Source organism: Momordica charantia, assembly GCF_013281855.1.
Source record: "Momordica charantia cultivar OHB3-1 chromosome 2 unlocalized genomic scaffold, Mcharantia_2.0 BLBB01000002.1, whole genome shotgun sequence".
NCBI classification, from domain to species: Eukaryota; Viridiplantae; Streptophyta; class Magnoliopsida; order Cucurbitales; family Cucurbitaceae; genus Momordica; species Momordica charantia.
The window spans coordinates 5,803,087-6,078,185 of record NW_028275160.1 but is presented as its reverse complement, the minus strand read 5'-3'; the positions used below and the strand labels follow the sequence as shown (position 1 = coordinate 6,078,185).

General features: G+C 34.9%; 41 protein-coding genes, 1 long non-coding RNA gene and 2 other non-coding genes across 90 annotated transcripts in view; 22 read left to right on the top strand and 22 right to left on the bottom strand.

Annotated features, from left to right (window-relative positions):
- Positions 1 to 905: 905 nt before the first annotated feature.
- Positions 906 to 979, bottom strand: TRNAW-CCA (transfer RNA tryptophan (anticodon CCA)). Its single transcript has one exon. It is a non-coding gene; the product is annotated as a tRNA-Trp (tRNA).
- Positions 980 to 5,262: 4,283 nt separating this feature from the next.
- Positions 5,263 to 16,381, top strand: LOC111017087 (telomere repeat-binding protein 2). Of its 5 annotated transcripts, none has more exons than XM_022292751.2 (11): positions 5,263 to 5,718; positions 12,019 to 12,199; positions 12,305 to 12,434; positions 12,553 to 13,137; positions 13,230 to 13,412; positions 13,522 to 13,569; positions 13,663 to 13,742; positions 14,214 to 14,440; positions 14,751 to 15,071; positions 15,308 to 15,371; positions 16,020 to 16,381. In XM_022292751.2, exons 2-11 carry the CDS (start codon positions 12,119 to 12,121, stop codon positions 16,179 to 16,181), a joined length of 1,881 nt encoding a protein of 626 aa, XP_022148443.2. In that variant the 5' UTR covers positions 5,263 to 5,718; positions 12,019 to 12,118; the 3' UTR covers positions 16,182 to 16,381. The 5 variants fall into 5 exon arrangements, with proteins under 5 accessions (XP_022148443.2, XP_087976898.1, XP_022148445.1 ...); XM_022292753.2 differs by lacking the exon at positions 5,263 to 5,718 and adding an exon at positions 11,047 to 11,242; XM_088120771.1 differs by lacking the exon at positions 5,263 to 5,718 and adding an exon at positions 11,047 to 11,242 and having other exon boundaries at positions 11,880 to 12,199.
- Positions 16,382 to 19,613: 3,232 nt separating this feature from the next.
- Positions 19,614 to 22,707, top strand: SCL14 (SCARECROW-like 14). The gene is made up of 2 exons (XM_022292730.2): positions 19,614 to 19,804; positions 19,995 to 22,707. Exon 2 carries the CDS (start codon positions 19,997 to 19,999, stop codon positions 22,358 to 22,360), a length of 2,364 nt encoding a protein of 787 aa, XP_022148422.1. The 5' UTR covers positions 19,614 to 19,804; positions 19,995 to 19,996; the 3' UTR covers positions 22,361 to 22,707.
- Positions 22,708 to 24,731: 2,024 nt separating this feature from the next.
- LOC111016990 (scarecrow-like transcription factor 11 (SCL11)) lies at positions 24,732 to 27,058 on the bottom strand. Its single transcript, XM_022292611.2, has 5 exons — positions 26,855 to 27,058; positions 26,531 to 26,631; positions 25,910 to 25,991; positions 25,720 to 25,805; positions 24,732 to 25,421 (listed from the first exon to the last, which is right to left on the bottom strand). The coding sequence occupies exons 1-5, from the start codon at positions 26,894 to 26,896 to the stop codon at positions 25,154 to 25,156; spliced, it is 579 nt and encodes a 192-aa protein (XP_022148303.1). The 5' UTR covers positions 26,897 to 27,058; the 3' UTR covers positions 24,732 to 25,153.
- Positions 27,059 to 27,489: 431 nt separating this feature from the next.
- LOC111017024 (ATP-dependent zinc metalloprotease FTSH 10, mitochondrial) lies at positions 27,490 to 33,662 on the bottom strand. Its single transcript, XM_022292660.2, has 8 exons — positions 33,323 to 33,662; positions 32,973 to 33,219; positions 32,695 to 32,766; positions 31,691 to 31,824; positions 30,876 to 31,355; positions 29,966 to 30,733; positions 28,889 to 29,116; positions 27,490 to 28,125 (listed from the first exon to the last, which is right to left on the bottom strand). The coding sequence occupies exons 1-8, from the start codon at positions 33,371 to 33,373 to the stop codon at positions 27,640 to 27,642; spliced, it is 2,466 nt and encodes an 821-aa protein (XP_022148352.1). The 5' UTR covers positions 33,374 to 33,662; the 3' UTR covers positions 27,490 to 27,639.
- A 3,442-nt stretch (positions 33,663 to 37,104) lies between these two features.
- Positions 37,105 to 38,710, top strand: LOC148212718 (uncharacterized). Its single transcript, XR_015789399.1, has 2 exons — positions 37,105 to 37,474; positions 37,730 to 38,710. It is a non-coding gene; the product is annotated as an uncharacterized LOC148212718 (long non-coding RNA).
- A 6,822-nt stretch (positions 38,711 to 45,532) lies between these two features.
- Positions 45,533 to 46,484, top strand: LOC111017089 (small polypeptide DEVIL 15-like). The gene has a single exon (XM_022292758.2). The coding sequence runs from the start codon at positions 45,727 to 45,729 to the stop codon at positions 46,111 to 46,113; it is 387 nt and encodes a 128-aa protein (XP_022148450.1). The 5' UTR covers positions 45,533 to 45,726; the 3' UTR covers positions 46,114 to 46,484.
- A 957-nt stretch (positions 46,485 to 47,441) lies between these two features.
- Positions 47,442 to 51,840, bottom strand: LOC111017074 (laccase-2-like). Of its 2 annotated transcripts, XM_088120857.1 has the most exons (7): positions 51,611 to 51,840; positions 50,772 to 50,923; positions 50,397 to 50,641; positions 50,131 to 50,259; positions 48,735 to 49,670; positions 47,801 to 47,943; positions 47,442 to 47,688 (listed from the first exon to the last, which is right to left on the bottom strand). In XM_088120857.1, exons 1-6 carry the CDS (start codon positions 51,764 to 51,766, stop codon positions 47,813 to 47,815), a joined length of 1,749 nt encoding a protein of 582 aa, XP_087976983.1. In that variant the 5' UTR covers positions 51,767 to 51,840; the 3' UTR covers positions 47,442 to 47,688; positions 47,801 to 47,812. The 2 variants fall into 2 exon arrangements, with proteins under 2 accessions (XP_087976983.1, XP_022148425.2); XM_022292733.2 differs by having other exon boundaries at positions 47,442 to 47,943.
- Positions 51,841 to 55,681: 3,841 nt separating this feature from the next.
- Positions 55,682 to 57,072, bottom strand: RDUF2 (zinc finger (C3HC4-type RING finger) family protein). Its single transcript, XM_088120365.1, has one exon. The coding sequence runs from the start codon at positions 56,984 to 56,986 to the stop codon at positions 55,847 to 55,849; it is 1,140 nt and encodes a 379-aa protein (XP_087976491.1). The 5' UTR covers positions 56,987 to 57,072; the 3' UTR covers positions 55,682 to 55,846.
- A 6,205-nt stretch (positions 57,073 to 63,277) lies between these two features.
- Positions 63,278 to 69,261, top strand: LOC111017120 (pumilio homolog 2). Its single transcript, XM_022292809.2, has 9 exons — positions 63,278 to 64,432; positions 65,011 to 66,545; positions 66,650 to 66,791; positions 66,896 to 67,003; positions 67,525 to 67,737; positions 67,821 to 67,931; positions 68,134 to 68,328; positions 68,491 to 68,665; positions 68,751 to 69,261. Exons 1-9 carry the CDS (start codon positions 63,827 to 63,829, stop codon positions 68,798 to 68,800), a joined length of 3,135 nt encoding a protein of 1,044 aa, XP_022148501.1. The 5' UTR covers positions 63,278 to 63,826; the 3' UTR covers positions 68,801 to 69,261.
- A 1,079-nt stretch (positions 69,262 to 70,340) lies between these two features.
- On the bottom strand, positions 70,341 to 71,304 carry LOC111017113 (uncharacterized). Its single transcript, XM_022292796.2, has 2 exons — positions 70,862 to 71,304; positions 70,341 to 70,730 (listed from the first exon to the last, which is right to left on the bottom strand). Exons 1-2 carry the CDS (start codon positions 71,198 to 71,200, stop codon positions 70,566 to 70,568), a joined length of 504 nt encoding a protein of 167 aa, XP_022148488.1. The 5' UTR covers positions 71,201 to 71,304; the 3' UTR covers positions 70,341 to 70,565.
- Positions 71,305 to 71,730: 426 nt separating this feature from the next.
- On the top strand, positions 71,731 to 75,133 carry LOC111017111 (transcription factor PCL1). Its single transcript, XM_022292792.2, has 2 exons — positions 71,731 to 73,357; positions 74,991 to 75,133. The coding sequence occupies exon 1, from the start codon at positions 72,466 to 72,468 to the stop codon at positions 73,336 to 73,338; it is 873 nt and encodes a 290-aa protein (XP_022148484.1). The 5' UTR covers positions 71,731 to 72,465; the 3' UTR covers positions 73,339 to 73,357; positions 74,991 to 75,133.
- LOC111017110 (Tetratricopeptide repeat (TPR)-like superfamily protein) lies at positions 73,497 to 75,426 on the bottom strand. Its single transcript, XM_022292791.2, has one exon. The coding sequence runs from the start codon at positions 75,424 to 75,426 to the stop codon at positions 73,783 to 73,785; it is 1,644 nt and encodes a 547-aa protein (XP_022148483.1). The 3' UTR covers positions 73,497 to 73,782.
- A 159-nt stretch (positions 75,427 to 75,585) lies between these two features.
- Positions 75,586 to 78,828, top strand: LOC111017112 (Chaperone DnaJ-domain superfamily protein). Of its 3 annotated transcripts, XM_022292795.2 has the most exons (6): positions 75,586 to 75,726; positions 75,805 to 76,025; positions 76,670 to 76,835; positions 78,035 to 78,067; positions 78,220 to 78,314; positions 78,422 to 78,828. In XM_022292795.2, the coding sequence occupies exons 1-6, from the start codon at positions 75,693 to 75,695 to the stop codon at positions 78,656 to 78,658; spliced, it is 786 nt and encodes a 261-aa protein (XP_022148487.1). In that variant the 5' UTR covers positions 75,586 to 75,692; the 3' UTR covers positions 78,659 to 78,828. The 3 variants fall into 3 exon arrangements, with proteins under 3 accessions (XP_022148487.1, XP_022148485.1, XP_022148486.1); XM_022292793.2 differs by having other exon boundaries at positions 75,689 to 76,025; XM_022292794.2 differs by lacking the exon at positions 78,035 to 78,067 and having other exon boundaries at positions 75,689 to 76,025.
- A 1,595-nt stretch (positions 78,829 to 80,423) lies between these two features.
- On the top strand, positions 80,424 to 83,344 carry LOC111017068 (pentatricopeptide repeat-containing protein At4g13650-like). Its single transcript, XM_022292721.2, has 2 exons — positions 80,424 to 82,733; positions 82,900 to 83,344. Exon 1 carries the CDS (start codon positions 80,591 to 80,593, stop codon positions 82,457 to 82,459), a length of 1,869 nt encoding a protein of 622 aa, XP_022148413.1. The 5' UTR covers positions 80,424 to 80,590; the 3' UTR covers positions 82,460 to 82,733; positions 82,900 to 83,344.
- On the bottom strand, positions 83,335 to 88,336 carry LOC111017069 (ribulose bisphosphate carboxylase/oxygenase activase, chloroplastic). 9 transcript variants are annotated; one of them, XM_088121263.1, is made up of 14 exons: positions 87,948 to 88,330; positions 87,353 to 87,663; positions 87,169 to 87,274; positions 86,785 to 86,870; positions 85,423 to 85,895; positions 84,693 to 84,974; positions 84,551 to 84,601; positions 84,411 to 84,461; positions 84,272 to 84,322; positions 84,131 to 84,181; positions 83,990 to 84,043; positions 83,848 to 83,895; positions 83,701 to 83,751; positions 83,335 to 83,610 (listed from the first exon to the last, which is right to left on the bottom strand). In XM_088121263.1, the coding sequence occupies exons 1-14, from the start codon at positions 87,990 to 87,992 to the stop codon at positions 83,483 to 83,485; spliced, it is 1,788 nt and encodes a 595-aa protein (XP_087977389.1). In that variant the 5' UTR covers positions 87,993 to 88,330; the 3' UTR covers positions 83,335 to 83,482. The 9 variants fall into 9 exon arrangements, with proteins under 9 accessions (XP_087977389.1, XP_022148419.1, XP_022148416.1 ...); XM_022292727.2 differs by having other exon boundaries at positions 83,848 to 83,898; positions 84,131 to 84,184; positions 85,600 to 85,895; positions 87,948 to 88,324; XM_022292724.2 differs by having other exon boundaries at positions 84,131 to 84,184; positions 87,948 to 88,320.
- Positions 88,337 to 91,249: 2,913 nt separating this feature from the next.
- Positions 91,250 to 98,285, bottom strand: LOC111017070 (transcription initiation factor IIA large subunit). 2 transcript variants are annotated; one of them, XM_088121267.1, is made up of 11 exons: positions 97,926 to 98,285; positions 97,516 to 97,686; positions 97,255 to 97,437; positions 96,926 to 96,974; positions 96,792 to 96,850; positions 96,501 to 96,626; positions 94,788 to 94,949; positions 92,590 to 92,653; positions 91,958 to 92,124; positions 91,719 to 91,802; positions 91,250 to 91,625 (listed from the first exon to the last, which is right to left on the bottom strand). In XM_088121267.1, exons 1-11 carry the CDS (start codon positions 98,040 to 98,042, stop codon positions 91,602 to 91,604), a joined length of 1,206 nt encoding a protein of 401 aa, XP_087977393.1. In that variant the 5' UTR covers positions 98,043 to 98,285; the 3' UTR covers positions 91,250 to 91,601. The 2 variants fall into 2 exon arrangements, with proteins under 2 accessions (XP_087977393.1, XP_087977394.1); XM_088121268.1 differs by having other exon boundaries at positions 94,788 to 94,940; positions 97,926 to 98,283.
- A 6,044-nt stretch (positions 98,286 to 104,329) lies between these two features.
- Positions 104,330 to 107,671, top strand: PTAC16 (plastid transcriptionally active 16). Its single transcript, XM_022292647.2, has 5 exons — positions 104,330 to 104,914; positions 105,169 to 105,621; positions 105,738 to 105,806; positions 105,921 to 105,979; positions 106,713 to 107,671. The coding sequence occupies exons 1-5, from the start codon at positions 104,462 to 104,464 to the stop codon at positions 107,389 to 107,391; spliced, it is 1,713 nt and encodes a 570-aa protein (XP_022148339.1). The 5' UTR covers positions 104,330 to 104,461; the 3' UTR covers positions 107,392 to 107,671.
- Positions 107,672 to 108,235: 564 nt separating this feature from the next.
- LOC111017021 (myosin heavy chain-like protein) lies at positions 108,236 to 113,555 on the bottom strand. Of its 2 annotated transcripts, XM_022292649.2 has the most exons (16): positions 113,460 to 113,555; positions 113,271 to 113,358; positions 113,148 to 113,194; positions 112,715 to 112,804; positions 112,558 to 112,611; positions 111,948 to 112,025; positions 111,788 to 111,856; positions 111,564 to 111,719; positions 111,357 to 111,483; positions 111,188 to 111,225; positions 110,900 to 110,989; positions 110,697 to 110,801; positions 110,162 to 110,311; positions 109,902 to 110,011; positions 109,724 to 109,806; positions 108,236 to 108,863 (listed from the first exon to the last, which is right to left on the bottom strand). In XM_022292649.2, exons 1-15 carry the CDS (start codon positions 113,493 to 113,495, stop codon positions 109,731 to 109,733), a joined length of 1,314 nt encoding a protein of 437 aa, XP_022148341.1. In that variant the 5' UTR covers positions 113,496 to 113,555; the 3' UTR covers positions 108,236 to 108,863; positions 109,724 to 109,730. The 2 variants fall into 2 exon arrangements, with proteins under 2 accessions (XP_022148341.1, XP_022148340.1); XM_022292648.2 differs by having other exon boundaries at positions 108,236 to 109,806.
- A 104-nt stretch (positions 113,556 to 113,659) lies between these two features.
- On the top strand, positions 113,660 to 113,733 carry TRNAV-CAC (transfer RNA valine (anticodon CAC)). Its single transcript has one exon. It is a non-coding gene; the product is annotated as a tRNA-Val (tRNA).
- Positions 113,734 to 115,180: 1,447 nt separating this feature from the next.
- LOC111017104 (ras-related protein Rab11C) lies at positions 115,181 to 117,674 on the bottom strand. 2 transcript variants are annotated; one of them, XM_088120726.1, is made up of 3 exons: positions 117,456 to 117,674; positions 117,132 to 117,328; positions 115,181 to 115,959 (listed from the first exon to the last, which is right to left on the bottom strand). In XM_088120726.1, the coding sequence occupies exons 2-3, from the start codon at positions 117,294 to 117,296 to the stop codon at positions 115,471 to 115,473; spliced, it is 654 nt and encodes a 217-aa protein (XP_087976852.1). In that variant the 5' UTR covers positions 117,297 to 117,328; positions 117,456 to 117,674; the 3' UTR covers positions 115,181 to 115,470. The 2 variants fall into 2 exon arrangements, with proteins under 2 accessions (XP_087976852.1, XP_087976851.1); XM_088120725.1 differs by having other exon boundaries at positions 117,132 to 117,333; positions 117,456 to 117,673.
- Positions 117,675 to 125,586: 7,912 nt separating this feature from the next.
- Positions 125,587 to 130,969, top strand: LOC111017053 (hepatocyte growth factor activator, putative (DUF3527)). 3 transcript variants are annotated; one of them, XM_022292699.2, is made up of 3 exons: positions 125,587 to 125,942; positions 127,764 to 130,257; positions 130,358 to 130,969. In XM_022292699.2, the coding sequence occupies exons 2-3, from the start codon at positions 127,852 to 127,854 to the stop codon at positions 130,652 to 130,654; spliced, it is 2,703 nt and encodes a 900-aa protein (XP_022148391.1). In that variant the 5' UTR covers positions 125,587 to 125,942; positions 127,764 to 127,851; the 3' UTR covers positions 130,655 to 130,969. The 3 variants fall into 3 exon arrangements, with proteins under 3 accessions (XP_022148391.1, XP_022148388.1, XP_022148389.1); XM_022292696.2 differs by having other exon boundaries at positions 127,717 to 130,257; XM_022292697.2 differs by lacking the exon at positions 125,587 to 125,942 and adding an exon at positions 127,442 to 127,594 and having other exon boundaries at positions 127,717 to 130,257.
- A 3,816-nt stretch (positions 130,970 to 134,785) lies between these two features.
- On the top strand, positions 134,786 to 139,364 carry LOC111017084 (serine/threonine-protein kinase BSK5). The gene is made up of 11 exons (XM_022292745.2): positions 134,786 to 134,946; positions 135,108 to 135,275; positions 135,371 to 135,576; positions 135,712 to 135,847; positions 136,170 to 136,303; positions 136,403 to 136,508; positions 136,982 to 137,067; positions 137,291 to 137,479; positions 137,725 to 137,886; positions 138,155 to 138,268; positions 138,581 to 139,364. The coding sequence occupies exons 2-11, from the start codon at positions 135,194 to 135,196 to the stop codon at positions 138,821 to 138,823; spliced, it is 1,458 nt and encodes a 485-aa protein (XP_022148437.1). The 5' UTR covers positions 134,786 to 134,946; positions 135,108 to 135,193; the 3' UTR covers positions 138,824 to 139,364.
- A 1,059-nt stretch (positions 139,365 to 140,423) lies between these two features.
- LOC111016988 (uncharacterized) lies at positions 140,424 to 142,235 on the bottom strand. Its single transcript, XM_022292609.2, has 3 exons — positions 141,853 to 142,235; positions 141,465 to 141,507; positions 140,424 to 140,845 (listed from the first exon to the last, which is right to left on the bottom strand). Exons 1-3 carry the CDS (start codon positions 142,123 to 142,125, stop codon positions 140,697 to 140,699), a joined length of 465 nt encoding a protein of 154 aa, XP_022148301.1. The 5' UTR covers positions 142,126 to 142,235; the 3' UTR covers positions 140,424 to 140,696.
- A 1,136-nt stretch (positions 142,236 to 143,371) lies between these two features.
- Positions 143,372 to 150,660, top strand: LOC111017041 (neutral ceramidase 1). Its single transcript, XM_022292684.2, has 9 exons — positions 143,372 to 144,045; positions 144,213 to 144,421; positions 144,706 to 145,050; positions 146,074 to 146,338; positions 146,413 to 146,680; positions 146,785 to 146,910; positions 148,034 to 148,097; positions 149,182 to 149,351; positions 149,755 to 150,660. The coding sequence occupies exons 1-9, from the start codon at positions 143,705 to 143,707 to the stop codon at positions 150,301 to 150,303; spliced, it is 2,337 nt and encodes a 778-aa protein (XP_022148376.1). The 5' UTR covers positions 143,372 to 143,704; the 3' UTR covers positions 150,304 to 150,660.
- A 671-nt stretch (positions 150,661 to 151,331) lies between these two features.
- On the bottom strand, positions 151,332 to 153,148 carry LOC111016996 (DNA sliding clamp PCNA). Its single transcript, XM_022292621.2, has 4 exons — positions 152,756 to 153,148; positions 152,134 to 152,286; positions 151,941 to 152,038; positions 151,332 to 151,844 (listed from the first exon to the last, which is right to left on the bottom strand). Exons 1-4 carry the CDS (start codon positions 153,072 to 153,074, stop codon positions 151,614 to 151,616), a joined length of 801 nt encoding a protein of 266 aa, XP_022148313.1. The 5' UTR covers positions 153,075 to 153,148; the 3' UTR covers positions 151,332 to 151,613.
- A 618-nt stretch (positions 153,149 to 153,766) lies between these two features.
- On the top strand, positions 153,767 to 158,342 carry UCP2 (uncoupling protein 2). Of its 6 annotated transcripts, none has more exons than XR_015789305.1 (9): positions 153,767 to 154,301; positions 154,515 to 154,733; positions 154,832 to 154,910; positions 155,089 to 155,222; positions 155,301 to 155,399; positions 155,513 to 155,617; positions 156,233 to 156,309; positions 156,383 to 156,457; positions 156,794 to 156,859. XR_015789305.1 is itself a non-coding variant. In XM_022292777.2 (9 exons), the coding sequence occupies exons 1-9, from the start codon at positions 154,221 to 154,223 to the stop codon at positions 158,105 to 158,107; spliced, it is 903 nt and encodes a 300-aa protein (XP_022148469.1). In that variant the 5' UTR covers positions 153,770 to 154,220; the 3' UTR covers positions 158,108 to 158,342. The 6 variants fall into 6 exon arrangements, 2 of the variants coding, with proteins under 2 accessions (XP_087976871.1, XP_022148469.1); XM_022292777.2 differs by lacking the exon at positions 156,233 to 156,309 and adding an exon at positions 158,084 to 158,342 and having other exon boundaries at positions 153,770 to 154,301; positions 156,794 to 156,880; XR_015789304.1 differs by having other exon boundaries at positions 156,233 to 156,457; positions 156,794 to 156,868.
- Positions 158,343 to 158,569: 227 nt separating this feature from the next.
- GIL1 (glucose-6-phosphate isomerase, putative (DUF641)) lies at positions 158,570 to 164,325 on the bottom strand. The gene is made up of 4 exons (XM_022292805.2): positions 164,149 to 164,325; positions 163,738 to 163,905; positions 159,916 to 160,631; positions 158,570 to 159,611 (listed from the first exon to the last, which is right to left on the bottom strand). Exons 1-4 carry the CDS (start codon positions 164,193 to 164,195, stop codon positions 158,845 to 158,847), a joined length of 1,698 nt encoding a protein of 565 aa, XP_022148497.1. The 5' UTR covers positions 164,196 to 164,325; the 3' UTR covers positions 158,570 to 158,844.
- A 9,121-nt stretch (positions 164,326 to 173,446) lies between these two features.
- On the bottom strand, positions 173,447 to 182,380 carry PHS2 (alpha-glucan phosphorylase 2). 3 transcript variants are annotated; one of them, XM_022292655.2, is made up of 16 exons: positions 182,229 to 182,380; positions 181,491 to 181,725; positions 181,048 to 181,227; positions 180,272 to 180,448; positions 180,100 to 180,185; positions 179,733 to 179,922; positions 179,505 to 179,597; positions 178,438 to 178,622; positions 178,219 to 178,336; positions 177,982 to 178,110; positions 177,390 to 177,608; positions 177,096 to 177,299; positions 176,494 to 176,652; positions 175,632 to 175,895; positions 174,526 to 174,716; positions 173,447 to 173,774 (listed from the first exon to the last, which is right to left on the bottom strand). In XM_022292655.2, the coding sequence occupies exons 2-16, from the start codon at positions 181,698 to 181,700 to the stop codon at positions 173,648 to 173,650; spliced, it is 2,532 nt and encodes an 843-aa protein (XP_022148347.1). In that variant the 5' UTR covers positions 181,701 to 181,725; positions 182,229 to 182,380; the 3' UTR covers positions 173,447 to 173,647. The 3 variants fall into 3 exon arrangements, with proteins under 3 accessions (XP_022148347.1, XP_022148343.1, XP_022148345.1); XM_022292651.2 differs by lacking the exon at positions 182,229 to 182,380 and adding an exon at positions 181,956 to 182,157; XM_022292653.2 differs by lacking the exon at positions 182,229 to 182,380 and adding an exon at positions 181,960 to 182,157.
- A 688-nt stretch (positions 182,381 to 183,068) lies between these two features.
- CRCK1 (calmodulin-binding receptor-like cytoplasmic kinase 1) lies at positions 183,069 to 186,739 on the bottom strand. The gene is made up of 6 exons (XM_022292783.2): positions 186,362 to 186,739; positions 186,038 to 186,285; positions 185,568 to 185,736; positions 185,297 to 185,386; positions 184,748 to 185,046; positions 183,069 to 183,621 (listed from the first exon to the last, which is right to left on the bottom strand). Exons 1-6 carry the CDS (start codon positions 186,606 to 186,608, stop codon positions 183,295 to 183,297), a joined length of 1,380 nt encoding a protein of 459 aa, XP_022148475.1. The 5' UTR covers positions 186,609 to 186,739; the 3' UTR covers positions 183,069 to 183,294.
- A 3,104-nt stretch (positions 186,740 to 189,843) lies between these two features.
- On the bottom strand, positions 189,844 to 191,783 carry LOC111017075 (Thioesterase superfamily protein). 2 transcript variants are annotated; one of them, XM_022292735.2, is made up of 3 exons: positions 191,532 to 191,783; positions 190,979 to 191,119; positions 189,844 to 190,870 (listed from the first exon to the last, which is right to left on the bottom strand). In XM_022292735.2, exons 1-3 carry the CDS (start codon positions 191,700 to 191,702, stop codon positions 190,721 to 190,723), a joined length of 462 nt encoding a protein of 153 aa, XP_022148427.1. In that variant the 5' UTR covers positions 191,703 to 191,783; the 3' UTR covers positions 189,844 to 190,720. The 2 variants fall into 2 exon arrangements, with proteins under 2 accessions (XP_022148427.1, XP_022148426.1); XM_022292734.2 differs by having other exon boundaries at positions 191,514 to 191,781.
- A 3,065-nt stretch (positions 191,784 to 194,848) lies between these two features.
- On the top strand, positions 194,849 to 200,076 carry LOC111017017 (protein OCTOPUS). The gene is made up of 4 exons (XM_088120853.1): positions 194,849 to 196,764; positions 196,967 to 198,524; positions 198,714 to 198,915; positions 199,045 to 200,076. Exon 1 carries the CDS (start codon positions 195,042 to 195,044, stop codon positions 196,758 to 196,760), a length of 1,719 nt encoding a protein of 572 aa, XP_087976979.1. The 5' UTR covers positions 194,849 to 195,041; the 3' UTR covers positions 196,761 to 196,764; positions 196,967 to 198,524; positions 198,714 to 198,915; positions 199,045 to 200,076.
- LOC111017019 (protein NRT1/ PTR FAMILY 8.1) lies at positions 197,012 to 199,197 on the bottom strand. The gene is made up of 4 exons (XM_022292646.2): positions 199,059 to 199,197; positions 198,727 to 198,944; positions 198,091 to 198,641; positions 197,012 to 197,920 (listed from the first exon to the last, which is right to left on the bottom strand). The coding sequence occupies exons 1-4, from the start codon at positions 199,165 to 199,167 to the stop codon at positions 197,086 to 197,088; spliced, it is 1,713 nt and encodes a 570-aa protein (XP_022148338.1). The 5' UTR covers positions 199,168 to 199,197; the 3' UTR covers positions 197,012 to 197,085.
- Positions 200,077 to 212,199: 12,123 nt separating the features above from the next.
- Positions 212,200 to 214,669, top strand: LOC111017108 (transcription factor DIVARICATA). Of its 2 annotated transcripts, XM_022292786.2 has the most exons (3): positions 212,200 to 213,405; positions 213,544 to 213,989; positions 214,303 to 214,669. In XM_022292786.2, the coding sequence occupies exons 1-3, from the start codon at positions 212,984 to 212,986 to the stop codon at positions 214,362 to 214,364; spliced, it is 930 nt and encodes a 309-aa protein (XP_022148478.1). In that variant the 5' UTR covers positions 212,200 to 212,983; the 3' UTR covers positions 214,365 to 214,669. The 2 variants fall into 2 exon arrangements, with proteins under 2 accessions (XP_022148478.1, XP_022148477.1); XM_022292785.2 differs by lacking the exon at positions 214,303 to 214,669 and having other exon boundaries at positions 213,544 to 214,257.
- Positions 214,670 to 218,981: 4,312 nt separating this feature from the next.
- Positions 218,982 to 221,079, bottom strand: RPL4 (ribosomal protein L4). 2 transcript variants are annotated; one of them, XR_002602248.2, is made up of 3 exons: positions 220,128 to 221,079; positions 219,463 to 219,572; positions 218,982 to 219,289 (listed from the first exon to the last, which is right to left on the bottom strand). XR_002602248.2 is itself a non-coding variant. In XM_022292661.2 (2 exons), exons 1-2 carry the CDS (start codon positions 220,975 to 220,977, stop codon positions 219,252 to 219,254), a joined length of 888 nt encoding a protein of 295 aa, XP_022148353.1. In that variant the 5' UTR covers positions 220,978 to 221,077; the 3' UTR covers positions 218,982 to 219,251. The 2 variants fall into 2 exon arrangements, 1 of the variants encoding a protein (XP_022148353.1); XM_022292661.2 differs by lacking the exon at positions 219,463 to 219,572 and having other exon boundaries at positions 220,128 to 221,077.
- A 124-nt stretch (positions 221,080 to 221,203) lies between these two features.
- Positions 221,204 to 224,585, top strand: JOSL (JOSEPHIN-like protein). Of its 3 annotated transcripts, none has more exons than XM_022292665.2 (5): positions 221,204 to 221,386; positions 221,516 to 221,602; positions 221,891 to 222,826; positions 223,720 to 223,803; positions 223,912 to 224,585. In XM_022292665.2, the coding sequence occupies exons 2-3, from the start codon at positions 221,519 to 221,521 to the stop codon at positions 222,359 to 222,361; spliced, it is 555 nt and encodes a 184-aa protein (XP_022148357.1). In that variant the 5' UTR covers positions 221,204 to 221,386; positions 221,516 to 221,518; the 3' UTR covers positions 222,362 to 222,826; positions 223,720 to 223,803; positions 223,912 to 224,585. The 3 variants fall into 3 exon arrangements, with proteins under 3 accessions (XP_022148357.1, XP_022148354.1, XP_022148355.1); XM_022292662.2 differs by having other exon boundaries at positions 221,509 to 221,602; XM_022292663.2 differs by having other exon boundaries at positions 221,474 to 221,602.
- Positions 224,586 to 225,298: 713 nt separating this feature from the next.
- On the bottom strand, positions 225,299 to 225,874 carry LOC148212716 (uncharacterized). The gene has a single exon (XM_088120768.1). The coding sequence runs from the start codon at positions 225,740 to 225,742 to the stop codon at positions 225,446 to 225,448; it is 297 nt and encodes a 98-aa protein (XP_087976894.1). The 5' UTR covers positions 225,743 to 225,874; the 3' UTR covers positions 225,299 to 225,445.
- A 7,745-nt stretch (positions 225,875 to 233,619) lies between these two features.
- On the top strand, positions 233,620 to 235,298 carry LOC148212715 (zinc finger (C2H2 type) family protein). Its single transcript, XM_088120484.1, has one exon. It carries the CDS (start codon positions 233,806 to 233,808, stop codon positions 234,979 to 234,981), a length of 1,176 nt encoding a protein of 391 aa, XP_087976610.1. The 5' UTR covers positions 233,620 to 233,805; the 3' UTR covers positions 234,982 to 235,298.
- Positions 235,299 to 236,107: 809 nt separating this feature from the next.
- Positions 236,108 to 238,784, bottom strand: LOC111017121 (uncharacterized). Its single transcript, XM_022292810.2, has 3 exons — positions 238,633 to 238,784; positions 236,817 to 238,463; positions 236,108 to 236,728 (listed from the first exon to the last, which is right to left on the bottom strand). The coding sequence occupies exons 2-3, from the start codon at positions 238,271 to 238,273 to the stop codon at positions 236,464 to 236,466; spliced, it is 1,722 nt and encodes a 573-aa protein (XP_022148502.1). The 5' UTR covers positions 238,274 to 238,463; positions 238,633 to 238,784; the 3' UTR covers positions 236,108 to 236,463.
- A 10,559-nt stretch (positions 238,785 to 249,343) lies between these two features.
- Positions 249,344 to 257,001, top strand: ASA2 (anthranilate synthase 2). The gene is made up of 11 exons (XM_022292771.2): positions 249,344 to 249,557; positions 249,703 to 249,887; positions 250,130 to 250,319; positions 250,804 to 250,955; positions 251,582 to 251,697; positions 251,780 to 252,026; positions 252,118 to 252,174; positions 255,106 to 255,258; positions 255,838 to 255,918; positions 256,175 to 256,261; positions 256,498 to 257,001. Exons 1-11 carry the CDS (start codon positions 249,386 to 249,388, stop codon positions 256,819 to 256,821), a joined length of 1,764 nt encoding a protein of 587 aa, XP_022148463.1. The 5' UTR covers positions 249,344 to 249,385; the 3' UTR covers positions 256,822 to 257,001.
- LOC111017097 (Quinone reductase family protein) lies at positions 256,690 to 260,558 on the top strand. 11 transcript variants are annotated; one of them, XM_088120616.1, is made up of 9 exons: positions 256,690 to 256,831; positions 257,683 to 258,047; positions 258,248 to 258,396; positions 258,788 to 258,845; positions 258,962 to 259,016; positions 259,161 to 259,254; positions 259,504 to 259,769; positions 259,851 to 260,006; positions 260,207 to 260,558. In XM_088120616.1, exons 5-9 carry the CDS (start codon positions 258,991 to 258,993, stop codon positions 260,430 to 260,432), a joined length of 768 nt encoding a protein of 255 aa, XP_087976742.1. In that variant the 5' UTR covers positions 256,690 to 256,831; positions 257,683 to 258,047; positions 258,248 to 258,396; positions 258,788 to 258,845; positions 258,962 to 258,990; the 3' UTR covers positions 260,433 to 260,558. The 11 variants fall into 11 exon arrangements, with proteins under 11 accessions (XP_087976742.1, XP_087976740.1, XP_087976746.1 ...); XM_088120614.1 differs by having other exon boundaries at positions 258,248 to 258,498; XM_088120620.1 differs by having other exon boundaries at positions 258,248 to 258,498; positions 259,153 to 259,254.
- A 1,108-nt stretch (positions 260,559 to 261,666) lies between these two features.
- On the top strand, positions 261,667 to 262,432 carry PH1 (pleckstrin homolog 1). Its single transcript, XM_022292674.2, has one exon. It carries the CDS (start codon positions 261,793 to 261,795, stop codon positions 262,225 to 262,227), a length of 435 nt encoding a protein of 144 aa, XP_022148366.1. The 5' UTR covers positions 261,667 to 261,792; the 3' UTR covers positions 262,228 to 262,432.
- A 1,231-nt stretch (positions 262,433 to 263,663) lies between these two features.
- LOC111017033 (zinc finger CCCH domain-containing protein 25) lies at positions 263,664 to 266,664 on the bottom strand. The gene is made up of 4 exons (XM_022292673.2): positions 266,148 to 266,664; positions 265,240 to 265,349; positions 264,966 to 265,153; positions 263,664 to 264,552 (listed from the first exon to the last, which is right to left on the bottom strand). The coding sequence occupies exons 1-4, from the start codon at positions 266,318 to 266,320 to the stop codon at positions 263,986 to 263,988; spliced, it is 1,038 nt and encodes a 345-aa protein (XP_022148365.2). The 5' UTR covers positions 266,321 to 266,664; the 3' UTR covers positions 263,664 to 263,985.
- Positions 266,665 to 267,852: 1,188 nt separating this feature from the next.
- Positions 267,853 to 275,099, top strand: part of VLN1 (villin-like 1) — an 11,290-nt gene continuing 4,043 nt past the window's right edge. The window contains exons 1-14 of one of the 5 annotated variants that reach the window (XM_088121246.1): positions 267,853 to 268,022; positions 268,116 to 268,213; positions 268,449 to 268,548; positions 268,879 to 268,947; positions 269,254 to 269,490; positions 269,742 to 269,919; positions 269,988 to 270,114; positions 270,399 to 270,564; positions 271,289 to 271,439; positions 271,520 to 271,605; positions 271,695 to 271,850; positions 274,394 to 274,462; positions 274,655 to 274,723; positions 274,792 to 274,929. In XM_088121246.1, the coding sequence (XP_087977372.1) occupies positions 268,158 to 268,213; positions 268,449 to 268,548; positions 268,879 to 268,947; positions 269,254 to 269,490; positions 269,742 to 269,919; positions 269,988 to 270,114; positions 270,399 to 270,564; positions 271,289 to 271,439; positions 271,520 to 271,605; positions 271,695 to 271,850; positions 274,394 to 274,462; positions 274,655 to 274,723; positions 274,792 to 274,929 (1,602 nt within the window). In that variant the 5' untranslated portion in view covers positions 267,853 to 268,022; positions 268,116 to 268,157. The other 4 variants (XM_022292671.2, XM_088121245.1, XM_022292672.2 and 1 more) reach the window with 4 other exon arrangements.

The following is a 275,099-nucleotide window of genomic DNA, read 5'->3' as shown; positions in this document are numbered from 1 at the left end:
TTTTAAAACATTTTCCAAAAATATATCATCCACCCAACTATTTTCAATAATAATGTTTGGAAATAGTTTGTCGTCCAAGAGACAATCGGGTGATATGGCAGTGCATGTATTTTTATTTATTTATTTTTACTAAATCTCAATATGTCGTCTCTTAAGAGACCATCTCTACATGTTGGCCACGTATTGCAGATCTCTTCGAGGACGTCTAACTAATTTTTTTTTTCTTCAAAATCTCATTAGCTCATGTATAGCACCCAAGATTTTATTATTTGAATTTAACTAAAACAAATCGAACAATATCTTAGAACAATCAGTTGGTTAAGAAATCTATTTTTTAAACAAACTTTACATTAAATTAAACTAAAACAAATTAGCAAAATCTGAAAATAACTAAATTTTAAAAATCATTTTAACTAATGAAGCATTCAAAATATAAATTAAATCCATCATAAAATAAATTAAATCAAATGATATCTTCCCATAAATAGTAATGAAAAAATAGAAAACGATGATGAAAAATTGTTATGTGAAGGCTTAGAACTCAAGTATGAGTGTCATAAGCAGAATGTAAATTTTCACCAAAGTGGCAAAAGGAAAACGTAGCGTGAGTGATTTACCCGTTGGAAATCGATGACTCAAACACTTCATTAGATTGATGATAATGGAACAAGCGTACATTTGACTAGAATCCAAGATATCATGTGATTTATTTTTTAAAAAATTATATTTAAATTTTAAAATGCTCAATGATAATTAGATAAATTAATTTTTTTGTTGGTTGGTTTTTAAGATTTTGTTAGTTAAATTAATTTAAGGTACTTTTTTTAATCGATATTTTCCTAATCGATTTCTTTTATAGCCTATCAATTTACTAATCCCTCAACAAGACCTAACAAGAACAGAATCACGCTTTGTAGGATTTGAACCTACGACATCGGGTTTTGGAGACCCACGTTCTACCGAACTAAACTAAGAGCGCTTTCTTATTAAAGTAGATACGACTATAAAGAAAATGATTCTTTTTGTACCCATGTGAAAGAACTTGAACAATGAAAGATTTTGTATGTCCAATTTGAATTGATCTCAATGGATCCCTCGTTCTGAGGAGAAGCAATAGGTAGGAATGACAGGATTGGAACCCGTGACATTTTGTACCCAAAACAAAAGGAGCTACCAAACTGCGCTACATCCCTTTCAATTGGTCTACGGTGGTCATGGTAAAGAATCGATCCCTGCCCTGCTTTCAAAATAGTTATTTCCTCCTTCTTCATTTTTTCTTTTTGGTTTTTTTTTTTTTATACTCATTTGTTAGATTTTTTAGTTAAATTTAATTTAATGTTTGTTTTAAAAATAGATGTCTTAATAATTGGTTTGTTAAGATTTTGTAGTTAAATTCAATTTAAAGTTTAATTGAAAAAAATATTGGGATGCTACACATGAGCTAAGTAAATTTTGAAAAAAAAAACAGTTGTCTCTTCAATGGACGATATATTGAGATTTAGTAGGAAAAAAAAGTCAAGTGTGCATGTAGTTTCTTAAAAAAACTACATGTATTGCCATATCACCAACCAACTAATTCCAAGCATTATTATTAGAAATAATTGAGTGGATAATATATGTTTGGAGAGACTTTTAGAAGAAACATTATTTAAAAAAAATATGTTTAAAACCCCAGATGAAAACCATTTATATGAGTCGAAGGGCATTTATGGTATTTCCTAATATCTTTGGAGGGCATTTCTTCCCGGGTTTTTTAAAACAAAAAATTTATGATAAAATATTTCCGGTTGTTTTGTAATTCTACTGGCAATTTCCCAGTATCTTGTTAGGCGCGCTGAACCGAATACTCTGCTCGTCGCTCTGCAAGAGAGGTTCAGAAATGGCGTCTTCTTCCTCTAATGCTGAAGCATCTTGACCTGCTCCTTTTTCTTCTCTGGTTCGTAAACGGTAACTCACGCATTTATTTTTGCCATCGAATTTTTGCACACTAGTTTCTGTTCGTTTCGATGAAAGTTTATTACGTTCTCTAGTTGAAGGAGAGTCCACTCCGAACCCTAAGCAATATACAAATTTGGAATCTCTAGAGAAATGGCGCTCCACGCGGAATAACATTGTTGATCTAAAATACGAATTGCAGAGGATATCGAAAAGGATTATTGAGCCCACGGATGAGTATGATCAACGCATTAAGGCTATTTTCAAGACAAGCTTGCAGAAGTTACTTTCTTCATCGATTGAGGTATTTTTGCTTTTGTTTTGTCAGTGGTTGAAGACTTAATTGAGGCATCATTTTCAGTAGATTGTGTGATTATTAGTTGAGGGAGAAAGCATATAAGTATCTCGTCATCAAACAGTCATCGTTTATGGCACTGGCCTTCCATGTCATGCACTCCAATCGGAATTAACTTCATGTTGTTGTGGAGTACGTTATGAACTTCATTGTGCATTAAGATATTGGTATCATTATTTGCAAAGGTCGTTCATGCGCCCCTCTTCCCTTCTACTTTCTGATTGAAGGGTAGTAAATGAGGAAGATTATGAAGAGGAAGATGGACCAGAGAGATTAGTTATTCTTTTTGTTTTGGCGTTTACTTGAGATGCAACATCTTGATCTGACTTATTGTTTTCATTCTCGAATGCACTGATAATCACTTCAACTTATTGGTTTCATATACTGTTAGTATATACTTTTGTGATCTTGTACAATTTACAGTTTCTAATTGGGGCGCTCAACACGAGTTATCTTGTAATTACTCAGACTTATGAAATCGGGTTAGATTGGAGGTTCTTCTTGTATCCGTCCTTTTTGGGGTAGGTAGACCTTGTCACGGCCTTTATTTTATTTTATTATTATTATTATTATTATTATTTTTTTTTTTTGTGAATGTATCGTCTCAGTGTTTCTTATCCAATGTATCGTCTTAGTTATAGCTTACTTTCTTGTAATTAAAGAATTGCGCCCCTCTGTCCCTCCCTCCCATTTCCAACTTTCTGCACATAAACACATTCAAGCCAGCCCCAAGGGTCTAATGGACAAAACATACTGGTTTAGAGATTTCAAGTTCGAGAACCTTCTGATAAACTGATACCAAAAACCTTTGATATCTCCTAGCTAGGTCCGGGCTTTAGGGCGGACACGAATGCCTCTTAATATAGGGGAGCCAAGCTCTGAATCCCAGTTATCAAAACAAATAAATAAATAAAATAAACTCATTATAGCCAAAAAAAAAATAATAATAATAATAAATAAAAGGACCCTGAATACTGTTGGACAATGATGCACAAATATATAGGTTTAGATTTAGAGGTCACATCAATGGCCACGCTTCCTGTTCTTATTTTTTAACCACTTCAGAAAATGGTAGAGGTTTGTGAAATTTTTGGTACTAATACTTTATTCATGTTAATGCCTCATTTTGTGCTTTAGGATGTGACTCTTTCAATGGTGGTGATCATTATTATTATCATGCCTTTCACTGAACTTTGAAATCTTTTTAAACCTTTCCTTGGGGATACTTATGAAATGGTAAATGGTCAAAAACCGTGACTGCATGCTAATTCTCATGGATATTGTTTATGTATAGCTCATTAAGATTCTTTCAATGGTGGTGATCAATAATGGAATAGTCCCACTTGCTGGATCTGGCAGATCTACATGTTGTTGATGTATGCATGTGAGGGCGATCATACTTAGTGATGTCCATGTAAGTTTTGTAATAATTGATCCTTCCCCCCACGGGGTCGTTGTATGTTACTTCTGGTTCATAATTTGAAATTTCCTGATCAAGTACAGAATCATCGCCTATTTCTATGTATTATTATTATCATGCCTGAACTTTGAAATCTTTTTAAACCTTTCCTTGGGGATACTTATGAAATGGTTAATAGTCAAAAACCGTGACTGCATGCTAATTCTCGTGGATATTGTTTATGTATAGCTCATTAAGATTCCTCCAAGAATCATCTACCTGAGCAGACCATTTTAACCCTCATTTTCTTTATTCGAGAAAAGGTTTCACTATTATTTGCTTTCCCATTTTTATGTCATATGTTATTCCATCATTTAGTTTGGCGATGAATGCCCTTAGCTAAACCTTTTTTGTCCATATTTTTTCAGTCAGGTGAGTGAGTCATCATCCCGCAATGAGTGTCTGTCTGATCATGCTGAGAATAATCATTTTATTTATGATGTGATTTGAAAGTTGACTAAATTTTTAGGAAATTCACTTGGTGTTTACACGGTAGGAAGGTAAAACTTCTACTATTCTGTCTATACTCTGTAATATCTGCTGCCGTTCGCATTTGTCCGTTGTCACTCGTTATTTCATTATCACCCAGTTCTTTTGAATGAAAATTACTGTTTGTTATGAATTTGAATATATATCGACTTTTTTTTGGTCCTATAATTAATGGTCTACCAATTTAAGTTTTGGGTTGAAGATCTTCCTTCTGCAAATAGCAACTTAAAAAAGGCTCTTCAGTTCCATAATATTACAATATAAATTAGCATGCTCAAGGTCGACCAAATATTCATTTTACTTTTCTATTTTGAGTTTGTGTTATAGTATTTGTATCAGGGTGTGTATGCGTCATTATGGAATATATCTAAATTGTTATTTAGTTGATAATTGGTACATTTAATTTAGGATCTGTTTAACAATGATATTGTTTATTTTTTAAAATTATGCTTGTCTATTTTTTTTTTCTAATAATTGGAAGTTGGAGCTTTGTTTCCATGTACCTAGAGACACCCATGTTCATATCAAGACCCGAATCTAAAAGATATCAAGAACTTTTATATTAATCTCAGAAGGTTCAAACTTGGAACCAAATTATACTTTATCTTTTAATAATTATCTTTATATTATAATATATTTATATAGGAAATAAATTATAAATCCTGTCGACTATATATATATATATTTTTATAAATAAACCTCTCGAAATTTTAAAACTAAAGAAAGTAGTTTATCTATTTCTGGTTTTTAAAATATGTTGAGGTTTTAAAAGTGCTTTTAAAAATTATAATAAATAAAAATTAAAAATAAAATTACCATACTCTCTCTGACTCTCACTGTTCCCTTCTGAATAATTTTCAACCAACACTTGTACAGCCAAAAACCAGTGGAGGAAAGGTGGCATTGTTTTCCTGATTTGTTTTACACATTGCACCGCCATTGAGATAGATGTAGCACATTAGAAGCCCCTTTCGGAACTTTTCAGTTGTAATATAACACCCTCCAAGGCTAGACCAAAGAAAAAACTTAATCTCTTGTCGGAAATTTTTATATTCGGTATAGCCTTAACCAAATTTCTACTCGAAACTTCCCGCAGTGTACGTGAGGTGAAGGATAGTGGTTTATTGAAAAAAGAACCACACCTTTAAGGATCGTGCACTATGTTTATTCCAACAATATCAGCTTAGAAACCTCACATAACCTTTGTGTTTTGCGCTGTCGAATTCAGTTCTATCATTTGCTGCCAAAATTAGTGATTCTAATTACTGCTGAATCTTAATATTTCCATTTCATTCATATAGAAAGCTAAAATAGATGATTTATTTTTTTCTTTTTATTAAAGAGCTCGGTGTTGTGTAGTGGATGGTTGTGTCTATAATGCTGCTGAGGAACCTCAATTACTCGTGATCCGTTAATGGAATGAGTTGTCAGCCATGTGATACCGAAGGGGAGAGCCTTTCCGGGAGCAGAGCTGAAAGAGGTAATTAATGTTTCATTTTTGTTTCTGCTCTTCGAATGTTGACTAAATTATTCTTTTCTTATATATATTTATATACATCTATGTGGCATGGGTTTGGTATTGCATCTTTCTATGTTTTGTCAGGTTCAATTATTGAACCTACGGAATTGGGAATGTCTATAAGGTTTCGGGACTCGGCAAGAGTTTGAAACCTTTGGGTTTATCCGAACCCTTGTGTATATGCTGTGCAGTTGTTGACTACTAAATACAGGGTTTTTCCTAAGCGCATCTCCGTTGACAAGGGTTTAGAGTCTCTTGGCTACACCGATCTAGAGATCCCAAGTTCGAATATTGATGAGTTTAATAAGAAAAATCCTTGATACTTCTTGGGAGCGGGGCAAAGATGCCCTTAGTTATATTGGAAAATGCTAAATAGCATGTCCGATCCCAGGTGATAACGAAATAATACTATGGGAATTTTTTCTCTTGGGTGGGGGGCGGGGGGACCGAATGACATAAACCATCCATTCAAATAGATCATCTCTTGTTAAGAAAGTCGACTTCATCCATCTTTTGATGTCTCATTCACATAGGTGATAATCAATATGAAGATTAGTCTTTAGAAAGACAGTGGCTTAAAAGGTTGGTCAAGTAGGTCATCCTGGCGACAAATAGGAAATCAATATTCATCAATAATTTCATTAATAGCCTACTATCCACACACACACATCCACCCCATGCCCTTTTCTTCCGAACAAGGATAGCTGGTACGTAGGAACTCATCCTTTCTCTTACCAAACATTTGGTCGAAGACCCATCTACTTGCCTTTGTAACCCTGAAGGTTTGGAAATAGTTTATCTATCCCTCATGATAGCATAGTACAATTCTTATTAGGATGGGAGCAAAAGCTTAGTTCTCTTGTTGCAACTCCCTTTTAAATCTAGAGAGAGAATTGACAGTTTTTGTTTATCCAAAACTATCTCACATCTATAATAAAACACGTTTTTGCTAGGAGTTTCCTAAGAGCAATTGGCAAAACATCCCTTTCTAGTTGAACACTTCTCTACTTTTGTGTTCAATTTGTCAATTTTATCGAGACCACGTTCTCAAAGTAATCCCTATCGATTTTTATGTTATAAAATTTGCCATGAGAAGTGCATTTTGGGTGAAAAACGTTCTTAGGCAACACCGAAACCTTTTTTAATTACAAGAGATCAATACTTGTGACTTCAAAGGTAAGGGACTTAGATGGAACGAATTCAACTCCAGATTGACCATCTGCCTGTGATATTAAAATTCTACAAGTTTCTCACAACCAAGTGTTGTAGTGTAAGACAATTGTCCAATGAGGTTAAAATCCTACGTGGAAGCTGACCTACTTGTTCATCTTCTTCAAAATTTTTGGAGCATAATGAGAATCTTCATCTTCTTCACCACCGCTCTCATACTTAATCAAAGTGATGATTTTGCGATTTGGGTATTCAAAGGTTAAAGCAGTGATGCGAGTTTTCCCTAAATGAATTTGCAGGTAGTTTAAAGCCAACCCCAAGTTCTCCGCTGGAAAAAAAGGGTTTTGGGAGAGAACAGGAAGAATGCTCTTCGGAAGTAGGAGCCTGCTCTAAATGGCTTAACCACTCTCAAGAGTGAGATTATTTAGAAGATCTCTCTGTCGTAAATAACCTATTGAGACGAAGATGAATCTTAGCCAATGGAGTAACCAAAGGATCTTCTATGGTTTCCCTACTTTGGAAGTTAGTTTGCAATCACCTTCTATCAATGCTTTTATCGTAGAATGCTACTAATTTCAAAATTTTGGGTGTAATCCAGATTCACAACTTCATGATCGGAAATATGTATTAGTACTGTTGAGATAAACTCATATTTGCATTAGAATAAAGTTGGAGATAGATGTTGAGATAAATTCATGTTGGCATTAGACGAGTTACTTGGTGAATATACGTTTTGAAAATAAATTTGAAAACCATACTTTCCAACGCCATATAAAATTTAGAAAAATGTAAAAAGCAATAAAAATACACAAAATATCCTATAAAGTGCGGAATATTGGACTAACTCTGATCATAATTCTCTCTAGAAATCTCTAAATTCAATTCCATTAATGCAGTGTATTCATGAATCGATTATTTTTCCAATGTTATATTAATCATATATTGAAACTCATGGTCAGGGATTACGAAACTTAAATACCTCGAAAGACTACCTTTTGCTTTAAACCTAAAAGGTTGAAAGCAAGCCGTACTATGCCCTAAGATTGGAACAAGCTACTAAAACAGATGGAGCAATTGAGAAAATATTCTCCAACTATATTATAGCACTATATATAAAGACTCCAACTAAGAATCCAACTATCAGTTCGACTAAAGTAACAACTCAACTAAAAGAATTAGTTACACCATTACTAATTCTTATGATAACTAATTAGTTCAACACTTATAATAGTTACTAGGTAAATATTTTTCCATAACAAAATTGAAAACAACAAAAATTTACATCACCATAAAATAAATTTAAAAGACTTTTAAGAATAAGAGTGACATAATTTTTCTGAAAAATTTCATAAGTTTATCTTAAAGCTTTTCAGTATATTTCTATTAAGTGGTGTAATAGGTTCACGATTCAATTATGTTTCTGATGTGTATTACTTGTTTAGTAAAATTCATGGATTACCAAACTAAAATACATTGAAAATACTATTTAAAGCTTCAATGGTATCTAAATTTCTTTGTTTGTTTGGTCTGAGAACATTCATCTATCATTTCTTTTTCTTTTCATTGAAATCAATGAAAAGTTTGTTTATAGTTAAAAAAAAATCACAGTTTTTCAGACATACAAATTGTTTATATATTGGGTTTTTGGGTTACCCTTTTTTTCCAAGGGAGGAATTGTTTTTACTCCCCTTTTTCAAAACTTAAAGTTTTCTAAACTTTGCCGACATAACTTTAGATATCAAATGACCTTGCTGTCTCCCCCTAATTTTTAGATTTCTCTGATTTTTCTTTAAAACAAACATTTTCTCTTTCTTATAATTCGAAAACTTTGTTCTTCTCTCCTCCCAACACAATCCAAAAAAGACATCTCTCTCTTCTTCTTTTTCTACCCATTTTTCATTTTATTTTCTCTCACTCACTTCCCCATTTTGTTCACAAAAAATAGTTTATGGGTTTTCTTCCAACTTCACGAAACTGTTGGCACTGCCGAGTCTTCCATTGTGAGCGAAATAAATCTGAACCAAAACTAACAAGATTCAAGACATAGATTAAGATCTAATGGAGAGCGAGAGAAAGTGAGATATGGGTAAGAACAAGACAGAGAACAAGATCTGAGAGATTTGAGCGAGAGTGGGAGCTAGATCTAACCAAGAACGCTGACTCTTGAACGAGATTTGAGAAACGTGAGCGAGCGTGAGATCTGAGCGAGAACGGTGAGCGAGAGCGAGATCGAGAATTGAGCGAGAGCGAGATAGGGTGAGATAAATGTAGGCATGAAATGAGGGGTATGAGAAAGAGAGAAGAAACACTATTTTTAGTGAGAGAGAAAGAGGGTGGGAGGAAGAAAGAGAAAAATTAATTTTTATCGTTGAAAAAATTGAGTAATATGAAAAGACAAAATAATAATAATTAAAATTAATTCCTCTCTCTTCCTTCCTCTCGCTCATTTTCTTCTTCCTCACGCTCACTCTCTTCTCCTCTCTCCTCTCTCCCTTCCTCTCGATCACTCTCTTCCCTCTCTCCCCTCTCTCCCCTCTCTCCCCTCTATTCTATTCCCTTCTACTAGTTATAAAAAAAAAAACGAGAGAAAAATACCTATAACATCTTAGAAGAAAAAAAAATAGAGAAATAATGAGTTAATAGAAAATGAGAGAAAAAAAAGGAAAAGAAATTCTGAAAATAGAAGGAGAGAACAAGATGAAGAAATCTAAAAAAAAATAAATGAAGAGGTAATGAAAGTAAATTGATATCTAAAGAGATCCCAGCAAAATTTAGAAAACTTAAATTTTGAAAAAATAGATAAAAACAAATCCTCCATTGAAAAAAGGATTATACAACCCAAAAACCCCTATATATTTTAAGACTTTCCAACTAGATTTGTAGACAGTGTTTTGGAGCAAGATTAGTCAAATAAGTATTTTGCCTGGACCACGCAATATTTCTCGGATAAGATTTGTCGTTTAGTAGGTTGTGGCCTGTGGGTCAATGTCCCTAAAAACGACGACGTTCCGAGTTTAACCTGCATAGCCTGTTCAAAGCCATTCAAACTTCAGCGAGTCCACCATTTCATCTCCTCGATCCAGTTTTACGCTACGACACGCCACACATTCCTTATCCACAATGTAACGCCGTTAAGTAACGTGGATCCACAACACCACCTGGAATTGCTCTGTTCTTCCGCCGTCAACGCTATCTTCTAAGAATATTCCCCTTATCGCATCACATCACGCCCTTTTTCTATTCACAATTTTCCTTTTTCTCTTGCGATGGGATAATACCCTCCAAAAAGCAACCAATACAATCCTTCGCTTTGTCCACGTAGGATCATGACCACCTACTCCCAACTGCCGGTGGTTTATTTATTAAATGAGTTTAAAAAAAAAAAAAACAAAACAAAAGTGTGATGTGTGGTTCCTTTATTTATTTTTTAATTGAAAACGGCCACTTATATTATACATGTGCGGTAAATTATTATTATAATTGCCTGTGGTTATTGCACTACCGGCAAACAACCAATAGCGAAACTGTAGAATTTTGTTTCTCCACTCATTTTAATTTGTGAGATTTTATTTTTGCATTGTCATCGTCAACATTGCTCAACCTTGAAGCATTGTTTAAATTCTTTTTTAATGGAACAAATTTTACAGCACTGATGATAGGAATTTTAGAATTATCATTGTTTGGTTTTTAATTTTATGTCTAATATACTTTCAAGAAGAGGTAGGAAGAACATATTCATTGTTTCTTTTAATTAGGGTAATTGAAATAAAGAATTTATACTTTAGATGAATTCATTGTCTCATGGAATTACTTTAGGCAGAAATTGTTCCTTATAAATTATGCCAAAAATTTCTATTTTTCTTATGAACTTGATTTTTGTTGCTCTATTTATGACAGTTAATATACTCGAAATTAAGTGAAATATTTGCTCTATAAAGAAATTTTATCGTAGTTTTTTTTATGAGAAATTTTATCATAGTTAAATGCAATATTAAATTATAATATCTTGGAGGGTTACGTTGGAATTTCACCAATGACACTCGACATGACCCGGTTTCAGTCCACGTGTTGGGATCTGAAAGCGTCGTAATACTCGTGGGTCGGTCTGCTTTGAACACAGAAAGGGCATGGGCAACCGATAGGTTCGGTGATCGGGGTCAATCAGAGTTGGGGTTTAAGCGGAGGTTGGGAGTTTTTCCAGAGGGTTTTGGTATGGCCATTGGTATTTTAACACAGAGAAGAGAGGAAAATTACATCTATATCAACGATTTCTGAGAGATTAGGAGATAGAAACAAATGAGACACAGAAAATGTGGTAAGAAAATGCATCGATTTTTTTACTGTTTGTCCAATATTCTACCCTTCTTCAATCCTCACCTGCGAATCTGTGTGTTTATCGAATTTCCAATTCCCGGGGAAAGATTAAACTTTGCTGGATCATTGCCAAAAGATGGCTGTTTTTGTGAGAATTCTATTTTGATTGATTTTATTTGATGGGCTGCTCGAAAAGTTTGGGTTTTTCTTTTTATTTTCTCTTTTAATCATGGTTTTTTTTAATCTTTTACTCAACGGTGCGTTAGATTTCTGATGATAATCTGGCGAAAACGGGCAAGAGTTTTGATTTTAACTGTTTTGTTTTTTGTTTTTCCCTTCAGAACTGGGGGTTTGATCGCGTTGCATATTCTTCTTGGTTATTGCTTTTACAGGGTCATAGATCTCTTAGAAAATTCTACTAGCAAGACTGTGTACACGGTCATACCAGTGCTCCTGACCTGATTCTTTCATTCTTTGATCATGATCACTCGTAGTCTTTGGGGTTTAGTTGTGGTTTGGAATTAATGGTTTTTGTAATGGTTTGAGTATTTCATCATGTTATTTAGTGTTATGAAGTTAATGTATGTGTCTTTTCGTCAGAAGTTCTATCACTTATTATCTCATTTTATCACTTTCAGCCAGGATGAAGGCTATGTTTCTCCTAGACATTCTGCAGCTGATCATGTTATGTAGAATAGTTTTACCTTAATAATTGTTCTCACACCAGTACTCCCTTCAAGCCTTTCATATTGAGCAATTACATTAATTTGTTTCCAGGACCTTGATCATTGGCCTAGATCCCAAGTGATTTATGGAGCTTTCATAGGTTCGGATTAAGTTTGGATGTTTCTAGATTTTGTGGGATGGTTACTAAGCTATGGTTATTGGCAATAGACTAGATTATGGTTTCAATGGGTATCAGGTGCCCCCAATGCCACGAGCTACCAGATCAGCTAGGGTACATATCTTTTACTGTTCCATTGCCTCTGTGTCTTATGTCTGGTTTCTGTTTTTGGGATTGTTACTAATTTGTATAGTCCCTTTTGTCTCTTTTTTGGGATAGAGAAATGGTACTACTAGAAAGAGCGTTGATGACAAACAAATGCATGCATTTGACTTGCTGGCCTCTGCAGCTGGAAATTTGTTGCGTGAGATGAGTCCCCCATCGTTTCGTGACACATCAACTGTAAAAGGTAACGGTGCAAAGGTTGTTATCGAAAAGTCGTCTTATGCACTCTATATAAAGTTGAAAACCTAGTTACCAGTGAAGCCGTGGCAGGAAAATTTCTTATTTCTGAGCTCCATTTGCAGGTCATGATCAAGATTGTAGTTTAAAGGAATATTTTTCTTCACATGAAGAATATCCTTCAGCATTTCCTCCTGATGCTATGATTTCTTATGCTACAATGAACACTTCAACTTCTCAGAGTGTTGATGCTGAAAATTTGACGAACCAGAAAACCATTGAAATTGGAAATCTTGTTAATGAAGTTGGCTTTGCTGGTCACACCAAGTCGTGTGATCACAATTTAGATGGTGTAAACAAGAATATAGTGGAAGATAAATCTGAGAAGGTGATGAGTGGTGCTGAGTTTGCAATGTGCAGGTCTTCAGATCCAGTAATCTGTGATTGGAAACCACACATGTGGGTGTGCTCGGAAAATGGTTTCAAGGTATCATCATGCAAGGACCACGGTCCTCAGCACCCTTGTCCCACAAGTCAAGAAGTAGTTGGAAGAGATGATGACAATAACACCTTTGGGTGCATTTACCCAACTACCACAAGAAATTCTTTCTGGACCGCTCCTCATATCAGAGGCCGTAGAATAAGAAAGATATTGGCGTCAAAGAGCTGGAAGGTTGCTGTGAAGTATGGAGCTGAGAGACCTAATATTGGTAATGTGCCTGCACTATTGCATAATTCGGTTAATACTTGGTCATGTTTGACTATTTTGACATCTATCTATTCTGCCCTATTTCATTTGTAGGTGGGTATGCAAGGCAATTTTACTTCAACAAGAGAAAATTCTACAAGAACCAAAGATCTCAAATGAATATCCCTTTCAAAAAAAGGAAACTCTTTGATGGTTGCTTATCAGATTCAGATTGTAACCATAGAAGAATAGTTGAGAGAATTTCTGAATCAACTGAGAAGAGAAGGGAATCTTCTGGTTTGTATCTGGAGATAATGGAGTCTTTCGAATATGGTTTCCTGATTTTGTTATTTACATTTATTCCGCTCCTGATGGCTTACTTGAGTGTTTCAAAATGATCTTGCAGTGCATGGGAAATCATCTTTAGTTGCAGGACATCAGGGGGATTCTCGTGGTATATTACCTATAGAGTGTGCAATGTTTTGACTTGATCAGCGTCTAAACATTTCAAAGAGGATCTTATGGAGATGTTTTTCTTTGTTCTTAGTGAAGCTGAGGATAAAATCTTTCAGGGTACCTGAACTTTTCATTGAGATTTCTGAAACTGCAACTGTCAGTTCACTGAAGGTATGGTTGGGAACTACTACTGCCTCTGCTTCAACATGCATGTTCATGGAGATGATACGTAAATCATTTGTACAAGTCATGCATTATTCTCTTGAGTCTTGAAGGATCTTTTTTCTCGGTAATTAGCTCTCAAGCATAGGGGAATAATTCTTAAAAGATTGTGTACTTAACTCCTACGTTGACTGCTATAATTTCACTACTTCCTATAATAAGTTGAACATTTATCTGTAGTAAAAAGTGGATATCAACTCCTGCGGAACATATCTTCCCCTATGCATGTACACCTAGATGTATCATTTCTGCTTCTACCTTGTCTTTCATGATGAGAAGGTTTAGAAGATTCTTGACTGGGATTAAGTTATTGGTGTCCGTATTTTACCTTGTTTTTGAACATATCTTAATCCTGCGATGAATTGACTAAATGACTACAAGTTTACTGTCTTGCATCCTTATCACTTCATTTTTCTGCAGAGGACTGTGATGGAGTCAGTGAGCACTATTATTGGTCATGGTATACATGTCGGCGTACTTTTACGGGGAAAGAAGGTCAGGGATGATAGTAAAACCTTATTTCAGTCCGGAATCTCTCATGATAACCAGGATGAGTCCCTGGGATTTACACTAGAGCCTCATTCTTCACACCATGGAGAGTCTCCCCCTACATTTCCTTGTAGTAGTACACCTGAGGCTGTAACCAGGTGTTTCATTCTATTCACAAGATTTTCGTTCTCCAATAAAGAGTGAACAGTAATGACTAAGTGAACCATTCTTCAAGTTGCTAATGCATGTACCCATCATGTCCCCTCCCCTGTGCACACTTTGCTTTTGTCCTTCTATGGCATGGTGCTGCAGGGCTGTTGCCATTTTATTTACTTTGTTCAATTTCTCATACTCATAATGATGCAATATTTTCTTCCGTGGAAAAGGTAGACACGATATTTGGCTGCGCTCCAGTTATGCTACGTAATATTTTTGTCATCATCTTATATTATTATGCTCTTTTAATAGGCGCCCTCCCAATCCAACGGCAGATTATCCAGGCAATAATTCTGCATTGTTGCGTGAGGCTCATGCGACCAAGGCGAGTAATTCAACTGAGAGTGCTTCTGAGCCAGTCCCCTCTCTTGCTTATACGCCAGCTGAGGAAAGATCATCAGATTCTAAAGCACTGGTTACTGTACCAGCCATGGCTGTGGAGGCAGTAGCTGTAGTTCCAGTCGGCCAAAAATCTAAACAATTTGAGGTTGGCCACCGCAGAATGCGTAGACCGTTTTCTGTTGCAGAAGTGGAAGCCCTGGTTCATGCTGTTGAAACACTTGGCCCTGGAAGGTATGTTGTTGAAACCTCAACTAAGAGTTATAAAAAAAAACAACTTTAAGTTTCTTTATAATCATCATTGAAGTAAAAATGTGGACGCACATTCATGAAGGATCTCCCATATATGTGGTTCTGTTTTTTTTTTTTTTTTGCTACAACTTGTGCAAGTACTTGTTAGATTAAGGTACAAATTTCATCTTCATTCGAGACTTTTCATGCTGCTTATGAGATTTCATTTCATACTGTAGGTGGCGTGATGTTAAACTACGAGCATTTGACAATGTTAAGCATCGTACTTATGTTGATTTGAAGGTATGGTAACTGTTCTATATCTATATTAACCCACCCCTTCTCTGGCTTCTGTAAGTTCCTTCGAAATGTGTTCCATTTCAGTGTTGCTCCCTTTTTCTGATGTTTTTTGGTATCCTTTTATGTACTCTTTCATTTTCTGAATTGAAGCTCGACTTTTCATGGAAAAAAAAATTATTGCTGAACAATTTAAAAGAGATTTAAATGTCTCTAAACTTTTAGGTTTACTCGTCTTAAAAGGTGTATTTTTGTCTTAAACTTTCAAAATAACCATTTTGGTGTCTAAACTTTCAAACTCTATATATACTTCAAGCCCCTAAACTATAAAAGCTATTATTTTGCCATCAGATGCCTGTCAGTCTATTGCTTGCCTGGCCAACATATATATCTGCCTCAAACACATGTTTATGCCATTACATTAATACATTTACTCAATACTATATTATCCCTTTGTTAAAAGTAAAATTACGATTATTTTTTCTGAAAATTTACCAGTAGAATAGATATTTTAGGAGTTGAAAAACTCATATGAAATAGCATTTAAAGAAAGAAATAAAAACAGAAAGTAAAGGCATAACAGTTGTGTTTGTAGAGGAAAATAGGAAGTTTTGTGATGCTGTTTTAAAATGATTGGTGTGTGATGCAATGCAGGACAAGTGGAAAACATTAGTGCATACAGCAACAATATCCCCTCAGCAAAGGAGAGGAGAACAAGTTCCTCAACAACTTCTGGACAGAGTCCTCAAAGCCCACTCTTATTGGTCTCAACACCAACTCCTCACAAAGCTTCCTCCACCAACCAAATCCATGTAAATCTTCCTTTTCTTTTCTTTTTCTCACCCTTTTCAAAAATAGTTCTCTGAAAAAAAAAATGTGTTTACTAGGAAAATAAAAGTTGTATATTTGCTTTGTTCTAGGCTCAAAACTAAGGTCTTCCCTCTACTTCCATGCTGTAAATTATTTGTCAATAACGATAAATATAAAGTTTGACATCTGTTTTGGTCTTTGAATTACTTTCATTCTAATTCTTCACATCTCGAATATTTTACATCTTTAGTTTCTCATTAATCGTTGAGCAAAACGTTCATCTATTTTGTAACCTGATGCATGATTTGTTGTATGTATTTCAAATACAAAACAATCCGATGCATTAATTTATTTAATTATTGGTAAATGTTAGTAATGCTTTATCTATATTGTTTAATTATTTTTAACTATCAGACCATATAATAAGACACCCGCGGAGCTGCTATAACGTCAATCTCGTTGAAGTCGAAAAACAGTCTATTTTGAGCATGTTCATTTCCTCGCGTGATTAAGGTTCATGAGAAGATTGAACAGACATGAGGTAAGTTCGATGTTTTGGGAAAAATTATTTCTAAAATAAGACAAATTTTGTAACGGGATAAGAAACGTCGAGAGGATTGACGAATCTAAGAGAGGGATCCAGAATCTGAGGAAGCGACTGGAATCGTTCAAAGGCGCTCCAACCCTTATGGTTATGGATAAGGATAAATAAATATAAGCAAGTCTATTAGTACACAACACTCGTATATTATATCATTTTCCCCCATAATTGGATTGCAAGTTGTAGGTATATAATAAAGCGCAATTTTCTTTCCATTTCGTTGACATCGTAGTAAAGAATAATAATTTTTGAAAAGTCATGGTAAACAGTGTTATATGGTTGATATCTATAAATCACTTTTCATCTCTAGAAGAAAATACCAATGTCTTAATCATATGAGTTAAATTATATAAGTTAGTCAGAGAATTTGTATGTACATGAGCTAAATTTATATATTAACTAAGATAATAAAATTATGGTCAAATTATAAATTTTATCCTAAATAGTCCTATCATATTGCATACATGAGATATATATATATATATATATATATATTTTTGAAAGAGATTGTTAACAATAATATTATGATTTAAGTTTGGGTATTTACAAAATAAGGAAAAATGAGTGGGTTTTCAAATATCATTTGAGGGCGATTAAGTTCAACTACAGAGACTCAAATCTAATCTAAAATAAAAAGAAACTAAATTAAAATGGCATTATATTTTATAATTATTTAAATTACACAAATAGAATAAAAATAGAAGTGAATTTCTTGGGGAACAAGTCGAGGCAGAGCACAAGAATGATCAAACTTGAAAGGGTCAAAATTGCCAATGTTCAAAAGCAGCAGACAGACACACAGACAATGACGGCAGCCTGAAATGGTCCAAACTCCAAACACAAACAAAAACAAAATAAATATTATCTTCCCATTTTCCCACAGCATCTGACTTTTGAACAAAAAGCACTTTTCCACAAATCACAAAATCCGAACGGATTCAGTGTATTCCACTTCTTCCTAAACCCTTTTCCCCTTATCATAATGATGTTGTCCTTCACCTTTTTGTCTGGTCAATTTCTTGCCCAAATCACAGTCCTCAATACCCATAGAGGTGTAACTGAGTCAGGTTGGGATGATTTTCAAACTCAATATCATGAATCTATTTCATCCACATCCAAGTCAAGTCATCTCAATCAAATTAATAAATTTTGCTACTTTCTTTTCTATAACCTTTTTGACTTGGACAAGATCGGAGTCTCTGTTAAGGATCTTAAATTTAAAAAAATAAAGGATCTAGAAAAGATTTATAATAAACCTGAACTATTTCTGATATGGTATCAGAACCCAACAAACTCAGATGAGCATCCGATCCAAAAATAAGATCCGTCTATAATTGATGGGACAAAAAGAATCATGATCTTGCGGAAATCCATGGATCTTAATAGGCTCTATTCGATTTATTCCATATATAGCTAAATGGAAGATACTAGTTTAATAGTGGAAATTCGAGTCTAAGCTAATGTCGCTTGTCAACACAAATCAAAGATAAAATCCTATACTCATGGACCGAATTATGATCCAAGCACATTTTAGGCATGGGGCAACAATTGGCTCATGTCTATAAAATAACACTTCTCTTCCAAAAGCACTTGATAAATTTACCATATTATGCAAGTCAACCCACATGTCATCAAAAATTGAAAATAAACCTCTACATCTACAATCATATCGCTATTTCAAGTAACTCAAAATTGATTGATACCTTGCCGATCAAATTGCAGAATAGAAAAGAACTACAAATTAAATTAAAAATAGACCTTACAATTGAAAGAACCAAAAGTATATTCCAATTTAAAGTTTAGAGTATTGATCAAGCTTTGAGAAAAACAGGTTAGTCAATGCATACAAGGTTGAATGGACTGGTTGCAGGAAAAAGTGGAAAAATTATACTAAATTATTCAAACCTCTATTCTAAGAATAAACCGAAGAAATGGACCTATTTTTCTTTATTTTATTGTCATTTTCCACCTTCACAATTTTTTTAGTACAACGCGTGAATGGAGAATCGAACTTACAACCTCTTGGTTGGAGATATATACCAATTACTACTTAACTATTCACAACTTCCTTGCTTATAAATTTGGTAGTCACAATCTCATTAATACCTAATATTCAATATCTAGAGCTTGACCAAAAAATTAATATTTCAAGACCTAATATATATACATAAGAGAGTGATAGAAGGGATAACAAAGCTAGAGCTTGACCATTATACAATCGTAATCCAAAGGAAAACAAGAGCACGTGGGCAATTAAAGTCAAAACCAGAGAAGTATTAGCAAAGCAGGGTGCTATGACCATACTTACTCTGTAATCTTATTTAATTAATTATTTTTAAAATTGTCCCGATGCTTTAGAATTTATTCTATATACTTTCATGTATCTAAATTTAGTTACGGTAATTTCAATAAATCTTAAAATTAATCTTCATGGTTAGTTTATAGTTAACTTCTACTCGAAAAATGAAAAAAACTACGCTATTATTTTTTAAATTATTATCAAAATCTCTATTATTTTTAAAAGTGCATAGGGATATCTCTCCCTCCCAAGAACTTCTCGCCTTCTTCTTTTTCTCTATCCTTCAATCCTTTGTCTCCATTTTTTTCTCAACTGTAACCTCATTTTTCTCTTTTCTTTCGTTTTTTTCCAACCTAATACCGTTCAAATTCAGGGGATACAAAATAAATCTTCACAATATAAAGGTACACTATAAATAAATATATAACAATTTTATGTTTGTTGGAAACCAATTCTCTTGTTAGTCGAAAATGGGAAAAGAAAGCACAAATTTTGAAGAAGCTAGAATCTACCTGATCGCAGTGAATCCAGTCCACGGGAGCGACGGCTAACCATTACAAACAAAGACAAATCCCTTAATCGCTTCGTTTGCGAGTCACTCTCAAGCAGTCGTTTCCAGGAAAGTTCCGAAGAACACAATATTTATTTCGACCTTATAAGCCTAAAAACCTACTGTCTCCCCCCAATCGTTTACTGCTCCTCTCCATTTAATTTCCTCCATCTTTTCAGGTAAGCTATAAACTTCTTTCCCTTTTTCTGTCGGTTGCTTTTCCCCTCTTCTAGCTTTTGATTCTGTTCATTTGTCTGCGACCTTCTGTTCTTCTAGCTCCAAGTTTTAAGAACTACTACTTGTTCTTGCTGCTTTTGTTCCTCTAAGTAATTGGGTTTTCTTGTTAAACACTGTTTCTATCGTTGGTAGCTATGGATCCAAACTTCAATGGATTCCCAGATCGTAGAGTTGATTATCAGACCCCTTTAGCCCAATTAAATGATCCTCCCAATTATTTGACTGATGGGTTCAGAGTGAACGATCGGACTTCTTTGCCCACTTCGTATCTGTACCCTGAACTCGAAAAGAGTTTCGAATTCAACGAGCCATCTCTGGATCTTTTTCCCTTTGTGGGGAATTCCCTTTTCCCCTACGAATCGGACCCTAACAATTTTTCATCGGGGTCGAGTGAGAGGCGGGAAGGGGAGTCGTTTTCTCGGTCGGTGAGGTTGAGCTCGGACGGGGGTGGTCCCGGGGTATCTTCAGGCTTCAGCCCTGGTGGTGACTCTTCCTCGGACGAGAGTGACTTTAGGGAAACAGTTCTCAATTACATAAGCCAAATGCTTATGGAGGAGAATTTGGAGGAGAAGCCCTGTATGTTTTATGATCCTCTGGGGCTTAAAGATACTGAGAAATCGTTCTATGATGCTCTTGGTAAGAACTACCCTCCTTCGCCTAACCAACCTCCCCTGGATTGTGAGAGCTCTGAAGATGCTTGTCATGGAAATGACAGTGATCATGCTGGTAGTGTTAGTATTGGCACCAGCAATTCGCCTGACCCGCAATGGGTTGTTGATCCTGGAGAGTATAAGCCCTCTATACTTCCAACGTCTTTTCCTGTCAGCTCCTATCAGTCGAATTTCGAGCTCAGTTCTGGCAGCCAAAACAACCTGACTATTAACAGTCATCAGCTAGTCACTGAATTGTTGGCTCAGAATATCTTTAGTGATAGCACTTCCATCTTGCAATATAAGAAAGGGTTGGAGGAGGCTAGTAAGTTTCTTCCGGGAGTTAGCCAGCTGAATATCGATCTGGGCAGTGGCCTGTTGACAGGAGTAGCTTCTAAGGTCATGGATACAACAGCAACAGTGAAGGATAGAAGGGAGAATTCACCGAATGGATCGAAGGGAAGGAAAAATCATGAACGTGGAGATGTAGACTTGGATTTGCAAGAAGGGAGAAGAAACAAGCAGGCTGCCGTTTATGTGGATGAGGAAGAATTATCTGACATGTTTGATAAGGTATTACTATATGATTGTGGAAATGAAACCTCTGCAAATGGTGGGTGTGAGAAATTGCAGTCTACCGTACAACTTCATGGATCGATTGCTGGGAAAGCTCGGGAAAGGAAACAGGAGAAGAGAAAAGACTCTGTGGATTTGAGAAATCTTCTGATTTTATGCGCACAAGCTGTGTCTACTGATGACCGTCGGATTGCTCACGAACTACTTAGGCAGATTAGGCAGCATTCTACAACGATTGGTGATGGTTCCCAGAGAATGGCTCATTTCTTTGCTAATGCTCTTGAGGCTCGCATGGTTGGCACTGGCACAGGAAGCAAAATGTACTATGAAACACTAGCGCAAAGCAAGATTTCAGCTGCTGATATGTTGAAAGCTTACCAAGTTCACCTTTCATCCTGCCCTTTTAAGAAACTCTCGCTCTTTTTCATGATTAAAATGGTTCTGAAGGTTGCAGAGAAGGCCAAAAGTCTTCATATTATTGATTTTGGTATTTGCTATGGTTTCCTCTGGCCAATGTTAATTCAGTTTCTTTCCCAACTCCCTGATGGTCCACCCAAGCTACGCATTACTGGTATAGATCATCCTCAACCAGGATTTCGTCCAGCAGAAAAAATTGACGAGACAGGTCGACGTTTGGCTAAGTACTGCGAGCGCTTTAAGGTTCCTTTTCAATATCAAGGGATAGCATCACATAACTGGGAAACTATCCGAATTGAGGACTTAAAGCTTAATAGCAGCGATGTCCTTGTTGTGCACAGTTTCTATAGGTTTAAGAACCTACTTGATGAAACTGTTGAAGAAAGTAGTCCAAGGGATGTTGTTCTGCGTTTAATAAGGAAGATGAATCCAAACATCTTCGTCCATTCCGTGGTTAGTGGATCCTACCACGCGCCCTTCTTCATAACGCGGTTTAGGGAGGCCCTCTTCCACTTCTCTGCATTATATGATGCTTTAGATGTTAATTTACCTCGTGAAAGTGAAGAGAGGATGATGATAGAGAGAGAGTTTCTTGGGCGCCAAATTATGAACGTAGTAGCATGTGAGGGTGTTGAGAGGGTCGAAAGGCCTGAGACCTACAAGCAGTGGCATGTCCGGTGTATGAGAGCGGGTTTCAAACAGCTTCCTTTAGACCAGGAGATCATGAACAAGTTCAGGTGCAAGTTAACATGCAATTACCACAAAGATTTTGTACTTGATCAAGACGATGGCTGGATGCTACAGGGATGGAAAGGCCGGATTGTGTATGGTTCTTGTTGTTGGGTGCCAACATAGAAACGTTGCTCGCTAGAACTCGGGATCGGAAAACGGTACTCCTCACAACGACGTGAGAGACATAGATGAGAGGTGCATTCAACTAGATGATGAAGATTGAGATACTGTTCTCTCTACGGCTGGGAGACATGAAGGCCAAGCCCTGAACAAGACGCTAAGCTTGTCTCAGTTTGTTTCACTAGTTAGATCTGTTCAATGCATGAACTTGTAACATTAATAGGAATGAAAATGACAGCCATGAACTGTGGAACTAAGCATGTTGATGTAGTCATCAGGAGAATAGTGTATTTTGTAAATGAGTAGTTTGAGTAGCAATACATTTTCCAGCAAGCACTATTGAGTCGTAATTAGACTGAATTGATCCAATTCGAATTCTATGGCCCATAAGATGATCAGCCAGCAGGGACTTTTGTCAAAGATGAATAACAATCCATCTCGAGTTTGGAATACTTCAAATATATCATGGATACCAATCAAATTCAATAATAAATCTGTACCATAGATACAGTCCATTTGGATGACTTTTTCAGAAATATTATTTTCCTCAAAACGGTTTTTCATTTAAAAATTGTCAGATTCTGGGTGTTCCTAGACAATATCACCTCTCTATTTCCTACGATTTCAACATGTTCTTAGAAATTAAAATAAATAATATTTTTGAGAAAAAACCTTTCTCAAACACCATATTTCAAATTCCAACAGAAATATTTTAAACAACAATCTGTCTGAGGATGGGAATTATCAGGGTGAAAAAGATAATAAAAATATGATTGGATTCAATGTTCAAACTCTCCGATTGAGACTTGAGATTGCATCATTACTTCATTATGGGCTTCTCTTTCAACCCTGATTCCTGAAAGTGACTAATGTTCCATAATTACATCATAGTATTTTTCTGGCATTTCAATAAAGGATCCAAACTTCACTCCTATTTCTGATGATTATCCGATTATGTTCTCATGTTCCAACAAAGCTTCCGCTGATATAGCTAGATGAGTCCAAACTAGTTTCCTAAGAAAAAATTTACTTATTTACTATCAACCACGCCATTATTATTTAAAAATGATGCGAGATCTAATTGCAGTGAAGAATTATTTATTTAAAAAAATAATTGGATGAAAAAAAAAAGAATAGGTATTGCCAATGCGCTCGTACCTTTGAAATCAAATCTTAATTCTCTGTTATCCATTATTGTCAATGCTCTCGTACCTTTGAAATCAAATCTTAATTCTCTGTTATCCATCGTCACCATAATGGACCATTATCCTACCATCAAAAGTTTATAGGATAGAAATATTAATGATACATCGCCAAAAATTATGATCCATTGAGTTATCATGAATCTTTTGAGTCCATGTCAACCTTTTATCTGATAAATGAACCCCTTCGGAAAATTGAGATTTGTTGCACATATTAGCTCAAAAATTTGAGTAAGAAATACCATCCAAGAAACTATAAATGACCTATCGAGGCATTTGCAATTTCACAATTTAAACTAGAACGTGTGGCTTAGAAATCAAACAATCTCCATATTGTTGATTATATACCACTTGTTTCCAATGGCCGGTTCTTATCCAAATCTGCGTGTTAACAGCGATAGATTATCCCGAAACAGGACTAGATCCTGAATCAAGGCCACAAGTTTCTGCTTGGAAAAATATTGCTAGTGCTTTGCTGTTTCATTTCAGTACGATCGGATTGAATCCCAGAGTTGGAGACTAAACAAATTCGAGGACTTAGTATGAATGGAAATGAGGTACCTGTTGTGAAGTGTGAGCGGTATGTTCCAGCTCAAACATCTACTTGATAAGATGATCCATTGAAAAAAACTAACAGCAGTGGGAGATTCGTAAAGGAGTGAGCTTCAGACACATACATGTGGATAATATTAGTCTGAATTGGGTGGTTCGGCTGCATTAAAGTTGTTTACAAGCAACTATTTTCTACAAATATACTTAATATGCATGTCTACAAAAGAAAAAATCAAATTCTTCCAAACACAACAGCACCATCAAAGTGGTAGAGCAGAAAGCTAACTGGGATCTGAAAGACTTTATCCTTGAGAATTTTCAATATGATGGAGAGGGGGAATCATAAATGCTATATCCTGTCAGATTCCTAAGGGCAAAGCTTTACATCTAACATTTGCAGACTTCCTCATGAAAATCACATCACTTTGCAACTTCAATAAGAACATACTATACATTATAGATATATTGTTTGCTTTTATGCTTCCAGAAAAAAGATAACGATAATAATAGACACTAGTCACACTCCATTCGCTAGAAAAATAAACAGTAAAAAGATCAAACCAAACATAAATGAAGCGGATAACCAAAATGCTCTGAGGGGGAAAATGGAAACACCAACCTTGAACACAGAAATCTAACGAGTCAAAAATTAATTATACTCCATCTCGTACCATACCATCATTACTTAATCTCCACTCTTGTCACTCACTAAAAAATATAATTTGTACGCTATATTTTTCCATTTGCAATACAACTGAATTTTGCAGATATCTAATCTTTTAGGAAATTAGACAATACTCCAAGTGCTGGCCTTCATTCTTGATCAGGATTACAGGAACGTATGAATTAAGGAACTCAAATGAGGTAGATGTGTAACATCTAATTTTTTGAGAGAAGGGGTGGTAATTGACACTTCCAATTAATTGATCAGGCAATTCTAAACAGTCCTACATGCCCAGCAATTATGGCAAGAAATCCAGACAATTTCCTAAGAGCATAGGAACTGGATTCTCCACCCGTCTAAAGACTCACCCACATAAGCTTATCCGCTCTTATTTGGAGTCTTAGAGGGTCTAAGAACATTCCAGTCCAACTTTCCACCCTTTGGTTTCTTGAATAATCGTTTACCGTTATTAAATGATGGCTGCTGATTGTCCCGTACACTTTTTTGAAATTTAGTTTGATGCTGTTGCTGTCCATCAAGTTCAGGCACTACTTCAGATTGTTTCCTTTTAAGGTCCCCATTAGCCTCGTAATCATTTTCACCAATGTTTGAGCACACTGCTTCATTTTGTGAAGAACCATTTTCTCTGGGGAACAAAAATTCATGTCTAGAGATGAAAGGGTAATAAAGAAATAAGGAAAGAAAAAAAAAAGGAATGAGAATGGTACTTTCAAGTGGCTTTCTTTGTGAATGAATGTGTATACAACCACCCCCCCCCCCCCACACCCAAAAAAAAAAAGGAAACTCTCTCTTTTACCTTGTATATTTCATAAAAAAATTATAAAAATAGAATGAAAGTTGCTAAAAGGATTATAGAATATCCTGTACGCAAGCAATAATTTCACAGGGGAAGACGGAAACGGATCTGAAAGCATAACCCTAACCTTGATGAAAGGTTTCCACTGTGATTTCCAGATGAAGAGGCGGGAACTTCTTGCTGACCTAAGCTAGCTACTTCTTCATTGAGTTTCTATCATGACAAAGCATTGATGTGAGAATAAGGAAGCCAGATCAGGAAACACAGAATGCTATAGTCATCAGATCAACTTTTGGGCACTGAAAACATATACTCACATCAATAGAAGGATTAAAGCTTTGAAAAGACATTCGACCTTTAAGAGCCCCTGGATGAGGATCTCCTTCAACTAAAACCACACTACACACATGAAAAAAAAAACATGGTTGGAGAAATAAAATATATAGAAGAGCTAGTTGACCAAAAAAAAAAGTAACTATCATGGCAATAAGAAGGGATTAGTTTTGAGATGAAATGATATCAGAATACAGACACAAACAAAGGGCTCTCGTTCTATCCTTAACTTTCTGTATGCAAGGTAGATACAAAAATAAGTTTCAGTAGAAAGTTAACGATTATTGCAGCACATTAATTTCATCCGAGACATACATTTCAGTCTATCCCATCCAGAAAAACAAAAGTCCAACAATAATGATAAAGAGTCACAAAAAAAAAACCAAAAATACATAATCCATCAAGGTTTCAAATGCATCGTCCGCTTTCAGGAAATCAAATGCTCCGGAGGAATAGCGCGTTAGATTTTCATATCGTTTGTTACATTGAACTAATGAAAAAAAAACAAACAAACAAACAAAAATCATAAACTATCAGAGAAGCCAGAGGAACAACCATAAATAAAAAGTAAGTAACAGAACAATTAAGAATACCGACAAGCCTACCACTTTTTGATTATAGAACTCGAAGGAAAGAAACTCTCATCAGGTTTTACTTCTTCTTCTTTGTTAGGTTGCTCCTCTCTCTGAGCCGCCCTTTGCATGAACTAATGACATTCAAGAAAATAATAATAACTCACATGACTTCATGGTTAACATTTTAAATCAGTTCTCCATTAGTTCAAAGCAAAAAACTGAAACAAAATGAAGAAATCTCAGATAAATTTTGGCAGTTCCCTGTGCCAATTAATCGAAAACACAGAAAGTTAAAGCCCTAACGGAGCATAAGAAGGCACTAAATCTGAAAAAAATTTCAGAAGCTTAGTTTACCTTTAAGTTTCTTAATGTATTAGAAAGCTCGCGCTTCGCCATATTAGGTAGCACAGAGGAAAGCTTGAACCAAGAACTTCACCCGCCGATTTCTATTCTGTGTCCCTTTCGCGTTCGCGGGCGCGCACAACCTCGAAACTCTCTGTATTCTGCGGGAGGGAATGAGGGTTTCCTCCAGGATCAATGTTCAATTTGTTGGTTACCCAACCCCGAGTTAGACACCAAATTACAGATATACCCCAGGTTTCAAATATCCATGGATGAAAATATCAACGTCTTAATTTAATGTCGATAGAAACACTATAAGATGTGGATGAATATTTTTTGAAAGGTTATAAAAATAAATGAAATTTGTAAAAAATATTTAAATTAACGAAGCATTTTACCATTTTTTTAAAATGTTAAAAAAAGATTAAAATTAATATTATACCTATCAGTGATATTTAGTTTTTTTTTAAGATATTAGTGAATTTTTTTTTTGAAATATTATATAATACATATATAGCTGAAATGCAATAAAAAAACATGTCTTTTTCAATTAGAAAATAATAATAATAAAATTAATTAACCTTATAAACTCGGTTGTCTAGATTGTAAAAGGCGTATTCAGGGGAGAGATCTTGCAAAGACAACCATTAATCTATCAAACTAAATTTATCAACTATTCAAATATTATATCAGTAAAAATAATTAAAATGCTATGGTTACAAAATCTGTCCATTTGCAAAAATGAAGAGAAAAATGGGAAAAAAATAACTTAATGTACACACTACTGCTTCCCAAGTTTATGTGGGTACGACTTGTGGTTCTAAGGGTGTAGAACCATCCTCCTCGCCTGCTTGAACTGGGGTTGCTGGCGTTTCAACACTTTTCTCATCCGACTCCACGAAACCTTGCTTGAATCTATCGTAATTCGTTAACTCGCTTGATTTAAATGGTCGCTCGCCCAGCACCCGAACCAAGTCTTCTTGGTGAAGAACTTCCTTTTCAAGCAACAACTCTGCAATTTGAGCCACTTGTTCTTTGTGTTCCTCTATCAGCTGCACTGTGCGTTCGTATGCCTTACCGACCCATTCTCGCACTTCCCCGTCGATTATTGCAGCAGTCTTGTTACTGTAAGGTTTGGACATCTCAAAGGCGTCCTCTCTTTGAGGAAAAGAGAGAAGCCCCACTTTATCACTAAAACCGTACACTGCTACTTGAGCATAGGTCATCTTTGTGACTTTTTCCAAGTCATTTTGAGCTCCAGTGGAGATTCTGCCTATTAAAACCTGCATCAAACAAAATTATCCTCCTCAACCAAATGAAACAAACATAAAGTTCGTCATTTATATATTGAACTCGATTTTGGAAGTCTGACAGAACCAAAAGAACTAGAATAGTATTAAATATAAAAGATTGAACAATACAATAACTCCCAAGCATTCGATCTATTTGGACCCTTCTCTCAGGTATTCTTACTCGAGCCTACATCCCCACAATTGTCTCACCATTTATAATCAATTATTCTTGAGTAATGACTAATATACTCTTAATACCCCAATACGAACTCCTAGAGGCAAAAACAACAAGCAGCTATCCGTACTAACACCCTTTGATTTAAGATTATTGGACATTCTACTAACGACAGGTAACAGAATCCCAACATGACAAGTTATTATTTATAGATGTGATAAAAGAGGTTCATAAGGCAGCCTTTGGATTTGATGATCTGTAATCTGTACCCTTTCAACCTCTTTTTTGTTTTTGAATGAAAATTAAGCCGTAAAATAAATCCTCAAACCCAACATAATTATTGGCTTTCAAACCCTATCGAACCCCTCTCCAACTCTCACATCACTGAAGCCAAACCCTTCCACATGAACTTATATGCCACATTTACAGATAACGAACTACAGTGGAATTATGTTATGGACTTACCAATGATAAAGATTTCAGTAAACTTCGGTCAAAAGATAGGGACAACACTACAAAGCTCATAAAGGCTACATATATTAAATTCGACTACACAAATACTGATAAAGATTACTATACCTGTTCAGCAGCACGACCACCAAGGGTCATACAAGTCATATCGAAAAGTTGCTCCTTGGTCATGAGAAGATTCTCATTGGGAACATACTGTGCAAACCCTAAAGCAGCCGTACCACGAGGAACAATTGTTACTTTTAACAAAGGTTCGGCGTGCTCCAAGAACCAGCCAGCAACAGCATGACCTGACTCGTGATAGGCAACGGTTCTGCGCTCCAACTTGCTAATCACCTGCTCAGAAAACAGGAATATTTAATGGTACAGAGTGGACAAAATTTACATTGGGTCAAATTCCTTTGACAACGTTATCCAGGAACATGCTAGAGCTTAATACTATCTTGATAGTAAAAAATGTTATTAAGATACTTTATGCGCGTGGTTTTGTCAAGATTATAGTTGCATTGTTCATCAATGTTTATTCTATTGTATTGGAATTTTGTTCTTATTTGATTTTTTTCCCTTTTTATCCTCACTTCCTTTGAGAGTTGTATCCTTGCATTTTCTTCCATTTCATTGAACATTTTGTTTCTTGTTAGCTTTCAGCATTTCCTATTTTAACAAGTTAACAATTAATAATACTACTACTGTGGCCTCTCCTCACAGCAGCCTAATAACAAATTAACGGCCAAGATGGCCACTGGATAAGAATACTAATTCATAAACCAGATATGTACACACTACAATGTCTACAAGATTAAAATCAGATGTCAAAAAAGGAGTTTCTAAACTAAAAACATTATTCACTGAGATTAGGTGTAAAGTTTATTGAATCATTAATCGACAATATCCATCAACCTTCTGAACTCAAGATACTAGGCCATTGGGATTTCAAATATGCACACCATATAATAGATACTGAAGATTTCAGGACGAGAAGAAAAGTAATTTCTTCTATTAAGCAATATTGCTTTTAAAAAATGTCTCCCCACCCCTAATCCATCTAGTGTTGGCCAAATTGAGAAGAGATGAAGGGCAAATTTTATAGTGACAGATGTTCATTAATTGCTTTGTTCTTCTTTTCCATAGAACCTATAACTCTAATAGCTGTAAATTATCAAGTGATGGATGTCGATTAGTTACCTTGTTCTTCTTTTCCAAACCACCTATAACTCTATCAATAGCTGCTTCAAAATCTTCCATCTTGACCTGCGTGCCCTCACTCCTTGCAGCAATCAATGCAGCTTCATTACAGACATTAGCAATGTCTGCTCCAGCAAATCCAGGGGTTAATGCTGCAAGCCTTTGTGAGTAATATGATGGCTCATGGTCAAGTTTAATCTTTTTTAAGTATATCTGAAAAATTTGCTCACGACCATTGATGTCGGGCTTGTCAATTGTAATTTGACGATCAAATCGACCAGGTCTTAATAAAGCTTTGTCTAAGATATCAGGTCTATTAGTTCCAGCAAGTACAACAACACCAGATGTGGTTCCAAAGCCATCCATCTCGACCAACAATTGATTTAGAGTACTTTCTCGCTCATCATTAGAGCCCGAGAAACCTCCACGTCCTCTTGCTCGACCAATTGCATCAATCTCGTCGATAAAAATTATACTAGGAGCACACTGCCTGGCTTCTTGAAACAAGTTTCTAACCCTTGATGGTCCAACACCAACAAACATCTCCATGAAATCTGAACCAGATATAGACAGGAAAGGCACACCTGATTCACCAGCAGTTGCTTTTGCCAGTAAGGTCTTTCCCGTGCCAGGAGGTCCAACCAAAAGTGCACCCTTTGGAATTTTAGCCCCCAATTCCTCATATTTTCTAGGATTCTTTAGGAAGTGCACGAACTCCATTATTTCTTGCTTTGCCTCGTCACAACCAGCAACGTCTTTGAAGTAGATCTGAAAAAGAATGGAAAAAGGTGGAAAATATGTGCATTAACACAACAGCGACATCGAGGAGGGAACCTTTGTAGATCCCCAAATTATTATAAGACAAATATTGTAGAAGAATATAACAAAGAAACATAACAAATATCTATACCTTATTCTTAGCATTCTTATCCACTTTAGTGATATGAGCTTTCCCTATATTAAATATTCCTCGACCACTCCTTCCACCACCCCCGCCCCCAACACCTAGTCCTCCTTGCATTCGGCGGCCCATATAAAAGAGGGTCCCCAAAAGCAAGAGTGTTGGTGCAAATCTGATCAATTCTTGATACCAGACCATTTCAGAGACATATGTAACTGGAATAAAATCATGTGGGTCAATATTCAATGCCTCTTGAGCTTCCTCTAACTTCTCCTCAAATGACTCAACACTTCCAATATTGAAGAAACATTTATATTGGCCCCCATTTCCTATTGTGGGAGCACCACTTGAAGAACCTTGGATGACTTCGCTTGTTTGATTGCTAGGGGAACTCCTCACAAATACTTTTGCAACTGATTTATTAGAAACAACGATATGGTCTACTAGGCCAGGTTCCAGATACTTGTTTTTAAACTCCTGGAAGCTAATCTGCAGAGACAAAAATTCCAGATGATTAACAGATCAAGATGCCACAGGTGAAAATATGCAAAACATCCCAAGGGGGAGGAAGGGGAAAGGATGAATAAGTGAATTACAGTTGGATAAGAGAGGGGGATGTTGGAACAAAAATAGATATAAAAAAACCACTTCCCTAGTATTCATAAACCCAAATATGATATCTAAAAAACTTTTACTAGAACTTTCATATCGGGTGCGATAGTATTTAAAAGGAAATATCAGATTTTTATTTTCTAGAAAACAACATCACCGCAATTAAATCAGTAAGGGATTAGATGGAAACTACTGTCCAAAACAAGTAATACCTGCTGTTGTTCACGAGGACCAAAAGAAAAGGAGGAAAGCAGAAGACCAATAACTACTAAAGGGGTGACTAAGTTCTGAAACTGCCTTATGAAGGTTTCCTGAAAATTCCCTTCATCCTCTGTATTTGAGTTACCTGAGATGAAAAAAACATAAAAATGGAACTTCTAAAACTTCCTGAATGAAATGCTTGAGCATAAAAGGTGGCAAATGCTGCATGCCAACGTCAACGAATTTGGTGTTGTTTCTACTTTCTTTGGCATTGTCCACAAACAAAAGCAATCAAAGATAGTAAAGTTCTTATACAAATTATTGATTGATTAACCAGCTACATGATACAAAAGTCAACTAACAAGCTGAGTTGCTCAATTAAAAATAAGCCGAGTACAATGGCCAAGGAAGCAATTGGTAGACCATTAGACAAACAGCGCTGAACAGTTTGGAGCAAATATCAAATACCAAAAATTGTTTACATTGATTTCAATATTTTAATCCTAGCTTTAACACCAGTTGCAAAAAAAGATGCAAGTATGTGGACAAGCTGAAGCCACAAAAATAATAAGAAGTAGACAAACAAAATGTGGCATAAGTAAACATAGGACTGAATAACTAACAAAGAGAAATTATTAAAACTGATGCCAGATAAAAAGAGTACCCAAAATAAATCATGCTTAAGCACAGATATAACTCTTCTGAATGCTGCTTACACGGTCCATCCAAGATCTAAATTATGAAATTTTGGTCAAGAACATGGCGAAGATACCATAGTACATGGAACAGACAACAAAAGTTGATCAGATCCTCAAAATAAAGTAATCCCCAAATTAAGACATCGGACATAGACCATACAGTCCTCTTAGTTTTTCCAGATCATAACTAACCTTTAATTAAAAAATACAAAACAAAACAAAAAACAAAAATGTTTTCAATCCAAAATCAGAAAAACAAATTTAAGAAAAAGTCCAGAAAATAGTCCTAATTGCAGCTAAGTAATAAAAGTTTTTACCTTTAGACTCAGATTTTTGCTCATTCCCTTTCGGAATTTCTTTCTTTTCTTTAGGATAGAAGTTCTCGTAGTCTGCAGAGTTGTAGCAACAAATTCACATTAGACCTAGAATTCACGCCACGATTGAAGAAAATGCATACACACATCAAGGCACCATTTCCTCAGCATTAAACACACTCGAGAAAGCAACAAAATAAAAATATTGAGCTACCACAAAAGCCACGAAAATGATTACGAAAGTCACCAGCTTTTTCAGAAGAAGGGTTTAAATTCCTTACTCTTCTTCTCCGGGGCTTCGCTCGAGAAGAAACGCCGGAGTTTCGGGTTCGCGATGATACAATTCAAGTCGGACAAACTAGCCTTGGGAATGAATTTGCTAGGCACCCCAACAAATGCAAAATAGCCTCTAAAAAACCCTAACAACCCATCTCTCTCTCCCAGGCAGGAATCGACCTGAGGCGCAGCCAAAATCTTCGGTTCATTGATGTTCTGAATCGCCGACCGTCCACCACCATACAAAAAATTCTACCATCCAGACGAAACACAAAAAAGAAAAATTACGAAACTTCCCCCATCCCCAGAGAAAATATCATCGAGAAAGAACAGAAAAAGAGATAGACCCACTTACTTGGGAGCGAGAAGAGCGCGGGAGAGAGCGGCTGAGCCTGGAAAATATCATAGCTCGAATAGCGGGAGTGGGATTTGAAGAAAAACGTCGAAAATCAAAGTGAGCAGCAGAATATCAATAGCAGGAACCCATTCCTCGGGATAAATGCAGAGCAAAGGGAGATGGAAGAATTGAAGAAATAGAAAGTCGAAATTGTAGGAATGGTTGTGATGATTTGATGAAATTGGCCGCTCGCTTGAATGCGGCTTGCGGAAAATGGAGGTCGGGTCGCCAATGAAGGGGATTCGGGGGGGCGAGAGAGATATTTTAGGAAACAGTATTTGGATTGAACTTTGGAGGAAGCATATGTCAAAGCAGCGCGTGAGCCGTCAGGTGATCGCTCCGTGGCGCTCCTTTTGGTTTCCTTGCCAAACAAGACACAAAGCCCACGGATTCGTTTTTCTTTCTTTTTTTTTTCCCTTTTAATTGAAACGATTGAAAACAAATTAAAATATTTAGTCCTCATGCGTTTGATTCGCAATTAGAAAACATAAATTTGGAGATTCAATGAAAAAAAATGGTTGTTTTTAATAATTTTATATGTATTTGGTATCGGATTTAATAAATTAAATCTCAATTTAAAAAATTTTGTAGAATAATTACTAACTAAATATTTAGTCTAATTTAAAATAAAAATAATTAATTTATTAACCTTTTTTGTATGATTATTATTTTACAACTACATAATTTATAATATATTATACTTTTCTTTCAAATTTAACAAAAAAAAAAATAAAATGAGTTTATAACATTAGATAATATATTTATTAAAACTTTTATCTAAGGATGTATCTTGAAACTTCAAATTTCAAAATTGTAAACACTAAAATATTAGAAACGTTGTTTTCATAATTTTTACTATTTTAATTACAAAATCAGTTTAAAATACAATTCTATTCATCCATACTAAATGTATATGAATCCATTTGATTTGGTAAATGTGGAAACAAATAATAAAGTCGCCAACAAATGACTCTTATAACTTCATATTATTTAACTATAAATATGTTTTTTTTTTCTTAACTGTTTTTTATTTGTTTGCTTTTATGGTACGGTAGGTTTATAGATAAATTATAAGTTAGGTTAATTTCAAAAGGATCTAACGAATTTATAATCAATGCAATTCTAAAAATTTAACGGTCAAATTCGCAATGAGTCTATCAAATTAATTGTACTATACGGACTGAAATGCCTCCTTTTAAAATATTGTCGTAACTTTCATCATTCAATTTATTTTTTACGTTTGTTTTACTGTACTTGAAAAAATTGAAAATTCTCGTTTGAAATTCTTTGACTTATATGGAGCTTTTAAAATGGGTAAAGTAGAGATCATTTTAACCAGTTGAGCAAAACAACATTTTTATCTTACTAAATACTTTATAAATGTACCCTATTATCGTCACATTCTTTACAACTTTCCATAAATATCCAAGAAGTCCTTGATGCCACTGTGACATTAAATGGGCCTGAAATTTCATGGATCTCGGCTTTGGTCAGGCTTCGGCCATTCGTTGGCCCATTTTAACTTGTTTCATTTTCTTTTATTTTGGGCTTTCGTTCATCGGCCCACGAAAAATTTGTTCAAACGGCGAAGTAAATACACAATTTGACCCATTTAATTATGTAAATAGTGTACTAAAAAAATTATGTAAATAGTGATGATAATTATAATTTCAAAACATAAATATCAAACCGAAAAATAACTTTATTCCTTCCCCGTTACTAATTAATTGACAAGAAGCAGTGAAATTAAAAAAAAAAAACCAGAGATTTCCAAAATTTAATATGTATTTTCAAAATTATCACAATTTTATTATTTTTTTTTCAAATATAACAAAACGATTACTTTATTTTATATTATATTTGAATTGAATTATACTTTGTCTTCCTTTTTTTTTTAAAAAAATTTCAAAGTCTTAGTCATATTTGAAAATACGTATTTATTTTATATTATTTTTGTAATGTCTCATAAATAAATTAAAAAAAGCATGGAAATTTATTCCTAAGTATATTAAGTTTACTTATCCCTTGAATTAGAACATGTTCGATTTTGATTTACCAAATGTTTAAAATCATAACTAATTTATAAAGTTAGATTATAAATTTATTTTGATCTACATCTTCAACATCAATAGTGGAACTCAACTAAAATCGATCTGAAGACTATCCATATCCATAAAAGAAACGAGTAGTGGAACAATAAAAGAAAAAACAAGAACAAACTAAGGAAAAGGAAAGCAATTATTAATGAGAAAATATTGTCAAAAGAACAATCACAGATACGTAAATAACATTAAAACAGAGTCGTATTACTTTTTTACCAAACAACTAAAACTAAATAAAACTCAGCGGACTGAAATGAAAATTTTTAAAATTCAAGGACCAAATATAAAATCGAAGTAACATTCTTTGGAAATGCAATAATGCAAAATTTTGAATAATGGAAAGTGATTTCCAACATCAGACAGGACTTTCAAAGGGTGTGGCTTTAGTAGACGTGTCTTTAGACATAGGCCACAAGATTGGCTGTCTAATTAATTAGCCACTTAATCATGATTACCATTCTTGATTAACCCTAAAGACACTTTTTTTTCCCAAAATTTCTTTTGATTATATCAATATCACCAACCAACCAAATATTCCATTTATTGGTTCCATTCATTGAATTATCTCTCTCTCCTCAATTTTAGCTATTGGCCATGTAGACAATGAAGAAATTTGAAAAATATTACTTTCAATTAGCATATGATAGTTCAACCATAAATAATTTATACATATATTTATGGTTTAAATACTAATTTGATCCGATATAAAAAAATTGTCAATTGTCGCATAGAAAAAAAATAATATAAAGTTAAACCATTGTAGTCATATCACCTTTTGTGTATAGGTGATATTAATTGAAGTTTTATTTCAATGATATTTTAGAATCATTTCTTAACTCAGGCTTTCGTACTAAGAATATCAAGAATTAATTTTAAATTTCGTAAATTGAAATCTGAGAAATAATTTTAAAATTTGAGCTTTTAACCTAATTAAAAATTAATTAAAATAAATTAATTTTTTTTGTTTTGATGTTAGTTGGAAAAGAAAATAAATTAAAATTTGAGCTTTTAACCTAATTAAAAATTATATGACAATATTAAATATGTAATTTACTTTGAAATTCCATGAAATCCTGCAAAATCTGACCATTTTGATCCGATTTTTTTTTTTTTACTTAAAGACAAGATTTGAAATCTTCGTTCAAAATACCAAACAATGTAATTCATTTGAAATCTGTTAAGATTTTCAAATCCATTGAAGTTCTACAGATCAAATAAAAATTGTATTTTAGCCTATAATTATTATACTTTAAATTTACATTTGCACAATATAAATAAATAAATATATATATATATATATATATATATATATAACGATAATTGACATATATCTCCAATGAAGAAGATGTGAGTTCGATCTCTCACCCCACATGTTGTACTAAAAAAATTGAGTTAGGACTCACAATTTTAACGGGTGGAATCAAAACATTGTAGAGTACATTCGACCCAATTTGCTTTGAAAAGGATTCCCTATTTGTGACCAATATGCTTTACACAAAAGTAGAAAATAAGATCAAAAGTTGGTGTGTTTGAGAATATGGTAGAAAGTGATATCCACAACAGTTTTCAATAATAAAGCTTATTACAAAAACCAATAACTTAATTCTCTTGGGGATCATCCTGAGATTTGATCCTAACCGTCCATCCATAATTTCCAGCTTTGACTTGGGGATCACACTCGAGTATTAAACATTTTTAAAGCCTTTTGTACGAAGTTCGGAGCGAGTCTAATGATTTATCGATGTGGGTTAACTTCACTTTTTAATTTTTATCAACAACAAAAAATATATTTTTTTCCTCTCAAAACCTTTACCCTTTTTCTTTAATAGGAGTCGCTATTTTCTCTAGGGTTATTGATAAATCTCCCTCATCCTTCTTTAGAATATATAAGCTCAATTTTTGCAACAAAGAAGAAGAAGCTTAAGGCTAAGGCCAAAGCCATAGCCATGGAGACATGATCGATGGTTCAGCCATTATTTGTTGGTGCAGCACCATCAAGATTCACAAGGTTTTTTTTTTTAATTAATAAAGATGGCTTTATTATATGTCTGTTCTTCATTAAAAAAGAAAAAAAAGAAAAAAAAAATTCTGGTTTCCTTTGAGAATCTTGATGATGCTGCATCGCCAAATACATGGCTTTAAAACAAAACCCAGATTTTGGTTTGGAATTTAGAGGTCGTTTATGAGGATAATTAGGATTTTTGTTTTGTTTTAAATTATTGCGTTACTGAAAGATTTCCATCATGTTGTTATAATTTTGCAGGTGTTATTGGGCTGTACAACTGTTTAATTATTATCACGATTTAATTTTTTTTTGTTTTTTGTTTTTTGTTTTTTGGTACTTGTTTTTTCGACTGTTTCTGGACAAACATATAGAAAGAGCCTCTGAATGGACCACTCGTTTAGTACTATGTTACTACTACTGTTTTTTCTTTTTCCTTTTCTTTATTTTTTTTGCCCCCTCTCTTTGCATTCCTTTCTTGCTGTCCCAAAAATACCTGGCTACTGCCACAAAATCATCCTCTCACCTTGGAATATGTGCTTGAAAAATTCTGCAAAATTAAAATCGAACCCGTTTTCGCGTTGCATTGAATTTATTTTCGGGAAAGGTTAGGTTGAGTTTTTGGATTCATATCGATCGGTATGAATTGGTCAAACTTTTCATTTTTTGTGGGGGAGGGGATATCCCTTTTATCTCTAGGTTTTCTCTATTCAAATGGTGGTGGACTTGAAATCTGCCCTCTTATGATCTTGTGGTTGCAATTGAAAGGATTGCAGATATATGAAAATGAGCAATACCAACAAAATAGACAACAACAAAGGCGATTGTGAGTAAGACAAGACAATCTGGTGTGCATATGTTATATTAGCGCGATGTTATTCAAATAATGCATTTTGGTGTATATATATTGGTTAATTTGTGCTTAGAATTTTCAATTATAAAAGCCATATGTGTGATTAGGCTATGAAAGAAAAAAAAAACACTTATACATTTGTGATTTAACCCTCTTTTAGAAAAACCTAACCCTAATTAGGTGACATCATCTTTGGGTTCTCATTTCCAGTTTGTGAACTATGCAATACGGGAACAAAAGAGTCCTTAGGACTCTGTTTCTTGTTTCTTGTTTTTTTTTCTTGATAACGTTTTTTGTTTTTTGTTTCTAGTTAGAAGACAGTATTAATATTCATGGATTCTAATGAGAGAAATAACCCACTTATATTATAAACTCATGTTATCAGATCTCATTTTTAGATCGGACGCTTGTTTGAACTTTTGGGCTCTAATGTCATATCAATATTAATACATATCGTACCCAAAATACTTATTAGTCCAAGAGTGTTGTTTTTGTTGTTCTTATACAAATATTAATACAGCGTTGTTGTCTTCAAGTCTTTGGATGGAAATTGTGCTGATGGGGATTTAGAATAATTTGAAAGTGGGAGATCATGTGCAGGTGTACTAAGACAACATCTTATGCCATAGGAAAGATTTTTGAGTAGTCCTCCATGTTTAACTATTTTGTTTTTTTATTCGAGATTAGAATTATTTCAGACTTTTTGATCGAAAATAAATACATATTATTCAGGTTGACTATCTATATATATATAATGTGAGAGAGAGAAATTGTAATTTGTGATGAATTGGAGAAATTTAGAGATGGTTTCTCTCCCATTTTGGAAGTTTCTCCTTATTTTATCGGTAAATTTGTCTTAGTCTAAAAATTCGTTTTATCAATTTTAGGAGTTAAAGAAACCATTCGATTAACAAAAAGAGGAATGTGAGTGATCAAACAACGAACTCAAGTTAAATGTTTTTTGTATCAACTTTTGAATCTCAATAATTCAAAAGTGATATTGGACCAATTTTTCCCCATCCCTTAAAACATTAAAAGAATGTTTATTGTCCCTCTTTTCACAAAATTTTTGAACACATGATGGGGGACATGAACATTCATTTGGCTCCCTTTATAAACATAACCCAATCTAGATGTAACCCCTAAAACAAGTGCAATCCATTGTTTCAATTCTACTATTGAAATCATTTGGAACTTGGTGAATTTCTTTTCGTCCGTTTGTGGAATCGAGAGCATCTCAAATGCTCAAACATCACATAGTTAACTCACATCAGTTCGTTTCTAAGATTTATCGATGTTAATTGAATTCGTACTTCCATATTAAGATTTATGATCCTTAGTAAACGAAAAAAGAACGTCACTCAAACTCTAAATACGTCACTAAAAAGAGATTCGACGCACCCGTATTCCACCTAGGTATCAAATTGATTTATAACATCATAGAAACCAATCAAATGCACATAAATTGGTATAGTAACTCATCTTCCAATTCTAGAAAGTTGTATATGACCACTTATGAACTTAGTTCTATTATTAAATCATTAAAAAGACAGAAAAAAAAAGGTTCTTCCTTCAGATTTATTTCCAGATATGGAGAGAGAGAACCCAGAACAATAAAAAAATTCCATGCCCATCACCAGAGAAGAAAAGATAATATTCCCAAAATGACCCACTTCTACCAAATATGTTGTCAAATCAACATGGATTTGAAAATTCCACTTTCAAATACACACAATATAATTTAATTAGTCATTATATTCTGTAATTAATCACATCATTTAAAATCACTAAAAAAGTAGACTACTCTAAACTTGTTCACACAATAGAGGTATATGGAGGTATATAGTCTGTTTTAATGGCAATAAATCGATCAACTGATATTCAAACTGAATATACTGACAATTTAAAAGGTTTGCATGAATTTATGACACATGAACATCAACAATTATTAATGAGAGACCTTATCTCTGAAACAATGGTCTAAATTGATGAGAATTTAATGTGCATTAAATACTCAAATTTGCACACACACCATATACAATATGTGAGGACTTGGGTTTTGAGCACAATGGGTCACTGACCCATATGCTTGTGCCCTTCACATGATAGCATGTGGGACATCCCTAAAGGGTCTGAAATCCTCACATGATTTTGAGCTTGGAAAATTTCTAGGGTACCCCAAAACCAAGAGGACAGATAAAATTGAGAGAGAGGGGGGGGGGGGGGGGGGGGGGGGGGGGGGGGGGGGGAATTGAAAAAGCCCTATGGGAAAGGTGAATTCGTACACCAACTTAAAAACATGCCATGTGCTCCTTGTTTTGACCCCATCAACATTGTTTCTTTGACCAATCAAATCCTCGTACGAATTCCCTTCTTATAATTGCTACTTAATTAATCATTAATATTCTTTCTTATCGAGTACTTAACACATAATTGCTTACCTATTTCTTCTATTTTTTGCTGCGTTGCTATTCTTTTTCGCTAGCTTGAGTGATTTGTAGGTCATTAGTGTCGAGTTGGTAACGTGGACTTTGTGAGATTTAAGTGTGGGGGCATTAATTCTGGTTTGTGGGCTACATTCAACCCGCCAGTTTCGTTAAATGATGGATAGTTGAGTGGTGAGAAAAGTATTTTCCTTATCATATAGACATGTTTCGATAAATTTTATGATTATCTTGACAAAGAGATTTGACACTCATTAAATACTACTTGATTTTCTAACGACCACTTTTTAGAAAAGAAAAATGTACTGAAATGTTAGTAATTTCATTTTTTATAGAGAGAAGATGGGAATAGATCTTCGCCCATGATTGACATTATTTCTATAAAGAATGGAAAAGATATAGTCTAGCCTTAAATTTGATGATAATTAGAATTGGACCTTGGCTTGTGATTTTAATCATTTGAGGCCAAAACGACGTCGTACGTAAATGACAGCTAGAAACAAAAATTAAAATAAATGTGGTGGAGAAATTTATTTGAAAGTAATTATTAATGGTGTGTGTGAAAATTTGACCAAGAGTTGTTCAAATATGCTCTCCCATATTATTATTACTACTACTATTATTGTTATTATTATTTTGTCCAAACTTAAATGTTTTCAATTGCGATGCTGAACCAAAGGTCCAACATTTCTACCTGACCATAGAGTTTTTGACCAGTCAAAATTTAATTATACAATTACAATTTCCTTCTCCATGTTTTGTATTATTTATTTTATATCTATTTTGAACGTGTTACAAATATTCTTTATTTTCTTCGCATTTTACACTTGACCTTTCAATCCTTTTCTTTTTTTCCCCTCAAGGAGCCTTTGATTTTATTACATTACATAAAAAGTATATAATTAAAGAAGCATTTTTATGTAAAAATGTTCATTGTTCAAAAGAAAAAGAAAAATACGTATTCATAACATTTAGACGTATTTGTTTTATAGGTTTAGAGTCTTTATTTAAAATCAATTGAATCATCACTCAAAAAACTTGGTACAATGACATAATTATTATGCTTTTGAAAGTAAAATAATAAATTATAAAAGAACGAAGTTAACTTATAATCTGTATTCGCGTTTATAAAATGTGTACTTCATATTATGGGGAGATTAGGACATGTCATGTAGCCACTTCGTTACTAGATACGTGTCTAAGTTTTGATAGCCTGGGGAGAGGAATTGGTCTAAAAAGTAAAAACTCCTTTATCTCTCGAGCTTGAGCTCAACTCACAAAGACCTGATCTCGAGACGTGGATATTGTTAACAAACGATCCCTCGATCTTCGGTAAAAAAATTTGCTGGTTGTCAAATAGGGAGCATCAAAGTGACAGTATAATGCAACCATTCATGGGTCCATAATGACTACCTACCTTAGGAATTAGTAATTGATGGTTGTCTGTAAAATTAGTCGAGATGTATATAAACTGGTCGGGATACTTACGAATAAAAAAAAAAGTAAGACAGTATAGTCCTTCTCAAAATAGAGTCTCCAAATAATGCTAAATTAATTAACTTACATAAAATACTCTCCAAATATTCTTTATAAAGTTATCGAAATTCGAAATAATAATTACCATCGTCACCAAAATCAAATCAAAGTTTATCAATCTTAATCATTGTTTGTGTTAGCATCCAAAAACGATTAAAATAAACAACCAAAGTGATGATATCCAAGGATTAATTAGCTGGGGGAATATATGACAAAATATTTATAAATGCAGATTATGAAGCAGCATATAACAGAAATCAAATTGGGTCACATGCTTATATAGTTAAAATTCATCCACTAATATCTTAATTATTATATTTTAACTATATATGTGACATTAATTTCTAACTCTTATATAATATAACCAATTAATTAAATTCCTGTAGCTGCATGTGCATGAGAATCTCTACTGCGTCATATTTTCAATTTTATCTTTTTTCTTTTCACGCAGCATTTTAATTAACAATTAATTAGCTATGTTTAAGGGTTTGATCAAGCTAATTAATCAGAGGGGTATTTCTAGAGAGCAGTGTCTTTGGATCCAAGTAATATAGCATTGAATATGAGCAGGAGCCTTCTCGAAAATCCAAGAGATTGACCGAAAGGTAGAAAAATGAAGTTTTCCCATTAATAAATAAAATTCTTTTTTTAATTATATGCCTCGTTTATATAATTATTAATGAATAGATAAAATTACTTTGTTAACCTTCTCTTTAATTTATTTTTCTTTTCAACCTCTGATCCGTAAGGAGGAAATATTCTTTCTATGCCGGTTAAAATTATTTTAACTGTAATGTCTATTTCACTCTTGTACACTTTTAAAATCATATCGATTATCAATGAGAATTAAAAAAAAAATCTAATAAGTTATTTGTGGTTGGACTTTATAATAGAATCAAACTCGAAGATAAAATTAATATCGAGCTCCCTTTCTACGGGTTAAAAGAATGTGTTAATTATCTAATATAAATTTGTGTTTTTTAAAATTATAATGTAAAATTTTGCTCCTCCTTCCCTATCTCGGTGATGTATTCTTACATGATCAAATAAAATATGACGTCATAAAATATATTGCAACCTTTACATTAAACTTGAAAATGTAGTACACATTTTTTTCTTTTGATAAGTTTTAATGTAAATAATCATTAAAAAAATATAAAAAATCTCGTGTACATTTAATAAATTGTAAAAACATATGTAATGTGTTTTTAACTTGATTTTATTGAAATTAGTGAGTATTTTGAGAGACAAGTTAGCAAAAATAGATATAGAAGTTAAAAAGATACAACAATTATCTAAACCTAATATTTAATGTAAAAATTTAGACGAAACAAGTTCAAACCACATATGGACCACTTATCTTAAGAATTAATTTCTATGTATTTTTCAGCATCAAATATTATATTATAAGGTTAGATAGTTGTTCTGTGAGAGTCGAGGTATGTGTAAGTTGACCCGAACATCCATATATATAAAAAAAAAGACTATTATAATAATTAAGATAAAAATTATACAACTTTGTCTGTGGTAGTTTAAAATAACTTTTTTCCCCTTAAGAACAATAGTGACCAATGGCACGGAGTCCCAAATGGAGGGGAAGAGAGGACTGGGCAGCGGGCAAATTGTCTGTGCAGTTACCTCAGAGTGAGTGAATTTTGTGTTTATGTGTGTGTCTCAATTTCAATACTACAGAATCGTACACCCACGTCGATAAGTCCAAGGTTTAAAATATTAATTTCCATTTAATTTAAATATTACTCCTCTTCCATTTTTCTCTCTTATTTAAAAAAAATTAATAAAATTTTTAATTATAATTAACAAAACTAGGTGCTAACAGGTAGTCGTCTCTTAACCTTTTCGGTTTAGTTTTATTTGTTTATTCAATACTTAATACAATGATAACATATCAAACGCATAATTGATGCTCAAAAGTAAAATAAAATTAATTGATTAGGTTTGAAATTTGTGTCATTTGTAACTTTTTTTTTTAATTATTCCTAAAAATAGTTTTGATTGTTTATTGTAATGATATATACATTATATAATTTTAACTTATTAAGAAAAAAAGTATAATATCTCGTTTTAGAGGTTGGTTTACTTTGATTTGATAATTAGACACAAGTTAAAAACTATGTCGAATAATCGATTATTTTTAATTAATTCAAGTATATGTTACATAAAGTCAACATTTCTAGTGATATATACACTGAATAGACATACATTACATGTTCCAAATTTATCCACCATATATTTTTTTTTCTAAAGGGGATGATTTGACGGTCCTATTAATACTATTATATTTATCTAATATATATATATATATATATATATACATATATGTTAATTTTAAAATTTGAAGTGTGACTTGGACAAGCTAGGCATGGCGTGCGTCAAGTCCAACATTTTGATATTGGTTTTGCTTTGGGCTTTTTATAAAGATACTAATAGTAGTCAACTTTATTTCTCAAAATCATAATAAAAACATATATATATATCTTTTTATCATTCAATTAATAACTTCACGACACTTTTTACATCAAATTTTCATCTCATACGAATTAATCAAAACATATTTATCAATAAAAATCTTTTTAAACTTAAATACAAATCCTTATATATCGTTCAACAATTTTTTTTGAGCCAACGTATTAGATTTTTTTTATTTTTATAAATATTGGGTGTTTTAATTAATACAATCTCTAAGTTTATTTATTATTATTTTTTTTTTGGGATAAATGGGAGTTAGAGGTTTTTCTCCACTAGAAGCACCCGCACACCCCAAGACTTGAATTTGGGAGACATAAAATTTTGTTGGTATTATCGAACTTAAGACCTCTAAACCAAAATGACCAAGAGACCTCAAGCTCTTGCCAACTTGGCTATTCCTGGGAGCATAGATAATTAAATTTATAATTAAAAAAAAGCCACCAACGAGTGGTGTAGTGGGCTTCTGACTGAATGAGGATACCTCTCATTGTTTCAAACCCCACGAGGCACGTAATTTATCTGCATCTTTTTATGAGAAAGAATGGAGGATCAGACTCGAATCGAGTGAGCTCATTCGCTTTAGTCTTCTCTCGAAGATCTATGATTTAGTTGGGAGATTAATCCCACAACGTTTGGGTAGTGGTTTTCCAAATTATAGGGATCCAACCGACAACGCCACAAGCCATCCATTCAGGGTTAATAAAAGAATTAACAAAGAAAAAAAAAGGAAAAAAAATATAAATATATCACAATGACGTCCTACTAAATTGAACCCTACCAACCTCACACTCTCACTACCCCCATTGTCTCTCTCTCTGTCTAAAACTGAAGCTAGCTCTGGATCTCCATTTTTGGGACACATAAATCTAGAGAAACTTTTGATTTTTTGGAGCTTAATTTTAGAGATCAAAACGACCCATTAATTCTCCGCCCATTACATGGAAGAAAAATGGAAGCTTTCCAAGAAGGAAGCCGCCGCCGCCGCCGCCGCCGCAGCGTCCAGTAGCCACCACCACCACCATTATTCTCGTTCTAATTCCTCCAAATCCAGCAGCAGCAGTTTCTTCTCCAGAAGCGCTTCCACCAGAAGCACTTCCTCCAAATTGCCACTTCTAAGAAGCCTGTCCCACAAGCACTCGGCCAGTACCTCCGCCGCCGCCGCCGCCAAGTCCCCCACCTCCGATCTCCGCCGTAGCTCCTCCCAAAAAAACTCCTCCATTGGCCACAAATGCAGCAGCTTGGCCAAGGAGCAGAAGGCCAGATTCTACATCATGCGCCGCTGCGTCGCCATGCTCGTTTGCTGGCATAAACATGGCGATCCTTAGCAAACAACAAAAAAAAAACACCAAATTTATTTCATTTATTCTTCAGTTACTCAAAATTTTCATGCCGGATCTTCCAAACTCAGGGTAATTATTCCTTTCCTTTTTTTTCCCCTTCTTTTTTTCCTTTTTCTTTCCCAATCTCAGACAAATGGAAAAGAACATGTACGGATTCCAGAAAATTCCACCCCCTACCCCTTTTTCCTTTTTCCTTTCCTAATTTTTCCCTTTTTTTCATTGGTTAGATTCAAATGTAAATTAACTTTAGAGGGTTAAAGTCGATCCAGCTACAAATTTTCCCAATACCCTGTAATAATTAGAGAGAATCACATTATTGATTTTAATTTTCCAATACACCCATATATTTTCTTTTCTTTCAATATATATTTAGAGAGTAAAAAAAGGCCCCTTTAATATAGAGAGAGGGAATGGAGAAGAATTCTACATTATTATTCATTTGTTGTCTGTCAATGTCATCTCGGTAGCTTAGCTCCTATAGAAATTATTAATGATGAACTCAATTATTTATATATATGTGATGTATTAATTATGTGGTATTTAGCTACTATAGTGTTTCTCCTTTTTGTGCTTGGTTTTTCCCATCTGTTTTGATAAGAAGATTCTCTTTATGGGTGTTGTGGGGATGGTGCCAAAAATTGTACATTAGTGGAGGATGTGAAAGCAATATGTGCGTATTTGTGTATAGATTTGCTTTGAAAATTTTGGTGGACTCACTTTCAGTTTTCCCCCCTCTCCCCCTTTTGGTAGAAAATAACACTGCCAAAAAGGCCAAACTTGACACCCAAAATTCACCCCCCTTAATCACAATTTTTCATATATAACCATCCTTCTCGGGTTCTCTGAGTTCTTGTTGATCGCTACTAAATTTTTGACTCGTGTTTGTTTTTCTAGAAAAATAAAATGTCTTTAATCTTGTTATAATCTTGCTGCCCTTTTCATCTATTGTTTGTCATCAATTTAGGAGTGAGCCGTAGGAATTCTTGTTGCCCAGTAAGAAAAAGGTGTTATGTTGTTATTCCAATTGTCATTACACAAGAAATTGGAGTTTTCATGATGCACAAAATCGTAGCTATAGTTTAATATTTCGTGGGCAAAATGCATTAGTGATGCCTTTTTTTTGTTGTCTTGCAAAGTTTATCAGCATATCCTATCGCGGTAGGGTCTTTATTGACGAATTTTAGATGTCGTCGAGAAAATTTGGCAACCAATTGAGATTTCGTTGAGTAATTTCGCAATAGTTTCTAAGATATTATAATTTTTCATGTATATGCTTTAAACACAATAAAAATTCAAAATTGGAGTTTAGTACATGTAAGGCTAAAAGTATTGGGCAATTGAATTGCTCTTTTATTCATGATTTCCCTCAAAAAGGGAACTCAATTACAAGTTTCTTCTGGTGAATGGTGGATAATATAACCCAGAAGTGTCCAACCACACAAATACGAAACAAAATTCTGTTTTTATTTTTTTATTTTTTGGTCCTCATTTTATGGCTTTTATGTGGGGTTTCAGTTGGCTGTTTATGCTGCTCTTTTGGAGACGACCCAGATTCCAAAACTGCAAGAAAAAAGTTCACACACACACACAATATATAAATATATATATTTATTTATTTATGCATGCAAAAATTAGTAATTAAAGTACGAGTGTGGAGGAGAAAAAAAGAAACCCCGGCGAAGGTTTAACATTTGGGAAGATCGGACGGTGGCGGTGGAAGTTTCTGGCTGGGGAGCTCCCCGTCTAGGACGATCCAAGCCACTCGTAAGCCCCAGCTGAGGTGGACGTCGAGGTGGCAGTGCATCAGCCAAACACCTGTGTTTTAGGTCCACAAAAATCAAACCCCATCCTATAATCTCTCACTCAACATTCTCAATTACTGTAGGACGACGCCATAATAAGGCAGGCAATTTACCGTATTAGATTGATGGGAAAAACTAAAAAACAAATTTAATTATAAACATACAGTCTCATTCAATAATTTTCTTTAATTTTTAATTCGAGACGGAACAAAGAATAAAGAGGAGGCCATTTTCTTTAATTTTAGCTCATTTTAGTACTCTAAGTTATGTCTATTTATTCATTTAATTGGATTATAAACTTTCTTAATAAATCTCTATTTGGTAATTAATAAAGTTTCAATTATAAAGTTAGACGCCAAACTTATATAACTTAAATTATATGTTAGAAAAATAAAGATTTTAAATTTTATTCTCAATATTGACCAAAATATCATTTTTTTGGTTTACCAATATTGACCGGATTTCATTTAATGCTCGTTTGAACTTTAATATCATACAATAATATTTTTGAAGTCTAAAAATCAATATATTCATGGAAGTCTAAAAATCAATATATTCATGGAAGAGTAGCTCACTTATATTATAAATATAATATAATATTTTGTAATAAGACCTGCGTGCTCCTTCTATATTGTTGAAAATTTGACATCTCATTGTAAAAAAGTGGTTTATATTTTTGTATTTGTCTTTTTAATTATCAATTTTTCATCCAGCAAACTATTTTTGCTTCCAAATTTAGTTTTATTAGAATCTAGAACTGTCTCACTCTCGGTATATGAAAATTCCTAAAACCCAAAAACTCACCGGGATTATCAGCAAGGAAACGAATGGCGACCCATCCACCAGACGGCACGCTAACGGTGTTCCTCTCCACAGGATCCACAAGATTATAATTCCCAGGATCTTTCTCCGGATCGAAGTTCCCAAATCCTTCCCCCACCACGTAGAAATTGAACCCATGGAGATGAACCGGGTGGCTCTCCGCCCCCAAAACACTCGTGCCCTGCAGAACCACCTCCACCCTCGCGTTAAACTCCACCACCACCGCCCTCCTCCCCTTTTCCTCCGCCGTGTTGTTCGGCGGCGCGCCGGTGTAGTTCCACTCCCGGCCCGGGACCCTCGGAAAGTCCGCCGTGTACACGCCGTTAGACCGGCCGAAGAAATAGGCCTGGAGGAGGGCCGTGGAGGGGAGGTCCGAAAACGAGACGTTGTTGACGGCGGCGGCGAATTTGGAGCCGTTGGGGCCCTGGCAGGTCCGATGCTTGGGGCAAGGGCTGCTCCCCAACCCAATGGTGAAGAAGAAATGTTCGTCAATGGATTGTGAGACGTTGGGCGGGAACTTGCTCCGGAGTTTGCGGGAGAAATTGGTGGTTGCTGACGTGGCGTTGATGGCCGGGAGGATCGGGTGGAGGAGGCGGCGGCGGGGATTTGAGTGGTGGTATTGGAGGATTCCGGCGACGGTGGAGTTGTCGATGGGGGCTTGGCCGGTGAAGTAGGGGCGGGCTAGGATGAAGAAGGCGGCGTTTGGGGCGGTGGGTTTGGTGTGGAGTAGGACGTTGGTGGTTTGGCCGGGGGAGATTACGAGGACGTCGACGGAGAAGGGCTTTACGTAGACGGCGTCGGCTTCGACGACGGTGACGGAGTGGTTGGCTATGGAGAAGAACAGCTCGTCATTGAGTGCAGCGTTGATCAGACGGAGAAGGTAGGTTTTTCCTGGCTTCACCTTTAGTCTAAAAGTATCTGTAAAAAAACACACTTAATAACACAGATACAACAGAAAACGAGAACAAATAAAAATGCTATGAGTTTTGTTCTTTGTTTTAGAAACAACTATGGTTTCAAAAGTTTCATTACTACTTTTACAAATATTCTTTGAGGGAACTCTGTTAACATTCATTTCATCTTTTTTCAGACTTGATTTTACCCTAAAAACTCTTATTACTTTATTACTTCATTGTCAACCGAGCTTGCTTTTTCATTGTTATTACTCAATTCTATCCTTACTAATCCCTTTTCAAACACAATAGCTTCTTCTATATTTTCATAGACTTAATCTAAAACAAACTTCAAATGTTAATTGCTATGTTAACCTTACCTTCAAAATATTAAGGGGTGGTTGCTTAAATGGTATTTTCAAAACTTTTATAAAAGTTCGGGGTAGTATTGAAATTGTATTAACAACGAATTATATAATATCTACCATTGTTGGAGCAATTATAGAATGGCCCAGGAAGTCCATTGATTGTATAGGAATCAGAAACATTTGGGCCATTTCCAGTCCGAAGAGCTTCGCTAATCACAGCTTCCGGGTCAGCGTTCCACCACTCCCCTGCCCATAAATACAGAATCAGACCAATAATCATTCAATTGGTATCAGAAAAAGGCACTTTTTTTTTTTTTTCCTTTTTGGGTTCATTTTTATGAATTGGAAATTATTTCATATTTTGCGTTAATTATTAGTATTACCCAAAAGAATTGGAATCTCTCTGTAAGGTTCGGGAAAAGGGTAAGAAGCATTGCGTTGAGGAAGTATAATGAGAGGGCCATAGACTGTGGCTCGAAGCCATGAAATGTGAGCATGCCAAAACAGAGTTCCTCTCTGCCCCACAATGCTGAAGTTGTACACGTAACTCTGCCCGCTCCGAATCGGGCACTGTGTAATATACGACGGCCCATCCGCCCACCCGCTCTGCAGTTGTCGCACACCGTGCCTAAACAACCATCAAACACGATTCCAAAGAAAAATAATTGTTGTGTGAGGAGTGAAGCAAGTCGGTCTAATATCATATCATTATAAAAATATGGAGAGATCGAGTCTTGAGGTAATTGGTTTATTCTCACCAGTGAATGGAGATGTTATTAGAAATATGATTGACCACCTCAATAACCAGCCTGTCGCCTTCTCTAGCGACAACACGAGGCCCTGGGAACTTCCCGTTCACTGTCACCAAGCTCTTCCTATGGCACAATCGAGTCACGTTCGCCATTTTTATCTGTCGCGTTACCACGCGTTGCATGCAAAAACAAAAAACAAGTAAGTAATATACATCCCAATTTCGGTGTGGAGTGTAGAAAAAAGATCGGGCAATTATCCCCTTAGTTTTTTTTAGTAGCTAATTAACGTTGAGCTATGTTCACTTTGACATCCCCTGATTTGTTATGGATTAAAAATTTTTAGATGAAAATAAATCAAGTTAAATTACAAATTTGGTCCATGCAGTTAGTTTTGATTTTTGGTCATGGTAGTTTTACAAGTTTTAGTCTTTATGAGTTTTGGGTTTAATTTCAATTTGATTCCTGTAATTTGTTTCAAAAGTTCTATTTTGGTTCTTGAAATTTGATTCTACCTGATTACAAATGGTGAACGAACTGTCTTTGCCCATATGAAAAACTCATATATGTATTTTCTCTCCTTTTTTTTTACTTTAACCCTAATTAAGCCTTAATACAACCAATTAATTACACACAATTAACTAAATAAAAAACGACTGCAGCCCATTGCACGTAAAAAAAAGTGTTAGTATGACAATAGTATGGATAGTTTGTGAATTTTTAAAGACGGAATCGAAATTAATTCTAAATCATAGAGACTAAATAATTTATAATTTTTTCTAGAAATATTATATATACAAATGTTAGAACGTAAAATTTTGTCCATATTTTAACCACTAGCTCCTCACCTCAAACTTGTAGTACCTTGTCGTTGCTCCTGAGACGGGGTTCGGAGTTGGGGAAGCATCAACGAGAAACGAACACAAAGAGCTCAAGAATATTACACATAAAATTAGTAGCATCAGAATAAGGGGTGGTGATGGAGGAAGAAGATGAGAAGCCATTTGTGAGTTTCTTCTTCTATTTTTTTTAAGGCGCTCTCTTGATTTTTGGTGGAAATGAAGATATAAATAAATTTTTGGCTATGGTAGTTCTTATATTCTTTTGTTTGGCTGATTAGGTAAAAATTAGAAGTTTCCATGTGAAGTTGATAGTCGATCATTAGCAGCTGCTCAAGTTAGGGTTTTGTTTTGTGTTTTTATCAATCTTTTTAATTTCACTGTTTTGAGTGTTATTAAAGTTATTTAACACTTTAATTCTTCTTTAATCTTTTACTTAATTACACAAACTCCACCTTTCTCTCTTTATCATTACGAAGGTTTTACTATACGAACATAGAAAATTAATATCCGTCTAATAACCATTTTTGGTTTTCTTTCTTTGAAAGTTAAATTTGTAAATATTACTTTCATCTAGGCTCAAACTAGCAAGTCTAAAAATAATATGATAAACTTTTTATTTGGATTGTTTTATTTTTCAATTTTCTTTCTGGAAATATATTCGTTTGATATTTATTTTTTATTATTTTTTTGTATATATAATTTTTTTAAAATATATTCTCAAAATTATAATAATTTTAGAATTCTAATTTATAGTTTATTTATTTATTTAATGTTTTCTAACGTTTTTTGAACATATATGAATAAACATCTCACTTAATCATTTTTTAAAACTAATAATATGCCTAATGAATATTTTTCAAAAATTTAATGTGAGGTAAAACTTGCCTCCTCCACCACAGGAGTCACCTCTATTTACTTTACGACCTGGTCTATTTTTAATGGTTTATATTCATATTATACTTTGTAAACAATGAGATTTTTTTTAAAACTTTAACGATCCACATAAAAATGAAATCCCACCGTAAGGAATCATATGTTGCAAAAAAAACACATAGGAAATTAGTTCATGGTAAGTAACTATCGTGGTGTTCGAACTCATTCTCCATATTTAATTTACCTTTGTCCTTTTGGACCAATGAACCACCCATGATGGTTGAGAATACACATGATGTGGTGTTAGCCCAACACATTGATACTTAAACATAAGGTTGTGTTAAGCAAGAATTAGGATTTTGTAGCGTATGTTAGATTTAATGAGACTTCTCTATCTATAGAGAGGACAATCTAATATCGTTTGGATATTCTCATTTCACGAAGTTCCTAAATCCAAGAAGGCTAGTCTCATGGATCGAAACTCGAAAGGACTCGACCTATGTTGGGCTACTTAACCTTTGAGTGGCTCCTCTGCTTGGCCAATGAGCTTGTGCCCACAGACTTGACTCATAGTGACAACTGATCACAAATTTGACTCTAGAGATTTGTGTCAAATGGCTTGACCTTTAGATCATTCCTAAGCCTAAAGGCATTGGGTGATCTAGGTCGGCCTACTAATCTAGGGTAGATTAGGATTTTATTTTACCCATACCAAAACTCTTTTTTCCCACTTAAAAATTAATACAATATGAGAAACAATAATCAACGAAACGAAGAAGCATGTGCCTTAAATATTAAAATTTCAAAATTTCCATAGTCTTATTGAGCTAAATATAGAGAGAGTGTGTAAGAGCCAATCCAAACTTCCAACCATCAAAAACCAACTTAACGATTAAGAAAGCAAGCATTTTTCTTTGAAACAAAAAATGTCACCATCTTCCAACAATACCCCCATAAATTCATCTTTTTAAGTCTTTTTTTTTTTTTAAGTTAAAAAAAGACTGGGTCATATTTGGTTGGTGAATTAAAATCATTCCTCACCAACCAAACACTGCCTTAGGATTTCAAAGCCCATTTAATGAGAGGAGGACATTCAACCCAACTTTAATCTTGTAAGCCAAGAACAACAAAATTGAATACTTTTATCTGATTAAAAATTTAATGCTATGCTACCAAAAAGGCTTTGATCTACTCCTTGTGTGGCTCAAGTTTTATACCCAAAAGTATATACTATCTATCTCAAGCCTTCTTCGATGTCAACTATAAGATTTCGTTGCAATAAATTAGTCATATTTTTATTGACTCGAGCGTCGAGGATATCTTGCATTGACTGAAAAAGAGGCAAAATGGGAAGAAAGAAAAACGTCTCTGTTATTATATTTAATGACTTCAAAAAGACTTCAAGCTTAAAAATCGTTTGATTACTATTTGGGAAAAAAAAAGATTAGAATTGTAATTTTTTCTACCACATGCTTATGAATAGTGATTTGAAATATATAGTAATATCATATTTTAAAAAGAAATCAATCGATGTTTACGTTTAATTCTCTATTCAAACATGTATTTGAGGGGTATGATGGACGGTTCCAAAGTGGGCTTGTCAAATAAAAAAGGTTACCAACATTTTGTGATCCTTATTATATATAACATATACTCAATAAACTTTTCTGAGATTGAAAAAATGGTAGGGAGATTCGAGACTCCGACCTTGAAGGAGATAAGCGATCTCTTAACTAGTTGAGCACTAGGGATCATATAACAAGTCAATGAATAAATGAGGCTAGTTATCCTTATCTTATAACATGTTTCCTATATTATATATATTAAAACTATTGAGTTTAACTTAATCTGTCGATTTAAGCATTTAGACATATCAATTATTATCAACTGAGCATATCTAAGCAGATAAGTTACCTATTACTATCTTAAAGTCGATGATTCAAGCTCCTACTCCACCATCGAGAAACTGAAAATATATACATATAACAATCATTTAATATAGTAAGACAGGTTCTAACCATGTGTTTCATTAGAAATTTGGATAAAAATTCAAATATTTATTTAAAAATAGTAAAGAAATTGTGAGGAATAAGCATAATTTTTAAGAACAGAAAATCCATCCCTATCAAAGGGAGGTTCAATCTTCCTAATATGTCTATTAACTCAAATTTTAGAATCGTTACGGATGATTTACGTAGCTATCAAAACAGAAAATTTTTTCTAAGTTCAAAGTAGCGTCAATATCCGAGCTCACACGTGAGGGAGAATTAAAAAAAAAAAGGAAAAGAAAAACGTGTAGATGTAGCTTTCAAACCAGACTGGAGCCTATCAGAATCCTTGCAATTAGCAGCACAGCAACAGCAAGTAAACAACCAAATTCCCATAGGCTGTGGAGATATTGGGTGTGGGTGGGGAAGACCTTAACAATAACAATTAACAACAATGCTTCTGCTTCAAAAACACACACTTGCCCACACCTCTCATAATTCCACATGCCAACTTCAATTATTGCCCAACAACAGCCACAGCCCCCTCCCGGTCTGTTTGCTAATATCGTTCACGGATGGAGAAGATTCATGGTATATAAGTAAAAACAATTCTATGCTTATGTCGCTTCTTTGAGTAAAACGAGTAAGATTTATGACATATGAGTAAAAATAATTCTATCCGTAGGTTGCTTCTGTAAGTAGAAAGATGAATATTTATAGTATATAAGTAAAAATAACTTTATCCGTATGGAGCTTCTATGAGTAGAATTTCAAGCGAGTTTAGACTCGAAGCGAACAATATTGTATGACTCTTAAAATAACTTCAAATTGAGCTTCTAGTGAGGTTAAATGTGGAGGGAGCAAAATGATCAAGTACCTTCTATTGCTATGAAACTATGAACAAGTCCATTGTTTTTGGGTATAATCCAGAAACCCAAAAGTTGCTTCAAATTGACATTGCTGTGAAGTTATATATGTGAAGAAGAAGAAGTAAATTACTTGTGGTACATGAGCTTAGCAAACGGTTAACGTATCTTGCTCCTTCTCCTAGAGATCGGATCTTCAATTTCCTCTCAACATTTGTTGTTGTACTAAAGAAAAGTGTGGGTAGAGTCCAATTAGACCTAAAATGGCTACAAATTGGAATTCTAAGGAGCTATAGGTGAAGGAGGAAGATGATGGGATCTAGTTTCAGAAACTGAGAAAGCTCCGAAGATGACAAAAATAAGGCATTCATTGTTTTGCCAAGTCAAAAGAGGTTGTATTTACATATAATTCTAAATTGATTGTAAAGGGTATTGTTCAATAAATTTAATGAACAGATCAAAAACAAAAGAATAGAATACAACACAAAGTAATTGTATTTGTTGGAATGGGAAAATCACCAGCGGCCATTTTCACTCTGATTCTCCACTACCCAAGCTCTGTTTTGCCTTCTCAGGTATCTGCCAAACACTGAACTCGAATGGCTATGGCTATGGCTTCTACTCACAGACTCGGATTCATTTGAAGCCGAGGAAGAAGACGAATTCCCCGATCTCAATCTCCCAAAAAACGAAAAAATGTTGCGAAATGTCCGCCCAATCCCACGGCTCTCTCTTCCCCTGTTTCTTCTTGACGCCCACGACACTCTCCTCGGAGCTCCGTTTGCGTTGAATCCGCCGTCCATTTCGGTGTAAACCGCTGGCGGGTCTCTCTCGCCGGCCAATCTGCCGCCGGAGAATCGTCCGACGGCGAACCCACCGCCGGGCAGCCTCCAGATGGTCAACCCCACGGTTTCTTCGTCCGCAACCCGATCTGCAACCCCGCCGGCCGGAGACACGCGCTCCGACGGCAGCTCGTGGCGGCAGACCGGGCAGGAATTTCTCATCGAGAGCCAGGGGATGATGCAATCGGAGTGGTATATGTGTTTACAGGGCATTTCTCGGGCCTCTGTTCCGATTTCAAACGCTTCTTTACACACGGCGCAGTGTGAATCCAAATCCACGTGACTCTCCGAAATCTCGATCGTCGGCATTGATTCCACGGCGGCTTTCGACGCCGGCGGGTTTTCAGATCTACCAAACCCGTTGATTTCCAGTTGGGCCAATTGCTCCAACAGCCGATCGAATCCGGTCCCCATCAGAAACTCCGACATGGTCGCCGGAACCGGCCGGAGACCAGACCCAGCACCGTCGTCGTAGTAAATATCGAAGCTATTCCTCTCACCGCCAGTGCCCACATCGCCACCGTCTGCGGAACCACGAAGAACGACAACGGGGTTGAAAGCCGACTGATCCCCAAATCTCCGGCGACTCCGGCGGGTGGTCAAGCGAGGCGACTGAAATGGATCTTGATCCAAGGTGTGAATCGCGGTCGGCGAGAATCGACGGTGGGGATTCGCCGGCGAGAGGGCAGAGGCAGTTTCGATTGCTTCGACGAAGCCGCCGTCACAGTAGGGGCAAGTGATGGTGTCCTGAACCCAGGCACGAACGAAGCGGTTGCAGCGGTAACACCAATACGACGCCGTTCCGGAAGACATCGCCTCAGATCTGACTGAAACAAGAAATTGGAAAGAAAACAGAGAAAGAAAAGGGAAAAAAATGTGGTTGTCGAAATGAAGCAGGCGAAGAAAGGGGCTTTAAGACCCATCAAATGAGTACAAACGAGGCACGCGGTTTCACACGAGCGTGACCACGCGCCCTCAGCCATGCACGCAAATGAGCTGGCAGGCAACGTGGCGTCATCTCATTGGTTTCGACATTGACAGTGTCAGTGATTTCCGTGAACATTGAACCTGCGCGGTCCCACCCAGATACCAGGCGCGTTCAGATACGGATAAAAGTTAAAAAAGTTTTCAATTGCTATTTAGGAGCGCGAGTGGGACCGAGGCGCGTGAACTCGAGTGGAACCCACCGGACTGGAGACGTTGACTAAAAAGGACGGCCGGCCAGAGACGCCGATTTTGAATTTCAAATAGTCGCCGGTGCCACGGGCGACTTCGAAGATTCTGTAAACGAGGCAACTGACCATTCTTTTTCTAGAAAAAATAATGCGAAGACGACACGTCGTTTTGAGAGCGATGGCAAGGGAACGACAACAAATTGGAGACTAGTTAATTAATAAAATAAAGGCGAATAAGATTGGGATTAGTTGGGTGGTGAATTTCCGCCCAACGTTTTAGTCTAATTAAAATATATATATATATATATGGTAGAACTATGGATTAAATTAATTATTCAGAAAAGATGACATAAGTGATGATATGGCATTAGTAGAATCAGTATTTAGATGTAGGTGTGACAATTTCCATCGTTTAGGATAATGTATGATTTTATATTATATTGAATGGGTACAATTTTAGAATAAGGTTAGTTGGAGAGAATTATTTGGGGGACAGATCAAAAGGGATTGCTTTTTTGGTAGCCCACTAGTATGCGTCTCTTTGTTTTTATTTGCCATTGGAAAGCGGCGACCAAGCAGTGGCCGCCGCATGCGGCGGCGGGCACCACCGTTGACGGGCTACGAGTCCGCACGAGAATCCAAACACCAAAGCTACCCAAAATGGGCCTCGTCCAAGATTTGTATGTTAGAAGCTTAATTTAATGGAGTGGCAATCTCGGTGATGCGAAGAAAATTTATTGGGCTGGAACCGTAATGGGCTTTTTGTTTGGTTGTAATAATTGGGTTGTAGAGGTTCTGATGTGCATTTATTGTTAATGGGTTGGACCACATTTTCAGTTGAAGTGGGAACTGTTTATTGGTCAACAATTTCTTCAGTAATAAATTTTAGGGTAACAACAAACAAATATGACTGTTTTAGATAGGAAATTTCAAAAAATGGCCAAACAACTCGAAAGTTCGAAGAATGGCCAACAAAAAAATAGGAAGATATCTTCTCATTTTTTTAGTACCAAATTACCCCTCCGTAACTACGTATTATTTTATTTTTCTTTCTTTCTTTTTCTAGGAGAATCTCAACCATATTTTTCTCCCAAATTTAAAATCTAAAATAAAACTTAACCAATAAAATACCTATTAAAATCTAGCAAAATTTTGAAAGAATAGATAATACAAAATATAATTATAAATAGAAATATTGATGACGATGTATTTTTGTGTTGACACAAAATAAACAAATACAATGTGTTTTGCAATTATAAATTAGAGGGAAGAAATTCAAAGCATATACCTCTTCAGTGTAACACCACAACAGAAACTTCTCTGGCATTATTATTCTCTATATTTGTGTTTGAAATTTATTTTGAAAAAAATAGAAAGCAAATCTGTATTTTAAAAAGATGAAATTTGTTTTGAGAGAAAAATAAGAAGATAGACGGCCAACTTTTTAAACCAAATTAATAATAAATTAAAAGAAAGTAGGTAAATTAAACTAGATTAATAATATATTAAAAGCAAATCTCTCTAGTCTATGAGTTATGTTTATATGTGTACATATATTTCCAAATATTTAAAAGTGAGATGGTTATTAGGAAATTGTAGCAACCAAATAGGGGAGATAATGTAGCAAAAAAATGAATTTAGGAGAAAGAGTAATAGTTTATTTTAAATATAATAATGAAATAGCAAGGGTAAAATGGCCAAAATTAAACCTGTGAAATAGTTGAAAAAATACAAATAGACATTTTAAATAACAGAAAGCTATTTGGTCATTTTTTAAAACGAGGTGACAAATATGGACACCTACTTTTTATTGTCCATCAGCTAAGCTAATGTAGACTTGAGGGATTTCATATTATTGATCTAAATCTTTTTTCCATTGTTTTTAATGTAACTTTATAAACATCTTTTGTTGAATGAATTGAGTATATTTGAGTGTCTAACTAATGGAATATTTAAAGAAAATTAAAACTTTATAGTTCTTTAAGTCAGCACATGTTATAGATAAATTAGTAAATTCATTGAATACCACAATATATACAAATCAACTACAGCGATTCGATTGAGATGTTAGAGGACGAGACTGGCTACAGGATCATGCTAATATGCTTGGAAAGAGAGTCGAAACTCGTCTCTAACATTGGGATGACGAGGGACACGACTTGATGTGGAGTTACATTGACAAGGAGCAAAAGGTAGGTCATCATCATCTCATGTCGAAAGTTTTGTATAGTGTGCACAATTGAGTTGCACATGTGACTACTGTATCTGATAGTGCGATGGAGGAATCATTACAATCTTCCTAGATGAAAAGCTCACTCACCCCCTCGAAGTACGTAATTCTAACTCTTGCTTAGCTCAACGTGATATATCTAACTTCATCAAAGTGTCTTGGCCAAGCTCCACATCAATGGACAATTTTCATGTATCATGCATCATATTTCCCTCCTTCTTCTTCCTTTTTTGAATGTAATCTGACAAATTACAACTCAACTCAAGAATTGCTTTAAACTAAAATCATCCATCTATAACATATATTATATATGTTGTTTCGGTTGAATTATGGAGGGTCGGAGATCCATGCAAGCTAACCAATCAAGTTGAATGAAGCGAGCTATGTAAGAAGACTTGCACGTAAAGAAGAAACACTTTGATGCTCAAGTCAATCAAATGTCTGAATTCTATGTCGGTCCATAAATAATTGTTTATCTTTGAGCGAGAATGATTGGGGATTAGCAGAAAGTCTTTTTGTTCCGATAACCGTTATTTTGTTACTAAAGTTGTTAAACAGTTTCTCAAGGCTGTCAGATTCTTAGCTCGGATTGAACTAATTAATGCGCTTTCACTTTGTCTGGGATCCTAAATGGTGTCTACCGATATGCACATATCAACTATATTTGTCTGTTTTTAAACTTCTGATTTCATTAAATATACTCGAACTTGAATACAATTTCAAGTCGATACATTCTTAAAACTAAATTTACAAGTTACCTTTTATAGAATAACAAGTTCGACAATCCTTCTTATTAATTGAAATTAAAGAATTAGTCTATTTGTTTCGTCCAAAATGAGAATGAGCTACGGTTACGAGGCTATTAATACTAATTAGTTTTATATAATTTATATATAGATTTAATGAATTATACCGCTATTATAAGATAATAGTAACTTTTCCTAAAAATTAAAGTTTAAAATTCATGCTTGTTGAAGAAAGAGGGAAGAAGAATATTTGTGCATTAGTGACCAAATTACAAGGGACCACACATTAACTTTTTATATAACACTTTAAATTTGTATATATGAATACAAGATAATTATCTGTTGCAAAGGGAATATAAGATAATTAAGATAGTAAATAAAAAATTAACTGAAATGGAAATGCCAAAAACGTATTTTTTAATTACTATTTATAGTATCATACAAGATTATAAATCTAACCATTTACCTCATCACTCTATAATCTTGTCATTTTTTTTTTGTACAACTATAATCTTGTTATTACTAATAATATGTAAACTAAAACTTTACGCATTAAGAAACTAAAAGTAGTTAAAAAAACAAATCACCATTTAACATAATATAATCAAAATAAAGGTTTCTTAAAATAATAAAATAAAAAAAAAGTATATACGGCATACATCAACCTAAAAAAATCAATTAAATTTGATCAAATGGAAATTTTGTTTGGATCTGTCCGTCTATTTATTTATTTTTTTAGTGTAGGTAGGAGGAGAGACAAATGTCACTCATAACCTTATGGTTAGAGAGAACCGCTACCATCGATTAGTTGTTTGTTAGGTGAAATAAAAAAGAGGTATAACATAATCTTCTTGCTAAATTTACAAATGTGTTTTTCTTAACGACATTTATAACCCATTTTTATGCCACTTTTTTGTTAGTTAGTTCAACAAAAGCAAAAATCTTGTACATATTCCATCATATGCAGCAAATAGCAAGAAATTCCAATGCTTTTACAACATTATAAACTTCCCTCTGCATTTAGACTTGCACAAAAAACAAAAATAAGTTATCCAAACCATACATTTTCAAAATAATTGTCTAACTTGTTATTTTTGTAAATGGCTTTTCAAACTCTTACCTAAAAAAAATTAGGTGTCATCAAATAAATGGAATGGAGGAAGCTCCATTGATAAACATCTTGTGGGCCCCATTCCATTTGACATCAAAATGGAAACTTTATACCAAAATACATGATTGTTTGGTTAAATTCAATCTATGTCATTTTTGTATGAATAACATTGCTAATTCTAACCAGTTTTTTCAAAATGGCAATGATTTAAACCTAATTCATAGAACCTTCGTACATGATTTCGCTCACTTAAGAATGTTAAAAAAAAATCGATGACTCGAAAAATTCGATCAACCCTACAAAAACATGAGTTATACATTTGTTTGAATTGAGTTTGTTTCAATTAAATAAAAATTCGATCAACTGTTGTTTGAAAGGTTCACCTAAAATAAAATAGGGTCGAATTGAAATTAAGTAGAACTTTTTATTAATTTTAAAATAATTTCTTTTACTTACCATATATTTATATTTATTTGATAATTCTTTTGGATTATTTATTCTCCAATCACTTTGAAATATAAAATTTTAAGTTTCTGAGAGTATTTTATTCATACTATAAATAACTATTGCATTTGACTTAAAGAATATTTATTTGACGTTATAAAATATGTAAATAAATGTTTGAGATATTAATATTTATATTTTTTACTGCACAATATTTTGAATGAGTGACTCGAATGATCTGAACTAGTCAAATCTAAATATTTAATAGTTAAGTTTATTATTTAATTAGAGTTATTTGAGTTGAATACATTTATACCCGAACAAATGGGTTGAGTCCGAAAATTACTTCAATCCAATTGTCAACCCGTGAACACCACTAATCTTGCTTATTCATTTAGGAGAATTATATATATATATATATATATATATATATATATATATATATATAGACACACACACACACACACAAAACTGATGCAAGATCACGTCATCATCTCTAAAAACCATACTATTTAGTATATCACTATCAAATTTCTTTAAATAGTCATTAATTTGTTATTATGGGACCGATTGAAAAAATTTACTACGGTTCAAGTTAACATTAATCCCTCTTTGTCACGATACCTCTACGACAACAAATATTTCATTCTTCTTTCACAATAGTATAATACTACCCAATGACATTAGACTACCAAAATACATTATAGTAATTTAAGTTGAGTCGTAGTGGAGTGGATCAAGTGATGGGAAAACAAAATAGTAGCAAGAATTAAAGTAATCTAATATGCTAAAAATAGACCGAGAATAATGAATATAGAAGTTTTAAAATAATATTTTCCCCCTAATTGAATCATGCAATATAAATAAGGTAACAAACATTTAAATTTAAACCAATAAATGGTTACAAGGTACAAAGACGAGCAGAAACAGTAAAAGTGAAAATAAAAATGGAAAAATAAAAAAAAAAAGACAGAAACAGAAAACGAAGTAAGAAGTGTATTTTTAAGGATTTTTACCTGTACTGTTCTATATATACACGGTACGGGTCGAATCCAATGGAACTGACGTGGCATCCGGTTTATCTTTTTCAAATTTTTTTTTATTAAATCGTTTTTATTTTATTCAATTATTAAAAATTTTAACTCTTCTCTCTCTCTCTCTCTCTGTTTCTCTTCCCCAAAGTTCTCATCTTGCAAATTCATTTTCCAATGTGATTTTTGTATGAGTCAGTTATCATCGCTTCGCTTGGTCAATCACCCAAATTAATTTTTTTTTCTAAAGGTATTTTCTTTTGAGATATTTCAACTTAAATATACAGACAAATATATATATATATATATATTAAAGTTTTTGTTTTTGTTTTTGTTTTTGTATTTTTTCTTTTTTACCTTCACTGTATTTAATCTCACCTTCAAATGGAATAAAACCCTAAAAGGGTTCTCGTTTGGAGCAATCGCCGCCGGATTGATCTCAGCTGTCCCCGCTCTTGTTCACTATATCTCAAATCCTTCTTCTTGATCTCATTTCAGCTGCGGGAAACCAATATTTTCCCCTCTTTCAGTTTTGAATTTATTTTTTTCTTTTTTTCATCGTCACTCTCTTCTCGCCATTTGTAATTTGATATGTTTGCTGCTGCTGTTGTTATTACATGAAGCATGTGTCGGAGAATTTTCCGTAACTTGGTAGAATTTAGGTTGTAGTGAAGAACTTAATGCTTTTACAACACCCTTTTGTTTTTGGTCTGGGATTGATGGTTTGGTTGTAGAGCTACGGGTTAGGGAATTGGCGGAACGGAAGGAAATTTTGGTTTTGATCAGTTTAGAATGACTTTTTTCTAGTTGTAAATAGTGTGTTTATCGTCGTTTTAGGATTATATATAATTTTTGAGGCGTAGCTTTTTGTTGTTGCGCGGAGGCAGTGATCAGATAGAGCCAGGAGGGTAGACCGATGTTTGGTGGTAACGACGGATCGTTTGGTGATGAATTAGAGACGGAGATAGGGTTATTGCTTCGTGAACAGCATCGGCAAGAGGCCGATGATCGTGAGCGGGAGCTGAATTTGTATAGAAGTGGATCAGCTCCACCGACTGTTGAAGGCTCTTTGAGTGCGGTGGGTGGTCTGTTTGGCGGTATTGCTGGCTCTGCTAATGCCTTTGCCGAGTTATCTGGTGCTAAGAATGGAAATGGCTTCGTGTCCGAGGAGCAGCTTAGGTCTGATCCAGCTTACTTATCATACTATTACTCAAATGTGAACCTTAATCCTCGGCTTCCACCTCCATTGATTTCAAAAGAGGATTGGAAGTCTGCACAGAGATTGAAAGGGGCAAATTTGGGTTTAGGAGGGATTGGAGATACAAGGCGATTGAATGTTGTGGCGGATAGCGGCGGCCGATCCTTGTTTTCTATGCCCCCTGGGTTTAATGCTAGGAAACAAGCATCTGAGGTCGAGTTGGACAAGGGGCGTGGCTCCACTGAGTGGGGTGGTGACGGGCTGATTGGTTTGCCTAGTTTAGGACTTGGAACCAAACAAAAAAGTCTAGCTGAAATATTTCAGGTAAATTGCTTCCTCACTTGCCATATTCTATTATTTGAACTGCTAATCTACTATTGTGCTAATCTTGAGCATTGAAGTCCTTTACCTGGTTTATAAAATATTTCCGGAAACTTGAAATCTCAAGTTTATAATTTATAGTTCTGATTCCACGCGATCTCAATACATTTGAACTCTAACTTCTACCTAATGGCCCGATAATTGCTGGGTATCAGTATTAGATATTGATTTGTATGTTTTTTTTGTTAACTTGACTTTTAAATGTCAGATTTTTATTGGTTTGATCAGTTTAATCTAATTGTCAAAGTTTTTTTACTGTCAGCATAGCTGCTCATGGTTATTTAGGCCAATTGAATTAGTTCTCGAATTGGTGATATATAAAATTTTATCCATGTTGGGTTTCTAATAAGTAATAAGTTATTCCAAAATTGCATACCTCCCTTGTTACCATCCCATCTAACTGGTGTATCTTGAGCATGAGCATTATTTGTGTTTTTGTTGCTTGTTACTATGGAGTGAGGTTTGGTTTTTATCATGGATTAATCTTGTTCCAAGTGATTTAGCATCTAATGTCTATGCAGGATGACTTGGGGCGCACAACTCCTGTTACAGGGCTGCCATCTCGTCCAGCCAGCCGCAATGCCTTTGACGAAAATGTTGAGCCTGTAGGTGGAACTGAATCTGAGCTAGCCAATTTGCGTCATGACTTGATGATGTCTGAAGTTATGCGATCTGGTTCAAATGGACAGAGTTCATCTGCTGGTCAAAGCATAGGAGCACCTTCTTCGTACACTTATGCTGCAGCCGTGGGCGCTTCATTGTCAAGAAGCAATACACCTGATCCTCAACTTGTTGCAAGGGCTCCTAGTCCTTGTCTTACCCCCATTGGAGGTGGTAGAGTTGCAACTGCTGAAAAGAGGAACATTTCAAGCCCAAATTCATTTAATGGTGTCTCATCTGGAATCAATGAGTCTTCAGATCTGGTATCGGCCTTATCTGGTATGAACTTGTCACCGGATGATGGCATAAATGAAGAAGGTCATGTGCTATCTCAAATCAAACAAGATAGTAATAACCAACAGGGCTACGCTTATGGCCTGCAAGGAGGTCAGAATCATATAAAGCAACAGTCATTTGCAAAGAAGACCGAGTCCGGGGGTCAACCCAGATCTTCATTCTCAGACTTGAATGACAACAATGGAGGTGGAACCAACTCCTCCAGAGATAGGCACGTTGAACTGCAACAGTCTTCTGTTCCTCCTACAAACGCGTTCTTGAAAGGTGGTTCACATACTTCATCTCATAACAATGGAGCTCAGTATCAGCATGTGGATGGCACAAATTTGACATATCAGAACTTTGGCTTGGGTGGGTACTCAATTAGTCCACCTTTGGCATCCATGATGCCTGGCCAACTCGGCACTGGTAATTTACCAACATTGTTTGAAAATGTTGCCTCAGCTTCAGCTTTGGGGGCCTCTGGTCTGGAATCACGAGTTCTTGGGGGAGGTTTATCTTCTGCAACAAACCTGGCTTCTTCTGCTTCTGATTCACATATTCTTGGTAAATTGGGAGGTCAAATAACTGGTAATGCTCTTCAGGCGTCCTTTGTCGATCCCATTTATCTTCAATACTTGAGGACGTCTGAATATGCTGCAGCACAACTTGGTGCTTTAAATGATCCTTCTCTTGATAGAAATTATCTGGGCAATTCGTATATGAATCAGCTAGAGCTGCAGAAAGCTTACGTGGGAGCCCTTCTATCACCTCAGAAATCACAATATGCTATCCCATATAGTGGTAAATCTGGTGTTTCAAATAATCATGGTTATTTTGGAAATCCAGCTTTTGGAGTTCACTTGTCTTATCCTGGCAGTCCTATGGCAAGTCCTGTCCTTTCTAACTCTCCTGTAGGACCTGGTAGTCCTATCAGGCACAATGACCTTCATTTGCGCTATCCTTCTGGTACAAGGAACTTAGGTGGCGTTATGGGTCCTTGGCACCTAGACGTTGGATGTAATGAAAGCTTTTCATCCTCTCTTCTAGAGGAGTTCAAGAGCAATAAGACAAAATGTTTTGAACTTTCTGAAATTGCCGGTCATGTGTTTGAATTCAGGTATACATATAAATTGCTTTTTAAACTGATTATATGTGGTTTATCATCCAATCCTATCTTAAAGTAGTTTCTTCTCTTTCTTTCTTAACTTTTCTCATGAGCAGTGGTGATCAATATGGGAGCCGGTTCATTCAACAAAAACTTGAAACAGCTACTGCGGAGGAGAAAAATATGATTTATCAGGAAATTATGCCTCAAGCTCTTGCCCTAATGACTGATGTCTTTGGTAATTATGTAATTCAAAAGGTAATTTTTCTTTAATGAAATCTGAGTAATATTTATTGTTATTTTCTGGTTTAGTTAGTGCCCTTTTTTGGTTTTATATGCTAATCACTAGAGTACATATGCAGTTTTTTGAGCATGGACTTCCATCACAGAGAAGAGAATTGGCCAATAAGCTATTTGGGCACGTACTTACTCTGAGCCTTCAGATGTATGGTTGTCGCGTGATCCAGAAGGTACTGCTTGTTTTAAGCTGGACTCCATATTATCTTCTCTCAACTATTGAACCGGATATTCCTCCTAAAATAATTTCAGTCTACTCAAGTGCAACATCAATTGGATGTCTTGTTGTACTTGAAGAGTTGATTTAGCTATATTCTAATATGGTTACAGTTAAATCAGCCAGTGAAAGTTAAGAGTTCTTAGAAATATATGTAAATGTTAACAGTTGCAGTGAGAAACACAATTCGAGTCCTGTGGAGAGGCTTTTAGTGACCTCCTTAGTCTTAAGTTGGGTTTGGACTCTAATCCTCTTCCTCCTTTTGTACACTTTTGGCTAAATCGCTAAATTTTCCTCTGAAAAGAAAAAAATGAAAAGAGTCTTGTTGAAGTTCGACTAGGGCTCCACTATCTGACCATTCATTATCTCGCCATTCGTAGCCACTCAGATGTTTTTGATACTCATGCCAATCATGTGATGAGATTGCATGATTTACTCATGGTTTTTGCATTACTTCATGTCAACTCAACTGATCAGGCAATTGAAGTAGTAGATCTGGACCAAAAGATTAAAATGGTTGAAGAGCTTGACGGACATGTCATGCGCTGTGTACGCGATCAGAATGGAAATCATGTTATACAGAAGTGTATAGAATGTGTTCCAGAAGAAGCAATACATTTTATAGTTTCCACATTTTTTGATCAAGTTGTGACTCTTTCAACTCACCCATATGGGTGTCGCGTGATACAGGTGCTTTTTAGAAAATTTCTTCCTAAACTGTGTCAAGTAAATTTGGCTCGTATGATCTATGTTAACTCGTTTCCTTTTGACAGAGAGTTCTTGAGCACTGCAAGGATGAAAATACCCAGAGTAAAGTCATGGAGGAGATTCTAGGATCTGTTAGCATGTTGGCACAAGATCAGTACGGAAATTATGTTGTTCAGGTTCATGCTTCTGGATGAGCTCTGCATACCTTTAGTTAGATGGATAATGTGCAATTTACTCTTTGATTTCATCTTTCGGGGTGAAAGAAGCAAAGATAGTCCGATTGTTCAGTTCTCGTATGATCTAATCGTGCGATATCTGGAGATATTTGTTATTTCTCTTCTCTTATTAATTAATTTATTTGATTCTCCTTCTCAACAGCACGTATTGGAGCATGGAAAACCTCATGAGCGTTCTGCAATTATCAAGGAATTGGCTGGTAAAATAGTTCAAATGAGTCAACAGAAGTTTGCCTCTAACGTTGTTGAGAAATGCTTAACCTTTGGTGGCCCTACGGAGCGCCAACTACTGGTCAGTGAAATGCTTGGCACGACGGATGAAAATGAGCCCCTTCAGGTTTGTGATAAACACTCTCTCGCTCAGTTGTGAACGGTCATGTCCAATTGATACATCAAAGTGAATGTGAATTCTCAGCAATCATGCATCTCCACCTGACGTGATACTTTTGACTACCATTGCTATTCCTACCTTTTTTTTTATCTGTTGAATTTTATTCAGGCAATGATGAAAGATCAATTCGCAAACTATGTTGTCCAAAAAGTGCTCGAGACTTGTGATGACCAACAACGCGAGTTGATTCTCTCCCGAATCAAAGTTCATCTCAATGCATTGAAGAAATATACTTATGGGAAGCACATTGTTGCCCGCGTAGAGAAACTTGTCGCGGCTGGGGGTATGCATTCTTTCTCGTCTCTAACTAATACCATTTTTATTTCACATAATAAACACACCACAAGTAACTCTCCTCCTTGTTGCAGAAAGGAGAATTGCAGCTCAGTCTTCTCCACACCCTTCTTTGGTGACATAGGAAAGAAATTATGTACAGCTAACTGAAGCGGCCGCCAGCCAGAGCGAGCGGACTTCTTCACCTCTTTCCCACTCTTTTCCGTTTATCTAGAAGAGCAGTAGCTCAACCTCAACCTCAACCTCTCTGTGAAGACAGGTATGAGCTGATTGAAAATAAAACCAAGTTGTTTGTTTGTACTTTGGAAGAAGGAAGCCTGTACATTTGTAGTTTAAGCTGCTTTATACGTAGAAATCGATCAATTTCGCGGCACCCCGATGTCGAATGGCTGCGAGATGAGATAAAAAAATGGCTGCCTGCTTATACGTAGTCTTTTTTTTCCTTAAGGGCATGTAAATGACTTTCAAAAATGTTGAGGTAGTTCTTTTTTTATTTTCTTATATGTTTAGCGTGACTGTACAAAATGTTGCCATGTTAAGAAGAGCTGTTTATGTTAGATTATTGAGGCCATAGTTTTCTCCTCATGTATGCTTCTACTTCCATCACTCTTCCTCTTCAACTATATAATTTTCTTATCTATTTCTTCTTCTCTCTACTTATTTTCATTTCCTTCAACTGATCAACTCGTTTGAACTTTGAATATATCTGATATGACATTAGTATAAGTCATACTTTGTTTAGTTCGACAACGTGGAATGGAGATTTGAGCCTTTGACTTCTATGACTTAATCAATTGAATCTTAGATGAGTTCTTTTATCTTGTTACATCTAGTCTATGAGGTCATTAATTGGGTTTTGTTTTGTTTTTGTTTTTCTACTAAAAAATGATTTAAGTGGCCTATATTTAGCCTATAATTAGTAGAGGTCTGTTTTTCTTGTGTAAAATGAGCTTTTGAAATAAACATTTTTCTTAGTTGAAGGGGTGGAAAATGAATTTGTAAGCTTTTATTTATTAATATTTTTCTGTTTTGTTATCAAATTTTAACCAAAACGTTTTTTTTTTCTCTTTTAAATGCTAGACACTATTTAATAAAGCTATGAGAAGGAAAAAAGAAATAAACAAAGAAAATACAGTTATAATCTATTTTCACGAGTTTTTTTTACCTATAAGATCTAGAAGTTTAACTGCCATATAAAGGTCCATTTTACATTCGTCGAAAACGGAATTTAGAAGATTCCATGTTAATTTCAATTGAATTTAATTTAAAATTAGGATAGACAATCTTATAAATGATGTTTGAGGTTTCTTGTATATCTATATTTTTTTGACAAAATTCCTAGTTATTTAACTTGTAGTCTTGTACCTAATTATTATAATATCCTCGAGATGATCCTTATCGTTTCAATTTAAAACCAACTCCGTGTTTTTTTCCCTAAAATAAAATATAATCGTATTTTGATGGACTAAATAAATGTGTTCTCGACAATGTTTGTTAGAGAAATTAAAAGATTAATTTAATATATTATTGTATTATTAACAAGAGGCATTTACAGTTGAATTATATTCATGACTTAATTATTTTAAAACCTATTTTGAAATAAATTCTGGTTTAAATTTAAGATGAACAAACTCACGTCGAATTATAGAGATGGAATCGGTGTCTCGGACCAAACCACACAAACATTTAAAATTGAATTAAATTCAGTAATTCTGGATCATCCCGATGTGCAGTGAATAATAAAGCATTTGAAGAAAAAGGGATCTGAAATTCATGAGAGAAATTTTACGGTGACCTAACTCAGCAATTTGAAGCAGATTCATCCGAATTTATGGAAAATTAATGAGACTCTGAGAATTTGCCCTCTCAATTCATACCAGTCGATAACATTAGCCCTGTTCTTCTTCTTCAATCTTCTGGCCGAATCCCCTCGGTCCAGCTCTAGCTCTCACCTTCTTCTTTTTCCCACTCTTTTTGTTCTTAGCCGTCTCCACTTTCTCAAACTTTTCCTTCTCTCTCTTCTGCAAGAAGTCCGTAACTGCAATGTAGATTACCTGCAAACCGAAACGCGAATCCGACGTCAAAACCCTAATCAAACAGACAAAATCAACAGCAATTTTGTGTTGATGAAATCATCGACTGTAGAAATTCGACTTCGAGATTCGAATTCAAGCGCTGAATTTACCCCGATTGTGAGAATAGATAGACCGATGAAAGCGACAAAAAGAAGAGCGGAAATGATGGTGGATACGCCGTCGTCGCCGCTGGATGTTATCTCCTGCGATTTCTCCACCAGCGCGGCGGATTCGGAGGCCAGAGTTTGTTCAGAAGTGGCATGGAGCCTCCGAATTGAGTTTCCTCTTGCAGAATTTTGGCGAAGTGGATTCAGAACGAGAAGTGCTGGTCGGCGAGAGAGAATGTTTGGTGTAGATGAGCTACGAAGACGAAGAAACTGGTGAGGCTTTGGATTGAAAGTAGAGAGGAAAATTGGTAGAGATAGAGAAGTGGATATGGTGGTGGCCATGGCTCATCTGCTTCACTTTCTCTCTCTCACTGCCAAACGCATCCTCGCTGTGCAGCTCCACGAGATCGTTTCGTCGCTGTAAAGGGTCTAATCCGGTATTTTCACTTTTTTTCTCTCGCTAATTTAAAGTAAATTTTTAGGCAATTTTTTTAGTACAACATTTTTTTGGCATAAATTGTGATTGTATTTAGAAAAATGTGACCACTTTTCCTAGTGTGCTTTATATTATATTTGAGTTAAAGTTTGATTTAAAGATTATGTTGTTATTATTATTAACTTTTTTTTTGTTTGTAAAATTTCAAGATTTTTGCTATATTTAAAAATACACATCTATTTTATGCTATGCCATATTTTTCAATTTTAAATGCAAAATAAAATAACACTTGCTTGCAATCAAAAAGAAAATTAACATGAATATAAAAAAGCTTGTATTGATCTTTAACAAAATTATTTCACCTATAAGCTTTGCATAAAAATCTTTTCAATTCTTTTCGTTAATAATCTTAGAGTAACATTTACTCTAATCCTCACGAACTAAAAATGTATTTTGCCTATTTATTTACAAATAAATATCATTTGAGTGGGTTAATATTTGCAACTCGTGGAATTAGGATAGGTCTAAAATGTCCCTCAGCCCAAACCCAACCACACGTACAAAAAGCCGCAGATGGGCTAATACGAATCGCGGCCCAATGCCACTTCACACGAAATCAGGCCCAATAACTTCCTTTAAATTACCAAATTAGCCATCAAAATACACCGTGGGCTGAATACGTGGATACGCATCATCAGACCAGTGCTCTTCAACCAATGCGAGCAGTACAAAGGTCCAGCTCCAGGTGTCAGTCCATCACGCGGCCAACTGCAATTTTTTCTCAGCCCGCCGAATCATCGAGGGCTGGTAATGCACTAAGTCCACGTGTCAAAATTTCGAAGCGAGTATTGACCACGAGTGAACTCTCGCGAGTATAACTCAATTATGAAAAGAAAAGCGATATTAAACCGTTTCAAAAATATCTCGCGGAATCGCCTTTTTCCGAGTCCCGAGTCCCGACCTTCTCCTTCTCCGAGAGACAGTGCTCCTATTTTGGCTAACATTTTCTCTGATTTTCCCGCCTCCCAAACGAAATGAAACATCTCCCTGCCAATCGCATCCTCGTTTATCTCTGGTTTCAAGATTCGAATACGCTTCTCGAGTAGTATTCGATTTGGTGTTGATCCCGTTTGCGGTGGAATAGAAGGGCGAAAGAATCTGCAACTTTGTTATGGAGCAAAAGGCGCGGGAGTACTGTTCTGGTGGGCTTAATAGCTGTGCTAATGGCGATGAAAGAGTTCTTCTGTGGGAGGATGGACTGCCCGACGCCGATAATGTAACCCCTCTTTCTCAATCTTTGATATCGCAGGAACTCGCTTCGGCGTTCCGGATCTTGGCGGAACCTCGTCGGACTGTATCGGATGTTAATTCGGCGTCGAATACGACGCTACTGAATATACGCGATGGAGAATCGGAAGGATACAGAAGTTTCGAGACGCGGGGTGAAGACGCGATGATGGTTGAGACGGACGAGACGATTAATCCAGTCGAGTCGGGGTCCGATTCACGGAAATTGAGGAAGGTTGATTTGGTTGAAGAGGTGAATTTAGCGCCTCAGGTCAAGAATTTGACCGAGGATGCGGCTGAGGCTCGAACCTTGAAGCGGCCGCGGCTCGCCTGGACTCCGCAATTGCACAAGCGGTTCGTGGATGTGGTTTCTCATTTAGGGCTCAAAGACGCAGCTCCCAAAGCCATTATGCAATTGATGAACGTGGAAGGATTGACTCGCGAGAACGTTGCCAGCCACCTACAGAAGTATCGACTCTTCTTGAAGAGGACGCAGCTATCCTCAACCACCGACGAGGCTCTCGTTCCGGTGCCGATGGCGCAGAACTCACAGGATTCTGCTCCCAGTCCCGATGCACCAGGAAACGGGTGTTTTCCGGCTACTTTTCCGATGACGTATATGCCATCTCCGATGATGCCTATGATGTATTTTGGTATGGGAGCTCATGGTCACGGTCTTAGTCATACCAGCATGCCAATGGTTAACCTGAGCAACGCGCCGGCCCACTCGTTTAGCACGAAAGGGCAGCAAGATTGATACTAATGGCAACCGACAAGTAGGGTTTGATATTGCACCTTACTTTCATTATGTTCCCAATCCAAAATCCGAACGATAAAATGAAGTTTGACTAGATTTCATCTTGATCTTGAATGGAGCATGTTCTTACTCACACTCTCTCCCTCTAGCTCTCTGTGTTTGACCACAATACAAAGTGAAGTGAGTAATTTCAATCTTGAATGAAAATTTTGAGTCTCTTAGATTTTGTTTACTGGGTTATCTCTCCTGAACTACAACCTACACCAGCTTATTTTTGCCAAAAATTATGTTGAGAGAGACCATTTTTGAAGCATTTTGACATCCATTAATTTGGGAGCTGGAGTTTCCACCCTTTGTCGTTTTTTCCTCTTGGTTAGACCATTTCTTCAAGTTCAATGCGTGGAGTTTGTACAAAATTCTCTTTTGTTTCGAAGAAAGATTTTCCTAAACTGTCTCTATCCAACTGCACCCAGGAAATTTCTTCAGCTTCCTCTTCTTCATCATCCTCTTCAGCTTCACAACATGTCCCCAACTGCCTGCATTAGCATACAGATCGGACAATAGCAAGCTGTTCCCAACACTCCCTGGTTCCAACTCTGATAAATGTTTGACTGCTTCTTCGGCAAGTTCTATTTCTCCATGCTTCCTACATGCTCCTAATAAAGCTCCCCACACATATAAATCTGGCTCGACCGGCATCGTCTTGATCAAATCATAAGCCTCACCCAGCTTCCCCGCTCGACCGAACACATCGACCATGCAGGCATAATGCTCTACTCTAGGAACAATACCATATTTATTTTGCATCAATTGGAACAGACCCTTTCCCAGATCAACCATCCCAGAATGGCCGCAAGCAGTGAGAACTGCTGTAAAAGTCAGATGATCAAGTTTCTTCTCATCATCATCCTTCATCTGATGGAAAAGCTCAATTGCTTCACTGCAATATCCATGATTTGCATAGCCAAAAATCATGGAGTTCCAAGTAGCTGAGCTCCTTTCAGACATCCTGCAAAACAATACCCTTGCTTCATAAAAATACCCACATTTTGCATACATATCAACCAGAGCAGTCCTCACATACACATCCTTTTCAACTCCAATCACCAGGGCATGTCCATGGATCTCCTTCCCACGCCTCCCGTTCCCCACCGACGTGCAAGCAGGCAAAAGACTGCTGATTGTAGCAGAAGTTGGACAGAACCCAGCATTCAACATCCTTCTAAATGTACAAAAAGCCTCCTCATTTCTAAAGTTCTGCACAAACCCAGATATCACAGATGTCCAAGATACTACGTCTGGTTTGATCCCATTGGCTTCCATCTCTTTGAAAAGCTCACGAACCATCTCTTCCTCACCCATCTGGGAAAAACCAGTAACCAACGTGTTCCAAGTCACCAGATTGGGTTTTACACCAAATACTTGCATCTCCTCCACCAGATTCAGAGCTTCTTCTGCCAGCCCATGGTGGGCATAGCCTGAAACCATCGCATTCAATGCCACCAAATCCTTCCCTGCCATTGATTCGAACACTCGCCGAGCCTTCTCAACCTGCCCACTTTTTGCATACATATCTATCAACGCGCTGCAGACATAAGCATCGGATTCAAGCGAGTATTTGAGGATTAAGCCATGTAATTTTCTCCCTGTAGGGTTATCGGAGAGGTGACCGCAAGCTTTCAATACGCTGGGAATTATATACTCGCTAGGCCTCGACCCTCCTCTCTGCAGCTCACAGAATACACTCAGCGCTTCTGTATAAAACCCAGATCGAGCATAGGCGCCTATCAGGACAATCCACCGGCGGGGATTTGTTTGGGGAATTTTGTCGAACAGTATCCGGGCATCCTTGATCTTGCCGCAGGCGGCGTAGAACGCTATGAGCTTCGCAGCAAAATGTGTCAAACGGGCTAGTCCGTTGGTGATTAATCGAGCGTGAAGTAACCTCCCGAAGTTCAGTTCTCGGTCGCGCCCATACGTCTCGATGAGCTCAACATACGCATCGGACGAGGAAAGAAAACCACGGCGGATGGCCAGAAATCTGCTCGGAGCCCTGCGAAATGCGGCACCGCCGGCGAGAGAGTGCATCCCAGTGCAGAAGACGACGCCGATGGAAGCAGCGGGATATATGAAGGGTACGGTAAATGAGTAATTTTGTGTAAGAAAACTATTTAATCCAACGCAAAAAAGTGACACGGCATCGTATGAGGGCCACAAGCAACACCGAAGGGCGTATTTTAAGCAGGACAAAACCAAATCCGAAAGCCAAATGTCTCAACAGGAACCTCTGGTAAAATGAGAAGAAAAACAGATCGAGAGAGAAGAAAAAGGGAATCGCAGATTAGTTCACGAATATGCATGAATTAGCCACAGCGCAAAATTTCCCTTGTATGTCTGACGCCTTTTCAAGATCCATTTGTCATCCTCCTCCTACTTTCTTTTCACGAAATCATATAAAATCTTCAGTATCCATCCGCCGATTCTTCAGCTACCCGGTGTTCGCGCCTCAGAACTTCGAATCTGGTTACTTGACCTATCGGAGGAAGAGCCGCGTGAGCCTTGTGAGAGCGAGCCGCAGAGAGTCTCCGTACGAAGTGCTTGGCGTTTCTCCAACTGCAACTCCGAATGAAATTAAAAGGGCTTATCGGAAACTGGCTCTCAAGTATCATCCCGACGTCAATAAAGAGGTAATCGGGTAATTTCTATCCCTCTATCTTTGAGTTATGTTTTCTGGATTTTGCTTTTCTTAGGGTTATTGTTCTAATGGACGATATTCTGATGTAATCATGCAAGTGATATTCACTCTTAACTAGATTAATTCTTTTGGGCAGCCTTTGTATTCTGGCGAGAAATGTAGTCCAATCTGAATAGTGAACTATCTGACGTTTCTTTTAGCAAACTAAGTTGTCCAACTTGTTTTCCCACGAGTATTATTCTATTAAGACAACGACTGCAACCTCAAATGCTCTGTAGTTTATGAGAGATGGAAATTTGTGCACGAAGGTACAAAGTAGTAAAGTCGAGTTAAAAATATTGTCTTTTAATTTGAAAGGAAGAAAGACTAAGTGGGATAGATTCTAAGCTCGTGCACCTAATTCGATTTTGCTTCTGGTTATATATTTCATGTAGAGGCTGTATGCTATGAACTTTGAAAGACATCTCTAGCTTTTGAGTTTTTGAGTAATTTTTATGTTCTTCTGTTTCAGTTGTCTACGAACAGGTAGTGAAATTGACCATTCAATTGAGATTGCTCTTTTGATTTTCCATCTGAGATTGGGTTCGATTTTCATTTCATGCAACTAATCCCTTTGTTTTCTGTTGCTTTATTTAGCCTAATGCACAGGAGAACTTTATGCGCATTAAGCATGCATACAACACATTGCTGAATTCTGAATCTCAAAGGAAATATGACTATGGGAATCGTGGATCTGATTTTTCATACTCGTCAGTGCAACGAAACAGAAACTCCCAAGATGAAGAACCATTTTACGGACTTGGTAATCTCTTTAGGCTTTTAGCGTATTAACTTCTATCATTTTTGTAATTATCATATGCATGTATGGTAGACCATTTGGTTGTCTGGAGTTTGCCTATCAAATTCTTTGTCTGCTTCACAAGACCTTTTTTTGTTGCCGGTAAATAAGTAACTGAAAAAGATGAATGAAGTTCCAAACACCCTGTTTCCTATACCCCACCCCCCCCCCCCCCCCCCCCCCCCCCCAAAAAAAAAAAAAAAAAAAATCCAAACTCACCACTTTATGATAGTATAAATGGTAAATGGTGCCTTTTAAGGGAAGATCTATAGAGCTTGTAGACTGTCTCTATGTTACTGACCAGTTGATTATGATTATTACTTAAAAAAATAAAAAGTTTAAATCATACGTTTCATACCTGAACTTTAAGCCTTTGACCCTTAAATTAAGCCTTTGACCCTTAAATAGTGTCTAATAGGATCCAAACTTTCAATGTTGTATCTACTGTCTATTAGCTCTCTAAATTTTAAAATGTGTCTAACATATGTTTGAACTTTTAATTTTAAATTTGTATCTATAGCCTATTGGTTTCTGAACTCTGAAAAGTTCAGGAACATTTCTTTTTTTTTTTTTGGAATCCGTGTATCCGGGTCAGCTTGCGCGCACCTCGACTAAATACTTTTTAAAGATTAGGGATTTATTAGACACAACATTGGAAGTTTAATAGTATATTGGGCAATTTTTAAAGTTCAATTATTTCTCAAAGTTCAGAAACCAAACCTGTAATTTAACCCCAAACAAAAGCAGCTACTCATTTGTATTCTTCAGTCCAAAGTGAAGGAACATATTTAATATTACTACTTACTAGAAGGGATACTCTGTATGTGAGACCACGGCTCATTTACCAAAGGTTTTTGAGAATTGGGGCCAATTGTATATAAAATTTAGCATGGTCAATGGAAACATTTTAATTTAACTGCATCGCTGCGAATTATACTTAAACAAAATGTCATTCATGTAATGCTGTTTTGTGCGAGTCCAAATGATATTTTTTGCACTCTTCAATAATAATTCGGATTTATTAGCATGTTTACATATGATGCAGAACTCTTCTTAAGTATGTTTAGCTGTTGAAAGGATTTGGTGATGTTTCTCTGTTGTTCTCTCCTCTTAGTGTTGTTCATTTCTTCTATTTAAGAACACTTCCATTCATTATGCTGCAGGTAATTTTTTCGAAGATGTTCAAATAGCACTAGGTAGATTTTGTTCTCTCTGACAGGATTAATGCAGACGGGAATTATCGTCTGCTTTATTTCAGAACAGAACTAGCTAAACATCCTTGATTTTCCCCTTTGTATTGCCTGTAAATTTTGTCTGGGTAACTAAAGTCTTTTTTTTTTCTTTACAGGGGACTTCTTTAAGGATCTTCAAGAAGAATTTCGAAACTGGGAGGCCAGTGCTTCTTTGCAAGGGGCGCCAAAGAGCCTATGGGAAGAACTGGCGGTGAGACGCTGATTCAGTTGGAAATTTCATTAACACCAAAAAGATGTTATGAATTGCAAAATGGAGCCTTTACATTCCTTGTTTAAGTGCAAATTTACATATTTCAGGAAATTGGGGAGGAATTTGTAGAGTTTCTTGAGAAAGAACTCAACATAACTGATTCAGAAGATGAAACAAACAACGATGAAGAAGCATCTGGGAAGGCAGATTCTTTCAGAACTTCCACTGCAGATAAAGCAAGAAATGGTGTTCGGGATCAGGCCAGCAAGAGCAGTAGTATCGAGGAGAATATCGACGAGATAGAAGCCACTCTTTTGAAGTTGAAGAAGGAATTAGGCTTATAGCATGGCCTTTCTGTCAAGAGAACATCAAATTGGGTCTTTCAAATTATCTTGTGTGATGCCATTCAAATGGCGTATAATTTGGTTGAGATTGGCAATATTTGGCCATGAACTCCGATGAACTGAAATTTTCTCTTTTAAAATTCTTGCTGCTCACAGAGGCCTTAAATGTACACTTCCAAAAAGTTCGAATTGTTCCCTCCTTTTTAATATATATAAAAAAAAACAAATTGTAGTATTAATCCCCACTAAGGAAAATTTCAGGGTATTACAAAGCTTAATAAATAGGAGATGCACGTAATTCTCAAATCAAATTTATTTTTTAATTAAAGAAACACTGTTTTTTCAACATGTGGGTGAAGATTTCACTCTTGATCAGTTGAGTTATGGGAATTGGTTAATGCACGAAACACCTAACAAACCCATTTTTTTAATTAAAAATTATTTAATCACATGGGTTGAATTTGGTCCTAAGTTTGGACCCTTAATTTTTTCCCCCTTTATAGGAAAAACATAATTTTTAATCTTTATAATTTAAAAAGTTCATAAAGAATCTTTAGATTTAAAAAACAATAATAATATTTTATATTTCTTGTTGATGCAATTTTTGGGAAGTTGGTCGGGTCAAGAGTTGATCAATCGGATCGATTGCCGAGGGATTAAGGAGAGGTTGGGTCTGCGACCTGTAAAAAGAGAAGGTGAGTGGATGTCGGCGTGGTGTCGACCTACCATATTCCGATGCTCAGTATATGAGAATGACATACCTTGAAGGGTTGCATCTCTTACAAATTTATAGGACAAGGGTCGTGTATTGAGCAACGTTAAAGGTGGGCGCACTATCGCATAGGTTGGCGGTGCTATGCACTAGACACGCTAATTAAAGCGCTACAGCATTCTATAATAGTGCAAGGGTTGCGCTATAGCATGCCCCGCACTATATTGCGAGCTGAAATATTTTAGTGCATGAGTGCACTATTTTCATTAACACATGAGCTGCGTTATTTTAGTGCAGCACTATTTTTATTAATACATGGACTGTTTTTAGAGTAGCACTATTTTAGTGCGTGAGCTGTACTATATTTAGGGTTGCACTATGTCGCACTAAAAAATAGCTCTGCCAACATTTATGATGCTTTTTTAACACGATTTTAATGTAATCTTTAGCGTATTCTATAATGCACCATTTATTGCATCTTATAGTGTAACGCTCGAGAGGAGGGGCATATGAATGAATCGATACCATATTCGAATGAGAGGCATTCTGAGATCATGAAAGAATAGTCAAGAAAGGCTTAAAAGAATTGATAGTTACTACCTATAAGGTGCACCTTCCTTTTCGATGACTCAATCGTAAAAATTCCAAAGTTAAGCGTGCATCTTTTAAAGGACACCTTTGAAGGATGATTTTGTGAGAAAATACCTTATAGTTTAAGCTCTTTTGATAAATTCACCCCAACATTTCTTTCTCTTATTTTGCAAACGTTCAAATGACGGTTAGGACATATAGATCTTTTAACCGAGTATTTTCCTAATCCTTATTATTAAATATGCACGTTTAACACTTACGTAATATATTATTTATAAACTAAGCAATATACTGATTTCAAGTAGATTCAGATGTTTGATAGCATAAACCAAACCAAAAGAGTTAACAGTACAAAATTTATTAAATATAAAATTTTAAAAAAATCAATGAATTAAGATAAAAAAAAAATTGTGAATTCGAATACCACCTATATATCGAGTTAAATAAAAAAAAAAAGTCCTTGTGGCGGTGGATCAACAGCCGCAAGCACCATTCGCTGGTTTTATGAACCCAAACTGTTCCATTAACAAGTTGTTCGAAATTTGAACCGGCTTCAAAGTTCAAACAAATTTGTTCAATTTGAAGTTTTCTCGGCACCGCCGGCGCTTCGATCAAACAAACATGCGGCCATGTACTGCTCCTGCTCCACCCGCCGCCTACGGAGCGCTGTTCATCTTCTCAAGGCCTCCTTCTGGATACCCAGCCACGTAAGTTTCAGAGCTTCGATTTCTCGTAATCACACTCACTCAGAACCCAGCCTTCGACATGTTACCCAAAAACACAATTTATCAGACAATTTCGACATCGAGCTCCTGCTTCAATTGCTGCGAAATGCGTCTTCTCCCACCCCTCACCTTCTCAGCAAAACCATATCCGCATGCACAAAATCTGGCTATCTGGATTTGGGAATTCAAGTCCACTCAGCCATTGTCAAGTTGGGTTTCTCTCTCAATGCTTATATTTCTAGTGCTCTTGTCGATATGTATGGTAAATATTGTTCTATGTCGAACGCCCAAAAGGTGTTTGATGAAATGGAGTGTCCAAATGTTGTCTCTTGGAATGCCTTGGTTACTTGTTATTTACAAGCTGGCAGACCAGAGATGGCAATTACTTTGTTTTTGGAGATGCTAAATGTGGGGATAGAACCCACACCCTTTAGTTTATCTGGTGTTCTTGTGGGCTGTTCTCAGTTACAAGATGGAAAGCTTGGAAGTCAACTTCATTGTTTTAGTTTGAAACTAAGGTTTTCATCTAATGTTGTTGTTGGTACTGGACTAATCGACATGTACTCGAAGTGTTGCAACCTTGAAGATTCAAGGAGGGTGTTCAATATAATGTCAAACAGAAATGTTTTTACTTGGACTTCAATGATCTCTGGGTACGCTCGGAATCAGAAACCGGATGAGGCAATGGTTTTGGTGCGAGCAATGCTGCGTCTGGATCTTAAACCAAATTATATGACTTATAATAGCTTGCTAAGTTCATTTTCTAGTTCTCACAATTTTCATCAATGCAAGCAAATCCATTGTCGGATAATAGCGGAAGGGTTCGAGAGTAATAACTATATAGCCGCTAGCCTTGTTACTGCATATTCCGAATGTTGCAGTAGCTTGGAGGACTATAGGAAGGTTTGCTCGGCCATTACAATGTTCGATCAGATTTCATGGAATGCAGTCATAGCTGGTTTTTCTAACTTGGGCATTGGTGAGGAAGCTTTGGAATGTTTTATTCAGATGAGGCAGGCAAATATTGATGTAGACTTTTTCACATTTACAAGCATTTTTAGGGCCATAGGGATTACTTCAGCTCTGGAAGAAGGAAGGCAAATTCATGGTCTAGTTTATAAAACTGGATTTGCCTTAAATTTATTTGTCCAAAATGGCCTCGTGTCCATGTATGCTAGATGTGGTGCTATCAGTGATTCAAAGAAGGTGTTCTCAATGATGAATGAACATGACTTAATATCCTGGAATTCATTGCTTTCAGGATGTGCTTACCATGGACGTGGTGAAGAGGCCATTGACTTGTTTGAGCAAATGAGAAGGACATCGGTCAAACCAGATAATACCTCGTTCCTTTCTGTGCTCACTGCTTGTAGCCACGTTGGTTTGCTGGATAAGGGACTTGAATATTTCAATTTGATGATAAATAGTAATTTGCTTGAACCTCCAAAACTGGAGCATTATGCTACAGTGGTTGACCTCTTCGGTCGAGCAGGAAATCTTCATGAAGCCGAAGCTTTCATCGAAAGCATCACAGTTGAACCAGGACCATCTATTTACAAATCTTTGCTAAGTGCTTGCCTAATTCATGGAAATAAGGATATTGCCATTCGTACCGCAAAAAAAATTTTGCAACTATACCCACATGACCCAGCAACTTACATCATGCTGTCAAATGTGTTGGTGAGAGATGGTAACTGGGATGATGCTGCTAGGGTAAGGAGGCTCATGTCCAACAGAGGAGTTAAGAAAAATCCTGGTTTCAGCTGGATGTGACTTCAATAAAAGGATAAACACTCATTTTGGCTGAAAAGAAAATTCAACATATTTATGATCCAACAAGGCGGATGGTTGACAGTATAAACACTTCTCTATTGTGGTTGATAGCCAGTTCAGTAAAGTGGAGTATTAATGGAATAATCTTGATAAACTTCCTCAACACTTTCAGGTGTATTCTCTTAGATACTGGGTCCACAAGGCTCATCTACATCTACTTATGTTTTTATTCAGAACCAACTCGTTTATGATCAACCACCTGGGGATTTCACTTGTATTCACTTCATCTATGAACTTTTTGAGGTTATGGATATTGAGGCTCAGAAGGAGAATAAGATATTCATTCCCTTTTCTATTTCTGTTGAGTCAATGATCTTAAGGGGGGAAATGATACTAAAAATACATCTCTGATTCTCTTTACCCCAATTTTGATTGTCTAGGTAAACCATTTGGAATGTTCAGAATTAAGCTATGCTTCTGCAGGAGAAGCCTCTGAAGTCACGCTGAGTAAGGAGAAAGAGTTTATGCATCATTTTGAGGTGCACCAGAAGCAGATGTGTTATACCAATCAATATCTGTAGTTGCTTGTAAGAGAAAGAGGGAGGAATAAGAATGTACCTTTCATGACTAGAAAGAAAATGGTACACACAGAGCATCCTTCCAAACTGAGAAAGGAGCTCCTGGAGCTAAAGCTTATCAGAAAAAATTTCCTGCCTCCAGACTAGTTCTGTAAGAAAGAGAATGTTCCAAGTTTCAAACAAGAAATGCAGGATTGACTGCTGAGATCGCCTGCATGGGCAGATTGAATTAGTTCCTGTTTTGTTTTCAGTATATAATCGATGTAAATACTTTGGATTGGAAGTACATCGGGAGTATTGATGGTAACTAGCAATTTTGTCTATTATTCAATGATATTAAGCTAACGGTGAAGTTTTATTACAACAACAATGTACAATACTGGAGCATAATGGTATTTGCTTCATCAAAAAGCATTGGTATATAATCAGTACATGTAAAAAATTCCTAAGAGTCAAAACTGGCAGCTTTTGTTGTGGATTCTGGCTGTTGGGACATGGTCTTTTGCAGATGAATCTGCACAGCTTTCAGGAACAGTGATATTAACTTGTTGCGCTGCTCTTCCTCCATTGATTCTTTAGAATTGAAAACAAGAATAATTAATGTAGATTAAGTTTCAGAAGACAAAGGATCAAGACACGACTTTGGAGGTAAAATGTGACTACCATATGAAATTCCTGACTGAACATCACCCTTGTTTGCATCTCCAGCACATTCTTTAAAATTTGAAAAAAGAAGAATTAATGTAGATTAAATTTATGAAAAAGATGATCAAGAACAAACTTCGAATGTAAAATCTAAAACTTGCCTACCATTTGAAGTTTCTAACTGAACAACATCTTCTTTTGCATCTCCAGCAGCTTCTATAAAATTTTAAAAAGAATAATTAATGTAGACTAAATTTCTGAAAACAAATTATCAAAAGACACAGCTTTGGAGGTAAAAGTTGCCTACCATTAGAAGTTTCTAACTGAACAGCATCCTCATTTACATCTCCAAGAGCAGCTTCTTTAAAATTGAAAAAAGAAATAGTGTAGCTTGAATTCCAGATAACAAATGATCAAGACACGACTTTGAAGGTAAAATTTGCCGTACCATAAGAAGTTCCTAACTGAACAGCATCCTCATTTGCATCTCCAAGAGCAGCTTCTTTAAATTGGAAAAGAAGAATTAATGTAGCTTGAATTTCAGATAACAAATGATCAAGCCACAACTTTGGAGGTAAAAGTTGCCTACCATTGGAAGTCTCTGACTGAACAACATCCGCATTCGCATCTTCAACAGCTTCTTTAAAATTGAACAAAGAAGAATTAATACAGAACAAATTTCAGAAAACAAATTATCAAGACACAACTTAGGAGATAAAAATGTCTACCATTAGGAGTTTCTGACTGAACAGCATCCCCATTTACATCTCCAACAGCTTCTATAAAATTAGAAAAAGAAGAATTAAAGTAGATTAAATTTCAGGAAAAAAAATTATAAGACTCGATTTTGGAGGTAAAAGATGCCTACCATAAGAAGTTTCTGACTGAACAACATCCTCATTCGCATTTCCAGCCGCTTCTTTAACATTGACACAGAGAAGAATTAGTGTAGATTAAATTTTAGAAAACAGATTATCAAATCTCAGACTTTGGAAGTAAAAGTTGCCTACCATAAGAAGTGTCTGACTGAACAGCATCCTCATTTGCATCTCCAAGAGCAGCTTCTTTCAAATACTTGTCAGCCAATCTTACTCTCTTCACATTCTCTTGCTCCTGGATGAGCATGTTGCCATATTCGAGCAGCTTTTCGAGTGTCATTTTAGGTTGGTCAAATGTTGGGGGACCTTCCTTTGAGTTAACAAGCTTTTTTCCAATGCTCTCCACTCCAACTCCCGCTGCCCACTTTCTAACTTCATCATCATAAACTCGAGCTCTCACAGCACCAAAGAAGTCTGCAAAACAGTAATACAACTTCTAAATTATGCTATACATTTATAAGAGAGAATCATTTCCAGTTAGCTCAACCAGAATATTCCATAAAGAAATTAGTTTATGCATGGCAACATTCTTCTTCCACTAAGAAATGCTTGGTTACTGATATATCTGAGAAGCGCTAGGTTTTAGAATATGAATAAATGATCAAATTTACTGTAATACATCAACTTAAACTTGTGATTTAACATGGTGTTAGAGTAGAAAGTCTTGTGTTCGAATTCCTGTAACGTCATCTCTTTCCCATTAATATTGATTACCACTAGTTGGGGGTACAAGTTCCCAAGCTCATAAGTGAGGACTGCGGAGGCGTGTTGTAACTCATCGACTTAAGTTTTTTGGTTCAATAGTGATACTGATTTAACATGAGATTTCATTATGCAGCTGTACCAAGTTTGCAAAGTTTACCGATTGACTGCCCTGGGACGGTGTCAACAAGTTTGACAATGTCCTCCTTAGACACACCATCGGTCCTAAATATTCCAGTACAGATACCGATACGGTCGTCTCGAGTCGGAGCCCAATAGAACTTGTCCATACGACCATCACGGATGAGGGGGGCATATAATGTCGAGAAGTCATTACCAGTTACTATGATTGGAACTCGAGGATTTTCTTCTTTGTTATATAAGCCTGGTAGCTGCACATTGGTTGGGTTGTCAGCAATGTTCATAAGAGTAGCATTTACCATCTGGTTATTCACTGTGTATTGAGTGGTCCCACCAAACCTTCCAGCTCCAGCATCAAGATCATTGATAAAAAGGCAGCACATTTTCCCTTTCTTGATGATATCAGCCGCCTCTCTATATCTTTGCCTGATCAATTTTGCAGGCTCTCCTGCATTCCCACTTTCCAATTCCCCAGCACTCATCATGATAGGGCTGAAATTTCATCATAACTAAACAAAATTAAGACCAACAATATATCAGGGAGAAGAAATACATTACCAATATGTATGAAAGATAGAAAGATTAAATACAAGTTTGGTCCATGAACTTTTAGACTGGTGTTTTATATGTTCTTGAACTTTAAAAAATGTTTGATAAGTCCTTAGACTTTCAATCTTATATCTAATAAGTCCCTGCACTTAAAAAATTGTCCTAACCCATGAAAATAGAGTTGTGGGAGAACAATACAAGCATTGTATTGCTAGGTAAAGCAGTGGAGTGTTGCACCCTAGCTAGATGACAATAGTCCAGTAGCTAAAAGCATCACTAGCTTATGCTTTTAGAATTTTTGAACTTATCAATCCGATTTTTTACCCCCTTTACTCGAAATCATACTACTTCAACTTCTACAGTGTCTCCAACTCCCATCGAGCTCACCCTTACTTTTAATAGGAGCCTTACTACTTCCCTCTTTGCGACCTCAATAGTGAAATGAAAGCGGAAAAAAAAATGCTATAGGTCCTTGTTAAGATATTCTTTTGAATTCTGTGTCTGACAGATTCTTAATATTTCAATTTCATGTTTGATAGTAGGCCCTTGAATTTGAAAGAAAGAAAGAAGGAAAAAAAAAGGTCTAATATGTAAACAACCTATTATAAACAAAATTGAAAATTCAAGGATCTACTAGATGCTTTTAAAAGTTCAAGAACCTACTAGACACACTATTGAAAGCTTAGAGACTTATTAGACATTTTTTAAATTTCAAGGACCTACTATATACAACTTTGTGAGTTTAGGGACTAAACTTGAATTTAACAAATATATATATTAAAAAAGAACCTTCCAAAAAACTCCCTTAGGACTAGCTAGGTCATGAACTTACTTGATTCCCATCTTGGAAAAGACAAGCTCACACTGGAAAGACTTCCCTTGACCTTTGCCTCCCCAAATACCCAGAATGAGAGGAACCTAAAATGCAACCCAGAAGTTAGAAAAGTTAGCAATGAAATACAAACAATAACCCTACCATCTATCGAAAATCGAGCCATATTTTTAACCAAATAGACTTAAGTACTGACCAGTGAGCAATTATCTCTTGTTAACCACCATTAAATTTTTTACAAATAAAAAAGAGGAATGCAAAAGGGAGATTTTTCTCTTCTGTTTTTAGAAAAGATAAAGAACTTTCAAATTTTTAGTGGTAGTGGTGGTTAGCAAGAAAATGAGTACTAATCGGTCAGTACTTTTAAGTATTGTTCTTTTTAACCTTAATGTTCGGCAGGCTCATGAAGTTCTTGACAATATGAACCATAAGTTTGTCCATGAAAGCTGGAGCTATGTAAAATCCATCCACATTATTGTCGAAATTGTATCTGAAACATAGTAATACCATAAGTAAAATAGCATAAGAATCTCCCAACCAAATAAAAATTTCTATATTTAACACTTACTGTCGAAGTCCAGCACTAACATATTCATATGAACTCATGACAGCATAGTGAGTTCCTGTCCCCATGGGAGCTTGGAAAAGAGAATCCGCCAGTCCCTTTCCTCTGGTAATGTCTTGTTGGTCATCAGAAGTATCGAAAGCAAGGCCTCGCCATCTGTCTTTCTCGGTCTGCTTCTCCTCATCGTCCTCAGCAACAATCTTGAAGTTTCCAGTCACCATATTTGGGGTGGTGAATCTGGAACTAGCCTTCTTCAACGTGCTGCCCAAAAAAGCAGAGTTCGGCACTAAACCCCCATAGTTACTGTTGTTTAACTGCATATAAGCAAAAACTTCTTTAATACAAAGATGTAAATGGTATGTGTAGAAGTTATAGTGACAATGAAATTTTCTATTTCTTTGCATGTCTTGAATGAAACTGGTTTTGGCAATACAAAAGTGATTTTGGTCACTTCCAAATGCCCTAAATAATATGACATTTATGATTGAAAAATGAAACCCAGAGAAAAAAAGAAGAAATCATTCAATAAACTGATGGTATTCTCCATCAAATAACCCAAAAGACTTGCATGGAAACTAAAGGCGGTAAGAGACAGTACCGTTATTCTATTAACAGCTCCAATGGTTGAAACCGTGGCAGCCATGGATTAAGGGCTCAGGTGGGTGTGAAGCAGTGAAATTCTTACTGCTGCCTCGTACCCTCCTCTCAAAATGGATGAACAATCCAGCGAGGATCCTCAAGCTAGTAGAAATTGGCTGTTCAGCCTCTTCTGTTACAGTCCCAATGAACTCTTCAGGAGTCTTGGAAACTGATATTCACAACCACACACGTGGCAAACTAAGGCAGCTATTCAGCTAAATTACTAAAGAAACATGATTCTCAAATCTGCTTAATCTAAAGCGACTGTTGAGGTTGCGATTTAAGCCCTCCTCTGCACCACGTAAAAAGTGGATGTGAAAGAAGAAACCAGAGCTCTTATATTTTTGCTTGTATTTTATATAACACTGAAACCACAAACTTCCTCCATACAGCATGGCCCTGTACTGTGCCCATGTAGCTAAAACCCAAGAATAATTCAAGACATATCCTAAAAGACCTGTGGGAAAGAAAACAAAAATACTGCTTTCTATCACAATAAATATAAACAAAAATCGGGGGACTTTGATGTGCCATATACAAGCACTCCTTATCTCTTTGGGATACTACTTCAAATGGATACCCTCTAGCATATTGATGCAATGGCCCTTCAAAATGCAGTTAGTTTTTCAAGAGCCCTGACATATTTAGATAGTTACAGTTCTAGCACAAAGCTAAGTAGTTGAAAAGTCAATATATTTAATCTATTGAGTTCCTCCAAGCAATTCTTGCAGAATTAGTTATGATTTTCATGTGGAGTACAGTTCGTTCTATGGTCAAATTTTTCATTAAAAGTTCAGGATGCAAAATTTTCGCTGAACATCAAAATTTTTGACGTCATTCAGTGCCACACCCTCTTTTGTCAATATTTATTTTAGGTTCTAGAATGAAAATAGTGAAAATAGGGCCTTTAAAAAATTAAAATTTAAGGCTTTAAGCGCGAGCTAAGTAGAAATTTAGAAGAAGAACCCAGCTAACCCCACATCAGATAAATTGAAAATGAAAACAGAAAGAAAAAAGAAAGATGTGGCACTGAATGACATTTGAAACGAAGGTTGTGGCATTGATTGACAATCCTTCGTCCACTTTTGCAAAGTGGGTCTGATCATCGGCCCATAATTCTGCATATACATGTTGGATCACCGACGCCAGCGGCCATTGTTACCAAAATAATTGCAGGAATTATGTGGCCTCATGATTGGGCAGTAAGTTTCAACCAGCCTATATTTTGGTTGAGCCCATAATCAACAGACCCATTGGATTTACCTTATTGGCGAGACAAGTATCACCCTAACTTGTAAAATTGCTTTACCATTAAAAAGATTGGAAAATGCACCAACTTCCCTGAATTATTAGTGTTGTTTCAATCAAATTCTCTAACTACAAGATTATTACAATCATACCCGAATTCTTTACTACAATTTTTTTTTTATTTAGAGCTTAAATTTTTTTAATGGTTCTTATTGTGGTAGAGAGTTGTTACCTATCTAACTCAATTGGTTAAAACATGTATAGTCAATTAAGAAGATAGTGTTCAACCCATCACTCCACATCTTCTTGTTGCACTTAAAAAAATTAGAGAGTTAAAAAAATTGAGTTAAATTATAACAATTATGTAATTCTTTATAACATCACTCTAGTTTAAAAATGATGGGTGCATTTTGCAATATTTATTTAAGGACTTAAATACAAAATTTTGAAATTGAAAGTCTCATGTAGGTGTGATTGTAATAAACAATATTAGTATAGCTCAACAACTAAAACATTTTATTTTTTTTTCTAAAGTTAGAGGCTGTAATTTTTGCAATAAATTAAAAGAATAATAATAAATAAATAAAGATAAAGACAAAAATGTAATATTTTTTTTCCATTTTCTCTTTGCCTAAAAAAGGGATGTTTCACTTTTCAGGGTCTCCATTGAAGGGCTTAAACTTCCCTTCCTGTTCTTCAGGAAAGGGAAAAAAGAAGGTGGTTGAAAGCAAAAACGTTTTGAATTACCAAATAAAGACGGTCGGTTATGGCAGAAAATCGTTAAAGGCGTACCTGATCTCTGACATTCCACCCGTCCTTCGAAACCATTATGAAATGAAATTTTGGTTTCGCGATTCGTGACCATCCACCTTCGTAACCAACGACCGGTTTCCAAGAACAAGTTCTTATTATTATCCTCTCTTCGTGTTCTTCGTTTGCCCTATAATTCTCCCACAATGAATGCGAATCAATCTGCCGTCATCGATTTTCTCAGAGCATCCATGGAGAAGGAGCACAAGGCCAAATCCAGAATACCTAAACCTCCGACCAGGTTACAGAAGCAAGCGCCGGCGAGTCTTCATCTCGATCAAGTTTCGAGCACCTCCATGGCTCCTGGTGGTGCCGAGACTTCTTCGAAAGCGATTCTTCCTCTTCTGTCGCCGCTCCCTTTGTCGCCGCAACCTTGGCCGGAAACGGAGGAAAATAATACTAATAGAGTATCAGCAGCAAACGAAAATGCCGTAGACGGCGGCGGTGACCAACGAGGTATCTGTTTTGCAGCTCCTGGTGGCTGGCAACATCCGGCGGTGGCGGCGGCGTTCCCCGATCCTTCCACTCTGTTTACTTTCTTTCAATCGCAGTGCATGGTGACCAGTAACACGCCGTGAATCGTGAGAAGAGATATGATATGATCGCTTCGCTCGCAATTGCGCCTCGTGTTTTTGTGCTCCATGTACAGTGTGTGTGTCGCCGCTTGGATTAAGGACGCCATGAATGCTTTGGTTTTATCTTCTGTTTGATTATTTGTTGTAACGCGGGAAATCTCTCACGTCCTGCTCATAATTTAACAGCCGCTTCGTTTTCCACTTCCTTCTTTATCAATGCATTTCGTTAATCCATTTGCACTACTTTGTTTTCTACTCTCAAATCTCAACCCTGAATCTGTTCTTGCCAATAAAATTTACCATAGAGAAACTCCAATCAAATCAGATAATGCACTAACCAAAGAATTAACGTCACATAATATTCTCACCTTCAGAGTTCTACTCAAAATTCAAGATCAAGATGGTAAGAACATTCTGCAACTAACGAGAGAGATTGAAAACTGATAGAAGCTAAGAAAATGGTTAGAACATTCTGCAACTATCGTCGATCATTGGAATCAAATTCACTGCTCGTAGGAAATCTATCAGAGGCGATTTGAAACACTCAATTCTATTCAATCTTTTCCGGGTTCGTTACATGCAACCCTAATTGAGGAGAAATAAGAGTAACGGATTATAGCAGTAAAAATTTGAATAACAATGCGATAATTCATTATTTAGAAGAAGAAGAAAAAGTAAGTCCACAGTATACGAAGTTGGGGGTTACAAATATATTCCATTAGAGCAATGGTAAACTTTTTCTGGAAAATCCTCGAAGTTGCCATGCATTGAAGGCCAAAAGAGCTCTCATTCGTTATATACAAAACGCTAACAACATTCAACAAAATGATCATAAGGAATCTCAACTATGTCCTTTTCCCTCGTGCTTTCACAAAACAAATATTAACTGAAGACAGACAACTTAAACAACCCAATGAACTTTTCTCGACTTCTTGCAAGACGCTGCCGATAACCGCCCGATGAAATGTCTCCAATAAAAATCAGAAGTCGAATTCCCCTGTTGCCTGTAAGAGGCGCAAAGATTCCATTAGAACCGAGTCGGCTAGTATGTAACTAGTAGTTTTGGGGGGGGGGGGGGGGGGGGGGAGGGAAATCACCTTGTTGAAGAGAATGTCCTTGTTATTAATATGCATGATTCCATCCTTTAGTGTACATTTCCACCTACTCTTGGTACGAGTAACCTATCCCAAAAAGGTATATTATACGGTAAATATTAGGTGCATTACATTATGAGAATATAAGAGCAAATATTTTATGGCATGCTGGATTCTGATTTCTGAAGATGCTCTCTAGCATATGCTACACCTGCACCTACCAACCAAGAGTGAAGAAGTACCTTATCAAACTGAGCTAAAACTAAATGCTGTGTGCTCAACTCCTCTCCCTGATCCACATCGTCCAAGTCGTCGTCATCATCGTCTTCATTCAATGAAGGCTCATCATCCTCCTCCTCCTCGCCAACGTCATCCTGAGTGACCACAGCAGGAGTGCTAGCTGGTGGGTCTGTCAAGAGCAAATAACAGGCAACATATCAACATTTTGAGAGAATTTTGTTTCGACTTAAATTCTCTTTCGAATCTTAACTTCCACCCTTGTTTTGCTGATTCTTATCCTTTCGAATGGTTAATTTTCATCCTTCAGTTACATAGAATCTATGTTGATTCTTGTCGCATAATTTTTGTGGCATATTACATGGCACCCAGCCAGTTTATGTTTTAAGTCACACATATTAGGTCTGTTATCAAGTTCAAAATTGGGTGACTTGAAAATTTTATTAAATAGATGAGAAAATTCATGAAAATTTAGGGACCAAACTAAAATATGAAAAATCAAGATCAAAATTGAATTTTAAAGCTTTCCTTTTCGATGAATGAGACCAAGATTTTTCTCCAATGAGAATTAAGAAAACAAAATTTCATCCTTTTCATAAATAGCCGCAATCATCAAGACATCTTTCACAAGATTTACCATTAGGTGCTGGTGTATTTGCTACGTTGTAGTCTTCATTATAGACACCCTGGTAAGAGTATATCTGCAGGAGATGTAAGAAATATTGATTAACGTTTATGGAAATATGAAACACAAAACAAACTCAGTGGAAGAAGAGCAATAGGAATATCACAGTCGTTAATTATGATATGAAGGATTTCAATAATCACAAAAAAGTATCCCATCTCATTGGAAAAAAAAATCACCACAAGAAACGCATAAGATTAACACAACAAAAATCAAACGAATCAAAAAACTGCTAAAATCCCTAGCATGTCCAAACTCCAATGTAACGAAATCCCATGTTACAAGTAATTAATTGTAACTATAAAGTGAAAGAACTCTTTATTAGATCATAAACAGTAAACTAAGACTTCACAAGACCACAGAAAATGCGCAAATCCAGGAACACCTCTCTACATCAAACATGAAAGTGAAGACTTCCAAAATACTGAAAAGTACAGATTTATTGGGATTTTATCTATGAACTATATAGTTTTGTTTCTTTACTTGATAACCAACTAGAGAACGAACATTTTTAGCACCTTTAAGCAAAAGCAACAGAATGAAGAATATTTGCTGGTGTTTATTAGCAATACTTAAATAAACATTTTCGCATTATCTAAGCTATCATGGCTATGGTATATCTTTCTTAGAAAGAGGAGGATCACTAGGTCGTATTCTTGGTTGCTAATTTAGCCAACGCTGAAAATCTTGAGACTTGCTCAAATAATTTTGTCTTCCATCAACAACCAAAAGCCAAACACCTTCATAACCTTTAATATAAACAATTAGAAAGAAGCTAGGCAATCCCACAACAGAAAATTTATTGGTTAAGCACGATTGTTATCATATGCCTTTGACTTTTTTATCATTATTGAGCACCTTCTTAACAAACAGCTTTGACATTTTTATTGTTATTTTGTGTGTTTTACTGAAAAATAGGGGAAATGAGTAGATGGGCAAACTTCACTGAACAAATAGAAGGTACAGCTATCGGAAATGGAAGGGACATTTTATGGTGGAAAGCGGACCCCTCCGGCCGTTTCACAGTCAATTCAGCCTTCATGGCTCTCACGTCCCCTTCTTCTAAACTTAATTCAGCTACAGAAAACTTGATACGAAATTTTAGAGTCCCTAAAATTCTCCATTTGGACTTTATTCTATAGAGGGGTAAATACTGCATAAACTTGAGAGGAAATTACCTCATTGGAATCTATCTCCCTCTGTGTGCAATGTGTATGAGCAACAATGAAACAGTGGACCACCTATTTCTCCATTGCCCTTTTGTTTCCAAAAGTTTGGGGGTTTATAGCTTCTTTGCTAGATTTCTCTCTCTGCATTCCTAGAAGAATTGAGGATTTCATTGCTGAAGATTATGGAGGAAGGCAGCTCAAGGGCAAAGCTTGGGTTCTTTGGAATTGTGCGGCCCGGACTCTTTTATGGTCGATATGGAAGGAACAGAATAGTCGGCTTTTTGAAGATAAGTTGATTTTGTTAGATTCTTTTTGTGTGAATATTAAGCATCTAGCTTCTTGGCGGGCTTTACTACACAAGAAAGTTTTTTGTAACTACAATCTTCTTTTGCTTACACAAGATTGGAAAGCGGTGATTGTATAGAGCTTTGGAGAGGGTTAGCTCTACCCTCCGCCTTTTGTTTGTATCCCTTTTAGGGGCCTTCTTGTTTTGAATACACATATTTTGTTTCTTATCAAAAAAAAAAAAAAAGTTATTTTGTGTGTTTTATTTCTGTGACTGAGTGTGCAATTTGACATGCTTTAATTTGATTTCATTGAGTAAGGTTTTAATATCTTTAAACAAATAAATTCCCTTGCTTTAATGAAGTACATGACAAGTCTGTGCCTTGTACAAAGCTCCAGAAGGCATTGTACCAGTACCATCCAGACCAGTCTATGTAAAAAATAAAAATCAATGGACATCCTTATAAGAAAACATGAAAAAGATGCCTAACTTCTACAGACAGATGAAGAAAGGAAAATCAAGAGAGAATGGCAGAAAGTAACTGTTCTGAAGATCTTGCAAAATCAAAACAAATAATAGAGATAAGTAAAAAGAAGCCTAAACAAGTTTAAGATTTCTGTTATTATTATATAAACTATTCCGTTACTTTAAAGATAGATAATTCTACAGCTTTTGGGAGAAGAGAGAGAGCTAACATTGGGTGTAGAAAGCACATCATCATAAGGATCCGGTATTGGTCCATCCAGTTGAGGAATCTTCAATAATGATCTTGCTATATGTGATGATGCCACACTGTTTGTAGAAGTTCTACTGCTGGGTCTACCATCGGTAGCGTTGTATCCACTTATCTGCAAAAGCTTACCACTAAGGAATTTCAAAGACTGATCACAAGCATTCAGCAAAATGTAATCACGTGAGTTCTATGAAGTAATGACTGTAAACAATTTAACTCAAAAATTTTTTGGAACAAGCTCGACAGGATATTCTCCCTTTTAGCAACTTCAGCGCATATATAGGAAATAAAGCAAACAGCATGGGTCAAAAGAGAAGATAAATGAATCACAGAAATTAAATGGAAAATAAAAACAGTACAAATCAAGTATCGTAACCACTTAAAGCACAAAACTTGAGGGTGAATATTGTAATCAAGCTGAAGTGTAAAATTACTCTGAGACAAAACCTATGGTCTTCAAGAACGTGGCACTATAAAAAAAGAGAATATCTCATATTTTTCCTTCGCCAGATTCACTATCAGACTTTGGAACTCCCTAGTATGTTTAAATGGGTGAATGGAGTAATTTAAATGTTTCAAAAACAGAAAAACTAAAGTTAGCACGGATGACGAGCTATCATACTTAAAAACTAAAGTTAGCACGGATGACGAGCTGTCATACTTAATGAAAAGTACTATAGGGTGAGTTTGTCATCATAGTCAGAGCTCTCTCTATGCTAAAAGGAAAACCAAAGTTCCATCATCCCAGCAAAGGCAGGTCCAATATTTGAAACAATGAGTGAATCCAGGATCTGAGGTTAATAAATCGACATTCATTTTTGGCCTCCCTCTAGCTTGCTGATGGTATTATGGGCAGCTGGAACTACCATCTACACCCGTGGAAATAGGCAGAGGGTGTTGAGAGTAGAGCATGGGGAAAAATACAGAGGAAGCAATCTTAGAATATTCGTATGAATCCTTAATAAATTTGCAAGGATGTACTGTTCTAGCTGCTTGAGAGTATCGAGGAGTCACTAAGATTTGGTTACTGCAATCTATCAATAGTCCTTCAAAGACTGTCATTAATCCAAATAGTCTGGTGTTTTACAAATACTTAAAGAGAGTTTGTCATAGAGCTAGCATCTATGTTGTTGAGGCAATTGGAAAATAAGAATCAGGTTGTAAACTAGAGACCGACCTCTCTAATAGTCTGGGATTTTACAAATTACATAAATAGAGCTCGTAATTGAACTTGAATGTGAAACTGTCACTTTTCCCTCACTTGTGGAGTTCATTTTGAGTTATTGTGTGTTGTTTCCCATAGCGATGGAAAAAATAACAGAGGAAGTTTCCACATCAAATATTAATTTTATATCTTATACACTTATAAACCAAAAAAATATATATATTTGAAAGGTTTCCCTAAATTGAAGGCAAACTAAAACATGCCTTAGTAAGTTATTAGGAGGTAGCATGGCTCCATATGTTAGAATGCTACATCATGTACATGACAATCATCCAAGAAAAACAATTATAAGAAAAATAGAAGACATTGTTGCTGTTGTTCCTAACTTTCACTCACACAAGACTATGAACTGAAATTCGATCTCTTCATGATATGAGAAAGAAAATTGGCATACAAGTACAAGGCTGAAAAGGATCTCCTAGAGTGCTGACAAGAAGTAAGAAACAGAACCTCAATCTCAAAGACACTATTGGCAGCATCTCCAGCTCCATCTTGCTGCGGTATAAATCCATTATTCTGGTACTGGGAAGCAAAATCTTCACGCTTACGCTTTCCAGAGTTCATCATGAAAAAGTCCTGAAAATTGTTTCCCTAAGTTGAAACATCACACTCAAGTTTTGTGCTTATAGATAAATGGCAGCAAGGAGTAATTTAAAATCAGAAGCAGATGAATTTTACAGTGGTTTCACATCAGGCAACAATCTTCTCCAAGATGACAACACGAATCAGGAAAGGAGTTACCTGTGTGAGGGATTGATGAGAGGCTCCTCTATCTGCTTCATCACGCCCCTCCACATAGGCTACAAAAATGCAATATATATTAATCCAGAATTATTGGTGTGGAAATTTTTTCACTCCTTCAAAACTAAACTCACCAATATTAACGTCTACAGGAGTTCTTTGACCCATCCAAGAAGGAGGTTGCTGAAACAATAACGTAGAAGTCTATCAAATACCCCAATTAATGCCAATTCAACTATCAACAGCATACTTTAAAATGTTTATAGTAAAAACCATATCAATTCCATTCTTCCACCTCAAAATCAAATTGACAGCGGCCAAGATTTCATTACAACCCTTCCTCTTATCAAATAAATAAAGGCAGAAAAAAATACTGCAATAATGATGATATGAAGTGGGGAAAACTGCAGGGAATGAGAAAATGTAAAGATTGCCAGTGGCAACAAAATCAAGCAGTAATTACCATGAATGGGTTTGGCCTTCCAGATCTGACCTCAACATTATTAGCACTACCTCCAGGAGTGGTAGCAGCTGGAGAAGCATCAGTTCCAGATGCAGAGTGGTCACTGGGTCCAGTAGGAACATTATACATCGCGTTGTCCGCAGTTCCCGGTAAAGGTGTTTGAATTGGAGTTTGTAATGGCGTCTACAATTGCCAGAACCGTTTCGATTATTAAATTACAAACTTGTGAAACCATTTAGTAGAAGGGACAGAATTTCTCACCGGCGGAAAGAGTAAATCAGCTGTGGGAGTTTCGTACTCTTCAGTCCCCTCATACGGAACATTGAGATCGTGAACCGGCGTTATCGGACCTCCGGGTGTGGGCTTAGATGGCGCAGACCTCTCTATGGGACCGCTAACGGCACCCGCTTGCATCATTTTCGCCTCCCACATCTAAAAAAATCCCATTAACAAAGACAATAAGCTAAACCCACAGCTTAAATTAGCTTCAAAGCCTCAAAACCCTAGAAACAATCGGATCAAACCCATAAGGTAATCACCGAAAAAATTCTATCGATTCCTTCAAATAAATTGAGAAAAGAAAACATATATTTTATTTTGCTAGAGAAGCTAAGAATATAAGGCAAAGAAGAATAACAAGATTTTCAAGATTGGAGATAAAGAATTATTACTCCTTGAAGCTCCTTGAGAACGTCCTCTCCAGGACCATTATCAATGAACTCGTCGCGAAGCTTGTTGATGACATCTTCGATGACATTGATGTAGATAGAGCTCGTCGAAGTCGCCATAACGGATCCGCCTCGCTCTGTCTACCTCCGATACCCTCCACTAGCGAAACCCAGGAACCGAGTCTTCGAGAAAATTGGAGAGAAGACTCAATGAATAAGATCCATGGGATCCGAATAAGCTTCTGGGATTTGTAGAGTTCTGTGAAGTAAAAGAGGGCAGAGAAGGCGAGGGAAAGAGGGAGAGGGGAGAGAGAGAGAGAGAGAGAGAGAGAGAGAGAGAGAGAGGGGGGGGAGAGAGGAGAGAGGCGGACAAGAAAGAGAGAATAAAGAGTGGAATATAAATAGGTTTGCATCCGATTATAATGCAAGGATCCACGTGGCGAAATCTGCTTCAGCCTTATTTTCCGGTTTTCTTCCGGTCCGGTATGGTCGACAATAAATATTACTAAAATATTATTTTCGTGGTATACTTTTAAAATGTTGTTTCTCTATTTTTAAAATTTTTGTTTTAGCTTATGTATTTAAAAAAAGTAATATTTTTACCAATATTTTCAAAATTTTAATACAAATTCTATAATATAAAGTCATGATTACATTTCAACAAATGTAGATGCAGTGACGTGCTAAAATTGTTATAAAAAATGAAATTAAAAATAAGATAAAGTGAGTAAAATAACTATTTTTTAAAAGTACATGAACCAAAATTAATATTTTCAAAATCCAGTAACAAAGTAGAAAGTATAGGGATTAAAAAGAACCAAGCTAAACCATAGAGACCAAATATAATATTTTAACTTCATATATATTAGTTAAATATAAGAAATGGTCGTTCATTTTTAATTTAATTATTGATCTTTTAAAATTCTCAATTTTATCTTTAAACGCATTTCAACTATGTTCTTCCATGAAATTCTGTTGTATTTTATTTATAAATAATTTTTTTTCAAATATAACATATAGGAGTGGGCATTCGAACTTTAAACCTCGTGATTGGATATATCCACATCCCTAAAAATTATTTGAACATATAAATATGCTATTTAAGCGACATATCAACAAAATTCAGACTTTTCATCAACTCTCATGACTAACACAATCATATATTCATTTAACAAAACAAATGCATTATTATACGAAATGACTTAATTGATTTTTTTTAATACATTTAAAATGTTCAAAAGTTGACCAAATTAAGAAAAATCTAAAAAATCAAATACTATATTTTATATATTTGGGCTCATAAATTTATTTATTACGTAATGAAGAATTTAAAATACATGAGATTTGCAACAAAATACCATGAATATTATGACAAAAAAAACGAATTAATTGAATTGATCGATAATAGTTTGACATTTACCTTTATTTTGAAATTTTTTGAAATAACATTTACCCTTATTAAAAACTGAATTTTTGTCTACAAATCATAATTATATATATATATATATTTTTTTTTTTGAAGAAATAAATCATAATTATATTGTTGTGCTTGTGCGTTATACAAATTTAAATTAGTTACTTGACATCGAATTTTATCCCACGCTAGACTGAGACTTAAATACTATAAACATAAATGTGAATAAATGTACTTTAATTGTTGTTCTTTACTTGATTTCCCACAGTATTTGTTTGTTTGAATATATCAACAAATTATTTAATGATTGATTGATTAAATTGAAAAAGGTACTTAATGTCAAAATCCAAGCATACTTCATTAGAAAGTTGTATATTTTTTTGTTTAAGGTTTAAGATTCAATCTTCCACCTCTGCCACTGTTAAACTTTAAAATAATAGTCAATTTGAGCTAGCCTAACTAGTTAAGGCACTTATCTCCGACCAAAAAGTTTTGAGTTCGAATCTTCACCACCACATATTAAACTTAAAAAAAAAGGGGGGGGACTAACCTCATCGTGGTAATTAGAGGACATCTTTGATCGTTCACCTCTAATATGACACGTTCCCTCTCAATTATATGATCAACGGGATCAGTCGTCTCTTGAGCGGGACTCTTTTTCTTTTAAATGATAAAATTAACTTCAATGGCAAACTAAGTTACATTGGCAAAGTTTATCACCATGGATTGCAAATGGTTATTCGGACAAATAAACAAATAAGATTGTGTGTGTGTGTTTTGGTCCAAACAAGGGATGTGAGATTCAAATCTCATATACCCTTGACTCGAGTGTATATAATTCAACTAATTAATACATTAAATTCTTTCAAAGTGAGATGGTAATAGTTGTCTTATCCAATCAACTATGTTTATATTAACTATATGAACCTACAACATAAAAGTAGATACTCTAATCACTAAGAGGATCACGTTAGTTTCTATCAAATAAACCTTACTCAATAACGTGGGAGCAATAAGACCTTATGCCCATTGATCAGTAACATCGAAAAGTTAAACGTTGAAAACAAGACAGAAAAATATTACTAAAACGACTTTGCTTTATAAAAATAAATAGCTATTTTTTTAGAATAACTAATAATTAAAATTATTATTAAATGAGACTTTAATATATTTTGATTTAAGCAATGATATGAGGTTTTTGGGAGATGTATACATACTCAAATAAATAAATTAAGATGAGTGGTGTAATGTCTTACAATATTAAAAAAATGCGCTTTATCCATCGGGAAAAACCCCGGACAAAGTATATTTTGTCAAGAAAATACCAAATTTTTGTTCTCAATATAGATTTTATTATTATTTTTCTTTTAAAAATTTCAAGGAGGGAGATCGAATAATCATCAATCTCTAGAACGTTAATTGGAATCTTAATGGTTAAAATAATCGATTTGGTTAATATAAGTCAGTCAGAATGATGTTAGAAACCAACTTGAATATAGTTTAATCAGTTAGAACATTGTTTCCAAATAAAAAATAATAATAATAAAGAAAAAAGTTAGTTAAGCCCACGGTTCAAAATGTGAGAGACATGTCGACATGTCGACGTACATAGGGGAAAAGTCGATTTTCCCCCATGTCGTCGACATGTCGAAATGTCGACATGTCTCTTTTTTTTTCCTCTTCTTCTTTGAGGTTATTTTATTTTAATTCTCTTCTTACTATGTCACTGCAGTTTATATTTTTTCACAACCTCGATGATTGTAATTTTAGTCTGTTTAATAAAACATTCGAATTTTAATTATAACTAATAAGATTTGAAATTTGTTTTATTGATAATTTCTAATCCAATCTAGTCCTTACTTACACAATTGAACAATATATATGAAATATTGACATATATAAAGATTGAAATAATCTTAGAATTTTTAAAAAATAAATTATTATTATATACAAATAGTGGTGAAACATTAAGTAGAATAGGTAACTTAATTAATACCAAAAAGATGATCTTAGAGGATCTAATGCACTATCTTGATAACTTTGATATAAATTACAATAGTTCTCCCCGATCATCCTAGACTGAAAGTTTTGAAGGTAGTTGCTCAAATGAGCAGAATATGAAGCACATATGGATCCCATTGGTAGATAATTTGGATGAATGACACAATCACGAGGTTGAGATGTTTGAAAATTGTGTAAATTTGATTGGAAAGTTGGATTGATGATTGATTTGAAAATGTATTTGAAAAATGTGTAAATTCAAATTTGAAAAGAGAAGTAGGTAAAAATTAAACAGGTACGAGTTAATTAGAATTTAGAAATGTGTTTGGAAACCAAGTCGGTAATTATCTCATTTCCAAATGAATCCTACTATGAAAAATAGTAAAGAAGTAGTCAAAAGTTTACAATTAAAGTTTACTTTACATATTCAAATAATTTTCATGAATCTTCATTAAAGGAAAAAATCTTTTTTCGATATTTCCATCGACATCAACATTTTTATAAGTAAAATGGTCACATTCTTACATTTAATAGTTAAAGGGGATCAATTTTAGGCTAATTAAGCTACAATTCAAGTTTTGTTTGCTAATTCAAAAAATTTTCATCAATTTCCACAATTTCCATTATTTTTTCCGAAATATCCATCGATATCGACATGTCCATCAACATGTCCGTAAAATCGGGACCTCGACATTTTCATCGACATCGACATTTTGAACAGTGTAAATCATTAGTATCCATTTGAAATAAGGATAATGTAGCAATTATATTCCTTCCGGTTGAAAGTTTGATCTTCCACTCATGATTGTTAAACTATTAAAATTCTCACCTTTATATCTATTTTTTTTCTATACAACATGTGAGGATGGAGATCGAACTCACAACCTCGTGGTTCGAGATATATGTCAATTATTACTGAGCTAGTATATTCTCAAAGGTATATATATATACATTAGAAAAATAAATTAGCCTAAAATATGCATAGATCTAATAGGTCAATTTTTCAAAATTTCACAATTATATTTGTATGTTATATTCTTAAAATATTAGTACTTTGAAAAAAATTTAGCACGTAATAACATCAAATATGAATATGTATTATTAAATATAATTAAAAGTTAAAAATTTTACAAACATAACGTAATTTAAATTTAAATACTATATAAAATATATTAAGAAAAGTCATACTTAAATTATATTAGAAAAAATGAAAAGTTATAATATATTTTTTTAGATAGGTAAGCAGTGAAATTTCTTTTTCTTTTTAATAATTTGTTGCTACAAATCTAGAGTCAATCTATATATAGAACTTAAGTTAAAGGTACTTATTTCGACTAAAAGTTAATTCGAATCGAATCTCCGCCCCTACTGATGTTAAAAATAAAATAAACATCTTCCACCTTTTGTTTGAAAAATAAAGAAAATGTAAATTTTTAATCTAGCTTCATCAAATTAAAATTTAAACTTAAATTAGTTGTACAATTAAGATAATTATTAAAATCAAGCTAAAAATGTTAAAAGCTAGCTTATAAGTCAATATTTTAACCCCACATATAATCAAAGTAGCTAAAAATAATTATAAACCTAGCACCGAAATGACAATCTCAACAAAATCGAATCCAATATAATCACGAAAATCATCAAAAATATTTAAAATTAATGATTGTAACTCAAATAATAAAATGTATTAATCCTAATAGACATTTCTACCTCTCCATTACTAACTTGGGTCCGAAGCTTCAGCTCTTTATTTATGATAGACTAAACCTATGTTTTAGTCAGTTTGATTTTTTATTTTCTTTTTAATTTAATACGTATTATTGAAAGTTTTGATAATTTTCAATTATCCCATCTTGTTTGTAAGATAATCTAATATTACATGTCACTTGGCGAGCTTGAGAAATTTAGAAGATAATTATTTTAGTGCTTTAGAAGTTTAAGCCTATAAGAGAGCAAATTTTAAATTTCTACAAAATCAGTAGAAATTTGAAGATAGATTAGAAATTTTACGAGTTTGAAGTGATATGAATTATACTCCAAATTTTTACCAAATCTTTGAATATCATATCATATAGACTTACCATCGCCCGATTTTAACATTTACCAACCCAAAAAATAATTTAAAACTAGTTAAACTTGTTAGCGGTAAAATCTGACAAAGACACGTGGATCACTTACAAGACACCACAAAGACTTGGGGCCCATTCCGATCCTCATGAGCCAACGAGGAAAGTCTACTTGCCCATGGACTGGTAGTACATCAGCTTGTCCATCTTTCTCTGGCATAATTCTCTCATATTAATATCTGCTGATATTCAGTGGGAGTATGATCCACGTGCCAGAGTAAAGTTAATGAAGAATCATTGTCACCGAATATTCTAAAGCACGAATACCTAGATCGCTCTCTTATAAATAGAGGAGTCAAACACTTCTCAAATGTACGCAAATTCTTGCACAAAACTCTTTGCTCTCCTATCTCTAGCTCTTCGGACTTGAACGCTAACTTAGACTTCATAGTGCATTAGAGTCTTAGAGAGAGCACCACCAATGTTGAATTTGGACTTGCAATAACTCTGGTGTAAGAGATCCTCACCTCATAGCTTCCTTGCAATGTTTGTTTGACCAAAATAGTGCATGAACAAACATAAAGGATGAAATTAATTGTAAATTTTGAAACAATAGGACTAAATTATTAAAAAAAACATTAACATAAAAAGGGGAAAAAAGTTAAAATTGTTAGTTTTTGCTTTTATTTTTTATTCATTTATTTATTTTGGTGAGATAAGTAAGAAGAGGGATGGAGTGGATGGAAATGGATAAACAAAAATGATATTTTATATAAACAAGGTCAATTCAATCTTGCTGCAACCTCTGATTTTCAAATTTTATTCAGTAGATAAAGTGGTACACGTGGCATCCTTCTATTTGCTTCTTCTTTATTTCACTGGATAATATTCCAAATAATCTCGAAATTTGATGGCGATTGGTTCTGGTTTTGGGGGACGTGGGGACTGTTTGTGTACGACTGAAATCCAATTCCCAGGCATGGATATCAGAGAAACCTGAAGCGGAAAGGAGGACCAGAAGCTGACCACCGTTCCTTCTCTCTGTTCTCCTTATCCCGATGGCGGCGATCATAACCTCCAACTCGTTTATCTTAACCACCGCCCCAAACACCCGGCGAAGCTTCAAGAGCCACCGGAGGCAGTTCGCGGTCTACGCCAGGAGAAGTGGAACCTTCGGTTCGCTTCGCCTGGGGAAATCGAGCAATGGATCGCCGTCGTCCGACGATGCTCCGCCGGAAGAATCCGGGAACTCGAATCCATTCCGTTTCAATTTTGGAAAAGTGCCGGATATGAAGTCTCTTATTCCGGTCGTTAGCAATCCTTCGTCGTCTGGTCTGTCGTTTGGGAACGCGAGGCGGAAGGATCCTAACACTGTGTTCGTCGCCGGCGCTACTGGTCAGGCCGGCATTCGATTGGCGCAGACGCTGTTGCGTGAAGGTTTCAGTGTCCGTGCCGGTGTGCCGGAGCTTGACGCTGCGCAAGAATTGGCTCGCCTTGCCGCCAAGTATATGGTGAGTATGATTGAATTCTGTATCTGAGAATGGAAGATTTATAAGGATTCCATTGTTTTCTGAATTGATAATTCCACTATCGCATATGGTTCAGTGATTCATTTTGACATTAACATTGTATTTCATTTATCGAACACCGAAAGTCATATCGCGCATTCGATTGTTTTCTGAATTTGATAATTCTACCTTCGCATCTGATTCAGTAATTCATTTTGACGATTACATTGTATTTTAATTGTCGAACACTGGATTAGGTCATATCGAATGAAGAATCAAAGCGGCTCAACGCCGTCGAATCCACCTTTCAAGACGCCGAATCGATCGCCAAGGCGATCGGAAACGCCGGCAAAGTTGTTGTCACTATTGGCGCGGCAGAAAACGGTCCGACCTCCGAAGTTACCACATCGGACGCTCTGCAAGTAATTCAGGCAGCGCAGCTCGCCGGAGTAAGCCACGTGGCCATCGTCTACGACGGCAGCGCATTGAACTCCTCCACCTACAATGTACTCGACGGCCTTTCGTCATTCTTCAACAATCTTTTCTCCCGATCTCAGCAGTTGTCCGTGTCGGAGCTGTTGCAGAAAATCGTCGAAACCGATGTCGGCTATACATTCATCAAGACGAATTTAGTCGAAGACTTTGCGCCTGAACGGACCTACAACGTCGTCGTCGGAGCTGAAGGAAGCGCTAGTTCAAACGACTACAAAGTAATGTAATGTATGCCATAATTATCAATTAATGTCGACAATTTTTTCCTTTTTCTTCTGAGAAAATTCGTGTTTGTTTTGAGGATGTGTCTAATTGACTTCAAAATTATTTTCAGGTGGCCAAGTCACAGATAGCATCGCTGGTCGCCGGCGTTTTCTCAAACACAGCGGTGGCCGAAAACAAGGTACCTGCATTTCACTGCACCGATGATTACGCCCATAAGCTTAGGAATTTAACTATTTTCAATTTCTGTCACTGCTTTGATTATTGATTGGGCATTTTTCATCTAATCACTAAGGTTGTGGAAGTTTATTCTAGTCCATCTGCACCTTCAAGTTCAGTAGAACAACTTTTCAGGTAAGTTTTTTTTGTCCTCTTTTGTATTGTTTTTTGTTTAATTAGACTACCTCTTTATCTTTCAAACTATTTTATATACCACACAATTCAAATTCATCTGCAAGATGGTTAGAATGGAATTTCTGTGACATTTTCTAATTCCTTCCTCGTGAGTCTCAAATTTATTAATGTATTCTTTTAAATTCTGAACAGCTGAACATGACTGATTTTAACACTACCCTACCGAGCATATGGTTGAAAAGTTGGATATTTTAAATGGCTAATACAGAGACTGTAAGCCAAAATACAATTTAAAATGGACGATGGCTCGAGGTGACCTAAATAAGAGTCCGTTTAGTGTAACGTTTTCATTTCTTATTTCTATTTCCTCTATTTTAATAAAGAAAAATGAAATTCATGAACCTCAACACTCATGGATTCAAGAATGATAAAACAAAATTTTTATTTATGTAGGAACAAATTGGAAATGGGAACAAACTTGTTTTCGTTGTTTCCAAATTTTTATACAATTTTGAGATTGTTTCTAAAAATAATAAAAAACATAAATAATTTGTCAAAGGTTTAGAATTTTTTTACAAAATTGAAAACGAGAAACAAGAAACAAAAACGTTACCAAACGGACACAAATTTCTCCCTTTTTTCAAACCGAATATATAATATAATGCACTGAGGGTTCTTGTATTAAGGATTGCAATTAGAAGATGAACTGATTTTTGGTATAAATTGGTAACAGTGCCATTCCTAAGGATGGGAGAAGGGAGGCTTATGCTGAAGCACAGGCCAAGGCAAAAGCAGAGGAAGAAGCCATAAGAGCTGCCGAGAAAGCCCGTCAAGAGGCAGAGGCCGCAAAGAAAAAGGAAGAGCAGGTTGCTAAAAGACTCTCAGAAAAGGCAGCCAAAGCTTCTTCTCCTCCTCCTGCTGCTGCCGCCGAAGAATCCGATCAAATTGCTTTCTTTAACACCTTCTTGAACAAAGCAAAGGATTTCAGTTCAGAGCAGTCCCAAAAGCTCAAAAAGCTCACAGAAAAGGAACCTCAGGCACCCTCTAAAGCTAAAGCCGAGGAGGAGGCCGAGAGTGCAGGTAGTTTTGTCAACAACTTTTTCAGCAAAGCCAAGGACTTGGGCTCAGCGCAGCCATGGGAGAAGCTAGCTTTTCAGCTGCAGAAACCACCATCTGAGGAATCAAATGTTCAGGTAGCCACAGTGAGAGGACAGGCCAAGGCTCGAGCTCTGCCATCAAAGAAAGCCGCCGTGAGGCAACCACAGACCAATTCCAACTCCAAGCCTCCATTTGCCGTGAAGGCGAAAGAAAACTCAAAGCCGAAAGGCAAAGAGGAGGGATCAAAGGCAGAGGTGAGGAAGGTTTTTGGTGGTCTCTTTTCGCAAGAAACCTTATATGTTGATGATGATTAGGAAGACAGAATTAATATTTGTTTCAGTTTCTGGCTTTTATGGCTGATAGAACTCTTTGAAGTTTGAAGAGATCATTTTTATTTGTGTATTTACATTGTAATCTATGTACGTATCTGTATTCTGTGTTTGAGGGTTGGTTTCTTGGTTTTACTTTTACAAGTTTAAGCGAAGAACATGGGAGTTTGTTTGTTGTTGTGATTGTGAGACATTCAATTGTTTTTTGCAGTTGAAGAGGAGATTATCCAGCTCTTTGTAAATGGATCTACTCAAGTTAATTTAATATTGTTCATGCTTTACGGCCTTTGATCCAATAAGATCATTTTTTTTAATATCAATTTATAAATTCATAGTTGCGTCAAAAATCGTGCAAGGATATGAGTTAAGAACATGTATGAATTGGGATTAGGAATTCAAATTTTCGACCTTCTAGATAGTTCGAAATCTATCTCAATATCGTGCAAGGATATGGGTTAAGAACATGTATGAATTGGGATTAGGAATTCAAATTTTCGCTAGAAGATAGTTCAAAATCTATCTCAATTTATAAACACTTTGCTCTATTTACCTCAAAAATCGTGCAAAGAACTGAAAAAAGACTCAAAAATCGTGCAACGATATGGGTTAAGAACTCGGGCTTTTCAGTCCGGTGGAGAAATAGAAAGAAAACTAAAATCAGATCTCTTCGATTGAGAAGAGATATTCAGAAATAAACTTAAAATGAGTATTAGTTGAACTTGAATTCCTTGTGAATCAATAAACTAAACAATGAAATAAATAGAATTTTCATTAAGATGCAGAGAGAGACCGATGGAAAAAAGTCCACCATTTTCAAGAAGCTACACAGTATATAATTATATAAATATATTAACAAAGGAAATCAATATGCAGATACTCATATACTGTAATTTAAACAAAAATAAAAAAAAACTCCCACACATCAACCAAACCAAAATTCAGCAAAGACGAAGCACAAGGATCATCAAAACAGATGCAAGAATAAAAGAGATCAATACCATAAACACTCCGATCATCATCCAATTTCCCAAACAGAGTCCATCAATCTCCGCCACCTCCCTCACCACCACCGCCGTGGCCATGGGCACTGCCACCGTCATCCTCAACGGCATCCATGGTTGCCGCTGTCGTACCCATCACAACGACAGCAGCCACGGCGGCATCACTGCCTCCACCTGCAGCAGCACCTGTGTTTGTGTTGCCATCTCCACTACTATCACTACTAGAGGAATGCTTACCTCCTTTTTCACCTCGACGAGATTTGCGGCGGGAAGGCTTTGATTTGGAAGATTTCTCTGATCCGCCATTAGCTTTGTGGCCATTTTTATGGCGAGGAATACAGAAACAGATCTTTGTGGACTCCATAGTTGAGCTGAGCTGAGCTTGAGCTTCCCTGGTTTGGTTATCTCTTCCTCCTCTTCATTGAATCTTTAATTATAAGAGTTCCTTTGGCCAACCTGTAGAAATCTTTGTTACCAAGTATCAATAAATATCAAAACAGAGGGAGATTTCGAGTCAAACTGTCAACTTTTTCTGTTGCTGTCTTCTCCCCCTTCTTTCTTCCCCCTCTTTACACTAAAGTTGTTCGTAGGGGAAAGTTTTCCAATGGGTGCAATCCAGCTAGCTAAAGGGACAAAATAATAGCTGAGAATAACTTTAATGATTTGTCCTAATATCTGGATAATTGAGATGAGTTTAACCCTTGCTCCAAAAAACAAAACAAAAAAGAGGGAAGAAAAAAAAAGATGAGTTCCAACCGTGGTTAAAGTTGCTAATTCCATGTCAAAAATTTGAAGGATGTAGTAAGCATATTTTAAAATAATAGTCATGAATATTGAGTAATGTTAAAGTAAAATTTGTGTCTAATAATAAGACTAGACTAATGAAAAATGTCATGTAGAGCATTCAATTGGACCTGTCATTTTCTGCAATAATTTGGTCCGCCGCTGATCAAATAGTAAAGTTGATTCTGTCTCAATCAAATCAATATCAATAGTTCATCTAATTGATTTTAACGATTCAATAAGCTAAAAACTACGAATTTCTTGGAATATGACAACGTGTGAAACGTTAAAAGAATGATATATTATATTTAACAAAGAAAGATGATATGAATGTACTATTGCTGTCTTGTAAAAAAATGTACTATAGATTTGGTTTGGAATCTAGCAAAAAGCTACAGAGAACACTCGACCAAAAGGATCTGTATCTCACAATATGGAACTATATTGCAGATGATAAACCTTCCATCACTCCTCTTCCAGGCTACGCACATTTAACTTCATACACCATTTATACCAGAGAGTTTTGGACATACATTCGTATCAACGTACAACAATGGCGCCGTCTTGCTTCATTTTAGTTAGACTGCTTTCGATGTTTCGGAGCACTGGCTTATAGCTACAATATAAGAAGAGACAGCTCAGAAAAAATATAGTTTCTGAAAGCAAATGGATCAACTGTACTCTATTTGAGTGAGAGAGAGAGGATCTTACAGGCGTGCGAGTCCGTTATATGCTTGTGTAGCCTGCTGGAGTCGTGTTGACAGCTGCAATACTTCTGATGATAGCGACTCTGCTCTGCTCTGTTCTTTCGCAAGTTGGCCCTAAGTCCGTATAGAAGAAATAACTAGTTCAGACATAATGAATTAACTAACATATGGCTGAGTATTCAACTTCCTGAAATGACTTCCAACATCATTGAGACGTCATATATGTGCAGAGGGGGATCAATGCATCCTAAGCAAGAGACTGACCTTTAGGGAGAGATATTCGGCTGTAAATGGAGGAGACTCGGTCGCAGTTGCCCCATCTTTATGAGACACTGGCAGACTCTTTGCTTGTTCTGTTCTCAACTCGTCTATAATTTGGCGAAGTACTTCATTTTGCTTTAGACAGTCTTTCACCTTAAAAAACTCTATATCAGCTGCAATTTAAAATTAAATCTAAAGAACAGCATTTTAATTAGACCGCTAAAGCAAACATACGGCACCTCGAGTATAAGCAACTCAACAGGAACGACAGATAGGACGTGTTCCAGAAGTAAAAATGTTAGCACCACTTTGCATGCCTACAGCATATAAAGTTCTAATTCTCCTATGTACATGCTTAGTAGTAAATAACCAAAATCCAATGAGGAGGTAGTGTTCATTTTAAAACAATGTGGAAACAATTCTATAACAGTGAAAAAAGTAATTGGGGGTTGAGGGGAAGGTGGATCTTTTTTAAGCTCTTGAAGACTTCATAAAAACTGCAAACAATTTTGTAAAGTTTACATTGACCTATAAATACCTGATTCTCCCAGTGTATTCCTATGCCCACAGCCTCATGGTAAGAGCTGGATAGAGTAGAGTTTTCCTCAAAAAGCTTCTCTATTTCTGAAGACTGCGAATCAATCTGCCAAAGATATGACAAAAAGCTTTCATTTAGAGGCATATACATAAAATTAACATGTTTAGTGAAATGCAATGAGAAGAAAATGGCAAAGACTTTACTTCCATCAGAAGCTTCTGTCTGCTATTCTCCAACCTCTCGATCACTACAGCCATGTCATGTAACTGCTTCTCAAGCTTGCTCTTCTCTTCCTGAAAATAACATAGTAATATCATATCTAGGGAAAGAAGGATGAATAATTAATACTTAAAACCTTTTGAGTATGAACCATGCAAGAAACAATTATTTATACTTGTAAGTTGTAAGTGACATACCAATGCAGTAACCAAAAAATAAATTCCTTTGCAATTTCTTTAAAAATAAAAAATAAAATAATGAAAATTACTTACAAATGAAAATGTCTTCTCCACTGCCTTCTCTGAGATTTCTGTAGCAAAACACACAAAAAAGAGAGCACTTCAAAAAGAGCCAAAACAATTGCTAGATGATAAGGGGACAAACTCTTGAAAGTTGTGTAAGAATGTATCAGGATTCAAGCAATATTAGCTTGGTAAGTACCTGAGGTCCTCGTAGACGTACTTGCAAGCTTTTCTTCAAGTTCTTGCTTTTCAGAAATGAGGTATGAAATACGGGCTTGCTCCTCTGATAATTTTTGTAGATCTTGCTGTCTCAAGATTGTCAATTTCTGTACATCATGAACTACATTAAGGCACTAACCAACACTCCAACAAGAAAATGACAGAAGTTTGTTCACAGCAGTCACACCTGCAACTCAGAATTTAACTTAGATATTTCCTTTTCTAAATTTTGCATCTGATCAAGTGGATTAGCAGTTGGCGTGATTCCTGCCAGCGAGCCACTCATTGCTTGTTGTTGTATTGAATTTAATTCTGCTCTCAAGGCTGCAGCATCTTCCTCCGCCTAGCACAGAAGAATTATTTTAATACCAAAAAGTTAATTTAACAAGTGGTTTGAAACTAATTACATACTTGATATTGTTCCTCCTCTGCATCCTTCAATTGTTTCCTTAAAGTGCGAAGCTGAGCCAACAGATCCTCCTATACCAATTCATCAGACCATCAGTAATGCTTAGGAGGAACAAAATGAAGGGAAAAATGAAAAAGAACCAAACATATAGACTGCATATACCCGGGCAACAACTGCTGCATCTTTCTCCATGGCTACATCTTTGAGAGATTTCCTTAAAGATGGTACCATGTTTGTCTCCTACAATAGTTGGGTAAGGTTGTAATCAAGTTGAAATATCCAATCAAATTTACAGAACACATATGCAATGATTGCCTGTTAAATAATTTCAGTAATATGAAGTAGGGGGTTAAGGGTTTAGAGTTTGTGTAGCAAGTTGGTTGGCTCCTTTAGTTGGGCTGTTTTTTTTTTTTTTTTTTGTATGCTCTTTCGTATTATTTCATTTTTCTTAACAGAAGCTTGGTTTTCCATCAAAAAGATATAAGGTTAAGAAAAGCATTCTATCATCAAACCAGAAAGGAAAAAATAGTTTTAATTGAAGGTAATAAATAGCGAAACCTTCTGCATTTAAAAATTATAACGTTCATTTCAAGATAGAAATTGGAGTTAACTACTTGCCTTACACTACAAAAACTGTATCAAATACATCACTTAAATTCAAGTACCCAAGGCTGAGATAGGTCTAATACGAAAATTTAATGTTGAAAATCAACGATTAACATAAGACACACAAAGGAACAGGGAAAAATCAGTCAGGAAGATCATTAATTACCAGTTCATTCAAGCGTTTCTGAAGCATCTCATTCTCAACTTCCTTGGATTGAAGCTGAGACAAAGTAACAATTACAAAATTCAAATAAATATGTGCATAATGCTTTCTATAGCATATTCTGCAAAATTAGAAAAAAAAAACTTAAACAGAACAAAACCTTCGAGCTTATGACGTTATTTTCTTCTTCTAATTCTGCATTCTTCTTCTGCAAATCTTGTATCTGAGACACCAAACCAGCCACATCGACCTACATAGAGAAACTGATCTCAGAAATCCGTTAAAAAGTAAAAACAATTCGGAAGCGGCCTATCTATTTAATAAACTCGCTACTGGATGAAATTCATTTACAATAGCAACAATTGGATATTAATCCGACAAGTTCCTCGGCATTCACACCGCATTTTCTTGCCAAATTTGAATTTTATACAAAACAAAGGCCCCGGCCAAAAATTATAAGAAACTATTTAAGACGAAGCCTAAGAATCAATATCCAAACTTCAAAAAAAATGGCGGAGAAAATTAAGAATACGAAAGAAGTTTCTAACTCCAAGACATCAAGCAAGCGCAGAAAAATGACAAGAAAAACCTACCTCTGAGAATCGATTTCCGCTCTCTGATTTCCTAATTCCAGAAGTTTCTGTTCCAATAGAAAGAAATAACGTGAACAACCAACAATCTCAGTAGCAATTCCATATGAATCAACAATAACAAACCATTTGATTTCGCGGCAATGCTCAGATCTGGTCCGGAAGAAGCTTTGATCAATCTCTCCGCCGCTCTCTTTTGACGAATCTCTGCCAGCTGCCGAAACAATAAAGAAATTCGACGTATGAATGTCAATTCACAAACACGCTGAAGACATGCAATGTTGATAGGGAAACGAAGATAGGCAAAATGCTTACCGTTCGACGACCTAGAGATGCGTGGTGAGCGTCCATGGCGAATTGCGAGAATGATCAAGGTACGTTCTCTTGGTTCTCAGGTCGTATATTTTTCCATTACTCAAAAAACAAAATAATAATAATATATATATTTTTTTTTTCCGGCAACGACCAGGCTGTAAAAAGATTTTATAATAACTTTAAAGACATCTGTCAACAAAGTCTGGGTGGTGTAGTTGGTTATCACGCTAGTCTCACACACTAGTGGTCCCCGGTTCGAACCCGGGCTCAGACATATTATTATTTCCTATTAATATTGTTATATTACTTTTCGCATTTTCTGCCTGCTAAATGTTTATGGCTATTTCTTTCTCTCTTTTTTTTCTTTTTCCAATTCTAGCATAATATACGTATACCAATAGCAAATATAGCAAAATCCAAATATATATCTTTAATTATTATTATTATTTTATGTTAATTAATGAATTATCGGTTTTTTAAATTGTTATAAATACAATTGGTAGTTTAGAATAATTATTTATCCTGACTCTTAGAAAAACACATCTATAGATATATTAAAAACAAATGTTACCCATACAAATTTCCCAACAGAAAAAATATGATGATTGTTTTTTCGTGTTTTGTTATTTAAAATATTCTTAAATTTGATAACTTAAAAATCAATTTCAAGTAATCTTATGTTTAACTAAAATAAATTATGTCAAACTTGATTAATGGAAATGGGTGTAATTTTGATAATAGAAAAAGTGATTTCGTCTTGTCAAAATCACTTCCAAACACACTAAAATAAATTATGTCAAACTTGATTAATGGAAATGGGTGTAATTTTGATAATAGAAAAAGTGATTTCGTCTCGTCAAAATCACTTCCAAACACACTAAAATAAATTATGTCAAACTTGATTAATGGAAATGGGTGTAATTTTGATAATAGAAAAAGTGATTTCGTCTTGTCAAAATCACTTCCAAACACATTCTAGATGTGTCTGCTTTAAAACAAATTTGATTTTTATTATAGAAAGAACGGTTTATTCTCAAACCATTCTTTTTTATATCCTCAAAAATATTTTAAACTGCTAGCTCCATATTAAAAATTTACAACAAATAATAATAATAATGAAAAAAAGTAATTCTTATTTTCGTTTTTATTTTCCACTAGAAAAATTAGTTTACTTTGTTTCAATTTTGTTTAGTGTGATTCATATTCTTTCATAACAGTACTTTTAAAAACTGGCCACAATATATTATCATGATACTACATTTAATAAATTTAAATTTTTTAGCTCAGTTGGGTATATAATTAATTTTAAAATTTTGCAAATAGAAATCAATGATACTACATTTAATAAATTTAAATTTTTTAGCTCAGTTGGGTATATAATTAATTTTAAAATTTTGCAAATAGAAATCAATACAGCCACCTTTAAAAGTATGGAGACCAAGACAACAAATGTTTGAAATTACGGGAACTAAAGTTTGTGTTGGATACATGTTTTTGTTTGCATGTTTCATCTCCTTTTTTGATTTGAGGATCCTCCGAAGTTATAGGATCCGATCCTCATCGTCCAACATTCACCACTTCCTTAAAGAGCCAAGTGAAAGAGGGCAAAACTCCGTTTAGTACAAAATAAGAGAAACATACACAAATAGTAATCCCACCTGTCTCATATTTGTTTAATTGCTAACTGAAAAATATAAGAATTTCTGATTAGGAGTAGCAAATGGAGACCAAATACAAATCAATTTCCCCAAATAATTGTTATATGAATGGAATTTGGTAACATTAAGGATGGAATTGGAAGTTGCAGGAAATAAACTAACACTTGCTGATGCGATAAGATATTCATTCTACATGCCCCACTATGAATACACTACAGTTTCCTAGTTTCTCCAAATCCGGAAGATCAAAAACAACAGATCAATTATGGAAAATAAAATAAATAAAGAAGGGAAGAAGAACACAAGAGAAACCTTTGGTGCGAACTATATCAATTCTATCTTTCTGTATCTGCTCAAGTAGAACAGCAACCTCTTTTGTTCGAGTCCCCAGAAGCATCCGAAACGTTGATGGTGGTTCCCTGACCGGGATGGCCCACGCTCGCAGCTGCCTCCTGGGCAGCCAATGCCTTTTTGCTGATGATGTGGTAGATCTCTGTCAAGATGGTTTGGAACGCCTTCTCGATATTAGTAGCATCCAGGGCTGACGTCTCGATAAATGATAGGCCTTCCTTCTCAGCCATGGCCTGCCCATCATCCTCCGAGACCGATCTAAGATGATTTAGGTCAGACTTGTTTCCAACCATCACAATCACAATGTTGGAATCTGCATGATCTCTCAGTTCCCGGAGCCACCTTTGCACGTTGTCGAAAGTCGGTCTCTTCGTGAGATCATAAACAAGAAGAGCACCAACAGCTCCCCTATAATAAGCACTAGTAATCGCACGGTATCGCTCCTGACCTGCTGTGTCCCAGATCTGTGCCTTTACTGTCTTTCCTTCTACCTGTATTGACAATAATATTGACCAAAATGAGATCAGATGACAAACAGTACAACCACCAAGTGTGTACAGAACTCTGAAATGGAAAAAAGAGTTCCAGACTAGATGATAATTGCCCAAGATAGTGATTTGGTAACTGAGGACAAACCTCCTTCTCTATTGGCCAACAATTGGCCTTGAATGTATAATTTGTTATAATAGAATTTTGGGTTTAGGATAAATAAGAACAGTGGAAAGGGATGCAAAATGTATATGATTCCATACATAGAAATATCCGATAATTTGGTTTGAAATCTCAATCTTCCTTCCCAGCACCTCCCTTCAGAAAATTCTGAATCTTTGCTCCATTCACTAGATAGCTTTTCACAAGAAAAAATAGTCATCCCTAAGCCAATGGCTATTGGTTTGGCCAAAATAGGATGGACATATCCTAACTTTTATATAAGAAACTTGTGGTTTCATCTACATTTAAAACGGTTTAACAGAACAGTCCGAATTTCACTAGGTTTGAATTTCACTAGGTTTCATCTTAATTTAAAACAGTTTACGAGAACAGTCCCAATTTCGTTATTTTTACTCTTTGTTAAGGAGAACATTCAAAATTTTAAGAGCGTGAGCATTTACAAAATTAGTGGAATACAACAAATATAAAAGGGTGCTTATAAGTTGGTAAGAAATAAGGGTGATCTAGAAATACGGGAAAAGGATTCTATCAATTCTCTCCTGCTCTAACTGCTTTCACAACCATCTTTTAGAATAATTGAGCACACATGGCATCATCATCTCTCAGTATTCCATAGAAATGGCTAAGAACCTAGATGGTTGCTTGTTAGATGAGCAACATATTATTTACATTCAATAAATCCAGCACCTATTCATCCAAGCCTAAACTTTTGTAGCCTCAAGCAAGAAAGTAACTACTTCGAAACTTTACTCAAAACTCCACATGCAACGAATCCACTATACTTTAACGATTGAAAGTAAAAAACCATCGCGTAAGGCTCCGTCTAGAAATCATCAGAACCTAGACTTCTGAAGTTCGTCAATCACAAAAAGCAACTCACACGATAAATCTAGAAAATGATAGGTACAAAAATGCACAAAATGAATGGAAAAAAAAATAGTGAGCGTCGAGCGATGATAAACGCAAAGAGCTCAGACGATTAAACTTCTACCTCGAGAGTCCTGGTAGAGAACTCAACGCCAATGGTGGATTTGGACTCCAAGCAGAACTCATTTCTGGTAAATCTAGAAAGAATGTTGGACTTGCCGACGCCGGAATCCCCGATCAGGACAATCTTGAACAAATAGTCGTACTCGTGGTCCACCTTGTGAGCCATGGCCGTCTCCGCCCCAGATTTCTCGAGCAAACCTGATCTAAAGGCCAAAATTCCGCAACTCAAAAACTAAAACCGACGAAACCACAATCATCCAAAGTAGCTGAATCGAAAACGCGAGGGAGCAAGAGAAGCCCCAAAATGAAAACGAAGAATTCTGACCTTTTTGGCGAAGAAACGGCGGAGAAATTGAGGAGACTGGAGTCGTCCGAGTGAGGCTGCGGAAGAAATTTGACTGTGGAGACGAAGAAGGCGGAAGAATCGGAGGAATGAAGAGGAATTAATGGGGGAAGTTACACAGACAGAACAGAGAGCAGAAGGAGAAGAAATTGATGGGATTTGTCTGAATGGAAAATGCGAGCGAAAAAGGTGGTGGAAAAAAATGGAAATTAAATAAATACGGAGATTCGTTTTTTTTTTTTTTGCGCTTATTTTTTTTTTTAAATTAAATAATTGTTTGGAAACGACGACGTGCTGCGTGGCTGGAGGAATCTTTGTTTGTCGTGCGGAAAAGGGAGTTGAGATTTCGCGATTGGGGCAGCCAGCGAATTTGGGCTGGCTATGGCTGGGCTGGCAGTGGTTCCGTGGGCCGTGGGCGTCGACAATGAAACGACGTCGTTTTATTTTGTTCAAATTCGTGACCTCTTCGCTAGCCATTTTTTTTCGTTCGGTGGGGAACTATTCCATTTAATTTGAGATACAAGTACGGAGGATATTTTTCCCTATGGACCTGCTTAAATGAGGTACCTCGGTTTAAATTCTCAACGGGGTGGGGATGGAAAAAGTTTTTTTCTCGTGAGACAAGGACGGAGAATGCATTTCTTGTCTCCGTTCCCTGTTCTCCGCTCCGCCTCGCATATATATATATATATATATATATATATATATATATATATAATAAAAGAAATTTATTATTCTTTCTGTATTTATATATACTAATAAAATCATATTCTTTTATACCGACCAAAATATATAGAGGAGGAGCACACCATGTAAATAAAGTTTTTATCATTGAAATTTAATTAATTAATTAGAAATTTCTATAGGGAAATATTTAATTGATAAACAATTTTAAAAGTACAAGAATAAATGAGGAAAAGGTCCACACGGAAAATCTGATCCTCGTGAATTTCCTGCGGGAATCCCCACCCTGATCCCTGTAAAATTTTGTGGGGAATTAAATGGAGGGCGGGGATGAGGATGGGGAAGGCCGCCCCCAAACATCCATAGATAAGACATCATAATTAAATTGTATTAGTGTAAATTTAAGGTTAAATTACATTTTGAACCCTTTCCTAATAAATAAAAATAAAAAATCATTTTAAATCCTTATATTTTGACATTTTAATTTCATCCATATGTTTTTTGAAAAGTTTTGTTGCTCTCATCATTTGACACAAGTTTACTAAATATTTGTTTAATTGGACAAACGTAACTAGTTATTTGTAAATATAAATAAATAACAGAAACCTAATGAAAATAGTGAATCATACTAAATTAGTTATGAATTTCTTCTTATTTTTCAACCAAACTATGAATGGATAATTATCATATTGCATTTTTATTATAATTAAAATTAGAGGTATTTATATTAAACATGGACAAACTACCAATAAATCAAAAAAACTTAAATTAATGAAGTAAGGAAATTGATTTCACTTGTTGAATATAACTGCCTAGTCAAATATAAATCGATTCAAATCATAATTATAAAATACTAATCAAATTTAACATAGGTTTTGTGCTTTTTTTCTTTCTAAGAAATGTAGAAAATTTTTGCAGCGGTAAAAAGAAGGTGTATGCCGCTATTTTCTTTCATATATTTTCTACTTTGCAAAGTAAGAGAAAATCTAATTAAATAAAATTTTTTAATACAACACATATGGATTACAATAAAATGATTGACGGCCGACCTATGTCCGTGTCGCCAAACACTAGGCCTTTTTTTTTTTAAGCAGCCAAAAAATAGTTGTTTCCCCATTAATTTTTTTTTTTAATATAAGTAATTCACATTTCGTTCGCGAGGGAGTGAATCTGGGCTGGAGGGGATAAAACGACAGGTCGTTCGGAGACCTTTTCAACAAAATACTGCTTCTTTGGCATGCCAGCCTTTGACGACAGACGAATTATAGCGACGTGGATTTTTATTATTATTTGTTATTTAAAATAAGCAATTATAGCGACTGTGACCATAGCTACTGGCTAGTGGCTAAGGGCCTAAGAACCACCATGTCAATTATTTATTTTTTTCTATAACGGTATAAATATTTTAAAATGCTAATTTAATTAAATTTCGTTAGTTAAATTGTTTTTTGTTTTGTTTGGAAGAATGTTAGTTAAATTGTTGTTAATGATTAGATCGATCGTGTCAATTTTGAGTGCAAAACAACAAAACAAAAAAGGTAAAAAAAGAGAAAATTATAAAATTAAAATGTAAAATACACTTTTGAACTCTAAATTTAAAGATAGAATTCTATTTGGTCTCTAAATTTTAAAATCATTAACCGATTACTTCATGTAAGAAAAATATGGATCATGAGTTTAAAATAATTTAGGATACGTTTGATTGGTGATCAGAAAATATAAATTTGAGATATTCAATGAAAATTAAAGCTATTTTATATTTAGTGTTGTCAGGTACATGGCAGCATGTATATATATTTGTAAACTAGTAGTAGTTGCTAACAAAATATTTAATTCAATTTAAAATAATATTAGTTTATTTATTAATATTTTTATTATAAATATTGTATAATAATTATTTTACAATGTTGTATAATTTATAATGTATTATATTTTACAAGTTTTAATTTTAACGAAAATGAAATGAGTTTGTAACATAAAATAATGTATTTATTTATTGAACTGGCTAAGACATCTGTATCCAACTTAAAATATCAATATCTTCAAACAATAAAAGAAGATTTGAGGTCGAACATTTAAGGTTCATTAAAATTTAAAAATTAGATTATTTTTAATATAGTTACTGGGCTAATTAAAACTTTAGAATAAGGTAACTGGATTGATTTTGATGGAGTCAAGAGTGATGTATGATTGAAGTCAAAAAAAAAAAAGTGATGTATGATTGGTCAAAACGAGCAGTAATTATCATATATCTTCAACAAAGAGATTGTGAATTCGATTATTCATCCCCCTATATGTACTAAAAAACAAAGTGAAGTATGATTGTCAATATGAGATTAGCTGATAGTTAAGGCACCCTGTAGGTCGGAAGTTCGTACTTAAAAAAAAAGTGTCCTATGATTCTTTTAGGTATGTTTCGATATTTTGCAACCCAATGGGCCGGCCCATTTAGACAATGGATCCTCAACGTTGCATGGCCCAAAAACTCACTTTTAGCTTCCATTAAAACAGCATAGCAAAGCCCACAATTTTTTTTCAATTCAAAATTAGTTTTAAGTACCATCAGAGCAATATAGGCTTAAATATTATTTTGGTTATTGTATTCTCGACTTTAGTTTATTTTAGTATTTGTACTTTTAAAACGTTTATTTTGATTCTTATAATTTCAAATTTTGTTCATTCAAGTTTCTATACTTTCAAAACGTTTGTTTTATTCTATATACTTTTAAAAAGTGATAATTTTGGTCCATTTATTTCAATTTATTTCTTATTTTTCATCAAAATTTTAGGGTGACACTATACACAAAATAACAATTGAAGAAATTGGTGTATAAAATTTAAGTAAAATTTTTACAAACATGGATCAAAATAGTTACTTTTTTTAAAGTACTAAAATGAACAAATAAAAAAAGTACTGATTAAACCGAGTATGTGAGAGTCCAAATATCAAAATGAATAAAAAGTAAAAGCATCCCAATTCAAATAGTATTTAAATTCTTGAAAAAAAAAATTACCAATTTTATTAACAAAAAAAGTAGACCGATAAATAAGGAAACGAGGGATGGGTTGTCGTGTCGTGTCGCTAAAAAAATAATTTAAAAGAAGACTTTTTTCTTTTAGAAAGAAACAAAATATAATTTCCACACTTTTATTATGATGCCAAGATTTGGAACAAGGGAGGAGATGGCTGGTCAATTAACCAATGATTTCCCACCACGTGGATCCCAAGTTTAGTGCCCTTGACGAGTAAAAATGCTACATCATTAGACCAATCCCATCCCTATGAAAAAGACATGTATCCGTTTTTTAGGAAGTAAGCCAAATCTTATAAAAGAGTTTGGTAAGAGATGTAAAACGAATAATAAATAAGTTGACAATATATTAATTATATTAATACAAATTGTCGTGGAATCATTTGATTCATAACTTTTTTAATTAATAAAACTTCACAAATATTGATGATAGAGATTTCGAATCTACCACATTACTTTAAAGAAGTAAGAATATCTTGATTATTGAAATATGCCAATATTGAATTTTGGACGAGGTGACGTGACGAACTGGGTCGGTTGAGGAGCCTTGTCAAACTGAACGGGAACAATAATAATATAGCCTATCTCCTCCACGTATCACCTATATATATGGGTCAAAATTCCATACTACCAATATGGTGCTATGCTAAATGCACTTCGAAGTTTAAGTTAGAACTAAAGTTGTTAGAAGAGTAGAGTTGACGATAAGAAGTTGGGAGCCAGAGTTCGGATACCTTTGAGAAGGGTTTAACTCCACTATATATATAGGGGAGTAATTTTGGGAGAAAAACTCATATACATGTCACAACGAAGATTCAACACCGACATTAAGGATACTATGACATGCATAATCATATTTCTGCTTAATGTCAGTGGATATCTCGTCAAGCGAACTCTACCTGGAAAAAGGGGTCGAGCTGAACTCCTCATCCTTTGACACGTGGCCTTTTCTCCTCAGCTCGACGAGATCAGACTTAAGGCCCTAACACATGCAGCGTTGTAGGGGTGATCTACGTGTCATGGCATATTTTTCCGCCACGACAACATACTTTATGTTATAATATTCAAGTATTTCTAGACACTAAAAAATATAAATAAAATATAGTTAATTGGTAATGTGATTTATTCATACAAATTGTAATTCATCTCATTATCCATCGAATTATATACTCGATAAAAATACAATTTAATAGAAGATTGTATTCTTATTCCATCAATCATGAAATGGTGTAATTAAGTTTTTTTTTTTTTTGTGAAATCAAATTTATAATTGAGAATTATTATTATTATTATTATTTTTTAAAAAAGCATGTTATCGGAAATCATGTGATGTTAATTAATAATAATGAAAATTTGGAAAATAATAGATATGACAATTATGGCTGTGGGTTCGACATTTCGTTTAATCATAAATATGGGATTGCTTGATGCATGGGATCTACAAGCTTATGATGCTGTTTCAGCTTTATGCCATTGCCAACTCATACACCTATTTTTCATTTTTCATTTTTCATTTTTCTTTTTCTTTTTCTTTTATATGTAACAAGCTTGAGATTAAGTAAAACACTCCCTTTTCGAGATTCACGAATAAAAGTTGAGATTTCTAACTTTTAGTTTAAAAAAATAAGTTACCTATGCTTCAACAGTTGAACTATATTATATTCTTAAAACACGTATAAAATATTTTTCTTAATGATTAAAGTGCTTTCGGGTAGTTTTTAGTTTTTTCAGAGACCAAATATGTCTATAAATTACAAAAACTAAATTTGATTAAACTATTTGCAATAAGGACTAAGTTAGTTACAAATTTCAACTATATGGACTAAATTGTTACGTACTAAGTTTAATGACGAAAATTGTTACTAATTTAAATGTATATAAACAAAATTAACTAAAATTCAGTGATTAAATTGTTATTGGTTTTAATCATAAAAACTTGAAATATTTCATACTTCTAAATAGTTTTCAGTATAATATGTGAGATAGGTGATTCGAACTCATGACCTCCCAATTGGACATACGTACTTTAACTCATTGGACTATGTTTCGATTGGCTCTAAAAAGTGAGCTACTATCCGCAACTTTGACATTATTTGCGTCTTAAAAGAAACATAAAGTTCGCAATTTTTGCAAAAGGGAGCGTGGGAAGCACTAGTGTTTATAAAGAGTTATCAAAGGATGGGTAGGAATATTCTTATAAAATATTTATTGATTATTATAATTGAACCTTTCTTTTATTATTTCTTTTGTTTTTTAGACAAATATATTTGGGAAATAAAGGTAAATAAATAAAGTAATGATGTCTAACAAAAATATTCAACTTTAAATTCAACCTTTTTTTATATTTATTTATAATTTATGAGCTCCAAAAAGCTGCAACTTCGATGCAGAAGCATGATTTCAAAAGTGTGTATATTCCTTTTACTTTTTGTATCTTTTGGAACCCTTTGCATAATTACAAACTTAGAAGCATTACCAGAAAATAATTGATTTGTTTTCATCTTGATAAATATATGCTCAATAATTGAAATTCAATAGTCTTTGAAGTTTTATATTTATTTATTTTTAATTTAAAAGTAAAATCCATTATTTTCTTTTGTTTTGTCAGTTAATTGGCTATTAAAGACCATTAGTCAATTTATTTTATTAAATTTGTACTGACATGAAATAAGAATGATTATGCATTTGCCAAAATAAAAAGTGTTTGCACCATATTCATTAAGGAGATATTAGACTTTACTTAGATATTGAGTTTTTTTAAAAAATAAAAAGTGTTTGCTATATATATATATTTTAGTAAATTCCTCTTAATATTTTCTTTGCTACTTTTAGAAGCGCCCAAAAATAAAACTTGAAAAATGCGATTTTTTATTTTCTTTTTCAAATTGCATGGTGACAATGACATTATAATTATGTCTATTTTGAAAATAATTCGAAAATGATTTTCTTTTACATTAAAAAAAACGGCTTGATCGGGAAAAGGGCGATTATTAGGTGGGTGTTTCTCGATTATAGTATCGGTTAAAGAGAAACCGCGTAAACCTCCTGATGGATGCCACGTCATCGACCAAGCCCACCTGTCAACAACCAAGGAATACTGAGAAGAACTAGACAGAAGCAGACGAAACACACGACCGTAGAGGAAAATTTCCCTTGGACTGGGCCCCACCAACTAAAAATAGTTGTAAAAGAGAGATGAATGATTACAGTCAATACATCAAATTCGATCGTCATTTATTAACGATTTTATTTTGTGTGGTGAGTCTCATTAAAATTAAAATTCTACGTCTTTATTTTGCAAAAAAAAAAAAAATCTATGTTTTCTTGGAGGGAAATTTATGTATAATTTTTTGTTAAAATATAGTCTGAATGGACGAAAAAAAATACGAAAATATAAAGGAAGAAAAGGATTGGTGAATATGGTGCGACGATACATCTTTTTTTTTTTCCATAAATATTTTATTATAGTTCATCAAAATTTCATAAAATCTCACTTTTTAAGCGGCAAAAAAAAAAAAAAATCCTACACCAATTGAACTTGATAAAAATATAGCTTAAATCACAATTTTCATAGGAGGAAATTATAAAATTCAATAAAAAAATTAAGAAATGAAAAATAACCAATAATTTAATAGTTGAAACATTTTTACTCATTTGATAGTAAATTTCGATTTTAATCATTTATTGATTTGCAATGTAATATTCAAGTTTAAATATTGTTTTGTTATTTTTTACTTTAGACTTTGATTTATTAGGGTTTACTTACTTTTAAAATAATAATTATGATTATTGGATTTTCAACTTTTGATCATTTTAATTACTATATTATTAAAATAATACATTTAAAAAGTGATCATTTAATTTTTATCTTATTTGTTTTGATCCTACTTTTAATACAACACTCCACTCACTAAATTTATTGAGTATATGCATAAATTTGTATTAAAGAATTTTTATTATATATAAAAGTTGTGTTAAAATTTTCAAATGAGTTTAAATTATTAATCATTTTTTAAAAGTACGAACACGAATAATGATGTCTTGAAAGTACGTATTAGAATGAAAACAAGTTTGGAGTAGAAAAACAAAAAATAAACCAGAATAAAAATTACATGAATAAAAAATAGTATTTAAACATAATATTTAAAAAAATATATATATAAACCTTAAACATAAATAACATTGTTTTTTTAGTGGAAAAAAAGCGATTTGTTTAATTGGACTTAATTAATATAAGAATATTTGGGAAAGAGAGGAAGGGGAAAAAACTGGAGGAAGTGGGACCCACCCAGATGTGACCCTCCAATGATGTCATCTTTCTTTGGAGCCGTCAGATGAAAACGATGCGAGCTCTCATTTCCTTTCGCTCTCACGGTATAATTACTTCACCAGCCAAGCCAAGCCATAGCCAAGCCACTCAAAAACTCAAAACCTCTCTCTCTCTTCTCTCTCTCTCTCTACTGCGTCTCGGTGAAATAAACCTTCTGGTTCTGAAGTGTTGCGAGTTCAGAATCTTTTTCACCATTATTCCCTCTCCAGTTCAAGCCAGGCATTGGGATCGTCAGCAGATTCTTTCACCATCTCTGCTTTCCACGCACCGACACGCTCTTATTCGGCTACGAGCTGCTTTTTCTTTGCTCCAATGGCGTCTCCAGGTTGTTGAGATTTGGTTTGCTGTGTAGTTCCGCCTTCCGCATTCGGAAACTAGCTGTTAGGTTCGAGCTGGAGGATAGTTTTCTGCTGCGAGTTGGAGGTTTGGCCTACTATACCTTTGCATTTGCTATTAGTGTTCTTATATTTCTAATTGCATTTAGAGAGAGGTTCGGATTTGATTTGTAATGTCTGAAACGTTTGCATTCTGTGTAGTTTTTGGAGGAGGGAGAAGAAAACAGATGAATATGCTTGAATTTTATAGTATTTTTATATGTTTTCTCTTTCTCTCCAATCATTCATGAGGAGGGCTATCGATGAGGCCTTACAGGCTTACAGTATACTATTTCAAGAAAACAAATAAAAAGAGTATCTGCTCTGCCTTTTTGGATAGCTGGGGACCTTTGTCCCTTATGTTAGTCATGGCAGCATCGTAAGCGACTGAGAAGATGACCGGTCGGTTTATCTTATCTTGAGCTCCTCAAAATGTGTTTGAATGGACCACAGAATTGTTCGCTTTCAATTCGGTTTTCTGGTCTGTCTTTGTTCATGTACTGGCAGTTGCTCGCTTGCGTCTAATTTCAATTTTGCGTTCCGCAAGATAGGAAGTTTCGTTTGGTTTTACTCTAGTCTAGTATAGACCACACCTCGGTTTTCGGAAATTGGCTTCCTGGATAAAAGATAACTCAAATCTCGGATTTTAATATTGAAGACATAAGAAAAAGTAGGGAGGCAAGAAACAATTTGACCCCTAGCCATTATTATTTCCTTTCTTCTTCTCCATCATATTCGAATGCATTTGAGTGGGGCGATGAGGATGGCGTTTACACAAGTCAATTTCATATCCTATCAACCCCTTCCGTAAAAAGAAGTAAAAGAAAAAAGGTCTGTTCGTGAATTATGATACGTTATTTTTCTTGTAATTTGAATGATTTTAGATTTGAAGCCGACCTCTGTCATTTTGCACAAGTGTTTTGTTTGCAGTCCATGTGGATTTTATATTAAAAAAAGCAGTCTCTATTGTCTATGAAGTGCTATAATCATACGCATGGTTTATATGCGTATGCTATTGAAAGAGTTATTGAGGAAGAGTGTATTGAAAAACCATATGCCAACTATGACAATATATCATTTCAGGGAGGTCTTTGCCTTTTAAATGATGGTCATTTTCTGCTGTGAATAATGAATTGGGAGATCAAAGATTAATTGCAGAAATGTACGTGGTTGAATTTCCAAGCTAGGTGTTTGGGAATAGTTTATGCTGAAGTGAACTGATAGGATAGTTTTGATTTTTCCACAAATCTGCTGTTGATCATAAGGACAACGATCATGAAGTTGCTTTGCGCAGTCATTAAGTCTTACTACAGTTCATTTTAAACTCTTGCACTGCACACTTTTCTTTTTTGAGAGGTCGCAACTGAAGTAGGTTAACTGTGTTGGAGAATGTTATTCGCATACTACTCTGCCCTGTTGGTTGATAAATACAATCAGATGCTAGTTTTCTTTTTTTTTCATTCCGTAGGTTCAGGAATGATGATATTCTCCTATAGCATTCTTATACTGTTGTGCTGTGAAAGTTACTTGTACAGCATATTTTTGTAGTTCAAATGATATAAATTTAAGAGACGGAGTTTCAATTTCCACTTCATTCGAACCATGATACAAATTAAGAGAGAAGCTCGTTCTGTAATCATTTTAAAGGAAATGACTATTTGCTTTACGTAGCTGAAGTCTATGTCATATCAATAAAAGAAGGTGAATCATGCTTTTCTACACATTTAGTATACCTATGCAAATTCCGTTCCAGAAACTACTTTTAGCTTTTCCATATGCGTTTGTAATGATACATTATATTCACTATTCTTCTGTTATTACAGAACGACCTGCCGTGTTTGTGATCTCCTGTTTCCATCTAATATTGAAGGATTAGGATCTTTCCTGTCATGAGCTATATTCAAAGCAAGTAGGAATACTGCAAATACAACTGGACCTTCCTGAACCTATATGGTTATATGGAACGGGCTGAGATTGAAAGATATTTAGATGATCAACGATCCTTGGGTACCTCTGGACGAATTTCATTGCGTCATGCTAGCGAAAGTGTAAAGATTCATGAGAAATTCAATAAAGAAAGACATAGTTTTACATATGGTGAGATCCATGATAGCCCTCATAAGGCTTCTAGAAACCATCAGAAGGATGTAATTTCAGGAAAGATAACCAAGAAGGATGAAATTGTAAAATACATGTCAAACTTACCTTGCTATCTTGAACGTGGTGAACACATCCAGGAGAAAGTTCTTAGTGTAGGGGTTCTTGACTGGGGGCGTCTAGAAAAATGGCAGCACAAACAAATATCAAGCAGAAGTAGCTGGAATCCACCAGTTAGAAGTAATGGGTCTTCATCTGATAGTCCATCTCCCCATTTTATCAAAGATCGTATCTCTCCTCGTCAAAGATTACATCGTCCTTCACTGCAGTCTCATTTGCTAGCTTCTCCTCATTCTCCATTTGTTAAATCCTTTGGAAAAAGTGATGACAAATGTCAAAATCTTGAATTTGACCGTATCAACACCTTAAATGGCCAGTGCAATCAGCATTCCTGTAAAACTGATCAGGAAGTAAAGATGAAATGGTCAGAGAGGACAGATCAGTCAAAAGTTCTTCAAGGCTGTAAAACTCTGCCAGGTTCACTAAACTGTGAGGTTGCATCTTCTCAGTATAGGGAGTTTGTTGGAGTAGAGAAATCTCGTGCACAAGAAGATTTTGCAGGTAACCATGACGTCCTGGAAAAACCTGAAGCAACTGTCCTTTTGCCCACGAACTTACTGAAAAACAATGATACAGAAGTCCCTGGGCTTTCTGATTCAACATTATTATTAAGTCAAAAGTCCGAAGAAGCAAGTCAGAAGAGTTGCTCAGTGAAGAGGTCTTCAGTGAATTTCCCTGCAGAGCTCAAACACGATATTCCAAACTCAAGCAAAACACTTTGTGAAGTTAAGGGAAATCAGTTTCTTCTAAAGCATAATTGCACCATAAATGCATTTAATGCTTCTTGCTCTGTATCCAGCTTAGCTACTGCAGGACATAGTCCATCCAAAGGTAGGATATCTGAAGCAAAAACATCAGTTGTTGCACCTTCAAATTCAATGGTCAAGGACGCATCTATTGGGTTGGATCTGAAAGCAAGCACCAGTGCTGTTGAAAAAGCAAGAAGTTCTTCGCCTTTCAGTCGTTTAAGCATTGGCATGGGTAGGAGGCGTAAAAGCTCCACTTCCATGGGGAATACATGTGCAAATGATCAAGGTCCAACACAAATATCAGTCAAATCTAAATCAGTGAATGCTATGCCTTCCACTTACTCACATGATTTGAGGAATGAGAAACCCAACACTACAAGCAGAGCCAGTTCCAGCCCTCTTCGAAGGTTGCTGGATCCTTTACTAAAGCCAAAGGCTGCGATATATCATCATGCCGTGGAGCCCTTAGAGAAAGACTTAAATGACATGGCTGATAAAACATATAATCGACAGTCAGATTCATCAACAGTACAATTAAGGAAACTGAAGCTTGACATGAGCAGATGCAGAAAAATCAGTGTCAACGATTCAGCTCTGGACAAGAAGCATGGACCTTCTGTGGTTCATGCCTTTCTACAAGTTGCATTTAAGAATGGCTTGCCCTTGTTCACATTTGCAGTGGACAATATCTCCAACATTCTTGCAGCGACGGTGAAGTTAACCAGCTCCAGAAAAGAGAAAGGTAGCTATATTTATACCTTCTTCACCGTTCAGGAAGTCAAAAGAAAGACTGTAAGTTGGATAAACCAAGGCAGCAAGGGGAAAGGTCGTGATTATGTCTCCAATGTCATTGCACAAATGACGGTTTCTGATTCAGAGATTTCCCACTTGACCAAACCAGATGAGCCTTCTATGAGAGAGTTTGTTCTATTTTCTGTGGACTTGAGACAGGCAGATCAGCAGACCTCAGATTTCCTGCCAAATGAAGAGCTAGCTGCTATAATTATCAAAATCCCCTCAAAAATCAAGCAAGGCACTGATACAACTGAGGTCAAAAGCTATGCTTATAACAACTCTACAGTGGGTGGATCTAGAGAATGTTCTCCGGATGTAAAAAGTTATCCTTGTTCCAAAGGAAGTGAGCAGGTTCGGCATCCTGCTGGCAGTGAGTCCTTTATTAGTACAACAGTTTTACTCCCAAGTGGCATCCATAGCCTCCCGAGTAAAGGTGGTCCTTCATCACTAATTGAACGTTGGAATTCTGGTGGTTCATGTGACTGTGGAGGTTGGGATTTAGGTTGTAAACTTAGGGTTCTTGCCAATCAGAATCAAATCATCAAGAAATCAAGTCCATCTCAACCTTCATCGATAATGGATCAGTTTAAGCTTTTCCCTCAGGTAAGAAGGTTTTATTTCTCCTAGCTGATATAAGACCTTGTTAGTTTGGTCATCTGCATTTTATTTAGTTTGATCTTTTTGAACCTTTGCTCACACACAGGAAGGAGTACCAGAAAACCATTGTGTCTTGAGCCTGGCTACTTTCAAAGATACGATATACTCAGTTGAGTTCGAATCTTCTTTATCACTTCTGCAAGCATTCTCCATTTGTCTGGCGATGATAGACTGTGGGAACTCACGCGAACTCTCAGAATCAAGTATCTTATTTGAAGCAAAGACTTCTGGAGAATCAAAGTTAATGCATAATGATAGATTGTGGACTCCTAATCTAGCTGAAAGAGAGGCTCCTGCAGAACATGTAACTTGTCCGCCACTTTCTCCTTTTGGAAGGGTCTAGCTCGTTAGATGTGTAAATGTTATCAGGTATACATTTCCAGGCCCGGCAATCCCATTTTACTCTTGTTGATCGGGACCTTTCTCAGATAGATCCAGAACCTGAAGGACCTTTTGTTTTTAGAATGCTCTGTTCTTTAGTGGTCAATCTATACACAGAGCCTAAGGTCTTTGTAGCTTTTAATATTTTTTTCCTTAACAATAGAGGCAAAATATAGTATGTACTTCTAAGAAAACAAGTGTGCATATACATGAGTAAATTGTGTAAAATTTTGTTCCAGTTAACACGGGGAAACCAAATTGTGTTTCCCGCACTAAATGTTGTAGGGTCAGGCGGTTGCCTCGTGAGATTAGTCGAGGTGCATGTAAGTTGGCGCGGACATTCATGGATATTAAAAAAAAAAACTAACTTTCCTCTACTTAGAACAGTAATAATATTCTTCCCAATGTGTTGTTGCAACACATTTTCATCTAGGATAGCATTTTGGCTTTTGGCCTGTATCCTTACAGAGTCATTCCATGTTTTACAGCCAGTACCTACCTTAATTACAGTGACTCGAGGGAGCGATAACACGAACCTAAGTTTTATTGGATGATGGAAGATCCTACCATTTAGCTATCCTCATACATGACAAGTTCTCTAAATTATTTTATTATGCATGTTCCTTTTTCAAGTTATGTCATGCTACCTTTCAGAATCTGTTACTATCACCCATTGTTCTCATATCATCATGTTCATCACCACACACCACGTTCCGTCCTTATCTGAAACAAAATTAAATGAGAATGTGTGGGTGAGAGTGTGATGTATTATGTTGTCAAATAGAGAAGAACATTAGAAACTTTAGATATTTATCTTTTTCGTCCCTAATCGACGAATGGAGTCGTCGATCTTTTCTCTCTATTTTAAATAGCGAATGGAGGAGGCTGCATGTGTCATGTTGCCTCCTTTAGGCAGCTATGTCTGGCGTAGGCCCACAATGGCTCTGTTTAATGGTGCTTCTTGTCTGATGCCCCACTTGAGTTTTACCCCCGATCATATCCTGCCTTTTAGGTTCTTTGGGCATATTCCCTTTTCATTGAATCTCGAAGCCTGAAATTTTTGTTACCCACCCCTTACACATCACGTTACTATTCTTGGGTTTCTATTCACAATTTTAATAAACCTATGCATCCATAGCGTCGAATTGGAAATTCGAATTTGTACAGTATAGTCTGGATTTGAACTGTAGAAGGACATAACATAACATGTATTTAGTTTGTGAATCTTTTGGTATATTTGAAATGTGTAGCATAAGATTATCAAATCAATAGCTTGTGATTGTAAACTTAGACTGTACAAATTCAATTCACTAGCTAAATACCCTGAACCCACTCTCTCTCTCTCTCTCTCTCTCTCTCTCTCTCTCTCTCTCTCTCTCTCTCAAATGTCTATTCTTGCATTGCTTTTGTCTTCTGGTACATGCAGAAGCCCAAAAGCCTGGTTGGTGTCTCTAAAATGCATCATGAGTAAGAAAAAAAGAGAGCAAAAAAGGGCAGTCCCCATTCATCTGATCTCTAATTTGTGAATATGTACTTGACATGCTGTTCAGTTGCTGACTAATTTGCAGGTTTGAATGAAAAATAGACACAAAACGTGGTACATTGATGGTGAAGAACAAGAAGCAGCTAATCTTAGCTCCCACTGTTCCCCAGTTGAGGAATCCAAAACCTTTTCGCTCTGTATAATGTTGGTAAGTGGGCAAGCAGGATCCTAGCAGAGTATCCCCATGATGCATTTTTAGAGAGAACAGTTTTATCATAGCAATGTTTAATTTTTTAATGTTGCCTTCTAAAGTTGCAGCTCTTCCCTTGGTTTCACTAACCCTATTTTCCCATGTGGGGTTCATCATTTTCCCCCCTCCTTAGTGTGTTGCACTCAATGATAGCAAAGACAAAGAAGTCCAAGTTGAAGGGCATGATATGAGCCTTCAATAATGAGTCAAAAGATGGGTCTTTTTTTGGGATAATGATTAATTACAGATAGAAAGACTACTGTTTGTGTTGGTTGGACAGGACTGAATCTGGCTTGATTGCCCAAGGAAATTGAATCTTCTCTCTCCTTTTATTTGTTTTTTTGGATAAATGAGTTGGAAATATGTTGTCCAACATGCTAAAACATTGCTTAACATATTTGAGTTCAAATTATGGCATGAGTTTTTTTTTTTTTATGCCAAATGTTGTAGAGTTGAATGATTGTCCCATAAAGTTGGTTGAAATATGTATAAATTGGGTGGGAAAAAAGTTTGATCCTTGTATTGTGCTCAATTCTTTGAGGAGTTTTGGGCAAATTTGCTGATCTCTAAACATATTTACTTCTCAATTCTTATTGTATGGTGGGGAATAGTGATAGAAATAAGTACACCTGTGACATAGTTGTCGGTTGCCTTTACTGTTTATTAAAGTTGAGATTACTTTGAGGTTTAAATACTATTTTTTTATATGTTTTTGAGTAGTTTACACGTATTTCGATTAATCTTATGAATCAGTTGCCACCATGAAATTTGAACCAATTCTCTTTAAATTTATTTATCTTAGTCCATTTGAATCTATAAATAAACCACCCATGATGATTAGGTTTTATGTCAGTTTTAGTCATTGTACTTTTAAAAAGTGGTTATTTTTGTCATTATTTGTAAAATGTTAACACAAATTTATATGAGGTGAGGGATCGAATTCACAATCTTTATAGAAATAAATGAGATAAATATATAATTGAAAGTACTAAAATGATTACTTTTTAAAAATACATGAACGAAAATGGATATTTTGAAAGAATATGGAGTAAAACACACAAAAGTTGAAAAAGTACATGAATCAAATGAAATCAAAACCAAAAATATATAGATCATGATAATATTTAAACCTTTTAACTTTATTTGGTGGAAAAAATATTAAAGTTTGAAAGTTTAACTTTTATTCCAATCATTAACTTTAAATATTTTATTTTAATATTTGAACAGAAAAAAACTTTATTACTTGTCATTAATATTTTTATAAATCAATTAGCACAAGCTTACTATAAACCCATCAGATCTGAGATGGTAAAAAATAGAACATTATTTTGAAGGATTAAGATAAGATAAAATAAGTATAAAATTTCGTGACAAAGAAAAAAGGTAAAAATAAAGTTTAGAGTAACATATTAAAATTAAATAAAAGAAAGATGATGGGGAATGGTGAATGATGGGAGAGTATCCGTCGACGTAAGATCCCCGCATGGGTCTCTCTCTCTCTCGCAGTAACAAATTACAATGCGTGACACATCGCATACTCGAACAATAAATATAAAATAATAGTTTATAATAATGGAAAAATTAAAATTATCTATAACTACAAAAAACATTACCCCACGCGCGGACATCAAGATTGCGATGGCTTTTCCATCCCAACTCCGCTTCAAAATTATTTTTCATATAGTCTAAAATTTTGTAAAGATTTAGGCTTTTTTTTAGAACAATTATTGTTGGCATTTAATGAGCTTTCTTATATGTCAAGATAGGTAAAACAACGGGGATTAAATAAATCATTGCATAACAAAAATCAACGCAACACTTTAGTGATATTTTTCACAAAGACAACGTTATAAAATTTTAACTATGAAGATTAAATTGTTATATACTACAGTTTATGGATTAAATTATTACCAATTTGAAAGTATAAGAATTTAATCATTACAAATTAAATCGTTCAATAAAAGTAGATGAACTGAAAATATTTTTCAATTGATAAGAAAATATACTTTTAAAATGGTAATAAATGTTTTTATTATTCTTAAGGTTAGATGTTTTGATTTCCGTTCTTAAAATTAATGCCTCTAGCTTGTGCTACCAAATTCAGAAAAATAAAATCAAATGGATAAAATGTCTAATAAATTAAACATTTCAACATAATAGGTATCTAAACTTAAAAAAAAATGTATATTAAATTTATAAACTTTTGATTTTACATAGATTCTTTTCATATATAAGTTAGGAATTTATTTGATACAAAATAAAGAAAAAAAGTAAAAAAAGAAGAAAAAAAAAAGAAATTGGATACAAAGTAGGGACAGAAAACTTGCAATGCGAGGGGTTATTATATTTGGCGGTTTGGAATTGGGGTGCATCTTACGCGACTGGGGGAGACGAACGCTGAAGAACAAGAGAGAGAAAGTGGAGCAGAAGGAAAAACAAGAGAGAGAAAGTGGAGCAGAAGATTGAGCGAGAAAAGCAGAGCAGGGGAGCGAAATGATGAGGTTCTAAGAAAGTGAAGAAGGTAACAGAGCACAGACTTTTGGATCGGAAAAAGCTTCACTCCTCCTCTTCCATTTTCTTCTCCTCTCCTCCTTCCTTACTCTACTTTCTCGCTTCCCAACCAGCTCTACTTCTACTTCAACTTCGCCTTTTTCTCTCAACTATTTACTTTGCTCAATACAGTGCCACTGCGTGATTGATTGCCAGAGCAAGCTGTGTTGTGGTCGTGGAAGATTCAGGACCAGAGGATTCAACTTTCTCTCTCTGCAATGGGAGCTCGTTGCTCCAGATTTGGTCTCTGTTTTTGGCCTTCTCAGATCGAATCCAATCTCAACGACTTGTCCTGTGCCGGTAAGTGTTACTCCCTGGTTTTTATCTGGTGATGGAGCTTTTCTGTTGTTGGAATGGAACTAGGGTCTCATTGTTTGTTTGTGCTGTGAATGCAGAAAACGAGGACGCATTGCCTGGATTCTGCGAGTACAGCTTTGATCAGCTTAGAGCTGCTACTTCGGGATTTTCTTCGGAGAACATTGTTTCTGAGCACGGAGAGAAAGCGCCTAATGTTGTTTATAGAGGCAAGCTTGAAGATGACCGAATGGTCGCTGTGAAGCGCTTCAACAAGTCAGCCTGGCCCGATTCTCGCCAATTCCTGGTCCGCGATTTTGCTCTCATTTGAGTTTTGTGCTTACTTTTGTTATACATTGCCTCAATGTTGACGAGCTGTGAGTATGCATACTTATGGCTAAGCAGGAACATTTAAGGTGATAACTGTATTTTGGCTTTTTAGGATGAAGCTAGAGCCGTGGGGCAGCTAAGGAATCAGCGGTTGGCAAATTTGATTGGATGCTGCTGTGAGGGCAATGAGAGATTACTAGTGGCCGAGTTCATGCCCAATGAAACTCTTTCCAGGCACCTTTTTCATTGTAATTTTTCTTCTAGGGCCATTTTCCCTCTTCTATTCAACTAAAATTTGTGGATGTGATGCTGAAATTTCTTTTCATGGATTTAGCCTTTTCTTGATCATATTGAAATTAGCTTGGCATGTTTTTTTTTTCTTCATTTTCTTCTAGAACCCAAGAGATGAAATGGATTTTGATTACAATGTTTTGTATATCAGATAATTAATTCGGTTTTGGGGTCATTACTGGCCGAAATAGGAAGAAACACATTATCAGCTCCATTAGGATCAAGTTCACGTGCCCTTTTAGCCCTTTAATTGGACACTTTTATGGTTGATTTCTTCAGGGGAAACACAGCCCATGAAGTGGGCAATGAGGCTTCGAGTGGCATTATATTTAGCACAAGCTTTGGAGTACTGCAGTAGTAAGGGGCGGGCACTGTACCATGACCTTAATGCCTATAGAGTTCTCTTTGATCAGGTACATAAATGTATTCACCATACTTCTGCCTTTTTTTCCCTCTCTTTTTGATGTTTGGATTTATATCATGTTCTCTTTATAATAAGAAAAACTCGACAGGAAGGTAATCCCAGGCTTTCCTGTTTTGGCCTCATGAAGAATAGCAGAGATGGAAAGAGCTATAGTACCAACCTCGCTTTCACCCCTCCAGAATACATGAGGACAGGTATTGAACATTTGCAACTTACTCTAGATGTGGTGTGGTTAAGTCGTTATTAGAGATTGGTTAATAAAATTCTAAAATTTAGGCCCGGGTTTAATAATCATTTTGTTTTTCATTTTCCATTTTTTAAAATTAAGCTTGTAAACACGATTTTCACCGATTTATTTCTTTGTTTTGTACCTACTTTTTAAAAACAACTTCAAAATCTATGCTAACATTTGAAAACTAAAAAAAAAGTAGTTTCCAATATTTTTTTTTTTGGTTTGAAATTTGGCTTAGAGTTCAAATGTGTTTCTAAGAAAATTTAAAACATACAAAAGAGATTGTGAGCAAACAAGTAATAATTTTAAAAAACAAAAAACTAAACAAACAAAATGGTTATGACTTTGTTTAAAAAGGTTCCACAAGTATGCACACAATCAGTACCATATTTGTCAGTTGTACATTATGCTAACTGTAGAATTTCTTTCTGACAGGGAGAATAACGCCAGAAAGTGTTGTGTACAGCTTTGGCACTCTATTGCTTGATCTTCTCAGTGGCAAACATATTCCTCCTAGCCACGTAAATCTGTTTTCTCCTTAGAAGTTTCTGTACATGTGGAAATTTCATTGACTTTATTCTGAAATACAACCGAATTTGTTTAATACAAAAAACTTGTGTTTCTAGAATCTAGCTTCAGTAACTTGCATGTCCCTCTGACTAATCTCAGCATTTTAAAGAATCACTGCACTGGCTTTCTCTAAAATTTGGAAACTTCATGCTGACGAAGTTCACTTTTTCTCAGGCACTGGATCTTATCCGTGGAAAAAATTTCCTGATGCTGATGGACTCATGTTTAGAAGGTCATTTCTCTAATGATGATGGAACTGAACTAGTGAGATTGGCTTCAAGATGTTTACAGTATGAACCTCGTGAGAGGCCAAATGTCAAGTCACTTGTAATTGCTCTCACTGCTCTTCAGAAAGAAACCGAGGTACAACCATGTCCGATTAATTGTACTGGTACTAATCATCCATATAAGTCTGACCACTTCCTATAGTATGCAAAAGATGCTGAGTTTGATACCGTATGTGATATGAACTGCATAGGACTTCAAAGTATGACAACCAGCTAATATAATATAGGCCATAGCCCAGTTATATTCTATTAAGCTGGTTGGCAATAATGCAGAAAAGAATCATCCAAATTTATACAGTTCTATCCGCTGGTCTATGTCAGGTTCCTTCTTACGTTCTTATGGGCATTTCACATGGGAATGCTTCCTCCAAGCAAATGTCATTATCACCTTTTGGGGAGGCCTGCTCAAGAACGGATCTTACTGCAATACATGAAATTTTGGAGAAGGCTGGATACAAGGATGATGAGGGAGTTGCAAATGAGGTTGGCAAATTCGTTTATAATTTAATTTTCTAAGTTCAGAGATTATGGAGACAACGTTTTTTCTCATTAGGAACTCTTTGTTTTTTCCAAGAGACGTAAAATTAGGCTGAACCTAATCTCCATTTTCCTCATTCGACGGAATTTGACTCCATTAATTTTACATTCTAACGATGAAGATGAATAGATGATGCCTTACAACGTTATATGGTTAACTAGGTGCACTATCTGCTTCATTGCTCATCAGTAAAGAATTTTCTTTGTTTTGCAGCTTTCTTTCCAAATGTGGACAAGCCAAATACAAGAGACACTCAATTCTAAGAAGCGTGGGGACTCGGCATTTCGAGCTAAAGACTTCATAACTGCCATCGATTGTTACACACAAGTATGTGATAACTTTCAAAGATGGAATACTTCAATCCAAATTGTTATCCTCCAAATCCTCACATAAATGCCAGTAAAACCTCATATCATGTTCTAGAATCTTGGCAAAAACTCAGCTCATCATTCTAAATCAAATAGAAACTGAAGACGACCTTAAAAATACAGTTTGGTCTACAATTGTTTGGAAGACTGATACTTAATGGAGAAAACTGATTACAACAACATAGGAGACGAACCGACATGTTTTGGTGCTCGATTTGCTAACAGTGATGCTGTTATTGGAAATAATCTCTCTTGTTTTCATGGTGTGCAGTTCATAGATGGAGGAACCATGGTATCACCAACAGTATTTGCGAGACGTTCCTTGTGCTACTTAATGAGTGATATGCCACAGGAAGCTCTAGGAGATGCTATGCAAGCCCAAGTGGTGTCACCGGACTGGCCAACTGCCTTATATCTTCAAGCTGCCGCTCTCTTCATCCTTGGAATGGAAAATGATGCTCAGGAAACTCTCAGAGATGGAACTTCACTGGAATCCAAAAAAGAAAGAACTTGAAAAGTGTATAGGTATTTATATCTTTAATTTAACATTCTTATATTTATTTGTATGTCTCTCTCTCCTTTTTTTTTTCCTTTTCCTGTTAAGTTTCTGCAACGCCGAAAGGGGTTTGATCACGAAACTTGTTGAGTTGGTGTCGGTGGTGCAAATTTATATTTTCTTTGCCCACAAGAGCTATCTGTGATTGTGTTCTGCTCAGATGTCAAATCTCTTCTTGTGTTCTTTGCTACATGAGTTTGATGATAAGGTCTGAGATTGGCTGCAAAGAGAAACTGATTTTCCCACCATTCTAGCCTTGAATACTGTCTGAAGATTGGTGATTAAAGCTTCAAAATGGCCGATTAATACATATCTTATCAAAAGTTTATATGATAATTATGTTGCTGGATGAGCTTAAAATAGTACCCTTGGTCAGTGCTGAAAAGCAGAGAAATTATCCAGAAAAAAAGAGAACTGAACTGAGGTGAGGAAAAAACCTATTGTTTTTCTTCAGTTTCCAATGTTCTAATTTAGTATTTAATGTCACTGTTTTTCTTAATGCATGCATCTTAAGACCAAGTCGTCGTGATTGGAGTGGTTGCTATTGTTAAACGACGTCGTCTAAGTTGTGGTGGACTGTCACAGTAGTCCAAGTATACTGTTCTTTTCGGTTGAAACAAATAATTTTTTTTTTAATTGAAACAAATAAAATGATACAAACATAAATGATTACTAATATTTTAATTAGTTGAATTATATTTTTATTGCCAGCTCGAGAAAGTAAAATGTTAGGTATATACATAAACTGAAGGATTTTGTATAAGAGAAATCTGGTATTACGTTTAATTTCTTTGGTTTATTATTTTTTTTTTTAGTACAACATGTTAGGGAGGGAATTTGAACTCGTGACATCTACCTCAAATGATGCTCCAAAATCAATCTAAGCCATTAATAACCTATTTTAAGCATTGGACGGTCAAATTGTCACTCCAAACTCTTATTTAAACTATTCAAAATTGAAAATATTAACATTGGAACCTTTTTTTTCCAGTTGAACCGTGAATCCTTGTAAGCTGACTATTCATCCTCAAAAACCAACTAATAAGAGAGATCAAACAAAATTAGACAATTCTCAATTTCTTTCAATTTTTTTTTTGGTTTATTTTAATTTCTGAAACATTCATTTTGTTTATTCATTCTCAATTTCTCTATACTTGAAAATTTAACCATTCTTTCATTTTCATCTGCTTTACTTCGATCAAATTTTTAACATGATACTTCAATCATTAAATTACTAGAAATGTAGTCATAAATTTGTATTAAAAGATTTCTACTGTGTATAAAATGCGTTAAATTTTGCAAACATAGACTAAAATAGTCAACACAATTGAACGAAAGTTAAAATTATAGAAATTAAAATAGACATTTTGAAAATCCAGACATTAAAAAAATGAACCAAAGCTAAAAGTACAATGACCAAAATAATATTTAAACTTAAAAGAAAATAGTTTTTTTTTTAAATTTTTTCTTCCAAATAAATTCCTAATAACTTCCATGTTCAAAGGAAAAAAAAAGGAAAGAAAAAAGAACATTGTTTCACAACACAACAAAACACGGATCAACAAGATCAACTAGATTCCTCAACCTCTTCTATTAAACATAGAAATCCACAAATAACTGAGAAAACAATTCAGAAAACAGATTCAACTTACACTTGGTTCGGGATGATTCATTGATCTTTCTTTTATCTTGGTAACAAGATAAGTTCAGCATGTCCCTCAAATAACGGAGTTAAGAAACACAACTATATTCAAGGCTAATCTGGAGAGACTAGAAGGAACCGGGAAATAAGGTTGGCCAAAAAGCATCAGTAACTTAAATTTCTCTGCAGTCATGAAGTTTGAACTTCGGCTGATGGGTTGCTTTCTATTGATTTCGTCGTGGTCGGTATACTCTCATGATTTGACAACCTTGCAATATACCTCCAACAGCGCTTGTGAACTCCGCTGATTTTCTTTGGAGCTTCTGCAATGGGCATGCCTGGAACGATTGTTCGTTACATTATTCAACCTCAGTCGTCAATGAAAGTAGATTGCAAAACGTAACAATGGCACACGGATAAGTCTATAGAAACTCAAATTTTAACATTCATTTGTAAGCAATACAATAATGGTTGGTTGGCTTGGCTATATCGACTACCAACGCTGCAGTTGCCTCGTTAGAGACTTCAAAAGGAACCAATCTAAAGGGCCAACTTTCTAAACGGAACTCCAGCTTAAACCTTTCAGGACCTCATGCCTCAAAATTTGAATACTTGCAGACTATTTACAATAGAATACACAATACAGTAAATAAATTGTCATGAAACATGATCCGAGGCACCAGGTACAAAGATTAGTAAACAGTGAATACTACTGTTCTAACTTTCATCTTTCCTAATCACGCATTTAAATTAACTATAGAGCATGAAATCTTGATGTCATGGTCCCAACTTGTAGAATTTAGCCTAGTTAAAAGGATCATATATTAGATTCAAGTATGTATAAATTCTAATTCTTTTAATTAAATATTCGAACAAAATTCCAGCAACATGATGGATATTAAAATGAAATTCCAACAACGGTTGAGTAATTAGATTTCGTGATGTAGAATCACTAACCATCTTTGTGAGCGATACCCCATGCCTTGCCATGATTGCCATTCTGCAAAGTAAGTCGTAAGAAAATCTTAAACCCCGAATCATAGTGTCCCGAAGGAAAACAGATTGAAAAACTTCCTGTTTGATTACCAATAGTTATAGAGAAAGCGTCAAATATCTGTCTCCAGAGTCTGAAATTATAGACTTCCTAGTCGACGATTAAAGAAATTACGAAACCCCACCAATTTTTTTAACCCGAAAAGGGCTATAAAACCCCCCTATCAGTTTTTTACTTGAATCCAGACGAGAAATGGTAATCACCAGCAGAAACTGTATATCATTTGTTCCAAAATTTTCTGCAGATTATAGAGGGAGAGGGATCTCAAATAAAAATCAGATGGAGACAGACCTTGTAGAGATTGATTTTGGTGATCTGGTAGGATATCTCATCCCAGTGAGCCTTGGCCACATGGTATCCTACTCCCCATTTAGGCAAAAACTGAACAACTTCGAACAGGTTCTTCTTCTTCTTCCTCCGCTTGATTGAACTGGAAGCAGCCGAGGCATTAGGGTTCGAGGAAGAGGTTGACGGCGAAGAAGTGCTGAAGGTTCTGATGAAGGTAGAAGATAACTTGGAGAAATCTAGGGCTCGGGTGATCGCAGCTCTGTTCGCGACAGACATCGGCGTATCTCTCTAGGTTTTGTTGCCCTTCTCTCTGGTATCGCTATTTCTTGCTCAATGGTTCTCTGCCAAATGAAGATGGGCAATTTTCGTGCATTTCTGAGATACCCTTTCTATTTCCAGAATTACAATTTCATCCCTAAACAACTCTTTATATGTGTTTTCTCCTTTTTCTTTTTGTTTTGTTATTTTGATTTGGTTTTTGTTTTTAGTTCGAGGGATTAGTGAAAATATATCAATTCTCTTCCTTGAGGTTAAAAATTAAATCTTATAAATCTCCAATTCTCAAAACAAAAAAATCTCCAATTCTCATAGTTATCAAATTGTCGTATATTTACCTATAGTCTTTTGAGAGATTCTCGAGAAACAAATCAAAATGGTACCTGCAAAACAGTAGCAAGGACTTCTAACGTTCAAGTTAGTTTCAAGACGAATTATTTAATAAAAAATTTGTAACTAAGTCACACGTATCTTAGGGTGGAGTTACTTTTAATATTTATAGGTGGACAACACGTTTTTTGGCCATGGAGAGATTAAGTGGTTATTGATATACTTAGAGGAAGTTCGACCTTATAAATCATACTTGAGGGTATATATATACTTTAGATAAAGATGTCCAAAGTGTTATACTCGTCTTTTGATTTGATGTATTGTCAACATGTGGCATGCTGATATTCGCTCTCCAATATGTCTACTTTTTTATTTATTTTAAAAATTGTTATTAAAATTTTTGACCGATTAATTTAAATCCTGTGACCCAATTATAATATTTTATATTTGTCTTAACGGTTTGGATTTTATTATAAATTGCGATTTTTTTTAGTACAATATGAGATGAGGGATCGAACTCACAACTTTATGATTGAAGACATATACCAGTTACTGTGAGCTATGGTCGCATTGACAAATCGCGACGCAAAAGAAAGGGAGGAAAAAAACTGTGACCTTGTTCAAATTGTGAGAAGGAAGGGGATAAATGGGTACTAATTTAAATTAAAACACAGGATAATTATACATATTTATACCAACTAACAACTATTTTATTATTAAAAAAATAATAAAAAATCTTTTGGAAATAAAAAAAACTAAAAACTATTTTGTGCCATTTTAAAAAATGATTTATGTTTTTTTATAAATATATATTTATTTTATGTGATTTAGCATTTATTATAATTTTCCTATTATTTTTTTAGTTCAAGGGGTGGATCACGTCTCCATTGAGTAGTTGAGAATATTGGAAGTTGGAACACGTTTATAGAGCTGGTTTTTGCATTTTTTCTCAAAAGAAGAATAAATAAATAAATAAATCGGTCTTTTTCACCATTGATGATCACTCTTCAATCTCAACTGAGCTCTCACTGGAAAGAAGAATTTTGTGTGAACTCACGAGTTTGACTTCGCAATTTATTGAGAAATCTGTCTGCAGTGCATGCTATACTCATCCCGAGCTTCCTTCAATTTTCTTTTACTTCAAATTTCATTTGATTTCCGTTAGGAAGTACGAAATTATCGATGAAGAACAACGGAAAGGGTTAAAGAAGTCGTTGATGTTCGTCCCTACCTGATCGAGGCGAGAGCGATGGAAGTTCCTTCTCTGTTTAATTTCATCATTCGGAGACCGTGTGAAGCTCTGTTTTGGACTTGTGCATTACTACTGCTGCAGAATGATAAAGGCTTCTCGTCGGACTCCAACTATTTGATCGGGGTTGGAAGCTACGACATCACTGGGCCGGCGGCGGATGTCAACATGATGGGATATGCCAACATGGAGCAGATTGCATCAGGAGTTCACTTCAGATTGCGAGCTCGTACATTCATTGTCGCGGAGCCACAAGGAGAAAGGGTTGTATTCGTTAATCTCGATGCTTGCATGGCCTCGCAGCTGGTGACGATCAAGGTGCTCCAGAGATTGAAGGCAAGGTATTTGAAACATTGCATCTCAACCTAAAACTATGGCTCTGTAAGTTAAGAGGATTGCTAGAAATCTATATGTATTATTGATGTTTATTTCGTTATGAAATTTGGTAATGGGGGATGGAGAAGTCGTTTGGACTTTGGAGCCAGCTTGTAATGTCGTTCATTTTCAGGTATGGAAACCTCTACACTGAAAAAAATGTCGCCATTAGTGGAATCCATACTCATGCTGGACCAGGTGGTTATCTCCAGTACATTGTATACATAGTGACATCTCTTGGATTTGTGCGACAGTCATTTGATGCCCTTGTAAATGGTATTGAGAACAGCATTATAGAGGCTCATGAGAATCTGCGCCCAGGATCAATTTTCATAAACAAGGGTAAGGGATAGGGCTCATGCTCATTGCACTTTATTAAGTGGATGTGCTGCATTTTTCTCTTTCTCTTCCTTAGTGATTTTATATTACTGCAAAGAGATATGTATGTTCTCAAGATGGCATAGACACAGATTCTGTGAGTATCGTGTGGAATAGAATGCTTTTGTTTGTATCTAACAATATGAGATTTCATCTGATGACTGCATGAAGCAACTCATTGTAGATTGGATCACTTTTTGGAGTATTGAAAGATGAATTGCCTACGTTTTTGGTTTCTCAACTTGCAGGAAAGCTGTTAGATGCAGGTGTAAACCGCAGCCCTAGTGCATATCTCAATAACCCTGGAGAAGAGCTTCGTAAATACAAATACAATGTTGACAAGCAGATGACACTTCTAAAATTTGTGGATCAGGAGTGGGGCCCTATTGGTAGCTTTAATTGGTTTTCGACTCATGGAACTTCTATGAGTCGTACAAACTCGTTAATTAGTGGGGACAACAAAGGTGCTGCTGCACGATTCATGGAGGACTGGTTTGAGAAAAAAGGAGGTATAAACTTGGATTTGGATATATCTGTAGATGACAGAATCCCACGAAGAGTCTCAAACATAATACCAGACCTGTCCATTAATTGTAAGTTATTTTCACAAGCTTTACCTCAAAGTGCTGTTTAATCGATTCAACTTTTGGAAACTGATAAGCTGGGACAGGTAATGTGGATGAATGTATAGTATGGTTACAGCTATAGTTCTGTATTTGCTATAGCTGCTTGTTCATTAGTCTGTACCAAATGGTCTGATATCTCTACATACCAACTCCTCAGTAATTCCTTTATCAATGTTGATAGGGCCAGAAAATCTGTAAATGTTTGAACAGCCATGTTTCTGATCAATCAATTCTTCTGGCTATATTATAATTTATGTTAGGTAATATGTTTTTAAGTTGTTTCTAAAATCAGAAGATAGGAAAGGGACGATATTTTCTCTCCGATACTTAATATGGGACCGGTCCCAGTTGTCATCCTCTCACCAACTTTAACCTCACGTACGGGATTGGGTCTACTCTCTTGCCTGAATTTATAGTTCTAGTAAAGATTACCTTAACCTAGCTTCCCATACCAATACCATTATTCCTTTCTATATCTCAACCAGTAAATTAAAAAGATGTTCACCAAATGATAACCATAGAAAAATCTTAACCACCTTAAAACAAGATCCAATGAATTGTTATACTTTCATAGCAAGCACCTACTTGACTTGTCAATTTTGTTCGCTCCTCTTTTGGTTAAGATGTGTGCCAAAAGTAAATTATTGGTGCGACTGTGACATATTTGGTAGGGTACTCAATGATTTACATGATACGATGGGCTTCTCATGGTATATTATAACTAGTGGATTCATCCAGTGTGTCTATCCTTACTCCTTAGATCCTATCAGGTACTGACCAGTAGAGTAGAGTAAATTTTAACTGCAGAAGGCGTAAATACGTTTTAAAATGTCTAATATGCATCGCGCATCTGGTTTTGATTATGAATACTCTTTGAAGCTGCATAAGTGTAGCAGATAACTGTAAAAGTCAACAAATAAATAAAAAAGAATGTTCTTCTGTAGATAGGAAACATATCATTCTCAATTTCCTGGTATCTTTCTGACACAGATCATGAGTTACTTGAGCTCGCTGTATCATTCCAATCTCCTTCCGGTAGATCAGCAACCAGAATTCTGAGTTCTTCAAAGCGTGTCAGGGGTGCCCTCAGGAATGCCGACAAACCCCGATTTGTGTCTGCATTTTGTCAATCAAACTGCGGTGATGTTAGCCCAAATGTTCTTGGAACATTCTGTATAGATACTGGACTTCCATGTGATTTCAATCACAGTACCTGTGATGGGAAGAATGAGCTATGCTACGGCAGAGGACCAGGGTAAGCGTCCTGCATTGAAGAACCTTATACAATTTCAGAGAAGCTATAAATAAATTGTGATGTCAATATGGCAGTTATCCAGATGAATTCGAAAGCACGCGGATTATAGGAAAGAGACAATTCAGAAAAGCAGTTGATCTATTTAGTCATGCATCAGAGCAGTTAACAGGAAAGGTTGATTACCGTCACACATATGTAGACTTCTCTCAGCTTGAGGTAACTCTTGAACGTGGAGGAACTACTGAAGTGGTACAAACATGTCCTGCTGCAATGGGTTTCGCATTTGCCGCTGGAACCACTGATGGACCAGGTGCTTTTGATTTTGAGCAAGGAGATGACAAGGTAATGATGATATTGGTTGGTAGTTTTTACGATATGGATGCTTTTATCCAATCTTATAAACTCTTTTACCATCCTTTTATACCTCAATGATGTTAATTTATCAGGGAAATCCTTTTTGGAGGTTCATACGCAATCTTTTGAAGAAACCAGGGAAGGAACAAGTTGATTGTCAACAGCCAAAGCCCATCTTGCTGGATACTGGTGAAATGAGAAAACCGTATGAGTGGGCTGTAAGTTCCAATCAATAAACTTTTCTTAGCAATGATAAATTTTTTTGCTTCTTTATATCATATCTGTTTAAAATCTGCAAATACTATTTACTTGTGAAGTATAGTAATTTTGTTGATTAATATAGATATAACTCCCATAGTAAAGTAATCACATTCATGAAAATTAGAGGTTCATAATGTAGGTCAAAATCCTGCTTTGGTCCTGCTTCAGAGACTTTGTGTGGGATTTGGTTGGAGAGAAACAACATAATCTTTAGTGAGTGGAGAGGGATAGGGAGTCTATTTGGGATCTCATTAGATTTAATGTCTCTTAATGGGAGTTTGTTTCGCATTTGTTTTGTAATTATCAGTTAAGTTTTATTCTTTTGGATTGGAAGCCCTTTCTTTAGGTATTCCTCCGGCTTTTGTTTTTGTATGCCCTTTATATGTGTTCCTATTTTCATTTGTCCCAATGAAAAGTTCGGTTTCTTATAAAATAAAATAAAAAGAAATTTAATATCTAACTTACAACATACATGTAGATTCATACCTGTTCATATAGACATCTAATCATGTGGTCAACAAACAATAAATAATTTTAAGAAAATAACGATAAGGACTAAAATGAGTTTTATGCAAAGTCCAAAGAGTAAATAGAATATTCAAAAGTCTAGGGACTAAAATGGAATAAATATGAGAATTCAAAACTAAAATCTGTATCATAACTCTTTCAAATTAGATATGGGCCATATGGTCACTTTAAATTTCTTTGCAAGGATGCTGGTAACACTGTAATCAATAATTGTGATTACAAAAAAGAATTGACACAAATCTCTGGGTTCAGTAGTTTATACTCTTTTTCAACAGAAGCAAAATTTTCTTGGTTAATTCAAATAATCAGTCCACGTCTTTCAGTATTAGATTTACAATCGACGATCGTAGTCAGGATTTCTTTATATTTAAGTAGTGAATGCATGAAAATTATAAACATGCGACAAAATACTACAATATTAAACTGAGGGATGCTCACCAATAAAATATGACTAATGAAACCGCATCTGAATTCCTCTGATCATGGAACATATGGGTCAATACTTATCCAAATCCACGTATTCTGAGAATTTATTTTTCATTGTTTCTACAGCCTTCAATACTTCCCATCCAAATCCTCAGAGTAGGGCAGCTAATCATTCTTGGAGTACCTGGAGGTTGTAGGTTTCTTTATCCTACTTTTTTTTACCAGTCTATACATTTTGTTCAGATATTGAGAAACTCACCTTCATATTCGACCTCCATTTTTGTTATAAAACTGTACATGCTGCTTTCAAATCTCAATATTTGCACCTGCAGAAATTGCTTGTTGAAGTTGTTAGTTTTTCCTACAAATGAGTTTGTATGCGATTCTTGTGCAAACCAAAAGCTTGGGTGGACCAAGTAGGTCAAATTATGCATATATTATTATGTCGGAAGTGCAAGTGGTACAAGTTACAAACTAATTGGCTAAATTATGTCTGAAGTGCAAGTGGTACAAGTTACAAACTAATTGGCTTGATTTGGAGGAGGTGAATGTGGGGAATATTTTGAGCTTTAATTTCTTTATCATTATCAATGGAAATAGAAGGCCCCAGGGAAGACCGTCCATGTCCTGACAGGAAGGATCTCTCTCATCTTCTAACCTATCTTCAATTTGTGGATGATACTCCCTTGTTTACATCTATGGATTGGGAAAAGTTCTCGATCTTCTTCAGCTCATAAATTATTTGAGAAAGCCTACGTTTATCAGTGAATTTAGCTTAATTGGATATCTATGCTGTTAACGTTCCTCTTCTTTTTTATTTTTTCTGTTTCTTTGGATTTTATTTTGGAGGGAATCCAAGGAGTTGAAGTTCTGAAACCTGGTTGTGGAGAGGTTCATGAGAAAATTTAGGTGGAAAAGAGCCCCTATTTCCCACTCTTGAACAATCCAGCCTTAGGAACCCAAAAGGAATTTCCTAAGGGTCTTTTTTTTCTTAAAAAAAATACTTTCCTATTTTTTAGAAGGGTGTTTGAAATTACAAAAAAGAGGAATAATGGTAAAGCAAACTATAGATCCAGTTGAACAAATCCATGGTTCTTGGGGTAATAGGAGACAGTTAATAGGTTGATATTCATTTTATGTTTAAGTTTGCTTTCCATTAGCTTCATGTCTACCTTCATTGTATAAAAGGTTCTTGTTATATTTTCCCAGAAATTATAATTCCATAGTCACTTTATTACATCCATCCTGAACTGCTGGACTTCTTTTCCAACCAGAATTCACAACAATGGCTGGAAGGCGCCTTCGTGATGCTGTGAAGACCGTGCTTACCGATGGAGATAAAAATGGATTAAGTGGCGACATTCATATTGTTATTGCAGGACTAACAAATTCTTATTCACAGTATGTCACCACTTTCGAAGAGTACCAGGTGCAGAGATATGAGGTAAGATTTATATGTAGAGAGTCGTGTGTGAAATTGATTTAGAGGCGATTTAGGAGATTCTCTCATAGTGAGAAGTATTTAGCCACAGGAAAAGAAAATTAGTAAGGTGAAACAGGGATAAAATTCAACCCAATGGTATTGGTTACAGATAATGAGGATTATCAGAAAAAATTACATTTCCTTGTCGAAAAACCTGAAACTTGTAAACGCTGTAATCTTGATATTGCTATTTGGAATTCTGCATGAACACATCTTATTGTTCATCTTATTATTGAGGTATTATTGGATTCTTAATTTTCTCTCCTAGCTGCTAGCTCTGAGAACGCATAAAAGCAGTGTAGCACAGCCAACTGCCAAGAACTTCGCATTTTCCGACTTATCAATGTAAGATCTTTGTTTTCAGGGCGCTTCTACGTTATACGGTCCTCACACTCTCAGTGCCTACATTCAGGAGTTTAAGAAGCTTGCCTGTGCACTCATAGATGGCCGAGAAGTTGACGCAGGGCCACAACCTCCAGATTTACTAGACAAGCAGATAGGCTTACTACCACCTGTTGTGATGGATACGACTCCTACTTCAATAAAATTTGGGGATATAAGATCTGATGTTCCCAAGAATTCCACCTTCAACAGAGGCGATATGGTGACGGTTACCTTCTGGTCAGCCTGTCCTCGGAACGATCTTATGACTGAAGGTACGTTTGCCCTGGTGGAGATTCTCCACAGCAAAAAGCTGTGGGTTCCAGCCTACGATGATGATGATTTCTGCCTGCGTTTCAAGTGGTCGAGACCGTTCAAACTTAGCAGTCGAAGTCATGCAACCATAGAATGGAGAATCCCTAAAACTGCAATTCCAGGAATGTACAGAATAACACACTTTGGGGCAGCAAAAAGTCTTTTCGGATCAATCCACCATTTCACAGGCTCGTCTAGTCCTTTTGGTGTAGCGTAGAAATTGGGGACTAAACCCAAGTTTACATCTGGGAGTACCTTACATTACAGTAATAGACAGCAGGCATGTGAAACGTCCAGTTTTGTATATTGTATGTTCTGAATCTGGACTATTCACATTAAAATTTCAACTTTTATGTGGCAGAGAGGTAATCTTCTAAGTGTCAAGCAGAACTCAATCATCAGAAATGAGACAATGATATACTTGTAGGAAAAATACTGAGCAACACTATTCGGCTGTATAAGACTACTGCTCATAACAATAGTAATCGTCCATGTGAAACTATTGATATTGTATAAGTGGACCCCTCTGTATAATTACTAAATCTAACAATTTCATGTGACTGATTATAATAAACGATGGTAATGCACGAAACCGAACTTAGAGAACCTTATGGTTTAAATACCAAGAAGCAGTAATCTGTACAAAAAAAAAAAAAAAGAAATGGAATTGTTAAAGACCTTGCTATTCCTTTCTTTCTACAAGCACCACAAAATGGCTCTGACGGTTCACCCCAGAGCACCTTTGAGAGTGGGAATTCTCCGCTTATTATTATTAATTTTAAATAATTTCTCAACTAATTTTTTAAAAAGAAATTTATAATTAAATGCTTAATTCAAATACTCATTTACATTACTAAATTTCTATGAAATCAAATAATCTTAGAATACTTAATAAAAATAATATAATATTTTATCTCAATCCAATAAGAGTAAATGTCTCCCATCTCTATCGCTATCTTACAAGAAACCTAAACAAAGATACCCATATCACATCTGTGCTCATTTGCCCTTTCATTCTTTTTCCCTATTATTGCCTTTCATCATTCCTAAATCTTCATATAGATAAACTGAAAATGCACGAAACCTACTAAATTGCTGAACCAGTTATTTCTGGCATTCACCCGAATCAAACAGTTATTTCTGAACGCAGCAAGCAGTACTAAATTGCTGCTTCGTCACTTTCCTCCTCAATATAGTTCTACCCTATGAGAGCCAATTTACACAGCACAATCTCGAGGATGGAGCTGGATCCAAAAACCAACATAATTCCTTGCATAAATATGAACATTTTAGAGAGTGGTTTTCTACCACAACACTCAAAATCCCTCAAATATCCTATTATCAAAATTAACTGAAGATACGATAAGAGAAAAAATAAATAAAAAACTGAAAACTCATAAGCAGAAGTACATATTGGACAAGGAAAAACTCTTAAATTACAAATCATAACTGCTATACTACATTTAAAAAAAAAAAAAGTTAGAGGAACATCCTAAAAATGGATTTATAAGTTGCAACTCAATAAGTCTAGACCTGAGGCTTTGTCTCATCCTCATCTTCTTCTATTTTGGGAGCCAAGTAAAACCTAACATATCCCATCTCTGCTATTTTGTACTCAACAACAACAGGTAGCTCAGAAGACAAGCTGATAGTAACTGTGTTGGATAGGGGTGTGGCCTTGGTGAACGAATTCATATACCTCAAAGCAAATGTCAAAGAAACCGGCTCGTTCATCTCTATGACTGTTGCTTCTTCAGGCTGCATTGCCCAAAATGCAAGAATCAACATTCAGAATTCAAAAATAGATTAAGAAAACAAATTGAGATTACTTCAGATTTAAAAACACGTGCAGACCTTGTCTACAGTAGTATTCTGCCTGCAAACGATGTTGGCAGATCCAATATCACCTCTGGTTGAGAACTTGACACCTTCCTTTGTCACAGAAATCACAACTGCAAGAATTGGGCAACTTAATTAGTTCTTGAATAATCCGAGAATTTATCATATACATTAACCAGAAAAAACACAGACGGATATCAATATATACCAGTATCACCAATGCTGCTGAGATCTTTACATATTCTAGCAAACTCAACAGAAGGCATCCTAACAATAGCATGATATTCTGCATCTGGAATTCCAAGATGCTCACTGTCGATGTCCATCAATTTCATCTCAAAATCAGAAATCTTGTCTTGGGCTGATATCATGCAGAGGACGGAAAAGAGGCAAGAAAGAAAACATCAGTTATGCACTTCCCAAAGCACTTTAGAGGAAAGCAGTCACCAGATCCGGAGAAAGCGTGTAAAAATTTGACAGAAAGACATGACAACTTGCAGGTGATCGAAGTTTTAAGTTGGTTGACAAAATCTTAGACCAAGGATACAGATCATGTTCCATGTAAATCTTCACGGACACTAGATTATCAACTATAGATGTTGCTTCTATCTAACCACTTGACATAGACTGCATGACCATACAATATTTTCGAGACCTAAAGAACCTCGACATGCAACTCCGGTAGCTTAAAATTAACAGATCAACAAGTTTCACAGAGATGAGGAAGAAAAGCAGACTGATAACCTAAAAACTACATAACTACAAGAACGACGCACAAGAGTCAAAACTAATTTAAATAACCAAAGAAATACGAAAGAACAAGATCGTACTGGGGCTTTCAAACATGAAAGTGACTGTATCACTGCCGTCATCCGCCTTAATTGTGATGATATCGTCGTTTCCGGCACACTTGAGCATCTTCGACATGTTGTTCAGATTCATTCCCATGGAGATGTTTCTGTCGCAGCGGTAGTGTTCGAATCCCTCCGCTCGAAGAAGAAGAGCCACCAGGGCAACATGGCTCGAATCCATGGCCTGAAGCGAGAATCCAGTGGCCGAACAATCGAAGTTGGCATCGTTCACCAGATCTTTGATCGACTCCAAGACTTTCTTGAGGAGCGAACCCTGCACTAAACGGAGTTCCAACATTTTCTTGAGAGAACTTGCAGGGCTAGGGCTGGGGCTGGCTAGGGTTTTGGAAAGAGCGCGAGAAGTAAGAGAACGAAATTCGAGTTTGGGGTTTTATAGTCAAACAATTTGGGAATGCATTTTGAAAGTGGAGAGTTCGATTTGGCGGGTCGGGTAATTTGGTCGTTCCCGCCACTCTTTTGAACAACGCGGGATTGCCGGCTAGTATTTCAACAGTGGGCCTGCCGTTCGGCCCATGATTCATTCCGTCCATCAGGGCCAATTTATTTTGGGCCGAGATTGTTTCTCTTTCCCAGAGTTTCTACTGTGGGCTTGCCATTTGGCCCGAGATTGTTTCTCCCCGAGGTTTTTGTTGGGTCTAATAAGAGGTCTATATAAATAACGATTAAAGGATAATTATGAATATATAGACAGAGAGGTTTACTTACCTCCAATACGTTTAAATTCTCGAATTGAAAAAAAAAAGTTGTTAGGATTTAATTCCATCCATTTAAATTTTTATTTTATTTTTTATAAAGTGCCTGTTATTTCCGTAAAGTAGAAGATTTGATCTTCCATAATGAATTTAAAATGATAATAATAAATAGAAAAAAAAAAGTTGGATACCTATATTTTTTTAATAATAAGTTGTTCAACTTTTTTTTTTTTTTTGCGTAGTATTAAAAAGAGAAAAAGCAGATAATCCAAAAAGCATTTCAATTAATGAGATTTGATTATTAACCATTTTCTTGTTCCTCCGTCAGCTCCTGTATTGCAAGTACGATGCCCATGTGGTGTGATTTGATTCACCAGACCGCTACGTAGACCAAACCTCCATTTCCGTCGGAGGAAGCTGCTGCTGGTGGGGCTTCCGATGCCGGAGCTTGTCGCCGGCGGTCCTTTTTCATTTTCTTCTCTATTGATTCGATTAGGGTATTACTGGATTTAATACTCCGGGGATACTGGATGCTACTGTACAACTACCGCTGAGAAACGCCCGTGAATGGTGGCCATCGAAGCCAGTTTTGTCGACTTACCTTTGCTTCTTCATTAAGTTTTGAGTTCTATAATAGAAAAGACCTAATTTCACTGTTCTACTCCACCCGAGTCATTCATTCCTCTTGCCGTTTGCAATCCTCGTTGTCTAGCTCTGTTTTCCGTCCTCAAATGGCGGATCCTCAGTCACAGACCGATTTCTCATTCTTTCAGATATTTCTGTGTAGTGCTTTCGCCGCTTGCATTGCCGAGGTAAATTTCGATTTGCACAACTGTATGAATCGCTTCACGGTATCCACCTCCTTTGTTTGCTCTAGACTGATTAATGAACTCTTCGAGATCGCTGCAGTGGACTATGTTTTTTTTATTCTAGGAATTTTTTAGACTGCGGTGATCTGATTCTTGGGCCTGTGAATTGGTCATTTTGTTGTTTTTTTAGCTCGGTTTTTGTTTGCAATTGTGCAGCTCTGTACTATTCCTTTGGACGTCGCAAAAGTCAGACTTCAGCTGCAGAAGAGAGCAGCTGCTGCAGATGGGGTGAGCCAATCGAAATACAGGGGCTTAATGGGAACTATGGCCACCATTGCTAGGGAAGAAGGTTTGCCAGCCCTTTGGAAGGGAGTTATTGCAGGATTACATCGTCAGTGTATCTATGGCGGCCTAAGGATTGGGCTATACGATCCTGTGAGTGCAGTGATTTTCCAAATTGATGGATATAGACATCTAATCTTTGATCCTTACATGGTACACTTCTTGTAACTAAGAATTTTAACACTAGACAGGTTAAACTATATTTAGTCGGCAATAATTTTGTTGGAGATATACCTCTACATCAGAAGATTTTTGCTGCTCTGATTACTGGTAGGTAGATTTTATACGTTTTTCATTCTGAAAATGTAATTTGACTTGCATCGTCGATCTCCTTCTCCCGAAATGAAGGTCCCGCAATATTCTTGCCATTTCATTGCATTTTCTGCCCACTGAAACGAATATATGTTTCCTGTCAAATCTGCTGTAATGGGATTCCTTATTATGGCAGGTGCTTTAGCAATTTCTGTGGCTAATCCAACTGATCTTGTAAAGGTTCGCCTTCAAGCTGAAGGGAAATTGCCAATTGGGGTGCCTAGACGTTATTCAGGCACTTTAGATGCATATCTTAGCATCATAAGACAGGCTAGTCATATCATAGCATATCTTTCTCTATCTGATATCCCTTAATTAGTTCTTTTCCTGAAATATTTTGAGGTGCAGGAAGGACTCACGGCCTTGTGGACGGGCATTGGTCCAAACATAGCAAGGAATGCTATTATCAATGCTGCAGAACTGGCAAGTTATGACCAAGTGAAGCAGGTATATAAACATTAGTAATCTCTTCAAATTGTGTTGTAGTTTTATAAGTTATTGCCATTAACAGTTGAGTTAGTGTTCGAACCCTAGTAATATATTACTTTATACTCACGCAGATGATTTTGAAAATTCCAGGATTCCTAGACAATATTTTTACTCACCTCCTAGCTGGTCTAGGTGCAGGTTTCTTTGCGGTTTGCATTGGTTCCCCAGTTGATGTGGTAGGCATTCTTTCCCCATTTGGGACTTGATGTTAATCCTACGGCTTTCTTTCTTTTCATCATATTTGAATATATTTATGTTTCTCTGCAGAGCCTAGTCGTTTGATTCGAATCAGAATGGTTTCTAATGCTTGCTACACTACACTATAGTAATTACCTTTCGTTAAGCCATATTGATTCTGCTCTCATACGATATTGCCCCTACAGCTGCAACATTATCCTGAATGTTATGATGAAGTGGGTGGAATCTTTTATGATAATATTAAGAGAAGCACTAACCGTGGAAACATGAAGAAAGTGTATAGCTATAAATTTTATAGAGCATCAAGCTCAAATTTTTGTTTGGGATTTGAAATGATACTTCTCTTTATAATATCTAGCCATCTTGTGAAGTAACCAAGCAAATGATGAGTCGTAATGTTTTTCTTTCGTAGTCAATATGTGTTCATTTTATTCCTGGATTCTGCTGCATCTATATCTTTTGACTGTCACGATGAGTGATGTGATAAACATATCATACTTGTGTCATTTTTTATTGTTTAGAAATTTCAATTATTTTTTATTTGTACTGTTTTTGCTGGGCTCTGTATTCTCCCTTCTCATTTTGCTATTTAGGCAATTCAATTTGTAGAATTACCCCAAAATTTGCTGATGCAAGCTATAGTGAGTGGATGCTAGTAGATCCTAATGAAGTTAGTTCTACAGCTTTATTGTAATTTAAGTAGTCTGTCGATGTTGGCTTTGATGCCTTGGTTTATTTTCCAGGTGAAATCAAGAATGATGGGAGATTCGACCTACAAAAATACCGTTGATTGCTTCATCAAAACCTTAAAGAATGAGGTATGCCTATTTCTGTTTTTATGGGGTTTGATATAATTATGTAACATTTAGATCTAAAAACTACTATCAAGCCGCTTCTGGACTGGCTTGTAAAAAGATGCAAAATCCTAAAACTCTTGAGGAATCTCAACTTACAACTCTGTTGCACTGCATATTGTTAACTTAGTTCCAGAGTGAATCCAAATGGCTTCTGAAAGCAAATAATATGAAGATGAAATAACTAGGGAAAATAAACTAGGAGCTCATGCCCACAATACTCTATTGTCTTGTTAATTTTTTTTTATGGAAAATCGTTAGTGTGTAATCTTATAATATTGTGCAACGAATCAACTACAGGGGCCTTTTGCCTTCTACAAAGGATTTCTTCCAAATTTTGGTCGGCTTGGATCTTGGAACGTGGTCATGTTTCTGACTCTTGAGAAAGTAAGATTTTCAAATTATTAATTGTTCTTAATTACTGCATGCTGAACGAAGAGTGGGAGAAACTTCTATAATTTTTCTTAGAAATGATGAAAGTAGAATGGGAAAGACATTCTCTGAACCTATCCTCAAGTTCGGAGTGATTTTGAAAAAAGAGATTCAAGTGATTTTTCAAAATCACCAATCCTCATAATATTTAGAGTGTGTTTGGGTGTGATGGTAGAATTAGTGATTTTAAAAAAGATATTTAAGTATAATTGATTTTTCAAAATCACCTATCCTCGTATATTTAGAGTGTGTTTGGGAGTGATGGTAGAATGAGTGATTTTGAAAAAAAAAGTTTTTAGTATAATTGATTTTTCAAAATCACCTTCCAAATTATACTTAAAATCAATTTAAAGTGATTTTTTATATATCTAGAGTGTGTTTGGGAGTGTTGTTTCTTATAAAAAAAATATATATATATAAAATCAATTATTTAATTTTCCAAACATGATCAACAGAAAGAGAAGTAATTTTGCAAGAGTGATTTTGGTCATTTTTAATTTGCCAAACATGCCAAAATTACTCCCAAGCACACCTTAAATATTATTTTGGTATCTATACTTTTGGCTTTGGTCTTTTTTTTTTTTTTTTTGGTTGTTTTGAAAGAAACAATGGCTTTGGTTCATTTTGGTATTTGTAATTTCAAAACTTTCATTTTAGTCTCTGTTTTAACTTTTGTTGTTCATTTTAGTCATTTGTAATTTTAAAATATCCATTCTAGGGATTAAATAGATCAAAATAAATATTTTAAAAATATAGGGATTAAAATTAACAAAAATTGTAGAGACCAAAATAGTATTTAACTTAAATTTAAATGCCTACTTTTCCTCGGTTGGGATTTCCATTCTTTAGGTGATAGGAATATGCTTGCCTTTTTAGCTTCCTATGTTCTAAAATCCATCTTTTTGTTTTGTTTTTTTTCCTTTTTCTGGGACAAAAGCAACTGGAGGTAGGTGGTCAAGGGGTTTCAAACTTTTGGTGAATTCTTTAAAACTTGTAGAACATGTGCTAAAAGCTTCTTTAATTTGCTTCATTTTGTTTGACTAATCTAAATAATTTTCCTTCTGTTTTTGTTAAACTATACTCAATTTAGTACTCATGACAGGCAATCTGAGCTATAAAATTGTCAGTCTTTTTAAGTATTTGCTCAAACTTTGGCAGGCAAAGAAGCTTTTCGGCCTATAAACATTTTGCAGGAAATCTGCCCTTTCAGGCGCATCAGAGATTGTTCCCTTTCCTCCTTCAATGATGATCACCACGTTCTTCTCCAATTCAATTCAATGTATAATAATACGTTTATTTGTAATCGTTGAAGAAAGTTCAAACCAAACTCCTGAATTGTTTTACTTATATTGCCCTATGCTTTTAGGAATTTTCTTGGTACCAGAGATGAATTTTGCAATAAAACCATCTTCTGAAATTCACAGGGCCTTTAATGTTCACTCGAACACTCTTACCTCCAAGTAAATGGTAACTAGATGCTGATTCGTGAGTTCGTTTAGGCTAACTTGCATGCAATTCACAGGACAATTCTATGAGTTGGTTGCCAATGTACAATTTAGATTTAGAAACGTTACATATTAGATAGAGGGAGCTTGTTTCGTACCACAGTGCAATAGTGCATCTATTATCATTTAACTCAAGGTAAACACATAATCATACATAATTATAAACATGAATGACTTGCCATAGTCATTCTTTTAGATTACTAAATTACAAATATGTAAGAAAGAAGGATTCCAACTTACAACTCAAAGAAAAGGTGGAACAATGATGACGGCAGCTTACTATAATCACTGTTCTACCATCCTAAAAGTTTTTTTTTTTTTTTTTGTCAATTATTATTGTTGTTTTTCTTTTAGCCAAACTAGGATGAAAGCATAACAAGTTGTGGGTAAGCTAAATAATGCCATAAAAATATCTCAATTCCTGGAAACTAAGAAAACTCTGGCTTTGATGACAGAACCATTACCCAACTTGAACCCAGGACTAACTGGAAATCCCACAGTAAGAGCAGTTGATACCCGTCCACATGAGACTTTCACCACACTTTCCATATACTGTGCATGGAATTCAGCTCCTCTGCTTGCCTCAAATTGGCTTGGAGCTGGGTCGAGCGAGAATGCCAGCAAATGAAGCAGCCAAACCACCTTGGCCAGCCCCAAGAACTCGGCATAGAACTGACTCCTGGGGTGGTTACCAGCCAAGATTTGTCGACGCTGCTCCGAGTCTCCGAACAAGGACTCCTCCATTTTGGGGTGAACAATGGAAAGATACTTCTTGGAGCAGAATTTGCCAAAATGACAAGTTGGTAAGATTCCAAGAAGCTCAGCAGGATCCATGGCCTTCATGTCACGATATTGGGTGAAACAGTCCCGCCGAAACTGGTCGGGATTGAGCAGCGAGGAGAGACTACCATCCATGTAGAAGGTCTCGTGATCGAACCCATGGAAAATCTTGCGGGAAATATAAGATTCCAGAGCAAACTTCGCATGGTGGGTGGTGGCAACAGTGTCAAGGTAAGCATTGTCAGTTTCAGCAATGGCTGATTCTATGGAGCGCACTGCAGCAGCAATGTCCCAGTGAGCAGAGCGCATAAGGGAGAGCAAAAGCGATGTGAAGGCTTTTGAGGCCTCTTTCACTTGGCTCATTGTGGCCTCGAACAGCTCAGGGACGGGGGATGCCGCCACTGCCATAAATGGAGGCGTCAGCTGTGAGATCTTTGGCCCCAAATTTTCAATCAAATCAACCAAAAATGGTAAAACCTTTTCTTCTACTCCCTTTCCTATCAACAGGCTTCATTCTATTGCTAAGTTCTTCCTATTGAATTGTAGTTATAGTACAAGCAAAATCAGGTAATTTTGCTTCATTTAATGCACACCAACAAATCATTATGATAATGCAATTTAGGTTTCTGTAGATCAAGAATCGCAGCAGAAAGATGCATAATGTTTATAATCAGTCTATCAGGAATTGGAATATTGATCTCATACCTTGACCAAAACTGCAGCCGACTTTCCTCTTGGACTGCGATCTTCCTTTCTTGCCGCCATAGCTGCTGCCCTTGGAAAGTGTCACAGAGTTCTTGAGCTTCTCTCTGAGATTCTCAACCTCCACATCCCTGGCCTTCACCTCCTTCTTCAGCTCCTCCATCGCCGCCTCGTACGGAGCAACGACCTCCTTCAGCATTCCGACAACGCCGTTCCTCCTCCGCCCCCTTCCGCCTGCACAGCCGTGAACAATCAAATTTCGGCGAAATCTTTCCCTAAGTACCCCTAGCCTCCTCAGCTCCGCCACAACCGCTACATCGGCCGCCCTCATCTTCTCCGGGTCCCAGGGGCAATGCGCATCTTGCAGATTCACATAGGCCCTTTTCATGGCCGAGACGACATCGAAGACTTCGTTCATCAGAATCTCCATCTCCACCAGTTTCTCCACTCCGATTAACTCCCCTCCCTTGGTCCCTTCCCGTGCCCTAATTCCTCCGGTATTCCACACCTGCTCTGCTTCCGCAGACTCCTCGTCCTCGTCGAGCTCGTCGGAATCGTAGGACGCCTCGCGATTCTTAGCGGCGATCTCGCCGGAATCATGACGGACGGCGGCGAGAGGGTGGAGCAAACAGGAAGCGGTGACTCGTTGAATGAGATCGGAGAAGTTGGAGACCTTGTTGGCCATTTCGCCTTTCTTCTTCTCCTTGAAGGCGGCGCCTCTGGAAGAAGAAAATGAACGGTGAGTGAAGACTGAGGAGGAGGAGCTACACAGCAACTCTGACTGATCACAAAAACAGACCCACTTTCAAGTTTCACCTCCCCTTTTCTGAATCACATATATTATTAATTATTCTAATTATGTTTAAGCGTAACAACACGATGGATTAGCGATTCAAACTCACTGTGTCTTTTAGATGGAATATATGTTTAAGGTTCAATTTTTTTAATACAATAAATATAAAGGAAAAAATTTTACATTTTTTACGTGATACTTTAATCACTGAATTATACTTATGGTACGTTATGCCAAGGACAAGTATTCTACAAAATTAGACTTGAAAAACAGAATAGAATTACGGTTAGTAATTGTTTCTTAGTTTTTTTTCCTTTATTAATAAAAAAGATGATAATTATTTGTTATTTTTGTTTTCTAAAATTTCAAAATAAAAATTTTAATTTTTATATGAAATTAAAAATTTTAAAATTAAATGTTCAAAATTTGTATCTTATATTTATTTTTAAATATTTATTATGCACTTTTTATAAGTTAAGAATGATAAAATAGTTTTGGAAATAACTGAAATAGGAGGAGGAAAAAAAAACTTGACTATATGGTTTCAAAGTTTATTAAAAAACGAGAAATATGAACAATTATCAAATGTAAACGAGAAACAAGAATGTTACCAAATAGATATTAAATATATATGTTTTAGTTAGAGTGACAATACATTTTATTTAATTTAGTATCTCCTATTTAAAGATTTTACAATTGTACTCACTCAACTTCGTTGGTGAATCTTGTAAAAAAAAAAAATCGTTAATATTAATGTCAACAAATTTACCTATACATAATATTTAGTGAGTTGCTATAAAATTAGAAGAAAAATAGGCTCCTAAAAGAAATTTTGAAATTCTTACTACACTCTTGGAAATTTAGGGACGGATTGGAAACTTTAATCCCTTGTATAATCTAAATCATCCTTGAGTTTATGCCATGCAAACTTATCACCACACAATTTAAATAAGCAAAAAAATAAGGGAATAATTAAAAGATATTTAAAAACGACTATTAAATTAAATTTTTTTTAAAAATCTGGTTAAACTGAAAAAATTCTAAATATTGGAGATTAAAACATGTATTTAATTAAAGGAAAAAGACAAAAAAAAAATTAAAATATATTTCTCTCTTTTTCTACATTTTCTTTGTTAGTTCAAAAGTCAATTTCTTTAATTTATTTCCATAAAAGATTAAAAAAAATTGTTCTTTTTTCTTTTTATTTCTTGAGATAGTTATTTTTTCTTTTTATTGTCGAGAAACACAACTGATATTTTTCTAAATAATTATAAAACTATCTTCAAAATCTAATTTTTTCAATATCAGTTAGTTTCATAATTTAGATTTAGTCAGAACCTTAATTTTCTCTTACTTCACGTCTTACTTATCCTAAAGAAAAACAATTATATCAATTTATATCATATTTTCTCCTTTACCTTAGTTTTTTTAGTACTGGGAGTGTAGATTGAAATTTAGGTATTATTTCTTCTCCTTTTGTTTTAATAAAATAAAATTATCTCACAGTCAGAAAAATATATATTCACTCTTCAACTCTGTCCAATCTTTTGTTTGTTTTTTGTTTTCTGTTTTTTCTTTAAATAAATTTTAGAAACCCAATCTCAGTGATATATTTGGATTGTGGTACTATATGTCCGACCAAAAAGCCGTGAGTTTGAATCTCTCATCCCACATGTGGTATTAAAACAAAATATTATCTAGGTCTAATGATATTTATTTAATAAAATAAACAAAAACATTTTTTTTAGTACAACATGTGGGAATGAGGATTCGAACTCAACTTTTTAGTCTAAGATAGGTGTTTTTAACTAGTTGAATTATGTTAGGTTAGCCATCTAAAATACGTTTCAGAGCAATTTGGATTCGGGAAGTGTAAAATTGAAAACGATGGCGACAATTTTGACAAATTGTTTATTTCTGTAAAAAAATGAAAAAATTTCGTCTGTACATTTCTCTCCCATAGTAGTAAGTAGAATATGCCTATTAACTCGTTAGCACTCAAATATTATTCTGGAGTTTTAGCAAATTCTGTTATTTTTAAATAAACATGTTAAAAGTCGTACTATTCCATTATTAAATCGTAGGCATTTATAGTCAAGATAATTGCTTTTCAAATAAATAACAAAATAATTAAACAATAAACATACGAAGATGGTGATTAAAATCTGTTTAGTCTTGGCCCGTTCAACTATGCTTAAAATTGATAAATTTTGTAAAACATTATCTTTTACGCATTAAACCATGTAAAAAGGTTGAGATACATAGTTTTTTTTTTATTAATATTTATTTTATTTTTCATTACAAATTCCACAACTAAATAATTTATGTATCTTTATTTCTAAAAGAGTGGCTCATTCAACCATGGGATGACCTAGTTGTCAATAAAGATCAGTGTAAATAGTAAAGAGATTAGAGGGAATAGGTTCAAACCATGGTGGCCACCTACCTAGAATTTGATATCCTAAAAGTTACCTTGTCAACCAAGTATAACAGTAGTCGAGGTGCGCGCAGAAAGAGTCAGCACATTTCTAATCATCACTTTTGTATTTGTAATTGAGATTCTAAAGAAAAACCCTATCGATGATTTGTAAACTTTATACCAAACTAAATATATAACTAAACATCATGGATTGGTCTATTATTCAAAGGAGTGAAGATAAATTCATCTAATTACAAATACATATAATACATGAATATATTAAAAAGAAACACTTAGAATCAGACGATGTATATTAAAAAATTAAAAAACACTTTGAATCATCTAATTTACTCATATAATACATGAATATTACACGTTTTTTTTTGTTGAGAAAATATGAATATTACACGTTAAAATTAAGCAGATCAGACTTCAGAGTGAGAATTTGATAATAATATAAATTCATTTTTATGCAAAAAAAAAATTTTATATATATATATATAATAGTGGAATGAAATAGATATGAAAATATAGAAAAAAGAATAGAATTTAAACGAGATGATTGAGAGGGAAATTAAAAAGGGGAATTGGAGTATGAGAGAGAGAGAGGAACCTGCAGCAAGAGTAGTCGGAACGCAGAGAAAATCTGGATTGCTTCAGCTCCAGAGGATCTGATCGCTGGAAAGGAACGGAGAACGGCGATTGCAACTGATCATCTTCAACTTCAAATTCACCGCCCTTCATATTGCTCCTCACAACTCCATTCTTCTTCTTCTTCTTCCTGCAATAATTAATCACCGCCATTTTCCATAACCAAACCGCGCATTACACATATATATCACCGCCATAAATTCAATTCAATTTCCGATCGACAAATTAACTTCCATTCCATGGTCCATCGCTTTCTCACACATCGAAAAATGCTCCTAATTCCTATAAATTGCAAAGCAAAATACGGAACCGAAACTCTTCGATCACCGAATCGAAGATCGAAAGAAAAGACGCGATCGATGCATAAAATTACCTGGAATTGTCAAGACGGTGAGAGCAAAGCAGGAGATTGGGGAACATAATTCGATCTCAGTCGTTTGAAGAATAAGCTGTAGTTTGGAGGGATCGAAGATTTTGAGAGAGGAGAGAGAAACTACAAATATATATATATATATATATATAAATTTAGAGAGAGAGAGAGAAAGAGGGAAGGGAGATGAACGGAGGAATCGGAATTTGAGGGAAGTGTAATTAATTATAAGATGATATTATTATTGATACTCAAAAAATATTGATGATACATAGAGAGAGAATGAATAAGTTTTGCTACAAAGACAAGTGAAAGCTGTTGGATTCATGAAAAAGAGATGTCGTTAATTCTTCTTCCTACTCTACAAGTTATTTATTTTTCCAAAAATTAAAAACAAAAAAAAATCTCTCCTAGTATTGTCATTATATAATCTTTTAACTAATTGAGATATATTGTTACCATGATTTCTTAATTTGTTTTTAATTTAAAATTTTAAAAACTAATCATTTTAGTCATTATTATATTCATTGAAGGTGGTACGTGACTAATCATAATTCTCACCGGTACTATATTTGATTGTAAAAAAATACAAAAGAAATTAATTTTTAAGTAGGTATTAAACTTGTTCCCTCTTTTTTTTTATTCACTTTTGAACGGACGAGTCCAATTTATGATAATTAAGATTTTTTAACTTAATTAAAATGAGTGGAATGTTTATTTGTTAAATTTAAATATTTTTTTAATAATTTTTCAAAAATATCGATCGACAATGACATTTTATCTACATTTTTATATGAAATTTTCATAAAAATTGAAAAATCCACATTGTTTTAATGTTTAATATATATATATTATGTTCACTTGATATCTACCTTTATTTGGAGTCATGTTTATATATTCATATATGTTAAACAATAATTTGTAGGAAAAACAATGGTCAAAGCTAAAATATATATATTTTTACCATTGCTTAGGCTCTGTTTGGTATCTTAAATTTCTAGAGATTTCGAAGTAATGACGGATTCCAAACTGATTTTGGTGGTTTGTTACCTCATTTTGAATGCAATCTTATTTTTACTTAAAAAAAAATTCAGATCAAAATGTCGGATTTTATTGAAAATAAATGACCTATTCAACCTTGTCATATTTTAAATTTTTAATTAATAAATTTAGATTAAAAGTCTAACCGAGTAAAATTTTTATTTTGTTTCATTTCTGACGAACATCCAAATAAAGAAATTTAATTTAATACATTTCAAATCCAAACAAGGTAAATAATTTAAAATTATTTTTTGAATTTTATTGACGAACCGATGTAAAAAAAATATAATTAAATTAAACCATTAAAAGATTAAGGACTAGCGCTACAAATATTTCGTAATTCAATTAGTCGAATAAATTCATCTTCTGCGGAGAGGATATGACAATCTTGCTGACGAAAGAACAAACAAATACCATTATTACTTAAATATATCAAACAAGTCGCACTAGGCAACCCAAGAGACATCTTCTTCTTTTATTAAAAGAAAAATGAAAAATAATTATGAAAATTATTTTATGAAAAAATAACGACAATTAAAATAATCGAGAGTAAATCGAGTCATTAAATATTTTTAAACCTTAAGAAACTTCCTCAATCATAATCACCGCTTAAATGTAATTTTAAAAATTATTTAAATGTATTAAAGACGATAGAAGGTATATTGAATAATAAGAAAAAATTTTAACGGGTAGCAATTCAGATGATTGTATTTATAAATATTTAGAAAAAAATTTAAGAAGCCTATTTGAACTTTTTTACATAATTTCTTTTTAATTCTCATATATCACTTATTTAGTCCTTATTTTTGTGAGTGTTTTTTTTTTCTGCTATATTTACAAATTAAGAATATTGTTGGTACATGCTCAATTAATTGAGCTTGGCTTGCCAATTGCCATATAATTGCTAGCACCTTACAAAATAAAATATCAAGAAGAATTTAAAACGAAAATTGTAAATAAATTTAAAAAATAAAACTGGAAGGGAAAAAAACAATATAATCACTGTGCAAATATAATGATATGCATTAAAAAAATAATATAAATAAATAAATAACGATATTCATATGCATTGCTATTGTATTATTTCGATGTTACTAAACGATGGATAACGCTAAGTACACCATGCAAACAGTTCTATGTTTTTGGCCGAGGTGTTTGGAAATTATACTTTTTTTTTCCATCTTAAAAAAAAAGAACGAAAATTCTATTATTATTATTATTATTAATATTTTTAGAATAAATTGATTTTTTTTTAATTATATACTCTGTTTCATAGCAATGCATATGAGTAGAACAGAAAAATGCCATAAAACCAACTCATCAATTTGGTCCTACTAGATTATCCTTATTGGAAATTCAGGGTTGAATGTGATCAAATATGTGAGTTTCGAAATGATTTTTGAAAAATTAAAAAAAAATGCTTTGATTAAAATTAATTTTCAGAATTTTTGTGTTTGATTAGGCACTGTTTAAGTTTTAAACACTATTTTGGTCATTGTACCCCAATTTTTAGTTCATTTTGATCCTTGTTGTTTGGGGATGAAAATACCTGGACACGTGGAGGACCCCTATTGGTGCTCCAAGATGGCCCATGAGTCATGCCCAGCTCGGATAGCCGAGATGGCTGCCACCAACGCCGGCGAAAGCTAAGTGTGAGGGCCGAGGTGAACCTGGCCAAGGTCCGACCTACCGAGAAGTTCGGTAGGGGCCGATGTGAGCTGCTGTCAGCGACGTGATTACCGGGTGTAACCGATGGTCCCGAGATTACCGGGTGTAACCGTCGCGAGATTGGCGGGACTACCACCCATAAGTAGAGGACCTCACTCCACGATCAGGTACGATGATTTCTGGCCTCGAACTAAACTAAGAATCCGACCTGTACTGACTTGATCGTCGGAGTGCTCACCTTTTTGTGCAGGTCCGCCACAGGTATTCAGATCGGTCCGGGTTCCGAGTTCGAGCTGCAGTAGGAAATATATTGTTGTGCATATCCTTGCATAAACACTTGTATTTTCAAAATATTCGTTTTGGTCATTACACATTTAGAAATTGACCATTTTAATCCATAATTATAAAATTTTAATACAATTTTTATATAAAAAGGGAACTATCTAATACAAATTTATGTCTATGTTTCAAGATATTTTGTTAGTTGAATATTATTTTAAAATTGCCGTCGAAAAAAATTAGATAAAAATGAAAATGAACGAATCAAAATGATAATTTTTCAAAATTAGAAAGACAAAAACAAACGTTTCGAAAATACCTGAGCTATATAATAAACAAAAGTTTGAAAGTACATAAATCAAAATAAACATTTCCAAAATATAAGACTCAAAATGTACTAAAACAAAGGTATAAGGACCAAAATAGTATTTAAACTTATCATTAAACTTCTAAAAATAATACTTAAAACATACTGCTTCTTTGGGGAGTTCACTTAAAATTATTTATTATATCAAAAGTCATCCCAGACTTACTAAGTCAAATATCATAGTCTAAAGTTCCAATTAATATAAATTTAACGTTTAAATATGAATTATTTCAAGACCAATGTATCTATCTATATGGTTGATCAAACATGAGGTCAAATACGTCATTTACTTATTTGATTTACCCAACATTAAAGTTGGAGAGTAGTTAAAGATTTAGTCACCTATAAATTTAAGTATTAGTTATTTCTTTAAATGAGAAGAATAAAAAACATAAAAGTTTTATCTCCATCGTGATTAAAAAAAAAAAAAAAAACCCATCATTTTAGACTCTAACAAAACATTGGGCATATATGCATTAATAAATATAAGTGCTTATTTATTATTTAATGTGATACATTTCCATCCGTATATTATATTAATATCAATGTTTTTGTAAAAGTAACAAGTGCGAGCCAAATTATTTGCAAAAGCAATAAATTTGGCCTAAAGGAAGAAATAGATGTCCTTATGTTTATAACATTATATGTAACTTTTTTTTATATATATATTTGTGAGTGTTTAGACCAGTTTATACGCATATATTGATTAATTTTACAAAACAACTGCTTGTTCCTACTACATTTGGTTGCCAAGATAACTAGTAGGATATTAAATCTGAAGTAGGTGACTATGAAACTTATATTTATAATATTACATTAGTAAAATTTACATATTTGTTAAATACAATATCAATCAATAAAAAAGGGCAACATATTAAAAATTGATTAAACTTTACCTAAGTGAGTAGTAAATAATTTGAACAAATGATATGGTATCAATTTCTTTTAGTTCAACAATTTTGAGTAACCATAAAAAATTTTAAGAGAGTATTATAGTGTCTTATCTCATTGATCAACGTTTAGATGTACTAATTAATAGGAGTTACATTTTTTTATGATGACAATTCTAGATCTATATAAATTATATTTAACAATGATTAAAATTTTATTAATATTTTTAAACAAGTAGAAGTAAACAATATAAAAATAAATCTATGATGTAATAAGAGAGATGAGTAGAGAGAGATGCTATCACGTGCTTTTGTTAGTTATATGATGAAATTTGAGTGTAAGACAACCATAATGGACATAAACAATTGTATATTAATTCATGAATTTTAGAAAAAAAAAAAAACTTTTTCTTTTCAACTTTGAACAATTCTTTGAAGCTGTTCTTCTTTTTTGAATCTAGGCAATGACGGATGCACTAAGAACTCTTCTTACTTTCCTACCTTGCCCCTTTTTGCTTTTCTTTTTATATATGAATGCACTTTTTTTCCCTAAATATAATTCATGTACTTTTAAAATAATAATTTAAATGTGTTAGGTGTAGATTTTTAGTTGGGAAGGTGTCCTCCCAACTGACATGTTCTATTATGATATTACTTGACTTCCACAAATAAAAATGTAAAAAGAATCGAGAAGACGCCATAAAATACCTGGAAGGAAAAAATTGAGCGCCCATGTTGTTCTCCCAGACACCCAACTCACGTACTTAAGTCAACTAAAATATGTGTGCAGTAGAGTTTTGAGCAGGGGAGAATTCGAATAGTTGATCTCAAGCTTTTTATTGTAAAAATAGAGTAAAAACTATTTCATTGTGGTTGTCAAACCTAAGCTGTTAGTAGCTAGAGGTACGTTTTCGATTATAGGTTGAGCGTGAAGGTAGATAACTCTCTCACCTATCTTGCTAAGTTTAGAGTGTATATCCTACCGCAAACAAATCATTTATTTGTGACTTATTTAAATTTAGAGATTCAATGTAAATTTAAAGTCAAAATTGACTTATTGAACTAAGTGTAGGAAGGGGAAGTGAGTCAAATCTTGACTTAACACTTGAGATATTACAATGCTTGAACCAGTTTCGAGTTTAAAATAATGTTAAATTATGACCCAAAGACCAAACGAGAAAAGGGGGGGAGAAGAAAAGAGAATGAAAATTAATTCAAATATCAAAAGATATTGCAAACAAATCATCCAAAAAGTAATCGCCTCAATGCAACCAACATGGAAAGCCACTTGTCGAGTTCTCAAACATGGTGTTGGGAGAGGCCCCTACGTGGTTATGGCTTCTTTCATCTGAATAAACAATTTGAAAAGATTGGATTGGATTGGATTGAAATTGAATTGAATTAAATGGGCCATTTCTTTTTCAGTGTGGGGAAATTGATGATATGAATCAAAATCCAACTTGATGTGTTTTTGTAGTCATATAAGTAGCCATTAACCATGTAGACAAGAGAGAGGAGTGGCATTTTCCCAATTACTTTTCTAACCCTTTGTCTTTGAGCCTTTGGCACAAGACATTTGGAATGTTGCTTATGATTCAAAAGTCATTAGGACTAATATCTCCTAAGGTAAGCTAGAATACCCGCCGTTCTAATAAGTGTTATTTACTACTTCGTTTTGTTAATTATCTTGAAATTTAAAATTTTATTGCGGGCTTTTGACATTGCTATGATCATGACACTTTTCATGCGATTTGAAACTTATCTGATAAGGAGTTTTGCTACCTTAGGACCATTATAATTATGGCGGCCATTCATTGGGGCTTCAGTCGCTAGCTGCTCCATTGTCATCAGACCGCCAACTTCCTCGATCTTCCGACACTAAGCAGGCTTCACCCCCCGTAATCATAAAGTTCGAATGCATCTCTCTATATCTATGCACAAAAGTTTCACAATCGCATCTTATTCTTCATAATTATGAAATTTATTTTAGGACAATTACAATATTAAAAATATTTAGTTCTTTTAGTACAACTATTTAGTTTTATTTTAAAGTCGGTGAAATTCTATTATACTATTGTAATATAACAGGAGAGAGAGAATAAAACTTAAATATACAATGGAATACTATGCTTTGCAATTGATTTAATCATATTTGATCATCCCTTGATAAAATCAATGAATTCATTCTACTTCCTAACTTTGGTTCAAATTCTTCCTTCCTACCATGCATTGTAAAGAAAGTTTGGTATTCAACCTTCCTCTCACTGTTGAAACTTTAAACAAAAGAACATTTGAATAACAATTAGATAAAACTCATAACGGTATTTAAATATAAAATACCATTAAATAAAACAAACATATTGTAATCTAACTTGGATTTCATAAGTAAACCTAACCTAAGACGATGTTGTACTATTGTATTACTATAGAAACATGAAGCTAAAACTTTTTTAAAGCTTCAATCAGGCTGCACTTGTCCAATCAAAACGACACAACACAACACATGTACCAACCAACTTGACGACAATCCTCACAACCTGGAGATGACAAGACTTCTAAAAAGTGTCATTTTCATTTTGTCGACAAATTATTGGTCGTCTCAGAAAGGGGCAGGCAGCTGCCATTTCCATCTCCTTCGTGGACCATAAAATAAAATGGCCCATGACAACAAACAAACGACATGTCGAAACCCCCCATTCAAATTCATAGATTTGTGGTGCAATGAACTGGAATTGGATGGATGTTCTAGACGTGGATGAAGACAAGACACGTGAGAATATGATTTAATAGAATCTAGTGATGCCTAACATTATTAAGAGATTAATGAAATTTAGAAAGATATTGACAAATTACCATGGAAAGAATCATCAACTCGAGATCTCCTTATTTAACAACTTTTCTCTTTCATCAAGAAAAGATATTAGCCCTCAAAATTAAAATTTAAAAATTTTTAAAGTCAAATTAACATTGATGATATCTTATCTATCAACACGCATCTACTCCTTTCTTAAAAGTTGGAGGTTCAGACTTCTCATCCCCACGTTTATTGTACCAATAAAAAGAAAAAAAATATTAGAAAAAAAAAACTTTAGTATTGACAAAATCCATATATAAATTTATATTAATGTTTCCACACGTAAACTATTCAATTCTAATAATTAGATAATGATTAACAATAAAGGTTGAATAATTAACTTGCATAAAATAGATCACTTTTGTGATTCTATAAATGCTCATTTTTTAAAAAAGTTCAGAGCTATTCACATCATTATGGTCCTAAATTCTGTAACTTAATAATTTTGTAAAAATTATCTATCTAGAGAATTTCATTTATCCCTACAATCTAACATCAATTATGACAATCTAACAGCAATTATGAAAAAATAATTATCAACATAATTGTAGCTGAACGATAACGATAAAGACATATATATAACTTTTTTTAATTAAATTTGGAGGTTCAAATCCGCATAATAATTTGAAAACTAAATGTGAGGCAACATCACAAAGAGTTACTTCCCCACTTCACTCTCATATGAAATAACCCTAAAACTCGTAATTTTTCCTTAAAAAAATCGTTCATTTAAATGATCCCATTTATTTATTTGCTAAAAATTATTTTTTAACAATTTTAATTCTGCCATAATTAACAATAGCCTAATGGCTGCAGCTATAATACTTGAGAAGTACAAAAAAGTCACCTGAGTATAGCTAAACTAGTTAAGAAAAGGTCGTGAGTTCGAATTCCTACTTCTCCATGTTATTCCCAGAAAAAGAGAAAAAATAACATACAAGAGTACCAATACCATGCCATGCGTGACATTGACATCCCACCCTTTTAACTAAAAGATAAGATTTGAAAAATACCTCATTTATTTCAAACCGGGAGGGAGTTGCAACTTGCGACACCAAAATTTGAATATAGCTCTGTCGGCTGCAAAGAAAGATGAGAATCTAATGCTCACGGTTTTCACTAATAATGCAGGTAGAGATTCCATCTATCACCTCTTTATCAATCTTCAGTTCAAATTTGGATAATTTTTTAAGTACTGTGTATAATTAAGTACGACACATGAATAAAGCTTAACAAAATTGTTCCTCTCACCTGTTTGGTGAGCTTGGTAGCTGATATGTCACTCTTCAAATCCAATCGTCTGATCAATCAGTCGATGGGGTTTTGTCGAATGAAAGATCATCTTGAAAACATGTGGCCTGAGTTCCAACTGCGACAAGGATTGATTGCACAATAAGTCAACAATACATCATATCAAGGCACGATGAGTAACTAGCTAAGAGGCAAAATTTTCTTACCGACTTGTGGCCTATGTCTGACTGATTCAGTTGATCGACAACGAGCCGTTGAGACTAATGCTTTCTTTCTTTTAATAATAATGAAAGTCGAGCTTTCATTGAGAAAAATGAAATAATACAAAAGAGCATAAAAAACAGCCCAACAAAAGGAGCTAAACTAAAAGAACGGGCTCCAATCTAGAAAAGATCAAACTCAAGGAAAGATTACAAAAAACTTTGGAAACAGACACCGGAAACACGAAGCTCAGCGAGGGTCCACACCTCCTCCAAGATCTCTACACCCCTCTTAAAAATCCTGTTGTTCCTCTCATTTCGCAAACCCATAGAACGGCAAAGAAACCTGACTTCCACAAGAACTGGCCCCTAGAGGGCGATAGAGAACCTCCGCCATTGCACTCTCAGGTGCGAGCAAGGCAAACCCCAAAAGCGACTTGGTTAAGAAGGATATCCTAGCAAGGATATGACTAATACTACAAGCTTGTTTAAGTAGAGTCAATGGGCTATTGTTAAAAAAGAGACTCACAGAAGTCATCAGTAGCCTACTGAGAGATTTATGTTGCAATTCGTCAAATCGAATTTTAGATCACCAAGAATGTCCTTTGAAGTAGATCAGTGCTTTCCTTGATATACTTAGAAGGTGGAGTATGTACTGCCTGTTGTGAGGTATAGGTACAATATGTTCTCCATAACGTTTTTAGTAGACGCCACGAGATCTACAAACGAACCCTAATCTAAAATAGCATCATCAACAAACTGAAGTTTTTATTGAAGTAACAAGCATTTATATCAAAACAAGACATTACATGAAAAATTCTATACCGTACTCCACTAGAGCTACTGATGCCAGCTAACGAATTAAAGTAGATAGATAACTGAGATTACCTAGCGTCATACAGAGATTCTTATTTCCTTAATATAATATAAGGTGGACCTAGGTTGTTGAAAATTATGGTACACGGCACTCCTGGATGTTCCATATTTCTTTGGCATACTGGGCAATTGTTCGGTCACTGCTGAATTTTCCACTCCCAGCTGTGCTCAATATTGACATCTTTAGCCACAATTTTCGGTCCCTGTAAACACTTGTGTTGTTAGGCAAATCTTTTTTTTGTTTACTTAGATATTTTAAGATTGATGCATAATCCACAAGCAGCAGTAGGAAAGAACCAAAAGCCTTAAAACTTGTTCAACAAAATCACAGTTTCAAAACTTCAGAAAAGAAATGTTAGATATATTGTAGTTGTAGTATTGATCATGTAATTCTCCCATTGTACAGAAGGACTTCCGCAGAATGGTCCTCAAAAACTGATTTTGATTGTTGAAGGCAAGATTTCAGTGAATCTTAAGACCAGTGGAAGTTTACAAACACTTAAACATGGAGGCTGAATATTTTGGACATGGTAGCTTCATCGGGAATCTAGTTAAGGCCAAGTGTATCATATTATGTTATTTAATAAGAAAAGCTGGGTTATCTGCTATGTAGAAAGAAGTATTTCTTAATTGGCTATCAAGGAACAAATCTTTCCCTACCGATGGTCACTCAAGCTCTTTGATCCACCAAAAAATTGATAATTAGCAATCCAGCACAGCAGTAGGACCATCAGGGACAACTCGGTGATCTAGACAAAACTTCCATTGTTGAGATACAACTATTTATTTACCTTTATGCTGACATGAATAGTTTATCTCTTAAGCTAAAAAATCTAATTACATATAATTAATAATCCTGCATGGCTGAAAATTGATTGAGATAATTTAGCAGCATCAGTGTATCTAAACCACCAACCAAAGAGAAAAAGACACGCCAAAAGAGCCACTTCTTACTTGTAAGCTTCATCTACTCTGGCCTGAGCATCCATGTAGGTTGCGAAGTCATGACCAACAAGAAAGTAATCACCACGGCCATAGCCTGAGTTCCCTTCAAGGGTGTCCAGGAGTGGGCCGTAGTCATAGTTTCCAAATGCTCCACTCCTGATGAACTGTTTGGCCTCTTCAAATCGAGGGTCTGGCTTAAACTGCATCATAAAAATGGGAAAAGGTTGAGTGCAAATAGTAGGAATTCTTCTAAAGATAATAAAGAATGCTGATGTGCATTTGACAATTTTATTATTTGGAGTTCCAGAAAAATGTAGGTATCATACAATTCGAAATCCTAGTTTGGGAGTGCTTTCATTTAATTGTCGCTCCATTTCTGAGTCAGGAGAGGGTATGGACCAGTAATTTGAATTTGGAAATACAATGGATTTAAGTTCCACCTCCTACGGCTTTCATGAGGTCTTCATTAAAACATAAAGATATAGGAAGCATAGAGACAATTATGAATCGCATGAGTATTAGGCATGTGTCAAGTTCATAATTTGAAGTGTCCATTTCATACATTCTTCTAAATTTCAAACACGTTTGGGAAACATGAGAGACATTTGGATCTGAAGTTGGGGATTGCACAAGTACACACTCAAGACGTGAGGATGCATTTTATAGAGAAAATGAAGGGGGAAAACAATTCTTTCACCAAGCATAAGAATGTTTGCATCAAGAAACTAAAAATAAATTAATTGAAGCATAAAAAATAAATTTTTAATTTTAAAAATACAAGTAAACTTGATAAAATCCTGCTCAGTTTTTTTTTTAAATTATTATTTTCATTTGCTTTAAAAAAAATACTCGAGCATCTACTTGACTTTATTTTATCATTGAAAAATACCGTCCTAAAGTAAATATAATTTACTTACAACATTAAGCATTAACCCTAATCCATGAAGGAGAACAATGGATGACCGGGAACAAAAAAACAAAGAATGGTTAGTATAAGCACTTCCAGCAAAGTGAAGAAATACGAAATAATTGCATCATGATTTTGACAGTTAAATGGCTTATTGCCTGAACCAATTTTCAATTATATATTGAATATATAAAAGAGGAAGGCACACCTGTCCATTCTCTCTCTCTTTCCGGAGCCTAGGGACATCATTTGCTGTTGCACCAAATAGGAAAAAGTTCTCCTCTCCAACTTCCTCTCTGATTTCAACATTAGCCCCATCCAATGTTCCTATGATAAGGCAGCCATTCAGCGCAAACTTCATGTTGCTAGTACCACTTGCCTCCATGCCAGCAGTGCTGATATGCTGTGACAACTCACTTCCTGGAATAAGCTTCTCTGCCACAGACACATTGTAATTTGGAACAAATACAACCTGGAAATGTTGACGTGACAACAGAGTTAATTAAAAACAAATGCCTCAGGAAATCATTATGGCTCATCGGCCAACAATCATTTAGACATGGTTTTATAATAACTCACTTTTTTTCATCTCTTGTGCATGTTTTTGAAAGGTGTATGCTTCGTAAGTGATATTGCTTATCAATTTTCATGAAATATCTCCATACATGAGAAGAAATTTATAAAATAAAATAATAATAATAATTCTCAGCAAGGGCAGTCACACTTTTAAGACACATAAATCTAAAATCACAAAGAAAATGTCTATTCAAGTGCTAGTATGTCCAGAAGGTGAGCGAACTAGTTAAACATCAAAACAAGCACATAAGCAAAGGGATAAACGACGGCAAGCATTCCTAATCCGGGGAAAAGTTTAGAATAACCATTACGTTGAAGTCCTTGATATCTCCTTCATAGCATTCTAACATATTCTCTCATTTTCTAAAATCTAAGAGAAACGAATGAGAGTTTTACCACCAAGAGAGAGAGACATTCAAGTCATTAGAGAATAGAGAACTAATAAAATCATACGGGGACATGAAAATATTTAAAGCCAACTTCAAAAGATTTACCTTCAAATAGCTATTAACCTCAGGATCAGTGTTGACAACAGCACCAACATCATTTACCAACTTGACTATTCGCTTAGCATTTGTATAGGTAGCAAATGCTTTTCCTCCAATCATAATAGTCCGAGGAGTAGTTTTCTTGCGGTCTTCAGGACTCATTTCCTGAAAAAAAGGTTCAATAAAATGACTATAAGATTATTTATTGTATGTTAAAAAATTAAAGTGACAATCTGAAAAAGACAAGAGTTAGTTATTGTTCATACTAATTCAATATATTAAGAGAGTAAAAATCAAGGATCGCTTAATAAAACACTCATATTCCACTGCTCATGAAATGGTACCAGTATCTTTATAAATAAATAAATGGCACCAGCATAATGGGCAGAAAACAACTTAAAGAGTATGTAGAATGATCAATTTTGAAAGAACAGAATCGGTTTCTTGCCTATGTTGCAGGACAGACTAGAATAAATAATCAAATAAAAGATGTTTAATACACGTTGTTCTTACCCCCACAACTCATACACCACCTATTTGTTTGGTGTATGAACCAGAAAGAAAATTTATAACCAAATAGTTGAACGTAACTAAGGTGTCTTTTATACCTTTAACTTCTTGTACCGATAAATTGCACCCAAGATATTCAGCAGCTGTCTTTTATATTCATGTATACGCTTAATTTGTATGTCAAATAAAGTATTTGGGTCGATGCTAACGCCAGCCACTTGTTCTATATACTGTGCCAACCGCACCTTATTAGCCATCTTGGCAGATGCCCATTCAGCTTGGAGATCTGCATCGTCTGCAATCTTTTGGAGGAGGTATAGAAAAGGATGAAATTAGACTCTAGATTACCAGGAGAGAAATTTTGATTCAAATAAATAGTATCCAAGGCATACTCTTCGGAGATCTGCAAGTAGGTCAAGGTTGGTCACCCACTCCTCTGATTTTAACCATTTGGTGATTATGTTACTGAGGTCAGGATTGCAAAATCGGAGCCATCGACGTGGAGTAATGCCATTGGTTTTGTTCTGAAATTTTGTTGGCCATATTGTTACATAATCTGCGAATAACTCAGACTTTAAGATATCAGTGTGCAACTGGGCAACACCATTTACCTACAGTAACAATAGGCAGAAACAATGTCACAGGAGTTGCAATAAAGTACACATTTGAAGAGATTAAACTATGGCTGCTACAGTTTATAATGGGATTTAAGAAGATGAAGACGAAGCAAAACCAAGATAGATAATTTGAAAAGGATAAGAGATCCACAATACGATCTTAATTACTATGTTTAACTCAGGACAGAAAGTTCTAAAAGGGATTAATAAAATGAGATCCTCCTCATAAGATTAACTACAACACTAAAATCAGAAAGGTAAATTCTAAAAAATAAAATGAGATCCTCAGTCTAACATTAACTGCCATGCTTGAATAGAAGAAGAAGAAAATAAATATAATACTCTATTATAAAGTAAGGTTTCTCACCGAATGTGCAGATACAACACACAGATTAGCCATCCGAACCACTGGCTTCTGAGGATTATGATCCAAGATGCGCAAGCTGTCAATCTTATGCTCAAGATTATTTTGAGCAGCATGGATCATTGCAACAAACTGTAATGTTTTTCCAAGCTCTATTAGAAATCATCTTAGTAGATAGAATTACATTGCAATACCGTTGAAAGTAGAAAATAAACTTTCGTTCCAAAGTGAGATTTGTACCCTCTTGTCAATTTCTTCAATAATTTCCATTTGGCGAGGAAGAAGCTTCCACATCACAGGTTGTGACCATTTCTCAAGTGCTTCAGGAAGGACAGTGTGATTGGTATAAGCAACAGTCCTGATCCAGTTGTCAACATATTCCCAATTTAGCTTTTAATTCCAAAATACAATAGCGCAAGGATCTCAGTCTCTTGGAATACATCTATATATTTCTTACACCTTGTAGTTATATCCCATGCTTCATCCCATCCAAGACCTTCATTGTCCATTAGTAATCGCATCAGTTCAGGAATTGCGAGGGTTGGATGAGTATCATTCAGTTGCACTGCAACTTTGCTTGGAAACTCAGACCAATGCCATGAATCTTTCCCTTGCTTCCTCTCCTTAAATCTTGAAATTATGTCCTGCAATTGATTTGAATATCGTTGTTAGAAGAGGAGGAAAAAACCATAGAGCGGGTAGCAAACAGACGCGCATAAATATTGAAAACATAGAGATATAATTGCCGAATCTCAAACAATTACTAGCAAAAGGCACCTAGATTTGCAGGAACTTTCAGCCTAGCAGACATAATAGTTGCATTGCATAACCAGATCAAAACTTTCATCGTCAGATTATATCAGATTATAGGATATACCAGCATATGATCCATGCGTTTGTTATCACTACATATGCAACAAACACAACAGCTTTGCTCTTCTCATGACATAAACTACCAATATATTCTTACCCCTTGCAAGTTCATTACCAGCTATAGCACCATGAGCTAAAATCCACACCATTGAAACCCACTAATGATCCATTTGGGATTAATTTTCTACAACTTTTTTCCTTTCAATAATTTTAAACTAATCTATGTGTTTGGTGTATATGATTACAAGCCAATTACTTCATATGCACTTTTAACTTGGTATTAATTTCGAGAAGCACTTCAAGTGCTACTTTTAAATATGGTTGGATGGATATAATCAGCTGCTTTATTTATAGAACATTCATACTTCCATTAAATATTAAAATAATATTTTTAATAGTTGCATAGCGAATCACATTTAATTTTTTCCATAGCACAGTTGTAAACTTGTAAGCAAATCGAACCAAACTACCTTAAATATGCTTTTGTTCATACTACATCAATTACATAAAAGAGGCATATACCAAGATAGATTTTCTGAACCATTTTAAGATTCTCAATGTGCTTTCAAAGTGAAGTGAGAGATATCCCAGGCCAACATGAGACTAGACATTTCCATCATGAAAAATAAGAAAACGAAAAACAATCCCTCAACCTGAAGTGACGCACTGCAAAGGAAAAACTGTTGTTTTAGTCGCAAGAGTTTCCCATTCTCTGTGGCATCTCCAGGATATAGAACGGCACATATCTGCAAATGCATAACAAGGTACAGTAAAATGTCCCTTTAGATAGAAGAGATAGAAAAATGTACTAATAAAACACAGTTGTTGATTGTGAGTTAATTTCATGAACTGCCTTTTAAGTAAGATAATTAATAACAAACCTGTTGAGCTCTAGAGTGAAGCTGTGCAGCAGATTCATACTGTCCATCATTGAACTGAAAAAGGTCAAAATCATCTGCACGTGCTTTTGCTTCCCACAAGCGAAGACTAATTGTATTCTTGGTTTTGTATCCTGGAATTGGTACATCATAGGCTAGAGCTTGTACAATCTCTCCTCCAATCCATCTTCGGCTGTTATGCATGCAATTTACAACTTTCACCAAGCCAAGAGTCATGCCCAAAGCAGTAAATTAACTTCATAAAGTAAGATGAGCAATTCTGGCTTACTTCATGGCCCTCAAAAATTTATAATGTCTTACCAAAATGGACTAGTTGAGGCAAATAGTTCAGTCAACACAGAAAACTTACGATCCATCAGGCTTGACCTCCACATGACCAAAGAATCTGACAGGGAATACAATATCATGTCTGACAACTTCCCAAGGACTAAACTTCTGCACAATTTCCACAAATACAAGTGTCAAAAGATGTCTGAAGTAGAAATATATTAATTAAATATTTTCTCAAATGAGAACTGAACCTCAAGCCAATCCTCAGCTATTTCCTCCTGGCCATCCTTTGTGATCCGCTGCTTGAAAAGCCCATACCTGTACCTTAAACCATAACCCCATGCAGGCAAATTTAACGTTGCCATAGAATCCAGAAAACATGAAGCCAGCCTTCCAAGTCCACCATTTCCTAGTGCAGCATCTTTCTCCTGTGTAAAGTTTACAATATCAACGTTGTGCATGTTAAAAGATAAAATATAAATAAAGGGTTGCTTGACTAAACTCAAAGGGATAATAGAACAATAAGAAAACTGCAAATTGATGAAATCACACATTCATTATGTGCGGTGCAGATAAAGCAACAAAAATACGAATGCATCTAAACATTTACATATTCTTGTGATCATTGATTCTGAGAGAAGTTGAAGCCACTGTTGAATTATCAGATAATGTACACTTCTCTCGATAATATCAGATAATGTAAACTTATTTATATTCAGGATGTGGACCAACAACCTTTGCTAAAAAAGAAAGGATATGGACCAAAAGTCATGCATGGAATTTTCAGTGTCCTAGATGGGATATTGGTCAAAAACATCGTATGGCTGCCATTTACTGATGGTTGAGAGGATCAGATGAGTAGCATTCACTACTTCTACTTTTCTACTAATAACTGCTTTTTTCCTAGGCCAAAATGTAGAATACTGTCAATAAGAGAAAACAAAAAGGTAACCGCAAAACCTCTCTGCTTGTTGCATTTATATGTTGCGGAAAACAGGCTTCAAATTATGGGAAGAATTTAAATAACCTGCTCAACCAGTTCCTCAAGATCATGTCCTAATTTATTCAAAGCATCAGCATACGCATCCTGAATATTCATATTTCCAATTGCATTGGTCAAAGCTCGGCCCTGAAGATACTCCATTGATAAGTAGTACGTTTGTTTGGGATCAGATTTGTGATAATGAAAGTAGGTCTCGTTCCATTGCTGCAGAGTAAAAGATGAGAAGTAGCACCATTAGCTCAGCCACCATCGATCAAAGTAAGTATAAATTCTTATGTAGAATTAGCAAAAACACAATAGCTCATCATAATATACCCAAACCAAATTTAGGAGACAAGTCAACTCAACGCTACACATTTTCTCTTAAGGAACCATTGCATAAATGAGAATTCGACCAACACTCAGGTTATTAACAATTCGACAGTACACTCTCTGAATACGAGGACTTGAAAAGTTAGAAATCGCACTTGTATAAGCCGATCACGAACACTCTCTGCAGTCGCAAAATATGCTTGCTCAGACTGGAACTTGACGGGAGAAAAATGAGGACTGTAAACTGCATGATAATTGATATTAGACGCAATTTCCTCCGGCTCTTCAGCTAAAGGATGCGCAGCTGTGGGAATTTTCGCAGAAGTGGTAGAAACCACAGCACCGTTAACCGTCTCAGCCGACATACTCGGAGTCAACTAGGAAATCGACCTGAAACAAAACAACAACAATATTGAAGATAAAACACATCACACCTATATACAATCACAAACCTTCAAACCACACATCACTGTAATTTTCAAATAACAAATGCCTCCAAAATTTAAACAGAAAAAACGGCAAGTCGATGAACTAAGCCAAGTACCACCGGAAATCAAAATTGCGAGCCCTAATTAAAATGTACAAACCAACAGTGGCAGTGCACGAGGAGTACTACTCACTTACTGCTTCAACGAGTATCCTCCTCCAATACTGCGCACCGATTTCCACAGAAACTCAAACAAGAATCAGCTTCAGTGATATCCAAACAGAGTGAGGCGGAAACATCAATAAAAAGCAGTAGAAGATATTTTGAGGACAGTAGAATGCGAGCGAATTCGAAGAGCATTGAAAGCAAAACAAACTACAAAAAGTAAAGAGGACAAAGGAAAGATTGGGAGAGACGTATTTGGAGTTTTGTCCAGAAAATATCAGAGAAGTAGAGAGAGACTCACTGAGTGGGAGAAGAGAGTTCTGTAATGGAGGTGACTGAACCATACGTGAAGGTGACGATCACATGGAAATGGATGGATCCAAGAGAGGATGGGAGAAATAGGCGGGCAAGAATCACCGACTCGGGAGATAGATTTTTGTAAGTATTTCATTTTTTATGTAAAAAACCAAAAATAAATAAAAAAGCGCGCTCTCACGGGATGAAGCTGAAAAGTACGTTGACGGTTGAGGGAGAGAGACGAAACCGGTCACTTCGCGGGACTGGGAATCTTTCACTACGGGTCCAGCCGGTTTGCAGGTTAAATCTCCTAAAATTGATGAAAATTTTATTTCAAGGTGTAACAATGGTTCTAAATATCCATCGACACATTCTATCTTCCATGGATTCGATATCGATATGAGGGATGAATCGACATTTTCATGATAGTACGAAAAAATCAACAAAATATGAAAATTATCAATAAAATGTCACTAATATATATATATATAATATTAATATTAATTATTTTTTAACTAATTCAGAGTAATATTCTTATATATACAAAATAAATTGAATCTAAATCTTATTTTAGTTGCCCCATTATTGGCATCTATTACAATATAATTCTTGAACTTTGCATTAAATGTCTCGATATTACATTAATTGGTCAAGTCTCAAATGACATGAGGTGTGAAACAAATGCTCCAAAACTTCTGTTCAATAAAATATGAAAAATAAACCATGAAGACTGGAAGAATTTTACCGAGTATTAAAAAATGTGAACATGATGAACGTGAAAGTTTAAAACTTAAATTTACTGTACCTCTAAACAGTAGTCACAATCACATAAAAAGGACGAGGATAGAAAAACCTCACACGAAAATATTGTATTTGAATATATGCTGTTTCGAGAATTTTACATCACAGTAAAAATTTTGAAACTATAGAATTGATATTGAATTCAGTATCATTTTCATTACATTACACTACAATAAAAATTGATTATGGGAACTGCTGCTAATATACTGCAGAAAGAGGTAAAAGAGAAGAATTTCACCCCTCCAGAGGAATGCCCACAAGTTGGTAACTTACGCAGAAATGAATTTACTGTACAAATCTTCGTCCTCTTTAATGCCAAAAGCAACATAAAGGTTCTTTTTTGCATCTTGAACTGGAAACTCGGCTGAATGAAGCGCTGAGCAGGAAGATGATAATAATCTGTCTCTGTATTCCTTCCGAATTCCCCATAACTTCTCGCTGCAGTCTTTCATGGATGGTCGGGATGGTCTCAAAGGATCGAGGCAGCGACGAGCCAATTTGAGTATGCTCTCCATGGCCACTGTGGATGCAGAAGTCCTCCTCAGTCTAGGGTCCATGGCGATCACAGCTTCTCCTTCTTTAAGCTTCTGCAATGCCTGCATATGCAAGTCCAAATCATGTTATATAAACTCAAATTTCGATAAACACAAACTAAAGACAAGCTGCACAAACCCAAATTTAACAAATGCATTTTCATAATCGCACACACAGATTACACAAACTCATACTTCTCAGGCCTCAGCTTATTAAAACTGTGAGCCTAATAAGCCCGAACGTCTCAAAAGTGAAGGGTATGTTTTGTCTATTGACCCTCTCACTCCTATGTCAACCTATGCCAACCTAAAGCGAGAAAAGGATAAGTAGGTTGATTTAAAAACAAACCCTCTGCCCGTCACAATAAGACAGATGGGGGACGTTTTGCCTTCCTTATGTCAAGGCAAAGCAGAAACTGCTATAGTTCTTTTTCAGCTACTGTACCTATTAGTGCCTAGAAATAAAATTGAGTCGAAACCGCATGATACGGCTCATTATTGTAAATACGCTTAATTTTTATTCCTAGATTTTATTTACAGGAAATCTAGTGGCCACAAACATGGCTAGGCCAATGTGCGATTTGATATGATAGAAGTTGTTACCTAACAATGGTCTACGGTAAACAGGAACATGCCGCATGAAGAAGAGTGAGACAAACATCAAACTGGAAAATACATAGGCTTCATGTGATAAGTGTCATATATTCAAACTTAAGAGTGGCAGAGCAAGGTGGATGCAGCTCCTAACATAATTTTCATGTGATGAGTGCTCTTACATTGAAGAGATCAGAAAGGATCAATTTCAAAAATTGAAAAGTTCGGTATGTTTACAATTTTATACATCTAAACTTGAAGTATAAAATCTCTAACTAGCTGAAATGATGTGGAGAGGATTCAATATCGACCGGACAGATGGAATTCTTATACTGTATTTAGAATGAATTTTAGAATAATAAACAGTACTCTTAAGTAACTAAAGGCATTTTGACCAAAAGTGTTTTTCTTTTTTGAAAATCTTAAATAAACAAAAGAGCAATAGTTTGGTAGCTGAGTATTTCGAGGGTATTCGCTCAATCAAGTTGCAGGGTATAAAGGATCAAAATTACGTTTTCCTGCACTTGACTGTCCTGACAGTCGTGAAAGTACCGTTTCAGGTACTTTGACTATTCGCAATCAATAAAATACTTACCCATCTAATAGTTACTCTTTCTTTGATCTCCCTTTTTGTTTCAATTGGGTGTCTTCCTGTCATAAGCTCTACAAGCAACACACCGAAGGAGTATACATCGCTCTTCTCGGTGAGCTGATAAGTCCGTAGGTATTCAGGATCCAAGTATCCTGCTGTTCCTTTAACTTGTGTTGAGATGTGTGTAACATTAGAATCTTCTGCAACCAGGCGCGCAAACCCAAAATCTGCCACTTTTGCCCGTAGTTTCTCCGTGATTAGGATGTTTGAGGCTTTTATATCTCTATGGATTATTGGAGCATCTGTTACAATCAAAATTCAGATCAGATTTCTCTCAGTCTCTACAATAACCTATGGGGTAAACTACACGAGCTAGTTTGTATTTTGAAACGATTCTTTAGGCTCTAGTATGGTAATAGAAATTTCAATTTAATACCACAGATTTATATACAATCTGATACCAGTTTAAGAACGATTTACCCTCCCTAAACTATCCCCACCAAATTCATTTCTATGAAAGCAATCGAATACATTATGAAAACATGTGCATACCATTGTACATGTGAAGGTAGGTGATAGCATGAGCAACGTCAATAGCAATGTCCAGCCGCTCTGCAATCTCAAGGCCGGCTCCTCGCTTGCCTGAATAAGAGAAGCATCCTCATTGACATTTTCTCCTCTAAACATCATTCAGCTAGTCTCAGAATTAATTTCATAAATCCTAATATCTTCCGAGCTAATTTCATACATCCTTATATCTTCATGCAATTGCCATCAATGAAGAAGAGATTGTCATTCAGATAATTCACCAAACACTACTTACCATCGAGATGTTCCCGAAGATTTCCATTCCCAACGTATTCGACAATAATGATCCTCTCATCTCCTTGCTCCAGATAGCCATACAGACGGACCAAATTCAAATGCTCGATCCTTGACAAAGTTTGAATCTCATTCCTGAACTCCGTCTGCAGACGCTTCTCGTGCACATTCTGCCAAAAGTTTCAAATCTGTTAAGCTAATATGCATCATATTGAATTTTGAAGGAAATCAAAACCCTAAATCGCCACCAATCTTAACCGTAAACACCTATTAATGGTTAAGTTAAGGTTAACATCATCGTTCAAATCAAAGTTTCAGCAGTCTTTTCGATTGTCAATTTCAAGTTCGACCTCGAGATGCAGTGCATAACTTTCGGGAATATAAACAACAGTTCGAGTCAGTACTGACATGGGATAGTCAACGATGATGAAGGGAATTGACAGAATTTAGCTTTAACTTTTAACTTTGTACCCTTTTGGCTCGCTTCACGGCAACAAGAGACCCGTCTTTGAGCTTCCCTTTATACACCGTTCCAAATGCTCCGGCCCCAATTACATTCGCAGCAGAGAAATTATCCGTCGCCTTGTAAATTTCTTCAATGGAGAAACCCGCAGATGCGAACAACTCGCTTGGAATGCTAGAGGAGGAACCGTACGAACCATACGAACCACAAGATTTGAAAGGCGACGAACTCCTACCGTAGCTTCCCGTGGAATAAGCTACACACCAAATAACACACAAAATCAGTTTCAGCGTCAATGAGCTCAAGAAACAAAAAACTTCAACAAAACTCACAGGAGTGTTCTCTGCGAGAATTGTTAGTTTCTCTGGCGCCGATCACCGAACGATCCGCAATAACCTTCTTCCGACCGACAAAAATTGATTTGAAGAATCCGGAAACTCGCTTGACAGCGGCTTTCACATAGTTGTACGATACTTCAGATTCTGGATTCCGCTTGTTTAGGGCACCGGAAAGCTGACCAGTCCGGGATTTGGAGCTCTGCGACTGGAATTGAGGGCCGGAAAATTGTTTCTCCTTCATTTGCAGAACCAAAATTCCGCCGATTATCGATGCGGAATTCTGATCATCATTATCTGTTTCCAGAAATTTAAGCAGTTGAATTTATGATTAGATGGAGGCTTTTATTTTTTTAATTTATGAGACTGGGTCAAGCTGAGAAGGAGTAATATTACTTTTTGTAGGGTTAATTTGCTTTGGTTTAAAAATACTGGAAATGCCTAAAAAGTCCATGCTTACGGCAGAGGGTTCTCGGCTTCTGCGCTTGACTTGATCCGGCCGGTCACCGGTTTGCTTCGCCGGCCGCCGCAATTTTCCGTCTCTCTTCCCCTTCCTTTTTAGTTTTACAGTTTTACTCGGTTTCCTCTGTTTTTTACCTCTTTAGTTTTACAGTTATCGGCTCTGTTTTTTACCTTTTTAGTTTTACTCGGCTTCCTCTGTGTTTGGGATTAAATTACGGATATGAGCCTCAACTTTCAAGTGTCTAATGGTCAGGCAAACTTTTACTGAGAGTGGAAAAGATTTAACATTAGAACTATTTTGAGTAAATTAAAGAGAACTTTATTAATTTTATAATTTAAAACGTGTAAATTTGACCAAATTTAAGTCGGTAAATTTATTAGACACTTTTTAAAATTTAAAAGCTTGTTAGATGTAGATTGAAAGTTCGAATTATTAATCATTATTTTAAAAATTAAGATCAACTCACAATTAAACTAGAAAACTAAATTTTAATATTAAATCCATAGAATCGAGTTTGATCTATAATTTATTTATTTTTTAATATGTATTTATAAAAATATCATTACTTAAAGATAAATAATTTTTTATTGGTACTATTTTTGTAATTTGTTCTTGGAAAAATGTTCTCCAAGAAACTATTGTTCCTTATGAACAAAGGGATTGGGGAAGCATTGTGATGATGAATGTTGATGATGGTGGCCTACGATTTTGATTGAAGAAATCTTGTCAGTTGTCATTGTTTGTTGTTTCTCAAGTGCACTTGACTTGTGGTAAACGCAAAATATATATTTTCTTTTTGACAAATGGTAAACAAAATATTTACCAAATATATATATATATATTATAGTACATTTGCCAAATATATATATGGACGCTTTTCTTTTTTTGGAATTAATGGAAGCTTGCTAAACATTAACGACACCATTTAAGATCCATTTTATCTCTTTTTTTAGTCCATTTTGTCATCAATTTTTTAAAGCATTTTGTCATCATTTCATATCTTGAGTAAAATACAAATAATACTACTCTACTTCCAAATTATATTTAAACATTTAAATAGTACTACCACTATCATTTTTTTTGTTTAATATAATACGTGAGAAATTTGAAGTCATTACCTTTCGTTAGAAATAAGTGTTTTTAATCAATTAAATTATGCTTAAATCGATAAAGTTGTTACTAAAAAACTCATGTGGTACTTTTAAGAAATGTTAATTACAAATCCAATAAATTTTTAAATATATTTTATTATTAAATCTGATTGAATTTGGGAGAACATGAAATATAATGTAAAAAAAATGAATTTATTTTTTTGAGCAAACAATTTAAGTGTTCAAAAGGATTTGAATGTCTATGAACTTTTTAAATGGTATATTTATGATATTTATATATTAAAAATTTGATAATAACTCTCAAAGTTTTCAATTTTTTGTCTATTAAATTTGATATTTATGCCACCAAATATCTAGTTAAGAATAAAGACTTGTTACATGTGAAATTATAAATTCAAAAACTTATTTAGAAAAAAAATAAGTAGAGAAACCAAACTAAATGCATTTCAAAACATAGTTAAATCTATGAAGTTAAAGAATAAAGACTTGTCATATGTGAAATTATAAGTTCAAAAAACTTATTTAGAAAAAAATTAAATAGAGAAACCAAAATAGATATATTTTAAAACATATAGATTTAATTTACACAATTCTTGAAAGTTGAATGACAAAATGTATAATTTAATATTCAATTTAAATAAAACACCCGTTTGAAATGGTTTATTTGAAAATTTCAACTAAAATATATATATATATATATATATATATATATATAAAATAGTTATCTTATAACCCAAAGAAATATCAATCAATGAATATAGATAAGAGTGATTTTTTAAAAAATAATAGATATTTTAGGACAAAATAGGAGTTTAGTAGTTACTTAAAACTACCGATGAGTATGGTTAAGGACATATATTTTATAGGTTAAATACAAGTTTAATTCCTAAATGATTAAACTTTCAGAGGTGTTTAATAGTCACCGAATTAAATTAAAAAATGTCTAAGATCTTTAACTTTCAATAGACAATAGATCTTAAAATTTTTTATTTTATGTTCAAGAGATTCTAAATTTTAGATAATATAAAATAGGACAAATATCTCTTAAATATTGAAATTCAATTCAAAGAACCTGTCAGACATAAAATAAAAAATGAAAGATCTATTAAATATTTTTTATGCATCTAAAAGCTAGGGATCTATTATAGAGATCACGAATCTATAGCCACAAATATAGAAGTTTGTAAATCTATTTAACATTTTCTAAAATTCATAAATATCTTAGATGCAAATTAAAAATTAAGGGTTCGTTTGATAACCATTTCGTTATTTATTTTTGGTTTTTAGTTTTTCAAAAACATTTGATAACCAATTTAATTAATTTTTTTTTTTCAAAAACCATTTTGAAATTTTATGAAAATTTAAAAAAAAATAGTTTTCAAAAAACAGGTTTTTTTTTTCAAAATCTCATTTTTCTTCTAATAATCAACTTTTTTTTTCTTTATCACATTTATATCTAAAAAATTTATTTCTCACTCTAAAATTTTTTTATTTCTAAATTTCTCTCTACAAACTTTATTTTTCTCTCTTTAAAATTATCATATTTTGAATATTTATTAATATTTATCTCTCTCCAAATTTTTCTATATATTTTTTTCTAATAGATCAATTTCATTTTTCTGTCTAAAAATTTAATATTTTTTCTAACTTTTTTCTCTCTAAAATTTCATCTTTTATAACATTTCTTTCTATTCGTAATCTATTTTTTTCTCTAATTTTATTTTCTCGTTCAATTTTATTTGACTGTAACTTTTATTTATCTTTGTATTTATTTATTTTCTCTAAAAAATTTATTTTGAATATTGCTTTTATCTCTGAATTTGTTTCTACTATAATTTTTCTCTTTCTTTATAATTTTTTTTCTTTAACATATTTTTTTTCTTTAACATATCTTTTCCTCTCCACTTTATTTTTTTTCTCTACAATTTTTCTCTTTTTGTTTTAACTTTTCTTTCACTATTTTTTTTTCTAAATTTTTTTATTTATCTCTCTAAAATTTATCTTTCAAAAGTTTTTTTTTTCGGAAAGCTTCAAAAGTTTATTTACATCCCTCTAAATTTATATTTTTCATGTATGTACATTAGGGGGAAGACAAAAAGTTTCTACAGGTCGTGTCCCAAAATTAGGAAATACATGTCTTGTTCCCGATTCTATTTTTAAATAATTAATATATATTTATTACACTTTTTTTATACTTAAATTCTTAAAATAATTATAACCAATGGTTACAGAACATGTTTTGGTTTTCTGTTTTTTAAAAATAAAAAACAAAAAATGGCTATCAAACCTATATGATTTTTGTTTTTTAAAAACAGAAAACCAAAAATTAGAAAGAAGAAAAACTAAAAACTAAAATGATTATCAAACGACCTTAAAAGATTTAACTTGCCATTTGAGTTTGAACTTTAAATTATGTTCAATAGATTCACTCTAAAATTTTCCAGTATAATCAGGTGGCGGCCAAGATGGCGAATCAGATCATATTAGTATGGTGTTGGAGAAAAAAAAAAGGAATTATAAAAATAGCACAAAAAAAAAACTATGTATTTATATATATAAATATAGCATTAAGTTTTAAGATTTACAAAAATAGCATAATTTAGGAAACTTATATAACATGAGACAAATCAAATGCTATTTTTGTGATATTTTTGAGAAAAAAAAAAGTAGTAATATTTTTATAAATAATATTTATTTTATGAAATTTATAATTTCTCGTAAAGAAAATATTTGTACGATATGTAAAATGGCAGGCGGCCAAATTAAAAATAGTCTCCAGTTTCACAGTTTACTTTTACTTGCTCGTATGCTGAACAACGAGTGCCGCCCTTCTGCAACTATCTCTCCGGTCGTTTTGTTTTTGATAAGAACACTGGTTCCAGAATAGCGCCCTTTCTGCCCTAAAAGCTTCGAGATTATTTCCAATTCATCCTGCAATTAGATTTACATTTCGAATTTAATTTACAGAAAATCTTCGAATTCTTCTTGTTTGTGTTTATGGCCACATGAATCTGGGAGGTAAAAGAGAGCAGTACGTACTCCGACAGCGGCAGTCGAAAGATATGAGATCGACATGTCGACAGAAACCGGCTCCGGCAGGGCCTCGTCGTAGATTACGGAGGAACCGACTTCATCGACTAGGTTTGCGATAGCACCCGAAGCCAATTTTCCCGATCGATCCTGAAACGACAAATCGAAAGGAAGAGGCGTTGGAAATTAAGGAAAAGAAGAGCCCTCCCCCTCCGATTTCAAACTCAGTTCAACAATACCAAACAGATTTGATCGAGTACTTTGAGAACTTAATTTGGCGATTAAACTCTCCTCTTTTTTCATCGAGTAATTTGATTGCGAAAGAACCGAACTAGAACATCAACCGTTTACGCAGCGTCTTGATTATACTCTAAAAAATTAGGGCAAAGAGAGGTAGTAACGGCAAAAACAGAGAGAAATTGGTCGCAAAATGATCGAACTAAGAACATCAATCGATTTCAAGAATCTAAAAAATTAGGGCAAAGAAAGGAGGAGCGATGGCGGTGGATCTAACGGCAAAAGCAGAGAGAGTTCAGTAATATACTGTGAGGCGCGGGGGGACCTTGAAGGTACAGACGACGAGCCCTGGGTGGACGCGGTCGACTCGGATGCCTCGGAGAGCGAAGAAGGTGAAGAAGCATTTCTCTCCGGCTTTCCTCGGCCGGACGGCGAGTTTCTCTACGGCGTCTGATTCCTCCTTTGTGAGTTCCAGAAGCTGCTTCGTCTTCTCCATGATTTCGCTTTCAGTTCTCGAACGCTCTGATTAATCTTTATCAGAAGAGTTCAGATTTAATGTCTTGACCATTTTTTACATTATATTGTTAAATATTCATATTTAATAGAACATTACAGTTTTTTTTTTTCAGTACAGAATATTACATTTTTTAATGAAAATTATCCGTTTGGGTTCCAAATAAATAATAAAATTTTTAATTAACAATATTTTAGGAGCTAGGTTAGGATACATATTCCTCCCTCCACTATTCATTTATCATAAAAAACAAATTTCATCTTCGAATAAAATGGATACTAATATACTTGACTCATGATCTTAATAATTTTGAGTTCATGAAACTTGAAATTTATAAGATGTCTAATTTGTGTTTGGATTGTACCATATAATAAACTAACAGAAACCACAATTTGTATTATCGCAATGTTTCATTTATATATTATGGTCCATACACTTTTTTTTAGTATAAGTAGTAAATTTTAAATATGAATTTATTAGTCATGGGGATTTATAAAGTCTGTGGAATTCACAAACCCATGATTTTTAATGGAAAAATTTGCACATATCAAACGTCTCTTCTTAATTAACTTCTTTACATAGTATTACACAAATCTAACCCTTTAATTAAATACCATTAAATTATCATAATTTAAAAGGTTCAAATATAGATAAGAAACAAAAAAAAAAAAAATGTAAACATAGGAATCGGCATATAAAAGGCAAATGGATCGGCAAGTGTGAGAGAAGTGGGGTATGCGTTAGAGCAGAAGTGAGAGGAAATGACGAAGGTCTACATTTCATTTCCATTTTTTTATGATACATAATTTCTTTAATATACAGAGGAGGGTGTGATATCCCTACTTTTTTGTTTGTAAAGCAGTGATATTCATACTTGGATCATTCCTCCTCCATGTATTAAAGAAATACCGTATCATAAAAAACTACATAGGATAGATAAAAATGTGATGTACACCGAAGTTTTATAAGTGAAATATAGTAAGAAATTAGGTCCAATACAAAAATTCCTTTGTACGTTTTTTTTATGTCGATACAAATATATGGTAAAATAAAAGGATGTTACTCTGAAGTAAAATGTTCAATCTGTATTTTGTTTTTTAAGTACAATATGTGGCGATAGAACTTACAACTTCTTGAAGATATATATCCATTGGTGCACTATACAGAAAAATATTTGAAGGATGGAAAAAGGGCAGGAAGTCATATTTAATCGTTTTACTTTACATTTTATTGATTATTGTTAAATGAATATATCTTTGATAGAATATTTGATCACAAATATCTGATATGAAAATTCAAATCTACAATCTTTTGAAGACTCGAGATATTTCAACTATTTGGTTATATTTATAATATCTAAATTTATAATCTAAAATGTCATCAGTAATTAACACCTCACCATAGACAGTGACCTATAAAAGCTAAAGAGAAGCTGGTTGAAAATGACGTATGAATCTCGACTATCTTTATATCAATCAACTCAGGCTTTTATTGACTTGATCATTGGAGTGCTCACCTTTCTTTTGGAAGTATTTTTTCATCAGAATTCACAACACGTTTGAGTATTTTTTCCATCAGAATTCACAACACGTTTGAGTGTTAATTTCATACTCAAACAATAAATATCAGTGTGAATCTCAAACATATATTCCAGACTTCAAGTTGGGACTTTTATACAAATTATTTATACTCCACCCAAAGAGGGTTAATAGATGTGAGAGTTAAATTTTAAGGTGATTTTTTCTTTTTAAATGACTTCATTAAACACAACTAAACAACTACACGATAAGAATCCAAATTTATCCTCTTTACCATCTAGAAAAAGAATACAGATAACCATAACATAGGATCCCATATTAGCCACTTCATTTGATCTTCTATCAACATGCAAGAAGGAAATGGACAAATATGAAGATGCAACCCATTGGCTATTGTATCTCTTTGACCCAGGTTGCAACCTTGTTTTTCGACACACTAGCACCGCCTTGAATTGCCTCCAAAGAATTAGATTCAATCAAAATTCTCTCAACATTTATAGTGTGTTTACGAGTGATTTTGGCGTAACCAAAATTATTTTTGTCATTTTGTTAGTAAAATAATATTAATATATTCACTTAAAACTTATTTTAAAATAGTAAAATATTTATTTGTTAACTTATCTAATTTTTACTATTTTTTTTATAATTTTATTAGGAATATCCTCAACATTTTCACGAAGTGAGACCTCGATTTTCATCAACACCAACCTTTATTTCTAAACAAAGTTGTCAAGTTGTTGAGCAATCCGATGACCGGATAGGCAGGTTCCAGACTTGCCACAATCATTTCCTTTCTCCAACCAAAACCCAAAAAGCAAGACGGTCGTAGGTTCCTCTACACATCTCAAGAAGATGCTTCCAATCAAAACCAGACATTTCCCAAATCCACCCTATTTTCACTCTAATTACAAAAACAATGCACTTTTTTTTTAATTATTGATGTTAATTTCTAATTTCAAATTTAACATTTTCTAAAACACAATTATGAGAATACCCTCAATGTTTTTTTGTTCCACTTTAACCTCAATTTTATTGTTATGCAATCTAAATTGACTTAGGACCACGTATATATATTTGTAAGAAGATAACATCTTTTAAAATCATAGATTGAAGTCTAAAATAGATACTATTATAAATAGGTTCATAGCCTGCCTTGTGAATCACTTGTCGGGGTGCACATGTCTCAAAGCTCCGACAAAGTCCCATATTTTTGTAAAGATATGCAATTTTTTGAACGACCTAAATAAGTTCGATTTGATACAAATTCAGAATAAGTACTAATTAAGCTTTGTAGGTAGCAACAGTAGCCCCAACTCATCCCAATTTGGAGTCGAACTCCACCAACTGACTTAGCACCCGTCCAAAAGTTGAGCGTGTGAAACTTCGTGGATATTTAAATAAATAAAAAAAATCTCTGGAGAAAAAGAAAAATAATGGTAATAATAATTGGAATGAAAAACAAGTGATATTATTTTATGTAATATTTATTAAAAAGTGAATATTATTTACGGACGCATGAATGCAATAGAAGCGATTGAAACGCACTCGCGTAGCCATTGCAAACCTAAAGGGGGAGGAGGAGAGCGCTACGGCATTTTCTTATTATTATTAATAATAATTATGTAATTGAGATTTGAGAGAGGGTTTAATCAGGGTTTCTTCGGAGTTTATCTTTTTCTTTTTTCCGTTTCTTCACTCTCCTTTTTGTTTCTGAGTAGCACTTCTTCTTCAGGTTCTCTCTCTCGCTAACGATGCGCCATGAGAGCATTCTACAACTTCAGCCATGAATCTCCATGCCAAGACTGTACCGCATCGCCTCTCAACTTGTCAACGTCATCCTAGCAAACCGGTGACCGGATTCTGCGCCTACTGCCTCCGGGAACGCCTCGCCGGGATTGATCCCGATACGCGCCAGGAAACTCCTCCTCGGAACCAGCATTCTTCGTCGGAGCTCCGCCGCAGTAAATCTTTCTCTGCGGCGAAGCGCGACGCTGGCATCGGGCAACCGGAGGTGCAGCATCGGAAGTCGTGCGATGTTCGCTCTGGGAACAGCTTGTCGGACCTTTTCTGCCGCGAAGACCGGCCGAAATGTCCGAATCAGGAGGTGGAGATCGAGTCCGAGAACTTAGGTTTTGAATTGCGGGAGGTTGCGGCAAATGAGAGACAGTTTAGGGCTTCTGAGGGGGCAATTGGACCGCCTCTGGATACAATCGACGATTTTGCCGGAGGGGAGGCTGAGTTCAAGACGATGAAAGAATTTATAGATCTTGAAATTCGGAGGAAGAAGAATACGGGCCGAGATTTAAGAGAAATTGCAGGGAGTGTCTGGGAAGCGGCTTCAGTCATCAGCAAGAAACTCGGAAAATGGAGGAAAAAGCAGAAAATGAAGAATCTCGGTAACAGTAGTAATGCAGGTACGGTGAAAACAGAGGGTTTCAAGCCAAGAATGCTTGAAACGAGGGAGACTCGTTCCGAGGTTGGAGAATACGGATTGGGAAGAAGGTCTTGTGATACAGATCCAAGATTCTCCGTCGATGCAGGAAGGATGTCGTTGGATGATTCCCGGTATTCGTTCGATGAACCCAGGGCTTCTTGGGATGGGTATTTGATTGGAAGAACTTATCCAAGGCTTGCGCCGATGGTTTCAGTTTTAGAAGAGGTCAAATTCCCTGGCAATGGATTTGAGAATGGTGATCCTCCTGATGAAGCAGAAGGGCCCCTGATGAATGTAGGAGATAAGATCCCTGGTGGATCGGCTCAGACCAAGGATTACTATATGGAATCATTGTCTTCTCTGAGGCGGAGGAAAAGTTTTGATCGTTCAAGTTCGCACAGAAAAGGGGCGTCTGCAGATTTTGATGACTTGAAGTCAATATCAAACGCAAAGGTTTCTCCTGCAACTACAGAGTTGTTCTATGGTGCGAAGGTGTTGATTACAGAGAAAGATTTGAACGACTCTCACTCAAAATCAACCAGAGATGGCGATTTGAGTGGCAGTGAAGTTACTTCCAAAGATTCTGTTCCTGATGCAGCTGGGAGCGATCGGAAGACATTCAAGAAGGCGTACAGATGGCAGAAAGTATTAAAAGTTTTGGGTATGATGCAAAAGCGAAGCGAGAGCAAGTCTGATGATGAGGAAGGCTGTGTTGGAGTAAACTCGGTTGACCGGCCCTTGGCCGAGTCTTGGGAAAAGCTGAGGCGGGTAGCTAACGGAGAAGCAAATTGTTCTGTTAGCCAGAAGCTCATTCGCAGCTATAGCGTAAGCTGTAGAGATCCCAACAAACTGGCTGGGTTCAACGGCGGTAATGATTTGAAACTGAACGGTTTAAGGCGGAGAGACGATCTTACATTGCAGAGGAATCGGAGTGTCAGGTATTCACCAAATAACTTTGACAATGGCTTATTAAGGTTCTACTTGACGCCATTGAGGAGCTACAGCAGAGGCAAACCAGGAAAGAGCAGGCCAAGAAGTTCTCCTTTCAATGTCAAACATGTCACGTAAAAAGGTGCATCACTTCTTCCTTCAAGAAAAGTCTGTACTGTAAACATTATATAAACTAGTTATTCTCATCCCTCTGATAAAACTTATGTTCTTATTACGAGCTGGATAAAGCTTGAAAAATGAAAAATTAATTTCAGTTGTTAATGGCTTATTTGTGTAGAGATTATCCAGATATGAACAACTTCTCTAATACCTTCTTTTTTTAGTATGAGTTGTTAACAAACGGAAAAACAACAAGAACAAAAACTAAATTTAGAGACGGAATAAAGAGGCTGTTTTTTTGGATTATTCTTGAATGAGCTCATATCCATAGTTTCTACATCAATCAGCGAAGGGTTCCAACGGGCCTCTTATACTTGTACCACTTGGCTATGAAAATAAAAGCAATCAAGTTTTTGACACTCAACAGCGCCAAGAGAAAGAAGAAATAATGTATATGGCCGTAGTTCAAATTGTCTGGTATCCATCCAAGCTTCCCATTTTTAGTGCTGACATTGGTCACAATAGTCACAAGTAGAGAGCTCAGGTAGTTTCCAAGTGCAACAGTAGTGAGCGAGAGAGCCGAGCCGAGACTCCTCATGGCATCGGGAGCTTGCTCGTAAAAGAACTCCAACTGGCCAATGAAAGTAAATACTTCTGCACAACCAATGAGAAAATACTGAGGAACTTGCCAGAAGATGGACATGGGCATGTGCTTGAGTTCATAGTAGTTGTGCCTTTTCACTTCTCGGAGCCTCACGAGTTCTAAGATCGCTGCAGATAGCATAGCTAGAATTGAAATAAGCAGGCCAATGCCCATTCTCTGCAGTTGAGTTATGCCATTCGGGTGGCCAGTGTATTTTCGAGCCACTGGAACTATGATTCGATCATAAACCGGGACCCAAAAGATCACACTCAGTGTGTCAAAGATTGAGAGAGATGCAGCTGGGATTTCAAAGTTGGGGCCAAGATGAATATTCATTCTGTCACCCTGCAACACAAATAAATTGCCCATTTGACTATACACAGCAGCGAACACGATACCGGTGGCCCATACTGGAAGCAACCTTATGATGGCTTTTAGCTCCTCTACTTGAGTGACAGTGCAAAGCTTCCATGGGTCTACTGAGCCCTTCAACATCTGATCTGATTCTAGCTCCACTGCTGCCTTGTCAAAGAACCTGAAAAATACAACAGAATTTGGCACAAAAAGAAGATGATACATAATGACTCGTTTCTTACATGTAGTTTTTGATGTAGCAAGTCTAGATATTGAAGTTTTATCCTTTTCAGCCTAGATGGATACACTACGAAGCGCTTTGAGACAGGGTTTACGGTCTTAAAAGCAAACCTGAAATCATCGGTGTGGTCGAGTTTGCGGCTTCCTACTATAGAAGACTCAGAATCAGCAGTCTCGTACAGAGACTTGCTTTCTGGTACTTTGACCTTGTATTTTCTAAAAGATGACACCAGGACCTGACTTATGCGGGTAAAAGGACTTCCTCCAGGTTTCTGGTTCCGATACAGTCGAGTGCCCGAAAAGAAACTCAACACAGCAATCGCCATAGCCACTGCTGGAATACCAAATCCCCACCCCCAACTCACATTATCTTGCACCCAAACCAGCACAGAACTTGCAATAAGAGCCCCAACATTGATTGAAAGATAGAACCAATTGAAGAAAGAGCTCTTGTGCCTCTTCTCAGTCTCATTAGCATCATCAAACTGATCCGCTCCATAAGACGAAACACAAGGCTTAATCCCACCGGTCCCCAATGCAATCAGGTACAATGCCACAAAACACACCGCACTTTGAGCATTCGTTGCATAACAATCATCTTTCGCGACGCAGGTGGGCTTTAGGCCAGGGACTGATGCTGACAACGTCAAAAGTGTCATCCCCTGCATATGTATTACACTAAACTTCAAGCTTAATCCTAATAAATCTCTATCTTCTACATAAATTTCTTACAGATACAGAACTCACAATAACATAGAGGATGGAGAAGCTGGCAATGGTGTAATATCTACCCAAATAGGCATCAGCCAGAAAGGCTCCAATCAAGGGGGTAATGTAACAGGTACCACTCCAATTTGACACATTTTTAGAGGCTGTGGCACTGTGCTGATTCAGATGTTTCGTAAAATAAATCACCAGGTTGGAGCTCATTCCATAGTAAGCCAATCTCTCACAAAACTCATTTCCTATTCAAGATTCAGCACCAGTTTATGTTATGTTATGAGCAGATATTCAGAATCATTAGTTGAATCCCTATTTTGGAAACTCATCAATCAAATTTTTCAGCACAGGAAAATTACCCAAAATATAGGGGCAGGCTCTCCAGGTTCCCGTTTGGCTCCTAACAGCGGGATTTCCTCGGTAGTCCACTGTTCCATCTTGCGTGTAGATACTGTCTTCTTCCTCCATGGTTGGACTTCAGAAACTTCAACTTCAGCAGCCGAATCTCCAACAACCTGACAGTTCAACAAAGTTTCGGAAACAGAAAACGAAGAAGAAGGAGAGAATCGCTTCCCATTTCGAAGATCGAAGCAGATTTGGGGGAAAAGAACATACCTAACAACGAGAGAATCGCATCCAGAACCAGGTAATTTTAGCAATTGCGATTTGGTATGGAAGATAATGAGTAGTAATCTTACTCTGACAGAGTCCACGCGTTGAAAATTGTGAAATGGGAAAACGCAAAGTGGTGGTGGTGGTGGGACCTGCAAATCACATCAAGGAGGACTCCATTAAAAAGTCCCTTGAAGAAGAAGAAGAACAGCGAGGATTCCTTGCAATTGGCGGCGATGGTAAAACGGGGATGGCGTGAAAAATCAAACAAAGGGATTGAGAGAGAAGTTTTGTTGGGATTTGGACGTCCGCATCGGCGTGGAAACGATTTGCTGTTTGAGATGGTGACAATTTGATAATGTTTGTGTTCCCATTTGCAGAAAGAAAAATGGCTGCCAAAGGCAAAGCCATTGGATTAACGCCTAACGGTAATGCTTGGACAATAATGGACTTTGGAGAATATAGAGACTAAAATTGACGATGAATTCAATTATTAATTTTTTTTTAAGTACATAGCAAAATCAAATAAACGACTTGGATTATATATCCAAAAAGATCCGTTCTTGGCTATTCCACAGGCGGTAGGAAGATACTACTTAATTCTTTCCATTCATTCCCAAGGAAAAACACATTTCGGGATAGATAAGTATGTTGGGTGTTCGAGACTCTCGAATATTGTTGTCTTCTTACGTGAATTGTCTTTTCTTTTTTTTTTTTTGAGAAACATGAATTACTTAATTATATAAACATCGTAACTATTGATCAGATTTTGTACCACTTTGGAATCGATTTTAGTCCAAATAGATCGGATTCTAGCTTCAAAAATAATTCTAGACGATAATATATTGTTGGTTCAAACAATATGATGTGTTACTATTACTACTAAAAAATATATATAGTTTATCACTAATATAATTTATCATTGATATGTCTATTAAAGTAAGAAAGATAATTGTGTAAACAAATCTAAATAGGGGTGTCAGAAATTTTAAACAAAATTGCCACCCGTTCAAAATTTCCCATAATTAATGTGTCAATTACTCAAATATTGCAAAATTATTATTAAAAAAAAAGTTACTCAAATATTCAACTGGCTCTCTCTCTCTCTCTCTCTCCCTCTCTCTCTCTCTTTGTATGCACAATTCAACAAGATATATGAGATTTAAATTTAACAATAAAATAATAACAAAATAAAAGTTGTCAACCATCGTTGATATCGTATCGTCCATGTGACGTTTCCGATTCAAAGTTATCAAAACTACCAGCCTTAAGTCGTAACCGTTTACCAATTAGGTGCGGATTTCTTTTTATATAAATATATTTTTTATCATTTAAATATTAAGAAAATTTATTATAGGTTTGAACGAAATTTTATTATTTAAAAATATTTATTTTTTAGTTTATTAAGTGATGTGTTTGAATGGATTTTAAATTTATCCACGTCGTCTACGAGGTTGATACATGTTATAGAGAGATAAAACAAGATCAAGTTGGGCAACAGAGATCGAAGGAGAACCAAGAGAAGACACGAACTAGGAAAGGGAGTTAGCGCTTGACGACCTGAGCCGGCCCCCGATCGACCAAGTCTCGGGGCCGAGACCTTTTTAGTGTCGAGCTATTCTTGGCTCCCTGGTTGAGAACTCCGATTCAACTCGACCGCTGCGCATTCCCACCCGAATCCATCGTGTCCCGACTCTGGATTTCCTACGGATTCAACTTCTGTGAATCCTAAATCCTAAAAGGATTATGATTCGACTTCTATAATTCCTAAAGAGATTAGGGCTCTGACTTTTATAAATAAGAGGGTGAACCAAATCCCTAGAGGTACATCAAAGTACCATACTCTCTATACTCTATTTCTCCGATTCTGACTTGATCTCGTTGAAAACCAAATTTCTGCTTCAAATAATACAGTAGATGGGTTGGTAGGGATCAAGATGTTCACAAAATTCAGTGACAAAAAAGAAAACAATAATAATACCGATCAACCTGATCCAAACTAATTTAGTTTAGATTGGATTCAAATAAATGAAAATTCTATAGGTTGGGCCGGTTTAAAGATTCACTTAAAATAAATTTTGATTGAATCAAACAAACTCAAACTTATTAAAAATTTAAAAATCACCATAAAACTTATATATATTTACATTGATTTTAATTTTATTTCAATAAATAATTTTTTATGTGCTAGTAATTTTATTATGACTTTTTAAAACCAACTATTTTAGGTTTTGGTGCGTACTTTAACCTAATGAAAGTCAATCCAAATATTTTATGGTTGGATTGCGTCAAGTTTATTATTTAATGAAAATTGTTTGGATCGAATAAATTTACGAACAATAGGTAAAATGGCAACCCAACCTAAAAATCCTTAAAATTGAGCCTTAATGTGAACATTACCTTAAAAGTATGAACACGGGTATGAAAAAAACAAGTGGAAGCTAGCTAAGCCGTTCTTCCAAAGTTAGAATATTCCACAAAGAGAAAAAAAAAATGGATGTCTTTTATTTGGACTTTTATGTTTGAATCTTCTCATTTTAAATTAAAAAAAAAAAAAAGGTATTCATATTAATCATTGAATTCCAAAGTTCTTATCACCTATGTTTTTTTAAGTGCTCGGTTTATGAATGTCGTTTTCAAATTTTATTATATTTCGAAATTTCAAACTTTGGATTCTGCCTTTGCCACGTCAGCTACTAATGGGCTTTTATCCTCTCCAGCCCAATCTAGTTCTAACAAACCATTATGAGTCCGTTGGGCCGAACCAGATTATCTAATGGGCTTTTCCTCCTCTGGCCAGTTAAATAAATCTGATGGTCACACTCACGGCCCATGAGGATCTGAGAATTATAATTCATATTTGAATATGAACATTTTGAAACGATGAATATGAAAATTAATCATTTCTAACCTCGTACTAAAAAAAAAAAAAAAAAATCATCTCTAATCTCAGCAAGAAAATTGGATACGTTTTAGTATATTCGTTATTATTAATTACTCATAAAGCATTCAATTAAAATAAATTGAAAAAATCTCCTCACCATGAATTCCCAAAGTTACGGTGAGAATATTTATTAAAAAAAAAAAGTTATGGGGAGAATTACAATTCTTTGCATAATCATAAATAAATAAGAAATTCTCTCTAGATAAAATTTAGACCACCAATATTTTACAAATGTCCATTTGTTATAAACATTTACAATTATTTCCAAATTTGAAGGAAGATTTTTTTGTTACCAAAATACCCTCCTAAAATTCTCCCACCACATTTATTATGTAATTTTAATTTATATTTTCTTACTAATTTGATTTTCGTTGAAAGTTAATATATTTATTAATGATTAGATTTGAAATTTGTAATCTTTATTAATTATGTAATATACTTAATTAATAAATTAATGACAATTAATCCCTTACATTTCTATATTAACTCATTTTCTCTCCATTTCTATTTGCAGCAAACAATTTTTTTAGATTATGGATTTTAGACTCCTCTGGCAAACATTACCAACACGAACGACCACAAGTTTTACATTAAGCCTCTTTCTAAATCGATGCTAGATAAAAGTAAATTTCTTTTATAATTTGAACAATTTAAAAATTAAGATCTTCAAATAACGGCCTACTCATGTAATTATCCTAAATAAGTAGGTTGTTCCTCGTCATCATACTATTATAAATGTCATCCGAATCTTAGATGTTAGATTAGTATTATGAGATCAATATTTCAACCAAAATTTTAATAAATCAAATTATTCATTCGCTCAGTGATAACTGACACCTTCTTATGATCATCTTTTTCTTATCGGAAAGTTTAATCCCCTCATTATCACAATTAGCAATTTATTTCTAAAAATGTTAATGATCCTTTATCGATCCATATAAAATTTTGGTGATATTTATAATCCATCATCAAATATTAATAGATTGGGAAATTCAAAATTAAAGCTAGCTCAAAAAAAAAAAGGAAAAAGAATAATGGAATTTATAATAATAGTCATTAAAACCGCCAGGTGGAGTCCCACACGTGGGGGGAGGCTAAGAGAAGTGGAAGTAGCACGCGCGCACGTGGGAGGAGTCGATCACACGCTTTCCGGTATGCCTTTGAAATCTGAATCACATTTTGTCCAGCTTTTAAAAAATGGAAAGCCAAAGGGGGGAATCTTTCCTTAAATGGAAAGGGCCCACATGCCATTTTATTAAATGTCTTTATTTTCAATAATATAATATATTTTCTAAAAACTGACTCGTATAATAATAATTTTTAAATAGCATTTGAATTCCACCAACATTTCCAATTAAATACGCTCTTCTCCCATTTTACCCCTTTGATACACCCAATAGACACATGGGTCCCACTCACAACCCCCAAGAAAAACTCCAGATAATAATAAAAAATATATATATTTCATCTTTTTTTTAAGAGAAAAATATGTATTTCAAATTTTCAGGATAAAAATTATAATTCATTCAAATATTGACTTCCTTTGATACATATTAGTTTATAACATTTGGTAGAAGAAAATATAATTTGGTCCAAAATGCGATTAAACCAAAAGTCGGATTGATTTGAAAAATGGCTTCTAGAATTAACATTATGAAATACGGGTTATAACGAAGGCATGGGTCTAGCTAACTAGTAAAAAATTGATTGCCTCAATTCTGTCAATCTTTTAAAAATAAATATTTAGACGTAACGTTCGTTTAAAGAGATAAAATGTTTGAGGTAAAGTAGCATATTCTCTTTGCAAATTTGCGCAATAGTGATTATTTTTACCTTTATTATTTTTACTTTTATTATATAATTCAAATAGACAAAATTTGGTATATATAAATTCTGACCTCTAAGCTCCATCATCTTAATTATTATCAAACAATTTTGCTATTTTTAGCTTCAAATTCTACCATTGCACTATGAGTTTTAATTTTTTTTTATTGAACATCATTTTAAATAAGTAAGGTCAATATCACATCTAAATTTAATTTATTGTTTTAATATTCACTCAATCAAATGAAATCAGTGAATTTTTATCGGATAAGTTTGTCTTTTAAAACAATATTTGAATTGTATTCAAATTATGTAACCTACAAAGTGAAAATTTTTACAAATAACATTTAAATATTTTAAATATTTTCGGATTGTAGGTGTGTTAGCTACCGAAAACATGGAATAATACAACTCCTTTTTTTTTTTTATTAAACCCATTGTTTTCTTAGTTCCTAGTTTTGGATCGCCAATGCTCCTCATACGTTTTTCCTTTTAATTACTTCTAAAAAATAAAAGAACATGTACCGCTAATAACCGTTCCAAATATAGAGCGGGATCCACTCGTATATTCAATTACACTATAATCATAGCTTGTGACGATTGGTTAGATAACTAAATAAATGAAAAGTAACCAAAAAATGGATTAGGTTTTAGGTTATGTTGATTTAGATTTAGTTCAAAGAACAAAGAGACAAAGCCATAAACCAACTTGGAGAAGAATATTGGGGGACCATTATTTTAATACCAAATCTCCTGTTTAATTCTCACATTTCCAATACTAATTTTATTTTAGTGCTTTCAATTTTCAAGAGTCAGCCACCAACCACTAATATTATTTCTTTTGTTTTCTTTATCAATTAATATTAATTTCTTTTTTTTAAATTAAATCAATAAATATATATTAAATAATTTTGTGTTCCCTAGAGCGTGTGCGCATGCAATGGAAAAAGACACACAAACCAGAGCCAATGTATTGAAGAGGACCCCCACATATTTTTGTCAATGAAATTACCTGTAAATATTATTTTATTTTATTTTATTTTTTGATATTTTATTCCAATATTATACTTCAATTACAAGCTTCAATGCCGCCTTTTTCTTCCTCTTATTATTTTTAAATCATATAATAATTGATCTGTAAAGTTTTTTCTTAAAAAAATAATTCAATTTCCTGAGAATCAATAAATAAAGACAATTTTTTAAGTAAAAAAAAAAAGAACTATAAGAGTTGGTGTTCGATATTAAATAATAATTGGGAGCGATAATGGAAAAAACCAATAATGTGTCTCTTGAGGTGACAAGAAATGTTAATTTTCTCTCTATAAAATGATCAAATTGTTTGCCCTTTTAAACCAACTTTTGATATATAGGTTTTGAACCAATTTTCAGTTCAATTATTAATAAACAAAATCAATAACTATTGTTTATTCATCTCAATTTAAATCCCCTCTATATTTTATAAATTAAATATTATAAATGTTATTTTTATTTGTCACATATTGTGCTCTGTCTTTTGCATGCATAATTGGCTATTATTTGGGTGAAAAAGCTAGCCATAGCCAATATTTCTACTTACAAGTTATATTTAATAATATTCAGGCGTAAAGGTTAAAATTATACCAAAATTTTGGTTTTTATTTTTTCCTAACTCAGCTTTAACACAGATTTTATATATTTTTTTTCTTGTATGAAATTTTAAATGTGGGTGTATAAATTAAAACATCAATTTAAGGTTACCCATATTTTAACCCATTTCTTTTTTCTTAAAAGAAAATGTAACCAAGTTTATCATTTGCCAACCTTCCCCATTTTCAAAATCATCCTTTTTAATTTCCTTCAATGGAGTAGATTGAAATGTTGGAAATTTTAAACAAATCCTAATTCATTATTATTCTAAAACAAAAGCCATAAAATTGCAGAACAATCAAGGCCAAGGATCTAAGCATGAAGAAAACCAAAATCTATAAAGAGATTAGAATTACCTGAAATCATTAGATAGATTGACCACGATCTGCAAAAAATTGTGGTTTGTGGTCTTCCTCAACTATGCAACCCAGACCAAATATGGGCAATACTCTCTGTTTGATGGGGAACAGAAGGCTAGTGTATTGGGGACCATAACCATATATTTATAGGTTAATCCTAGGGTTTCCTATAATCCCTTAGGATTAATGAGCTGGTTTCTACTCAGCAAGCCACACCACTAAATGGGAAGTCATGGGCCCATAATTAAGATCACTTGTATGCCCATTAAATAGTCCAAATATAATTGCTGTTTAGGTTGTTACCCACATATGAATCAATTATTAAATTAATTCCAACATGAAAATCTATCCTTTTTAATTTCCTTTCATTTGAGTAGATTTAAAATCCCTGAAGAGTCGGTCTCTATTTTCAGTTATGAGAATCTCATTTCTAGTACTATGATGACGTTGTCCGAAACTAATGCCTTAATTGAAAAACTATTTTCTAATTGACATTTAACGAGTACTATTGATTATTGATTAATTGGCACTTGAAAGTTTTTGTTATTCAAATATTTTACTTTGACTTGTTCTTGAGTCTAATACAATGCAAACATCGACCCGTAACCTAAAAGCATCTCGAATCAAATTCGCTAATCAAACCCATCAAATTCAATAATGATCCTCAAAAGCAATTCCACTCAACCAAACTTTGTTAAGAATTAAACTTGAAGATTATTATTCAAGACTATCATTTAAACTCACTTTTCACTTTAATCTTTGTGTAATTAGATCACCCCTTCTTTTCATCTTTTTCTTTTTCCCTTTTTTTTTTTTTTAACTTTCAGAAAACAACATTATCCAAATATGACAGTTGGCAAGGCAACACCAAAGTCATAGTCATAAAATCATCTTTTTGGGGTTTTAGGGTATGATTGGGAATGCCCTTATAAAAATAATTAATAATTAAGGGACCCTTAGACTTTATAAAGATGGGTTCCAAATTTCGTTGGAGAAAGAAAGGGGACACACGTAATATTGGAGGTTTGAGAGTACTACTTTCGTATTTATTATATTTATCGCGTCAACAATATTTAAAAATGATGTGAAATTGTCAGTCCTAATAATAAATATAGTTCAAATGAATTAGCATGCACATATCACCATCTCTAAGATCGATGGTTTGATCTCCACCCCAAAATTATCGAACTAAAAAAACTAATGATGTGAGGTTCCAACATAACATTCAATAACATTTATTGTCGAGAACGCAACCAAAGTCCAACGTTCGTTAGAGAAGGGGAAGATCAAGGGTATATAAGGTGAGAGACGACATCTATATTGGGTATGAGCCATTTTTTGTAATACCAAGAGTAAAGTCATTAAGACTTATGTCTAAAATGGACAATGTCATACCATTGGAGACATCTGTCGAAGGTTCATTGTCCTCAACGAGTGATATTAGAATCATGCCACTGACTAGTCACGTGGGTAGAATCATTGGGTGATGAACAAAAGTGGCAAGCCTCACACAATGTAGTCATTGTGTAATTCGTGGTTTAGCAATTTGACAGAGATGATGTACTATGGTGAATAGGAGTTGGCTTGGTTAAAATCAATGTACTCAAATAAAAATATGGATGGATGACTATTCGAGGGGAGATTTGATAATACTTTGTTTGAGTGGAAGGATTTTTAATCATGTGGGTAGAATCCTCAAGTAAAGGACAAAGTCGCGAGCCTCAGAAGATGTAGTCATTATCTATTTCGTAGTTGAGCTATTAGATAGGCCTAGTGAATAGGAGTTGACCTAGTTAAAAACAACGTGAATGATCATTTGAAGGGAAGTTCAATGTTATTTTATTTGAGAAGATGATTGTTGGGAATGTGACTAAAATCTTACATTGATTAGAAAATAGGAAGATCATAGATAATTATATAATTGACGGACGACATCTCTATTAATAAGAGGCATTTTAGGTGATGCCAAAAGTAAAACCACAAGAATTTATATGACTATTCCGTCCGAATGTAGCACGTGCATAAACATATTTATCATCGAAGAAAAATTTTTAGTGTGAACGGAAAGAGTATGTACTGTAAAAATTTTTAGTGTGAACGGAAAGAGTATGTACTGTGACAACGTTCACCGTTGCATCTGGCCACGTAAGCAAGCAAGGGGAGGGAGAGGGGCATTGAATTTGGTGGGAAATTCGAAATTCCAATTAAAGAATGATGGTGGCCTTTGTCTTTTCCTAATCAACCAACATACAACTTATTGCATCTGACACCAAAAACGCATCTGTTTTCGGGACCCGTTTTTCTCAAAAAATAACCGCCCCATCTTAATTTTCTTCTAATTTTCTCTAATAATAATAATATTGTAATTATTGTTTATGTTTTTATTTTATTATCATTGTTTTTTTCATCGGTCTGTTTCTAGAAGAAGGTAAAAGAGGCTCTTGAATGATCTGTGGAATTGTGAAGAACAGTTGCTTTAATTTTAAAGTGAATTTCACAAAATATGTTGTGGAACTCTATTAAAAATATCTATATATTTTTTTAATGATCGAAAATTTGTGAAAAATAGTTGTTAAAAGCATGTTTTTATTTTAAAATATTTACTATGTTTTAATGGCGTTTTTTGTTAAATGAAAAATATAAGTAGTATTATAAGAGTTTTTTTCTTATAACTATTTTAACAGTTATTAAGGATATTTTAAAAATTAGATAAGTCCAATCCATACGGTTTAGTTGGATTATAAACTTGTTTGAATTACACCGAGATTCAAATAAATGAAAATTATATGGGTTAAGGTTGGTTTAAGAATTAATCTAAAATAGATTCGAGTTTGAACCAATCCAACTTGTAAGTTGTTAGTAATTTTAAAACTAGTTCTTTTATTTTTCGATTAAACTATAATGTGGATATATATTTATTTCAATTTTATTTCATTCCATAGTTTATTTATGGATTACTTCATTTAATAATTTTAAAGAGTGTAATTTCTCACCATATGAATAAATATTGTGAAAACTTATGGATCTTGATTGAATATGTAAATAAATGTTTAAGGTATTATTATCTACTTTTATGTATACAATATTTTAAATAAATGATCTGAATAACTAAAACCAACTCAACCCAAATGTCTTATAATTAGATTAAGTTGAGTACATTATTTAATAAAAGTGGTTAAGGTGGAATAAATTTATAACTCAAGAAATTGAGTTGGTAATTTAATAAAGATTTGTTTTCTTATTTATCTACTATTTCACTTTTTGTTTTTATTTTAAGATACAGCCTCAAAATCCGTGACAAGTGTAAAAAATCAAAATCCAAACTCGAATTTTAAAAAGCTTTTAAAAAGTTCTTTTTTTCTGTTAAACTGTTCTTTTATACCTAAAAGTAAAAGCAAAATGGTTGTAATAATTTAAATAACTTTATTTTATTTTTTTCAAAAAGGAAAACCATTCAAATATGCGTAGTTTCACTTTCAACCCAGCCGACATGATAATTAAATTAGTGTATAAAAGTCAGAAAAAAAAATAAACTTAATTAATAATAAAGTGTAAGAAAGAACATTAGGTCGAACTTTGAAGTGTTGAACCCGATTTGTCAAACATATTCGAGGAAGAGGGGACCAATCATTTGCAAAGTACGAGAAGTAAATTAATGTACATTTAATTTAATTTAATTAATAAATTAGTGCCTTTGATTCACGTCTTTGCTTCATCTATAAATTAGGAAAAAAAAACACAATAATATATTTTAAGCTTGATCTAGCTTCGATTAAATAATAGTTATGAAAATCGACAATGTATTGTATGGTCTGAAACACTACACGATAAAAAAAAAAGTATTATTATATAGAATTACAACTGTGTTCTGTTTTGTTTTATTTTTAATACGACATGTGGGGATTGGGAATTGAACTCGCAATCTTTTAGTTAGAGATATTTGTCAATTAGTGATGAGCTATGCTCGCTTTGACTACACGTGTGTTTTGTTATGACAACAAATCATGTTCGTGATATTATTCACTTGTAGCCTTTACTCGAACTATGATTCATATATTTTTCACTATATAACATCAACGTAAATGGGGTAAGTGGGTAACTATTGAATCATATCATAAAATCAATTGGTGGCTAGTAACTTTCATTCAATTTTTGAAACTTTCACCCACCACGTGATATGTTCAAATATGAGACAAGTTTATGATACCACTTGCCATATATGACAACAAACATATATGCGCGCGTGCATAGAAAAATGGTAACGAAGAGTAAAATAGTAACTGAATAAAGTGGTGAAAGAAAGAGAAGGAAATATAGGAGAGACAATTGCAGTACAACAGTCGGTATGGCCCTACCTCTCACAGACTGCATGAGATGGGTTCGTGCACCACGCGTTGTCACAATGTGACTCCACGCGCTTCCTTTAAATAAAAAGTAGTAAGTTTTTAATTATGGCGTTAATGACATTTGAGATTCACCTCCAACGACGAGGACGGAGTGAGGTAAAAATGTAAAATTAAGGGGAAGAAGAGAGGGCGGCGGCGGAGGGGGGTTGGTTCCGGCTTCAATTATACGTTAGCAATTCGATCCAATTCAAACGCTGGCATAAATTGGGAGTTCATGTGCCTACGTGGGGCACACTCATTGGTGGTCACCATTATCTATCTGGACCATTTGTCTTCGGCTTCAATGTGTTCCCCATCTCACCAACCCACAGGCGACACCTGTAGAATTATAAGCCGTCCGATGAGAGAGCCTCCTCGAGATCGTAACCGCAAAGAAGTCACAATTATGTGGAAGACTGCCCAATGAGAAGCCTGGTCCACTTCGTAACCCCACAAGTGGGACCCACTCTATCAAGTTGCAATTTGACATCAATCAGGGCCGTTCTTCTGGATCTGTTGTCACTTCTCTGAACACGGGGTAAGAAGTTAGATTTTTAAATAATAAAAATAATAATACATACTTTTTTATTTATTTATAATAAATATTGATGTTTTAAATTATTGTAAGCTGTTTATTTAATATTTGTTGCTTGATTTTTCTTGGGGAGGCTAGTTTTGATTATGATTATTACTGTTTTAAAATTATGTTTACAAAGAATATGATATTTTGAAACGAATTTTCACGTATTTGTTTTGAAAAATAATTTTATAATGATGGCGGTATCTTTTGAAAAAGCTATTAGGATAATTTTATTGTTATTATTTTTTTTTTTCAAAAAAATACCTTGTTTTGCTCTATATAACGATGCTAAAAATTACCCGAATTTTAGAATAGATGTAAAAATCATATGGGATCTTTTTTTTTCTCCTTTAATAAAAAAACACCACTTGTAATTCATGGATGGACCTATCGGCTTGAGAACAAATTGAGTTTGTTGAGAGACCTTTTTATACAGATTAACCACCAATACTTGTAATCAACTAAATTATCGACACTTTTAAAAATATTGAGGGTAAATTTAAACCCACAATTCTTTATGTGAAGCAAAGATGCCCTGATAATTGATGTTCGAATTGAACATTCAAAATATTATAGGTTAGTATTGAACATATGAACCTCGATTTTATTTATCTTGAATTAGAGTTTGCAGGTGCAAATAGAAGTAAAAGTAATTTTAATTTACACTAAAGTTTCATTAATTAATAAGTAACGATATTTTCCTCCAAATTGAGTAGTAGAAGTTTCATAAATCAATAAGTGACGATATTTTATTTTTGATTAAGTCGTAGAATATTTTTGCTTCTCATCACTTAATCCTAAGAAAGATAAACTCATAGAAGAAGAAAAATATAAAATAAATACATAAAATTTTTAATGACGAGCAGCACAAAATACAGTTGAGATAAAAAAAAAACACGAACCACTATTCATAACTAATAAAACTATTACCGTTTGAAGAATGATTAATAAATCACTTTTGAAATTAATTTTTAGACATTTATTGGGAGGCTCATTGACTAAGAAAGGACAAATGGTTATCTTATCACTAGGACACCCCCTAAACACACACATTTAGGGAGACTAATTAATTAATAAAATAAAATAAAATAAGGGCATTTAAATATTTGTAATAATTAAAAAAAAGGGAAGTTTTTATAATTTGTTCATAAGTTGGAGAATCCACATACTAAGCACACCCACCAATCACAACCCACCACCTTCAGCCCCTGCTCTCTTCTCCTTTCTTTCTTTCTTTTTTCTTTTAGATTCATTCATTCATTCAAGCTCTCTCTGTTGCTTCGCTTTTCGAGCTCCCAAATCTCTCTCTCTCTCTCTTTCTCTCTAATTTCGCGTTTCTCTCTCCTCTCTGCTTCAAGTTTCAACCCAAAAAGAGGAAGAAAGAAATAAAAAAAAGAAAAGAAATCTCTTCTTTTCGATTCCTTTTTTCACTTCTCGATTGCTTTCTATTCTCCCGATTTAGATACCCAGTGCTCTGAAAGCTGTGGATCCATTCATTAAAATCCCTAATCATCCTCTGTAACCAGCTTTTTTCCCGGAAAATTTTGGGCACTTTCTCGGTTAGTTTCCCGGAAAGTTAAGGTGCTAGGGTTTGTGTTGTATAGAAGGAGTTAGAAGTTAGAAGATAGAAGACTGGGGTGAGATTTATTTTTGTGATTATTATTCTGATTTTTGTTTTCTTGGAAAGGCGTAGTGTCTTTTTGTGTAGATTCCTCAGAGTACGCCTTCTCACAAAAAGGGTATTCTGATTCCATTCAAATGCTTGTTGATTTAACGCCCTTATTGTCAAATTCGTATTGCGAAATATCCACCATTTACATTTAGTGCATTTCCTCTCTGGGGTTCTTCCTCTATTTAACAATTCCAATTCAATTCTGTGTTCCCCCAATTCAGTATGAAGAAGAATTCTTCTGAAACGCTTTGAATTCTGAATTGGAGGGAGGGAGGGAGCCTGATGAAGTGGGAAATGGAAATTCTGTCCCCCCCTTCTCTTGTTTCCACCATGAGTTGGAGCTCCGGCGATGGCAAGTCCTCAAAATGGACCGCTGCCGAGAACAAACTGTTCGAGAATGCCCTCGCCATCCACGACACCGACACGCCTGACCGGTGGCATAAGGTGGCGGCGATGATCCCCGGGAAGACGGTGGGGGATGTGATCCGGCAGTATAAGGAATTGGAGGCTGATGTTAGTAGCATAGAGGCTGGTTTGATCCCAATTCCGGGCTATGACACCTCCCAATTTACATTGGATTGGGTCAATAGCCATAGCTATGATGGCTTCAAACAATCTTACGGCCTCGTCGGGAAACGATCGTCGGGTCGGTCCACCGATCAGGAGAGGAAGAAGGGAGTTCCATGGACAGAGGATGAACATAAGTAAGTGTTGAGTTTTGCTTAGCAAGAAACTGACTTATTTTGACTTCTTTTGAGTAGAATTCTGCTGAGGTGACTTGAATTTGAGCAATTTGTGTAAGAATTTTGGGGTTTCTTCCTTGTTTTGAACTGATTTTGCAGGCTGTTTTTGATGGGGTTGAAGAAGTATGGAAAAGGGGATTGGAGGAACATCTCAAGGAATTTTGTGGTAACTAGAACTCCAACTCAAGTAGCTAGTCATGCTCAAAAGTACTTCATCCGCCAGCTCTCCGGTGGAAAAGACAAGCGGAGAGCGAGCATCCACGACATAACCACCGTCAATCTCAACGACACGAGAAGCCCGTCCCCCGACGACAAGAAGTCGCTGTCGCCGGAGCACGCAGCCGTGCTCCCCCGCCAGCCTAATCCATCCTCCACCACGACCGGGCACGGGAACGCCTTCAATTGGAACCATCAGCACCACCACCACCAACACCACAACAGCAGTGGAGCAGCTATCGCTTTCAACCACCCGAACGGGAACGTTTTCATGTCTCCGACCGCGTTCGGGGTGAACTCCTGGCTGCCGGAGCATCACCTGCAAAAAGGTGCTGTCAATCAACCCTTCATTGGACCCCAAAACATGATCTTTCAGCTGCAGACTGGCCATTGCTTCCCCCATGGATAATTGAATTGAGCCATTTCTCCTTTTTTTTTCTTTCCTTTTTTGAAATGCCAATCCCAAATTGCCAATGTCCTCTTTGAGTTTTCATTAGTATAGTTGTAATCTTAATTTCCCTCTTGGTTTATGGAAATATCTTGTCAACTACTTTTAATACAGTCCATAGCTTGAAGAGGACAGGAGGATTGAATTCATTTTCTCTCTTGTTTTTTTTTGTTTTTTTTTCCTGCAAATTGCAGATTCTGTGTTGGTTGGGAGAAGGCATTTAGAGATGGGGCAATGTGGTCTGCTTAGTCAATGAAAAATGCTGTGGGAAGGAAGAAGCTAAGTAAGTTCCAAGAATGGTTCCTCTCGATAAGATTCTTGTCTGAGAATTCGACTCAACGTTTCGCGAATCGAACTTCGACATGAATCGTTTCGTCTCGAACACAAAACCCGTCTTCTCCATCTCCGAGGCGAATCGAAATACCGAAAAAGTTCAGTATCTTCCCAAGAAGGATTTTTTGTTTTTAGACAATACCCATATGCTTATATCAGTCCTTGTCTATTTGGCTATGCATCTCAGAAACATTATTGTTATTATTATTCTCTTAGTTTCTATGTTAATTGCCAAGTCTTGAATCAAAATTTTTTTTTTGGGGGATTTTCAACTTTAATAATATAATTAAAATATGTTGTGATAACTTTTGGATTGAACTTTCTTTTCAAACCCAAAAAGACAGACAAAGCAACAGGTGAAAATACTGTAACAAAACCTGTGATTTGATTGATTTTGCTTCAAGCAATTCTGTTTCTATGATTTTGCATTCAAACAAATTTTTTTTTTTCTTTTCACCCAATTTTTATGTCTACAAGTAAAATGAAGAATTCAAAGCCATAAAATAAAATTTTAAACTCAAAAATAAAAAGTCATCACAATACTCAATTTGGTATCCCATTGAATCAGATCTCTCTCTCTCTCTCTTTCTCTCTCTAGGAGCTTAAGCGCTAAGCTGACAGTGAATGCACTATCTTTAAAGAGGCATATATGCCTCAAACCTTGTTTTTTTTATTTATTTATTTTTGCGATAAAATTTTTATTGATACGAGATCTTTTTGCGATGGATCTTCTTGGACGAGAAGATCCGTCTTAAGTGTGATTAGATAACCCTTAATCTCCTTCAAACTCAAGATTCAGTTCGGATTACCCTAATAATTTTTTAATAATTTTCTTTCCTGGTTTAGACTTTGGACAAATCCCTTTTCAAGACACAAGCCTTCCCTCCCTCACACAATTCAAGTGGCCCTACACACTTGTATCAATCAAACTTCATGTATGGGAGAATCATTATTATTTTATTTAGATTGTATCTAACTCGGAATAATTTTATCTCTTTATAAAATAAAATTTATTCTTTAGCCATAAAATGTTGAAAAATCCTAACCATAATTTAAACGGTTGTAAGAATTTTTTACCTTCTCGTTAGTGAATCTAAAGTTATAGCTTATGAATCTAGTCATGCAGACAAAAAACTATCCAACTTTTTCTCTGTCGTAAAAAGGTATTTTATCCTTTAATTTTTTTCTTCTTCTTAATCAGCATAGAATATAATCATATCTAAGAATATGAAGCTTGAGATTATGTTTTAGTGGGCAAAATTTCATTGACCCAAACAATAATTTTTCTTTAGTATCATTCGAAACAACCTCCTATTGAACAAGTTGTTACATTAATCTTAGATGATTAATTTCAAATCTTTACTTAATTGCTTTCCACATCTTTTTAAGAAATAATTATTAGAAACTCACAGCATTTCACACCGTTGAAAAAAAAAGATCGAAACTCTACTCGAAAAAATAGAGTTTCTCAATTTTCTTTTTCGTTCACTATTTTCTCCCCTTATAGCACCATATTAATTCCAATTTGAAAAAAAAAATTTGGTTAAAATTTTTTTTTTCTGTTCTATTTTAGTCCTTCAAATTTGGATTAAAAAAAATTTCTTTTAACCCCTATCGTTAATTATTTTCATTACAACCTAAATTTCATACCTTATTTTTTTCCTCTTAAATTTTCAAATATTTTGTTTTAGCCCATCAAATTTTCATCAAAACCATAAACACTAAATCCAAAACATGATATCTAACCTACTCCACGTATGGCTGACAATATGAAAAACAATAATTTAAATGATCATGTGACACAATATGAACTAGAATAGTAGTGAGTTGAAATATTTATAATAATATTATTATTGTTCTTATTATTATTTGGTTTGAAAAAAAAATGATTGGTGGGAAATTATGATGGGAAGGGGAAATGTGAGTTGCAAATGGTATATTCATCCCCCACCACTTAACCAAAGAATTACAAGCCAACAAGCTTTTGAGGAGTAAGTGACAAAAACTAACCACCATCTTTTCCCAAAGTGCTTTTTTTTTTCTCTTTTTCATTTTTTTTCATTTTTTTTATTTCTTTCTGCAACTTGCTTGCAAAAAGAACCTTGCCTCGAACTTTATTCTTTTTTTTTTTTGAGGGGTCATAGCCTTAGCTAAGTTGCTACCACAAACACATAATCACAACTTCAAGCTTTCGGTCATTACAATATTCTGATTCTTCTTCTTGTTCTTCTTTTTTATGAGAAAAAATTATTGGCATTTTAGAATTTTTGGTAGGGGAGAAAAAAGTGGCAATGGCCTTTTGAATACTGTTCGGGTGTGGGAGAATGGGAGTAGAGAGGAGACAAATAGAAAGGGACACCTCGAGGACGTTTTAGAGACCCTATTGCTTCCTCATTTTCGGATATTGAATTCTTCTCCTGTACTACTGTGTTCTATTTGCTCTATTTTCTTTAATATTGTTGCTCTTTCGATGAGACGGTATTTCACTTTTAAATCTCATTTTGGTCATCGAAAATTTTAAGCCAACTTTCAAAGTTTCTGTTTTAGTAACTTGTAAATTTTCCGTAACAATATTTAGCTAACAATGATAGGTCTACTCATTGAATAAATGAATACAAGACATGTACCATGGTAGCTTTGTTAAATTATTTATTAGAAATTAATGGTAAATATTTAGATGATTTTTCTTATATAAATTTAGAAACAAAAATAGAATATTTATATTATTCTTAGACTATATTTTAACTATTTAAATCATCAATTCACTTTACGATGGAATCAATTATCTATCCCTGTTGATTGACTTGCAATTGCAAATAACTAACTAGTGATCAAGACCAAGCGAATATTAAAAATAATTTATGGGTCATTTTCTAGGTGTTTGATTTCTTTTTTAATAATGTTAATTTTAAAAATATTTACCAAAATATGTCACATCTCAAACTAATTACGGGAATAATGCTTTGAAATTCATAGATCGTCTCTTGAAGAAAAAATATGAAAAAAAAATAAAACCTAACATGTCGTCTCTTATGTTAGATTATTTAAAAAAAAAATAAAGCAAAAACGACATGGTCGAGAGACCATGTTTAATTTTAAAAAAAAATTCATAGGTCGTCTCTTCAGAGACGACCTATGAATTTCAAAACATTATTCCCATAATTAGTATGAGATGGGGCGTATTTTGGTAAATATTTTTAAAATTAACATTATTAAAAAAAATCCGTTTGTGAACGGTTAAAACTTTTTTTATTTGAATTTCTTTTCAATAGAAACTATAGTTTTGATTTATAAAATTCTTTGAAAATAGTGGTAATGGCTTGTTGTCATTTTTTTTCCCTCGTAATAAATAAGCTTTTTATTATTTTCGTATAAAATATACTTAATATTTTTATGTACTAATAGTTGAAATATTATTGAGATATATCTATTTTCTTCGTGGACATATCCGTGTTATTTATTTGCTTATTATGAATTAATATTTATTTAATTTCTTATGTATAATTTTTCTTTTCTTCTCTTTTAAAGAAAAAGGGAAATAAATTAATTGTACTGCATTCTATGGATATATAGCTCTGCTTCCTGATCAATCCCCAGCTATCATCAATCCTTTCCTTTCTCAATTTTGGTTTATTTTTTAAGGCACATATAAAATTATCCAAAATAATATTTCTAGACTATTTTATAAGCAATTTTCCTTTATAAGAAATGAATTATTAAAAGAGACAATGTCTCAAAATTTATAAATCTTTTAAAACCAACTTATTTTTATTATTATTTTCAAAAACCACTTTTAATATGAAAAAAAATAAATGGAAAAATATATCCCCCCCCCCCCCCCCAAACAATTTCCTTCACAACATCTGCATAAGAAAGGGATTGTTTTTATTTTTAGGATAGGATAATTTGAAAGGTTATGACAAAAATGAGGTACTTTTACTGGTAAAACATGTTAATGTAGACATGATTTTAAAGGAAATCGTGTGTACAGGACAAGCAAGAATTTGTAGTAAACCATGCTTATTTTAGACACAAGGGGAATTCGCAATCCTCATATATGTATCTGATATACTTCCAATCTACATCTAAATCTGAAAGGTTATGACAGAAATAAGGTACTTTTACCGGTAAATCATGTTATTTAGATATGATTTTAAAGTAAATCCTGCGTACAAGACACGAATTGGCAGTAAATCGTGCTTATTTTGGACTTCTGGTGAATCAAATGTACTAGTTAGAAACGTCTTGTAGAACACAATTTACAAGAAAATCATGTCAACTATACACAATTCACCGATATTGGTCGGGTTATGCCACTGTAAACTTGTTTCGAAACACGATAACGAACTTGGTAAGGTGGAGCACAATTATGGACTTAGTTCAAAACTGTATTGTTAGCCAGAAATTATGGATTATGCCACTGTAAACTGTATTGTCAGCCACACTTTTAAGATCAGAAAGAGAACCATTTAAACCAATTCTACATGAACTCCAGAAATCTAGTTTTTGAGCAGAGCCTAAGAAGCTGCAAATCTCCATCTCTTTGAACATTTTCACATGTTATGCAAGAAGAAAGAACTGCCATGGGAGAACTGAAATGGTAATGGAAGCTCCCAGGCTTAGAAAAAAAGTGCAAAGAAGAAGCCATAACAGAGATGCAAACTCCGAAAGAATAAAAGATTATTCTTGAAGAGATCAGCTAACAACACTTTAGGATATCAGAGGAAAAGGGAAGAAGGAGATACCTTTTTGTGTACAAGAACAAAAAAGAATACGTTCAAGCCTGCAAGTTAACATACCTAAAGCAGAATCATTCCGCCGCATCGGAATCCTCACCTGCCTCCAGCCCTGTTAACAGAAGTGAAGAAGACATTAATGGCAGTGGAAGAATAACAATCTCTCTGTCTCTCAACTTATCTGTATTGTGTTATTCGATGTGAAATCGTGGAAGGTGTTAAACGTTAAACTTAACATGGTTGAATAGCTGATAGGTTACAGTTAACTTAATATGTTATCAATACCTTTAACACTCCCCTCACTTCGCTTGTGAGCTTGGTGATTTGAACAACGGTTCAACAAGTGGATATCGATATTAATTGGGGAAGAAATGACATTACTAGATTCAGGCCTCCTGCTTTAATACTGTGTTAAACTCGCATTGAACTTAAAATGTAAGCTAAAGGGTTATGGTAAATTTACTAGTTGATCAGATATTTTAAATAAAAAGAGTGGAAGAATTACCATCTCTCTCAACTTCAGTACGTGTGTTGTGTGTTTTATGTGAAAGAGTGGAAGGATCATCAAGAAAGAGCAATGTTATAAAAGCATAGGTTGTTATAGAGTGCAGTCAAATATCTATCCTCAATTAGCTTTGCTGACAGAAACGAAACGAAGAATGTAAGAATTCTAAAGAGAAATCGATTTTACAAAATGAAAATGCAGAACCCATTTAGAAGAAAGCAGACTAGGACTGTAACAGCACTTGCAATGTTTACAGGAACCAAGCCAAGAATTCAAAGCATAATTCGAAGGCTTATCATGAAAGGGCATCGAAGAAATAAAGAAATCAAGAAGAAGAAGGTTTCCTAATGTGATTTGAATGCATGCGAAGACAATGTAAGTTATTGAATTAGTCTATCATTTCCTTAATTGAATTAATGAATTGGAGAAAGGCAAGAAAATCAACCTTCTTCGCCTTCTTCACCTTGTTGTTCTTCTTCTTCTTCTTCCTCGTCGTCTTCGATTCCTCCTTCGTAATTGATTCCATACCTCTCGTTCAGGTAATCCACCGCTGCCGGCGTCAAAACCATCTTATCGGAATCCAAGATATCGAACAAATTCAGTGTCCTAGGCGTCAACAATTTCAAGGTTCCGATATTGCGGCTGGAAAGTCGCACATTATCTGAAACCTCCGTCATTAAGAACAACGATTTCTCCTTTGGGTCGATTCCCCACCTCTTCAGTGCAGCAATGAACTCTTTCGTTTTCGGCTTCTCGAATTTGTCGCCAAAATCTTCCACCACAATCGTATTCACTGCCGCGCTAGCCACCGCCGTCGATATCGCCAATCTCTTCTCCTTTCTGTTGATTTTAATGGACCAATCTCTAGGTTTGGGCCCGAAGACCACGCCCCCACCAGGCCGGAGAGGAGTACGCATCGAACCGCGGCGGGCCTTCCCCGTCTTCTTCTGCTGGTAGGGTTTTTTGCCTCCTCCGCTAACCTCAGCTCTGGTGAGAGTCGAGGCGGTCCCACGGCGTTTGTTCTGTTGATCGGTGATAATGGCTCGGTGAACAACGGCGCGGGCGGTTTCCGGTGGAGCAGATTTCAGGTCGAGGTAGGTCTCGCCGACTTTTTCTCCGGCGAAGGAGAGGACCGGAAGAGTAGCGAGCTGTGAGGAGATCGATAAGGGCTTGGTTTGGGGTTTTAGGGAATTAGGTTTCCAATGGCAAAACAGCTTCGAATTTTGGTTCGCAGAGGAAAGAAACACCGAAGAAGTGAAGAAAGAGAGCGATGATGGCGTCGTGGAGGTCGCCATTGGAGGTGCTATGGAGAAGCTTTGAGGCGCTCTCTGAGCTCTACAGATGGCTTCGTTATCCACTCCCGCTGATCAGTGGCAAAGACGAAAATAAAATTTCTTTCTTCTTTTTTTCACCTTATAAAAATAAATAAGTAATTTTATTTTTACTTTTAATTTTAATTTTCGAGTCCGGAAAATTATGTCTGCAAATAAATATAATAATAGGAAAATTCAGAATCCGCCGAAGCGAACTCCGAAACGAGACGAGCCGAGTTCTTCGAAGTCTTACTGATAGCCGTCCTCCTGGCCGACGTGTGCGGCGGCGGAAGCCCTCTCCGTGGCGAAGGTAGCTTGTCGGTGAGATACAACTGCCGGATTGCGTCCATCTCCGGCGATTCTCGAAGGCTTGCATTTGATACGAGTTGAGGTTTGTCGTTTCTGTTGTCTATTCAACCAGTGCCACAGTTCTAATACTGAATTTAGATTCGGATTTTTCCTTGCTTTTGGTAAAAAGACTTCAAGATTTCGGACTGAGGATTTGAGATCTAGGTTTCAGACCATGGCGAGCGAGGATTGCCGAGTTTATCACGAGAGGCAAAAGTTACAGTTCTGCCTCTTGCACGCTCTCAATAACCTCTTTCAGGTACCTTTTCATCCGCGAACCTTTGGCTGTGGTGACCGCTCTCTGATTGTTTGAAATGGAAAATTTTGTTAAATCTTGAAATTTATGATTTACGGTGTAATTAAGATGCAGAGAAATGGAAATATTATTTTTCTCATCAGTAAGGAAGAATTATGGTGCTGGGGATCTGAGAAATCGAACTTATCCTCTTACTATTTCACGATTCGTTGCATTCATTCTGTATTTCGATGTCCTCTCACCATTAATACGTTTTCTTTACATCTCAATCAAATACCCCTTGTACAACAGGAAAATGATGCATTCACTCGAGCAAACTTAAATGCAATTGCTGAAAATCTGGTGCTCAACGAGCCAAACAAAGAACCTTGGACGCCTTTATCATTTGTCTTTAAGCCTCATCACAACACGGTAACTGGAAATTATGACATAAATGTTCTAATTTCAGCCCTGGAAGAGAAAGGGAAGAGTGTGGTGTGGCATGACCGTCGGAATGGAGCTTCTTCAATCGATTTAGATGGGCCTGAGGATACTCACAAACTTATGGGAATTGTGCTTAACGTCTCAGTTAGAAGGTTTGGGGGCATTTGGAAAAGTAGACACTGGATTGCACTGAGAAAGATCAACGGATTATGGTATAATTTGGACAGTGATCTGCCCTCTCCTCGCCCATTTAAGGATACTGATGAAGTCAGGAAATTTTTGGATTACGAGATCGGTCATGATGGGGAAATTTTGCTTGTTATGAATGATGGAAACTGAATTTCTTCTTCTCAGATACTTGTATTTGTGCGCTTGAATCAAATGTAAACTAAGATCAAAGTTGGATTGTGTTGGTTGTTCTTTCTGCAACTTCTTTCACATATCGAGATCTACTTGGATTGAGTTAATGTTTCTGATCATTTTATATTCCTGGTTGAGAAGGGAAACGATTTGAAGTGAAAAGCAATTAGAAAAAGTTTGCACCTATAATTCAAACCTAAGTATTTTCTACCCAAAAGCCGAATGATGACTGTCATCTGGATTTGGTACCCTGCAGTAATTCTGAATTCACTTAGAACTTACAAGCTGCTGGTAAAACTACCACCAGATGAAACTGCACCCAAGATCTCACAGAGCAGAATGGTTTGCCATGTTAAGGATTCAATTATCTGAGTCATTGTGATACCTTTTGAAGGCCACCACACCAACAAACCCTGATGTTCAAGGATTCTTCCAGCATCAAAGGTTAGCTTCAGTTCTTATCTAGAGTTCTGAGAAGAAGTTTATATTATCTCACCATCACCCACACACCATTCACCATTACCATCATTGCTATGAACACAGCCGCAGTCTTTTTGTCTGCTGAAGGCCCGTAATATATATTTTAAGAAGTATGATGCATCACCACCAAAGAATGCTACCTAAAGGTTTATTAAAATAAGAACAACTTTATGTACTAAATAGATTTATTTCCCCATTATTCTCATTATAAAGTCCTTTTCTTCTTAAATAGACATTTTAGCTTTAGAAATTCCCTTTTTCCCTTTATCTGAAACAAGAATCTTTTAAGCCTTTCATCATTTCTTTTTCCCTGCCTTCCACCTTATTTAATATTGACTTTGCTTCCTTTTGGATTCATTAGTCGCTTTCCACTATTTCTCCTATTCCAAACCTGTGAATGTTAGAGAAAGAATTGTTTTTCCAGAATTGAAAAGAAGAAGAAAAAGGAATATGGTAAAGAAAGATAGATAAAAGGGTGTGTATTCCAAGCATATTCTCTCTCCCAAACTTACTCATTTAAAGTGCTATGTTGGAGTCAATCTATGTAGCTAGCTATTCTATAGTCTAAACACTGCTATCAATTTAGTCCACTAAAATGCAGTAGAGAGAACGAAATGATTATTATTGCTGTATTTATGGTTTTATTTATTACTAGATGTCAAAATGTTGATTTCTAACATTTCTGTGCCTACTCCATGCGTGCGGATCTTTCTATATTCTCTGTTTATCTGTGACATCAGGATAAAGTTCAATGTCTTTGGCTGTCGATCAATTATTTAACGGTTGAGATTGTATGATTAAAAAAGTGTTGGACATTATATAGAATGACCCTCACTTTCTTCTTCGTTGCTTGACAGAGATTTAATGTACCGAAACAACAGAGCCTTCTTGGGTTTTGCTTAAGAAAGCGAGGTGGGCAGGCTGCATTTTTCAGTTTGTGTGTACGTCTCTTTTCTCACCTCCCTTTCTCCCTCTGTGTTATTCCCTTCTATTTGGGCATTTCAATTCATTTTAATCTCTCTCGTCAACTTCTCTCTCTCTATCCTCAGACGTTTCTTCCAATCTTCTGATTCTATGACGACAACGGCAAAGCAGAGGATTGAGAAACAGAACTCGACGAGCAACGGAACAGGGCGAAACGGAGGTTCGTCTTTTGGGAAGTGCAGATTTAAACCCCCCCTTAAACGGTTGCAATTCTCTCCTCTGAGCTTTCTGAAGCACCTGACCGATAAAGTGACCCGAGCTTTGCATTTGATGTCCATGAAGAGAAGACCCTGCCATGAACAACCCGCACCAGCCGTGCCCGCCGCCAGTTCAAAGCCAGTCTCCGCCATCGATTCACATCGAACAGAGGCTGTGGAGGACTGCATCAAATACATCAACTCTTCTTCTTAGCTCGCACCAATTCATGTAAGATTTTTCTCCAGAAAATGCGTATATATGTCATCTCTGTGTGGATTTAATGCCTGATATCATGATTCGTGATGCAATGTTGTTTTTTTCAGTCATTTTTAGGCGAAAAATTGGGGGGGAAGTTATGAATTATGATAATTCATAGGGCAGTAGGTGGAATAAGCCTATCAGATAATAGTATTTGTTCAAGAAGATCTATTGTGGAATGGGAAAACTTCCCTCACCAATCAGTGTCAATTTTTCATTACTTTCTTTGTGTCATATTGTTGTCATTATTCGTTACATAAGAAGGAGAAGAAGATTTTACTTATTTTTGTTGGTGGGTCCCTTCAAATTCTCTTTTGATGAATCCCTGTTTTTTATAATGTCAATTTTAGAATATTTGAAAACCGGTTAAAAAATTTGGCCAATGTTGATTGAACTGACCTAACTTTGAACTATTTGTTATGTTATATTTGAATTATATGCGCATAACTTCTTTAGGTTACATATCCTCATTAATTCCTCTTTTAATGATTACATGAGTCTTGCTTGTTCCATTCCTAGAGTTTGAGGTTCAATCCTCATTTCCATATATTCAAAGGATCACACACTAAACAAAGAAACAGCATTCTCTTTCGACCCAACCTTAGATAAATAATATATATATATATATATATATATTCATCATTTGATTTTAATTTAATGGTGGAAAAACTAAAAGTTATATTAGGTGGCTCATATCAAATAACTTTCTCATGAATTTTTTTCTTAACCATAATTCATTATCATACAACTCCAAAACATCTCAAAACTCAATAATTCAAGTCTTAAACAAGCTTTGAAAATAATCAATAAACACTAGATTAAACTTTTTTATAAATCAATCCACCTCGTTACAGCAACAAATATTTTGTGCTTTTGTAGTTGGACCAACTCTTATTTCATCATAATTCAAATGTTTTATCCCAAGAAAACCGACATTTTATGGGGCAGCAAAATCTTCTTGTCATTTCAATTGAGAGATAAATAGAGAGAGAGAGATGAATAATTACGAACAATAATTAATGTGACGATAGTATCGAAAAATAATCAATCAGCAGCAACAGAAACATGGCCTGAAAATTAAAGGTTTTTCAGTACAAATAAAAATTATATATATGAGTGAAGAAATGGGCGCCGCCGTCGCCATCAGTCTTTCTTGGCAAATAGACCGCCGAATCCGCCGCCGTTCTTCTTGGGCGGGACTTGGACGGAGTTCTTCCGGCCACGGGCAGCGTCAGCAGCGCCGGCGCCGGCGCCGCCGTTGTTCTTCCCCTCGACCTTTTGAAGAATGGGGTCGGTTTCGAGAAGCTGATCCTTCTCGAGGCCGCCGAGGATCCAATCGAAAAGGCCCTTCTCTTTCTTGCTTTCGCCGGCGCCCTTGGCCGCCGTGGCCGCGAAGACCCGTCCGGCGGCCGGAGAGAATGCGATGGGCAGAGCAGCCATTGTTTGGGAGGAGGAAAATGAAGAGGGTTTGTTGTTTGGTGAGTGAACAGAAATGGAAATTTGGGTAAAATAAGAGGCGGTGGGCAGAGACCGGCGCGAGCTCACCACAGGCGCCTTATCCTTAACCTTTTGATTCTGGTTTTTGGGCTGCACAATTCTTTCTTAATCCCCACCACACGTGGCTGCGGATTCGACACGTCGCTCGTTCGTGTCTTCGGATGGGCCGATGGCCCGATACTTCAATGGGCATCCTTCATCCTGGGCCGGCCCATTTTAAACAACAGCCTGTTAGATATCTATTCTTTGTACAAATAATCACATTTATACTCCGTAACACCCGGATTAATTATAGTTCCTCCTATGATACTCCAATCTCCCTATGAGTTGGTTATTAAAGGAGGTCACGAAGGGTATAACGAACATACCTTGTCTTTCCTTTTAAGATAGGAATACAAATGACAAAATCGTAGACATACCATCGAAATTATACCTAGTCTAATCTTTCTTTTAAGATACGAATACAAATTACAAAATCGTAGACATACCACCGAAATTATACCTAGTCTTATCTTGAAGCACCTAGTGATAAACTTTGGCTGCAACACATGTCCGTAACTCTTCCAACTAGATTTTTTGTCTTTATGTTACTATCAATATTTTGTTGAACTAACGTTGCGTGAACTTTCTACCTCCACTAAATTAAAATCAACTTCACATGTTACGATTGAATCTAAAGTATAGAGTTTTATTTTTCATAAATTCATTATTAACTAGTACTATAAGTATATGAAAATGTTTTCTATCAAAAGAAAAAAAAAAATTATATATGCACACACACACATACATATAAACGGCACCATAAACTTTAATAACATGTGAAACGAATATTATTAATTAATTAAGTTTTATGTATTTATTTTAATATTTGTGGCTAGCAAAAGAGCATTGTGTTGTGGTTTGCTTATGCTTTATAGTTTGGTTTTGTGTATTTTACTGCTGATTTTATTTTGGACGCTCTTTTAGTTGTTTAAAGATTGGATTGAGACAATTATGTTGCTTAATTGTGTGGTTTGTTTGTTGGGTTTTTGTGTAATCTAATAGTCAATTTACAGTTAATTTCATGATTAAATTTCAATTATGTACTAATTTTGAAACTTATTCAAGTTTTAGGAATCAACTGATAAGTTTTTAAAGTTTAAAATTCACAAAATCGACCAAAATATAAATTTTAAATTAAAAAAGAAAGAAAGCGGCCCGGTAGTTATTGGGCTGGATGTGTAACAAGCACTCACAGTCGAGCCCATTTCGGGCCCATCGAATTATTTCGGCCCTAAATTAATAAATAAAGGGATGGCCACGCAGGTCGAGACTCTAGAGAGTGGCGGTGGCGCGTGTAGCACACGCCCGACAACCTATGCATGGCACAATAATTAAGGGAGGTGTTTTTTGTCTTTCCACGTGCACCACTGAGATCCCAGTACCACTCGCCTCTACAATATTTCATTATTGCTCGAACTTCGAAATCACTTTTTAATTTTATGTTTTTCTTTCTTATTATTACCATTTATTTTGATTTTCAACGGAAAATATCGTTAGGTTTTTTGTCCTGAAAAGTATTATATTAGGACTGGGACAAATTAAGAAAAACTACAACAAATATTATTACAATAATTCTATTTGGTCGTACTTTAAAATATCATTTAATAAGGAAAAATAACATCTTATTAACTAAGGGAAGGATATTGGATTATCTTGGAGAGGTGCATAGCTGAATAAAAAACATACAATTATGAGGGTGAAAAAAATTGTAGATGATTCGCTCTATCACCTGGCTTAGGTCTCTGAGGGGTTGACTCAAATTCAATGGTGATGTCTGCTTGCCAAATGACATAGTCGGGTTGGAAGGAATAATTCTTGATGATGAATGGAGCTTTGTTGAAGTGATGTTTGTGTTAATACCACGTAATTTTGACCCTAAAAAGTATTTGGTTGGGTTGGATTGATTGATATATGATTTGAATGATAGGGATATGGAATTTCCGCCTCTAATACTCACTTAAATGATATTGTCGATTTGGGAGAAATATTGCAATGCATAAAGTTTTCTCATATTAAAAAAATTACAATATAGTGGCTATGGATTAGCCACAAGAAATACTTCCTATGTTTTTTTCTTACATTTGGATATCCACCCTACCCAATCGACCTGCAAATAATATATAACTATTTATGATTTAAGTCATCGTATCATTTCATTTTATCATTAAAATTAATTTTAATTTCAAGAAAAAAGAAAGAACTCTAGCAACTATAACGATATCATGTAAGGATAGATATTTGAATTCACGACTTTTTAGTTGAAAATAAGTGTCTTGACTAATTGAATTAAACTCACGGCTGAAAATTTTCAGCCTTTATAATTAAGAGTTCTTTTTTTTTTTTCCTTTAAGATAATTTTTCAATTAATTCAAAGTACGAAAACGGACATCACGGAAATTTGATTGGAGGCTAATGATTGTGATTACTGGTTTCTTCTCTTATTATTAGGAATCATTATAACTCAAAAAGGAAACCATAAATTTTCTTTAGAAACAAGCAACGGGCTACCACTTCAGGCAAAAAAAAAAAACTTAAATTTCACACTACTTCTGATAATATTGTACTGTTAAACTAAAAGGAAAATATATATATATGTATATCATTAATATTATATCGCATATAAGTTGAGATCATTGCATATTTCCTTAGCCTTGAACTCTAACTATAACTTTTAAATTGACTACCTCAAAAAAAAAAAAAAAAAAAAGGATTGAGGTCTGCATCACTATATTAATGTAAAAGTCAATTATTATTGTAGCTTACTTTATTTAGTCAAATAAAAATTGTTTGAAAATCCACATTTCAAACTGAGTTATACACAACATAACAACACCATCGTTTTAAAAAAGAAAAACACGCATATTTTTTAATTATTCATGAATAATGTATTTTCTTTTCATGAATAATGTAGTTTAGGGGAAAAGAAAAAGAAAACTATTTGGTAAACAGCTGATAAACGTTTACTAGGATGTAGGAAAAACATTTTTGGACATTTTTGCCCTTTATTAGATTTCCAAATTTACAAATTATGGTATTAATATATTATTACAAATATTAAATTAATTATTAATTATTAATTATCAATACTATAAATGCATGGAATATAAAAGGTTAGAATGTAAAAAGTTTTCCAACAACATAAAATTAATTTTTTCTTTAATTAAAATTCAAACTAGAATTTCAAGAGTTTTAGAATTTGAAAAGCCTTTGTAACGTTTTATCATCTACTACTATAAAAATAGATTTTCTTCTACATGTTTTTCACAAGTTTCAATACTTTTTTATTCTTAGTTCCTTGAAACATCTCTCAAAGATGATTCAATTTTGAAAACATCTCGAGATATTTGTGACATATTCATCAAGTTGCAAGAGAGGCATATGTTGAATCTACATATCTCGAATACTAGGTTTGTAACATTACCATTCCACAATTACAAAGTTAAATAATAGTATCTATCAAGCAATCTTCAAGAATGAGCATATTTACTCTAAAAGATGAGTGTATAGTAAGTACTTGGATTTTTTTTGTTACTATTGTTATTTTTCTAATTTGTGTGTTTTTTATTTGGAACGTTTCTTTTTTTAGCAATTTTATTTAGTTTAGGATTTGGACTTTTTTTTTTGTTACTAATGTTTTTTATTGTTTAGTGTATTTTTTTTATTTGGAATGTTTTTTTTAGCAATTTTATTTAGAATATTTGTTTAAAATATAGATAATTACAAACTCATGTTCTTATTGTTGAAAAAAAAAAATCATAGAAGTCAGTATATAAAAAAATGTTTAATTAATAAATAATTATGAACAATAATTTGTATAGAATCGTAAAAGGTGGAATATAAAACTTTGGGTCATTTTATTTTCTAATAATATAATTTAAAGAATTTTTCTTTAATAATTTTAATTATAATATAAAATTAAATCAATAAAATAATTTAGTTTTAGTTAAAAAATTCAACATATACAACAAAATGTCAGCCCTAAACAAATATTTAATAAACAAACAAAATATTAAAAAAATAAAATAAAGGACCCATATTAAGTTGAAATAATTTAAAAATAAAAATATTAAAATACTTATTTACTTTTTTATTAATATATAATTTTTTCCTTTACTTTTAATTTATTTATTTACAAAATATATCATTAACAATTAACTATAAATAGTATATTTTAAAAATAATTATAAATAGTACATTTTATTATTAGTAATGAGCTGTCAATAATAATAAATATATATAAAAATTAATCTTAATTATTTTTTAAAATATTTTACATGAAATTATATAAAATTTAAGTTACCTTATAATTAAAAAAAATTTATACGTGCATTGCACGTGGTAATATACTAGTTGAAATAAATTGCCAATAAATCGTCGGGCAATATTTCATTCTATGACAGTTGAGACACCACACAACACGGACGCCACGTGGTAAAAGCTAATTGGCATATTTCCATATTGGGTTGCCACCCTGGGTAAGATTAAGGTTTTTTTTTCCTTTTTTTCTTTCAGAAAATAATGTCGGTAGCTTTGTCTTATTATTATTATGGCACTAAAATAACCAAACCAAACTCAAGAAATTTGCTACTTCGTTAATTTATTATTTAAAACACGAAGCCTATTTTGCTGCAATTATTTTTCTTGTAATTTTGACTATTTGATTTTATTAAATAAACAAACAACCCAATTTTGAAAGTATACACAATAATAAATTAAATTAAAAATAACCCAACTTTTACTATTTGTTTGCTAATAAATTTTAACATTTATAATATTCATTTCTTAATTTGACTTGAGATTTCAAATACATAAAAACACACTAAATTAGCCACAATCAACTCTGCTTTGTTTTTTAATTAATTAATGTTATTATCCAGTGGAATACTAAAATTTGAAAATATATACACAAAAATAAATAAATAAATAACCCTTTAGTGACATTCCACCACTAGGCTTTGAAACATGCAATTTATTTTAGTAATGCACAATAATGCTGTAAAATTAATTATTATATACGAGTACGAGAAAAAATCAAAACGAGCAGACAAAAAAAAAGTACTTGATTGTAAATTTCATTATTATAATTCTTTTAAAATTTGACCGTATATGAATCTCAAATTTTCACAATATTCTACTGTCATACCAATTGAATCGATATTCACTTTTCAACCACTCTTCAGCGAAGGTTTCATTTGTATGCTATTTACAGATTCGGCTATTTTCTCTTTTACAAATTGGTTCAAACTTTTAGGGGAGGAAAAAAAACTAACTAAGAGAGGTCTACATGTCCTTCAGAGGTGCTCACCGATAACAAAATGAGTCTGCAACCAGAAAACTCGACGTTGCGGTGTATTGTCTAATGTACTTCGACGCTCAAGTCAGTAATCGGAGTAAGATGAAGTAGGAGTAGACACATTAAGATTTCAATGACAATTTTTTTCATTTACTTGGTGGTTATGGGATCCTTCCCTTTTATGGGCACGGTGGACAGACAAGGAAGGATGACGGTTAGAAGTGTAGGGGCAGGTCGCGTTGTGCGAGGCCCTAACGGAGGGACGGACGTTCCCAACAATTAGTGGATAGTGTCTTCACCTGCAGATTTGTCCCCTTACGACTGTAGGTTGCAAGCTACAGTCTTCGACGTCTGGCTTGTAGAGTGGTGGTGGCGACATGTCCATACGCGTGTGCAGCGTATGATGCTAATCGTTTGTGGTCTCGCGTCTCGTTGTCGCTTTCTGTAATCGATGCATGTTCTACTCGAATTTCTCCCTCAACACTAATTATCCTCTGTCATACTCCACGATGTATATTAAAAAAAATTAAAAAAAAAAGTTCACACCTTTTACAGCCTTTAAAACTAATAACTAATAATAATAAAAAGATAGCTTTTATTTGTCTAAATTGAAGAGTTATTAATCAGATACAGCCTTTTCCTATATTCCTGTTTGGGGACCCCAATATTCTGGTGGTTTATTAAAGGACAGAGTGGTTTCAAAAGTTTAAATTAAATTAAAGGACAGACGCATTCAACATTTGGTGGCATAGTTTAATCCAAAAGGAAGATTTAAAATTCTTATTTGGAATATTTTAATAGGCCGTAGAGATGATTTTGAAGGCCCACATCCAAAAGCAATAACACCAATTTACCTGTTTAAATCATGTGGCCCACATTCATTTTCTTTATGGGCCGGAGCCCACATCTGCATTATGAAACTCAGCCCGTACACATACGGCATCTCGCGAGATAACGCCGATAAATTGAACGAAAACTGCTAGAGATCGCTGTGAATTACCCGGTTGAAATTTTGGGTACGTGACGGTGACCGTAAACCCCGGGAGCGCCGGCGGACTTTGGAAACGTGTGATTGGTCCACGTATGCAACTATTTGACTTTAAATGTCAAAACTGAAAGGGTAGGATGCGCTGGACGGCAGCGGCTTTTTAACTGGCGGCCGCCTTTTGTAAAAGTGGATATCACCCGCCGTTATTTATATAAATATATATATTCCTTAACGTAAAATCTGAAAAATATAGAGTAGTTTCACGTTTTTATATTCAATATATTTAAGATGTGTTATGGGGCAAAATCAACCTGAACATATGGGATTATATCAGGATGGCACGTGTGTCTCGACATCGGCTCAAACACGTCCAAGATGAAAAGAAAGGTCTCGTATCTTGAATTAGAGCTCTGTTTGTCTCCAACATATAGAATACTATGATCAGGAAAAGTCGAATGATATTCGATAGAAAAATGATTCAGTTAAGAATCTCATGTTAAAAATATCTACGAACCTAATATAATTTATAAAATATATGTATTACTCATCTCATCAATTAAGTCGTCGTTAGACAATATGAGAGCCGTACCAAGAAATTCTATTGTACTATGTACTAGCTATTGTTGTTGTTCTTGCAAAACCTATCCAAAGGTTCAATCCGGATTGTAAGAAGTGGACGATGCCGTTTTTGTATTTCTATGACAAGTTCTATGGCACTCACAATTTCTAATAATAAATCTAACAATAAGTTCAAATGAATATTTGGTCAAAAATTAAGATTTAAAAAGATTGGAGGTGTTAAGTTTAGCAAGATACAATAATACGAATAATACAAGTGGCTAGGTGAAAATTATTTTGGAAAAAGCTGTGCAGAAAGAAGACAAAAAAGAGAACAAAACCAAGCAGAAACCCAACATTTAGGGACTTTGGATTCTCATTGGAAGAGGGCCAAAGCCGAAGAACAATCACTCATGCATATGTCAGTCAATTAATGAAGTAATTTTCATCAAATTTCGGAAAATAAATAAATTACATGAATTGTATGCAGCATTCCCAGTGGATTTGGCCGCAGAACGTGCCACCAGCACGTGCGCGTCCGACTGCTCAGAGTGCACCGTTCTGATTAGGCGAGATTAATTATTACATAAAGTACCACTAAAAAATAATACGTAAATCCTTCCAGGAAGAAGAACAAAGAGAAATTGCTTTAATCTTCAAATAACCATTTTATTTTTCAAAGTTAAATTACAAATTCCATCCAAATAATTTTAACACCTTCCGATTTGGTCTCTTTGATTTATGTTTAATTTCATTTTAATCCCAGTAATTTAGTCCAATTTTATAAGTTACAAGCCAGATCATAGAAACAAACTTGAAATTTTGGAGAAAATGTTGAATTTAAAAAACAATTTAGTACTATTATTAATTATACAAAGAGCAGAGCTGAGGTATGAAGTTGCGTTACACCTACTCTTTATTAGCTTTATTCTTGTGTTGCCCCCACACTCCGACATTAGCTTTTCCCAATCTTCCCCTTTGATTCACTTTCCTCCGCTGTCTTTTTCCATTCTACTTCATTGCTCAAAATTTCTCCAAATTTCTCTGCATCACCTTCTTCAATGGCGTAGATACCTCACCGATTTGAGCTTCATCAGCTCTCTTTTTAGTTTCCTTTCATCCTTGATGATTATGGCGCCAACTGCCGGATCTTTCTCCACTAAATTTCTTGCTCTTTTACTCCTTATTGTCCATGTCGGCTGCTTCCTTCTAACCTCCGCCGATCACCGCCGCCGCCACCGGAACCAGCCCTCCAAGAAGCGCAGAGTCTCCCCTGTTTCCAGCCCTGCTCCGGCTCCGACGCCGTCGTGTCTCAAGCCACACAAAGCCCTCTCCTCCTCCATTTCATTTCTCAAACGAATCTTCTCCTCCAAAACCTGCAAAATGGCAATCGAAACGACTCGCCCCTCCACTCCGGCCAGGTCGTCGCAGCACTCGATCGTCACGCTGATCCAGCCGGAGATTCAGATTCCGATTCCGCCGTCGGAAACTCCCAACAAGAGTCCTTCCGGCGGAGCCTCTCAGGATTCCGACATGATCACGGCGGAGAATCAATTCTTTCCCCTCCGCAACGACATCTTCCCCTGCACGGCATGCGGCGAGATTTTCCCCAGGCCTCAATTACTCGAGCAGCACCAATCGGCGAAGCACGCCGTGTCGGAGCTCGCCGATTCGGATTCCGGCAAGAACATCGTCCGGATCATATTCGAAACCGGATGGACGAGCAGAGAAAAAAGCCCTAAAATCGTTCGAATCCTCAAAATCCACAACAGCCAGAAGATTCTCTCCCGATTCGAGGAGTACAGAGAGTCGGTGAAGGCCAAAGCGGCGCGGAACGGCGGCGTAAAGCGGCGGGACGAGCGTTGCATCGCCGACGGGAACGAGCTCCTGAGGTTCCACTGCTCCATGTTTCTGTGCGATTTAGGGCAGAATGGGAATTCCAGTATTTGCGGGCAGCAATTCTGCAGCGTCTGCGGTATAATCAAATCGGGATTCTCCCACAAGTTGGACGGAATTTCCACGCTGTCGACCAGCTGGAGGGCACACGTGGCCATCCCCGAGGACGTGGAAGAGGAGTTCAAGTTCATGAACGTGAAGCGGGCGATGTTGGTTTGCCGGGTCGTGGCGGGTCGGGTCGGGTGCGACGCGGAAGAGCCGGAGAAGGATGGCGGCGGCGGCGGATTCGACTCCGTCGTCGGGAGGAGTGGGAGTGGGGCCCAAACCACGTTGGACGAAGAAGAGCTATTGGTCTTCAATCCGAGAGCTGTGCTCCCCTGCTTCGCGATCGTCTACCAAATCTGAGGACTCGAGAGATCGTGCGGTTGCCGTTTAATTGGTTGATTCGATTTTTTTTCTGTCGTTTGATGGTAACATATGATGTGATGTGATGTGTGGTAATGATGATGGATGGTGGTGTTTTAGCCTTTTTTTTTTTCAATGAACTCGTCTGTAAATTATAAATTGTTTATTCGCCCAATTCCGTACCATTTGACTGTGAGTCAAACCTTCACCAACACATAGCATTAGTGTATTAAAGGGTAACGAGGTGAGAAGAGAAATAGTGACTATATAGTATTTACAAGTGCAATAAATAAATATTGAATGCTCTACTTATTTTAGCTCCTGGTATGTTCTTGAGATAATATCAAGACAAAAATGGTATTAGAGATACACTCTCTAATCTTAATAGCAAAATTTTCTCTCCTTTATCGTTGTATTATTTGGTTCCGTAAAATTATGGTACTTGAGACAACACTCATCATAATAAAATTTGGCATTTTCTTTTAAGTCATGTTGTCATTAATTTAGTGATAGTGATTTAATGGTACTCTTGTAAATTTAAAATATAATCTAAGAATTGAAAATTCATTTAAGTGGGTTCAATTATGAAGTTATTACTTACCAAAGTACACAACTTTATTGTAATTTAATGGGTGAAAATCAACCATCGAATTTAAATGATTGATCTTGTAAAGTGTTGTTCGAGAAACCATATTACAAATTTGGGGCAAATTTTCGGCCAGTGAAGTAGGGAAGCCCAGATATGATGGCAATGCGGGCCGTACAGGCCCAAAGTTTATTTTGAAAGACCATTGGGCCATGGGTAACAACATTATGGTCGTTCTGGACTCAACGTAAGGAACTTTATTTTGGCGGCTCTGTAAAAACTTGTACTAAAAAAACAACAAAAACTTTACGATAATATATCATAGAGATGATTGAGCAAATTTGCCTATATATATATATCATCAACTATTTCATCTTTTAGCTACTTAAAAAAATTGCTATAAAAAAAAAACATTATCCAGTCCATTGTGTCACAACATCAACCGCATTTCATATAACATGTTTTTCCATTAAAACACAACAAATGCTTTTATCATTGGCATTCAGATCACCGTTGAAGAAAGATAGCGCAGTCAAACACTGGAAAAGAAGACCATGTAAACTTATATTCTCATATCTCATTAATTACCGTTTTTTTTTTCTATTCAGAGACTGATATTTTGTCAAAGAGGGAAAAAGGAAGAAAGAAAGAATAATTACACTTGGCCATCTGAAAATGGCGCCCACATAGGGTAAAAATCTACACGAGAGAGAGAAAGGAGGAGAGGAAAGAGGAAACTTACAGTTCCATTCCAAGAGCCGCCAAAATCCTGTTTCTGATCAACCATGACGCCTACCATTGCAGCACCATTGAATCCTTTTTTCGATTTCATTATCCTTCCGTTTATTTGTATTTTTCTTTTCCTTTGTTTTTTGGGGGTTTACAAATTTCCCCAATTAGGCGTCTTCAGGGGAGTTGGAAGCGGCAGCGCCAGAGGTGGGGTTGGGGAAGCACGTGTCTTCAGCGCCACTGTTCCATAGAAAATTGGCATAATTTGCAGCGTAAAATGGGCTGGCAGGATCCGCAGAAATGGTCTCGAGGAATGACTCCTCCGCCGCCCACAAATTCTTTCTCACCTTCCATAAGAATGTCGCGTACTTGTTGTACGCCTCTGCGTCATGCGGTTCTATTGCCACTGCCCTCTTGAAGTAATCCTCCGCTCTGTGTAGATTTACACAAATTAAGAAAGTATGGCCATAATATGGAGATAAGAAGAATCGGGATGATAGAAAGGAATTTAAGGCTTCACCTGTCGTAATCATGAGCAACGAGGTAGAGAAATTGAGCGTAATTGGAGAGGAGGAGGGGATTATTGGGGTCTTGGGATAGTCCTGTTTGGTACAGAAGCTCTGTTCTGAAATACTCTGGGTAATCGTCCGCTTCGATCTTCGCCGTCACCGGCGATACGAATCTCCTCATCACGTCTTCATCTATGGCTTCGTTTCTCACTGCAGATTGCATCTGTGACGCTTCTTCGAGAATTGATTTCCATCGAGACAGCTCTTCTTCTTTGATGGTTTCCCCTGAAATGGACTCTTCTTCTGTTGACGTTCCAATTGAGGACAACTGGGAAGCACCGTCTGGTATCACGGTAGAGTAATTGATGGATCGATTGAATCCGTCGCCGTCTGTGCCAGTGGCAATCGGTCGGACCTTTCCGCCGCCGCCGCCATTGCCGCCGATGAAAGTTGTTTTTCCGTTGAAGGTAGACGCTGAAAACGTCTTGATTGTGGAGGAATCAAATTTCTGATGCTTTCGGTTATCGAGTTGAACAACCTCCTCAACCGTCTGCGTTAGAGAAGGGCCGGGAGATGAGGAAGCCGCAATTGCGGAATTGTTTCCCATTGAATAGACTGTGAAATTCGCTAAGAGAATCATCACGTACACCATTAGAGTTGGAGTGTGCGAGAAAACTTGTTGAAATAACCATACAAACGAAGCGTGCATCTCTTTCTCAACTCGGTTCAGAATGCCTTGTAAATCTTCATAAAAGAGGATCTCTCTCAATTTTAATGAATAGCAATGGAGCTCTCGGATCATGAAAACCATGGAGGAGAATGCTTTCTTTACCGAACAATAAGCGGACTCTCTTGCTTCTCTGATTCCTTCGTGCCATTGCATTTTCCTCTTTAAGATTCGAAGAGACAGGGGAAAGTCAACGCTGTTCGCCTTCCGCTCAATATCGTCTGCAATTATTTCAGGTTCTCCGTGAATTTCTGGCCATGGAAGTTCTGATGAAGCCAGTTGAGGTGGTGTGATTTGCATCTGATTTTGTACTGAACAGTCGGCACTATTGAATTCACCAACTCCGGAATCGGAAACCGATTCCATACCCTCGGCGTTCGCATCGATACTGTTCTCAGCGGAGATTTGAAATCTAAGCGCCAAATCTTGAATCTGTTTGGAGAATTCTTCGTCTGAGAAACCATCCAAATTGGCACTACAAGCTCTTCTGATCGTCTGAATTCTTGGCTTAATACCGCAGCAAGAGCGAGACCGTTGAAACTTCGCGAGCGGGATTCCGAGCAGACCTGGTCGACCAAGCGTATGAACGCACCGGCTCGTCAGAGCTCCTCCATCGCTACGGTTCCGCCGCGCCGATGAAGGAGATGAAACTGTGGAGGCTAGGGTTTGCAAGTAACAAGAAGAATGATGAACGATAGGCTGCGACCATTGTAAACACGTCGTAGCTACCTTCACTCCCATTTTAATTCCTCAAGTGAAAGAAAAAAGAAAACAGCAAAAATTTGACACAAGTAGACGAGATCAAATCATCATCATCATCTGCATCTGAAAATGAACAAAACAGAGCGATTCTTCACTGAAATCTCTCAATACAAGCGAAAACTTGGTTAAAATACAATCGAACCCGCAGAATCTTCGCCTTTCCAAGAACCTGAACAAGAAAAACAAAACGAATCAATAAAGAAATTCAACCAATAAACATACTACCTCTCAAACTCTCTACTCGCAAAGAAAATCCAAACACACGTTGTTTCTCTCCAAAAACGGATCAATTACTCAACGAACTATCAGAAAACCGTACAAAAGCGAAATTCACAGACCGAAAACAGAACGGCAGCAAAGATTTGCAGCGGATAATCTGGAAACGAAGCACGACCGTAGCTTCAGCCCTTATGAGTTACGAAGAGGCGTCGCAGAGAGATATAAAGAAGATATATCTTTATATACACACGCAGAAAACAACACGAAGGAGCTCCTCGGCGCTTCTAAATTGGGAAAAAGGGGAAAATAAATTTTAAAAATTAAAAAGAGAGAAAAAAAAAATCTCCCGCTAGCAGCCGAGTAAACAACAACATCAAGATCACGCGGTGTGAATCGCGGGACTTTTACAGTGGGAAAGGGGAATGGGCAGTATCGGTAACCGGTCAGTTTCTTTGGAAAGAAACACTAATGGATGGTGGGGCCGGGTCAGTAGCTACTTTGAAAGGGTTCCGAGAAACCACTCCCTTATCGCTATTTGTCAGCCCAAAGCGGCTTGCTTCACGGGTAATTTGGATCTGTTGTGGCCGCTCTGGACCTGCCACGTGTTTCCCTCCATTAATATTACAGCTCGTAAAACCGTGACACCACCGACTTTCTTGCTTGCTTTCCCTACACGTGTCGGTCAAATAGTGTTGTTTTCTCCCCTTCTTTTAGGATCTTTCTTTTCTGAACCAAATAAATAAAAATCGCTCCTACTCTTTGGCCTTTGGGTGTTTTGGAAACCATAATCATTTTGGTTTTTCTTTTTTGTTTTTTTTTTCCTTTAAAAAATATACCAGTCCAGTCTTTGTAGTTAGATTTGGTGCATATTTTTACTTAGTTTTTAGTGTTTTAACTGATTTGTGAATAAATTTCTAATTTAATTTAAAAAGTATATGATGTTATTGTCCGATCAAAATTAAAATTAAATTTGGAAAAAATGAAGGTATAAAGATTAAAAATTCTCTATTGTTTGGTATTAAAATAAATATTATATCTTTGAATTGGAAGCTATAATAACAAAGAAACCAACAGATGTTTTAAATGTTGTTTTTATTTAATTTCGTTAATATTAAGTAAGCAAATCACGATTGGTTGTCTAATGTATTTGCCCAAAAAAGAAGAAAAAAATTATAAAGATAAAGAAAACGACGGCTTTTCTGTGATTACGGTTGGAAGTCCATTTTCTCGTTTAAATAATTAAGATTAAAATTTTCAGAAGCTTCCATAATCACTTTAGAAAATATGTAACCCAAAAAAATCATGCCTTTTTCTTTATCTAGCTGCACTTTAGAAAATAAATTATGTCACATCGAATATAAAACATTTGTTTAAGTATCGTTAATTTAAAACTTAGGATACCATCTATTAAATTATTTTGAAATTCTGTCGCTTTTTTTTTTTTATGAATTAAATTGATGTGAAAACTTGTGTTGATTGTTTTATTACTAGAGATTGAGTCTAACCTGTTTTTTTTTCTTGGTAGAATATATGATCATTTATACTCTCTCTCTTTTTTAATCGTAGTTAAAATATTATGTTTTGATTTTCAAATTTTCATACAAATTTTTTACTTTCTTCTTAATTTTCGTAGTATGTTTGACATAAATCTTATGTCTTTTGTTTTCAAATGTAGTAGCAGGTTTAATTGATGGGGTTTATTAGAACATAAATATGACGTAAAACTTATGTTGAATGCAATTGAAATTTGAATGAAGAATTAAATTAAAGTTTTATGCAAAGTTAGGAGTTTACTTCAGTGCAACAAAACATTTGAAATACAATATACTAAAATACATAGCTGGTAAATTTTGAGAATAAAAAAATGTAAGTTTTTTTAAACATAAATACACAACAATACAAATTTAGTGAAATTTTGTAGATATATTTTGTGTTGATCACTGAGAGTTTTTTTTTTTTTAATCCCTATTCTCTCTTATTTGTATGAAATATAAGCACACAGAAAATTAATTTATTGTAATTCAAAAAGTCTATATAAAATGTTTAAGATTTTGTAGTTGTATTTTAATTTACCAATTTCCTAAATTATTAGATTTGAAATATATTATATACAAAAAAGTTAACATGTTAAAGAGTCTTTGTAGCTTCACTCCTATCAACATGTTGGTATTACTCTCAAAATATATACTTTTAAATACAACGGAAAAAACAAAAACAGGATTTATTCCCTACGTAAATAATAATTAAAACATTTATAATAGTTAAAATATTAGACTGATTATTTTTATTTTTCGCAAATGAATATTAGACTGATTTTAAAGAATAAACGGAGAAGGAATGAGTTTAGAAAGAAACCAATCTTATGGATTAATTCTTGTGTATTTCCTTATATTAAATGTTTGAAAAAAAGATTAAAAAAAATAATAATAAATAAAAATAAAAAGCCAGCCTCACGTATATATGAACTCATCATATTCATGTACGGCCAAAGTCGAGGATAAGCACGATTGACTATAAATTCACTTTATATCCACAAAAACCTATTTTTCACGTCAGGATAATTATATACTTAATCGTTGACTAATACTCCTTAACAGCCCATCAGGATATTATTTTTATTATTTTTTTGCCTATTGTTTTGTCATTTTTTTATTTGAAAGTAGTGTTTTTTTATTTTTATTTTGACCCAATAATTTCTTTTAATACAACAATTAAGTCGGGAAATTCGAATTCATCAACTTTTGATGATTAATTCTTATTTATTGTTTATTGTAACTTGAAATTATTTGTTCGATGATGGTTTTTTTTTAATATTAAACTTGTTTATTGTTTATTGTTACCTTCACTGTCTCATTTTATTTTGTAAATGAAATGACAAATAATTTTTTCATAACAGGAGAATTTTGTTCCCCTATATTCACAGGAAGTGGGCAGGGTGCTGGCACCTTGCGACCACTCAAGATGTTGTCGCACCCATCGTCTGCAATACATCAAGAAGCATAAAATGTTGGTGGTCTCCATGGATTCTTGGTATTAAGTCATGAGAGTAAATATATACTTAGACATATTACACTTACAAAATAGAAGATGAAATGTAACAAACTATAAGGTCTAATATCTGGAGCGACATATCACTTTCCTACTTTGTCTAAGATGAGGGGGAACCTCCCTCTCGAATCGATCTCTCTCTCCATATATAAGAAAGAGAAGAACCCTAATGAAGGTAAGTCGTGTTTCCCCACACAACTCTTGGTGAGGATTCGACACACTACTCCCAAGCAGACTCTCACTCGTAAGATTATTACTAACCTCTTATTCTTTATGTTTTATACCCGTTTGTTTCTTACTTGAATTCTAACTTAAGCATAGGAATACATTCAACCGATCAGCCCTACATCAATATAAGATTTATATGCATACAAACACCATATTTTTTTAGATAAAGGCATACATGATACCTACATGAACCTCGCTCAAAAATCGGCATCAACAGAGAAAAAAAGGTTAGAAAGGACTAAGGAGGTGGAGTTGGGAACTAAAAGTATATTAAAAATAAGAAAAAATGGCTTTTTGACTGTCGGTTTGAAGCAGTGGATCCGGGCACATAGAACCGCCCAAGCACGTCTTTTGCCATACGTTGTTTTTTGAAAACAAAGGCGTCATTGGCCAAGGCGTTATTTACAAATAAAAATAGAAAATAATAAATAGAAAAAATGTTAGAAAAAATCAAAGGGAAAGATCCAAATTATATGCCTATCTTCCATATCAGTAAGTGAAATTCCATTCAATTAAACGCCAAAAGAATAATTAAAATAAAAAAACCTTTATTCACCATAAAAATGGTATTGCTATTATTTTCGTTATGTTTATGTTATTGAGGGGGCCCTTCAATCAACCACGTACCCTTTCAAAATATTCCCCCTTTTATTTATTTATTTACTAACAAATTTTACTTTTTTTTTTTTTTTTGGTTCGAAGGAACTAATAAAATCTACTTGATTTAGCCCTTTGTTATATGAACTCCACTTTATTTCTAAATTTTTCTAAACCTTGTTTAATAATTATTTTACTTTTAATTTTATGTTTTAAAAAGAGTTTTTTTTTATTATTATTTTACCTATATAGTTTTAATGGCATTTTCAAAATACAGGCTAAATTTTGACAAAAAAAAAATTGTTTTTTGTTTTTGAAATTTGGCCCAAAAATTTTAATATGATTTCGTGACAAATTTACTAATAAGATTATACAAAAACAAGTAATTTTTTTAAAAATAGAAAATTAAATACAAAATCAACTTTTAACTTTTAATTTTTTATCATTGAAAATTTTAAATACTTCATTTTATGACTTTAAAACCATCGCCCGAGTCTATTCAAGCTGAGCTCAATTGGAAAACAAAATAACAATAAATCATATGGTCCTCTTCTTTATTTCTCTCACCTTCCTTCTTCGACAACACATTGCACAACTTTTTGTAGTCATTTTTCTTAGATATAGATTACCTATTCAAAAGGTTTTTTAACCATCACCATCAAAATTGCTTCAATTTTTTAATTGGCAATTTTATTTTTAGATTTAAACCTACCCTTTATTAAAAAAAATTACTGATATCTTAGCCAATTGAATTGATTTTCAATTATAAGCATCAAAGAGAAATAGACAGAAGGTAAAAGCGAAACCAAAAGCAAAAAGAGAGGGAAGCCAATTATGCACATGGCCCTCTAATGCGACACCGACTCCCCGACGCCTATGCTACGCCAATCTCCTTATCTCCTCATCCACTCCCCCATATTTAAAATTACTCTTATGCCTCCCACTTTTATCCATTTTTCCAACTAATTTTATGAGATAATATTTTATTTTGAAAAAAATGTTTAATTTTTATTCTTAAATTTTGATGGGTGAGTCAATTTTAACCTAAACTATCTATTTCATTAGCGTTAGTTTAGCGCGACGATTCGAATCTCCAAATTTTTAACTAGTTGAACTATGCGCATGTTAAACATTTCATCAAACTTATCATTACAATTTATAAAAATGGTTATCCGAAAGCCCAAACTTAGTTATAAAAAAATACTCCAACTTAGTCACGAAACCAAACAAATAGAGGACATCAAACTTAGAAACAACCGAAGAACAAACATTTGCAAAAATTGTATTGTCCACTTAAAAGACGTTGGTAGCCAGTCACAAATTTTAACAATATAAAATTTTAAATGATTGAGAATATTAATCGTATTGCATATTGGAGTTTAGAGTTTAAATTTAGAAATTGAAATTAAAAACAGAAAAAAGGAAAAAATCGTGGGTTATTGGGTGGATTGGATAAGTTGGGGATATTTTGGTCCAAGAATTTGATGCAGCGAAAATATCTTGAGGCAAATGGGAGAAGTTGCCATCGTTGAGCACTGCCCAGTGGACCGCCACTTGTCTAATATTCCAACCGCTTTATGCCACGTCACCCTATAATTTGTATGTTCATAAAATAATAATGTAGATTTCGTATATTGATTTCAAGGGGTAGTTTATGTTGTTTTGTTCCATTTTGTTTCTTTAGAAAATCCCGATTGTTGAGTTACATGAAATTAAGTGCTTAAAAGTTCAAGTATATGGGAGTCGAACCATATCTTAGTAAAATAGGTGTCCATTTATCTTCAATGAAGTCAAATGTTAAATATTTCATTCACGTTTTTTTACCGAAGAAATAGAGTCTATAATAGAAGACCAAAATTTGAATCAAGTTAGCAAATCATTTCTATTTAGCAGTAGTATATGTATATCTTGTTAATTTGAGACTGAATTAAACCTATTCAACTAGTTAATAAATTAATAGTTTTCGTTTTCACACTTCCAATGTTATATATATATATATACATATTTTTTTTTAGTACAACAAGTGAGGATGTGAGATCAAACTCAGAATCTCTAAATAGTTTGAGATATATGTCAATTACCGCTGAGCTATGCTCGCTTTGATTAAAAATAAATAATATTGAAGTTTATTGTATCGCTTTTAAAATGATATCTTAGGGAGTTCTACATTAAAATAAAAAAAAAAGTGTATATGTCTTCTCTTTTCTTTTTTTAAATGTAGTTAGTTAGAGGAAAAGAGACAACATAAGTTGGAGGAGACGCTATCTACTTGTTTCAAATACGACACTACAATTGATTTGAGCTAATTTGAGTGTAGTTCAACAGACAAAACACTTATTTCCACTCAAAGTATCGATGATTGTATCATCTGCTAATAAAAGAATAAAAAAGACTCGAGCTATATAAAAAAAAAAGTATATATTATATAAATTTTATGTATGGTAGGTTTAAGTAATTAATTATGTGTAAAATGGTGGCTACGAGAGGTCTATTCCAATATTTAAATAGTTGTTGATACAAGAGAGAGACGAGAACAACATTTTGCTATTTTGCATGTTCTAGACTATTATGGAAAGTTATTGATTGAAGAAGTGTATAAATGGATTGTGAGTTAAATAATGTCTACATTCTATGGGTATATTTTAGTTTACATTATTTTTTATATATATTTAACAAATTTGTTGTCACTATAGGATACGTGCACTATTATATACTGTAAATACATTTATTTCGTTCTCATTAAAAAATATACATTAATGTTCCTTGCTTCCTTAGATCTACACTATAATTATGAACATTGGAAAACTATTCCACGCATTATTCCTTAAAACATCTGAAAATTAATTTTTATTCAAATTAGTATTTACTTTAAAAACATTTGATTACTGTTGACATGTTATTTTCAATCTTAAACTTTTTCTCATTCTTATGTTAAGAAATCATAAAATATGTAAAAAGGGTGCTTTTGTATTTCAACAATGAGATGAAATAGTGTGTGATTTAATGAGTTGATGGTCATTTCATTCAAACAAAAAATTTTGGCAATTTTCTTTAAAAAAAATGTTAAAAAGTTGCTATTCATGTATAGCCCCAAAAAAGTGTACTTATTGATTATATCCAATGACAAATTGACATATGTGCGCCTCAATTTAACAGTAAAATTGAAAATAATATCCCACTTCATGGTGATGTCAAATTGTTATTAGACCACGTCCTAGACGATAGGGAATTGCTTGAGCCTCTTATTTAAAAGAAAAAAAGGCAAAATACCAATGCCTAAACTATTAGTTATTCAAGTTAATAGTTTTACTTTGATAAAATTAAATCATTAGGATTAAATTTGACTCAACTAAAGAAAAAACAAAATAGCCCTAACTGTGTTTTTTTTAACTGATTTGTAGATTAAAAAAGAACAAAAAAAAAACAGAAGACTTATTTTCAAATCAAATTCTAAATTATTACAACACGGTTTTTTTAACTATTTTTTTTAAATTACATAAAACTCAAAAAAAAAATTCCCAAAATGGACTCGGTGCCCTCTTTCATCCTCTTACAGCCCAACTCAACCATTAATTTAAAGGCCCAGCCGCCCAAGTTCACACTCCACTTCCAGTCCAGCCCACCACGCCTTTTATTTTCAATATTTAAATAATAATAATAATAATAATAAATACAGAAACCCTAATTTGTACCCTCTCAAGAAAAAGAAAAGAAAAAGTTATAACAGATTTTAAACTCATAGCAAAGCATCAAAACTTTACATGAGATTTGTCCAAAGTAATCGTTCATAGTCAATTGGCCTTCGAAACATTTATCACAATAATCTCCATATACTTCCAACAATTTCTAAAGACTTTTTTCCTAAACTGACATCTGAAAAAATAATAAATCAAATATTAGTGAGCTTGTTTTTTTCTTTAAGAAAAAAAAAAACTTTGATTCCAATAGAACAACAAGAAATGAACAACCTAATGGTGGAGGGTAGAAATCACCCTCCCGAGCTCTACATACCTGCTAACTCCTAGGATATGAAACAGTAGTAAAATGTTCCCCATTGAATACAACATGTAATTTGGGACATCTTCTTTAGCCACCTTAATATGATGGTAACTAGATTTGAAATCTATTTTCAAGTAAATCTTTGAACCATGAAGCTCATCTAGCAACTCTTCTGAGAAATTTATCTGGCACTGTTGCATTGTTCAACGCTTTATAATCGACACAAAATTTCCAACTACCATCCTTTTTCACAAAGATTACTGGACTCAAATAAGGGCTGACACTCGGACGTATAATATAGTCAACATCTCACTTACTAACCTCTATTTTTCACCAGTGAAGACTAGTGTATAGATACGAAGAAGGATCAATATCTTGAAGTTTCAATGATTTTTGCTCGGCTTCCTCTGTATCTTTAATCAACTTCAATGGAGAAAGTTTTTGTTCCAATGACCACAAAACGAGAAAGTAACCTGGAGTTCGTGGATGCAGGTGGGCACGTCATTTGTAGTTTCAAGAGTAGTTAACATGAGGTGGAGGATGTTGGCAAGGAAGATAATAAGGGGGAGGTCTTCAATTTGGCCTCGGTCTCTCACAAAATTGGTAAAAAGTAAGCTATGTGACTATCATAGTAACAGTGACCATAAATATTATATCTAGTTGATAAAATTCTCAATAAAAATATTTATAATCACTCAAAAAAGTAGGTAAATAAAACACCCTTTCTTCCTTTACAAGACTATGCAAAACCACGGTAAAGAGGCATCCTCGCTTTGAATATAGGTCATTATTGAAAAAGTGTTGTTAACATAGGCTTGTGATAATCACTATGGAAAAAAAAAAGAGCTATTGTAAATATAATAAAAAAGGTTGGATATGGAATGTAACTCATATGCTAAACGCACTAACATTTGCACTAAGTTACTTATGGATGTATGCATGTGGTCCAGGAATACCTTGGGGTGAACACCCATCCGAACAAGCAGGGTCAATAGTTTAGCACTTAGGCCGTTACATTTAGCAACAAAAAATCTTTAACCCAGCAAAAAAATGTTAAAGTACCTAATGGTTAGTTCTGGGATTGGTAATTATCAAAAGATGTGGCTCATTGGTGAATGTTCCAGGGTGTACCTATTAATATTTATGAGGTTCCACCATGTAAGGTACCTTCTTTTATCAACGTAGGATTCTTAACAGGGCCTCCCAACTATAGCATGAGCATCAGTATATAGTGCAAACTTCAAACTGACCATAAAGGCTTAAATAAAGTTTCAAAATATTTTTAATTTAAAAAATAGATTTTTTTTCTTTAATAAAATATAATAGCTTTTAATAAAGAATAAATTATCAAAATATTTTAAGTTAAAAAATATAAAACAAAAATAAAAAATAAATTTATAGTTTATTAAAAAATATAATTAACGGATATAAAAGTATAAATTATTAGTTTAAATAAAGAATACAATTTTAAAATATTTTTAATTTAAAAAATAGATTTTTTTAAGAAAATACAATAGTTTTAATTTAAAATAAAATTTGAAAACATTTTAGATTAAAAAAATATAAAAAAAACAAAAAAAATAATAACTTGCATTTAATAGGATTCAAACTCTATACCTTCCTTTCAATTTAGGTCATATCCACCACTAAGTCATTAATGACTTTAGAGAAATTTATGACAAATATATTATTTAACCTCAGATAGTGCCCGGATGATTATCCAGGGTTCATCTCAAATTGTGTGAACGTTATTGGATTGAATATTAGCGATAAATAATTTTCAATTTTCCAATGCATTCAAATCATTTAGCCAGAGATCATTTTGCCATGTGTTATATATTTTTAACCTAATCAAAGGGTTGATGTCAAATTGAGTGAACTTTTCGAAGATTAGCGAGGTAGTGATTTGAATTGAACCAGACCGAATTATTGATTCCTTAGCTTACATGACACTCGAGTAGGGAGGAATAATACATTAATGAACCGACCCCACACTCAAATAAGATAAATCCTGATGTCATAAAAGCATGGTTAAGAAAAATCTACAAAATTAATAGTAAGTACCTATATCAACAACGTGCACCTTTAAATATTAATAACTATTATAAAGAATCAAATCGTGTCCTTAAGATACCTTGGGTAAAAAATTTAGTTAATATTATCTCTTTCTAGAGTTTAAATATAGTGTATGACGTCTTTCCACAAGGGACAATTATGCTGAATTGTCTTGTTGGACAAAGTCACTTAAAAAGATATGACTTTATTATAGGTTAAAAGTGCAATATTTTTAAAAGTAGTTGGTAAGTAATCATATTTGAATAATCAATTATTATTATTACTTTTTATAATATCAAGAAAAAATCGTGGAAAAAGAGATAAAACTAGGGTGTAGCAATACAAAGATGTGCAATCAAGGCTTTAAGTGTCGATATCTCAATTTTATTGAAATATCGATAAAATACCAATATCGATAGATATTTATGTAAAAGCTAGAGAAATTAAAAAAAATCATACAAAATATTTAAGTTAACGAATAAATATTTTTCTATTTATAAATAAGTTAAAAATAATCTATATTGATATTATGTATATATTAATAGTATTTTGTTGATATTTTTGCCGTCAATCTTTTTATTTATTTACTATTATAAAATTGTTGACGTCAGACCATATATATATATATGGACACGTGATATGGGAAATATCGACTGATATTTAATATAAAGAGTGGAAAACATCAGCTACTTTCTTTTTTCTTATGAAAGTGGTAACTGTAACCCTCGCGTTTCAAAACCTTGGGCAATGAATTCCCGACAGAGCAATTACGAGGAGATTTTGAAGAACGTGCCGATCATTATACACCGTTCGATGTTTAAATAGAATTTAAAAAATATATTTTTAAGCTGCATCGAACGGTGACTGAGAATACTATTATCAGGATAATCCACTTTATCATGGCCCTATATTATTATCTAGAGCCCAATGAAATAAGCTTTTTCGATGATAATGAAAACCCTAGCACCGTCGAATCGGCTTCCTCCAACTCTCCGGCCGCCGACGAAAATCTCCGTCAAACTTGCTGCAGGACGGTCAAGGTTGGGCTCCACATCTCTAGCCCTAGTCCATGGCAACTCGAGAGTGTGTTCACTCAGATGCTCAGCTCAGTCATTCGGTATATTAGAAGCATATTTGTCCTCTGAGGAATTTCAAAATCTTACGTGAAATAGATTACGAGATGAAATTACACGTTTATCTCTGGTTTACGATGAAATGTGTGTTCTAAGATTTTAATTGTTGTACTACTACTGTTTGTCCAGTCGACAGTTCAGAAGCATTCACTGAAGCTTCTAAGAAGGGGAATCTGATCCCACTTCATCGTTGCATTTTCTCGGACCACCTCTCGCCAGTGCTTGCTTACCGTTGTTTAGTTAAGGAAGACGATCGAGATGCCCCAAGTTTTCTGTTCGAATCCGTGGAGCCTGGCATGCAGGTTTCAAATGTTGTAAGTAGACCAAAGCTTTTCATTATGTAACTCTTAACTGTTAATCAACAAATTAAGAAACTATAACTCTAATTGTTACGACAGTTCAACAGATACAACAAATTATTGTCTAATGAGCAACTAATAATGAAAGTCAGTGAGTTGGCTTGACAATTGTTGTCAAAACGTTTATTTAAAACGTTAAATGGTAGTATATGGGTTGCTGATTATAAATCTTTTTTGTTGATATGCCATTTCGTCAGGGGAGATATAGTGTTGTTGGTGCACAGCCGACAATGGAAATTTTGGCCAAAGAGAATGTTGTTACTATTTTGAATCACGAAGAAGGGAAAAGGACAGAGGAAATTGTCGAGGATCCTATGGAAATTCCTCGAAGAATCATGGCGGATTGGAGACCTCAATTAATTAATGAACTTCCTGACGCTTTTTGTGGTACAAAATGAATTATTTTGTTGATGATATAATTTACTTCGTATATCTATTCCTGCATAAATCTTTGTTTTGATAATATACAAAACAATTAATATTAATGTTCATATTTGGAAGAAGGAACCTATTGAGAATTCATTCATGCTAAGTGTACGGGTAGGTGGGTGTGTGTATGTCTTGTTTAGCGGCAGAGATACCATGAAGTTTAGAAGAACACTTTGAATATTATATGATTTGAGGGCATCAGTAGGCTGCTTTTTTTGGCATATTACATGATTTGATTTTCTTATTGGGTATGAATGAATATCTTTTTTTTTGTTTTTTTTTTTCAAAATTTCCCATTTTTTGTTAATTGGCTCAATTATATGAAAGACTCATGCCTAATTGTTACTTAATTGACTTAAAATCATCCATTTGGCTACTCCTAACCATAGAATGTTGTTTTGCCTTCAAAATCCCTAATACTTCAAAATGAATGTCTCTCCAGGAGGATGGGTTGGTTACTTTTCATATGATACTGTCCGCTATGTAGAAAAGAAGAAATTGCCATTCTCGAGTGCGCCAACAGATGACAGAAACCTTCCTGATGTTCATCTGGGACTTTATGATGATGTTATTGTGTTTGATCATGTGAATAAGGTAGAATCAACAGTAAAGTATGTTCTTGTTCTCAGACTTTGTGTTGTAATCTTCTTAATTATATCACTGTCTTACTATTCTTTGAAATTTGAATGAAATGACTTAGGTATGTTTGAGAGTGATTTTGGTAGGACTAGAATCACTTTCACTAATGTCAGAATCACTTCCATTTTAAAATAGACGTTTGGCATTGATTCTCAAATATATGTTATTAATTTGGAGATTGTAATTTCACTTTTAAAATCAAACATTAATCATTCAAAATTACTCTTAATTATATGAAAATCACTTGAAAAAATGGGTAACCAAACGTTAAAGTAATTATATAAAAATAACTTTCACAAAATCACTTATCATTCTAAAATCATTTCCAACATGCCCTCAATCTAGTTTTTTTATATGTAACTGCGTGAGTAAAGAGAGAAAAATAAGAAGTCCTTTCAATTTTTTCAAATGTCGATCTCGGTATCTAGCTTCACATTTCTTCTTTATGATTAATCCTTTTGGAATGAAATGGTGTGTCTACTCATATTAAAACTGGTTTTGTGTTTCATAGGGATTTGAATGTGTTCCAACTTCCAACTTTTCTTTTGTAGATTATTTTTTTTCTTTGATTTTTAATGCAGCAAGCTTATGTGATTCACTGGGTGCACTTGGATCAATATTCTTCAGTTCAAGAGGCATACAAGGATGGAATTGCTCGGTTGGAAAAGTTGCTCTCCAGAGTACATGATATAGTTCCGTAAGTGATCCTTTAAGCTCCCCACTCCTCCTTGCATGCATGGCGAGGTTTCTCTCAGATTGTTTAACACGGTTAGTTTCAGACCAAAGCTTCCTGCAGGATCAATAAAATTATTAACTCATCTTTTTGGTCCAAAACTGAAGAACTCAAGTATGACAAGTTTAGAATACAAGAAGGCAGTTTTGCAGGCTAAGGAGCACATCCTCGCTGGGGATATCTTCCAGATTGTATTAAGTCAACGTTTTGAGCGCCGAACATTTGCAGATCCATTTGAAGTCTACCGAGCTCTGCGAATAGTCAACCCTAGCCCTTACATGACTTATTTGCAGGTTGCATGCTTTGTCAATTGTAGTTGTGTGCTAAATTCATTGCATCCTTTGCTACTAAGTGCTTTTTTCATCATGTAAATCTTGTCATCAGGCTAGAGGCTGCATCCTAGTTGCTTCAAGTCCAGAAATTCTTACACGCGTGAAGAAGGTAGCCTATTAGAGCTGTAATATTCTGATGCTTTATTATTTACCAGCTGTTTTTATATCATTAGGTTGGCCGGCGGCTGTAAGTTAGTTAGGCTTGTACCTATTATGCATACGTTGACTTGTCTCATTTTACCCACAGAACTTCCATGTTCACAATTTTAATATAGGGCAAAATACACCTTTGGCCCCAAGATTTAAGTTTGGTGTCTATTTAGTCCTTGAGGTTTCGAAATGAACACTTTTAGTCCCTAAAGTTTAAAAAATGATTCTAAATGGTCTGTGAAGTTAATTGACCATTAATCAACTAACAGACAAATTGCACTACTATGACTTGTTGATTGGGCTATGATTATGTGGCAAAATATATTAATTTTATACTAAAATTTTTTATTGGCATGTGACGTGACAAATCTGTTGGAATCTTCTTCCTCCCCACTCCCCCCTCCCCCCTCCTGCAAGCCGTTGTCACCCCTTCTCCTTCCTTCGCTGTCGCCCTTCTCTCTCGTCATAGATCGCCGCCGCCATATCTTCGTTCCAAATCTTGAACAGTATGGAACAAGGAGTCTTTGTTTAAGATCTAGAACGAATATGTCCAGATCTGAAATTTATTTTCATTCTAGATTTGGAACAATGTGGAACGAGGAATCTTCGTTCCATATCTAGAGCAAATAGGTCTAGATCTGAAATTTGCTCATTCCTCCTATGCAGAAACAAGATGGTAGCGGCACCAACGATCTGTGACGAGGGAGAAGATAGCCTCAAATAGAGGTGGTATAACGTTTCAAATATGGTGGAGCAAATTTGGTGCGTTGCAGATCGTTTAGGGAGATGACGAATGAGGTACGAGTGAGGAACAAAGCAATGGCTAGTGAAATGACTGCATCATCGAGCTTTGTCGAAGGAGGGAAGGTTGGAGAACAGAAGGAGAATAGGGAAGAAGAAAGATGAAGTCCAGTCATCAAAAATAAATATTAAAATAATTTTTTTCACCACATTAGAAAATACAGTCAACAACTAAACCATGAGCTTAAGGACCATTTAGAACTATTTTTCAAACTTAGGGACTAAAATGTTCTTTGTGAGACTTTAGGAACCAAATGAGCGCGAGCTCCAAAAATCTGGGACTAAAAATGAATTTTGCACTTTAATATATAAATAAAACACTCTTTTTATGTGAAATTGGGCTTTCATTGAGGAAAAAAAATCAAAGAATATATGAGAGACATACATAAAACGAAAGAAAAGAAAAAAAAACCAACAAAAAGGGAAACTCCCTACTAGAAGGGGGACCCCAATCCAAAAGGATCATACCCAGCTGGTACTTACAAAAAGCTTTAGAAATTGACACCCACAAAGAGATATTAAATCTAATAAGGTTCCAAATATCCTCTAAAGACCACCCCTAAAAATTTTACTATTCCTCTCAATCAAAATAACTCGCAAAATAGCAACAGTACAATTCTGCTACAGCAAGGCCCTCTATCGGGCAAAGCAAAACCTCCTCCATCATCCCTCTGCACTCCCTAACAAAAGCCAAGAACAACCTCCAAAGATGGGCGGAAGCTCCACTAAATATGGTCGAGGTCCTCAAAAGCATGCTTGCAAAGGATACACCATTGGGACCCAGCAAAAAGGAAAAAAATCTTTCAATACGATTTATGGTATTAACTTTACTAAGCAAAACTTGGAAGTAAAGAACTTAATATCTATTGTCCCCAAAGATCTTGGGTCTCTTGGTCATATTGACTTAGAGGTCTCAAGTTTGAATATTTTAGTGAGCTTAATACCAAAATCTCTTGATGTCTCTCGGTTCCTGACCTTCGGGTGGGTGCAGGTCCCCTAGTATAGGAGAGCAAAGCTCTAACTCACAGTTATGAAAAACAACAATAACAATAATAAAAAATAATCTTCTTTGAAATTATTTGATGCACTTGCCCATTCAAAAGAAAAAAGAATGAGAGGGAAACACAACAAGTAGTTAGGGGACCAAAGATGGAGGTCCTTCCTCCCTTGAGACAACCAATGCTCCCCAAGAGAAACAAGCAAATTAGCAGCCTCCAACGATACCCTGTCAGTCAAAGATCGACATAGACCCAGATAAATAGAGGAATTCGAATTCCTCGGGGGTCCAACAAAGAGGCCATAGAATGCAGCCTCTTTTCATAAAGGTGTGAGAGACGAGGAAATAAAAAACACAAGGGTAGAAGTACCATCCCCATTAGAGCATGAGCCATGATGGCCATCTACCTTAGAAATTAATTCCTATATGTTTCCCAACACCAAATATTGTAGGGTTAGGCGGCAGTCCAATTAGATTAGTCGAGGTGCATGAAAATTGGGCTGAACACTCACGAATATAAAAAAAGAGCACGAGACTGTGGGATTGCCTTTAATATATATAGTCCAGGTATAGTGTTGGGGTCGTAGGGTATGGAAGTTGTTTGGTAACCTTTCTATTTTTTCTTTTTTGTTTCTTGTTTTCAAATTGTTGAGTAACATAAACATTTGATAAATGTTTGTTTTTTTGTAATTTTTAAGAAATATTCCCTAAATTGTATACAAATTTTGTAACAACAAAAACTAGTTTTTTTTGCTTATGGTTCATGTTTTCACTTTTCTAAATACATAAATAAAAGTATTATTTTATCATTTCTTACTTGCATAATAGATATTTAAAAACTAAATATAACATAATTTTTTAACATTTTATTTGTCACAAATAAATTTATGTTTTAACTTTTTGTTCACTTTAATATTTGAGAGAACAAGAAAAAATAGATAATTACTGAACGCATTTCTATTTCTTTTTTACATTCACTCAAAAGTCTTATTTTTCTTTCTTAAAGAACAAGAAAGAAAGAACGTTACTAAATAGACTATTGGTAATTTAATTAATTTATTTATGGATTTGTGTTTCTGTTAACATTGTCAGGGCAAGATAACCAATCGACCCCTGGCTGGAACCATTAGAAGAGGAAAAACAGAAAAAGAGGATCTAATATTGCAGAAGGAGCTCTTAAATGATGCGAAGCAGCTTGCAGAGCATATAATGCTCGTTGACTTGGGAAGAAATGATGTCGGGAAGGTCTATATCTGTTTAATCATAGTTTATTTTCTTATATTACTTTATTGTTTCTATAAATGCAGATCTGTGTCGTATGCTATATACCAAATATATATTGCCAGTTTCTGTCGTAAGTGAATGCTTTATCTGATTATTAAAACAAAGTACCTTTGTCATGGATGTTTCTTAATGTTAACTTATCTCTTAAGCTTTGGCTGTACTCACTTTCAACAATAAGATTCCTTGGAGTGAATAATTAATAGAGTCCCTTATGGGTCTATCTTTCACACTTCTGAATTAGGATGTTTTCTCTAATAAATTATCTGGATTGGACGTTTGACAGTAGAATATCGTTTGTTTGGTACTCCAAAAGATGGCCAAGAAGCGACCTAGCCATTGTTACTGCTGCTACCAATTGTTGTAGTTGTAGCAGAGCTACCATATGGAGAAACATCCATCTAGCTCGATGCTGGGGTGTATTCTTTCATTAGATTAATTGTCCTTTACATGTGTTCATTTTTTGTGGTTGCATCAGATTTTAGGCACCTTAAATTTTCCACACTGATTCTATGGTCAATCTTACACGAACTGCACGTGCAGGTTTCAAAATTCGGTTCTGTGAAGGTCGAAAAGCTTAAGAACATTGAGAGGTATTCCCATGTCATGCACATTAGTTCAACTGTAAGTATAAAGTAACCAAAAAGTTCACAGATATTACTTTCTTTGTTTGTTTTCTTTTTTTATAACTGGGAGCCGAAGTTTGCTCCTCTATACCCAGGCCTGCAAATTGACCACCCTCCAACAACCCCCCCCCCCCCCCCCCCACAGGTTTAGTTATGTAGTATTTTAGCCTCGGCTCTGTTTTTTTTCCTCGGGCTATCGGTTTTTCACAGAGTCAGATATTATTTAGCTAATGATCAAGCCATTCTCTTTCCAGGTCACAGGTGAGTTAGTTGATGGTTTAAGCAGCTGGGATGTCTTGCGTGCTGCATTGCCTGTGGGGACAGTTAGTGGAGCACCAAAGGTAAGGTTTTTATTTTATCCAATTTTCTTCTCTACTACAGTGTTGTATAGGTAAGGCCTTAGAATTGTAGCTTCTGAACTGTGGTTACTTCCCGTACTCCTGCTTATGGATTTTGTTTAAGCCACCCATTTCTCTGGCTTTTTCGTTCAGCGAAACTCGTTTTGCGAGAAGTGATAATCTACGTGCTTCAAGCGCGTTCTTGAAAACCTTTCATGATCGACCCCATTGCAATGCAGGTGAAAGCAATGGAGTTGATTGATCAGCTGGAGGTTACTAGGCGGGGGCCATATAGTGGTGGGTTCGGTGGCATTTCGTTTTCAGGAGACATGGATATAGCCCTTGCTTTGAGAACGATCGTCTTCCCCACCAGTACCCGTTATGACACCATTTACTCGTACAAGGACGTGAACCGCCGCATGGAATGGGTAGCTCACCTCCAGGCCGGGGCTGGCATTGTGGCAGACAGCGACCCTGGAGATGAACAAAGAGAGTGTGAGAACAAAGCCGCTGCGCTTGCCCGTGCAATCGACCTTGCAGAATCGTCGTTCATCGAGAAATGACCACAAATTTGTACGTCTGTTGAATGCTTTTGTTTTTAATCAATAGTTTCGTATCTCCCATTTTCAGTTTCTGTTACCTTTTTAACTTGATTTCTCGCAATCGATATTTACAGTTTCATATTGGTTTTCATATGTAATTTTGACGAGCTAAATTTAATATTTTTGAAATTTTAAGTTTTAGTCACTATTTCAGTATTGTATTTTGTTATTTATATTGATTTTGAATCCATACCCTAGTAAACGTATATGTTTGATATTTTGTAGATTAATAAAAATTGTAAGGGGTGCTTGCAAAAGTAGCCAAAAGAAATTAATAGGAATTGGTGAAAGTAGCAACTACCTAAAATTTGAAAAAATAGTTAAATTTAAAAATATAATAAATATTTTAGCTGTGCATAGAATTTAGAAGTTTTCTTTTAGACTTTGAAGTTTAGATTTTATTTTTATTTATTATAAGTTACAACTTACAAGTCATTTTCAAATGTGGTGCAAGAGAAAAGTTGGAAAGTTATACGTCGCTTTCTGATTTTTTTTTCCTATTATTCATCGAGCATAGATTAAATATGAAATGTGAATTTTAATCTCTGACGCATTACTATGTTTAGTAAATTTTTTTAGTACGAAATTTGGGCACTCAAGATATTAAAAAAAACGCACTCTTTATGATTTAAATGTTTAATATTTACATTAAGGAAGAGAAATCAAACTGCCAAACTAGGTAAGATGTAAGAGTGGTAAAGAAAAGAGATTTTGGGAAACTCTCGTCAAAATCTCGTAGGGGAGCGAGAAATCGCGGAAGATCTTCTCCTTCGCCGTCGACGTCGCCGTTTCTCACCTCTCATTTCATTTCATTCTCCACAGCCGCCCGTGCGCCATGAATTACCGTTTCATCGCTCGACACCAAAAATGGCTTTCTCGAATTCCGTTTCATCCATGATCGGAGTGTTCGTTGCAAATGTTTGTGGAAAATCGACGTTCTCCTCCAATGCAGCCGTTCTTGTTGATCGCCGAGCAGTTTTCCGGCACCGCCGGCGTAATTACGGCCTTTCGTTGTCTCTCCAGCCCTAGAATTTGACGAACGCAGAGATTTATTCTTTGCGATCATGGAGAAACCCGACGCCGAGATAAGAACTTATTGAAATGAAGAAATTGGTTTATTCTATCTTCTCCGGCAGCTTGATGGTCAAAAAAATCGCCGTTCTTCTTCTTATTCTGTGCATCATTTGGTACACTCTTTTCTCCAATTCCTCTGTTGCTGATTTATTTCTCGGAAATGAGTTTCAATTATCATGAGTATTTTTCCTGCAACTTCAGCTAGGTTCATTGGTTTCGCTCTCCTTCGGGATTTTTACGAAATTTGGCATGAATATCTTCGGTGAAATAATCATATCAAATTTAGAACTAAACACATGTCACCATTTCATAGGTGCATGAATATCTTCAGTGAAATAATTATATCATTTTTGTCTGTTGGTTGGATTTTGGAATGCGTTTATCTGAGCTTTCTTTATCACTTATCCATTATCGGTTTGTTGAAACTTCCCTGCCTACCAATTCATTTGCTTTACAGTAAAGGTTAGTTTTCTCCTCCTTCTTCTTTCTTTTGCTCTCTACGAATTTCACAGATGCTGTAGGAGTTGGATAATGCTTCGGAAGAATGGCTAAGCAATTGTTGTTGTATGTATTTTCATTTTGATTCTCTTTATTTTAGGTTTTATCTGAATGCATTCATCTTGATCCCCCTTTCTGCTACTCCACTGTTTTCTGATTCTTACAAACTCAGGTTTCTTTCATTTTAGTGAAAATAGGGGAAAGAAGGCCATTGTCGAATTCATTGTTGATTCTCATTCTTTTTGGGGAGGGGGAATTTTGATAAGAAAATTTATGGATATCAAATGTTAATAAAACTAAGAAAAGGCTCTCCATAAAACCTTCTTTCTGATACAAATTCATTCTCGGTATTCAGTAAAGCAGAAAGATCAAATGATATATGCTGTTAAGATTGAGTGGCTGTTGCATCGCAGGTTATATTGCCTTTGCCCTCAGTTTCAACCATAAATTTCCATGTCTTCCCCGAAAAGATGCCGTTTACATATTTTTCAGATTGAAAGTAACTTAAAATTTTAATATTGTCTATCAGGAAGCTGATTTGATTTCAAGACACAAGGTATGTCAACCACGAAGATATACGTTGTGTAAGTTTTCTCCTCCCTCCATCCTTCCCATTTCTTGCCCTTTTGCCCGATCGCCCGAATCATCTTTGCGTTCAGTTCCATTGAATCCTTCATTTTTTATTCAATTTCACTTTAATTTCCCGCTGATATATAAAAGAGTGACAGGTACTATTCCCTACATGGCCATGTTGGAACTATGGCAAGGAAAATTCAACAGGGAGCTAATTCAGTTGAAGGTGTTGAGGCAACTCTGTGGCAGGTACCATTAGTCTTCTTTACATAGGTAATAATGAAATAAGAAAAAGCAACATTGTTTTATATCACAAATAATATTAAGTTTGGGATGACTTTTATATGTAATGTTTTCAAGTAAAATGCTTCTTCTATAGAATTTTCAAGATCGCTTTTGAGTATATAACCGTATGAAAATTTTGAGAAGTAAGACTGCAAGAGTTTTCCTTCCAATTCTTTGGTTAGTTATAAGTTTTACCTGACTTGTTTGGAGAAGGTGCCTGAGACACTGTCTGATGTGATACTGAACAAGATGAAAGCTCCTCCAAAAGCAGATGATGTGCAAGAGATCAGGCCGGAACAACTGCTGGAAGCAGACGGTTTTCTCTTCGGATTTCCATCTCGATTCGGTGTCATGGCTGCTCAATTCAAGGCATTCTTTGATGCAACAAGTGAGATATGGCAGTCCCAAGCACTTGCTGGTAAACCTGCCGGAATTTTCTGGAGTACTGGCTTTCATGGCGGAGGCCAGGAACTTACAGCGTAAGTCATCTTTCTCCTTAGCTTTCAGCATGTTTCTTCACATGAAAATCATTGTTCATCAGCCCATGTTTTCCAAAACAGGGCCATCTCATTTCTGAATCAAAACTTTGGCTCTCAGTTTAGCTCCCCGCTCCCTTTTGTCCATCAGCATGATTACCATTATGAAACAGAAGGCCCTGTTTGTGAAATTGCACAGGAAGATTGGGTTAAACTTCATACAATATCCTACCACATCTGGTTTTTCCTTTTCTCATTTCTGATTTGAAGAACTTATCCATTTCATATAGCTTCAGAAGCAATTTTATTTTTGCAATTTCTAGGATTCTGTTCTCTATTGTCTATTATCTTGAAAACCAAGACAAGACACAGCCAAAAAAGTAAAAAACCGCTTGGTTTATTGTAATTTGTGCTTTATATAATCAAAATTGATGGCACAGGTTGACGGCTATAACGCAGCTAGCACATCATGGAATGATATTTGTGCCTGTTGGGTACACATTTGGGAGTGGGATGATGGAGATGAGTGAGGTGAAGGGCGGGTCTCCCTATGGAGCTGGAACTTATGCAGCTGATGGAACTCGACAGCCCACCGAGCTGGAGCTCCAACAGGCCTTTTACCAAGGCAAGTATGTTGCTGAATTAACCAAGAAGCTCAAAAACTAACCTATACTTCCTTTTCAACATGTTTCTTTCCTATCTCTACTTCCCATTTGTTTATAATTATAATTATAAAGGTTAATAAATAAAAAGTTACTGGAGATTATGTATAATAATGTTGCTGATACAAAAGCCGCTCTCCCTGCCTACTTACCTGTTTTATTCTAGGTCAAGTTACAAGTTTAGTCCGTACAATTTCAGAGTTGGTTTAGTTTAATAAGAGCCCGAATTTGTCAAAGTTAACATAGTATAGCGGTAATTAACATATATTTTCAACCAAGAGGTCTATCCCCCGTCTATGCGTTTGCCTTTACTACCTCCCTGTCACTTGCACATACCTTTTCTTGCTCGAGACAGAAGATAGCTTGAACTGACAGAAGATAGCCAATAGAAAGAAGTATTCTCAAGTTGGAGAGGAGAGAAATGGAATTTCAAGGCTTTCTTCCAATGATTGGAGAGCGTGAGTTCGATCCCCCACCCTATGTTGTACTTCAAAAACATTTTAAAAAAATAAGAGCCCAAACTTAAAAAAAGTATATAATATGTTTTTAAACTTTTAACTTTGTATTCAATAAATCTTTTAACTTTATAGTTTATTTTATTTATTATTTATTTCTTTTGAGTACTAAGTATCTTTAATAGATTTGAATAGAAATTAGTAATTTATTAGATACTTTTTAAAATATAACTTTTTTGTTTCAAATTTTGGATTTATTAGTTTGATTTTGGAAAAAGAGAAGTCAGAAAATAAGTATACGTTTGAAAGCAAAGAAGTTTCCAAGTTGGCCTAACAAAACTCGTTTTCTTTTTTTGGGAAAATAACAGTTATCAAATAAGACTTAAAACCTTATTTTAAAATATCTAATTATAATTGGATGGTGTGGATCGCTCTTAAATAATTTTTTTTTTCCCCTTCAGTTCGAGAATTCGAGATTTACATAAATATATATTTAGTTCAATAATATTTATGAGGTTGGTATTTCTTTTTATAACCACCAAATATCACGCTTGAAATAGTGCAGCTTTGTTTTATTCAAAAAGAAAAGCAAATTACAAATATACAGCTTGGGCTGGGGCGTTTCGGAGTTCGACTTGAAACGACCACGTTTCCGTTAGTCAACAAGTCAACACTGACAGCTAATTTCCACAATTTTTTTTAGTACTAATTTCCACAATTAATACGTAAAAATTGAAACAAAATAAAAGGTTTAGATAAGAAAAAATATATAAGCAAGAGTCTCCCATCCATATCAAGATCCCATTTGCAACCATATCCGTCCAAAGCTCCAAAAAATCAAGACAAACATCTCTCTCTCTCTCTCTTCCTGTCCCGCCGATTCCGTCGCGGCCGAAGAGCTCCGGCAGAATGGAGAGCCTGTGGCGAGCGGCGACGGGCCAAGATCCGAGTCCGGACGATTACAAGGGCATCGAGTTCTGGACGACTCCCGAGCGCGCCGGCTGGCTCAACAAGCAGGGCGAATACCTTAAGAACTGGCGTCGCCGTTGGTTCGTTCTTAAACAAGGTAAACTCTTCTGGTTCAAGGATTCCGATGTTAATCGCGCCTCCGTACCGCGCGGCGTCATCCCTGTCAATACCTGCCTCACCGTCAAGGGCGCCGAGGATATCCTCCATAAGCCCTGCGCCTTTGAGCTCTCTACCACCGGTCAAGACACCATGTACTTCATCGCCGAGTCCGAGCGCGAGAAGGAGGAGTGGATCAATTCGATCGGCCGCTCCATAGTTCAGAATTCCCGATCGGTTACCGAATCTGAAGTCGTCGATTACGACAACAGGCGATGATTCTGATGCTGAAAGAACGACTCTTCTTCGTCTTTCACTCTCTCTGTGTACAAAACCGAGGCGAGATTTGGTCACAGGTGGTTGCTACTGCGAGATGCCTAGCCTACCTTTCGTGTCGATGTGGTACTATCGATCTCTGTTTCCTTCTTTCTGGTTGTTAAAATTAAGGCGGTTGTGTGAATCGAACTGAATCTCATCTTCTACATTTTCCTTCTTGGTTCCGAATCTTCTATCAGGCATACGATTCGTAAATTGCCCTACCTGAGAGTTGAAATTTCGGTCTACTATACTGATTAATGGCGTTTGTTCTTAGATCACTCTATTTTCCTCGTGATTTCAATTCACCAAGTTGTTTTTTGAGCTGTTTCTTCCAAATCAACCTAATATCAGCCTCGAGAAAGTTGGAAATTCATCTGATCATAATACAGTTAGGGCATGCTCGCATGGAATTCCAGGATCAATCGAGAAATCACTTGATATCCTCAGAAATAATTTTCGCTCAGTGCACTATATTTTACTAATTATTCTTTTACCGTAAAAAAAAATTATGTTGCTATGCCACCATCGTAATTGTCAATACATAGCAACACGTCAAGAACTCTTGCCTGACAAGTAGTGAGGAAGATGATGAATCGCATTTGCCAATGGAAAACTGATTGTTGTAAATAGAAAATGTGGCAGATGCAATCACGAAGCCAGATTTAGCCTTGAATCTTGCTTAATTGATCGTGAAAACTGGGACAGATGAATCAATTGCAGGCCAAAAACAAAGGTATCAAAGCCCTAATCTATCCCCATTTCGAATTGAATTTTTTTTTACATTATTTTGATAATATTCACTTGAAATTGTTAGTGTAATCTTTAACCGAGGGACAATTAATGACAGTGAATTTTGGTTTACATCAATTCCATTTTACCAACTTGAATTAAAATTTAACAATCGAACCTGAAGTAGTATCAAAGTGAATCGACAATATTATTCAAAATTGAGATCGAAGATATTTTTCTAAAGGAATAAAGTGATTAGAAGATAGGTTGGGAATAAAGAAAATAAATGGGAATGAAGAATAAAATTCTCTCAACTATGAGTGAATGAATCTCAATCTTGGGTGGACCTTAAACTCCAATTCTGTTTGATAAATAACAAGAAATAAATATTTCAATTACGATAAGTTCTATATAACAACAGTGAAAATATTTCAATCTTCAAGGGAAAAAAAAAACGAAAATAGGTGCCGACTTGTAATCACTAGTATTTTTCAAAAGATTATACCAAAAGAATGTCGCCACCGGTATAGGAAGTGCACCCTGAATGGTTATCAATAACACAAAAGAAGAATATTCTTAAAATTGAAACGATCTATATTCTAAAGCCAACAACATATATGTCAAAATTGGGAATAATTTGTACATCCACTCACAAGTCACAATAAGGGTAAGATTCCAACAACCCAACAACTTTACTTTTCTGATAAAAGAAACGTCCAGATCCAAGAGTTATTTTACCTATTTTGATAGAACAAACAGAGGTTGGTTTCAAGTGAGTGAGAGGCCAATATAAGTTCCTATTGTAAATCTATAATACAGGGAAACAAAATGGCCCCATCAGAAACCCAAAATGTACTCGTCAAATTAAGCTGAATCCCAAAACTATCAAGATGACAGCTCTATCTTGGGTAAAATAGTCTCCCCTCAGAATTATGCCGAAAACCAACATTACATGACTCACCATATTGATCTGTTGTGTCCTTGTTCATTTTATCTATGACGATCTTCATTTCTTTCTCTATGAGAATGGGATGAAGAATCTCTGCCATGAGAAGATCGAAAATCTCTCTTCTCATCTTGATTTTCCCTCCTGTGTGATTCTGAGCGATGTCTTCTTTCCCTTCTATCGTCGTCTTCCCTCGACTTTGGTTGATACTCTTCACCACCATGCCTTTTCGACTTGTCTTCTTCCCTCCAATTGTAATCTCTTCTTGAATGTTGTGGGAGTTCCTCATCATGGTTCCTTCTAGATTTCTTTTCTTCTCTCTTATAATGATCATCTCTTGACTTCGGGTCACGGTCATCATCAACCTCATGTCTTCTCAATCTCTTCTCATCTTTACGGCCATGATCCTCTCTCAACTTGAGTTCTGATTCTTTACTATCATCCCAGCCTTTTGATTTATTTTCCTGCCTCCTACTAATTTCCCTGTCATCGCTATTTTTCCTTCCTTTAGCTCGCACTTCTCTATCAAGATCTTTTGGGTCATCAAACTTGTCATGTCCCCACTTTGCATTTGCGTCTTCCACCACCCCCCAGCCTGTGTTTGCAGCTCTCTGAATAAAGAAAAAACCTCACGCGTTACTGTTGTATACAAAATTTTAAAATGAAGATAAAACTATAATCCAAGCATGCCAAAGAAAATAGAGAAGATATAGGCTTGCATTAAAAGTTCCTTCTAGTAAAGCACAGCCAGCTATTCACATTAAAGGTAAAATTATAACATCCTGTAAAACTAAATGCTCTATAAATTGACCATATTTCGTGTATTAGAATAACCTAATTTGTAGCAAATACAAGATAAAGTCAGAACATAAAACTAAGCAGTTAGAATTGACTTCTAGCTGTTAACTACACATATGCATGGAACCATATAAACCGAAGTTTGAGGGCAGAGCAATTCTGATATATGAAAAATACATCTCTATATACCAACAGTACAACTTTTCTTCTAGCAACTTAAATATACCTGCTCATCATGAGAGAATTTGCATCCAGCTCCACGGGTACATTCACCTCTTTGAAATGCACGACAAACACCCCGAGCTTCTCTCTTTTTTTGTTCTGTCTCTTCGTCTTCTTCTTCCTTCTTCTTATATTTAGTAACATGATCAACCCTAATGACTCGACCTAGAATCTGTGCACCATTCAAATTATCTGAAAGAGACCAAATACTATAACTTAGAGATGTACATTCAATGCCATATAACAATAAAATATTAGGAGCGCGGATAGGAGACAACCTACAGCAAGGATTGTACTTCTCTGGTCTTCATATGCAACAAAAGCAAAGCCTTTTGATTTTCCTGTACCCTTGTCTCTGACAAGATTGACATCGACAACCTCTCCATACCTGTACGCCCCAAGTTCAAGTCAATATATAACATTAAATATGCATTAACAAACAGCTAGACACTAAAGAGACAAGGAAGAAGATTTTTTTTTTAAGATAGGAAGGAAGATTTTTTTTTTTCTCTGTAATGTAATCGAGGTATCAAAGAGCTCCACTCCTTGTATTACGCGGTAGGACCTACTCCACCAATCTTTGAGAGGCTTTTCACATCCAAAGGCTAGCTCCAGCTCCAGAAGAAAATGGAATTTGTGATAACTAAATTTTCCACCTATGACTTATACCTAAGACCTCAAGAGGTATCTTCAAATATCTCCTTCTCACCATGCCGTCCTTAAGGTCAAAGAGAAGATGAATCCTAAAAATGACCAAAATAAAAGTAAAACAACTTGTACGATTCTCGAGAGGGAGGGGGTGGAAGTGAGAAACTTTTTTCCAAGTTGAAGATAACAGCAATATATATTTAACTAGCAAACACAAGCTAAATTTTCGATCAAGCATAAGCTGCATAGTTGAAACATCAACTCCCTCTCTTGCCGATTGAAAACAGTCAGGACTGCAAACGATATACAACAACTAAAAACTCATACATTCTATACAAACAGCATCTTCAAGTATGCAGAACACCGGAAATTTTCATCACTCGATCATAAATTACTCCAGCTACGGGATTACATTTATAGGAAGAGTCTAGCCAGTATCCGATCCAACACTTAAATCAGCAGAAAACTACAGCAGAACACAATAAAAATCCGGTGAAAACATCAAACGCCTTCTTTTTAGATCGAATTGTGAACTTACTGTGCGAAAACGGCGAGGAGATCACCCTCGGTGAGATCGTAAGGAATGCCTCCAACGAAAACGTAGGCGGAATCTTTGTATTTGGCGTGCCAAGAAGCATCTTCGGAAATCCCGAGCGATGCCTCCTGAGAATTGATTTTCTGGATGCGCTTCACTAGGGTCAGAGGATTCATCGCTCGCTCCAAAATCAACGTCTTCAACCAAGAGACTGGCGTCAAGGGTTTTCTTCCAAAAGGGGATCGAGCGCGGCAGGTTATTTTCCGAACCGAGCCGAACCGAATATTGATCTTACAACTTCTAAACCGTTTCGGTCTACCAGGTCGGTTTCGGTTTCTGGCCTATCTTTTATCAAATCGGCCGCCGGCTGGGGATCGAGAGGGAGAGAGAGTGAGGTGGCTTACGGAGGAGAGTGGAGCGGTTACAGGCAGGTGGTACGGCGGCTACCGGCGGACGGTGGGGCCGCCGCCGGCTGGAATTGAGAGGAAACGGAGAGGAGAGAAGGCGGCTGGGACGTAAGAAAAACAGGGTTTGGGGGACAAAATGTGATTGGGTTGGGGAGTGGGCTGGGCCTGGGTGTATAGGCTGGGCCTGGGGACGGCTTTTTCTTTTTTCAATTTTATGTTTAAATATTTATTTTAGTCCCGTAGTTCGGGCTTTAGTTAATTTGAAATATCTATTTAATTGATGTATTTTCAAACTTTGGTTAGTTTCAGTGTCCGATTATTTTAGTATGTATTTGTAAAATTTTTACCAAAGTTAAAATTTTTTCACACAAATTTATAGCTACATTTTCAATAAATTTAGTAAGTAAAATGTCGTTATACTTTTAATCGAAATAAATTAGACAAAATAAAAATAAAATTACTTTTATAGTCACTCTTTAAAATTACAGAAACCATAACGAACCAAAAATAAAAGATGAGGATCAAAATCGACGTTTTAAAAATATATGAGTCAAAATAAATCAAAGTTGAAATATCAACTCCAAGTGTTCAAACCTTCATTTTATTTTATCTTTTTTTTAATACATCAAATAGGGGTGACGGAATGCCGCTATTTCTTCGCTGTTATTATTGTTATTGTTAAATTCATGTCATTGTTTGCAGTCCAATACTAGCGGGTGGGGTGGCACTTAAGATGACCAAACAAGGTTGAAGTAAGTGGGAAGTAAATATTACTCAAATGAGGGTTTCAATTTGTGGGTGGGACCCATCTAAATTTTGCATAAAAATATATATTTAAACGTTGCATAAAATAAATTATTATCTTCATTATTGACAAAAAGGGAGGATGAGATCGATAAATTATTGAAAATAAACCGGTAAGAAATCATTTAATTTAGTCTACAAGCTCTCAAAGGACATGTTTTTATTATTTAAGTTCAATAATCACGCATTAATTTTATCTTCATTAGTGACATTAAATAAAGTATTGGACAATAGTGGAAAATAAAAAGTAAAAAAATGCCTTTTCCCTTTTAAAATTGTTTTTGAAAACCACAACCAACTTACTTTCTAAAAAATAATATTTTGAAACAATAAAGAGAATGGAGTAGTTGTTTAAAAACAGCCAAAAATATTTTTAAAAATTAATTTCAAACTCTTTTTTTTTTTTTTAAACTGTTTTTCCGGGAAAAAATAGCAAAATTTTAAATTATTTTGTCCACTCTAAAGCTGCAGAGAAAGTCTCTGCACGGCATGACAATTACAAAGCGCGGGGTCAAGCCTGCCCTCCTCTCTCTCTCTCTCTCTCTCTCTCTCTCACAGAGGAAGCAGAGAAAAAGAAGCTTTCTCTCGCATGGTGGATGGTGGGCTCCTCCGTTAGCTGCGCAATGAAGTTATCCACAAGCATGTTTCTCTCTCTCTCCCCACTCTGGTAATCAAGTTTCTTCCTCTCTCCTCCATGATCTGAACTTCTGTCAGTTTTTTTGTTTGTTGCCTTAATCATTTCCAGTGTTCTTCTCCAAAGCCGTGTGTAGAAGCTTTTGATATATCAGAGCTATGAGCGATAATGTCGCTTTTCTTTAAAGACGCGGATCCTGTGTTTCAAGGTGCAGGGACCAAAGCGTATCCTCATCAACCGCATTTTATGTTTCTATTTTCTTTATTCTTTCTCTTTCTATTTACTGTTCATGCTATGGAGGTTTGCTGGAAACTGTTTTAGTGTTCGTTGCATTACTTTCGATATACTTATGAGGAAGAAACACGTCTATTTGTTCGTTTTTTTCCCTCGATTGTAAGGATGGTGTGTTGTGCTTGTCCATGAAGTGTATTACGTTGTTCTTGACCTTTCTTTTGTAAGTGGGCTGGAAATCTGGTGTATCGAGAGCCTCCGAGTAGTTCTTGTCCCGAAATCTTCACACGGGAAGTTTTACTCTGGAAGTGCTTACATAGTTTTGAACGTAAGTTTTTCACGCTTTGCACTCTTTACTTAATTCATTCAGAATCCTTGAGAATTTGTAGCTCTAAGAACACCTACCTTTAAGTCTTTATTAGAGGACAGAGTAATTAAACTTGCATACTTCATTAATTGAAAAACAGGTCTATATATAGACCACTCATATACAAGTAGTTGCATAAAGTTAACTAATACAAGATATGTAACTAACTAGTCTAATAGTCTTGAATTTAATTTGTGGATTACAGAATCTCTTATTCTATAGTTTTTTAAGCTGCCACATTTAATCTGTTTTTCATGGAATTTGATCGCGATGTGTTTGTTACTCGAGCAGACAGCAGTGCCAAAATGTGGAATTCCCCAGCATGACATGCACTTCTGGGTGGGAGAAAATGCAAATAAGGTGTTCAACTTTTTTCTTTTTTGGTCATACAAGCAAAATTTTGTATCAATGGTAGCTACCAAATATCGGCTGTATGAAGAGAGTAGTAAACTTACTAATTTGGCTAGTCTGACTATGAAAATAATTCATATACAGACCCTGATATCTTAGAAACGACTATGAGTTGATGATTGAAACGGATATTGGACCTGTTTATATCATTTTTGGTGCTTAAATTCATATATGCATTTCCTTTCTACTGTTCTACCTAACAGTTGTTGCATTATTGGGATAACATGGCGATGCTTGGGTTTTCTGCATTAACAGGTTGACTCAGCTTTGGCATCAGACAAAGCACTGGAACTAGATGCAGCTCTCGGATCTTGTACTGTACAATACAGGGAAGTTGAAGGGCAAGAAACGGAGAAATTTTTATCGTACTTTAAACCATGTATTATACCTTTAGAAGGAGTTTACTGCTCACAGCCTCAGCACCCCAAAGATAAATCATATCAAATCAGGCTGCTGACCTGCAAGGGAGACCGTGCTGTTCATGTTAAGGAAGTAAGCAGCAAAAATGGCAACATTGTTTTTTTTTTTTTCATTTTAACAATGTTGTCAACTTGCATAATCACAGTCTTTGCATCTTCACCTGTTACATGGAATCTGCCCTGTTGAGTTGCTTGGATTCATTTAAACAGTCATAAAAAAGTTTCTGTTTCTATTATTGATGATAAGGATGATTTTTGCCTTCACTTAATCTTATTTGCACCGGAGGAAATGAGATAAGGCTAATCTATATGCATCTTCCTTAGGTGCCTTTTTCTCGGTCATCATTAAATCACAATGATGTATTCATCCTAGACACTGCATCAAAAGTTTTTCTCTTTAGTGGATGCTACTCCAGCATACAAGAAAGGGCAAAAGCATTGGACGTTGCTCAGTACATTAAAGGGAATAATCATAGTGGAAGCTGTGACTTAGTAACTATAGGTTGGTACATTTCTTTATTTTCCCATCCTTTTTTCCTATAACGATCAGCAATTTTTCATCTCTTGTAGATGATGGAAAATTTGTGGGTGATTCCGATGTTGGTGAGTTTTGGAGCTTTTTTGGTGGTTACGCACCCATTCCTCGGGATGTGCCTTCTGATCAGAAATCATCTGATTCTTCAACTAAAATATTTTGGTTAGTTTCCTTTTTAACAATCTTATACTTCTCTGTTAAATGATTATGATGGTTAATTTGTTCTTGCTGTTACTCGGTAAAATGAAAAAAAGGAAAAATACGAGTGATGCTTAAAATAAAAAAGAAAAAAGGGTCTGTGAAAACATACTCCTATGACATTTGACAGAGTTGAAATCTACTTGCCTCAGTCAGACGTTGCTCCGGTCAAGAAAGCACTCTCCCGTATCACACTTTCTTTGATTATTTGTAACTGTACCTCATGTTCAGAATATTCTTGTAAGCAGGATAAGCACTCAAGGGAAATTAAGCCAGAGGGGATCTGATATTTTGAACAAAGAGATGCTTGAGACAGACAAATGCTATATGCTAGATTGTGACTCACAGATATTCATTTGGATTGGGAAACATACCTCAGTTACGGAACGCAAGACATCAATATCAGCTGTAGAGGTGAGGGTTTCTTTTATTACCCAGCCATTTGCTAATCCCCTATCCCCAAAACAGATTTTGAAGGGAAACGGTACATGCAAAAACATACTTCATGATGAGTAGCAACAGATTCAACTTGTTATTCCTTTTCCAATTAATTTTAAAAGTATATGCAAGACTAGGGGAATATGGCATCAGGGAATTTGTAGGACATTATTATTGTCTGGTGTCAGTAAACACCAAGACTTAAGTCCACATTCACAGACATTTAAGTCCGTAGCTTGCTTCTCTGATTGTTAGCCAACTCATAGTGATTTGTCCAAAGAAAACCATGTGATTACTTGTCCCATTAAGTATGAGATAATGTCAAGTTGGCAATACCGAGAACATCTTCAAGATTATTTACATATTTGACTTATTATAAAATTAAGAGGTCCGACTTCCACGGAGCTTTTAAGTTAGCTTAGAGTGAGAAATAGATTGAGTTTATTGCCCTGAATATAATTTTTATAACATTTCTTTCTTCAAGAAAATCCAATTCTTAACATAATCACGTGCAAAAAAGTTGCTGACTGCTAAACTTTAGTTACCATCTAACTCCAACTTTAGCTCGTTTTTCCTCTTTTTAGTTTTGTCTAGGAGAAATAGTTTGAGCATCATTTGTGCATTTGAATACAATTTGAACTTCACATCCGTTCCATCTGGAATTATATTGTACTTCTTCTGATCCTCTTCTCTATCTCAGGATTTTCTCAGAAAACAGGACAGGTCAACTGGGACCCACTTAACTTTACTAACTGAAGGGTTAGAAACTGCTGCATTTAGGGCCTGCTTTGATGATTGGCCGAACACTGTGGAGCCAAAACTATATGAAGAAGGCCGAGGGAAAGTAGCAGGTTTAATTCTTTTTGCACTATAATGGAGAAATACCTTAGCAAGCAGCAGAAATGTGTTTAATTTTCTTTCATTATTTCAGCAATTTTCAAGCAACAGGGCTATGATGTGAAGGAGCTTCCTGAACAAGACTTCAAATTCTGTATAAGCATCCAAGGGATGATCAAAGTAGGTTCTCAGTGTAAGAAATTTAAGGTTGACTTGTGGCAGCTGGTAGTATGACACAATTTTATGTCGGTTCCATGTCAACATTTCAGGTTTGGCGGGTAGATGGGGACAAGATTACCCATCTTACAGATGTAGAACAGAGAAAACTTTTCACTGGGGATTGCTACATTGTGCAATATACATATCCTGGAAGTGGTAGGGATGAGAATATAATTTATTCCTGGCTTGGTCGCAGGACTGTCATGGTAAGAATGACTTATCGTCATGTACATTGTAAATATTTCCTTTATAAATTTACTTTATTTTCTTGAAGGTTTCCAGACATCTATTAAAGAGGACAATTGGGCTTTACTTTGGGTGTTGTCTCAAGTGAAATTGTCATACCACGGAATTTTTAAAGACTAATAATGCTTTCATGCATATTCACTCAATTAAGTAGAAACCAAGTCCATTTTATTAATTAAAAGAAATAAGGAACATCTACTAGCCTAACATGCTGAATAATAAGTTAACTAAAACAAAAACTGCAACTAATCTATAAATCAAGACCAGTTGTTTAATCATCCGAAATAAGCAATAGCAATATGAAATATTTTGCCATGAATACTCATCAAACTGGATGTTGAGAAGGTGTATTATATGGCATATTGGTCTTTTCTTGTTATGGTTTTGGATGAAAAGGGTTTCTATTGCAGATGAAGGAGATGGATTTAGGGGTTTATCTCCAAGTTTTCATTTTCTATTATTATCAGTGCTAAGCCAAATGGGACATTTAGAACTTTTAGAGGTCTGTCTCAGAGTGACCCACTCGCTGGTTTCCTTTTTATTTAGGTGGCTGATATCTTTAGTTGATTGCGGTTAGAAGGCAGTCAATTCAGAGTCTGTTGAAGGTTCTAAATCTGGATGAAATCCAAGTTAGTGTCTACCATGTCCCATCTTTAGTTTGTTGATGACACCATATGTTTTTCCTTATATATCTCGATTAAAATTAGGAGTTTGTTTTGAGCAATTCATATCTTCGATCAAGTCTGAAGTTGAAGTCAGGAAAGGAAAAAAAAAACTATGTTTATTACTAGTACTAGTAGTGATATTGAATCCAAAAGTTGGATGCTTTCTGGCAAGTGATAATCCAGTGAATGACCGCTCAGATGCCATTATTTTTTCCCAAAGTTCAAATCCTATAGTCAATATTTTTTGGGAATCTGTCTTTGGTAAATTGAATATGAAATTACAGAAATGCAAAAGAGTCCCACTCTCCAAACTCAAAAGCTGGTAAATTAGCGCTTAATGAAACTTTGTCCAATGTGCCCCTGTAGACCTGTACTGTCATATATTTAAAATTCCCACGAAATGTGTCAAAGTAGTTGAAAAGATTATTGAAGACTTCATTTGGTGTGGTTTTAAGATAGTTTCATCTTATTAATTGGCTATTGGTAATGTAAAGAAGAACTAATTTTTCCCTTCATAAAAATTGGTAGAATTTTCCAAGACATAGTAGCTTTACGGGCTCATAGTCATCAAAGTATGGTCCTGTAACTAAATTAAGTGTCGACTCATGTATACAACTATTGTAGACCTGAGACTCATTTCAAAATGCAGAACAATGATCAAGGAGCAATCAATGACAAATACGACCATTAGATTTTGGGAGGACGTGGCTCAAAAGGATCCCATTGAGTTTGCTATGTTCAATACTCTATAACTTTATTGATTGAAAGCAAGCTAGCATTGGGATTGCTTAGATTCCGAATTCTAGATCTTGGAATCTAAATTTCAGAAGACATATGAACTATAGGGGGGTGGAGCGGGCATGATTGACGGTTTTGGGGAGGATTTTCAGCTTAACTAAAAAATCAACTCTTGGAGTTGGGTGTTGGAAGGCAGTGGAATATTCTCTTGTAAATCCTTCCGAGATCTTCAGCTTCTGGAAGTTATACCAAATATTCTGTGCATTGTTATATTATATGGAAGGCTAAATATTCCAAAGGGATCAACATTTCTATTTAGATCCTTTTCTCAGGTGGCTTGAACACATTGGATAAGGTTTAACCAAGGTACCTCTTGCTTGTCCTTTCCCCTCCTCCTGTTCTGACAATGAATAAAAGAACCACCGGTTCAATCAATCGAAAGGCAAATCCACTCAATGTTTGATGAAAAAGAATGAGAAAAACAACTGGTATTTTATCGATAATCATAGGACATGAATTTTTATTGTTACTTTTTTAGTGGAATCGAGCATGCTTGCATTAGTTTTGAAGGGAAGGTGGAGATTCACTTGGGTACTTGTTAGATTACTACTTGAATTAAGGAAGAAGAAGACTTGTTGTCAAGAGAGGGGAAGAGGATGGACAAAAGCTTAAGATTTCTATTTGCCTCCTTAAGAATGAATATACAGGTTTAGAGTTTCGTTTTCTTAAGCATCGTGGGCTTAGGAAAATAATGGATTGCTCCAATACTCACAAGTCTTTGATTAAATCAATTATTGGTAAGAACATTTATTTATTTTTTAGTACAACCAATGTGAGAGGGGAGATAGAACCTCCGACTTCAAGGGAAGGAGTAAGATGTCTTAACCGTTGAAATTTAATTGTATAATTACCCCTAATAAGTATGGGGTCTAACATAATTTGAGAGGCATTTCTAATATTTAAAACTTATGGTACCAACCATTGATTTTGTTCTCTCCCTCTTCCTTTGGGGTTCTCTTCAGTAAAATTTTTACATTTTCTACTTCTATTTTTATCTTTCCGTTGAGTACTAAATGCTGTTACACTTCACGTATATCTAGGAGGACAGAAGAGAGGCCATATCCCATATGAACACAATTGTTAATTTGACCAAAAGGGATTCAGTTGTGGTGAGTTCTTGTTTATTAATTTGACTACTTTTAATTGGTTTGTCGATTGCAACAGGTTAAGTTAGGGATGTCAAACAATTAAATAGCAATAATTATATTCATTTATGGGAGCTCATTTATATAATTTCTTATGATTTTACCTTTTGTGCTATCAGAAAAAATTTCCTGACTTGTAACCTTTCTTAACTACAGGTGCTAGTAGTAGAGGATAAAGAGCCAGATCTATTTTTCTTTATTTTTGAGACATTAATTATTTTTAAGGTGCGTCACACGAGTTTCCTTTTTCCCTATGCCTTTCTTGTGTGTGCTTACCTTGCATTATTGTTTAGGGAGGAAAGAGTACCCGATACAAAAAGCATCTAGAAGAGAAAGGTATTGATGATGATACATATGATGAAAGCAAGAATGCACTTTTCCGAATTCAAGGGACGGGCTCGAATAATATGCAGGCAATCCAAGTTGATCTAGTGAGTTAAGAACTGAGATCTGTATAGTATTTACTTCTGGCTCTCAGCCTCAGTCTCTTTCTACCACAACAACTTTTAGTGGGCGGATATTTTTTGAACACAAGATTCTAAATTCATAAACACAAGATTTCTAATGTAAAATAAGAGGTTGTTACTTTATACTGTATATA

Coding starts and splice junctions, on each gene's coding strand:
- LOC111017087 (XM_022292751.2), top strand. CDS start 12,119: ATGGTTATTGGCAATAGACTAGATTATGGTTTCAATGGGTATCAGGTG. Junction 12,435..12,552: donor TGACACATCAACTGTAAAAG/GTAACGGTGCAA, acceptor CTCCATTTGCAG/GTCATGATCAAGATTGTAGT. Junction 15,072..15,307: donor GAAACACTTGGCCCTGGAAG/GTATGTTGTTGA, acceptor TTCATACTGTAG/GTGGCGTGATGTTAAACTAC.
- SCL14 (XM_022292730.2), top strand. CDS start 19,997: ATGGATCCAAACTTCAATGGATTCCCAGATCGTAGAGTTGATTATCAG.
- LOC111016990 (XM_022292611.2), bottom strand. CDS start 26,896: ATGGCGAAGCGCGAGCTTTCTAATACATTAAGAAACTTAAAG. Junction 26,632..26,854: donor ATACATTAAGAAACTTAAAG/GTAAACTAAGCT, acceptor GAATGTCATTAG/TTCATGCAAAGGGCGGCTCA. Junction 25,806..25,909: donor GCTTTAATCCTTCTATTGAT/GTGAGTATATGT, acceptor TTGTCATGATAG/AAACTCAATGAAGAAGTAGC.
- LOC111017024 (XM_022292660.2), bottom strand. CDS start 33,373: ATGATATTTTCCAGGCTCAGCCGCTCTCTCCCGCGCTCTTCTCGCTCC. Junction 33,220..33,322: donor CGCGCTCTTCTCGCTCCCAA/GTAAGTGGGTCT, acceptor TCTGGATGGTAG/AATTTTTTGTATGGTGGTGG. Junction 31,356..31,690: donor GTCCTCGTGAACAACAGCAG/GTATTACTTGTT, acceptor TTGTCTCTGCAG/ATTAGCTTCCAGGAGTTTAA.
- LOC111017089 (XM_022292758.2), top strand. CDS start 45,727: ATGGAAGAAAAATGGAAGCTTTCCAAGAAGGAAGCCGCCGCCGCCGCC.
- LOC111017074 (XM_022292733.2), bottom strand. CDS start 51,766: ATGGCTTCTCATCTTCTTCCTCCATCACCACCCCTTATTCTGATGCTA. Junction 50,924..51,610: donor CAAGGTACTACAAGTTTGAG/GTGAGGAGCTAG, acceptor GTAACGCGACAG/ATAAAAATGGCGAACGTGAC. Junction 50,260..50,396: donor AGAGATTCCAATTCTTTTGG/GTAATACTAATA, acceptor ATTTATGGGCAG/GGGAGTGGTGGAACGCTGAC.
- RDUF2 (XM_088120365.1), bottom strand. CDS start 56,986: ATGTCTTCCGGAACGGCGTCGTATTGGTGTTACCGCTGCAACCGCTTC.
- LOC111017120 (XM_022292809.2), top strand. CDS start 63,827: ATGTTTGGTGGTAACGACGGATCGTTTGGTGATGAATTAGAGACGGAG. Junction 67,738..67,820: donor ATGGGTGTCGCGTGATACAG/GTGCTTTTTAGA, acceptor TCCTTTTGACAG/AGAGTTCTTGAGCACTGCAA. Junction 68,329..68,490: donor ATGAAAATGAGCCCCTTCAG/GTTTGTGATAAA, acceptor AATTTTATTCAG/GCAATGATGAAAGATCAATT.
- LOC111017113 (XM_022292796.2), bottom strand. CDS start 71,200: ATGGCCACCACCATATCCACTTCTCTATCTCTACCAATTTTCCTCTCT. Junction 70,731..70,861: donor TATCTATTCTCACAATCGGG/GTAAATTCAGCG, acceptor TTCGGTTTGCAG/GTAATCTACATTGCAGTTAC.
- LOC111017111 (XM_022292792.2), top strand. CDS start 72,466: ATGGAGCAAAAGGCGCGGGAGTACTGTTCTGGTGGGCTTAATAGCTGT.
- LOC111017110 (XM_022292791.2), bottom strand. CDS start 75,426: ATGCACTCTCTCGCCGGCGGTGCCGCATTTCGCAGGGCTCCGAGCAGA.
- LOC111017112 (XM_022292793.2), top strand. CDS start 75,693: ATGCATGAATTAGCCACAGCGCAAAATTTCCCTTGTATGTCTGACGCC. Junction 76,026..76,669: donor ATCCCGACGTCAATAAAGAG/GTAATCGGGTAA, acceptor TGCTTTATTTAG/CCTAATGCACAGGAGAACTT. Junction 76,836..78,034: donor AGAACCATTTTACGGACTTG/GTAATCTCTTTA, acceptor ATTATGCTGCAG/GTAATTTTTTCGAAGATGTT.
- LOC111017068 (XM_022292721.2), top strand. CDS start 80,591: ATGTACTGCTCCTGCTCCACCCGCCGCCTACGGAGCGCTGTTCATCTT.
- LOC111017069 (XM_022292722.2), bottom strand. CDS start 87,992: ATGGCTGCCACGGTTTCAACCATTGGAGCTGTTAATAGAATAACG. Junction 84,323..84,410: donor TCAGTCAGAAACTCCTAATG/GTAGACATTTTT, acceptor TCAATTTTAAAG/AAGCTGTTGAAGATGCGAAT. Junction 84,044..84,130: donor TCAGTTAGGAACTTCTTATG/GTACGGCAAATT, acceptor TCAATTTTAAAG/AAGCTGCTCTTGGAGATGTA.
- LOC111017070 (XM_088121267.1), bottom strand. CDS start 98,042: ATGGCGACTTCGACGAGCTCTATCTACATCAATGTCATCGAAGATGTC. Junction 97,687..97,925: donor TTCTCAAGGAGCTTCAAGGA/GTAATAATTCTT, acceptor GGATTTTTTTAG/ATGTGGGAGGCGAAAATGAT. Junction 96,851..96,925: donor TCCTGTAGACGTTAATATTG/GTGAGTTTAGTT, acceptor GCATTTTTGTAG/CCTATGTGGAGGGGCGTGAT.
- PTAC16 (XM_022292647.2), top strand. CDS start 104,462: ATGGCGGCGATCATAACCTCCAACTCGTTTATCTTAACCACCGCCCCA. Junction 105,622..105,737: donor CTAGTTCAAACGACTACAAA/GTAATGTAATGT, acceptor AATTATTTTCAG/GTGGCCAAGTCACAGATAGC. Junction 105,807..105,920: donor CAGCGGTGGCCGAAAACAAG/GTACCTGCATTT, acceptor CTAATCACTAAG/GTTGTGGAAGTTTATTCTAG.
- LOC111017021 (XM_022292648.2), bottom strand. CDS start 113,495: ATGGACGCTCACCACGCATCTCTAGGTCGTCGAACG. Junction 111,720..111,787: donor CAGAGGAGGAACAATATCAA/GTATGTAATTAG, acceptor CTTCTGTGCTAG/GCGGAGGAAGATGCTGCAGC. Junction 109,807..109,901: donor TATAACGGACTCGCACGCCT/GTAAGATCCTCT, acceptor CTTATATTGTAG/CTATAAGCCAGTGCTCCGAA.
- LOC111017104 (XM_088120726.1), bottom strand. CDS start 117,296: ATGGCTCACAAGGTGGACCACGAGTACGACTATTTGTTCAAGATTGTC. Junction 115,960..117,131: donor TCTCTACCAGGACTCTCGAG/GTAGAAGTTTAA, acceptor TTGTCAATACAG/GTAGAAGGAAAGACAGTAAA.
- LOC111017053 (XM_022292699.2), top strand. CDS start 127,852: ATGGAACGGGCTGAGATTGAAAGATATTTAGATGATCAACGATCCTTG. Junction 130,258..130,357: donor AGTTTAAGCTTTTCCCTCAG/GTAAGAAGGTTT, acceptor GCTCACACACAG/GAAGGAGTACCAGAAAACCA.
- LOC111017084 (XM_022292745.2), top strand. CDS start 135,194: ATGGGAGCTCGTTGCTCCAGATTTGGTCTCTGTTTTTGGCCTTCTCAG. Junction 135,577..135,711: donor CCGATTCTCGCCAATTCCTG/GTCCGCGATTTT, acceptor TTGGCTTTTTAG/GATGAAGCTAGAGCCGTGGG. Junction 138,269..138,580: donor CCATCGATTGTTACACACAA/GTATGTGATAAC, acceptor CATGGTGTGCAG/TTCATAGATGGAGGAACCAT.
- LOC111016988 (XM_022292609.2), bottom strand. CDS start 142,125: ATGTCTGTCGCGAACAGAGCTGCGATCACCCGAGCCCTAGATTTCTCC. Junction 141,508..141,852: donor CCAAAATCAATCTCTACAAG/GTCTGTCTCCAT, acceptor CTTACTTTGCAG/AATGGCAATCATGGCAAGGC. Junction 140,846..141,464: donor GGGTATCGCTCACAAAGATG/GTTAGTGATTCT, acceptor CAATCGTTCCAG/GCATGCCCATTGCAGAAGCT.
- LOC111017041 (XM_022292684.2), top strand. CDS start 143,705: ATGGAAGTTCCTTCTCTGTTTAATTTCATCATTCGGAGACCGTGTGAA. Junction 146,339..146,412: donor TGCTACGGCAGAGGACCAGG/GTAAGCGTCCTG, acceptor TCAATATGGCAG/TTATCCAGATGAATTCGAAA. Junction 146,911..148,033: donor GAAAACCGTATGAGTGGGCT/GTAAGTTCCAAT, acceptor TTGTTTCTACAG/CCTTCAATACTTCCCATCCA.
- LOC111016996 (XM_022292621.2), bottom strand. CDS start 153,074: ATGTTGGAACTCCGTTTAGTGCAGGGTTCGCTCCTCAAGAAAGTCTTG. Junction 152,287..152,755: donor TTTCATGTTTGAAAGCCCCA/GTACGATCTTGT, acceptor GCATGATATCAG/CCCAAGACAAGATTTCTGAT. Junction 152,039..152,133: donor CAGCAGCATTGGTGATACTG/GTATATATTGAT, acceptor CAATTCTTGCAG/TTGTGATTTCTGTGACAAAG.
- UCP2 (XM_022292777.2), top strand. CDS start 154,221: ATGGCGGATCCTCAGTCACAGACCGATTTCTCATTCTTTCAGATATTT. Junction 154,302..154,514: donor TCGCCGCTTGCATTGCCGAG/GTAAATTTCGAT, acceptor GCAATTGTGCAG/CTCTGTACTATTCCTTTGGA. Junction 155,223..155,300: donor ATCTTAGCATCATAAGACAG/GCTAGTCATATC, acceptor TTTGAGGTGCAG/GAAGGACTCACGGCCTTGTG.
- GIL1 (XM_022292805.2), bottom strand. CDS start 164,195: ATGTTCCCCAATCTCCTGCTTTGCTCTCACCGTCTTGACAATTCCAG. Junction 163,906..164,148: donor CACCGTCTTGACAATTCCAG/GTAATTTTATGC, acceptor TAATTATTGCAG/GAAGAAGAAGAAGAAGAATG. Junction 159,612..159,915: donor CGGCTGCAGTTTTGGTCAAG/GTATGAGATCAA, acceptor CATTTATGGCAG/TGGCGGCATCCCCCGTCCCT.
- PHS2 (XM_022292655.2), bottom strand. CDS start 181,700: ATGTCGGCTGAGACGGTTAACGGTGCTGTGGTTTCTACCACTTCTGCG. Junction 181,228..181,490: donor TTCGTGATCGGCTTATACAA/GTGCGATTTCTA, acceptor TTTACTCTGCAG/CAATGGAACGAGACCTACTT. Junction 173,775..174,525: donor AGAGTAGATGAAGCTTACAA/GTAAGAAGTGGC, acceptor AAGTGTTTACAG/GGACCGAAAATTGTGGCTAA.
- CRCK1 (XM_022292783.2), bottom strand. CDS start 186,608: ATGAAGGAGAAACAATTTTCCGGCCCTCAATTCCAGTCGCAGAGCTCC. Junction 185,047..185,296: donor CTACCTTCACATGTACAATG/GTATGCACATGT, acceptor TGATTGTAACAG/ATGCTCCAATAATCCATAGA. Junction 183,622..184,747: donor AAAGAGTAACTATTAGATGG/GTAAGTATTTTA, acceptor TTGCATATGCAG/GCATTGCAGAAGCTTAAAGA.
- LOC111017075 (XM_022292734.2), bottom strand. CDS start 191,702: ATGGAGAAGACGAAGCAGCTTCTGGAACTCACAAAGGAGGAATCAGAC. Junction 191,120..191,513: donor AGGTCCCCCCGCGCCTCACA/GTATATTACTGA, acceptor TTGTCGTTTCAG/GATCGATCGGGAAAATTGGC. Junction 190,871..190,978: donor TTTCGACTGCCGCTGTCGGA/GTACGTACTGCT, acceptor ATCTAATTGCAG/GATGAATTGGAAATAATCTC.
- LOC111017017 (XM_088120853.1), top strand. CDS start 195,042: ATGAATCTCCATGCCAAGACTGTACCGCATCGCCTCTCAACTTGTCAA.
- LOC111017019 (XM_022292646.2), bottom strand. CDS start 199,167: ATGGAGGAAGAAGACAGTATCTACACGCAAGATGGAACAGTGGACTAC. Junction 198,945..199,058: donor AGCCTGCCCCTATATTTTGG/GTAATTTTCCTG, acceptor AATCTTGAATAG/GAAATGAGTTTTGTGAGAGA. Junction 198,642..198,726: donor TCTCCATCCTCTATGTTATT/GTGAGTTCTGTA, acceptor ATACATATGCAG/GGGATGACACTTTTGACGTT.
- LOC111017108 (XM_022292785.2), top strand. CDS start 212,984: ATGAAGTGGGAAATGGAAATTCTGTCCCCCCCTTCTCTTGTTTCCACC. Junction 213,406..213,543: donor TGGACAGAGGATGAACATAA/GTAAGTGTTGAG, acceptor CTGATTTTGCAG/GCTGTTTTTGATGGGGTTGA.
- RPL4 (XM_022292661.2), bottom strand. CDS start 220,977: ATGGCGACCTCCACGACGCCATCATCGCTCTCTTTCTTCACTTCTTCG. Junction 219,290..220,127: donor AGGTGAAGAAGGCGAAGAAG/GTTGATTTTCTT, acceptor TTCTGTTAACAG/GGCTGGAGGCAGGTGAGGAT.
- JOSL (XM_022292665.2), top strand. CDS start 221,519: ATGGCGAGCGAGGATTGCCGAGTTTATCACGAGAGGCAAAAGTTACAG. Junction 221,603..221,890: donor CTCTCAATAACCTCTTTCAG/GTACCTTTTCAT, acceptor CTTGTACAACAG/GAAAATGATGCATTCACTCG.
- LOC148212716 (XM_088120768.1), bottom strand. CDS start 225,742: ATGGCTGCTCTGCCCATCGCATTCTCTCCGGCCGCCGGACGGGTCTTC.
- LOC148212715 (XM_088120484.1), top strand. CDS start 233,806: ATGATTATGGCGCCAACTGCCGGATCTTTCTCCACTAAATTTCTTGCT.
- LOC111017121 (XM_022292810.2), bottom strand. CDS start 238,273: ATGGGAGTGAAGGTAGCTACGACGTGTTTACAATGGTCGCAGCCTATC. Junction 236,729..236,816: donor GTTGCTCATGATTACGACAG/GTGAAGCCTTAA, acceptor AAATCTACACAG/AGCGGAGGATTACTTCAAGA.
- ASA2 (XM_022292771.2), top strand. CDS start 249,386: ATGATAATGAAAACCCTAGCACCGTCGAATCGGCTTCCTCCAACTCTC. Junction 250,320..250,803: donor ACTTCCTGACGCTTTTTGTG/GTACAAAATGAA, acceptor ATGTCTCTCCAG/GAGGATGGGTTGGTTACTTT. Junction 252,175..255,105: donor TTCTTACACGCGTGAAGAAG/GTAGCCTATTAG, acceptor TAACATTGTCAG/GGCAAGATAACCAATCGACC.
- LOC111017097 (XM_088120619.1), top strand. CDS start 258,991: ATGTCAACCACGAAGATATACGTTGT. Junction 259,255..259,503: donor TTGAGGCAACTCTGTGGCAG/GTACCATTAGTC, acceptor TGTTTGGAGAAG/GTGCCTGAGACACTGTCTGA. Junction 259,770..259,850: donor GGAGGCCAGGAACTTACAGC/GTAAGTCATCTT, acceptor TTTCCAAAACAG/GGCCATCTCATTTCTGAATC.
- PH1 (XM_022292674.2), top strand. CDS start 261,793: ATGGAGAGCCTGTGGCGAGCGGCGACGGGCCAAGATCCGAGTCCGGAC.
- LOC111017033 (XM_022292673.2), bottom strand. CDS start 266,320: ATGAATCCTCTGACCCTAGTGAAGCGCATCCAGAAAATCAATTCTCAG. Junction 265,350..266,147: donor CTCCTCGCCGTTTTCGCACA/GTAAGTTCACAA, acceptor TGGGGCGTACAG/GTATGGAGAGGTTGTCGATG. Junction 265,154..265,239: donor AAGTACAATCCTTGCTGTAG/GTTGTCTCCTAT, acceptor GGTCTCTTTCAG/ATAATTTGAATGGTGCACAG.